A 224,046-nucleotide genomic window follows, 5' to 3' on the forward strand; every position below is an offset into this window, starting at 1 on the left:
AACTGTGACAGCCCCTGTGTCGCCTGGGAGGGTCAGAGTTAGATGGGTGCCAGGCTTTCTCCCTCCTAACCTGTGCTCACTGCAGGCATCAAGCGAGGACCTTTCAAGCAGGGGACAGACAGAGACTCTAGCAGCCGACTGAGAGATCCCCCCAGAGACCTCCAGCCACACAAAACCAGGATCTGTGACTTTAGTGCAAAGAAGTAAAAATAGAGGGCCAACGAATTGAGTGCGTGGGAAAAGGAGCTTGCCTCCAAGAGCGACAACCTGAGTTTGATCCACAGGACGCGCAGAGTAGGAGCTGTCCTCTGAGGGACACCATGGCACACACAAGCACACACATGCCCACCTCAGGCCAAGCCTGACAACCTGAGTTCAATCCCCAGGACCCATGTAGAGAAAGGATAGAACCAGCTCCTGGAAGTTGTCTTCTGACCTCCATCAGTGTGACACACACACACACACACACACACACACACACACACCATGCATGCATGCACGAACACACACACACACACCATGCATGCATGCACGAACACACACACACACACACACACACACACCATGCATGCATGCACGAACACACACACACACCATGCATGCACGAACACACACACATGCACTAAATAAACATGCAACAAGTAATTTAAAATTAAAAAAAATCTTAAAATGGAAAGGCATGCAGGGATAGAATAAAGCATGCCAAACTACATGGTTGTGGGAATCACAGTCTGTTTCACCCCACTTTAAGCATGAGGTCCTACTTGCTAATCTTGTTCAATTTAACGCAGGGGAGAGTGATCTGAGAGGAAGAAACCCCAACGGAGAAAATGTCTCCATAAGGTTGGCCTGTAGACAGGCCTGTAGGGCATTTTCTATCTTTTTTTTTTCAAGCCCTTAACAGTATAACATTCACCTTATATGGGTTTAGAAAGAATACAGTTACATTTATATGTAAGGAAAATCACAAGTACAAATGAAAATTATTTCCAAGTTAGAGTCGGTAGACTACTTCTATAACAATTTCACACATGTGTTTTCTTAGTTATGGAAGGGGGAGGGCACAGCCCATTGCGGGTGGTGCCATTCCTGAGATGGTGGTCCAGGGTTCTATCGGAAAGCCCGCCGAGCAAGCCAGTAAGCAGAACCCTTCGATGGCCTCTGCATCAGCTCCGGTTTCCAGGTCCCTGTCCTGCTTTACTTCTTGCCCTGACTTCCTTCAATGACGAACAATGACATGGAAGTGTAGGCCAAATGAACCCTTTCCTCCTAATTTGCTCTTGGTCATGGTGTTTCATCACAGCAATAGTGACCCTAACTAAGACAAGGGTTGAAAAAGAGGCAGAGACTCCAGTGAAAAGCAGGACATACCAAGTGCAAACTTTCTCAAGAGGTTCCTCGAGGGGTGGTGGCGATTCTCTTAGCAGGGGGCATACGTAGCACGTGGATGGTTCCCATTACATATCAAAGAGTTACTGAGACATTTTCTTCATTTTCTCTCTTTTATTTCTACTTTCTTGAGGTGCAGTTTCATATAGCCAGGCTGACCTCAGACTTGCTGTGCGGCTGGGCAGGATCACAGGGGTGCCGCCATCACCCAGACCGCTTCTTGTTTGCTTGTTGGTTTGTTTCTTTTGTTTGGAGACAGGTCTCTCTGTAGCCCCAGGCTTTCCTGGAACTATTAGACTAGGCTAGCCTCCAACTCATGGAAGTTTACCTGCCTCCGCCTCCCAAATAACAGGATCGAAACGGCCAGAGCCAGCAAGCCCTGCCACACTTCTCTTCTAAAAAAGTAAAATTCCAGGTTGGTTCTGGAGGTGCCTTGGAGGCGATTTTACCCTGATAAAGTAAAATAAGGTGCTACTAGAGCCGTACAGGGGTTTAGAATATATCCTTCTATTGTAAAGACGGATTCTGGAGAGTCCTATAAAATTGCACATTTTCAACCGAGAGAAAGCCCTTAAGCAAATGGTCTTAATTGTGCTGGAATTCTTGATTGTCAGCTGATGAAAGGTTTCAATCAGAATCTGAGATAAAGGGCTCTTTTGTCCTCAAGTCCGTAGTTTCCCTGTTTCGTGTTTTAATTTTTCATCTTGAACCTTTGATCTTTCCCTCTCCATGTCCAGAGGCACCCTATGCTGTGTTTATGCGGTGCTGAAGATGGAAGCCAGAGCTTCAAACAGGCAAGCACTCTACCGACTAAGCTGTATAATACATTTCTACCTTTTCTATGGGCCTCCGACACCAACGGACTCCCCGCCTCCCCACGACCACCAGCATCCTCAGGATCCGCATGGCCACCATCCGTCCTTGGTGAGTAACCTCCAGTGGGTTGGGCCAGAGAGGCTCCGGGAGGATCGTATAGGGAGGCGCCTTTTCCAGGGATGCCCTTTGGGCAGCTCCGTAGGATCTCATTAACTAGCCGTGGGGCGCTCAAGTGTTGCTGATGTTGAATGAAAGGCAGAAAAGGGAGGGGGGAGGGGCGTGGCTAGGGGCGGGTTTTGTTGTGGACCTGGCAGGGAAAATTCAGCAGCGCCAGCTGTGCTGCCCGGGGCGAAACTTAGAAGGGCGTGACTCCCGCCGAAGGGGAGGAGCCGCGCAGAGGCAGCTTCGGCCTACAGCTCCACGCAATGCCCACCCCTTCCGCTGCTCACAGGCCTCACTCACCCCCCGGAGGGCGTGGCTGTCATTGAGGGGGCGTGGCTTCCTGCGAGGAGGTGCGGTGCGGAGCCAGAACAATTCCGCCAATGCCACAGCTGGCAAGCCTGCAGAGGGCGTGGCTCCAGCCGAGAGGACGTGGTTACCACTCCGGGGCGGTGTTGTCGCCCGAGGGGCGTGGTTATTGCGGAAGGGGGCGGAGCCTCGCCGTGATAGTTCCAACTGGCGGTGTCCGCAGGCCGCTTGTCAGCCAGCAGAGGGAGGGTCCGTCCCTGAGGGGCGTGGCTACAGCTGTGGAGGCGGAGCCGCGCAGGGGCAGTTCCAGCCGGCCGCGTCGCACGCGCCCCGCCCCTGCCGCAGCTCGCAGGTCCGCCCCGGCCCGCCCCTTCGCGCTCGTGAGGCGCGGTAGCGCGGAGCCGGTGTCCCCAAGCCGGGTGTGGGAGTGCAGCGCGGCAGAATCGCCGACCCCGGAGCAGAGTGCTGGGCTCCGGCCCCGCGCTCCCCGCCTCCCGCCTTCTCTGGCCGGCGGCGGGCGAGCTCGCGGGCCCGGCCCCAGCTCTCCGGTGCCCCGCCGGTTGCCGGCGGTCCCCGCCCCCCGCCGAGTGCATGAGGTTGACGCTACTTTGTTGCACCTGGAGGGAAGAACGTATGGGAGAGGAAGGTGCGCCGGGCTGGGGGTCGGGGGAAGGGAGCGGGGAGTATCTGCGGGGCCCCAGCTGCGGTGAGGCCGCGCCCCTGCCTCCTAGGGATGCGCCTGCCCTCCAGAAGCCCGCAGGCCTGTTCTCTGTCACCCTCCCACCCTCTTTCTCCCTTCCTGGGCCCCAGGATGAGCTGCTCTCAAGGATGAAGGAAGCCCCTCTTCTCCTATCCCATCCTTCCTTACCCATCTCCCAGGTTACTGTTCATCCATCACCTCTGCCTTGACTAGTTCTCTGTCCCCTGGTCCTCGATGTCTGGCGGCGGCGGGGGAGCGGGGGGGGGGCACCCTTTGATCCAGCCCTGACCCGGGAGAACTAAACCGCAACAAGCCTGGATCTGGGACGCAGACCCACGTTTGCGGGGCTTTCTGACCTTGAACCAGTCAGTCACTGACACCCAGGGACTCAGTTTCTCCTTCTGTTGGAGACTAGTTGAATCGGGGGACTAGTGGCACGGGGAGAGGGGAGCACAGGAGAGCTGTGCACACTGGATCCGGTGACCGCATACTGCAGAGATACACCACCGCCACTACCGTCATACCATGATCCCCCTTTCCCTGCACCAACCCTAGTATTTAATCAGTCTTGGCTAGAGTCCTAACCTCCTCTGCCTCATGGTCCCAGGCCCGCACTACAGTTGAGGTTCAGAGGCCTCTCAGATTTCTTCAGCCTGGATCAGGGACTGGGATCTTTCCTAGGTTTCGTTTTCAAAGCCCCCACAGCAGGTTCATCTGGTCAAAGACAGGTTCTAATCCATCCAGCCTCCCTGTCTCCCACTCACACATGTCCATGAAACCCTGTTTGGGGCACAGGCCCACCTCGAAACTACAGCACACTACTTTGTGTGCTTGGGTACTTGTAGAGGGGAAGGCAGTTGCTGTAGAGCATGACTGTGTGTCAGGGAGAGAGGTCCCCTCTCAGGGGCTGAGGTTTCAGGGACTGTAGACGGGAGAGAAGCAGGCCAAGGCAATTTGGCAGGGCTCACCAGCTCTAGGGGCTCAAGGTCCTGGGGATGACTAAGCAAGTACAGTGGCTGCCTTCAGGAATTGTCAGAGGGCCTGGCTTGGCAGCCCTGGCCCCTCATCAAGGGTCGACAAGGGCTATCGCCTTTAGGTTTCTGACCCTGCTACTTTGAGCCTAGGATGGACCAGCCTAGCTCTGCCAGGCAGTTGCCCCTTCCATCCCTGCTCTGCGGGCAGAGAGTGTCACCCTAAATTGTTTTCTTCTTCCCCGTATACACTTGCCATCGCTGAAAGGAGCACCTCTCCTCTCCTCTACATGTCCCAGAGGGGCCCAGAGAGGTTTGGTGACTTGGTGTCCAAGCAGGACTCTGAGATTTGTATCTTTCATTCTCTCGCTTGGCAGAGTGAGCACCCATCCTGTGTAGAAAGGTTCCGGAATACTCAGAGCAGGTAGACCCCCAGCAAACTTCGCCGTTAAGAACGGCTCTGACTTGGTTTTCTACCCCATGCAGGAAGCGAGTTGCCTGTGTGTGCAAGCTGTGGCCAGAGGATCTATGACGGCCAGTACCTCCAGGCCCTCAGTGCTGACTGGCATGCAGACTGCTTCAGGTAAGACTGGCTGGCCGAAGGGTGGGGCCTCAGCAAGGCCTCCCTGTGGGCTGGATCTTTCTCCTGGTGCTGTCCTTGACTGTTACCTCCGGTGGGTCTGTGGCCTCGGTTTCCCTTTTTAAAACAAGGAGTTTGTTTGTTCTGTGATATATGTCATTGCCGTTATTGTTACATTGTGGGGTTGCGTGTTCTTTTTAGGAGCACATTAAGAAGTCAGAGGACAAATTTGGCGAGTCAGTTCTCTCTTTCCACCTTGTCAAGGCCAGTCTACCCGGTTGCTTTCTGTCATTGCGCTGCTAATTCAGGCTAGCAGGTCTGAGAGCTGATTATCCTGTCTCCTTCTCCATCTAGAAGCCAGAGTGCTGAGATTATAGACTCTTGCCACTACCTCTAGCTTTTTATAAGGGACCAAACTCAAGTTGTCAGGCTTTCCCAGCAAGCACCTCTGCCCATTCAACTGTCTCCCCAGACTCCCTTTTGTGTGGTTTCAAAAATAGGGTCTTATAGTCGAGGCTGGCCTAGAATTTCCAGGAATCAGCAGTTTGCCTGCCTCAGCCTCCCCAGTAGCTAAAACTACAGAGATGTGCCACTATGCCCCAGCTTGTCTAGTAGACTTTAAATCCTACATAGGGGTTGAGAATGTATCAGTTGGTAGATAGAGGGCTTACAGAGCATTCATGAAACCTTAGGTTTGATCCCCAGCACAACATAAACAAGACATGTGACTCATGCCTGTAAGCCCAGCACCCAGGAGAGAGAAGCAGGAAGATTAGAAGTCTTAAGATCATCCTTGGCTTCTTGGTAAGTTCAAGGCCAGCCTGGGTAGGCTACAAGAAACTCTGTCTCAAACAACCTTAGAAAACTTACATTTAAGGTAATATATGGACTATGTCAATAGTTACCCTATACTGTTTATGGAAAAATAAAGAAAAAAGTTTATACGTGTTCAGATGTAATTGTGTGTTCATGTGCATGTGTGTGGAGATTATAGACTCTTATACATGCATGTGGAGGTCAGAGGTAGATGGCAAGTGGTTTTCTCTGTTGCCCTCCACTGTAGTGTTTGAGTCAGAGTTTCTCATTGAATCTGGCATGAGACCCCGGGGTCCTCCTGTCTCCACATTGTCCCCTTCAACCTCAGCGCTAGAGTCACAGGTGCACACCAATGTGTCCAGATTTTTTTTATGAGTTTTAGGGGATCTGGACTCATCCCCATGCTTGTGTGACAAACACTTTACCAGCTGAACCATCTCTCCAAGCCCTCAGATGCAATTTTTCCATCGGAGGCTGGTGGAATTTACCACGAGGAACCCACAGCAGGGAGAGAACAAGCAGAAGAGGGCAGATGTTTGCCTTAGCTTCCTTGAGCTCTCCTGCCGTAGGGGAAGGAAAAGGCACATCAGCTCTCAGGAGAAGCCTAGCCGCTGTCCCTAGGCCACAGCTGCCTGTAAAGATGTGTCAGGCAATGAAAATAGCCCTGATGTCCAGAAACACACAGAATGAGGCTGTGGGCAAAGACTCAGTAAAGCAGTAGGCACCCAGAGTTGGCCCAGGGCCCATTAGGAACATCCCAGGAAGCAGAGAGGAAAGATACGCAAGACAACCTCGTGCTATGCCCCAAGTTCAAGGCCGCCCTGAGCTATATGAGACCCTGCCTCAAACAGAAAAGACTGAGGCAACGTTTCCTAACACTTAGCAGGAATCTGAACACTTTGTGTAGTTAGCTACTAGTTACGTCTCCCAGAGAAAAGTTGGGGCACAGAGAGGTTCAGTGGCAGGTAACACATCCTGGGATTCAAAGCATGTGCTCAGAAGAGGGTCTCTCCTACAGGCCCACAAGGGGATCCTGATGCACAGAAGAGCTTTTCATGCAGGGAGACGAGGCTGTGGGAACTACCAGTGATGAAACGGGCTGAGTCAAGGGATGCAGTTAGGAGACCAAGTTCAAGTTGAGTTGGTGTGGGCATTGAATGCCAGGATTAGGCCCCTCTGAAGACAATAGAGAGGCAGCGGACAGCTGGGGAGCGTGCTGTTTGTTGAAGATTGCCATCTCAGTGGGCAGATGGCACAACTTGGCAGGACGAGACTGTCCTAGTAGGTCAGGGGTCTGACTCATTAGTCTGATAGTGACTGAGGAGGGAGGAGCTCTGAGGTGGAAGGGGTTACATGGGGCCAGGGAGTCAGTGCAGCTGGAACCTACATCGCTGAGGAGGTGGGGTGTGAGAAAACTTCGCTGTAGGTCTACTTAGCACAGAGAGGGAACCCGCGACAGACCATATACAGATACCACCAAAGTCCCACTTGGTGAAACTCTTACTGGAGTTACTTCCAGGAATATGGGTGAGGGGTGATTTTCAGAAGGAGAATTGACTCAAAGACAGCTGCATCACCGAAGCCCAGCATGGGTGACAGCCCACAAAGCTGGGAACCTGGAGTCACTGCCCAGCCTGCAGGCAGCTCATCAGGCTAGAGAGTGTCCTTTCCAGCCGATATAACTGGTCTTAACCGCTTCAGGCAGCTTGGCTGGCTCCTGCTGCTTTGAGGCAGCTGGTCTGGTCTGAGCGTCTTCCTTGCAGCTTGCGGCTGCCCTTCTAAGAGGGACTCTGAGCTTTTGTTGCTTACTCTGGTGGGGAAGGGCCCTACTGGATTTTGTCAGTTGCAGGGACTTCCTGAAGCTATTCGGAGTCAGTTTCCATTCTGCTTCAGGCTCTGCAGGATGGAATGTTTTCATCTCACACAGCAGGTAGACACACCAGCAAATTTTTCGGGCTCACTGGCTAGCCAGCTTAGCTGTCAGCCAGACCCAGGTCCTGGTGACAGACCCTGTCTCTGAGGAGCAACACCTGGGCTTGACTTTTGACCTTCACATACATGCATACAGGCATGAGTATTACCTGCACACACACACACACCCAGGCTTGACTTTTGGCCTTCACAGACATGCATATAGGCATGAGTATTACCTGCACACACACGCACCCAAGGGGTGGCGGGTCTTTGGGAAGTGCAAGTTGCAAATCCCTAGTTTGAAATGCTTGCCAAATCAGGGCTGGGCTGAAGGTCAGTTCGTGGAGGAGTGGAGTACTTGCTTAGCATGCACACAGCTCTGGGTTCAGTCTCAACACAGGCATGATTGCGTGCTTATAGTGTCAGAATTCCTGAGGTAGAAACAGGAGACTTGAATCAGGAATTCAAGGGCATCTTGAGCCACACAGTGAGGTCAAGACTACAATCTGAACAACACAATCTGAACTACATAAGACACTGTTTCAAAAATTTTAAAACCTCCCCGAAATGTAGCTATCAGCATGATTCCACCAATGGAAAGTTCCAGGCTAGGCCTATTATGACAAGTCATAATCAGAACATAGGCACACACCCGGTGGTGGCGGAGGACACCTGTAATGCCAGAGGCAGGCGATCTCTTTGAGTTCATGGACAGCCTGGTTTACAAGTCCAGTCCAGGACAGCTAGAGCTACACAGAGAAATCCTATCTCGAAAACAAAACAACAACAGAAAATCACGGGCACACTTTAAAATACTTCAGATTACAAATACTATAGAATGGGCTGGAGATTGTTTGCTGCTCTTTCAGAGGCCCAGACTGTGATTCCCCTGCTTCTGGCTTGAGTAACTCACCACCACCTGTAATTCCAGCTCCAGGGAATGCAGTGCCCTCTTTTGGCCTCTGTGTGTCCTACACTCATATGCACCTGCCAACCTGAGTTTGAGTCCCAGTGCTTACAATGATGGGAAGAAAGAATCGATTCCCACAAGCTAACCTCTCACAACAGCTTATCCATTTGCACACCATAGCTGGGTGCAGAGAGAGAGAGAGAGAGAGAGCACTGGCAGCTGGCTAGGATGGTCCATGCCTGTAATCCTAGCACTGGGCATGAAGATCCAAATTTGAGGGCAGGTCTAGGTTGCACACCAGGAGTGTCTCAAAACTCCAAGGGCTGGGGATGGAGCCTGGTGGTATATTGTCTAGCTGTGGTAAGGCTCTGGGATCTGATCATAGTAAGCACTGGAGAAAAAGAGAGGAAGGGAGGGAGGATGGAAGAAAAGAGAAGGCATGCTGAGTGATGAGTGATGTGTCACTGCAGATACAGCTTCATATGTTTGGGATCGCAAGCATGTGGGACTTTGTGAGACGTTGGATTGTGGAATATTTGCATGTGTACCGTGTAGGACCTTGGGAATGCGGCTCAAGCCTGAATAAACAGCCAATTCATTTATGTTTCGACAAAACTTACCCACATATCGTGAAGGCAGTTTTTAACCAGTTTTTAAAGCTTTATGTGTGTACGTACTTGGCGTGCCCACATGTCTGCTCCGCATGTGCTTAGTGCCCACAGAGGTCAGAAGAGGCTACCCATGGAGGGCGGTGGGTCCCCTGGAACGGGAGTTACAGAGGGTTGGGAGCCTCCATATGGGTGTTGGGAAATGAACTCAGAACCTCTGGAAGAGCAGCCAGTGCTTTTAACCGCTGAGACATTTCTCCAGCTCCTGCAAAAGAAATTTTATGTAATGTTCTTTTTAAGTGTATGTATGTGTATGCTATAGTGTGCATGTGGACAAGTTGTTATCAGAGGTTAGCTTGTGGGAATCACTTCTTTTTCCCCATCACTGTAAGTATTGGGACTCAAACTCAGGTTGTCAGGCTTGGCGGTGGTTGCCTTTACCCCCGGGCCATCTTGCCATCCTCCACCTTACCCTTCAAGATAGGGTATCCCTTTGAAGCTAGAGCTTGCCATCCAGCTAGATTGGCCAGCCGCTGAACCCCTAAGGTCCTCCTGTGTCCACACTTCAGCACCGTTGTTTGCAGCTTGGCATGGGTGCTGGGGATGTGAACTCGGGTCTCAGGCTTGTGAGGTAAGCAGTTCACTGGTGAGCCATCTCTCTATGCTACTCCGGTCTGCACCGCAGCCATCCTCCAGGGTATGGTATCTGTCTATTTTCACGTGAGAAATGGGGATTCAGCCACAGCAAGCACTTCAGGGAAGGCTGTCACTGCTTGAGGTGGGATCTGACCATCTCTTGCATGTTATGGATCTCTTCAGAGTTGAATGGGCTCCTTCAAGGGTGCTGAGGAGCAGCAGATCTGCACTGGGGAGAGAGTATCCATTGTCAGTAGAGTTGAGGACAGGTTAGTTATGCCTGGCACTTGGGTAGTAGTTAGATTTTCAGTAGGGCCAAAAGGAATTAAGAAATTATCTCTGGGGGTCCCTGGGACAGGCAGGGAAGGAAGGCATGAGGGAGCCCCAAGTGTAGCCACCATGTGGTAGCACAAAAGGGAGGCAAGGTCCCTGGCTTTGGACAGCTCAGTCCATACTGCCAAGAGAGGGCTGAGACCCATGTGGCGCCTGTAGGGAGAGAGCATGGTGAGCTTTCTCTGAAGTAGGGGGACACAGGGCCCCACGGGGAGGAAGGGCACACAGAGGAAAGCAGTGAGACCCACAGCTCCCATATCATAGTCAGAGCCCGGATTTCTCCTTCCCTACCTCCTCGTCTACAGTCAGGACCTGGATCCCTACTTCCCATGTCCTGGCCCAGTGTGGTGTGGTTCAGCCAGCAACCACCATAGCTGGGTAAAACTGACACTGTGGAAAAGAGCTCGTAGACCCATCCCAGCTGCCCTGGGCGCATGGCTCACAGGCAGCCTGCCTCTCCACAGGACACCTAAGGCTCCATCTTCAATGCCATAAACCTCTTCTTGACATTGAGACCTTGTTCCCTTTGCCCTCATTAAAGCTGCTAAGGCAAGAGGGATGTGTGACAAGCCTGGACGGCCTGCTTCTTGGTCACGAGGTAGGAGCAGTGGCTTTAGGAGTTGTCACACGCCCCGCCTTTCATGCCTTTCTGCATGCTCTTCCAGGTGGAACACCCTGGGGTCCCTGAGTCAGATGCTCCTGAGCACCTGTCCTGTACAGGCCCCCTCAGGACAGCCTGCAAGCCAAGTGCTGTGTATTGAAGCAGTGTGACTTATGAGGAAACAAGCTCAGAGGTCACCTACGTGTTCAAGGACTCCATGTGGCCTGACTGCAAAGCCTGCACTCTGTAACTGTGTGTACTTGCAACTCTGTCCTGCCCCTTCCCAGATACAGGCTCCTGCAGGAAAGCTGGAGAAGACATCAGTGCAGTGTCAGAGGCTAGAGACAGCATTCCAAGGAGGTGACAGTTACGTCCAGAGTGGAAGGAAGTGAGGGAGGAGCGCGTGTCTAGAGGCACTGACGTGGGATGTGGGAGTCCGCAAAGCCCCCTTGGCAGGACTGACATGCGGTGGGGCTGGTGTAGAGTCATCCGGCCTTGTGGGGTCCCATCTCCCCTCCCCACCACCCCACCCAGTGTTGAGTACCAAACCCTGAGCCTTGGGCTTGCTGGCCAAGCCCTCAACCCTCCTTCCTGTTGATGTGAAGGAGGTTGGGGAGACTGGGGCTATCGCCTGGGAATAGCTCACTTGCCCTGCACGTTCATTCACTGTGTATATGTGGAGATGAGAGGACAACTTGTGGGGGTTTATTCTGTCCTTCTGTAAGACCTGGGGTCTCACAGCTCAGGAGTTCAATCGCACCCTTCCCAGAAACTCCCCCAGACCAAGACTCGTTGCAAAAGCAAGAGGTTTATTAACCATTGTACAATGGGGTCACCCCTGCTGGTCAGCAAAGAGTGGCACCGGGAGACAAAGGCCTTTAGGTTTTTAAAAGAAAAATTGCGGGAAATTTGAAGTTGCAGTTTTGGCAATTTAGGATTGAATGAGGAAGCTATAAAGTAAGATAATTGGTTAGTCTTAGGTGCTCAAGCTTGGCCAGTCCTGCCAAGTGTGGATGCAGCTGCAATTTAAGGTGGGGGTGGTTAGCTCATCCTTGAAGATTAGGGGCTACAGACTTTTGGCTGGAGGTCAAAAGCTACTCAGAAGAAGTCTAGGTTCGTTGCTAAGAAACGCTATCTCAAGGACAAGGGTCTGGTCCTCCTTTTGCTGAGTGAAGGTCATTGCTTGCTTGCCCCTTTTTTTATATCTGTCCTCACAGATAGGGTCACATTCCTTCACTCTCTGGAAAGGTACTAAGAGGCTTTAGCTTAACCTGGACCTAAAACTCAAAACTATAGGCTTTAGAAGACATATAGGTTACAAAGTTAGTCTAACCCTTTCGCTTCCACCATGTGGGTCTCAGGGACCGAATTCAAGCCGACAGGGTTGGCTTTCCTTGCCAAGCCGTCTCAACAGTCTTGTTAGTCTTGTTTGGAGGGAGGGAGAGCAGGAGGGATTCAACCTAGGACCTCATGAAGAACCGGCAGAAGCCCTGGGACTAGACCATGGCCCAGCCTTCAGGCGGCATCGATGTTTGTCTAGGGCAGCAGTTCTTAAGCCATGGGTTTTCAAATCTTTGGGGGTTGCATATATCAAGTATTTACATGACGACTCATAACAGTAGCAAAATTACAGTTACGAGGTAGCACGAAAATAATGTTATGGTGAATGGGGTGTCACCACAACATGAGGAACCGTATTAAAGGGTGTCGGTGTTAAGGGGGTTGAGAACCACTGGCCAAGAGGGAACTGGAGAAGCCTGCAGGAAGTTCCTCTGTGTACCTCTGAGTCCTCCGACCTGAGCTCTGAGTTCCCTGCAGTGGCTTTGCCCCTGGCCTGGAGGAAATCCCAGGCTGATGTGCCAGGGGAAGCTGTAGGTGCTGTGATGGGGGCTCTGCTGAGCCAGGACACATGCTGCCTGGAGCTGCTCCCTGCTGACAGTACAGAGCATAAGAGCATGCCCCAGAGGTTCACCATCTCCCTGGGACCCTGTCTGTGCCGCACTGCTGCACTTCTATTGCCTCTGCCTCCCCGAAAATTAGAACCAGGCCAGAGGTCCAGGCTTCCTGGGCCCAGCTGCTGCCTCTGTGTGCCATGCCTGCAGGGTCCTTTTCCCAGAAGCCTTCGGTGCACAATTCCTAGAGCCCTTGTACCCTGGGTGATCTCCCTAGAGGACGGGTGGGGGAGCCCTCAGCAAGGAATGGTGAATGGGCCGTGGGCTGGTAGTGAGCCTCAGCTGGGAGAAAGCTTTCATTCAAGGAGTCTCCCGTGTAAGGAGGCTCGGCTAACCACGGGGAGTTGGCCTTTTTTTCCCTTGGAGACAGCATCGGAAGAGACAGCTGCTCTGGGGGCTTGTTCTTCTCCCTAGAGAGGCCCAAGCACTCAGTGCCTTTGTCCAGGAAGAAGCCAAGACACACCCAGGACACAAGGGAATTTCTCCAGGTGCAGAGGACCAGGGGTAGAGTAGGGAGCTAGAACTCGGATCCTTCCCCACCTCCCTAATTGTAATCGCCTACATCCTTCTCCCTGTCCATAGTTAGGGCCCCTCCCACCTTCCTTGCAAGACAGTCAGAGCCCAGCTCCCTCCCTTCTCATAGAGTCAGAATCTAGATCCTTCTTTCTTACCTTCTTACCTGGGGTCATAGCCTATACCACTCCCTCCTCACTTCTCTGCCTGTAGTCCTAACCTACATCCCTTGTTTTCCAACTTCATACTTACAGTCAGAGCCCAAGTCCTTCCCTGCCCACCTGTCTGCCGGCAGTCAGGATGGGAGCCACTCCTTGCTGACTTCTGCCCGACCAGAGCCTAGATCTGTCCTGTTCTACCTCCACTGAAGCCCAAGCTGAAGGCACTTTGGCTGCTTCCTATCACAGGCTGAGAAAGAGGCCTTCCTCACCCTCAATGCTGCCTCCTCCCCTGTGGTGTGGCCACACAGGCCCTACCCCCTGCAGCCTCCAATCCTGAGCCCCTAAAGTAGGTGGGGAAATTCTGGCCACGCCACCCATGGGCTCCTGCAGGCCACCAGAGTTTCCTGGCATAGCTGCAGAGGATGCTGCCAGCCCTGGCCCTAAGAAGGATCTGCTACCTCCGTGGGGCTAAGTAAGTGGAAGGCCCTTCCCTGCTGACCCAGGTCCCTGGTTTAGAGGCTGGGGCTGGAGACGGAGGAGACTTAAAGGACAGGCCCGTCCTGGGAATGGCTGTAGGGCAGAACTGAAACTCTAGTCAGATCTGCCGGCCATGGAGGAAACAGGCTGCTACTGAGCTTTTGGACCACATGGTACCTTCTCCCAATCAGCCTGGTCCCCCAACTTTTTACTCTGTCCCCCTTGTGTCCTTGAATGAGGAGGGATGAATCTCATACCTGTCACTCCGAAGCTTAGCTCAGTCTCCCTTGCCACAGAGCCCCACCTGTCCCTCCTCCCCAGGGTCCTGTCCTCTGCTGCCCCAGCCTGGCTCTGCTAGCGAAGATGAGCGACAGTGTCCTCAGGAGTTTTAACCTGGTTCCCCTTGGCCAGCTCTAGGCCCCATCTAGTGGTGCCCACCTCTCGTGACTGGAAGGACTCTTTTTGAGATAGGATTTTATATCCAAGCTGACCTTAAACTGCTGTGTAGCCCAGAACAACCTAAGACTTGATCCTCCTGCCTTCACCTCCCAAGTCCTGGGATTACAGGCATACGCCACCACCTCCACTGTTAATGGTGGTGGGGCTAGCGCCCCGGGGCGTTCTGACTGAGAGGCCAGAGCCACGTGCCCTTCTCTGTGCTTTTGGAGAACCAGGCTGGTGGTTCCTCCTCCTCCCTTCTCTGGTTCCTATGTAGATGTGGGCTGAGGATTACGGGGGCTAGACAGGGTCAGACATTCCCTTGTGCCTTCCATCAGCAAAGGTCTTTTGAAGCCCAGGGCCGGCACCACACCTTTGCCTACATCCTGAGGCCAAATGAAGCGTTAGCCAATCTGAACAGACAGAAGCCAAGCATAGTGGGACACACCTGTTATCCCAGCACTGGGGAGGTGGAGGCAGGAGGATGGGGAACTCCAGGTTCCACTGGGGATGTAGCTGAGGAATGTAAAATGCTTGCCTGGCATGCATGAATCCTTGGGTTCCATCCCCGGCACTGGATAAACTGAGCTAGAAGGCACACACCTGTAATCCTAGCACCCTTGTGTTAGAAGTAGGATCAGGAGTTCAAGGTCATCCTCTGCTACACATTGAGTTCAAGAAGGCCAGCCTGTGCTTATGAAACCCTTTCTCGATAGAGAATGAAGGAGTGTGGGGAGCAGACACAGAGGTTGCCTAAGCCCTAAGCGGTGCTAAGGGTGCTGGGTGGGATCGGCGCCCTCCTGAGGGTCTTTTTGCAGAGGCTTCGGGCTGCTGCTGTGAGGGCTGGGAGAGGCTTCTAGGAAGTAGTGACCTGGTGGGGGATGTGCTGGGGAAGAGCCTGTGAGCAAGTCATGGTCAGGCTGCTCTGCGGCGGCTGCTCAGAAGGAGCACGCTGTGTCGGTGATGAATGAGTGGGTGGAAGAGGAGCCAGGGAGTTTCCTACCTGAGGAACTGAAGCGCTTTCTCTCCCGGGGTGGGCTGTAGCTGCTCCTGAGCCCACACCCATAGGGAGAGCAGGCATGCAGAGGCCCTGCTTACTCTAGCATGAAACCGGAAGTGATGGGCAGACCCCTGCAACCAGGCATGGGACAGGAAGCAAGGCACTGATGTGTAGGACTAGGGGGTCTTCCTGAAAGGATAGGCTCTGCGCTGCCTCTTGGCACTGTGAGGTCCCCTCGTGGCATCCGTTACTAGATTTAAAGACCCTCAGAGTGGCATACTAGGGCACTCACATTCAGAGGCACCTCCCACTGCCCCAGCCTCCCCTACTGTTGTCTGCCCTGGCCTGTTGCCAGGAGAGTTGGGAGAGTGGGCATGACGTCATGACTTACGCCCTGCACTCATTCTCTCCGCCTCTGCTCTCTCTGACTCCCCCAAGGGACACCTCATCAAGTTCCTCCCCTGGGTGCACCCCTCCACCCACTTAAAACTAAACCCTGACATTTTGTGCTCCCTAGCAGGAGCCCCTCCCTGAAGGCCAGACACCCAGACAATGGGAAACAAGCTGGGATCTTCTTAAAGGGACAGTGTCCCACCGGCTGTCATGCCACTCTCTACCATGTCCTATTCTCAGTTCCAGTTCTAGCAAGCCACTAGTGTTGGGGGAGGGAAAGGAACCGTCTCACCCACCTATTCTCTCCTGCATTGGTCCCAGGACAGCCCAGTTCCTCCTGGCCCCGTGTGACTCATAAGCAGAGCGTGCTGCATCTGCAGCCTGTAGTCTGCCCTGGTGTGCATCCTGGCCCGGGTATATCTCGGCACACAGAACCCTAGAGCCAGCTCTCCAGATCCCCACAGGCTTACAGGAGAGTCCCCAGTGCACCAGGGTGCTTGACTAGGAGAAGCCAGACACCTAGTTTACAGGCAAAGACGCCATGTCTCTCCATCTGCCCTTCAGCCCCGACCCCAGCCTCCCTGGTTCCCTAAGGTGGACTGCTGGCTTTGATGACCCTGGGCTGAGGGAGGGCAGGGGCATGAAGTTAATGGTAGGTGGTGGCGGATCTCTGGGTGTCCCTGTGAAGGCCTGAGGCCTGCTGAGCTTTGGGATGTTATAGCATCCTTCATCTCCGCTGGCAGGGTCCTGTCTCTGCGTCCTGAGCCCAGTGCCTGCTTTGTATCATAAGGAGACAGAAGAACTTTGCAGGGCCTGGGCAGTGTTTTACAGCTCTCCCCTTGAGGATCTCGATTTGTTTGGTTGGTTCGTTTCGTTGTTTTGAGCCGGTGTTTTCTTGCAGTGAGACCCTGACTGGCCTGCAGTCTAGTCTTGAATGCCCATAGATCTACCTGTCTCTTCTCGAGCACTAAAGCTGGAAGGTGCTGACATTCAGGTCTCTCAGCTCTAAAGGATTATAGATACCTGAGCTGCCAGAGGAGCCTGTAGGAGAAAGCCAGCTAGTCCATTAGCGTGAGGCCTGTGGTTTGCTTGTGCTCTCCCTGCTGCAGCCTCTGTTCCTCCATCTAGCTGGCTGGTGACCAAGAACAAGTCGCCTTCCTTCTAAGCCAGCTTTCTTGCGTGAGGAGGCAGGGGCCCAGATTAGAAACTCTTCTCACCTCTGAGGCTAGCAGGTGAACCACATCCTTTAGCCTGTCTAGGCAAAACTGAAATGTACGGGCTGCGCACTGAAAGGGCTTAGAGAGGTTGCTGGGCATGGTGGCCCCTTTAATCCCAGCAGTAAAGGGGAAGGAGCGGGCAGACCCCTGTGAGTTCAAGGCACGCATGGCCTACACTGAGAGTTTTAGGACAGCCAGGGCAATAGAGAGACCGTGTCTCAAAAACCAAAACAGTAAAGACTTGTAGGGGCTAGCTTTAGCTAGGTGGTCTCGCTGCTAAAGAGACTTGCCCCACAAGCCTGATGAACGGAGTTCAATCCCAGAACTTAGGTCAGAGTCCACGGAGAGAAGTGAGTCCTCAGAGTCGTCCTATGGCCTCCAGATACACACTGTGGCTCACAGCCTCACACACACTATAATAATGTTTTGGGCAGGTATGGCCTTCCCGTGTAACTCTAGCTAGCCCAAAACAGACTCTAGATCAGGAGAGCCTGTAACTCAGGAGGTCCACCCGCCTTTGCCTCCAACTGCTGAAGTCAAAGGTGTGCACCACTGTGCATAGCTATCTTTAATAATTGATAAAAACAGAAAAAGGGGTTTTATCTATCACTGCTCCCACAGTCTAAGCTCTGGATGTCAATACAGGCTGCAGTGTTCACAAGGTACGACTTTTTATATTTATTTTTCTTTTACTTTTTAATTTTTTAATTTAATTATTAAATAAATTGGAGGAAGGATCTTACTTTATTAAATAAATTGGAGTCCGGCCTGTCCTGGAACTTGTCATGTAGCCCAGGCTGGCCTCAGTCTAACATTCCTTTTCTTTCTTTTGTTTCTTTTTTTTTTTTTTTTTTTTTTTTTTTTTTTAGTGTTTATTTTATTTGATGTGTATGAGTTTTCCTTGCACATATGTGTGTGCCTGGTAGCCACAGAGGCCGGAGATGGTGTCAGACCCCCTGCAGCAGGCGTTACAGTGGTTGTGAGCTGCCACCTGGGGTGCTGGAAATGAATGTAGGTCCTCTGGAAGAACAGCTGAGCCAGCTCTCCAGCCCTCCTTTTACTTTCAAGAGAGCATTTCCTGCCCTGTTCTGGCCTGGAACTCACTATAGAGCATGTAACCAAACATGACCTTGAACTTCTAACCTTTCTGCCACTGTGTCCTGCATGCTGGGATGACAGGTTAGTACCACCAGCCCAGTGTAATTCTTCGTGTGTGTTTGTTTGAGACCGGGTCTCACTGTGTAGCCCATGCTGTCTGCAGTTTGAGCTCTTACCTCAGCTTCCCAACTGCTGAAATTACATGCCTACCTGTGCCTCCACGCCTGCTTACCTTTCTCTTACTCTTAATTTCATTTTTGCTTTTTTGGTTGGTTTGTTTGATTGATTGATTTTGTTTTTTGAGACAGAGCTTTATATGCCAGGCAAGCTCTCTACCAATGGAAATACATCTCCAGCCCTGATTTTATTTGGGTTTTTAAGAGTGAAATCCAAAGATAAACACCTATAGATGGTGGCTGGAGAGAGGCTCCAGGGCCAAGAATGCTGGGTGCTTTTGAGGAGCACTCAAGCATATATCCTAGTGTCCATGTCATTAACTGCCCACAACGCCAGCTCCAAGCTCCAAGGCTTCCTCAGGCACCGTACACACGTGATACACATCAAATAAAATAAACACTAAAAAAAAAAAATGAAAAGGAATGTTAGACTGAGGCCAGCCTGGGCTTCATGATGAGCAGGCATACACACATGGGTAAAAATGGTTTTTTTAATTAAAAAAAAAAGCTGTGTAGAGATGGTGGGTGTAGCCATCCTCAGCCCCGCCCCTCTCCATCCAGGTGTTGTGAGTGTAGCGCCTCCCTTTCACACCAGTACTATGAGAAGGATGGACAACTCTTCTGCAAGAAGGACTACTGGGCCCGCTATGGCGAGTCTTGCCACGGGTGCTCTGAGCACATCACTAAAGGCCTGGTCATGGTGAGCTACCTTCCCCTCCCACCTCTCTCCCTGCCATCGTCCCCTGTGCGTTCTGAGCCTGTCTCTTCCTCTGTTCAGATCTTCCAGCCCTCTGTCGTCCAGCAAGAGTCTGTCCGGGTTGCCCTGCTTTCCCCCAAGAGGAGAATGATGGTGGCTGTGGGGACTGCAGGCACCACTAAGCTGGGTTGTGTCCCCACCCCTACAGGTGGCCGGGGAGCTGAAGTACCACCCCGAGTGTTTCACCTGCCTCACCTGTGGAACCTTCATCGGTGATGGGGACACCTACACACTGGTGGAGCACTCTAAGCTATACTGGTGAGTACTGTGGGACTCTGTGAGCTTAGGGGCCTGCATCTGTCAGCAAGGCTGCCCATGCTTTTATTTCCACACTGTAAAGGAGGAGAGGACAAAGTGCCGTTGCTCCCTGACACCACGTAGAAATGGCAGAAATCTCGGTGGGTATCATCCCCTACTTTTCAGGAGGCTAAAACAAGAAGATTGCAAGTTCTAGGCCAGCCTGGGAAACTTAGTGAGATGAAGAAGTAGAAAGAGAGCTGTGGATGTAGCTCCATGATAGAGCACCTGCCTAGAATTCCCCAGTAAGGGGCTGGGATGTGGCTCAGTGGTAGAGGTCTTCTATGTCATATGTAAGGCTCTAGATTCAGTTCTCAGTTCTACAAAAAAAGAGAAAGAAAATGACAGAAACCAAAAGTGGCCCCAACACAAGCTCTCTTCCTTCTGCCTATGCAGTGTAATTCTGGCTCTAGCCACAAAACTGGTTCGAACACCAGCGGCTCCAGATCCCATCACCAGCAGGTCTATTCCTGCTGCACACATAGGCATCCTCAGGGTCCTCACACAATTAAAGCAACTGGTTTCCAATCCAGTGACCCTAAGTTTGATAGTTTGCTAAATGACTGACTCATAGAACTTCAAATGGTGTTATGTGTTGGCTCACAGTTGCATTACAAGGGACACAGCCCAGAAGCCACCAAATGAGGATGCCTTCCACCTCTCTCCAGCCCATCTTATGTTTACTACCCAGGATGCCACACTGAGGTCCAGGATCCAGGGCTGTCACTGAGCCCTTATAAGTCATCTGGCCAATCGGTTAAGCTCTGTCTCTAGTCTGCTCCTGAGAATCCAGGCTGTCTAGAAGCCCCAAGCCTTTAGTCATGGTCAGTCTGTGGGACCAGCCCTGATCTGACTCATCTCATTTGCATAGACTCAAGCATCCTCCAAAAGGCTCATAAATAACAATGATCCCCCTGTTCCAAGGACTTAGAGTCTTTCTCCCCAGAGCCAGGAACAAAAAAAAAAAAAAGCACCAGACAGATTCTCTTACAAAACAGCAACAAAGCTGGATTCGAGAACAACAGGACCTGATCCCAAATGGGTTTTTAATGACTTCCTCCCAAACAAGATGTATCCCCAAGGGCCTTGCCTTATCTTGGCCATCTGACAATATCATGGGATAGACAGAGCCAGAATGGGGCCAGCTAGATGGCTTAGTGATAAAGGTGCTTGCTGCTAAGCCTAATGAACCTGAGTTCCATCCCCAGGACCCATGTGGTAAAAGGAGAGAACTGACTCAAAAATTATCCTCTGACCTTCATTCTCGCTCTGTGACATGTGCCTCCCCCAGCCCATACATGGACAGACATAAATAATAAATATAATTTAAAAATGTAACTGCTGATGAGACGCCTCAGCAAGTATAAAGGCATTGGCTGCCAGACTTAACAGCCTAAGTTTAATCCACAGGACCAGTGTCATGGAAGGAGAGAATTGATTCCTGCAAATTGTGTGTGTATACATACACACACACACACACACACAGCCACGCAGTTTGGCACACATATACTTGAGCATATGCACACATAAATAAATGGAATTTTTAAAAACTATTAACCAGAATAACTAAGACCCAGAGTTGAGGGTCATGCTCTGTCCTGCCCCGAGTCCCACCAGTTTGCTGGGGGAGGGTAATGGGAGGACGGAGGTGCCTAGGGCTCTGGGCTGCAGAGAAGCACTTCCTCTCCCCTGACACTGTTTTCTTCCCCTCCTCTCGGGTCCACACTGCTGGCGACCTTCACAGCGGGCACTGCTACTACCAGACTGTGGTAACACCAGTCATTGAACACATCCTGCCTGACTCACCTGGCTCCCACCTGCCCCACACAGTTACCCTAGTGTCTATCCCAGCCTCTGCCCATGGCAAGCGAGGCCTGTCTGTCTCCATCGACCCTCCTCACGGTCCACCAGGCTCTGGCACAGAGCATTCGCACACCGTTCGTGTCCAAGGGTGAGTAAGCCGCCACACCAGATGGGGCTCTGGTACAGCAACCTGACTGTATTAGTTAGCTCTCTGTCACTGTGACAGAGTAACCGACATAAGCAACTTAAGTGGGAGAGGTTGATCGAAGCCCATGGTTTCAGAGGGCTCGGGCTACAGGCACTGAGTCAGTTTATTCTGACCCAGAATGCCCAAGCACGAGGAACTGAGGTCACTCCCCCAGAATCCACTTTACAAAAGCCAGGGTCTATCAAGATGGCTTGGCAGGTAAAGACTTTTGCCACCAGGCCTGGCAACTTGAATTTCATTCCCAGGTGGAAGGAAAGAACCAACTCCTACAAGCTGTCTTCTGATTTACACATACATACACACAATAAATAAATGAATATTTAAAAATTTTTTTTTTCTTTTAGTCAAACAGGCAGCTGTGCTTGTAATTCTGGAGTTAGGACGATGTCCTCTGTAAGCAACTCTAAGGAAACTCATTTGGTCACCCTCCAAAAGAAGAAGAGACGTGAAAGCAGAAGGGGACCAATTGCAAAGGGTGGGAGGGAGAGCAGTGAAAGGGAATGTGATCGAAATAGATTAGGTAGTATTTGAAGTTGTTTTAATGAAGCCTGTCATTAAGCATAGTTAATACATGCTAATAACAAGATAAAAATGGGGCTGGAGGGATGGCTCAGCGGTTAAGAGCATTGGCTACTCTGTAAGTTCGGGTCCCAGCATCCACATGGCAGCTCACAACATCTGTAAGTCCAGCTCCGGAGGATTTGACAACCCTTGTGGCCACCAGGCAGGCACCTGGTGTATGTACATACACTTGGGCAAAACACACATGTAAAACCTTGTAAATCTTAAGGAAACAGCTGAAAACTCAGTATACTGCAGTTTCCACCAAAGGTGGGGCCATTGTCCTTCCCATCCCACATCTGGTGGTCTTGCTTTTAAAAGTTCCCTCTTAGGGCTCAAGGGCACAGGTGGGAAGGAACCGGTCTAACTGCTGCTGTACCCCCAGAGTGGACCCAGGATGCATGAGCCCTGATGTGAAGAATTCCATCCACGTTGGAGATCGCATCTTGGAGATCAACGGCACACCCATCCGGAATGTCCCACTGGATGAGGTAGGGCCACGGGGATCTAAGGCTGGGGCAAGACGGAGCCACAGAAGTAGGCCCTTCACACCTGGGCTCTGCTGCCACCTCAGGAGGCTCACCTGTGCCCTCGCCTGTCCCCAGATCGACTTGCTGATCCAGGAGACCAGCCGGCTGCTCCAGCTGACCCTTGAGCACGACCCTCATGACTCGCTGGGCCACGGGCCAGTGTCGGATCCGAGCCCCCTGGGCTCCCCGGTGCATACTCCCAGTGGACAGGCAGGCAGCTCTACCCGGCAGAAAGCTGTCTTGTAAGTCACCCTGCTCCCCCACATGTGCAGGCACTGCTCTTTCAACTCCACCAGCATCCTAAAAGATGCCAGGACAAAAAAGAGGAAACGGTGAACAAGCGCCCCCAGCTGGAGGTTTCAGGGACCTTCCCAGGCAGACCCATGGCTCTTCTTTTTTCACTTTAATGTTTGCATTGATTTATTCATTTACTTTGTAGGGAGAGGGGCACGGAGATGGGAATGAAAATGCCACAGCGCCTGGGTAGCGGTCAGAGGACATCTTGCAGGAACCAGCTCTCTGCTCTTGCCATGTGTCCAGGGGATTGAAATGAGGTTGTTGGGCTTGTTCAACTGAGGTTGTTGGTGCCTTTACCCACCCAGCCATCACGAAGGCCTTCTCTCTAATTTTAAAGTTTATTCAGGAAGCAGGACGTTTTTGTGTGGGCAGATGAACAGAGCAGAGGTGTCAGTGAGGGGCAGGCATAGGTCAGTAAGCAGAGTGCTAACCTAGCGTGCACACTGCTCCGGATCACCCCCAGCACCACATAAACCAGGCGTGGTGGCATGCCTGTAAACCCAGAAGCAAGAGGATCAGAAGTTCATCCTCAGCTACCTAGTGAGTTAGAGACTAGCCTGAGCTACATAAAACCCCGTTTATTAAAAATAAATAAGAAAAAAATGTTATCACTTTAATGTACCAAGTTTTGAATTTTTTTAAATAGTGGCATTAATATAAACAGTATAAATTCCATTAATATCGTTGGCTTGGTAGCAGTATGTATCATGCCATCATTTTAAATACTCAGCCCATTGCTATTAATGTAAGCTGCTCGTGCATTCTTGCTATTTTCCCATCCTTCATTTTCTCTGCTCATGTTTTCTCATTGGGAATATAGTGAGGAGGTGCTGGGCAGGAGCACTTGGCATGTCAGCACGAGGACTTCAGTTCAGACCCCCAGCAGCTCCATGAAAAAAGCCACACACTGGGCTGGAGAGATGGCTCAGAGGTTAAGAGCACTGGCTGTTCTTCCAAAGGTCCTGAGTTTAATTCCCAGCAATCACATGGTGGCTCACAACCATCTATAATGAGGTCTGGCGCCTTTTTCTGGCATGCAGGCTGGATATTGTATAAATGATAAATAAATAAATCTTAAAAAAAAAAAAAAAAGCCACACACCTGTAACCCCAGTGCTGGGGGATCAGGCTTCAGTCAAGAGGCCCTGCCTCCGAAGAGATGGATCAGCAGTTAAGAGGCAAGAGTGTGCTAGGGATGGCGCACACCTTTAATCCCAGCACTCAGGAGGCAGAGGCAGATGGATCTCTTGAGTTCTGAGCTAGCCTGGTCTACATAGTAGGATCCTGTCTCAGGAAAAAAAAAAACAAAAACAAAGACTTAAGAATCTGTACATCCATAGCTGGGCATTGTTGCAAATGCCTTTAGTCCCAGCACTCAGGAGGCAGAGGCAGGTGGCTCTCTGAGTTCAACTAGCCTGGTCTACAAAGTGAGTTCTAGGACAGCCAAGGCAACACAGAGAAACCCTGTTCCCTTCCCCCTCCCCAAAAAGAAAAAGATTGTATACATTTCCCCCAAAGGACCAGAGTTTGGTTCCCTGCCCTCTCTGGGTGGCTCACCTCTGCCGTTCCCAAGGGATCTGATATCCTTTCTCTGGCCTCCTCAGGACATGTGCCCACATACACAAACCCACACATAGATACAAATAATAACTCTACAAATGAGTGAAGTGGAGAGTGACTGGGGCCTGTACATGCTCACAGAGATAGGCATGGGCGTCTTGACTTCATGGAGCAGCTACTGATTGGCTTGGGGTGATGGGAACGTTGGGGCTGACAGGCTAATTCCAGGGCATCAGATAGACCAGGGGCTTTGGACCTTCTTCCGTGCCTAGAGGTGTCTTTTGAAGGCTTGTCACCACACAAAGATTACTGTGGTCCAAGACAAGAAAGGAACTTGATGTGGGATGTCCCAGTTGATTTGGCTAGTGGTCTACTGCAGTGGTCCAGGCAGCGGGCACCATGAGTCCTCAGGTATCCTTGAACCGGAAGAGCCACGAGGAGGGACACAAGAATAGGACTCAGGGGCAGCCTGTTGTGTGTCCCACTTACCCTGGGACCTCTCCAGGACTCGTGGAGAAGCCCTTTGAGGAGTTTCCTTCTGGGATAATAGCCTTGTTCTTTTCTTTCTTTTCTTTTCTTTTCTTTTCTTTTCTTTTCTTTTCTTTCTTTCTCTCAGTTTTTGTTTTGTTTTGTTTTTCTTTTTTTTTTGGTTTTTCAAGACAAGGTTTCTTTGTGTAGCCTTGGCTGTTCTGGAACTATCTCTGCAGCCCAGGCTGGCCTCAAACTCACAAAGATCTGCCCCCGTCTCTGCCTCCTGAGTGTTGGGACCAAAGGCTTGGACCACCACCTGGTTTTCTTTTTGTTTTGTTTTGTTTTGTTTCTTGAGATTGGATTTCTATTTGTAGACCTGGAAATTGCTCTGCAGACAAGACTGGTCTGGAACTCAGAGATCCACCTGCCTCTGCCTTCTGAGTGCTGGGATTAAAGGTGTAAATTAGTACACCTGGCTCACTCTTAGCTCTTAACTGCTGATCCATCTCTCCAGTTTTTTTTTGGGTTTTTTGTTTGTTTGTTTGTTTGTTTGTTTTGTTTATACTGTATTCTGCCTGCATATATACCTGCATGCCAGAAGAGGGCACCAGAGCTCACTATAGATGACTGTGAGCCACCATGTGGTTGCTGGGAGTTGAACTCAGAACTCAGGACCTTTGGAAGAACAGTCAGTACCCTTAACCTCTGAGACATCTCTCCAGCCCTTTTGTTGTTGTTGTTTTGTTTTTTTTCCAGACAGGGTTCTCTGTGTAGCCTTGGCTGTCCTGAACTCACTTTGTAGATCAACCTGACCTTGAACTCACAGAGATCTGCCTGCCTCTGCCTCTTTAATGCTAAGATTACAGGTCACTGCGCCTGGCTCCTTCCACCGTACTTTTGAGGCAGGGCCTCTTCACTGAACCCTGCTCCCCCAGCACTGGGGTTACAGGTGTGTGACTTTTATACATGGAGCTGCTGGGGGTCTGAACTGAAGTCCTCGTGCTGACATGCCAAGTGCTCCTGCCCAGCACCTCCTCACTACATTCCCAGTGAGAAAGCATGAGCAGAGAAAATGAAGGATGGGAAAATAGCAAGAATGCACGATCAGCTATAAATAAAAAAGAACTGGCTTTGTGGACCTCACTGGTCCAACTCAGAGAGATCCGCCCGTCTCTGCCTCTTGAATGCTGGGACTAAAGGTGTGTGCCACCACTGCCCTGAGAGGTTTGTACTTTGCAAGGCATGTACTCCGTCGTCTCCATCTGTCCAGAGCTCAGGCCATAAGGGGCCATATCTGTGTGTATGCAGTTACTGGGCATCCCAGGCTGGGTGTCAGCTGAGCCTGTGCCACCAAGCAGAGGCCATGGGCACCTTCTAGTGAGCAGACAGCTGTGTGGCTGCCCCCACGACACTGGGCTGTACCACCTGCTCTCGGGGCTGGGGAGTGAGCATCTGGGTGTTTCAGACTCAGCCGGGTGCCAGCTCCCCACAGCATGGGGCCTGTGTGCCTTTCCCCAGGAGGAGCTGCAGTATTGACACATCCCCTGGTGCTGGCTCACTGTCCTCGCCAGCCTCCCAGCGAAAGGACCTGGGCCGCTCCGAATCCCTCCGAGTGGTCTGCCGACCGCACCGCATCTTCCGGCCCTCTGACCTCATCCATGGGGAGGTGTTGGGCAAGGGCTGTTTCGGCCAGGCCATCAAGGTATGCCGATGGGGAGGGCCAGGTTGGGTGCCACCTCTGACCACCTCTTCCCTCACTGTCCTGCTGGGAATCCAACACAGGGAGAGTCTAGATCCTAGACCCTCAGCCCAGTGTTACCCCACTTTTTCCTGGACTTCCCTGAGCTACTGAGAGGGAAGGGACTGTACATGGATAGACTTGGAATTTTGTGGGGTTTGTTGTTGTTGTTGTTGTTTTTAAGGAGAAAGTCTTCTGTAACTCAGCCTGGCCTTGAACTCGCTGTCTAGCTGAGGATGACCTTGAACTCCTGACCCTCTGTCTTCACCTCCCAAGTACTGGGATCACACTCATGCACTAGCATGCCTGGCTTTATTTTCATATCAGGACAAGGTCTCAAGGTCTCACTAAGTTGCCCAGGCTAGCCTCAAACTCAACTAAATAATCCAGGCTGGCCTTGGACATGACATCCTCCCAAGTGGATAGAGTTACAGGTGTGTGTTACCATGTCCTACTTGTCCCTGAGTTTTGTTCCTCCATGTCCCCAACATAGGTTACACACCGAGAAACAGGCGAGGTGATGGTGATGAAGGAACTTATCCGGTTTGACGAGGAGACCCAGAGGACGTTCCTCAAGGAGGTCAGTGGAGAGGGACAGTCACATGCCTCACATGTCTGCTCCCCTCCGGGGAACAGAGCTCCAGATGGATGTGTTACATGTACTGTCTGGTGAAAGAGGTGAGAGGGGTTAGGCCTCACTGGGGACAGGGCAGCCACAGGCCATGGGTTTGGCTCAGTTGGTAGAGGGCTTGCCTAGCATGCCTGAGGCCCTGGATTCAGTCCCCAGCATCTCAGACACCAGGCACATGTATCATGGTGTCCGGTGTAGAGAGGCACTCGGAAGATGGAGGCAAGAAGATTAGAGTTCAAGTCAGCCTGGGCTGCGTGAGACATTCACACAAAAAAGACAGGGAAGTCAGAACAGCCATGGGCTTAGGGGGCGCAGGTTGGGAGATACTTGCTTACCATGCACGAAGCTCTAGGTTCTAAGACCAAAGCTGGCCTTGGTGGTACATGCCTGTTATCCCAGTACCTAGGTGATGGTGGTGGGGGGATCAGAGTTTAAGGACTTCCATGGCTACATAATTAGTTCAAGACCAGCCAAAGCTATGAGAGACACACTTGTTTTGTTTTCTTTCGTTTTTCCAAAAAGGGTTTCTCTGTGTAGCCTTGGCTGTCCTGGAACTCTTTCTATAGACCAGGCTGCTCTCGAACTCACAGAGATCCGGCTGCCTCTGCCTCCCTGAGTACTGGGATTACAGATGTGCACCACCACTGTTGGGCTTGAGAGACATTCTCAAAGAACAGAAGACGCGGTAGTTTACTGGGTGAGAGGAGACTGGGTTCCTTGCTATTCGTATGGGACAGAGCAAGGGGAGAAGGCCCAGACCCAGCCTGTGTGTACCCTCCAGGTGAAGGTCATGCGGTGCTTGGAGCACCCCAACGTGCTCAAGTTCATCGGTGTGCTGTACAAGGACAAGCGGCTGAACTTCATCACGGAGTACATCAAGGGTGGCACCCTGCGGGGCATCATCAAGAGCATGGTAAGCAGGGCTGGAGGCGTGGCTCTGTGGGTGGAGTGCTGGCTAGGCTAGCATGGTGAGGCTTTGACTTCCGTTCCCAGCCCTGCATAAACCTGGCATGGTGGCTCAGACTTTTAATCCCAGCACTAGGGCAACAGGCAGGTGGGTCTTTAGGAGTTCAAGGCGAGCCTGGTCTACAGAGGAAATTCTATGACAGGCAGGGCTATGTACTGAAACCCTTTCTAAATACACACACACAAAGAAAGAAGGAAGGAGGGAGGGAGGGAGGGAGGGAGGGAGGGAGGGAGGGAGGGAGAAAGGAAGGAAGGAAGGAAGGAAGGAAGGAAGGAAGGAAGGAAGGAAGGAAGGAAGGAAGGGAAAAGCAAAAAGAAAAGGGAACTGAGGGGCAGATGCCAGGATCCCACTGTCCCCTTGCAGGGCAGTGGCCACCAATAACCTAAGACATTTCTGCTTAGCTCTACCTCTGGAAGCTACATCACTTCCCACTAGTGCCATGCTAGATAGAGACTGGGCGTTAATGCATGGGCCTCTGGGGATACCCCAGTCCACACTGTAGCAGAGGGAGGCCCCATTCTCTCCAGAGCTGACTGCCACGGAGAGTGCAGATGGCTTGTTGAACCTTCAGCTTTGACTGTGGAGGTTGGCTTGGCCTGGTTGGAAACTTGAAATGGGGGCTGGGGGGATGGCTCAGTGGGCAGAGTGTTTCACAAACATGAGGACCTGGGTTCAATGCTGAAGACTCACTTAAAAGCCCAGCATGATGGCGTATACCTGTAATCCCATCACTGTGGAGATGGAAACACAATCTTTGTGAGTTCAAAGCCAACCTGGTCTACAGAGTTAGTTCCTGGATAGCCAGGGCCATCCTGTCTCAAAAAATAACAATAAATAGAAAGAAAAGAAAGCAAAGTGAATATATTTTTTTAAAAAGCCAAAAATACAGGGTTTTGAGGAAGTTTAATAGGTTATACTATACTACTACCTATAATGGACTCATGGGTCATAGTTTCTGCCATCTGCCCGTCAGTACCCAACAGACATATACCCAGAGGAGCTGGATTGGGAACCATAGGAGAACATGCGTGAACCCTTACTGTGAAATCAGTTCTGTTGAGCAAAGATGCCTTTAGGGTCTATAATCCTAACCCCGAGGCTGAAGCAGGAAACTCAGAGTCCAAGGCCAGCCTGGGCTACATAGAACATCATGTCTCAAAAAAGCAAACAAGGGCCAGTGAAATGGCTCAGCAGGTAAAAGTGCTTGCCACCAAACCTAATGATAGAGTTTGATCCCTGGGACCCAAGTGGCAGAAGGAGAGAATTTGCTCCCCCAAGTTGTCCTCTGACAGACCAGGAAAATGATGCCTTGGAGCTGTGCGCATGCACACACAGCTCTTAGAAGATAACTGTTAGTAGGCAGCCATGGATACAGGACAGCCTGGGAGCCCTCAGACTGCCACACCTGTGCCTGTGACTCGGCTGTCCCCTCTCCTGTGCTGCCACACACGCACACACACACAGCCCGCCAGGCTCCATCCCTGCCATTCTTCCCTGCCCCCAGGACAGCCAGTACCCGTGGAGTCAGAGGGTCAGCTTTGCCAAGGACATTGCATCAGGGATGGTAAGTGACGCTGCTCACTCGAATGACCCTCTCTGCTACAAGGGCTGTGGGAGCAGAACCTATGGGGGAGCTTCGAGGTGGCAGCGCTGCAGGTGTCCACCTAGAATCCCCCAGTGAAGGCTCGGGGTACAGCTCAGCAACAGAGCAGGTTCCTGGAGCCCATCAGCTGAGACCGGGGGAGGGCCAGGGCCGAGGCAGGGAGACTGTTGACACTCCTGCTGATGGCCTTGTTCTCTTTCCTCAGGCCTACCTCCATTCCATGAATATCATCCACCGAGACCTCAACTCTCACAACTGTCTGGTCCGTGAGGTGAGCAGCCTGGGCAGCTGGGTGTGCTGGAGAAGAAAGGGACCTATGAGCTGCTCCTCTCAGGGCTTTCATGGAACTAGAGGTTTGGCAAACAATAACCAGAGTGAGAGGCAAGCAGACCTGGGCTGCAGTCCTGGCTCTGCCCTTTACAACTTGATACCAGAAACTCAGACCCACAAGCAGTGCAGGGTTTTAACAGATCAATGAAGGGAAAAGTCACTGAAAATGTAAAGCCCCAGCTTTCACTGCAGCATTCACAAAAACCACCTGAGGTAGCAAAGGCTACCCAGGCAGCACCAACAGCTGCAAATCAGGGGATGGGCAGGGTCATCTGGGCATGCTTCTGGAAGAGGAGGCTTGGCAGGGACTTTTCAGTGGAGGCCAAGGGGATAAGAGGCAGGTTTACAGGCTGGTGTTTAAGAGGTCCCCAGATGTTCCACAGAAAGCAGAGGAACTGGGCCAAACAGGAGCACCTTGAGGCCTACTCCCATAATAAACTACCACAGTCAGCATCTGAACTAAGAAGGCTGAGGTAGGAGGATCAGGTCCTGGGAGCTGCAGAGCCACATCAGGACTAGGGCAACTTAGCAAGACCCTGCTTCAAATCACAAAGTGGAAAAAAAAGGCCTGGAAGCCTAAGGACCTGGGTGAGTAAAGCATAAGGCTAGAATCTTCTAACAAGGAACCAGGGTATCGCTCGGTGGTAGAGCACCTGCTGAAAATCTCCCCAGTCAGGCTGGGGTGTGGCTCAGTGGTAGAGCACCTGTCTAGAATCCCCCAGTAATGGCAGCTGCCATGGCTTGGTAGTGGAGCCCTTGCCTAGCCTGTGGGAACACCTTGGTTCAACTCCCAATAACACACCACACACACACACACTCAACACATATATAAAAGACAGTGTTGCCTAAAGCCTTTCAGTACAGAGCCATAATCTACACAACCCCAGGACTGTAGAGTCCCTGACTGTGGTGTTTTAGGTTCCTAGGGTCCTCGAGGCCCTGTCAGCCTGCCCAGGAGCCTGCCCAGAGGACAGTACTAACTGCTGGGGTGTCCCAGCAAGATGGAAAGCCCCAGGTTGTAGGACACCGCGAGGGTGAGCCACAGAACTCCGGGCACTGGTGCCATAAGAGTGAGCTGGGCAAGCGCTCCACAGATCCTGCTTGGCCTGGTGTCTAGATTCTTGGTGGCCTGCATCCCAGCAGAGCCTTGGTGTCTGCTCTCTCTCTCTGAACACTCAAAAATGACCTGTAAAGGGAGAGAAGGCAGGACCTAAGAGGATCAGCTTACCCCAAAGAGAAGGACCCTCAGCCCCCCATCCAGTGACACTGAACACTCACCTGGAGAAGGCCTCACAGAGGCAGCAGGTGGGGCAGGAACTGACACACATCCCATACCCACCTGTCTGGCCTCATGACTAGTGCCTGTAGGCCTCCATCCCCTCTGGTAAAATGCCAGCTGGTAGGTCAGTTGGGGGGGGTGCTTTTCTTAGTTCTAGCAATGGGATCTAGGACATTGAGGCTATCTACCACTGGGGCATGCCCTCAAATGGTAATCAGCCCCTCGCCGGGGATTCTAGGCAGATGGGTATTGTAATGCCAAGCTGGGCCCTAGCTTTTCGCTGGGAAATTTTAAGCAAGGATTGTACTACCGAACCATACTCTAGCCCCTCAGCCTCTCTAAGCATGAAGCCATGCTTTCAGTCCCTCACTGGGGGGTCTTAGGCAGACTTTCTACCTCTAAACCAAGCCTCTAGCCCCTCACTGGAATCTCCAGAAGTTTCAGACAGCTGTGTTTGCTGGGAGCACAGGGAAGAGGGCGGTCCCTTCCCTACACAGGTTCCTGGGTCCTGGGGTGTATCCTCTTTGCCATCTGTGGGACTATAGGGAAAGATCTCAAATAGGAGCAGACAGAGAGGGGACCAGGTCCGCCTGCCTTCTGAAATTTCCAGAACAAGAACGTGGTGGTGGCTGACTTTGGACTGGCCCGACTCATGGTAGAGGAGAAGAGTCAGTCTGAAGACCTGCGCAGCCTTAAGAAGCCGGACCGCAAGAAGCGGTACACGGTGGTGGGTAACCCCTACTGGATGGCGCCAGAGATGATCAACGGTGAGTGCTGCTCCAGGGCGTCCCAGGCGGAGGAGCCCCAGCACCCCACCCCAGCTGCACTGCCCTCTGGCTTTCTCTGGGTCCTCTATCCACCTCTCTTGCTTCGCTCTGAACGGGGGTCAGCTTCTCCCTTGGGGTGTGCTGGGCTGTGGCCACCTCCCTGCAGCCTCCACCACACTTACACTGCCACCCTCTTTTGTTTAGTTTGGGTGGGTGTTTCGTTTGGTTTTCACAATGTGCGTGGGCGCTCAGACATGCCCATCAGAACACAGCTTGTAGGAGGCAGTTACCTTCCTCTGGTTGATCATAGGGTTGTGCTCTAATTGTCAGGTGACCCACCTTTTTTTTTTTTTTCCTTTGAGACAAGGTCTCACTGTGTAGCCCTGGCTGTCCTGGAACTCCTAGAGACATACCTGCGTCTGGGCATGCAACATTACACCTGGCCTTTTTTTTTTTTTTTTTTTTTTTTTTAAGACCAGGTCTCATTTAATGCAGGTTAGCCTCTACTCACTGTGTTGCCAAGAATGACGACCTTGCACTCATAATCCTCCTGCCTCTACCATCAGAGTTTTGGGATTATGGGACTGAGCTTAACATTTTTCAATTTATTTATTTGTATTTTATGTGCAGTGGTGTTTAGCCTGCACGTCTGCCTACGTGAGGGCGTCAGCTCCTGGAGCTGCAGACAGTTGTGAGCTGCCATGTGGGTGCTGGGAATCCCAGTGCTTTTAACCACTGAGCCATGTCTCCAGCCCACACCATGCTCAGGTTATGGGGTGTTGGGCTAGAATCTAGGCCTTATATATGCTAGATAAGCATTCTGTCCCAAGTACTGAAATTATAAGTGAGCGCTACCAGCTTGTCTGGCTTTGTCTCTTGTTTGTTTGTTTGTTTGTTGTGCTTGAGATAGGCCCTCTTTGTTATGTAGTTCCGGCTGTCCTGGAACTCCCTATGTAGATCAGGCTGGCTTTGAATTCACAGAGATCCACCTGCCTGTACCACCGGAGTGCTGGAATTAAAGGCATGCAACACCACTGACTGCCAGCCTTTGTTTTTTTATTGTTTTCATTTTTATTTTAGGGTTGTTTTATTGTTTTAAGACAGGGTTTTTTCTGTGTAGCCTGGCTGTTCTGGTACTCACTCTGTACACCAGGCTGGCCTCCAATTCAGAGATCTGCCTGCCTCTGCCTGCCTGTGTATGCACCTCCACCGCCAGGGTAGGCTTTTTTTAAAAAGGTGTTTATAGCGAGGCAGTGGTAGCACGTGCCTTTAGTCCCAGCACTTGGGGAGGCAGCAGATCTGCGTGAGCTCAAGGCCAGCCTGGTCTACGGAGGGAGTTCCTGGACAGTCAAGGCTACACAAAGAAATCCTATCTTGAAAAACCAAAAAAAAAAAAAAAAAAAGTGTTTATGGGGTAGGGATGTGGCTCAATTGATAGAGTTCTTGCCTAGCATGCAGAAGGTCCTGGGTTTCATCCCAGCAGCGCATAAGCTAGGATGGTGCCACATACCTACAGTCCTAGTATGTAGGTGATAGAAGCAAGAGGATTGCTATGAGTTCAAGGCCAGTTTCAGCTACACAGTGAGTTTCAGGCTAGCCTGGGCTAGAGTGAAGCCCCATCTCAAAAACACCAAGAAAATTGGCATATGTTGGACACTTTTATCCTAATACTCAGGAGGCAAAAGCAGATGGATCTCTGTGAGTTTGAGGCCAGCCTTCCTGGTCATGGGGAGTTCTGGGCCACCCAGCCCTACATAGTGAGACCCTGTGTAAAAACAAAACAAGCAGGCTGTAGTGCCTCAGCTGTCAAGAGCGCTTGCTGCTCAGCAGAGGCCCCAGGTTCAGTTCCCAGCACCTACACGGCAGCTCCTAACCATGTGTGACTCCAGTTCCAGGGGATGGCATGCCTTCTGGCCTCCACAGGCACCAGGCATGCGCTTGGTACACATGCGCACGTGTAGACAAAACATTCATACACAGAGTAAAATAATCTAAAATATTCAAACTAAAAAACGAAAGAAAAGCGTGTTTCAGATAGCATTTATGCCCTAGGCAGACCCAGGGATGTCACTTCCCAAGCTGCCAAATACCGCACACCCTCAGACACCTTTTTCCCTAATTTTTTTTCCTCAGTGCCTCCAGTGCTAAGCCCACACTCTACTCTACCACTGCACCCCACTCCATTCCAAGACCCTTTTCCCAGTGAAACAATGTCTCTACATTGCAGGGATTTAACTCGTCTGTATGAGGTGACCAGAGTCATGCAGCAGGGTCAGCCTCGCAGGGTGAAAACTGCTTCACCCCAGAGGTCTCAGGGGCACATCAGACCCAGTGGGGTGGGTTTGGTTGAGTTGTTGCTGCGTTGTTTTGAGAAAGGGTCTCATCTAGCTTAGGATGTCCTCAAACTGACTTGGTAGCCAAGGATAGCCTTCAACTTCTGACTCTCCTGCTTCCACCTCCCAACTGCCAGAATTATAGCCGCTCACCACCACACCCTGTTTATGCCTTGCTGGGGATGGAAGACAGGGCTTCATGCATGCCACTTGAGTGTTCTGTATCCCCCGCTGATTCTTGGTCTCCATTAGGTCGTAGCTATGACGAGAAGGTGGACGTGTTTTCCTTTGGAATTGTCCTGTGTGAGGTAGGTCACATGAGCAGCTGCTGTGTCCAGACCCAGTGGCTCCTCTCCACTCTCCAATGGGCCTCAGGCCCTGGGAATGTGGCTCCCTAAAGCTGGAGCAGGGCATGACAGGATACAGTGCTCAGTCCCTGGCCCTTCCTACCTGAGCAGTCCTTAGAGCATTTGGCAGGCTTAGAGGTCCCACGCTAACCGGGCTTTGTGCTGGACAGATTATCGGGCGTGTGAATGCAGACCCTGACTATCTGCCTCGCACTATGGACTTTGGCCTGAATGTGCGGGGTTTCCTGGACCGCTACTGTCCACCCAACTGTCCCCCAAGTTTCTTCCCCATCACTGTGCGCTGCTGTGACCTGGATCCCGAGAAGAGGTGAGTTGGGGGAGGGGGGAGGATACTCAACCCAAAGCAGCCTTGGGGAGATGCGGGTCTTCAGAAGAGCCAGCCTCACCATCTACCGACTGTCGCGTGTCTCCCCAGGCCCTCTTTTGTGAAACTGGAGCAGTGGCTGGAAACACTTCACATGCACTTGGCTGGCCACCTGCCGCTGGGCCCACAGCTGGAACAACTGGAGCGGGGCTTCTGGGAGACATACCGGCGGGGCGAGAGCTCACTGCCTGCTCACCCTGAGGTCCCTGACTGAGCCCAGCTGGCCCTGCCATCCCCATCCCCGCCTCTGGAGAAAATGCCCTCACTAGATTCCTCAGCAGGAGGTGGCCCAGGCATGGAACCCTCAGCCAGGGCACTGGTGCCCAGACCCATAGCCCCTGACCCAGGCCCTGACATGCCTTTCTCCCCTCATGCAGGTGCCCCCCAGCCTCTCTGCCTCTGGTCCCCAAGTCACCAGGCTGCACACACATGTGGTTGGTCACATTGCCCCGCCTTACCTCCCATTCTGGGGGGCTGCCCCCTCCCTTGTCTTTGCATGAGCTAGAGGGTCGGGGAAGCTGGACCCATTCCATGCCTTGCCTGTGGCCATCTGCACACTGTGCCTGCTGGCAGCTCTTCCCCAGCAAGACTGGGCTACAAGGCAGCTTTAGAAGTGAGCCCCTGTGATGGCTGGGCATGGAGAGTGTTGGCGGAGGGAGAGGTTATGTTCCCAGGAACTTCACATGGAGCCCCGGGCCCCCTTGGGGGAAATCTAGGTAGCAGCAAGTCTTGACAATGATCTAAACACCAAAGCAGAGAGAGAGGTCCAATCTCATGTGACCACTGGCCAGGCAGTGGCCCTCACTCTTGCTTGGGGTCCATCTCATTTCTTGATCAAAGCCACTTTAGCGAGACGTAGGTACCAGTCCTCAGGATGAGCAGGGATCCCAGGAGGAGGAAGGGCAGATGATGCCTGGGATCCAGCTGACAGGGAGGGTCCAGCCCACGCTACAGAGCCTGGGCAGAGGGAATGAGGCAGCCATCCACCAGCACCCCAGCACCCCCGGGTTCATCTCAGCACCCTTCCCGGGCCTCTCCTGAATGGCTGGCGCAGCCCCGCACCTCCTTGGGTGCCTCTGCCCTCTGAGTTATTTCTGTGTGATCTATTTTTTAAGAAGAGTTTGTATTATTTTTTCATAACGGCTGCAGCAGCAGCAGCTGGGGTTTAGGGGGGATTTGTTTTGCTTTGTTTTAGGTGGGTGGGGGGGGAGGGCCATTTCCTCACTCTGCTTCAGTTGAACATCTAGGACGTATTAAAACTGTGAAGCTTTCTCAGTGCACTTTGAACATGGAAGAGAATCTGAGCAGACCCCAGTGGGACCAAGACTGAAGGAGGCAAGACATACTTGCCTCTACCCAGTGACCATGATAGGAATGAACCCGAACTCGGAACAATAAAATCAATTCTGTGCTCCCTGTGCAGGGCTTGCATCCTTGTGTGTGTCAGGGACTTCAAGGGAGCAATCAAGAAGAAATAGGGATTAAAAATCCTAATGTGGAGCAGGGTGCGGTGCCACATACCTGTAATCCCAGCACTCAGGAGGAAGAGGCAGGTGGATCTCTGTGAGTTCAAGGACAGCCTGGTCTACATAGTGAGTTCCAGGATTGCCCAGAGAAACCTGGGGGTTGGAGGGAGGGTGGGTTTGAAAGACAGCTCAATGGCTCTTGAAAAGGACTGGAATTAAGTTCCTGGGACCCACATCAGGTGGCTTCCCAGGCTTAATGGGGTCAGCCACCCCCTGCTGGCCTCAAACTATAAACTGAGACCCGGTCTGGGGGGTGGGGGGAAGAAGAGAAAAAATAGTGTATTCATAGCATGCAGAAAGCCCTAGATTTGACTCCTAGAAGTTAATAAACTGTGATGCTATTTAAAAAGAAAGAAAAAAGTAGTTACTGGTCTTGCATAGGACCCAGGTTCAATTCCCAGCACCCATGTGGTGTCTGATAACTAACTTCAGTTCTGGGTGATTCAACACTCTTCTAGCCTTGTAGACACCATATATATAGGCAAAGTATAGATTTAATTTTTTGTTGTTTTAAAAGCCTGTTGGGGAGACAAGATGAAGTTCCAGGCAGGAAGCGCACTGAGACACTGGCCCATGAAATACAGCACAGAGGTGGTTGTCTAGTCTGCGTACATGCAAGCTTTTCAGGACTAGGTTGAGCCTGGGCATGCTGGTACAAGCCTGTAATGCCAGTACCTGAGCTGAGGTAGAAGAATTGCCATGAACTCGAGGCCAGCTTTAACTAGAGAGAAAGACCCCATCTGGAAAAACAGAAAAAGAGGCTGTAGTTCATTTGGTAGTGTATGCCTGGCATGTGGAAAGCCCTAGATTTGACCCCTAGAACCTAATAAACCATCATGCTAGCACGTGCATGTAATCCCAGCACTTGAGATAAGTTTACGAGTTGAAGGTAAGCCTCAGCTCCATGGTGTTTGAGGTCAGCCAGAGCTGCATGACTCTGTTGTTTAAGGAGACCTGGACTAGGGTTAGAGAGATGGTTCAGTGGTTAAGGGCACTGACTGCTCTGCCAGAGGACCCACGTTCAAATCCAGCAGCCACATGACAGCTCACAGCTGTTTGTACTCCAAGATTTGACACCCTCAAATAGATACACATGTAGGCAAAACACCAATGCAACATAAAGATTTTTTTAAAAAAAGAAAAACTGAAAAACCTAGGCTGAAGTTGCAGCTCAGCAGTTCTGGCTGCTCTTCCAGAGGACCTGGGCTCAATTCCCAGCATCCACATGACAACTGAGAACCATTCCCCAGACTTCTGATGCCCTCTCTGGCTTCCTTGGGGATCCAGGTACCCAAGTGGTAGACAGACACAAACTCCCACTAAACACCCATACACATTTAAAAAAACACATACTAAAACCAGACATGGAGGGGGAATGGCTTCGAAGATGGCTTGTCGGTTAAGAGCACTGGATGCTCTTCTGGAGAACCTAGGTTTGATTTTCTAGTACCCACATGGTAGTTCGCAACCATCTAGCTTCAATCCCAGGGATATGACTTGGCCTTCTGGCCTCCAGAGGTACTAAGCACACATACATGCAGGAAAGCAGCCATACACGTAAACCAGATAAGGTGGCACACACCTGTAATCCTAGTTCTTAGGAGCTAGAGGCAGGAGGGTTTCTACAAGGACGAGGTCATCCTGGGCAGTGTAACAAGCACCAGGCCGGCTAGAACTACATAGCCCAACTCGAAAAACAAGCCAGTGTGATGCTGTGTACCTTTAGTGCCAGCACTTGGAAAGCAAAGGCAGGTAGATCTCTTTGAGGCCAGCCTACTACTTACTCTACTACAGGACGTTCCAGGGCAGCCAGAACTGATAATGAGACTCTGTCAAAAAAAAAAAAAAAAGTTAACTATCTCAAACATAGGGCATTTGATACAGGGAATTATTTCTGCAGGGGAAAAAAACAGAAACAGTGAAAAGCCAGAGGGGAGGGAGAGCGTGTGTGCGTGTGTGTGCATGTGTGTCATCCTGGTACTCCTACAGCAAGATGGGAGGTAGAGACAGGGGAATTCCAGGAGTTCAGGGACCACAGTGCACTGACAAATGAGACTCTAGTCTCAAGCAAGTTGGAAGATGATGCAGGCTGTCCTCTCTCGACTGCCACTCAGGTCAAGGCACACACATGCCTTATTCACACCTACAAATAGCATACTAAATGCACACAGGTTTCTTTTAGAATTCCTAATTGTGTGTGTGTGTGTGTGGTGGGTGTATTTGTATATGTCCAGGTGCCCTCGGAGGACCACTTTTTCAGATTCCCCAAAGCTGGAGTTACAGATGATTGGGAGTGCCCAGCATGGGGGCTGGGAATGCAATCTGGGCTCTCTGCCAGAGCTAGAAGCTCTTTTGGGTTTTGTTTTGTTTTTTTTATTTTGTTTTGTTTTGTTTTTCGAAACAGGGTTTCTCTGTGTAGCATTGGCTTGGTCACTTTGTAGAGCAAGCGGGGCCTCAAACTCACAGAGATCCGTCTAGTGTGGGACTAAAGGCATGCACCACCATGCTCCACTAACAAGAAGCTCTTAATTACTGAGCCATCTCTCCAGGCCCTTCTTTATAATTTTTGTGAAATAAATCTTTAAGGGAATTAGAGGGATGGCTCAGCAATTAAGAGCATTTGCTGCTCTTGCAGAGGACAGAAGTTCATTTCCCAGCACCCGTATCAGGCAGCTCACAACTGTATGTAACTTCAGGACTCTCAGCTCCATGGGCACCCATACACACATGGCACACACTCAATACAGATATATACATACAAAGTTTTAAAACATCTTTTTTTTTTTCTTTCGAGACAAGACTTCTCTGTGTAGCCCTGGCTGTCCTGGACTTGTGCAGACCGGACTGGCCTCAAACTCACAGAGATGCACCTGTCTCTGCCTCCTGAGTGCTGGGATTAAAGGTGTGCGCCACCTCTACGTTTTTATTTTCTTACATGAGTGGAGTGGGATGTCTGCTTCCCTGTGCCGTGACATTCATGTGGAGGTCAGAAGACAACTTGCAGGAGTCAGTCCTCTCCCATCAGGGGGTCCCAGAGGCCCAACTCGAGTTGTTAGACGCGGTGGCCTGCACCGTTCCCTGCTTAGCTGTCCCACCAGTCCCCTTCATTCTTTTTATCGTCTGAGAAGTCACTGCCATCACTTCCATCCTTGGCTATAGGTCACACTTGAAATCGTCATTTTTGTTATTGCTGCAACCAAATGTTTGCTGTCTTAGTTTGGGTTACTAATGCTATGGTGAAACACATCAGCCACTAATTAAGAAAATGCTTGGGCTGGAGACATGGCTCAGTGGTTAAGAGCACTGGCTGCTCTTCCAGAGGATCCAGATTCGATTTCTAACACCCACACGGCACCTCACAACTGTCCGAAACTCCAGGTCCAAGAGATCCCACACCCTCACAGAGACAGAAAGGCAGGCAAAACACTAATGCACAGGAAATAAAAATAAATAGACAGGTACACAGGAGGGGAGAAATACTCTACAGGCTTGCCTACAACCCAATCTTATGGAGGCATTTTCTCAGTTTGGGTTCCCTCTTCTCAGATGACTCTAAGCTCTGTCGAGTGAACATAAAATTAGTGAGCACACTGGCAAAATCACCCTAAGTGAGGAATGATTACTTTTGACTGCTGGTTTTCTGGTGGGGAAGGCATGGTGGGACTTGCGTATTCCAGCTGTGAAGTGTGGTAGGTAGAGGCAGGAAGCTGAGTAGTTCAAAGTCGCCTTCTGCTACACATGGCACCCCATGCCACTGGGGAGAAAATACCGGATGCATCTAAGTGGTAGAGTGGGCACCAAGCACAGAGGAACTCTTGGATTCAATCCCCGGGACCCCCTGAAATGGTCTCGGTGACTAAAGCCTGTAGTGCTGATGCACAGGTGGAGGTGAAGGATCAGGAGTTCAAGGTCATCCTTAGCTACATAGTTTGAGGCCAGCCTGGGTTTCATGAGACTCTATTTTTAAAACTTACATGAAGCATGGGCAGAGGGGTGCTGAACAAGGGCCAGAAAATACTACATAAAGCTGGGTACTGGTAGCACACACCTTGGATCCCAGCAATCAGGATGCAGAGGCAGGCAGATCTCTAAGTTCAAGGCCAGCCTGGTCTGCAGAGCAAGTTCCAGGATAGTCAGGACTACACAGAGAAACCTGTCTCAAAAAAACAAAACAACAACCAAAAAGAATACATGAAGCAAAAATTGATAGAAATAAGAAAGAAAATAGAGTCAAGTGGCTAAAAAAAAAAACTAGAAGGGAAAAAAAGGAATAAATGTGGAGATGTGGAAGCAGAAGCAGGCAGATATCTGTGAGGCCAACCAAGGCTATAGAGTAAGACCCTGGGGGGCGGAGAATGGAATATCTGACTATCTTCCTGGTGGAGGAATCTGCGAATGCACAGAAATGGCACCTTGCATGGGGAAGGACAGAGTCATTAGTCTTGGACCTCAAGTGACTAAAGGAGAGAATGTATTTGGTGTCTGCCACATCCTTGGATCCTTCAGTGATTCATTTGTCCACATAACCAATCTTTGTGGCAAGGAAACCATCTGCTGAGAGTCTGGTGGAATGAGGAAAGAGGTTGACGGAGATGAGTCCTCTCCATACATAGCCATGCTGGCTGCCAGAGATGTGGCCCAAGGTGCAAGGAACTGGGCATCAGTCACTGCCCTGCAAATCAACCTCTGGGCCATGGAAGAAAGAGGACCAAAGATCCCTGGACCTGAAGCAGAGTCAGCCCTCAGATATCTTGCTCCCTCAGGGACAAAGAATGGGCAGATTGAGAATGTCACCCCATTTCCCCTGACAGCACCCGAAGGAGGTGGAGGGTGTTGTAATCACGCTCTGTCAACAGGACCTCTCAGATTATTTTCTATTAGTAACTTGCTTTGTGTAAGCTAAAAAGAGGAAGGGAGGGAGGGAGGGAGGGAGGAAGGGACGGAGGAAGGGACGGAAGGAGGGAAAGAAGGAAAGAGGAAGGAGGAAGGAATTAAGGAAGGAAGGAAGGAAGGAAGGAAGGAAGGAAGGAAGGAAGGGCCAGCCTATACTATCCTTACAGATTTCCAAACACTGAGTTCTATACGTGCATCAACTCAGGCAGTCATGGATGATAATCAACTGATCTCAGATAATGCTTTGTACTCAGGCATCAACATTCTGCTTAACACTGGCAGAGTCCCAATGGTTCAAGCTCGAAGACAATTTCACAACCTCTCCCTGAAAAGCCTTGTGGTAACTTCCTCCCACCCAACTAATAACACTAGGAGGCACTTAGGCGATGGAGAAAGGGGAGGACAAACTTGCTTCTCATTTCCCAGGAATTCTTTGAATTGCTCAACAAACAGCAAGTTTTTGGCCTCGTGCCCAACATTTACAACAAACAGCCCAGCATGGCTGTAGATCTCTTCAGAGATCTGGGCACACTGAGACACACTGGCCATCTGCGTTGGTTGGTTTGTTCATTTTAAGACAGGGACTCGATATGTAGCACATTGGCCTAGAAGTCAGGATCTTCCTGCCTCAACTTCCTGACTGCTGAAATTACAGGTGGACAGCACTGTGGATGTCTTGTCAAGTGGTCAAAAGAGACAAGAAGAAGTTGGAGATATCCAAGGAACTCAACACTCTAATCAGCAGAAAGTAGTCCAAAAAGATCTCAATGACCCCTCTTCCCACTAACCTTCTGTCTCTCCTACCTAGTGTTGGGGTGTTGGAAGGGATTGGGGTGGAGGATAGTAGATTTTATATATATATATATATTGTATATATATATATATATATAATACAATATATATATATAATAAAATAGATATATAAAAAATTACTCTGACATACCACAGTGCCCATAAGCATCTTTTCCTTGAGGTTCTGAGCATACAGAGAACACTTCCAAGTCCTAGGTATTCTTGTTCCATTATCCTCAGGAATTAATGATTGATAGAACTTGGCACAGGAGTGGATTGGAGTATTTGTTGATTATCTGCATGCAGTTATGGGTAGTTTGGATAAGTATTGCTATAATGTTCTTGTTCATTCACATGCTGATTTCTCTACCAACTATCTGGTTTCAATCCAGACATTGCATTGTGATGCTTACTCTAAGCATCACCTGTCTCAAGTTTGTTTAACATGCTATCTTTTGTTCTCTGTATTGCCAATAAAACAATCAGTCAATGCCGAGCAATAGAATAGGGTGGGACATCCTGGTCCAGAGGGGAAGAGAAAGAAGCAAGTGGGAGGAGGGTTTGGAGAAGAGAGATCAGAGAGGAAAGGACTTGGAAACACCAGGAAAGATGAACCGGACCTAAGAAATGACTAAAAAGCAAATATAATGTGGGAAATCTGAATGGGAGGAAACTATGCGGGCTTGGAGGTTTAGGATGTGCTCTAGGTTAATTAAATAAATCCTAGTCTCTGTGTGGTGATTTGGGTATACAGCTGATGTAGGATAACCGCTGTTTAACTAAAAGATAAATCAATGATAAATATTAATAATCAGCAACAGATGAATAAGATGGTGCAGCAGATAAAGGAGCTTGCTGCCAATCCTGAGGACTCAATCCTGAGTTCGATCCCTGAAACACACATGGTGGAACGAGAGAACCAACTTCTGTAAATTGTCCTCTACATTCGTATGCATGGCGTGACAAGTGTGTGCCTCTCCCAAAAACAGAGAGTAATGTTTTTGGAGTTTATAGAAAGGCATGCCTTTAATCCCGTCACTCACTCCAGAGGTAGGTGAATCTCTGATTCTGAAGCCAGAGTAGTTTACAGAGTGAATTCCAGGCCACCCAGGGCTACATAGTGAGACACTGTGTCCAGAAAATGTTTTTTCTTTTAAATATATATATTTTTTATTTTGTATGTATGTGTTTTGCCTGCATGAATGTAAGTGCCTGCAGTGCCAGCAGAGGCCAAAAGAGGGTATCAGATCCCCTAGAGCTGGAGTTACAGATGGATGTCAGCTGCTATGTGGGTGCTGGGAATGGAACCTGGGTCTCTAAAGAGCTAAGCCATTTCCAGGACCCTCAAAAAGAAAAAAAAAAAAACATTTTAAAAATTTTGTTTTTGAGGCAGAGTTTTTCTGTGTAGCCTTGGCTATCCTGGAAATCACGCTGTAGACCAGGCTGGCCTCAAACTCAGAGATCCACCTACTTCTGCCTCAGCCTGGGATTAAGAGCACATACCACAACCTCCTGGCCCTTTAGGTGCATTTTTATAGTTTGGCTTGTTTGTTAGTTTAGGCAGAGTGGCCTTGAACTCAAGATCCTCCAGCCTCAGCCTCAGCCTCTTTTTTTTTTTTTTTTTTTTGAGACAGGGTAGCACTGCCTCCCATCATAGCCAGTTGCCTCTGCATGCTGAAAGTTGTGATTGCAGACATGGACCCACCATGACTAGCAAAGTAGTAGGACCTTTTAGAACTAGGGCCAAGTGGAAGGTAATTAAGTTGTAGGACACATCACCCTTGAAAGAGATTAATGAAGGGCTCACGACACTAGACCAGTTCCTGAGAGTATGGCTTTTGTAGGAGAGCCTGGTACCCACTGGGCCCCTCTTCCACTCTGGCTGCTCTTTCAACCGCTCCTGCTTTTCTAAAGCCATGTATTTCAGATTGCCACCAGAGCCGTGCCATGACCCACCTGGCCCACAACCATCTCCAGTTCCAGGAGATCTGACACCCTTATCTGGCCTCTGTGGGTACTGCATACATGTGATACACAGATTTACCTGCAGGTAAGACAGCCATATACATAATTTTTTAAAAAAGAAGAAGCAACGGTTGCTCTTAACTACGGCCCAATAACAATTTTTAAAAGAATCAAACAAGCCAGGTGGTGGTGGTTCATACCTTTGATGCCAGCACTTGAGAGGCAGAGGCAGGTGGATCTCTGTGAACTCAAAGCCAGCCTGGTGTACAGAGGGAGTTCCAGGACAGCTACACAGAGAAACCCTGTCTCAAATGAAAAAGAAAAAAAGGGAAGAAAGAAAAGAAAAAAGAATCAAAACACATGATCAAAAACATTCTGTAGGGCTGGAGAGAGACTCAGTGGTTAAGAGAATTTGCTGCTCTTACAGAGGTCCCAGGTTCAGTTCCCGTGTCCACATGGTAGTTTAAAGCCATCTGCAATTCCAGTTCCAGAGGATTGGACACCTTTTTCTGACCTCCTCAGGCAGTGCGACCAGGTGATACATATACATGCGTGCAGCTAATACCCTCAAGTGCAAAATACAATGAAATGTTAAACAGAAAAAGAACATTATGAGCTGGGTGGTGATGATGCACACCTTTCATCTCAGCACTCAGGAGGCAGAGGTGGGTGGCTCTCTCAGTTTAAGGCCAGCCTGCTCTACAGAGCAAGTTTCAGGACAGCCAGGGCTACACAGAGAAGCCCTGCCTCAATAAAACCAAATAAAATAAAATAAAAACCATTCTGTAGTATAGCTCCAGTAGGGAGAATGATGTGTTTTAAATTCTCCTAAGCAGGCATTCTACCACTGAGTCATGCTCCCAAACCCTTGACAGGAAATTCCTAGGCAGGTGCTCTACCACTGAGCCATACCCCAGCCCCTCACTGGGGGATCCTAGGCAGGAGCCCTATCATTGAGCTACACCCCAACTCGTAGTTGGGATGGGCTCAAACTTTCAATCCTCTTGTATCAGCCTCCCCAGTAGCTGGGACTCTAGATATCTAACCCTATATCCACCTTATAACACTCTTCTAGACACTACGTGACTGGGCTGTGGCTTCCTGTGTTCTGAGAAACTGCATCTGCACACATCTACTCACCCTCTCCATCCCTGGACTCCTCGTGGTTACAGGAATCACTGCCCCTTCAAGAGCAGAGACACACTTCCACTGGGATCCAGAAGGGGCACTACATCCCAGTTTGGAACAGGTCACTCTTGTCCAGGAAGCTCTCCAGAGCAATGTCTCCTCAGAAACCTGAATGAGAAGAGCAATTTCAGTTAAGGAGTTTGAAACCTATCAATGAAACATAATGAGAGTTGTCTTGCAAAAGAGGGGGAAAGAAAGGAGGGAAGAAAGGAAAGGAGAAGTAAAAAAAATGCCTGGCAGAAATGGAGAGATGGCTCAGAGGTTAAGAGCACTGGCTGTTCTTCAAGAGGTCCTAAGTTCAGTTCCCAGCAACCACATGGTGGCTCACAACCATCTATAATGAGATCTAGCATCCTCTTCTAGCATGCAGGCAGAACACTGTATATATAATAAATAAATATTAAAAAAAGAAAACGTGCTTGGCATAGAGGCGCAGGCCAATAATCCTAGCCCTTAGGAGATAGAGGCAGGAAGATGAGTTCAAGGCCAGCTAGGCTACATGGTATCCTGCTCAAATTTAATATTTAAAAAAGGAAGAAAAAGAAGCATGTACAAGAGAGGCAGAGAGGAGGGAGAGAAAAAGAGAGGTAGGGAGGGAGGGAGGGGGATTAATGACAAGTAAATTATATCAGGGCCAAGGAGGTAGGACTCAGTAGATGAAGGCACTTGCAGTAAAAATCCTGGAAACTTGAGTTCAATAAATAAATAAGATAGATAGATAGATAGATAGATAGATAGATAGATAGATAGATAGATAGATAAACAGACAGAGACATTTTTTTAATGTCCTGGTCAGACCAGTATGATGAGGCCTGTAACCTCAGTACCTGGGAGGCTGAAGGAGAGGATCAAGAATAGGAGGCTCACCCTGACCAAAAAAAGAAAAAAGAAGAGGCTGGAGAGATGGCTCAGAGGTTAAGAGCTGGCTGCTCTTCCAAAGGTCCGGAGTTCAATTCCCAGCAACCACATGGTGGCTCACAACCATCTATAATGAGACCTGGTGCCCTCTGCTGGCGTGCATGTGTACATGCAGACAGAACATTGAATACATACTAAATAAATAAATCTTAAAGAAAAGAAAAAGGAAGGAAGGAAAGAAGAAAGGAAGGAAGAAAAAAGTCTGAAGTCCTGTCAGTCAAAGTGCTGTTGGTTCTCCTCAATGGACCCCGCCCTCTATTATCCTAGATGGTTAACTGGGTGGGCCTAACGCAGAGCCTTACACTCCCATAAGGTGTGCTCTGCAGGCTGACCCACTCAGAAAGCAGCTTTGGGTTCCAAGGAATCTAGGCCACCATAACCTGCCACCTTTCCCTCCATCAGGTACCTGTAAGGGTTGGGAAACAGCAGGGCAGGAATGCAGGCCATCCCACCCAGAGATGAGTCTGTGTGACCCGGGTTAGCTAGCACTCCTTCCCCTCCAAAGAAATATGGAAACCACGAGCCACAAATGGCCCCTGAAACTGTGTGTGGATATCAGTAGTTAGACTGAGATGTCCGTCCTCAGGGACTGTCTACCTTTGTGTTTAAGATTTATTTTCAGCTGAAGAGATGGCTCAGTGGTCAAGAGCACTGGCTGCTCTTCCAGACATCCTGGGTTCAATTCCCAGTATCCACATGGCAGCTCACAACTGTCTGTAATTCCAGTTCTAGAGGATCCAATACCCTCCCAGACATAAATGTAGGCAAAATGCCAATGCACATGAAACAAAGATTTAAAAAGAAATTAAAAAATTATTTCTTTTATTTTTTACTTATGTGTCTGTTTGCAGGTCTGCACATGTGAGTGCAGGTGCAGAGGCCAGAAGCGGGTATTGGACCCTGGAGCTAGAGTTAACAGATTGTCGTGAAACAGTAAGCGCTCATAACCACTCAGCCACCTCTCCAGTCCCCATTCACCCTATTTTTTTGAGAGCGGATCTTTCAGTGTCCTGGGGTCCAATCCCCAGGGATCTACCAGTCTCTGACACAGACCCATACACATAAAAAAAGAATAAAGTTAACAAGGCTGTTGGCTATAGTGAGGGGTTACTTAATGGAGCATGGGTGACTCAAAGGCAGCTGCATCACCAGAAAGCCACTCCCTCTCCAGGATGGGTGACTCACAAAAGCTGCATCCCTGGAGCTCCCTGAAAACACACAGGCAGCTTATCAGGTCCAGGTGTGCCCTCCCCAACAACTGTGGCTGCTGTTACAATTGAACATAACCATGGGAATGAGACTTGCAGAGCTCCTAAGTTTCAGGAGCTTCCTGGGAACCTCCATGGGCATCCTCCCCTCCCCTCTCCCCTCAGAAGAAATAACTACACAATGACCAGCACCTGGAGTTTGGCATTACTCCAAATGTGGTGAGTTACTATATCCCTACAGTAGTTCCTTACACTTTTTCCTTTGGCACAGGGTCTCAACACTGCCCAGGCTAGCCTCCAACTTCTACCCTCCTACTTCACCTCCCAGCCCAGCTGGGGTTCCCAGCATGCTGGATTAACACTCTACCGAGCACATTCCAAACCTTCACAGCATTTTGGTTTTTTTCTGAAACCCTGGATTCCCTTAGAGCATCTCCACACACATGAAACGTGAGTTGAGTCATCACAGGGACAGCATTCTTAGGGGATAGTTTTTCAGGCTTCTTCCTAAGCCTGTGGGAAGAGAATTAGCTACATGGTTCAAAGTGGACGGACATATCACTATGCAGTGAATAGAGTAACCAGCTTTACAGGCAACAACTGACTAGCAAACTACACTTGAGCAGCGCTAGAGATGACCCAGAGAGTAAAGGTGCCTTCCACCAAACCCGATAGATGACCTGAGTTCCATCCCTGAAATCTGTATACAAAGGCAGGGATGGTGCACGAATCTGCAATCTGTAATCACTGTGAGGGGGTGAGAGGCAGAGAAAGCCAGCTAGCCTGGGGACTACAGTGCAACAGCAAAAACAAGAGATCCGGCATCGGTATGACCTCCACATGTGCGCTGTGTTCGAAATCTCTCTCCCTCCCCCCTCTCTTTCTCACACACACACACACACACACACACACACACACACACACCAGTAAATAAAAACAAAACAAAACAAAGCCAAGCAGTGGTGACATGTTTTTAATCCCAGCACTTGGGAAGTAGAGGCAGGCGGCTGAGTTCAAGTCCAGCCTGGACTACATAGTGAGTTCCAGAACAATCAGGACTACATAGAGAAACCCTGTGTTAAAAAAAAAAAAAAAGGGAGAACCAGTAAAGGCACCTGCCACCAAGCCTTACCTGAGTTCAATCCAGGGTCTACACCATAAGAAGAAAACCAAATTCTGAAAAATTGTCCTCTAACCACTCTTGCCTTTTGGCATCTGCACTACTCCCCCTCACACATAAATGGAAGACAGACAGACAGATAGATGGATGGATAGATAGATAGATAGATAGATAGAGTATTTCTAGCACTCAGGAGATGGAGGGAGGAGGATCAGAATTTCAAGGTCAGCCCCTGAATTGGCCTGATGGGGCATTCCTTTAATCCCAGCATTCCCAAGGCAGAGGCAGGCGGATCTCTGAATTCAAGGCCAGCCTGTCTACTGAGTGAATTCCAGAACAGTCAGAGCTACAAAGAGAAACCCTATCTCAAAAACCAAGTAAACAAACAAACAAACAAACAAATAAGGTCATCTTCAGCTACATAAGGAGCTCTAGCCCAGCCCAGGTGAGAGCCCTTTCTCAAAACAAATAAACAGTAACAAACAAGCCAGCAGAAAAGACAATAGGAAGAGGCTGAAGATGTATGAGGTTGGGGGAGGGGTGTAGAATGGTTTAACACCCAGTATTGACTGGGGATGGGGGGGTGTGTGTGCCAGGAAATGATGAGGGCCGGCAAGGTGGTTCGGTGTATTAAAGGGACTTCGGGGGCCTGAAAGGAGGAGAAAAAATCTGTTTCTGCAAGGTGTTCTACTTATGGACCTTCACTACCCTCCAACACCCAGCTCAGTGCACTAACCAGATACATGCAGAAAGTTAAATCCATGAGGCTTTCATAATTATAATTTTATGATCTTGGTTTGTTAAGATGAGCTCTCCCTCTGCAGCCTAGGCTGACTAGAATTCTGTCTGGCCTCAGACCTGAAGCCTTTCGAGCCTCCTAACTGAAGACCTCCTGGCAGCCTTTCCCAGGCCTGTGATTGCTACAGGGTTCTTTTCCATTGTACCTACTATATACCTAAGAGTATCCAAGAATATGGTGAGCTCCATCACAAGCCGCAGAAAGCTGCAGGATCATCCATTCTTGTGGCGTAGCCATTCCTCACTTTTTCGAGAAGCTGCAGTGCAGCAAGCTGGGTTCCTGTGGTTAAGTGCATGAGTATCCTCCCTGCATGTGTGTCTGGGCACCACGTGTATGCTGATACTCTCGGGGGCTACAAGAGGTTGTCAGAGCCCCTGAAGCTGAGTTACAGTTTTGAGCTGCCGCTGGGTGCTGGGGTTTGAAACGAAGTTCCCCGGAACAGTAAGCAATGCTCTAAACCTTCTCAGCCCTGGGTTTATTTTAAATGTTATGTCTTTGTGTCTCAGGGGTACAAGAATATTCACGTGCTGTGAAGTTCAGAGGTTCTCCTTAGCTGTCACTTTTTTTTTTTTTTTTTTTTGGTTTTTCGAGACAGGTTTTCTCTGTGTAGCCCTGGCTATCCTGGAACTCTGAAGCCCAGGCTAGCCTGAGCTCACAAAGATCCACCTGCCTGTGCCCGCTCAGTTTAGGAGTCATTTCTTAGTAGCTGATTTTGTTTTGTTTTGAGACAGGGTCTATGTATGTAGTCCTTGCTAGCCTCTGTGTGTGTGTGTGTGTGTGAGAGAGAGAGAGAGAGAAACAGAGACAGAGACAGTGAGAAAAACATGAAAAGAAAGATCACGCCTTGCATGGCAGTCAGTGGAGGACTTGTAGGAGTCAGTTTTCTCCTTCCACCATGTTTGGTCAGAGGGACCAAACTCAAGTCAGGTTTGGTGGCAAACACACTTACCCACACGACTCAACTGCCCACCCTTACGAATTATTTTTTAGAGCAGAGACTTCTGCAAATGTAAAGCTAGTCTCTGATTAGTTCAACTACAAACAACCTCTACTCGCATCTTCAGCACCTCTCACCAACATCCAATATCCAGTTTGTTTTCTTTTGAAGCTTTATTTTGGGCTTATGAGACAGGGTCTTTCTACATAGTCCTGGTTGATTTGGAACTCACTTTGGCCCGGAACTCAGAGATCCACCTGTCTCTGCCTCCTTCAGTGCTGGGATTAAAATGCACGGCCATGCTGGGCTGTTTTGTTTTGAGATAGGTCTCATTATTTTGCCCAGGCTGACCTCTAAGTCATAATCCGATCTACCAGCCTCGGTCTCCCTAGAGTAGGGATTACAGATATTTACCACCACGCCCAGTTTGTAGCACCTGTGAACCCCAAAGCTATGTTCCTTCAGCTTGTTCACACACATAAACACCATTCCCACTTCCACGCCTTTGGCCCCTGGATATCTGGGGAACCGCTGCCTTCTAACCCAGGGACCATTTGTCCTAAAGAATTGTGTCTAAGTGGAGCAGACCTAGAAAAGCTTTTAAATCTAAGGTGATACCAGGAAGCCCCAGCATGGTGGCACACACCTGTCATCCCAGCCCTTGGGAGGTGGAGATAGCAAAACCCAAGGGTTCAAGGTCATCCTCAGCTACAGAGCTTCAGGACAGCACGGGTTCCACAAACCCCAAACTGAATCAAGTGATAATAGAGCGCAGCTTGCGGGGTGACAGGCACCGCCAGAGAGGGAAGTGACCGCAGGGCAGGGCGGGGCAGGGACAGTAAGAGGCAACCACGCGTGAAACCATCAAGCTAGCACACAATGGGCCTCGGAGGGCAGAGCATGCGCGCGGCGCTCCGGGGGCTGGCCGCCGCACCACGTGGGCCGCACAGCGCGCCGGGGCCAGCAGCGGGCCCCGTCGGCCCAAGGCCGGGCGCGGCGGCGCGCGCATGCGTGCGTGCGATTTGCGATCAGGCAGCGCGGCGGACAGCCCCGGTAGCGGGGCGGGAGGGGGGAGGAGGAGTTATATTGCGGGGTCCTTCCTCGCTGGCCCGCTGGTTCCTCAAGGAGCGGAGACGGCAAATGGCGGACTTCGATACCTACGACGATCGGGCCTACAGCAGCTTCGGCGGCGGTAGAGGGTGAGGCGGGCAGGGCGCGGCTTAGCGGGCTGGCGGGTCGGCCGGCCGCGGTGAGGGGAGGTTCGGAGGGGACGGCCTTGCTGCGCTCACTCGAGACGGGCGCCAGGAAGCGGCCTCGCCAGGCCCGAGGAGAGGCCTGGAAATGGCGCGCTCCGGGAGCGGCTGGCGACGGTTAGGCTGCCGGGCTGTTGCTCGCGGCGCACGTCCTTCCCTCGGCTCCGCGCCGGCTCCAGCGGGGCCCAGTGCGGGACCTGGGTCCCACAGTTGGACCGCAGCGACGCCGGAGGGTTTCCCGGGGAAACGGGCGCCCGCGTCCGGCTTCGTGCCCCCAGCGCGCTCTGGCGCGGCGGAGGGCTCGGCTGCAGCTCGGACGCGGGAGGCGACCTGGCCCCTCTCCGGGGTCCCGGCTGCCCTGCTGCTCGGCGGGGCCCCGGGGGCGCTTCTACGTGAGGCCCCGCGGACCGGATGAGGTCGTGGGCCGCGAGAGGGGCGAGTCCCTTCCGCTACGTGCCTGGGTGCCGGGACCCTCGGCTCCACCGAGGGAGGCAGGGAGCGCGGACAGCAACCAAAACAAATACACCGGAGCGGGGACTGCGCGCGTGTCTGTCTCTCTCTGTCTCCGTCGCGTTTAGAATGCCTTATTGACAGGTACTACGTGTCTGCTGGCGGAGATTGTTAGTTTCTTCCTAGTTTCAGCCTGACCTGGAGAATCGCTTTCGCCTCGCTCTGATTCTGGACAAATGCGGACAACAAAAAAAACTATTAACTGATGAATAGACTGCTCCTGGTGCATAATTGCAAAACATCAGTACCGGATATTTTTGTTCGCTTTTAAATACACATTACCAGCTGGAGTTGTAGCTCAGCAGTAGAGCGTTTGTTAGCATGCCTGAAGCCTTGAGTTCGGTCTCCTGTCAAACAATAGAAATAAACAAGCTTAAGCCATTTGCTTAAAAAAAAAAAATTAACCATTAGCACTTAGAGGAGTTTTATGGTGCCTTGTATTTAAGCATCTTGCTTATTTGTCAAGGACACGTTTGTTCTTTATCCTTTTAACAAAAACGATGATTTGCCCGGGAGAATATCACAGTAGTTCTACTGAGGTGTTGGGTTTCCCAAGTGGCTGCCCCAAAGTGTCTTTTGTTGGGTGAAGAATGATCACCTTTAAATACCCAGCTTTGGAAATGAGTCACAGGCTTGTTTGGGTGCAGGAGTGTACTGGATACCATTCATGCTACTCTAAGGAGGAAGTTGGGGATAAGATGGAGCCACATATATTTCAAATGAGTATTTTATTTGCTAATAAAAATACAAATAGGTGTTGGAGTGACACGTTAACGTGAATGCCCTTGAGGGTAGCTTTCTAGGTTTCAGATTTGTGCTGAAGTCCTGTTGGAATTTTTATTTATTTTAGGGTCTCTGTGTCTTTGTAATTCTGGCTAACCATAGAGACCAGTTTGGGCTGGAACTCAGATAGCCCATCTCTGCCCTCCCAGTAGTGGGTTTAAAGGCCTGAGCCACCATACTCAGCAATACTGTTTAAATTTAATAAGTAGAGGTTTGGGTTAGGTTTTTGTTTTGTTTTGTTCGTTTGCTTTTTCTCTACTAGATAAAATGCCCAAAAGACCTTTTTTTCCTACCCAAGTCCCAGCACTATAGAGTTTGAGGCAGGAAAAACTGAAATTTAAGGCCAGCCTAGACTACATCGTGGGATCCTATCTCAAAAAGAAAGAAAACTGTCTTTAAAGAAACTTACCAACTTTTTGGTGATGTTGAGGTCATTATAAGACTTAGTACATATCACAGTTTGGACCCTTCAATTTTTTTTTTTTAAATTAGAAAGTAAATAAATTCAAATTCTCTTAGGATGCAACTCATTTGAAATACTAGCAGGCAGATGAAAAACTTTAGCCATTTCCCCAGATGTTCTCTCAAAAGCTAATTTGAGATCTTAACCCTTAGCATCCTTTAAAACTGTTTCACATGTCCCTTTGTTTATAAACCCCTCTTTGACCTGAAATTTTCAGGCTAGCTTTGTTTTGTTTCTCCTTTTGAGACTTTGGGTGTCACTGTGTAGCCCCGGCTGCCCTTGGAACTGAGAGATCTGCCTGTCTCTACCCTCAAGCACTAGGATTAAAGGCCTGCACCACCACACCAGGCATTTCAGCTGGCTGCTTCTTCATGTAAAAGTACACTTCTCTGCTTCATTTATTTATTTGTTTAATTAGTGACTTATGGATAGTCTTTAGTGAGTGTCTTCCCTGCGTATGTCTGTCTGCCTGGTCTAAAGAGGTGCTCCCTGGAATGAGTTATAAGCCATCCTGTGGGTGCTGAAACCAAACCCTGGTGCTTTGGAAGAACAGCTCTTATGCTGAGCCATCTCCCAGGCCCTTGGGGCATTTTGAGGCAGAGTCTCTAGGTAATCCTGGCTGTCTTTGAATTTCCTGGGTAGACCAGCCTGGAAACTAGAGATCCTCCTGCCTCTGCTTCCTAGTACCACCTGTGTACACACATGCACCCTTCTTTTTTTTAGGTGGGGTCTCGTGTAGCCTAGGTTTCCGCAGACTCACTATGTAAGACTATGTCAGATGTCTTCAAACTGATGTTCTCCTGTCTGCCATTTCAGTGCTTTGATTTCATGTATCTTTCACTATACCCAGATGCTTGAGATTTTCTGTGTAGCTCTGGCTGGCCTTGAACTCTGCATGCTTCTGCCTTCTCTTAAAATCCATTTGAGGGCGGGGAGCTTTGTTGTACTAGCATCAGTTAGTCAGGAGCCTGAGGCAGGAGGATTCCAAGTGAAAAACAGTCTTACAGAAGAACAGATCAGCTACTGCTGCCATGTTTTGGGTGGGTTTTTTGTTTTGTAGTTTTGTTCCCTCCCCTCACCACACAGCTGAGCCCTTAACCAGGGCCTGTTCTCAGCTGAGTCTGAAATTTACAGTATGGTAGAAGAGTTGACTGGATATCTTTAGTGATTGATCTTTTAATTGCTATTTTAGTAATGTTTGTATCAGCAGTTATCTCTATGCTGTGCGATAATTAAATCTTATAGAGATGCTTCAGCATATATTGTGAAGCCCATCTTTATTGTTTGCTTTATTGTTACTTTTTTGTTTACTTGTTTGAGGTATTTTTCCCTGGTCCAGGCTAGCTATGGCCTAAGCCTGGTCTTTAGAGTTAAACATTCTGCAAAGGCTTTTTTAAAGCCTCAAGACTTTCTCATCATGTGCTCTAGTTGGCCTCAAACTTTTATCAGTGTTCCTTCCCTCTTGCCTCAGTCTCTGTTCTCCAAGTTCTGGGATTCTGGTCATGTACCTCTTTGGAAGGACCCAGACCTGTTTTATAGGTGTGTTGTACAGTCCTGCAGTGGTCGGGAAGTGAGGACTAAAAATAGGGCTTTCCCCACAAGCCTACCCATGTGCAGATCAAGCCTCAGCATGGAACAAGGGCCAGGAACTACATTGTTCTTGAGCAAATCAAAACAACTCCAAAATCAAGAGTTGATTGTGCTAAACTCCTGGATTTTGTTTTGCAGTTTATCTTTTCAGTTCAGGTAGGGCTTGGTTTAGTTTGGTTTTTTGAGACAGCATTTCTAGCCCTGGCTGTCCTGGAACTTGCTATCGGCCTCCTGAGTGCTAAGGTTAAAAGTGTGCGCCACTACCCCCAGCTTTTAGATTGGTTTTGTTCTTTTGAGGCAAGGTATCATATAGATCCCTGGCTAGCCAATCACAGTGTAGACAGAGCTAGCTAGAAACTTGCCTCTTCCTCTTCAGTGTTGCCATGCGCCCAGGGACAGCGGGTACATACTGCCATCAAGCCCGGCTCCTAAATTGTCTTCTTGGAGTTCCAGCTTTATTGTTATGTTTTTTGTTTAGTTTTTCAATTTTATGTGTATGGGTATTTTGCCAGAGTATAGTGTGTGCCTGCAGAGGCTAGAAAGAAGGTGTCCTTTAGAACTTTAGTAACAGCCAGGTGTGGTGGCACACACCTTTACCTACAGAGCATGTTCCCGGACAGCCAAGGCTACACAGAGAAACCTTGTCTTGAAAAACCAGGGTGGGAATAGGGGGGCTGGAGTTACTGACAGTTGTGGGTACTTGGGTTCAAACCCAGTTTTTCTGGAAGAGCGCTCTTAACTCAGCCCTCTGAGTCAGCTCTCCAGCCCAGAGGTTCTAGTTGTGTTGTTGGTCATTGACCATGTATGATACGAAGACTGACTTTACAGGTGTAATGGCAACAAAGGCTTCTTAAAAAGCCGTCAAAGCTGAGAATTAGGTGGGAACTCATAGGCTGAAGGAACTGGGATTATTGAAATGTGCCTGCTAGAGTGTTGGAGCTACAAATTGAAGTGTTCCTAAAGCTTGATGTGATGACTAGAGCTGTCCCAGCTACATTGGAGGCCAGTGAATTTGGGCAACATGGTTGTCTTTCTCCAAAACAAACAAAAACCTGGGCACTCCTCTTTGGCTGAGGCAGGAGGATTCCCAGGTCAGCCTAGGCAACAAAACAAGACCCTTTCCAAAACAACAACAAAGATGATTGTCAGATTCCAGTTAAAGGGCATATAATTCAGACCTTATAACCCTGTTGTAGGGCTTATGCTCTATTAACATCCCCCTGGCTTTTTACATCAGTCTTTCAGCCTCAGCTTTCCAGGGGCTTAAAAAACAGCCAGTGCTTTTTGTGGTAAAATGCACATAACTTTAGAGTTGGCATTTTAGCTGTGAAGTATCTTTTGTATGCTTAAGACTTAGAAGTCGAAGCAGAGCATGTGGTGTGCACCTTTAGTTGAGCACAGGGAGGCAGAGGTAAGTGGATCTCTGAGTTCCAGGACAGCCAGGAGAAACCGTGTCTTGAAAGAGAGAAGTAAAAAAAACAAAAAATTGAGCAGTGTGTGGAAACAATTGCTTTTTCCACTGATGCTATAATTGCATTGTTTTGTTGTTTTGTTTTGTTTTTTTTTTTTTTTACATCACTAGGTAGTATGTTATGCATACTAGAGTCCAGAAACTTGATCCGGCTCCAAGACTGTCCCACTGACCTGAAGCATAGAAGATAGTAAATATTTGTTGAGCACTGACCACAGCTGTCTTCTCTGTTCAGCTACTTCATTTATTTACCCCCCTAGTGTGTCTCACCTCTGAAGGTTAGGGTCTTCACAGTTTTGTCTTTCCTCTAAGTCTTTGAGTGGAAGCTAAGAGAAGGAGTCAGGGGAGGCGAAAGCTTAGGTTCTTAGCTGGCTTTCCTAAAAGCAGGGTGTTTGTTTGTTTGTTTTTAGACAGGGTTTCAAAAAAACTAGGATTAAAGTGTACTCCAGCATCATCCAGCTTCTAAAAGCAAGTTTTAAAAAATCTGTTTTAAAGGCATAATGCGTTTTTAAAAATATTTTTTAATTTATTTTTATTACTTTCTCATTCTGTAGCTCTGGCTAGCATGTAGACCAGACAGACTGGCCTCAATTCACAGAGACTGCCTGCCTCTGCCTTCCAAGTGCCCCTACTAGGTTGAATTTATTTATTTATTTTTTTATTTTTATTTTGTAATGTGTTAGGAATGTTCGTCTGCATGTGCCTGCTGTCAGAGGTCAAACGAAGGTGTTCAGTTCCCTGGAACTGCAGTTAGGATAGATGTGGATACTGAAAATGGAGCCAGGTTCTCTGCAAGAGCAACAGTTCCCTTAGCCAGCTGTTCCATCTCCAGCCTTGAATTTTCTTTATAATTGCTGTGATTATCAGTGCTGCATAACTGATGAGGGGTTGGGTGGGGGCTGGGCATGCAGTTCATCTAGGAGGGTGCACCTAGTATGTGTGAATCTCTGGGGCTCCAGCAGCAGGGAAGTCACCTGCCCTGTCCGTAGTCCTGTCTGAATCCCAGCCCTTGGAAAGGGGAGGCAGAAGTGTCAGCTCAAGGTCTTCTGCTGCATTGCTGATAGCTTGAAGCTAGCCCGGGGCACATGAAACAGCCACAGAAACAACTGAAGAAGCCCACAAGCACCAGTGCTGTCATCTCTGCTGTGCTGCTCTGCTTGACACCTAAGGAAGGACAGCCAGGCATCATGTTCCCCCGGCCTAACAGAGCTAGCTCTTTGTAGTACTCAGAACACTGCTATCCTGTAAGTCACATAGATTCTTCCCAGGGTGTGACTGAGGAACATGCATTTGGCTGTTTTGTTGGTCGGTTTGTTTGAGGCAGGGTCTTTCTATGTAGCCCTGGATGCCCCAAAACTCACTTTATAGGTCAGATAGGCACCAAACTCACAGGGATCCTGCCTCTGCCTCCCTAGAGCTTGGATTAAAGGTTTGGGCCACCATGGCCAGATTCATTAGGGATTTTGAAACTCAGCAGCATTCTATAGTTGGAGATGTTGACACATTTCCTTATACAATACCCCAATAATGCATATAATATCAGAAATCAGTCAATAGGAGCAGGGTTTTCAACCCTTCAGCAGTGGGAAGGGCTCTTCTCTTTCCCACCTCCCTCTTAAAATGATTTGTCTCAGACTGCAATGTAGCCTAGGCATGAACGTGACCTTGAACTCCCAATTTTCCTGCCCCAACATCCCAAGTACTCTTGATTGCAGGAGTGCCACAGGCCTGGCTCTTCCCACACACCCAGCTGCCTGGTGGAGAGTTTGGGCACTCTAGGTTTGTGCAAAGCCCAACTCCAAGGTGAGCGTAGGCCAGAAGGTAATGAATCTATACAGGGCTAATAAAAGTAATAGGCTTGTCTTTGAGGAAAGGCAGAGCATCTGTGAGAGTTGTTTATTTTGTGACAGGGTCTTGTGTAGCCCTGGCTAGGATTGACACAATGTGCCAACACATCCTGTTTTGGTATGTTTGTTTGCTTGTTTGTTTTCCATTTATTAAGACAGGGTTTGGCTGTCCTGGGAGTCTGTAGACCAGGCTGGCCTCGTAGAGATCCTCCTGCCTTTCTGTGTGCCACCACTGCAGCTAAACACACTCAGTCTTACGGGTTTGTGTGTGTGTGTGTATATGAAACACCAAGAAGAAAAAAAATGAAGACATGCTCAAAGGAGGCTACTGAGATAGGAACTCACTATATAGACCAGGCTCTTCTCAGCTCACAGAGATCTGATCTGGTAGGAATAACTGGTGTGCCAGCACACCTGGGTTATTTATTTTACTTCTGAGACTGGGTCTTCAGCCTGGCCTAAAATTTGGTTAAAACCAAGGATGACCTTGAATTCCTGATGCTCCTGTCTCTACCTCCTGTGTGCCTTAAATACTAGGATTACATGGAACCTGGGAATTCATCTGTACTAGACAAATACTCTACTGCTGAACTATATCCTTAGTGCCCCCCGCACTCCCCCCGCTTTTTAACTTCAGGGTTTGTTTTGTTGAGATCATTAGGTTGTTCCTAGTTCAATCTCTAGGTCATTAGACAGAGCTGTGGCTTGGTGGTGGTGTGTCATAAATAGAGCCTGGGAGCTTGTGCCTATCAAACCTGGCTTGGGTTTGGGGGTAGGGCTAGGCTCTGTGCTTTGGCTGCCAATCCCCAGTTTTCTTTCCTTTCTGCCGTCCTAAGTACCTGGCTCAGATCATAACCTCAGGTGTGACAACCTAACCTTCAGTGCCCTTTGGTTATTAAATTTTATATGGCACTTGGTATTTATGAAGTGGTTTATAGTCAATTAAAGTCATTTATGAAACTAATATTTTGAGTATTTATAAAGTAACAGGCAAAATGGAAGCATCTGTGTATTGTCATCCCGGCACTGGGAAGATCGGCCAGCCTCCACTTATAGGGGAAAACAAACAACTGAGGTACAGAGAAGTGACTGGCAGAGGTTCTACTCCAAGATGCCAATATGGAAAATGAAACTGGTTTCTAGACAGGTTTTTGCCTTGTAGCGCAGGCCATACTAAGGAAGTACTTATCATGGAGTGGTTAGCACACACTATCTCTGAGCAAGGTGCTGGTTTGTCTCTTCTGGGCTCTGGAATCCTGTCTCTAGCCAGCTGTTTGGTACTTCCACCTGAGGTTTTTCTTGGCACTTTCTGAAAGCTAAGCTTTCTGCCTTCCCCAAAGCAAGAGTTGCTGCTTACCTATGGCTTTGAAGTGAATCCCACTATCTTTTTGGTTTTTCGAGGCAGGATTTCTCTGTAGTCTCGGCTGTCCTAGACCTTGACCATTTTTTGGCTTTGAGCTTAGAGATCCAGCTGGGATTAAATAAAGGCGCTGTGGGCCACCATACCTGGCAAAGTACCACTGACCTAACTGCATCCCTTTGGGCTCCCTAGACATAGGCAGAGGTCACCAACCACCCTGGCCACCCTACCTGGCCTGGCCTTGCTGCTCCCACGCAGGTGTTCGTTGTTGCTGAATCTTATTCATAGGGAGCTCACTTTTTCAGAAACAGTGCTTAAAGTCACATGGTATTGGGAGTAGTATGATAAGAGCTTGCACTCTCCTCCCCAGATGGGGGTGAGTCACATCCTTGTGTCTAGCATATTCTTGCTGCATGTGCCACCCCCACAGCATCATGGCTAGGTGAACCTCCTTATAGGAGGTCAGTCAGAATAACAAGGGTGAGTAGAGTGCAGTAAAGTAGTCTGACATTGGCACTGGCACGACATTGGCTGCAGCAGTGCCAGGAGTGCATCACTTTGTTCTGTTGCTGCTATCATCTGCCATGCCTTTCTTAAAGGGTTAGTAAACACGAAGTTTTCAGATACTCAGAAGATGCCTTACTTGTTCGTGGTCCAGCCCTAAAGTGGCTTACAGAATATATTTGGAAGGTTCTTTGTGAGGTGGGAGCCTGAGAGTACTGTCAAACCAATGGGGCTATCCCATACTTTGTAAGCCTGAGAGTGAGGAGATGGGAACCTAGAGAGTAGTGTCGAAGGGTTGAATCAACAGGCCTATCACACACTGAAGCTTGAGAGAGTGGGAAGGTGGGGACAATGGCTGTAGCCCTCACTCATAAGCCTGTCCTACTGTTCAGTCAGGCTGCAGGGCTTCCTTTTGGGGAGTGACAGTTTGAATGTGTGTTTTTGAGATGGGATCACACTGAATGTGATCCTCCTCTATGTCTCAAGGGATTATAGACATGCACCACTCACACAGCTTTGCTAGATCTCTCTCTCTCTCATTTGTTTGGGTTTTTGTTTGTTTTGATTTTTGAGACAGGGTTTCTCTGTGTAGCCTCTCTAGGTAAGACTATCCTGGAACGCAGACCCACCTCTGCATCCTGAGTACTGGGACTGAAGGTGTGCACCGCCTTGCCCAGCATTTGTTAGGGCATTCTGTGGCCACTGGTCGGTAGTAGAGAGACTACCGTGACTATATTAACCTCAGCATCTGGAGATGGCTCACAGCTTTAGAACACTTACAGAGAAAGGATCTGGTTAAACCTAAAATAAAAACTACAACCAGGTAGGTGTGATGCCATATGGCTTTATCCTCCACACTGGGGAGGAAAAGGCAGGAGGATCTCTGTAAGTTTGAGGTCATCCTAGTCTACATAACAAGTTTCAGGACAGCCAGGGGTATGTCGGAAAACCTATCTAAATAAGAACAGACAACTGAAAAAACTTCAGTAGTCCCTTTTAGAAAATTTTTCCACATCTCTTCTGGCTAGTCTGTTCTGTTTTTTGTTCTGTGACTGGCTTACTTAGCCTCCGGCTCATTTTTATAGCTGAGGATATCTATGCCCCTCCCTCACCCTTCTAGTTACTGGCATGAACCACTATGCCTTGCTCTCTTTTGGGTTCGTTTGTGTGCATATTAGGTCCAGAGGTCACTGTCAGGTGTCTTTCTCAGTCACTTCCCGTATTAGCTTTGAGACAGGTTCTTACTGAACCTAAAAGTCACTGTTCAGCTAGACTAGATGGCCAGTAAGTCCCAGAGAGCCAAACTCTGGTCCTCATGCATGCATGTCAAGTTCTGCACCTAGATTGAGCCAGTTCAGCCCATCTTCTCCACCAAAGGCAAGGCTTATATAGCTTAATCTAGTGTTGAGCTCTCACGCTCCTGATTGTCTCCGTATTTCTTGTGTGGTTATGTGTGCAGTGTGTTTACTTGGGTTGTACCACGTAAAGGTTTCTTTCTAGCCCAGTAAGGGAGCCAGTTTTCATGGGTGATGTATCTTTGGGCCATTTTGTACGGTGTTGGTATTCTGTGTTTCTATGGCTAATTCTGTCACCAAAATCAGACACTTCTTTTGATAAGTAAGGAGGCTGGAGGGCAGACAGTGAGACAGTGGAAACAGATCGGTGGGTTACGATTGTGAGTCAGGAGCTTTAAACTCTGGTGCTTTTCTCCTTTTAGGTCCCGCGGCAGTGCTGGTGGCCATGGGTCCCGAAGCCAGAAGGAGCTGCCCACAGAGCCCCCCTACACAGCTTACGTAGGAAATCTCCCATTTAACACAGTTCAGGGTGACATAGATGCTATCTTTAAGGATCTCAGCATAAGGAGTGTGCGGCTAGTCAGAGACAAAGACACGGACAAATTTAAAGGTGAGTCTGAAGTGTTGGGTGGGGAAGTTAAGAGGGGTACACAAGTGGAAGTGCACTAGAGAGCTCTGCGCTGGCGTGTGTTCTCTAACAGAGAACCCGGACAGCCCGTAGCTCCGTTTTGCAGTTCCTTTATGTGCTTTGTAGTGAGATGTGTGTGCCTGGGTCTGTCTGCCTAGCTTTCATGCAGTTCTGTCTCTGTAGACACAGGAGCTATCTTGGAGGAAAAGGAGGTGATAAAACCAAAGACAACTTTAAAACAAAACAACAAAAACCCAATTACTTGTTATGTGTTTGTACTTCCCTGAAAATAATCTCACCCCCGAGACAGGGTTTCTCTGTGTAGCCTTGGGTGCCCTGGCCTCTCTCTCTGTAGACCAGGCTGGCCTCAGACTCACAGATCTGCCTGCCTCTGCCTCCTGAGTTCTGGGATTAAAGGCGTGCACCACCATGTCTGGTGAAAATAAACTTTTGTGTGTGGGGTTTGTTTGTTTGCTTACTTGTTTGGTTTTAAGATTTATTATGTATACAGTGTTCTGCCTTCATGTATGCCTGCATGCCATAAGAGGGCACCAGATCTCATTATAGATTGTTGTGAGCCACCATGTGTTTGCTGGGAACTGAACTCAGGACCTTTAAAAGAACAGACAGTGCTCTTAAACTCTGAGCCATCTCTCCAGCCCACAACATTTTTTTAATGGATTTATTTTTACATTGTATTTGTGTATGAATGTTATGCACCATGTGTGAGTCTATTAGATTGCCTAGATTTATGGGTATAGATAGTTATGAGCTACCATATGGGTTTAGGGAATTGAACTCTGGTCTTCTATAAGAGCTCCTAACCACTGAGCCATCTTTCCAGCCCTGAAAATAACTTGAGTTTCTCCCTCACCCTCAGCGTTTTTCTTGGTGGCCTCCTGGTAATTGTTATAAAATCTGAAAGTAAATGGTGCCGGTCCTGCTTGGGAAACTGGGCATATTTGGGAGGGCTGTTCATTCCAGTTAAGTTATAGCGTGTGCTCAGTGTTGTGTGAATGGGCCGAGGACAGGAAAGATGCATACGTATAGCCTGCCTCCCAGGCCTAAGTACATGGTCCTGGGTTCATTCAGCTTAGCCTGGGTGTCCAAAAGAAGTTCAGAGTGGAAGCCAGGCCAGACACAAAGCATGTGAGTGTGGCCTTACATAGGCTTTGCTTCAGACCCTGCAGCTGGGCGTGGTGTGTTACTAGGTAGTGACACAAGTATCCGAATCCCAGGCTGGGTGCTAGTAAGTGCTGGCAAAGCAAATTTACGTGAAGTTTTATGGGTCAACCTAACTTTGGATTACATCTATATTGGATGTCTTGGGGTATGTCTTTTGGAACATTTTGTTGAGTTATAGCTTAAGAGGATGAGGTATGTGGCTGTGCTGTGGTTGCCCCTCACCAAATCCACTTAGGGAAGACAACTCCCCTTAGCCAGACACAGGTTAGTGTTCTCTAGCAGATCGTGAACAGCGGTGGTTGGCTCAGATCTTCTTCAAAGCTTTACTTAGTGCTTCACCGTGGGGTCTGTGAGAAGGGACACGGGGTACAGCATGAGCACATGGCTCCTCAGTCCTTAACCCAGGCTTAGACATCACAGAAAAGGCCATGTTCCAATCATTTTCTGGCGTTGCTTATTACAACACACAGACTTGTAACCCATTGACATCAGAGAACCTGATCCTGTTGCTAAGAATATTTTTTTTTAGCTTGGAAACAAATTTTATGAGTAGGAATTTAGTAGGCACTATTGAGCCCCTTCCTTCAAGCATTGTAGGTATTAATTTGAATCTCTAGTCTGCCTCCCAGTTAGATTACATTAAATGAGAAGCCAGACAGCTCTGCGGTGGTCCAGAAAGTTTGACAGTTGTAGTTAAATCATATAAGCAGAAGGCTGAGGCATGGTTCTGTGGCAGAGCACTTCCCTAACCATACACAAGGCTCTGTGTTCTACCCTAGCACTGCAAAAAGAAAATAAGTAAATATAAGGTGGAAACATTGTAAAAACTTTCTGTTTCAGTGCTTATTGGGATAGCATTTTCTACCTGAATTTAATTAACAGTTTGGAATGTGACTTAGCTGATAGAGCGCTCACCTAGCTTGCTCTCACAGCTCTGGGTTATATCCCTAGCATTATGTAAACCAGGCACAGTGGTATATACCTATAATCCCAGCACTTGGGAGGTAGAGACAAAAGGATCAGAAGTTCTGGTTATCCTTAGTTATTTATGTAGCAAGTTTGAGGCCACCCTGGGCTACATGAGCCCTTATCTTGGGGGACGGGGGAAATGCTAGCATGTCCCGGGACCTACTGTCACCCAGAAGGTACAACACTACTGGTGTCTAGTGATATTAATGAGATTCCAACTGGCCTGGAGTCCTGGATGTATGTACAAGGCAGCTTCTGTTTTTCTTCAGGGTTCTGCTACGTAGAATTTGATGAGGTGGATTCCCTGAAGGAGGCTCTGACTTACGATGGTGCAGTGAGTACCTCAACTTCCTTTGCCCCGGCAGCAGTCTGAAGTGTGTGTTCTTGTTGATACGTAAACTGTTTTCTCTTCGTTCTCAGCTCTTGGGTGACCGATCACTTCGTGTGGACATTGCAGAAGGCAGAAAACAAGATAAAGGTGGCTTTGGATTCAGGAAAGGCGGACCCGATGACAGAGGTGACCAGCTGTTTTAAAACTGGATGCAACTTGCTATGTGCACACATTGCTTGTGACTCCTGCGCATCATTTACTGAGCATGACTGAGAGGTCTGATGTTCCTGGTAGCTTAGGTTTTGTCATATTTCTTCAGCGACTTAGCATTTCTGTTGTAATGAAACACCATGACCAAAAGCAACTTGGAGGGAAGGGTTTATTAACTTTCTCATCGCTGTTCATAAGTGAAGGAAGTCAGGGCAGGACCCTGGAAGCAGGAGCTGATACAGAGGCCCTGGGAGGGGTGCTGCTTACCACCTTGTTTCTCATAGTTAGCTCAGCCTGCTTTCTTACAGCACCCAGTATCACCAGCCCAAGGGGTGTCACCACCCACAATCACTAAGTTAAGAAAATTTCCTACAGGCTTGTGTACAGCCCAGTCTTATGGAGGCACTTTCTTAATTGAGGCTTCCCCCTTCTCAGGACTCTAGCTTATGTCAAGTTGACATGAAACTGTCCGGCACATGCAGCAACATGACCTTGTCCTGGATAAGTTTTTCTTACTGTATAAATTTGGAAGCCAAGGCAGAATCTGAAGCAGAGACCAGACAGTCAGTGCAGCACCCTGGCATACTCGCTTTGCTTTCTTAAATAATCCAGGCTTACCTACCCGACTTTGATTGGCCCCTCTCCCATCAGTCATTAATCAAGACAATTTCTGAATTGAGGTTTCCACTTCATAAATGATTAAGTTTCTTGATGATGAAAACTAATGAACGTAGACCTCAACTTTATCTTTTTTGTGTGTGTCCTCAGGAATGGGTGGCTCTCGAGAATCTAGAGGAGGATGGGATTCCCGGGATGACTTCAATTCTGGTATCAGTATTTAAACATTCCACTCCTTGTTTTCCTTTGTAGACCAGGCTGGCCTTGAACTTCCAGCAATCCACCTGCCTTTGCTTCCCTGAGTGCTGGGATTAAAGGGGTGTACCACCAGGCCCAGCTTTTGATTTTTGCTTGCTTGCTTGTTTGTTTGTCTTGTTTTTTTGTTTTGAGACAAAACAAAAGGGTTTCTCTCTGTAGCCTTGGTTGTCCTGGACTTGCTTTTTAGACCAGGCTGGCCTCAAACTCACAGAGTTCTCTGCCTCCTAGAATGCTGGGATTACAGGCATGTGACTGTAATTACAGGGATTACAGGACTGGGATTACAGGCCCAACTTTTGCTCTGTTTTGTTTGTTTTTGTTTTGCTGTTGTTGTTGTTGTTGCTGGCTTTGTTTTTTGGTAACAAAGAAATACAAAGAAGTAGAAGAAAATGTCCCGGTAGACCTGGGAGTAGGTAGCTCAGTAGGTAGGCATGTGGAGAGAGGGAGAGGTACTGAGTTTAAATCCTGCACGTGTGCTCACATACCTCTCCTACCAGAAATAACAGTCAGGGTGCTAACCTTGACTTTGTAAAGTAAGGGTTTTCATGGCATACTTCCTAGAAGTCCGGGTATGGGCTTGTTTGTCTCCTCCTGCATAGCCTTCCTGTTGGGCTTGGAACTAAAGATGTACGTGTATGATATATGGAAGATACACGTGTTTGTCCACTGTGTATATGTGCACCATTTGTGTGCTTAGCTCCCTCAGATGTCAGAAGAGGGCATCTTAACATAACCTATATATAATCCCACTCAGAGGGCTGAGGTGGGAGATCTCAAGTTTAAAGTCAGTTTGAGTCACTTAGTAGGATCCTGACTTAAAAAACTTGAAAAATATTACATTGCAAGGAGTAAGACTTCTGCTTTGCAAAAGGAATTCAAGTAAAGGAAGCAGACCCATTTGTCTGAGTGCGTTCTTATCCCCTAGATGTGCTATTTTTTGTTTGTTTAGACAAGGGCCCGCCCTATAGCCCAGGCTGGCCTCGAACACAGTTCTGTTTCCTCACAAGCACTGCCACTAAAGGCATATGCCGCCACCTCTGTGCACATAAGCCACTGTGTGTGTGTGTGTGTGTGTGTGTGTGTGTGTGTGTGTGTGTGTGTCAGAGGACAGTTTTCAGAAGAGGTTGTCTCCTTCCAGTGTAAGGGGACCAGGCATGTAGTCAGGTCAGCAGGCTTGGCAGCAAGCATCTTTTCTTGCTGAGCTGTCTGTTGGCTTATTTTTGAGACAGGGTCTCTCATTAGCCAGAATTTATTTGTTCAGCTAGGTTGACTGGCAGCGAGCCCCAGGTATTCTGTCTTTGTCTCTTCAGTGCTGGGATTACAAGCCCATAACATTACACGAAAGCCTGTGGAGATTGATCTTTAGCTCCAGATTGCCTGGAGGTGACTGGTAGCTGTGGGCCACCTGACGTGGGTGCTAGGAACTGAGTTCAAGTCCTGAGAACAGCAGACTGGATGGATGGATGGACGGATGGATGGATGGACGGACCGACCCTGGGCCTATTGGCCCACCACCTCTTTTTTTTTTTTTTTAATGGAGGTTTTTTGGCTACCCTGAAACCTGGCTGCAATCCTGCCTCTGAAAAAAAGGCCTTCTTGTTGCTGAGAATTCGACGTCTCTCTTTTGGGGGGAGGGGGTATTTTGAGACAGGGTTTCTGTGTGTAGTCCTGGCTGTCCTGGAACTCACTGTGTAGACCAGGCTGACATCAAACCCATAGATCTGCCTACCTCTGCCTCCCAAAGTGCTAGGATTAAAGGTGTGCACCACCACCCAGCCTGCACTTAATAAAAAATAAATAAAAAAATTCAGATACTAAGCAAACTAAACATTAAATTGAGAATCAGTTCCCAGAACGTTGTCTGTCTCTTTGATGTGATAGTGTAAACAATTGTTAATTCTTTGTCTTCTTTCTTAGGCTACAGGGATGACTTCTTAGGGGGTAGGGGGGGCAGTCGCCCTGGGGACCGGCGAGCAGGACCTCCAATGGGGAGTCGCTTCCGAGATGGCCCTCCCCTGCGCGGCTCCAACATGGACTTCAGAGAACCCACAGAAGGTATGGCAGACATCCTTGGGACTTGCTGTCAACCCCCTGTAAACCTTCCTTCAATAGGCTGGCCTCAGATGCCAGTCATCAAACTTGTAAGAGGCCATTTTGATAGTCCCTGGGCACACACAACCATGATCCTAGAAGTAGGGGAAGCAGAGGTAGGAGAAGCTCTGTGAGCTTGAGGCCAGCCTGGTCTACAAAGTGAGTCCAGGACAGCCAAGGCTACACAGAGAAACCCTATCTTGGGGAGACGGGTGGGGGGTGTCCATCATCCTGGCACTTGGGACAGAGGTCCAGAGGTGGGTAGGGGCAAGAGAATCCAGAAGTCAGTGTCATCCTCGGCTTCAAGTTTGGGCAAGCCTGGGCTACATGTGCCCTTGTCACAAAGGTCCTTTGAGGTTCCTGCAGTTTGACCATCAGTTTGGATGTGTGGCATGGCAGCCACACATAACGTACGTAACCTGTGTTGTTTTCTGTCTTCCAGAGGAACGAGCACAGAGACCACGGCTGCAGCTTAAACCTCGGACAGTGGCAACACCCCTCAACCAAGTAGCCAACCCCAACTCAGCCATCTTTGGGGGAGCCAGGCCCAGAGAGGAAGTGGTTCAGAAGGAGCAAGAATGAGCTTAGGTTGGGAGGGAATGGGGTGTGGGGGAGCTGGAGCAAGACCACAGCCTGGTGGCAGCCGGTCGCCCTGCAGGCCCCATTCCCACCTGGCACTGCCCTCCTTCCAGCGGAAACACAGAGCTTGTGAGTGCATGTCAGCTGTTAACAAGTGGTTTCTAGTACATTCTTGGCTTTGCTCTATCTATCTAGTGCCTGTTTTGTGCTTTCTTTCTGTTTTCTTTCTTTCCCCTCCCATTCCTGGCCTCTTCCTGCCCCTTCCCACATGGTGTGGATGTGGTCATGTGCGGAAGGTGGGCTGAGGTGCTTCATCCTTCTTTGCTTTCTCTCTTTCCTTTACGCGCCCTGGCCACGCTCCAGGTGTGCTGTCCTCTGCTTTTTCTCAGAGCTTCTCTCCATCCTGCATGTCGAGTTCTGTGTTGCTGTGGCTTCTGGGAAAGAGCTAGAGCCACTAACCAGGTGGCTGGTGGTGACTTGTTGGTATCCAGCTGGGATGAGCATGCCGAATTGGAGGCACCTTGCTTTTAAAACAAGGAAACATGCCTGCTGGTCCTGACAGGCTGCTGTGTTTGGTGCCTATCACCTGCCCCAGCAGCCTGTTGAGGCATGGCGGGCTCCTGTCAAACAGTGAGGCCAGGAGGGTGCAGGGGAATCTGGACATTCTGCACTGGTGGCAGCCTGAGTGCCAGCGGCCACGTGGCTTTGCTCCTGCTCACTCTTAAGACCCAAGTGCAAGCTCATTCCCTGCTCTTCCTGGGCCATGGAGGCCCCTTGGGGGTGCAGCCCGCTGCAGCTCAATCCGCTTCCTGCAGCTAAGGGCTGTGGGAAGCAGGGGTGGTGCTGGAGCTGCACTGGGCAGCTGTGCTTGCACTGAGTCTGCGCTCTTTCCCTGTGTCTGTCTGCTCTGGGGCACTTAGCTCAAGAGGCTGCTCCCCATCGCAGCTCAAGGCCTAGAGGGCTGGCACTTTCTCTGATCAGTTGCACAGCTGTTGACCCTCAGTACCTGGGTGTCTAGAAATCTCTAGGCTTGCTGCCTCCTCTGTGGGGCAGACCCTTCTCCCACAAACAGTGTTGAGCACTCACTTGGGAGCAAGGGAATCAGGCTCTGCTTTTAGTTTGAACAGCTGAGTGTGAACAAATGGAAAATGATTTGGCACCAAGTTCCCATCTGTTCCAGTTAGAGCAGTTAGGGGCCAGCCAGCCTTAGGAAAGGGGGCTGCGAGAGGTGCGCAGCTTGCTTATTAGCTAGCAGCTTCCTGCCAGCCTACCCCTTAGCTCATGATTGTCTTTGTCGAAAGGTCTCGGCAATTTACAGAACTCTCACTCCTTCCCTCGCCTGCCATCTTCTCTGCTTCTGAGATAAGAACCATTTGTGTAACACCAATACCTAACTTAAGACAGACATGCATTGCGTGGTTGTAATCAAAGCTGATGCTTTCAGATGATCTAATCCATCTCCAATGCGGAAAAGACAGAACAGGCACGTCCATCCACACTGCTGGGCGCCCAGCTGACTCTGTACGAATGGAATTCCAAACACTTAACACATTCAGTTCTATGACAGAAAGTGAGTCTATGGATATGGTATTTTGTGAATGATCGTTTAAATAAAAGAGAACCTTACGTAACATTTACTGCTTGTCTTTCTGGCCACTTGTGAAGTTGAGTTTTGAATTTTGGAGTGCTATTGAGAAACGTTTAGAAGTGATTGAAGTGGCAGGGGCCCAGCAGCTTTTTAGCCGATCAGAGGGTCAAACCGTGGTTCGTGATCCTGCTAGGCAAGCTCTGTGCCCCACTGAGTGTGCTGTCTCTTGGCTGCATTCTATGGTGTGTTGGATGGCCTACTTTGCAGAAGCCTGATCCTCGGAATCTCAGAAGAAGGTGGAGTTTGGCACCTAAAGGACAGTGTTTATTGTGTGAGCATCTCCTGCATCCATGTAAAACACATTGCACACCCATGATCTCAAGCGCTGGGGAGACAGACAGGAAGATACCCAGGTCTTGCTGGCCGCCCAGTCTAGCCCAAGCATGTGAGCTCTGGTTCAGTGACCCTGTATTTTAAGAGGGCCTGTGAGGGGCTAGAGATGGCTCACAAGTTAAGTGGACCAGCTGCTATGCTGGAGAACATAGATTTTATTCCCAGTGCCCAAATGGGATTTGACAAACATGTATACCTCCAGTCCCAGGAGCTCTGGAGTCTTCTGACTGCCATCATCAGGCCCAAACGCATGTGCAGGTAAAAATGCCCTAATACATTTATTTATATATATATACACATACGGTCGTAGTGAGTGCCTTAGTCCCAGCACAGGAGACAGAGCTCTTGAATTCAAGACTAGCGTGACCTACATAATGAAACAACGTCTCAAAAGTGAGGAAACTTAAAAAGATGCTCACCAGCTTACTGCCTGTGTGCCCCCAGGAGTCACCTGTGAGGGTAGCTGTGATGCTAGCAAAATGCCCGAATAAAAAGGATATTTTTCATGGTGTTTAAACCATGATTAAACACTGATGTTCCTGAGATGAGGTCAGACAGATGGTTACTAGTTTCTCTGCTTTTGTGGGAAATTTGTATTGCTTGTTCTTAGAAATTGAACACAAAACCTATATGCTATGTGAAAACACTACAGCTGAGCCACACCCCAGCCTCTGGTGTTCCTGGACTGGTTTTACAGAACAAGTCAGCATGCTCAAATGTACTTCCTTTGGGATTCATTTTGTTAGGCTAGATTGTCTCCCCAGAGTCTGGGTCTTGGCGATGCTGACAGCAGGTGGGTGTGGGTGCCCACGGTGGCTAGAATTTTGGGTCTCCTGGAGCTAACTTTATGTTTTTCTCTCCTGTGTTTGCACCACATGCACTCAGGGCTGGTAAGGGCCAAAGGAAGGAACTGGCTCTGTTGGACCCAGAGTTAGAGACTTGTAAGCTGTCCTGTGGGTGCTCGGGATCAAACCCAAGTCCTGTGCAGGAACAGCCGGTGCTCTAATCACTAAGCTGTCTTGTTTCTGGCTGAAGAGTTAGTTGTGTGTGAGCGTTTTGCCTGAGTGAGTGTGTTTGCACCACCATGTGCATGAGCATTTTCCCCACGGAGTAGTCGGAAGAGGGTGTTGCCTCTCCTGGAGCTGGAGTTAATAGCTAGTTGGGAGCTCTCATGTGGGTACTGGGAGTGGGACACCAGATCCTCTTAAGGAGCAGCAGCTTTTTCATGAAGGTGACCCACACAGTTGAAGACAGGACAGTGAGGTGACTTAGCAGGTAAGGACGTTTGATGCATGCCTTAAGACCTGAGTTCAATCCCTAGAACTCACGTGCTTGAAAGAAACGGCTTCTCCCAAGTTGCACTCTGACCTCCATATGTGTCCACATAAACTGTGAATTTAATTTGGGAAACAAAAAAAGGAAAATTGACTACAGCCTCCTCAGTCCTTGCTGTATCTAAATTTGCTGTGTCCTTAGCTATCTGAAACATTAGATACTTGAAAGCAAATGCTTTCTGTGATCAATAGCTCTGTGGTGTTCTATTGGACCCTAATTAGTCGGGGTTCCCTAGGAGATGCAAGAAATGATTGGCAGAGCAATGACTATCCCAGCTTGTCCCTCTGAAGGGAGTCAGGAGAGGGTCATGTGCCCAGAATAGCACCAAGGGTCCTTGGGATTGGTAGAAGTCTCATGTTAGTTACACTGTTGAAATAAAGAACACGCTCAACACTAAAGCTGTGCGTGGAGGCATGAACTTTTAATTCCAGCACTCGGGGAGGCAGAGGGAGGCAGATCAGGAGTCAAAGTCGCCCTAAACAAGAGGTTCAGAACTAAGGAGCTGGTTCATCAGCACCTGTTCTTCCTGCACCTACAAGGTGGCTCAGCAATCTTAATTTGATTCAGTTCCAGGGGATCTAGTTCTCCGGTTTCCGTGAACCAGGCACGCAGGGATTGCACAGACATACATGCTGGCATTATTCAATAATTCTAGCTATTCCAAAGGCCAAGGCAGAATGGTTGCAAGTTCAAGGCCCATCCTGGACTGCATAGTTAAAGAGAGTCTTAAAATGAGAAACTAGAAGTGTTCCTCTACATGGGCTGTGCCTTGTTGGGCGTGGAACCTAGACAAGCAAGCACCAACTGAGAAGCATTCCCAGCCCCTGTTCCGGTTTTGGTGGTGTTGGTTAATTGTGCATTTATATGCAGGTGCCCTAAGGAGGCCAGAAGGAGGGCATAGGACAAGTGGCTATGCCAGCAATCACGGATGGGTGCTCAATTGTTACCAAAGTGAGGGAAGGAGCCCTGCCACGAATACTAGCATTTCCTTTAGGGGCTCTCTACCTCCCCACCTGACCCCATAGAAAAGAAAAAGTCTTAGGAACCAAGTGAACTGTCTGCCTGATACAGATTTCTAATGGAGCTGGCTTCAGTAGTCCCAGGGGCCAGGTGGGGCCAGCTTCTGAACTGCCTGCGCTACTGTGCTTTCCCACAGGGTGGCAGCAGCAGGCTCAGGGCAGAAAGGCTGGGAAAAAACAGACCAGGAGCCCAGAGGTACTGCAGCAGATTGCAGGGTGGGACCATCTCCCCTCAGGCTTTGATGTCCCCGGCAGGTTGGATAGTTCCAAGTTCCAGGGTGCACTGAGCTAGACAGGTCATTGATCCTTCTCACTTGAGGCAGTGGTGCCTATCTGGAGCTTGCAGGACCAGCTAGCCTAGGCTACTGGCGAGTCTCAGGCCAGTGAAAGAGAAATTAAGGTGGGAATTGGGTATGGTCCCAGCATTTAAGAAACAGGCGGACCTCTGATTCCCAGGCTAGTCAGAACTACATAGACCCAAAATGAAAAAAATAAAGCCTTGAGGTGGGCTGGAAGATGTCTCAGTGGGTTCTACCAAGTGCATTCTACCAAGACACAGAGTTCTATCCCTAGAACCCACGTGGTAGAATAAGAACCAACTCCGAGTTCTCTTCTGACTTCCACATTGCTTGGTGATACATGTGCCCACACGCTTACAAAAAACTAAAGACAGGCAGTTTTGTTTTTTAAAGGTAGGTGACACCGAGCCAGCATGTCAGTGCATGGATCTCAGTTTGAGGCCAGCCTGGTCTACAGAGCAAGTTCCAGGACAGTCAAGGCTACATAGAGAAACCCTGACTCAAAGACATCAAGGAGGATTTCTGGCCTCTATGTTCATCCACCACACGTGCGCACACACAAAGAAGCAGCTTTGCTCTCTATCTGGCTGTCTTTGACACACTGGTCCTTTGTTATCTGCCGTTTGGTGTCTGTCCTATGGGATTCGACTACTCTTGTCTCCTTGCCTCAGATCCCCACTCTCAAATCTCTGGTTGCTGGCAAGACTCTAGCTTCCTCTTGCCTCTGGTTGTCCGTGTCTGTATAGCTGGATCTCTTTTTGATCCTCTCCTGACCTGTTTGTGTGTGTCCCTCCTACCCAACTTTCCATCTTTCCTCTCCACCTCTGTGTGTCCATGTGAACTCTTGGGTGACTCTCCTCCCTACCCCTCACTGGGTGCCTCCCTTCTCCATGCTCCGTATGACCTGTGTCTGTGCATTCAGTTTGGTGTGTGCTGTGTGTGAGCCCTGGCTTTTGTTCTTTCCGTGCCCATCTCTCACTTCCCATTTCTCCTGTCTGTTTCTGTTTTCTTTTTTATCACCACTCCACCCCCATGCATGTGTGTGTGTGCACCCGTGCAGTGCATATGCCTCTGTGTGTGTGTGTGTGTGTGTGTGTACACATCAGAGGGCAACTAGCAGGTACCAGTTCTCTCCGTATGTGGTTCCTGGTGATAGAACCCAAATTGTTAGGCTCAGTGAAAAGTGAGCCATCTTGCCTAACCTTTCTCTCTCTTTCTCTCCCTCTTTTCTCTTTCTCTCTCTCTCTCTCTCTCTCTCTCTCTCTCTCTCTTGCTCGCTCTTTCTTTATTTCTGATAGGTCTTTCTGTGTCCTGGGTGGAGCTCACTACATAAACCAAGCTGGCCTCAAACTCACAGAGATCTGCCTGCTTCTGCCTGCATTTAAAGACCTGCACCACCATGCACTTGTCTTTCTATCTTTTTCTGTCTCTGCTCCACCCCCTTTGTCACTAAGCAGCCTAGCAGTCCGGCCACGGCGGATGTAGAGGGATGATTCAGTGGTGACAGGAAACAACTGCCTCGCCTACTGCCCGCCAGAGTTTGTGCTGTTGGCATCGGCTTGGGCAGGTGTGCGGGCACAGGATGGGGTGGCCATGGTGAGGAGGTCCCACTCTCAGGTAAGTTTTTCCCAGGGGTGCTCAGCTTGACCAGGTGTCTTACACCCCACAAGACCCTTAGCTGTAAACTGAGTGGAGGCTGGGACACGTGATACCTCCTACCCTGGCCTGGCACTGTGACCCGCAAGGAAAGCCTGCCTTCAGGGGGTTTAGGCATCTACCTACCTATCATTGTCTTTCCAAACTCCCAGTCTGTGAGACCCCCAAGAAGCCCTAGGGTGGTTCTGTCACTACCAGTGACTGGGGAGAGCCAGCCAAAAGCCAGAGATGAACTCAGTTTCATCTGTGAAGGGTTGGCTAATGGCACAGGCCTGTGGATGAATCTGGGATGTTCTAGGGAACTGTGCCCAGGCCCTGCCCAGCCAGGAGGAAGTTACTGTCCCCAAAAATCTACTGAGGCCTGAGCCAGCTTGTACCATCTGAGGGATAACCCCTGTAGAGCTGGTAGCTCCTTGGTTCTGGCTCTGCGAACGGGTGGCCCAGGTTGGCCAGAGACAGGCCTACCAGACCTCTGTACATAGGCATACCTCCCCCGGCCCCTCGCACAACCTGCCTGGCCTGATCCCCACTCCTGTAATCATGGCTCTAGGAATGCTGAGGTGGAAGGGCGGTGCGTTCAAGGCCAGCCTGTACTCCACGGTGAGACCCTGCTGTAAGGGAACAAGCCACAGAAAAGTTACTCAGCTAAGACCTCAGTCCTGGAGTAGCACCCCAGGAGTAGAGTCATTCCAGGTCAGTGAGACTGGATGCACTCCTCATCCAAGCTGACTGTTAGGGCCTCTGGTTTCTCAAAGGTGGACAGTTGATTGCAGAGCGATCGCTCACGGCCATTGAGGCTGGAGGCTCAGAAGTAAGCCTTGTTCATTTGAAAACTGCCCACTTCCCTTTGAGCTATTTTGGCCCACAGAGCAACAGGGCTGTGGCAGTCCCCCCCCCACACCCACAGCTAGCCCTGCTCTGGCCCCTTGGGGCCTTCTGCAACTGCTGGGTTGCCCCGCCTGCAGACCCACACTCTTCCCTCCACACTCAGCCTGCCTGCCGTCATAGCGAGCATCAGGTGAGATGGAGGGAGTTCACTGGGCCTGCTCTGGATTTCCATCTTTTTCTGTGTTTCTTTGTGGCACAGGATGTGCCTCTCAGAACCTCCAGTTTGCTCCCTCGGAAGAAAGCAGTGGGGCTCAGGGGGATCTCCCAACTAAGAAGCAATCCCCAGACCCTATCCAGGAAGTACCCCATGCACTTATACCTGCTCTCAATTTGTTTTTCAATATTTTGATATATTCTTAATTGTATGTGTGGATAGATGTGCCTGTGCCACAGTGTAGGTCAGAGGAAAACTTGGAGGAGTTAGTTCTCACCACCACGTGGGTCCTGGGGATCAGACTCAGGCCATCAGACTTGGAGGCAAGCACCTTTAACTGAGAGCTATCTCACCAGCCCCCCATTCAGTCTGTGTACTAGCACAAATTATTCATAATAGACTAGACATTTCCATGGGTGTAGGAGATGCATCTTGATCCTATTCACCCCCAATCACTTCTCTTGTCCTCCCCATTTCCACTAATCCCTGCCCCCTTGCCGACGAATCCCCTTCTGATTTCATGTCCTTTTTTCAGTGTGGGTGGGATAGTGTGGTGGCCCAATGAATATCAAGTTTGCTTACAGAGTGTGAGTGAGGGGTTATCTAGGGGAGCATGCGCATCCTACCACCGAGGAAGACGCCACTCTCCAGCAACCTTTTTAAAATCTAAACATTTATGTAAATTGGAACATGATGGCACACCCCTATAATCCCAGCACTTGGGAGGCAGAGGCAGGCCAGCCTGGTCTACACAGTGAGTTTCAGACCTACCATGGCTACACAGTGACTCGCTGCCTCAAAAACAAAATGTATAATATGAGTGCTTTGTTTGCATGCCTGGTGCCCACAAAGACTGGGAGAGGATTGGATCTCTTGGAACTGGGATTACAGATGGTTGTGAGATGTGGGTACTGAGAATCAAACCCAGGTCCTCTGGGAGAGTAGTCCACGCTCTTGATCTCTGAGCCATCTCTCCAGCACTACCTCCCATTCTGCCCTCCCACCCCCCTGCTGGGAATGGAGCCCACGGCCTTCCCCTTGCTAGGTTAAACTTGGGCATATCCCTCTGGGTGATTCTAGGTAGCTGCTCTCCACTAAGCCACGAGCCTAGTCCATCACTGGGAGACTCTAAGCAAATGTCTTAACCATGCCCCTAGACCTTTTTATGTTTTGAGACAGGGTCTTGGTGACTTTGAACTTGCAATATAGCCCAGGTTGACCTTGAAATTTGCCATATGCCTGCCTCTGCCTCCTGAGCAGCTAGGATTACCACAGCACCACTAGGCCTGGCATATCCACTTCGTTAGCTCCCACAGCCCATCACCAAGCCCTTCCCTCAAACTCCTGGAGTCCAAGGGAATGTGCTTCTAGATGTCACCAAGCAGGAGAGTACATCCCCTCGGTCTTTGCTGCAGGCCACTGATAGTCTCTTCCCATGTCACATGACTAAGAACTGTGACTATGACAAGTGTCACATGGCTGACCCTACTCTTACATTCATTGTCTCCATGACAGGCCTCATGTGACAGACTCAAAGGACATTTGTTATTTCCTCCGTGTGACAGGTTAGAGTTTATAGGCGACCCTGACAAACACTGTCCCAGCCTGAGGGCTTCTGGAGTCCTGCTCATCCCTGTACAAAAGCTCCAGTACCAAGAGTGCTCTCTGGTAGCCAAGGCCTCTCAGATGGAGGATGATCCTTCTTCTTAAGGCCTGGGAAACGGAAGTCAGCAGGCCAGCTCCTGGGACCTTGAATGCCAAGCTTGCTTTTTTTTTTTTTTTGGTGTGTGTGGGGGGTGTCATAAGTGGGCTAACCTGGGCAAGTGCTGAGTTGTATGTACCCTGCCTGCTCACTATGCCCAAGACTTCCCCTGTTCTTTTTCCCCCCTTTGAGACAGCGTCTTGTAGCCCAAACTGGCTATTATGTTGAAGTGATCTGCCTCTGCCTCCTAAGTGCTAGAATTATAGGTGTACAGGAGACACCAGGATTTGATTCTCATCTCCCCACCCTCTATTACTCACCGTATTTCCTCCCCTTCCTCCTCTCTGTCCCTCTCTCTCTACATATATGTATGTGTGTGTCCCTCTCCTTTTTCAAATACATAGATAGCATTGTGCTTTGTACGTAGAGCTTGCCTTTATCTCCTAGTCTTCCTGGCTTCTGTTTCTTGAAAGGCTAGAGCAGCGGTTCTCAACCTTCCTAATACTGCAACCCTTTAATGCAGTTTCTCATGTTGTGGTGACCCCCCCATCATAAAATTCTTTTTGTTGCTATTTCATAGCTATTGCTTAGTTACTGTTATGAATCGTAATGGAAATATCTGATATACAGGATATCTGATGTGTGACCCCTGTTGACCCTCCAAGGAGGTTGCGACCCACAGGTTGAGAACCACTGTGCTGGAGTTGCAGGCATGTGCCCTATGCTCAGTTTATGGATCTCTTTGGTAGACAGAATCAATGTCCTCTTTGGTAGACAGAATCAATGTCCTAACCAAGGCCCACACCCCTTGACCCCTAGCTGGGGGAATTCTAGGCAAGTGCTCTCTTACTGAGCCATGCCCCAGCCCCTCACTGGGGGATTCTAGGCAGGACCTCTACAGCTGGGCCACACCCCAGCCCCTCACTGGGGGATTCTAGGCAGGACCTCTACAGCTGAGCCACACCCCAGCCCCTCACTGGGGGATTCTAGGCAGGAGCTCTACAGCTGAGCCACACCCCAGCCCCTCACTGGGGGATTCTAGGCAGGACCTCTACAGCTGAGCCACACCCCAGCCCCTCACTGGGGGATTCTAGGCAGGACCTCTACAGCTGAGCCACACCCCAGCCCCTCACTGGGGGATTCTAGGCAGGACCTCTACAGCTGAGCCACACCCCAGCCCCTCACTGGGGGATTCTAGGCAGGGGCTCTACAGCTGAGCCACTCCTTCTCTAGCTTGAGGTGGGACCAACTGCAGAGTGGCCACTTGGTCATCCACATTCCACGTGTGCCTCACACAGGACTGGTTCCCTCAACTGTTTCTCTTGCCCATGGTATGGAGCTGAGTCTCGTAACTGTGACAGCTTATTAGAGAGGGCTAAACCTCCACTCACCAGATTGTGTGTGGCTTCACCAAGGCTGGGACAACCACTGCCTTGGATGTGGCCCTGGGCTACCTGGGGACTCACAGCCTTCTCACTCCAGACATCCTTCTCCTTTGTCTCTCAGAGGATCAGCCTCACTCTGAAGGACCTCAAGCCCTGTCCTTCAGCTGGGGCCCAGTCCCTGAAGTACGCTGTGTCAGGGTTCCCTCCTCGCTGACTGGGACCCTGCAGCTCTCACCACAGCAGAATCTGGGAGCTTGTTGTTGCTGTTTGTTTCATTTTGTTTTGTTTTGAGACAGTGTTCCTCTGTATAGCTCTGGCTGTCTTGGAGCTCACTCTGTTGACCAGGCTGGCCTCCAACTCAGAGATCTGCCTGCCTCTGCCTCCCAAGCCCTGGGATTAAAGGTGTGCACCACCACCACCATGCTGCTAGGATCTGGGTTCTTGGGTGCTGGGGAAAAGGAAATGCCTATATCTTCCTGGAGGTTAGCAGCACTGAGGGCATGTGAAGGCTGGGGGATGACTGCAACTAAGAGCCAAGTTTACTGATAATACAGCAACAGGATAGGCTTGGGTGGGGGAGAGGGAGTGTGTGAACGCTTGCACAAACATGTGCCTACCCTCTCATGCTCGGGGAGAAAAGGGTGTTGGATTTACTGACACGAGTTACAGGTGTCATCAGCTGTGAGCAGCAAGCACTCTTAACTGCTGAGCCCTCTCTCCAGCTGCTCTGCCTTATTTCTGTTTTGTTTCTGACACAGGCTCTCAATATTTAGCCCAGACTAGCCCAAAACTCACTATGTTGGTTGTCTCCGGCTGTCCTGAAAACTAGTGGAAATCCTCCTGCTTCAGCCTCCAGGGTTGCTGGGATTACAGGTGTGAGCCCCATGCGAGGGCCAGGACTGAGTGCTGAATCCTCCTTTTCCACAAAGCGGCTGTGGGGGCTTTCTCAGTCTTAAATTCTCCACCTGTGACGTAAGGAGCCTGTCTCTCAGGACCAGGTAGATTGGGAACAGTGCTTAGAATTTTATTCAATTTCTTGGTGCTGACTAATACTCTCAACTTTATAGCACATGTAGTCTGGTAGTCAGTATGCTGGTTAGGGTCACATGGGAGACACAGCTGGTTCAATTCAGAAGTAGGGAAGTCCATTTAGTTGATGTTGCTAGAGCCAAGGACCGGAGAGAGATGAGAAAGCGAACAGGTGGGCTGGGGCAGCAGCTGGAGCCACTGGCTCACACATCTCCAATGTAGCTTCACAGCCCCTTCCCCAAGCCAACATGAGCACCGAGCTGGAGCTGCTGTGGCCACTGTCGCTACTATTGCTGCTGCTGTTGGGGTCCACAGCCTGGCTGTGTGTTCGATGCGCCCGCCAAGGTAAGTGTCACACAGGAAAGGAGTGATGGGAGTACCGTGGAGAGTATGTCCCAGGAGCCTCTGGGGCTGGACCTGGCTGTGATGGGAGGGGCAGGAGAATGAGCACCTAGAAACCAGCTGGTGGCCCCTATATGGCCCCTGAGGACAGTGAGTGTGAGCAGAGGCCAGTTCTGCTAGGTCGTGGGGGTCACTCAGTCCAGGAAGTTGCTCTAGATATGAGAAAGGGGAGGCTGGGCTACTGTGGCACCCTCTATTTCCAGCTATTGTCACCCCTCAAAAGGGATTAAGTACCTTTCCTTCCCTCCCTCCCTTCTTCCTTCTTACCTCCTACTCCAGCTCTCTCCTTCCCTTCCTCCTTTTTTCTTCTTTCCCTTCTTTCCTCTGTCTTTTCTCTCTTCTTCCTTCCTCCTTCCTTTCATTTTATTCCTTTTAAAAAAATCTATCATCTATCTATCTATCTATCTATCTATCTATCTATCTATCTATCTATCTATCTATCTATTATTTCTAGAGTGTTCTGCCTGCACACCAGAAGAGGGCACCAGATCTCATTACAGATGGTTATGAGCCACTATGTCGTTGCTAGGAATTAAACTCAGGACCTCTGGAAGAACAGCCAGTGCTCTTAACCTCTGAGACATCTCTCCAGACCCATCTTCTTCCTTTTAATCCTCTCTTTCAGACTGTCTCATACTGTAGCCCAGGCTATCCTCAGATGTTCCTGCCCTCTGGTCTCAGCTTCCTGAGTGCTGGGATCACAGGCATGTGTCAACACACCCAACTGACAAGAGCCATCTCAATGACAGGCAGCCACAAGGGACTTGACAAGGGCCTGGTGGAGTTACAAAGGGGGTTGGGGAGGTCGCAGAATCCCAGCGCTTCTCCATTCCACCCTCTTAGTTCAGGGGACACTTGCTATGCTGTTTCTCTTCTTGCAGGGGTGAAGAAAACTGGGAAAATCTACGAGCAGAGGAACCAGTGAGTTGCCCCAGCTTGCCATACTTGAGCACCCTGCGATGGGGATCCCCTTCAGGAACCCAGTCCTTGCCCTCACTCACTCACGCCTGCTGCATAGAAGGCTCTAATGGCTGCCTGGCATTCAAGTGGAGGGAGAGAAAGAGGCCGGGCTATCCATGGGAATATGCCGCCACAGGGCAGTGGTAGTGGGGGCAGACACCTGAGCTCCAGGCAGATGGGAGCGGAATCTAAGAGACACCTAAGAGGGGCTGGGCACCTCCCATCACCCCATATATTCCAGAGCCTGCCTGGGCCACAGAAGGCGTTCTAGGCCAATTGGCTTAAATTTAAACAGTAGGGGGCTGAAGAATGTAAGTAAAAGGGACTGAGACAAAACCTGAAAACCTGAATTCAATCCCCTTGGAACCCACAGGGGAAGAATATTACAGACTCCTTAACACTGTCCTACTGTCCTACACACACACACACACACACTAAATAGAGATAAAATAAACTTTTTAAAATAAGAAAGCAGGGCTTGAGAGATGGCAGGCCTTGAGGCACTGGCTGCTTTTCCAGAAAATCTGGATTTGATCTCCAAAACCCACATAATGGCTCACAACAGTCTTTTATCTTTCTTTCTGTTTGTTTTTTTTTTTTTTTTTTTTTTTTTTTTTTTTTGAGACAGGGTTTCTCTGTGTAGTCTTGGCTGCCCTGGACTCTCTTTGTAGACCAGGCTGGCTTGAACTCATAGAGATCCACCTGCCTCTGCCTCCCAAGTGCTGGGATTAAAGACGTACACCAACATACCTGGCTCATAACAGTCTTTAACTCAGGTTCCAGGAGATCCATGCCCTCTTCTCTCCTCCTCAAGCACCAGGAATATGTGTGGTGGGCAGGCATACACATGAGCAAAATACCAATACACATAAAAATAATTTTAGAAGTGGGAATTTGACTAAACTGTAAAGCATGTGCCTAGAATCCCCCAGTGAGGGGCTGGGTGTGGCTCAGTGGTATGTATTGTGCTTGCTGAGTATGCTCAGGGTCCTCAGCTCAATGCCCAATATAAAAAGAAAGGCAAGGGGCAGGCATGATGGTCTGCCCCTTTAGTCCCAGCACTCAGGAGGCAGAGACAGGTGGATTTCTGAATTCCAAGCTAGCCTGGTCTACACAGTAAGTTCCAGGCCAGTCAGGCCTACAAAGTGAGACCCTGTGGCAAAAAAAAAAAAAAAAAAAAAAAAAAAAAAAAAAAAAGAAAGAAAGAAAAGAAAGAAAGAGGGAGGGAGAAAGGGAACTAGCTGACCAGACTCTACCCCTCCCTGCTACATGCACATACACTGCCCACATACACAGCACAGCCCTCACGTGCACACCCCAGTAGGTCTTGTAACTCACACATACACACACCCTTTCTCATTTCCTTTTGCAACTGAAAAACCACAGTGAGATTTGAAAACAAAATCTTCCATCTCTGACCACCCTGAGCCATGGCTAAAGCTTGCTTGTTGACTTTATTTTTTGCTTTTGAGGCAGGATTACTCCAATGCACTGGCTAGCATAGAACTTACTTTGTAGGCCAAGCTGGCCTCAAACTCACATTGTTCCTCCTGCCCTGAGTGCTGGGAATCCAGGCAGGTGCAAACAGACACCTTCTTCCCAGGCTCAGCCTCGCCCTCTTTTCTGTGTGTCTTGTCCTTCTCTGTCTCTCTGTCTTTTCTCTGCGTCCTTGCCTGGGGAATGCCAAAGCCCGGCTCAGCTCACCCTTGTGTATTCACAGGCAAGAAAATGAACAGAGCTGCACTGTGTCTCAGACCTACTCCTGTGAGTCCTTGATGCATCCTGGGGTTGGTTCGGGGCTGAGACTCCCCATGTCAAGGTCCCTTCTGTGTCCCTTGCCCTGAGGCCACGCTGGTATATGGGGTGAAGGCTCAGCTACCGTGAGTGCCTTGCCAATACCCTGTCCCTTCTTCTCTCCAAAAGTGGCCAGGCAGGTGTGGCCAGGACCCCTAACGAACACAGCCTCAGAGAAGTCATCTGAAAGGTAGGAAGGCATTCTGGAGTGTGTGGTCCTCCCAGGGCCGGGACCTGGGATCCCACCCAGCAGAGCCAGGCCCAGGCCTCACTCTGTCTCTACGCTGCAGAGCTTAAGGCTGGCTGTGAGGTTCTGGGGGGCTGTCCCCTCCCCAGGGCACCAGCTCAGCACCACCTGCTGCCCCATCCTTGCAGGAAGAACAAGCTGATGTTCTCCCACCTGGAGGGTGAGTGACACCAGGCAGGGACAAGCCTGAGTGGGAAGGGACAGCGGGGCAAGCACTGGTGCGGGAAGGCCTTCTAGGGAGAGCTGGGGCTGGGGTTGATGGACTCACAGTTGAGGCAGACTGTGTACAAAGCTGTAGTGGTCCAAAGCCCCCAGTCCTTTGCTTGGGCTCAAGAGCCTGGGTTGGGTTGGGGCAGGACCTGGAGGGAAGTATGCCTAGCTTAGCCTTTCTTCCAGGTCCTGAGTCCCCTAGGTACCAGAATTTCTACAAAGGTGGGTAGCTCTAGGGGGAGGGAATGGGCCAGAGCTGGGAGCTGAGCTTGTTTTGACTCTCCTCTCTGGCCTCTTCCAGGAAGCAGACATGACCCTGATACTGCTTATGTGTGAGTAGCCATGTCCGAGCCTAGCCTCTGCCCATGCCCTTGTTTCTGGGTCTCTGATTCCAAACTTCTTTATCTGTGAAGACACTCCTCTGGGTAGACTCTTGAATCTGTTGACCATGGCCTTGTCCGGCCTGGCACGTGGCTCTGATTATCTGGTAGCGGGTGGGCACTCATCCTGCCATCTGGTGAAAGGCAAGTTACAAAGCAGACTTGGTGGCACAGGTCTATATAAACCCAGTGTAGTGGCACAGGCTGGCAAGCTGAGCATTTCGGAAGGAGGATCAGGAGTGGGAAGCCATCCTGATCTAAATGGTGAGTTTGAGGTCAGCATGAGATACAGAGATGCTGTTTCTATAATGTGGAGGGTGGCAGCAAGCCAGCTCATCGCATGAAGCCTGATGACCCGAGCTCCATTGCCTGGAGACCCACGTGGTCGAAGGAAGGAGAGAACTCTGACCTCCACGTGTGTGTCGTGGCTCTTTTGTGCATGTGTGAACGTGCACACACAAGAACACAGTAAATAATGTAAGGTTTAAAAGAGAAAGGGAAGGAAGGAGGGAGATAGAGATACATAGATACGTATACAGAGAGAGAGCAGTATGTAGAGGCACAGTTCTGCTCCACCCCCAGCCATCCCAGCACTCGGGAAGCTGAGGCAGAAGCTACAGCTCAGAAAGCAATTACCCCATCAGCGTCTCCTCATATCACAAACAGGGAAAACTTGAGCCTGTAATCCCAGCCCTCAGGAAGGCAGAGGCAGTTAGATCTCTGCAAGTTCAAGGCCAGCCTGGTCTACAAAGCAAGTCTAGGATAGCCAAGGCTACATAGATAAACCATGCCTCGAAAAAACTAACTAACTAACTAACTAACTAACTAACTAACTACCTAACTACATATGGGACAAACTGTGGCCCAGGTGGGGACTGTAGACAGGCTGACAGTGTTTAGCCCCAAAGTAATCAGGGGCTCTGGGAAGCATCTATAGTGGGTTGGAGGACGGACCCCCTCCTGGCTCCTTGTGAGGCACCCCTCCTGACAGGCCTGCCTAGCAACCTGCACTCTGTTTTCTTGCCCAGAGATCCCATCCCCACAGACTACTACAACTGGGGATGTTTCCAGAAGCCCCCAGAAGGTAAGGTGGAGGATGGGGAAGAGGAGACAAGCCCCTAGATAGTCTGTAGAGGAGCTGAGACACATGACAGGCCGAGGTGGGCGGGGAGGAAGGAAGCTGGTCAGCAGCACACGCAGAGGAGGGGGACAGAGTGGAGGGACAGGGACAGGACAGGAAGCAGAGGCGGGCTGTGGGCAGGAGCTCTGAGAGGACCAGCTCGCTTGTCATCTGGGATTGTGCAGACACAGATAGGCGGCCGATGACAGATAAGCCAGGGCCAGCTTGGAGGATGCTGGAGCCTCTGGTCATGACCACTTCTGCTTTACAGAGGAGGAGAGAACAGGGAGGGGACAGAGCCTGCCCAGAGGAACAGGGCCTCCAGCCTGGGCCCTCTCCTGCCTCTGGAATGTGCCAGGGTTGTGGATCAAGGGGTCATCTTCTCTCTTTATTTTAACATCTGTTAAAAATATTTATTTACTGTGTGGGTGTGGGGACCACATGTCCTAGAATGACTTGAGGGATTTGATGCTCTCCTTTACCATGAGTGTCCTAAATGGAACTCAACAAGTGCCTTTACCTGACCTTTGTTCTTGTTTTGTAAGAAAGGGTCTCCTGCTGGGTGGTGGTGGTGCATGACTGTGATCCTAGCACTTGGGAGGCAGAGACACACAGGTCTCTGAGTTCGAGGCCAGCCTGGTCTGTGGAACAAGTTCCAGGACAGCCAGGGCTGTTATACAGAGAAACCCTGTCTTGAAAAACAAAACAAACCCAACAACAAACAAACAAGATAGCCCCTGAGGAAGAACACCCAAAGTTGTCCTCTGACCTCTAGCTTCACACCAACACGTGTACCTGCACACAGCATACAAACAAAACAACAGTGATAACAACAACAAAAACTAGTTAAAGGGGCTGGAGAGATGGTTCATCAGTGAAGAGCACTTACTGCTCTTCCGGAGGTTGTGAGTTCAATTCCCAGAGTGCACATGGTGGCTCACACTGCCTGTAATGGAATCCTTTGCCATCTTCTGGTGTAAGCTGTACATGTAGACAAAACTTACAAATATAAAATGAATACATAACACATCTTAAAAAAAAAACAGCTGGATGCAGTGACGCATGCCTGCCTCAAGGGGGCAGAGGCAGGAGGATCTCTTTGCTGTGTTCAAGGCCAGCCTGATCTACAAAGTGAGTCCAGGACAGCCAGGGCTACACAGAGAAACCCTGTATTAAAATCGATGCCCCCCCCAAAAAAAAAGTCTAAGAGAATGCCAAAGCCCCGAAGCTCAGGGAGAGAGCTTGGTGGGCCTACAGGGGTAGCAGCAGGGTGAAGGGATGCCTGGGGCTTGCAGGCAGGTCCACCTGCAGGTCTTCTGCCAGATGTCTTCTGTTGACAGACGATTCTGTCTCCTACGAGAATGTGCTCATCTGCAAGCCCAGCACCCGAGCCTCAGGTAAAGCTGTCTCTCCCGAGAAGGGCAAGGCAGGGCCGGCACCCTGAGTCAGGCCCACCCTCATGCACACGAAGTGAGGTCCCCAAGACTCAGAACCTTCACCTCCATACTCCATGTCGCTGGTGTCCTTGGGTCAAGTTCACCCACGGCCCTGACAGGGAACCCCCCAAGGGGGAGGAACCATCTAGGGGACTATGCTCTTTCACTGGGTCACCCTTAGGGGAAGAGAGCTAGCCCCTAGCTCCTTGGACCTGCTCAGAGTGTCCCTATAACCTCCCTTAGGTGGTGAGGAATCCGAGGATTACCAGAACTCAGCATCCATCCATCAGTGGCGAGAGTCCAGGAAGACTGTGGGTATGTGCTCCATGGGTAGAGGCCGCCAGGACTGCAGGGGAGGGAGCTGCAACTGGCCAGGAGAGAAGGGCTGGCCTGGCTGGCTTTCCTTCAGCCAATGGCTGACTTCACAGAGGACCCTCCACTATACCCAAAGCTGCAGAGGCCTTGGACTCTACCAGAACTCCCCTGGGCAGCAGCTTGGTCTCCAGAGCTGGTCACTCAGCCCGGAGCATGAGGATTTCTGAAAAACAGTAATGACAGGCAGACATCACCAGTCCTGCACAGTATGACACTTCCCCAGTGTCATTTGTGGGGTCTGGGTGCCTGAGCACCCTGGCTGGGGAACCATCCAACAACCCAACAACCACCTATCCTGATCCCTAGGCGCACAAATGTCCCCATCTGAAGGCCCAGAGGAGGAGCCAGATTACGTGAACGGGGATGTGGCTGCAGCTGAGGAAATCTAGGAGCGAATCAATGGGAAGGAAGGTACAGTCTACCCTCTGGCTGCTCAGAGAGTGAGGGGCCCAAGCCAAGGAGAGCCCTGTGCTCAAGGGAGGAGGCTCAGTGGAGTGATGGACGGCCCCATGGGTGCTCAGCAGCCTATTAGGACTGAGTCCACATGGTCCACTTCCTGCGGGACTAGGGGACCCAGAAGAAGTAGGCTTGCCGAGGTGACAGGTGGAAGCATACACAAGGTCAGGGGTGCTGGAGGTGTCCAGCAGAGCTGTCTCGGGAGCAGATCATTTGCCCTGCAATCTACCAATGGGGGTTGGGGACATTCAGAGGCAGTGATTGCCTGTATACATGATGTCCTGGGGTTCCATTTAAAGCACTGAAAACACAATAAAAAAAATTGAAACAGGGAGCCGGAGAGCTGGCTCAGAGGTTGAGAGCAAAGATCCTGAGTTCAATTCCCAGCAACTGCATGGTGGCTCACAACCATCTATAATGAGATCTGGTGCCCTCTTCTGGTGTGCAAGCAGAATGCTGTGTAAATAATAACAAATCTTAAAAAAATTGAAATGTAAAGTAAAGAAGCCAGGCATGGTGACACGTGACTCCACCTCCTAAGCACCTGTAATATCAGCACTTAGGAAGTAGAGGCAGGAGGATCAGGAGTTCAGAGACAGCCTAGGCTACTCTACAGGATGAGCTAGTTCACCGCCATCCCAATCCTCATGGAAACAGTGTCTCTATATGACAGTGAGTTTGAAGCCAGAGATCAGCTCTTAAACAACAGAAAGGGAACTTAAGAGATGCCTCAGTGTAAGCCTGAGCGTGTGAGCGCAGGTCCCGCACACCTGGAACTTGGTGCTTGGGCAGTGGATCTCAGGACTCACCAGCCAGCCTGGCAGAAACCGTGAGCTCCAGGGGGCAACGATCGAGGAAATTACTCACAGTTGACTTCTGGCTTCCATGTGGACATGCACCTGCACAGACATGCACATCACACACACACACACAGACAGACATACACACACACATACACACACACACACACATACATACACACACACACACATACATACACACACACACACAGACATACACACACACACACACACACACAAATGGAAAGAAGGAAAGGGAGGTGGGAAGAAAAGAAAGCAGAGGAATTAGGTAAATAATAAATCAGATGGCTGGGTGGTGGTGGCACACGCCTTTAATTTACCCAGCACTTGGAAGGCAGAGTCAGGCAGATCTCTGAATTCAAGGCCAGCCTGATCTACAGAGCTACAGGACAGCCAGTGCTGTACAGAGCTATACAGAGAAACCTTGTTCCAAAAAACCAAAAAATAAACAAACAAAAATAAAACGTAAGAAAATTCAATATACCAGGCATGGTGGTGCACACCTTTAATCTCAGCACTTAGGAGGCAGAGGCAGGCGTGTCTCTTGAGTTCCAGGCTAGCCTGCTCTACATAGAGTACCAGGCCAGCCTGGTCTACACAGAGAGACCAGCTCAGAAAAATCTCCAAACCAAAAATGTAATCTGTTCTCTGATAATAAGTCTTTGTGATAAACAGCCTGGGGAAGAGGGTTGTATATTGGGATAGAGGTGACAGGGTTTGAAATTTAAATAAGACCAAGGTACTCTGCCTCCTCACTGGGAGGGACATCCCGGAAGAGCAGGTGGGAGGTGGGAGAAGCGACATGGCAGCCTCTAGCAGAGGGCTTGGGAGAGCTTGCTTGCCAGTCAGTCAGAGCTAGTACTGGAGCTCTTCAGTGACCTAGAAGGGACGGTGAATCAGGATCTCGTTCCTTTCCTTCCGTTCCTCCTGCCTTCCCCCATGGAATGCTGGGATTGCGGGTATGTGCCACCACGCCAGGCAAGCTTTCCCTTTTGTTTTGTTGACACTGGTTCTCACTATGTAGCCTGGGCTGGCCTGGGACTTGGTATGTAGACCAGGCTGGCCCTGAGTTCACAGCAATCATCCTGCCTCTGTGGAGTCCTGGATTTAAGGTGAATTCTGGGATTGAAGGCGTGCATCCCCACACCTGTCTTTTTACGTGGGTTCTGGGAACTGAACTCAGGACCTCAGGCTTGTGCAACAACTGTTTTACTGACAGACATTTCTCCAGTCCCCAACCTTTTCCTTGTAACTAACTCTCCTCTCTGTTGAAGGGCCTGAGGATCATGAGCCTGCTGAATGAAGCCTGTTTTCCAAGGATGCTCTAGCTTCACACTGCAGCCTGTGGCTGCTCCTGGGAGGGCGCCAAATCACCCTGACACACAGCCTGGGAGACACTGGGAATCACCAGAGCTGCCACCCTCAAGTGATGCCCTGGACTTCCTTGGGGGCAAAGCAAGTGCCCAGGGGATATTGGCTGTGCTGACTGGAAGCCCAGGACCTGAGGCACACAGGCCCCCAGTCCCACATCTAGACAGGGTCCAGGCTGGCCTCGAACTCCAGCCTCTGCCCTGTGCTGGGACTGCAGGGTGCATCACCACACCTGACCTTGTAGCTTTTTTTCTGTTTGGAAAACTTACGAATGTTGGTTTCTGAGAATGTCACATGACTTTTCTGCAGTTTACTTAAATTGCTAGAGCTGTATTTAACACTGTTCAATGTCGGGGCACTTCCTCTCTCAGAGAGCATTACATGTACTAACTTTGGCAGATCAGTTGGGTGTGGGGTAACCTGGGGTCGTCTTGGTCTCTTAGTGGGCTCCAGTTTGCTCTGATCTCCCATTCCTGCAGGGGTCTTGTGGGTCAGTGATAGGGAAATAACACTGGCCCCTCACCAAACATCAATAAACCCTGAGATTTTAAGAGCAGACACTGTCACATATGCCTTTGTTTAAACACCTTTTCTTGTGTGTTCATTGGGCTGGGCATTTCCCTGTGTTGTTCTCCATTCTTGTTTTTTTGTTTTGTTTTGTTTTCCTTTTAAAGACATTCACTTGGGGGCTGGAGAGATGGTTCAGAGGTTAAGAACACTGGCTGTTCTTCCAGAGGTCCTGAGTTCAATTCCCAGTAACCACATGTGGCTCACAACCGTCTATAGAGATCAGGTGCCCGATCTCTATATAGATGGTTATGAGCTGAGCCACCATGTAGTTGCTGGGAATTGAACTCAGGACCTCTGGAAGAGCAGCCAGTGCCCTTGACCTCTGAGCCATCTTTCCAGCCCAGAATAATGACTCTTAAGACTCAAAATATATTTACAAATACCTAGGCCATATAGCTAGGCTCTTCTTCAACAAGCTCATAACTTAAAACCCATTTAAACTAATCTACATCCTGCACATAGCTGGTTACCTCTGCTTACCATACATCTGTCCTCCTCACATATTCCCAGGTGAATCTCTTGCATCTGGCTCTACTCCAGAATCCTTTCTCCTACCAGATGTCCCACCTTCTAGTCTACCTTTCCCTACAGGAAATAGGTTTCTTGATTGACAGGTGACACATCCATACAATACACAAGATATTCTCTCTGTACTTGTCAGAGCTGCCCCGTGAGTGCTGGGACCCAACTAGGGTCTTCTGGAAGTGCAGGTCACCCTCCGCTGCTAGCTACCTCAGGTATCTGCCACTGACCTTGTAAACTTGCTGACTGGACAGACTTACTGGCTAGTGAGCCCTAGGGATCCCGTCTCTGACTTGCTAGCACTAGGATCACAGGCGTCTGCTACTGCCCCTGGCTTTTCACTTGGGTTTTGGGGAATCCAAATGCAGGTCCTCCAGCCTGCATAGCAAGCACTTTACCCACAGAGCCACCGCCACCCTTTTCATTAGTGTGTATTCGTGTGCATGTGTGTGTAGGTGTAGGCACGGTCAGAAGACAGCTCTGTGAAGAGGCTCCTCCTTCCACCTTCATGAAGGCTCCAGGGATGAAACTCAGGTGGCCTGGCTTGGATGATAGGTGCCTTTAGCTGCCCAGCCATCTTGTCAGTACCCTTTTGTCACTTTTGAGTCTCACTCTGTAACCCAGCTGGCACTGAACTAATTCATGGCAATACTTTGCCACAGCATCCCAAGTGCTGGGATTACAGGCCTGTGCCACCATGCCTGCCTCTGGTCAAGACATTTCCTCTGTGTAGCCCTGGCTTGTCCTGGAACTCACTATGTAGCTCAGGCTGGCCTCAAACACAGAGATCTGCCTGCTTGGGATTAAAGGTGTGTGTGCCCACTACTGCCTAGCTTAAGATCAAGGTTCTTAGTAGAAAGGACCCTGAGGTCCAGGGAGGAACAGGCTGTGCACTTCATCTAGTCCTTTCCCCAGACATCACAAACTCATTCTGAGAAGAAACGAATGCCATAAGCTATATTAGAAGAAACACTTAGAACCCAATTGTTAGACAGTGACAAGAGAGGGTCTTCTATCTCCCGTTTACCATGCTGGCCTGGACTTCTACAGCAGGGGCTAGCTTTGAACTTAGCCTCTTGGTTCATGGGGCTGAGGTAGCTGAGCAGTCTGGCTGTTCTTGCCGAGGATGAGACTCAGTTCTCTGCACCCACATGAGGTTCACCTGTAACTCCCATTCCAAAAAAACCCAATGCCCTCTTCTGGTTTTCTCACATGGTGTGTAGGTATACATGCAGGCAACACACCCCCCACACACAAAAATCACCTGCAGACATTAATAAAGGATTTAAAAACTATGGTGTGTGCTACTGTGCCTGGCTTCATTCCTTAAATTTTATTTCGTTTTTAATAATTTTACTTACTATTGTGTGTGTGTGTGCAGAACCTAGAAGACAACTTTGTTTTGAGAAAGGTCTGTGTAAGCCTTGGCTGTCCTGTCACTGTGGAGATCAGCTGGCCTTGAACACATGGAGATCCACCTGTCCCTGCCTCCCGAGTACTGGGGTTAAAAGGTGTGTGCCACAGCTTTTGTAGAGCCAGTTCTCTTCTCCCACCCTCTTGAGGGTCCTGGGGCTAGAACTCCAGTGGCTAGGCGTGTGGCCGGCACCCTCCCCTGCTGCAGTCTCACCAGCCGCAGGGTACCCTTTCTACTGTCAGGGTAAATAGACAGAAGCAGGATACTAGCTCTCCCCAAAGCCTCAAGCAATTAATCGCTACAAGATAAACATCCTCTTTATTAGCTACAACACCAAGATTGAGGACATTGGGGCCTTCCCACCACACCCCATGTCCAGGGCCCAAGGGTAAATTCGGATACTGAAGAGCAGAGGCGTATTGGCAGTAATGTGGACTCTTGCAGAGCTCTGTCAGGCGCAGGCGGGGCTATAGCTCGGCTGACATGCACCAGCCCTGGTTCCACCTGCAGTGCCGTTTCAAGCAAGCACGACGACACACCTGTAACCCAGTGCTCTTCAGGCAGCAGGAGGAGTTCAACGTCAGCCAGGGCTACAAGAGAGCCTATTCTCACAGAACAGAAACACAGTGAGCTTGTTCTAGCGAAGTCTGAGGCCCACCTCCCCACGACGGGAAAGCTGGACCAAGTGTCTCAGCGACGAGGACTCTCCTAGTCTCACCGATGGAGGATGTCTCAGTTCAGCTAGCCACAGGAGCCATGGTCTTCTGACACAGCCTGGCCAGGAGCCCAGCCATCTGCAGCAAGGAATTCACACCTTCTGCCACCTTCATGTGCGTGTAGCCGATCTCCTGCAGCATAAGCAGGAGAAGGAGGGTAAGTGCGACCATTTTTTCCTTTGCAGCTAAGTAGTGATAGGTGCAAAACAGATACAACAACCCCACAATGCAGCAGGGAGAGTGGCAGGATCTGGCATCCCTCAAGTTCAGTTCACGCAGGCAAAGGGTGTTCCAGGCTTAGGAAGCAAACCCAGAGTGTCCAGCACTGAGATGCAGCCCAGGCCGGTTTCAAACTCCCTATGTAGCCGAGGATAGCCTTGAGCCTCTGAGTCTCCCGCCGCCACCTCCAGGGTATTAAACCATGGGCAGGCGAAGGGACACCCAGCTCCTTTTTGCTCTTGCTGTTTTAAAACAAGGTCTCGCTGTGTAGCACTAAAGTGCACACCCATCCTGTGCAGGGCTCTCTGCACTTTCGAGGCAGCCCAGCTAAGCCAGTTAATTCTTACAAACACACACTTGCCTGCGATGGTGGTCTCGTGTCTGGAAACCCACCCGAATAGAGCAAGAACTTGGCTGACAGTGATGGTGGCCCATGTGTGCCAGTGTATGGTAGCGTTAGCCACAGAAATCCAAACGCCCTTCCCGGAGAACAAACGACACAGCCACACAGCAGAATACTGCTGAGCGGTAAGGGCCAGGCCACAGACACACGTCACAACGGAAACGGAGGGTGCGATGCACAGTAGCGTGGTGGTTTAGACTACACCATGAGACCCTGACAAAAACAAAGCAGAGGCTGCTGGACTCAAAAGAAGTGCACAAGCTAATTCTGAGCTCTGACTAACCTTGATGAACTCCAGTTTCAAGTACTCGGCCATCGGGAAGGTTTTACACACTCGGAAAATGTTGCCAATGACATCTTCTGGTGAGTAGCCCAGGTGCCACAGGTGAGCAAGAATCTGGACAAAAGACCCAACAGGCTGTGAACATTGTGAGCCGTGTGGACAGGGAGACGTGCTGGTGGGCCCCATGTCACCCAGCCCTCTGATCATGGCAGGTAGTTTAGCTCATTTCCAGAAGGCCCCAATGACTACAGGCAAGATGGTCTGCTATCTTGCCTAAATCGTGCCTCTGTCCAGGGCCTCCACATGGACTCCCTCCCCAGCTAGCTCCCCCAGGCTCAGTCAGAAACAGGCCCCTGCTCAATGAGGGCAGGAGTTCATTAGTCCCTTGCCTTCCTCCCTTCCTGTCCACTTTCCCAAGCCAGGGGCTGTGTCTAGACAGTTTGTTGGGCCTTGGCACCCTGGGATAGATTCTGCTACTTTAGGATTAGACAGGGCTAGCGGATTAGAGTCAAAGGTCAGGGTCAGCTGTGGTCTTCCCCCAGTAACCAGCCTCTGGCTCGACGTGACACTCTAGCTTCTCATTAACTCCAACCCTGCCCTGACTGGAGTCAGTTTCCCTGGTTGACTGGGTGTACTGGCTGATTTTGTGTGTCAACTTGACACAAGCTAGGAGCCTCAGTTGAGGAAATGCCTCCACGAGCTCAAGCTGTAAGGAATTTTCTCAATTTGTGATCAATAAGGGAGAGCCCAGGCCATTGTGGGTGGTGCCATCCCTGGGTTCTATAAGAAGGCAGGCTGAATAGCCAGGGGTTGGGGGCAAGCCAGGAAGCAGCACCCTCCATGGCCTCGTCATTAGGCCCTGTCTCCCAGGATCCTGTCCCATTTGAGTTCCTGTTCTGACTTCCTCCCATAATGAAGAGCAATATGGAAGTGTAAGCTAAAAAAACCCTTTCTTCCCCAAGTAGTGTTTTGGTAATGGTGTTTATGTGTTTGTTTTAAGATTTATTATTATTTATACAGTGTTCTGCCTGCATCTGCAGGGAAGAAGAGGGCACCAGATCTCACTATAGATGGTTGTGAGCCACCATGTGGTTGCTGGGAATCGAGCTCAGGAACTTTGGGAGAACAGTCAGTGCTCTTAACTGACTGAGCCACCTCTCCAGCCCAGACATGGTGTTTTATCACAGCAATAGAAACCCTAAGACACAGCGGGTGAGAAACCTGTGATCAGATAAAGGGTCTGCAGTCACACCCCTGGCACCTATAGATCTGAAGTCACCCATACCCACTAGCGTCTGCTCAGGGAACCAGGGGCCCCTACAGCCACACCAGACCCTTCCTGACCCCCTTCTCTTCCAGAAAATGAGGACTGCTGGGTTCCTGGTTGGCCCTCAGCATGATTTTCAGGAAGCCAGAGGCTGGCTGCAATTTCTGTATCTCAGGCCAAGAGTCCTCTTGTGGAGGGCGGAACTCCGATAGTGCATGATGGCGGCTTCCAGGCCTACCATTTGCAGCGTGGCTTGGGGCAAGGAATCAGTCGCTCTTCGTTTCATGGTTGAGTATGAAATACTACTTGGTGGCCTGCTGGTGGCGCTGTTCTAGGAGGCTGTGGTATTTAGGAGGTAGAGCCTCTGTAGCCAGGCAGCAGGTCCATGCTTCCTGACCCACCAAGATGTGAGGCACCTCATCGGGCTACAGAGATGGCTCAGTGTTAAGAGCACTGGCTGCTCATCTAGGGACCAGGGTTCAGTTCCCAGCCCCCACTTGGCAGCTCACAATCCAGTCTTGGGGAGCTGATACCCTTTGCGGGACTGCAAGGACATCACACGTGTGTGGTGCACAGATTACATGCAGGCAAACACCCAGGCACGTTTGAAAAAAGATATAAGGTGTCGCAGGCACACGCTCCCACCAGCGTGAGCTCTGGCACGCCTTCCAGCTGTGCTGAGTTTCTATAACACCAGCCTCTGTCCAGCAAAACCCTGTTAGGGTTCTGACAGAGTGATGAGCAAAGTAAGTAAGGTTCACCCGAAGCTGAGAGTGATTTTAAGGTTAAGGAGAGCGATGCGGAGGCCTGAGCCACCCTGGGCTCTGGCCACTTGGGTCAAGAGACACGGGCAGCATGGAAACCAGGGAGTAGACAGGACCCACCTTGTAGGCCTCATCGATGTTGGCATCCACGCAGTGCTGGATCATCTCCTTCACCAGCAGGGGGTGGGGCTCGTCACAGACCTGAGCACACGACCAGGAAACACAACATCACGAGGGCCCTCCACGTCTCTAGCAGCTGGAATGGGATTTTGGAACACCTTCTGACTACCACCCAGACATCCCCAAATATGACAGCGCCTGATGAGGTTAAATTCCTCACATCCAGCCGGGCGGTGGTGGCACATGTCTGTGACCCCAGCACTTGGAGAGGCAGAGACTGGTGGATCTCTGAGTTTGAGGCCAGCCTAGTCTACAAAGCAAGTCCAGGACAGCCAGAGCTACACAGGGAAACCCTGTTTTGAAAAAGAAAACAAAACTTCCTGAATGAATCACAAAGCAGCTAAAAGCCCCCAAACCATTCTGCTTGGGTGGCATTAAAGGCATGGTGCTGGGCTTGGTGGCACATGCCTGTAACCTCAAAACCCAGGAGGACCTCAAATTCAAGGCCAGTCTGGGCCACAGATTGAGATCCTGTCTCTAAAATAAATGAATAAGCTGGGGATGGTGGCACACACTTGTGATTCCAGCATGAGGAAGGTGGAGGCAGTATATCAGAAGTTCAAGGCCAGCCTGGGTACATAATCTAGGCTACAAACTCTGGCTCAAAAGAAAAGAAGATAAGAAAAAAGGTTGGAGAGGGGCTTGGGGAGGACAAGACTTTGGACAAGCCAGCAGAGCCCAGCCCAAAGCACAGGTGAGAGTAAGAGCATCTCTGCAGGGAGGTGAGGGGTCAAGGAAGACAATGGCTAGCCTGCATCTGAATGGTGAGCCCGGATCCTACCACTACCATGTGGAACCTGCCCACAACCCTCCTCCTGGTCTCCTGCATATGAGAGACAAAACTGTGATGGAACGAGGAAAGGAGCAAGCTCTGCCAGGAGCACAGCTCACACAGCTGAGTACCTGTCACCTTTGTCCTTATGTTCTAGCTGCCTGACTGTTGATGGTACCACAGGTGTGGGTGTGCCTGGCTCACGTGGTGCCAGCTACGGTACCCAGGCAAGCATGCTACCAAATTAGATAAACATCCCCAGGCCTTTCCCTCCTTCCTTCCTTCTTTCTTTCTGAGATAGGTCTTACTTTGTAGCTGAAGCTGGCCTGGAACTCTCCGCCCCTCTGCTGCAGCCCCCCAATGCTGTGGACCACCACGGCAGGCCCTACTTCTGACCAGTGCTCGTGCAGGTCCGCTATGGTGCAGACCAAGCCTCTCCCAGCCCTGATACCTTGAATACATTCTCGCTGTTGATATAGCCAAATCCTGAGAAGGTGGACTGCAAGTTGTTCAGCGCCTGGAGGGAAACAAGAGACCCATCAAAGGTGACTGCGACGTCTCTCCTGTCCTGCCTAGCAGATAGAGCCTATACCGACCCTCCAGCAGCTCACACCCCTGCAGAGCTGGGTCCTCAAGCTTCATTTTAGCCAGACTTGGCAAAATACCTATTCCCCAACCTCATCTTGTAAGGGCAACGTGCTGGCTCGTCTCCTGTCAACATGAGACACAAACTAGGGTTGCCTGCAAGGAGGGAACTTTGATATGGAGAATGCCTCCATAAGACGCAGCTGCAGGGCATTTTCTTAAGCAGTGATTGATGGGGGACAGCCCAGCCCAGTGTGAGTGAGTCCAACCCTGGGCTGGTGGTGCTGGGTTCAGTAAGAAAGCAGCTGAGTGATCGAGGGGAGAATCCAGTAAGCAGCACCCTCCATGGCCTCTGTACCAGCTCCTGCCCCCAGGTTCCTGCCCTGCTTTCCTTTGGTGATGAAGAGAGATGTGAAAGTGTAAGCTAAATAAACCCATTCCTCCCCAACTTGTTTTTTTGTTTTGTTTTTTTAGATTTTTTATTAATTATACAGCATTCTGCCTGCATATGTGCCTGCGCGCCAGATCTCATTATAGATGGTTGTGAGCCACCATGTGGTTGCTGGGAATTGAACTTAGGACCTTTGGAAGAACAGCCAGTACTCTTAACCTCTGAGCCATCTCTCCAGCCCCCCAACTTGCTTTTTTAGTCACCAGCAACAGAAATCCCAACTAAGATAGTCAGCAACAGTCACCCACCAACCTGGCGCATGTCCCCCTGGGCTGTGAAGATAATGGCTTCCAGGCCATCATCTGTGTATGGCACTTTTTCCTTTTCGATGACACTCATGAGCCTGGTGAGGACCTGAGCATCGGTGAGCTTGGTGTAGCGGAGCACTGCACAGCGAGACTGGATAGGCTCTGGACGGAGACAGCAGAGTGAGGGCTCCCTGAAAAGGCTGGCTGTTCACCAGGACACAGCTGAGCCAAGGGGCAAACTACCAGATAAGAAGCAAACAAGAAGGCTGGATTCTGAGCTTCGCCGTCCCGCTCGGCAGAGGGTCTTTTTCTCAGTGTCTGTGCTGTATCTGTGTGTTCCCTTTCCCCAATAAATGCCTGTCTTTAGCTGCTTACGAGGAAACAAAACCATCCAGCACTCAGGTCAGGCCTCGCCTCTGGAGTGAACGTAGGCCTCAGGATACGCCTCCCTGCACACACACACACACACACACACACGTGTCAGGGCTTGGGGCTGGAGAGATGGCTTAGTGATTAAGAGCACTGACTGCTCTCTTCCAGAGGACCTGGGTTCAATCCCCAGCACCCACATGGCAGTTCAGGACTGTAACTCCAAGAGCTGATACCTCCATATAGACACATAGACACACATGCAGGATAAACACCAATGCACATAAAAAAAAAAAAAGTTAGGGCTTCCGGAGTGAGAGTGAGGAATGGTTGGCCCTTCAGGGAAGACCACAGGCTGGGAGGAGATGGAGCTACACAAGCTCTTTAAACCTCCACAGGGAAACAAGGCAAGAAGGTTAAACCTTAATCCCAACACTTGGGATTACACAGGGCGGCAGGAACAGGAGGATGGAGGTCAGCCTCGGGTTCTAGGCCAGTGTTGCTGCTTGATTCTCAAAAACACAACACCACCAACACCAACAAGGAAAAAAGGATGGACAGATGGACAGACGAGGAAGAGGGCTGGGGGCCTAGCAAGATGGCTCAGTGGGTAGATGCTTGCCACCAAGAATGACAACCTGGAGCTCAATTCTGGGATCAATATAGATAACTGACTTCTATAAATTATTCTCTGACATCTGGATGCAGGCATACACCTCCCAGCGTGCACTCACGCACACTCGCATGGGCACGAACACATGAAAATGTAATTTTTAAATAAATGGGGGAGCTCCTGTTGACATAAGCATTTTGCCCATCTAGGCAGCCATGAGCTAGTAGGAAAAGGCACGTGGTAACTAACATGCCTGTGTGAGAACACACAACACGCATGTGCAGAGGGGAAGTGGGGCGAGGTGGCACAGGATGACTCGGGCTGTGCACACAGTGTGCGGCAGGAGGATCTGTACCAGCTGGCGGGGAAGGTGGTGCTGTGGGTAGCAGCTGGGCTACAGGCCAAAGGGCTCCAGGAGAAGACACTGTGGTGAGGTGGTGGCCTGTGCATAACAGGCAGCAACCAAGCCTAAGGCACAGATGATGCCAAGGGCTTCAGCAGACAAACCAACTAGAGCATGTTCAAGCCGGGAGGGGCACAGGCCTGTCACCCCAGCCCCTCAGGACGCTGAGGCGGGACTGTAGGTTCAAGGCATGCCTGGCTACACAGTGAGGTCAATGCCAGCTGAGCTATTTAGGGGAGATGAAGTCTCAATCTAAAGTACAGAAGGCACAGTTAGTAGTACGCACGCCTAAAATCCCTGGGTTGCATCTGCAGTACCATAACAGAGATAAAAACAGGGCCAGCAAGATGGCTCAGCAAGTGAAGGCATGTGCCAAGTCTGACAACCTGAGTTCAATTCCTGAGATCTACATGGTAGGAAACAACCCTGAAAGCTGTCCTCTGACCTCCATACCTACTTAGGCAAGCAGGCATATGCACAGGCAAGTACACACACACACACACACACACACACACACACACACACACATACACACACGCACACACACACACACACACACACACACACACGAAGGGCTAGAGAAACAGAGAACCCAAGTTTGGTTCCTGGCACCCACATCAAATGGCTCACAACTGCCTGTATCCCTAATTCCAGGGTACATATATTCAGACAGACAGACACAACCAAAAACAAATAATGAAGAAATTAAGTAAACAGAAGGGAGCCTTACTGGAAGCAGTAAGCTCACCTATGATTTTGTCGGAAGCATTACAAGCCAGAGCGAAGCGGGTTGTCTTGGAGTAGATCTCCATGGTTCTCCTGAGGGCCTGCTGGGCACCGTCCGTCATGCTGAGGCATAAAAGGGAGGCTGGTTCCAGGTCTGGGGGCAGACTGAAACCCTGAGGCCAGCCTGCCCGACTTGGGGAAACCCAGCTCCAGCCCACACCTGTCTGCTTCATCCAGAATGATGATCTTGTGCCGGCCCTTGGGGAGGGTGACCTTCTGCTGGGCGAACATTTTTATTTTATTCCTCACCACGTCGATGCCCCTGAAACAGGAAGAATGCGGGTGTCACAAACAGAGGGACTTTTTATAATCATGGGGAGGGGTTCTACTGTATATGAGTGTGTGTGCATGTGTGCATGTGTGTGTGTGCAGGTGAGAAGACAACTTTGAAGACTCAGTTCTATGGGCTGAAAAGGGCTCTGAGGCTTGTACAGCAAGGGCGCTTATCCACTGACCATCTCAGTGGCCCTCGTTTACTATTTTAATGTGTCTTTGTGGATGCATGACATGTGCTTGGGGGGCGGGTTTGGGGTTGTCTGTAGAGGCCAAGCAGGAGTGGGCTGAAAAGGAATTCTGGGTTCTGCAAGAGCAACATGTTCGTTTGTTCTTTCTGTGGTTTTTCGAGATGGGGTCTCACTGAGTGGCCCTGGCTGTCCTGGACTCGCTTTGTAGACCAGGCTGGCCTCAAACTCCCAGAGATCCACCTGCCTCTGCCTCCCCGAGTGCTGGGACTTCTCACACATCACTCCCAGTTCACAAGGGACTTGTAAGTCCTCTGTACAGCCCTGAGGGCTACAGAACCTTATTTTAACTGGGGAACATGAGCCGACAGTCACAAACACAGACAGAAGGTAGACTTGGGCTGCTGTGGCTGCAGAAGGGAAATGAGGCATGCTTGAGGGCAGTTTCAGTTTTACAACGTCAGAAAGCTGCTGCACAAAAACAGGAACATATTAACACGACTGAAGTAGATACCCAAAAGTGGACTCGGGGCCACCGAGGTGGCAGTGGGTGAAGGCACCTGCCGGCAGACCATGCAAGACTGACAAGCTGAATTCAATCCCCAGAACCCACATAAAGGTGGGAGAAATCCGATTCCACCTGTCTGCGCTCTGACCTCCACACAGGTGCCATGCCACATGCCACGATACACCTCCCAATATATACCCTCTCCAACACCACAGCTGGGGAGACGGCTCTCGCGGTGACCCTCTCAACCTGGTGGAAGGAGAGAACCACCTGGCCCCCAAGTTGCTCTCTGACCTCCACATGCACATGGAGGGCCCTCCCCCCAATAAATAAGCAGGATTAAAACAAAATTTTAAAAGACTAACTTTTGAACATTTCCTTCCTTCCTTCCTTCCTTCCTTCCTTCCTTCCTTCCTTCCTTCCTTCCTTCCTTCCATGTGCAGTGGTGTTTTGCCTGCCCGTATGTCTACGTGAGGGTGTCAGATCCTGAAGTTGCAGACAGTTGTGAGCTGCCATGTCAGTGCTGGGAAGTGAACCTGTGAGCTCTGGAAAAGCAGTTGGTGCTCTGAACTGCTGAGCCACCTCTCCAGCCCCCACTTTTGAACATTTTCAACAAGGAAACAAGGAACCCTGCAGGTGCTCCTCAGACAGGCAATGATTCCCCTGGTGAGTGAGACCAGTGAAGCAAGACCAGGCACGGGCTAGAAGCGAGCAGAGCTTCTAAGTCAGGCACAGCAGGAGGCCTCCACCTTCCCTCCCACAGTACCTGTCATTTGATGCATTGAGCTCCAGAACCGCATCCTTCAGGGCTGGGCCCAGCAGTGCTCTCGCTAAGCAGAGGATGCTGGTGGTTTTGCCGGTTCCTGGTGGACCCTGTGGGTAAGAGCTCCACTAACTGTTCCATGCAAGAAGGACCCGGAGGTTGGAGAGATGGCTCAGCAGTTAAGAGCACCGGCTGCTCATCCAGACGACCTGGTTCCATTCCCAATGCTCAAAACTGTGTCCAGTTCCAGGGGCTCCCTCACCCCCACCCCAACCCTGCAGGGCACCAGGCGTGCACATGATGCAAACACAGATGCAGGCCAAATGACCATACATGTAAAAGTGAATTCATTTTAGAAAGGATTGCCATGTGGTCTCGCTGTTCCCCCGCCCCGTTAGAACTTGCTCCCTTGACCCCCCAACAACCCAGCAAGGGTCCTGTGGGTTTCCCCAAGGGATGTGAGATGGCCACAGGGCCAGTCCCAAGTACTCACAGCGATGATGATATTGGGCACATTGCCTTCTTTCGCAAAGACCTGCGTAAAAGGTTCATTAAGTTAGGCATAGCAGTGTCTGCTTCTAGTCTTAGCACTGAGGAGGTTAAGGCAGGGAGATCAGAAACTCAAAAACCAGTTTAGGCTACCTATCAGAACCCTGTCTCAAAAACAAATACATAGCTGGAGAGTGGTAGCTCGAGCCTTTCATCCTAGCACTTGGGAGGCAGAGGCAGGTAGATTTTTGTGAGTTAGAAGGCAGCCTGGTCTACATAGCAAGTTTCAGGCTAGCCAGGACTACACAGTGAGATCCTGTCTCATAAAAGCAAACAAGCAAAAAACCCAAAAATATGGGCTAGAGATGGCTCAGAGGTTAAGAGCACTGGCTGCTCTTCCAAAGGTCCTGAGTTCAATTCCCAGCTACCACACGGTGGCTCATAACCCTCTATAATGAGATCTGGTGCCTTCTTCTGGCCTGCAGGCAGAACACTATACATAATAAATAAATAAATCTTAAAAAAAAAATAAAACAAAACGAACAACAAAAACAAGCCAGCAAGATGGCCCAGCAGATAAAGGCACTTGCAAAGGTTAAGAGGCTGAGTTCAATCATCCATCATTAGGCTCCACAGGGTGGTAGAAGGGAACAGAACCTCATCTCCACTGAGGTCAGAAGACACACCCTGAGTGTGGGTGGCACCCTCCCTGAGGGCTGGCGTCCTGGACTCAATGCAATGGAGAAATTGAGCTGAGTGCGCAGCAGCACCCATCTCTCTGCTTCCTGAAGGCAGAGGCCAGGTGAGCCGCTCCTGCCACCACGCCTTCCCCACGATGACAGACTGGGCACCCGCAGCTGTGAGCCAAAGCCAAACCAACCCGTCTTTGCCTCACTGCTGTTTATCAGGTATTGTCACTCCAGGGAGGAATAGTTGACGCAGCCTCTCCTTCGCCATCTCAGCCATCTTTCTCCAGTCGCCACAAGCTTATCCACAGTACGATTCAAATGGGCTCACAGAGTTCCTTACCTCCAACCTGCTCACTGTGTCTTCATTTCCCACTATTTCATTGAGCTTTACTGGTCTGTATTTTTCAACCCTGGTTGAGGAAACAGCAAATATTGACATGGTTATCCTGAGTACCCAGAAAACAGGGCAGGAAAGGGCAACCCTGTAATTCTGACACAGAGGGCCATGTTGCCTGGAAGGTCAGCACATAGAGGCTGAGCCAGGTCGACTCGAGTTCCAGGCCAGCCTTGGCCACACACACAAACTGCCTCAAAGACAAAGTAATAAGAAACCAGCAAGATGGCTCGGCAAGTAAAAGAACTCATGACAAAGCTAGTCAGCTTTAGTTCAATTGACAGGACCAAGATGGTGGAAGAAGAGAACTGACGCCCCCACATTACACTGCAGGACTTGGATGTTTGCCATAGACCTCCACAAAATAAATAAATAATCAGGCTGGAGAAGCAGCTCAAAGGTTGAGAGCACTGATTGCTCTTCCGGAGGACTGAGGTTCAATTTCTAGCACCCACATGGTAGCTCGCAACTCTTTGTGATTCCAGTTTCAAGGGATCCACCCTTAGACAGAAATATATGCAGGCAAAACACCATAGCACACTAAAAAAGTTTAAATAATTAGCCATGAGTAGTGGCAGATAGCTGCAACCCCAGGTATCTTGGGGGTGGAGGTAGGAGGTTCAGAAGTTCAAGGTTATCCTGGACCACATAACAAGTACAAGGCTAGTCCGGTCTAAACGAGACACTCAATAATAATCATAATCATAAATAATGGCTATAGAGATAACTCAGTGGTTAAGACAGCTTGCTGCTGCAGAAGTCTGGGTTCAACTTCTAGCATCCACACAACGGCTCACAACTTCCTGGAACTTTAACTCCCAGGGATCCAAGGCCCACCCCTGGCCTCTCTATGTCTGCATGCACACAGTGCCCATATATACACAAGAGAAAACACATAAAATGAATCTCAAAAGACCAAAACTAAAGCCAAAAAAAGGAGTCAGCAAGATGGCTCAGTGGGTAGAGGTGCCTGCCCACAGGCCTGAGCAGCTGAGTGCAATCCCTAGGACCCACACAAGAGAAGAGACTCCTAGAGGTTGTTCTCTGACTACCTCCAAATGGGCACCATGGCAGGTGCAAGAGGCCCCCCTTTCCCCCATAAAGAATTGCAAAAACAAAAAGCGTTAAATGAAAAAAAGGGAACAGAATATTTGCTATGAACTGGCTCCCCCTCTGGCCAGTCCACACAGTGGAGGGGGCCACAGGGTGCCCCGTGCTTTCTGTCTAGCTAGCCCTGATGCACATGTGACAACCATTTGCAGAGCCCGGCAGGTGCACCCACATCTGTCACACGGGATGAAGGGCCTCGTGTTCAGGTGTCTAATGGCCCACATGTGCTACTGTACCAGAATGCCAATGCTTGGCGCTCTAGAGCAGCAATTGGTGGTTGGAGGCTATGACCACGAATCCTGTGCGGGCAGCGTTGAAGCCATTTTGAAATGGTACTTGGACACTTCACTTAAAATACTGTCCTCTCAGGGCTGGAGAGATGGCCAGTGCCTAAGAGCACTGTCTGCTCTTCCAAAGGGCCCAGGTTCAATTCTTAGCACTTACATGGCAGCTCACAACCATCTATTAACTCCAGTTTCAGGAAATGTGATGCCCTCTCTGAGGACACTGAATATACCCATAGACATAAAGAAAAAAAAAAGGTGCCTATTTATGGACAGGGTCTCATGTAGCCCAGGCTAACCAGAAACCTACTACGTACGACCTTGGGCTCCCCACTCCTCAGGCTCTACCTCCCCAGGTCTAGGATTACAGGCATGAATCACATATCCAGTTTATGAGGTGCTGGGGATGGAAATGTGGGCTTTCTGAATGGCAGGCGAGCACCCTATCAACACATCTCCAGATAGCCTAGAACTCATGATCCTTCTATTTCAGCCTCCTGACCACTAAAGTTCTGCCTTCTAAATAAACAAGCAACGTTAAGAGAGGACAGAGCTTTCCCAGCTCTGCACACAGATGCGGTAGTAATTTACCATGATCTGACCATCAAAGCTTCCTTTACTCTTATACTCTCTTCCTTTCTTTCTTTTTGGAGACAGGGTTTCACCATGTAGTCCTTGCCAATCTGGAACTCCCAACACAGACCAGGTTGATCTTAAACTCAGAGATCCACCAACTCCTGCCTCCTGAGTGCTTTATGTTGTTTTAAGTATATATCCATGTTTCTTTATTATCTGCGTGTGCCACAGCACAGGTGTGGAGGGCAGAGAACTTTGGGATGTAGCCAGTGATGACCTAACAGGTGGCTGTCCACTTTCTTTTTACTTATTTCTGTGGCTACCAGACAATGCTGAATTACTGAATTACGCACATGTGCTCTCTCTACATCTATTTTTTGAGTGCTGGGGATGGAACTCTGGGGCCTCCACACGCCAGGCAAGTGTTCTGCCACTGGGCAGCATTTCCAGCTAGCCTAATGTTTTCCCTAGTATTATTCTAGATCAGCGGTTCTCAACCTGTGGGCACAAGCTCTTGGGGACTGATGAATGACCTCTTTAGCAGGGGTTGCCTAAGACCACCACTAAACACAGTTATTGACATTACAATTCAGAACAGCAGCTAAATTACAGTCCTGAAAGGGTCACAGCATTAGGAAGGCCGAGAACCACCGATCTAGACAGTCCAGATACTTCAGTGAACTATGGAAGCTCTGCTGTCAAGGTTTCTCTGTGTAGCCTTGGCTGTCGTAGAATTCACTCTGTAGACCAGGCTGGCCTCCAACTCAGAGGTCCACCTGCCTGTGCCTCCCAAGTGCTGGGATCAAAGCCTTGCGCCACCAGTGCCTGGCTGAAGCTGATACTTTTTTTAAGCAGCCATTAGTCAAGTTCAAGCATCACTCGGACTGGTGAACTCCGAGACACAGATCCCTCAGTTTCCATAACTAAAAATCTCTACCTGTGCCTGGTGGCTCACACCTGTCATTCCAGCCCTTGGGAAGCTGCGGATCCATCACTGCTGAAAGTTCAAGACCCGCTTGGGCTGCACAGTGAAACCCAGAGCTGTGAATGAGACTCAGTTCCTGGAGTGCTTGCTTAGCATGCACGAGGCCCTGTGTTCCATTCGCAGCACTGCTTTATGGAAGTAACGCACGCCCAAGGAGGTAGAAGGATCAACAGTTCAAAGTCATCCTCTGCTACATACTGAGTTCGAGACCAGCCTGAGTTATACAAGACACTGCTTCAAACAACCCAACTTCAAAAAGAAAAGTGAAAATCTGCACTCCTGGGGGACGTCTGCACCTTCGGTGTCCCCCGGACCCAGCCCGAAGCCGGGTCCCTGGAGCTCGGCCCGCCCTCGCTCGCCATCACCTCCACGCGCGCGCAACTATGGTCGCGCGCTCACCACGGCAGCTCGTAGTGGCCGGCGCCGCCCGCGGTCTTGCTGGGGACAGGCGAGGGCTCCTGCGCCCCACTCTCGGCCCCGCCGCAACCGCTCTCCTGTACCTCCATTCCGAGCCCTGCTTTTCGCGCCACCCGAAGCTCCGCCCCGTGACGCCCTCACGGAAGTCTCGGCCCTGGTTTCCGGGCAACGCTGGGAAGGAAGCGGAAGTGTGCTTTGGGGGGGAGGAGAGGCGGGGGAGGCGGGGCGGGAAGAGGCCCTGTTTTCCCGCGCCTGCGCAGAGTAGCAGCGTAGCCACGCACCGGCCGCTAGGGGCCGCTGTGGCTACGGGAGCCCGAGTTTGAGGGAAAAGGAGAGAAAACGGTGAGATCAGGGCAGGGGTTTGTAGGAGGGACTGTTTTTCCAGGCAGGGTTTCTCTGCGTGTCCTCCGCTGTGCAGGAACTCGCGCTGAGACCAGGCTCACAGAGATCCACGTGCCTCTGCCTCCCCAGTGCTGCGGTGAAGGATGTGCGCCACCACTGTCTGACTCATCTTACTTTGTATTTAATTGTACTATATTAATTTCTCTTTTCTTTTTACTTTCTTGTTGTTTGGTTGTTGTTTTTATGTGTTTGTTTGTTTCAAGACAGTGTTTTCCCGTGTAGTCCTGGGTGTCCTGGAACTCACTGTGTAGACCAGGTCTGGGGAGAGGCTCAGTGGTTGGCACCTGCTGATCTTGTCGAGGACCTGAGTTTGGTTTGCAGCACCCGCAGCAGGCTGCTTACAAACATTTGTAACTCTGGCTCCGGGGATCCGACACCCTGTTCTGGACTCCGAGGGCACCTGCACTCGCATGCACATACTAACACATGAATACACATAATTACACTGTTTGGTTTTTCCAAACAGGGTTTTTCTTTGTAGCCCCAGCTGTCCTGGAACTCACTCTGTAGACTCAGCTGGCCTCGAACTCACAGATCTGCCTGCCCCTGCCTCGTGAGTGCTGGGATTAAAAGCATTCACCATCACAACCTGGCTAAAATAAGTATTTTTAAAGGATACTTTTCAGGGACAGGCTTGGTGGCACAGGCCTTTAATTCCAGCACTCAGGAGCAGAAGCACATGGATCTTTGTAAGTTCAAGGCCAGCCAGAGCTACATGGTGAGACCATGTCAAAAAACAAACAAACAAAAACTCCACCACCAGCAACAAAAAAGAAAACAACTCAAGATAATTCCTGGCCAGGCATGGTGGCACACAGCTGCCCTTCTAACACTAACAAGACAAAAGCAGAAGGGTAGTGACTTCTTGGCCAGCCGGGACTACACAGGGGAGACTGTGTCTCAACAAAACAACAACACAGCAAAAGCTGACATGACACATACTGTAGCCTCAGCACTTGGGAGATGGAGGCCAGCCTGAGGCACACAAGATTTCTGTCTCAAGGAAATAACAGGCTAATGTCAGAAGCCTGGTTCTATCTGTTAGGAAATGTTCGGCACCAATGTAACGTTATTAAAAAAAAGCGTGAGGCTGGTCAACTGATATTCTCTGCAAGAGGTTTATTAGAAGGGTATGGAGGGAGGGGGGAGCAGGACATGAAGAGAGAGAAAAAAAGGGAAGGGGCGCCCGATAGAGAGAGAGAGAGAGAGAGAGAGAGAGAGAGAGAGAGAAAGAGAGTAAGAGAGTAAGAGTGTAAGAGAGAGACCATGTGTGTGTGTGGGGTCATCCCTTTAAGGGGCAAGGTAACCACGTCTTCCAGGTGTGGCCACCTGGCCGGGGGACACATAGGTTGCTGGGTAACCCAGGAGCAGGTTGTGTTCCAAAATACTAACATTATCACCCCCACCAAGAAAAAAAAAAGCGTTTTTCCCCAAGGCGGCATTTCAAGTGTTAAGCCTGGTGATCTCCAAACAGGCGTGCCCTCTCGTTAGCAACCTCAGCAAAGCGCCTGTTTAGTCTGCCTGCCCAGACACATTCCAACAAGCCAAGCACAAAGGTTTTCATTTGAACTCTAGGTAAACATTAACAGTTTTGAATGGCTTGCCTTTCTTTTTGGTATTGTTAAGACTGAGTCCCTCTGTGTAGCCCTGACTGACCTGGAACTCTCTATGGAGACCACGTTGGACTTGAACTTGAAGAGATCCCCTCCCCACCTTGTCCTTGGAATGCTGAGATTAAAGGCTGCCCCCCCCCACTTCGGCCATGCTTTGCCTTCTTGCTTCCTCTTTAATAAGAAAACAAGTTGAGAACTTGCCCACATGGGCACAGATTTCATGTTCCAGGATGTGGGGTGACCTTTGAGACCTCAGCTGTGGGTGGTCTGTCGAGCTCCAGTCCAACTCAGGGGGATCATGGAGCTGCTGGCTTTTTATCTGCTCAGAGTGAGCATGTTCCCACTGACCCGGCCGGGACCACTTCCTCTGCGGAGCAACACCAGGCTGGACAAGATTCATGTGTCTCATGAATCCCTCTGCAAATGATTGCTGAGAGAGAAAGGGGAATGCCTCCTCCTTTGTTTCTTGTTTGTTGTTTCAAGACTAGGTCTGACTATGTAGCCCTGGCTGTCCTGGAACTCACTTTGTAGAGCAGGCTGGCCTCAAACTCAAGAGACCTAGCTGCTTCTGCTTCCAGGGAATGCTGTGAGTCAAGGCATGCACCACTATGGCCTTGAACGTCTGAACCCCTTGCCTTTACCTCTGGAATGCTGGGATTACAGACATGCATCATTGCACCTAATTTACGCATCGCCGGGGATAGAACCCAGGGCTTCATGCGCCTGGGCAAGGACTTTTACCATTGAGACACCTCGGACTGGTTTAAGTTCTTGTTTTCTCATTTGAGACTGAGTGACAGCAGCTTCAAGCTTGTCCTGCCTACAGCATACATCACTTTCAGTGTGTTACTATGTGTGGATTGTTTGTATTTAATTTCTCTTTTCTAGGACTTAACTATCTACTGAATTTTTTTTTTTCTCAGCAAAGCTTAATGGGTTCTGGAGAACACCTTGTCAGTTTCCTTCTTTTGTTTTTTGTTTGTTTGTTTGTTGGAAGACAGGGCTTCTCTGTGCAGCCTTGGCTGTCCTGGAGCCGCTTTGTAGACCAGGCTGGCCTCTAGCTCACAGAGATCCGCCTGCCTCTGTCTCCCCAAGTGCTGGGATTGCAGGCGTGTGCCTCTGCATCCAGCTTCCTTTCTTTTTTCTTTCTTCTTCTTCTTCTTTTTTTTTTTTTTTAAAGAGGTTTTTGTTGTTTTCAAAGAGATGTATTTATTATGTATACAATGTTTTGCCTGTGTGTGCCAGAAGAGGGCGTCAGATCTCATTGTAGGTGGTTGTGAGCCACCATGTAGTTGCTGAGAACTCAGGACCTCTCGGAGAACAGACAGGGCTCTTGACCTTGAAGCCATCTCTCCAGCCCCTCTATTTTTTATTTTGTGTGTGTGGATGTTTTGCCTGCATGCATATAAGTACATTCCCAATTCTAGGTGTCTGTGGCGGCCAGAAAAGGGCATTAGAGCATGGAAGTTACAAACGACTGTGAGCTGCCCTGCGGGTGCTGGGAATCAAACCCTGGTCCTCTGGAAGAGCAGCCAGTGCTCTGAACTGCTGAGCCATTTCTTCAGCCCCGGCCTTGTCAGCCTATAATGACACCTTGGAAGTTTGCACTTCTTCACTCAGAATTTGGTTTTAAAGACCCCTCTCACAGAAATGTTTGCCCGAGAGTCGGTGAAGGTGGCTCCGTGCATAAAGGTGCTTGTTTACAAGCCTGGTGGACCCAGGTTCAGTCCTTAGCACTCACATGATTGGAAGGAGAGAAATGACTCGTGCAAGCTATCTTCTGACCATCGTAGTGTGCTGTGGTGCATGCATACATGGACATACATACATACAACACATGCACATTAAATAAAATAAATGCTTGCACAGACAGATGTAAATAGGTATATGTACTAGAATGTTGTACTAGAATATGAACTAGAATGTTCATTAAAATGGTTCAGAGGGGAAGAGAAAATGAAATAAGCATTAGAATGGGTAGACAAATGATATCCTCATTCTTTATAGTCACTAAATACTGAAAGCCATCTGTCTACCTGCACTGACAAGGAAAAAATCTCCATGTCTTTCCAAAAAAGTCACAGAGAAACTACGGGAGTAGTTCTGAGAATCCCCCAGTGAGGGGCTGGGGTGTGGCTCAGGGGAAGACCAGTTGCCTAGAATCCTAAATTGAGCTCAGAGTCGCTATGTAGCTTGGGATGGTCTTAAGCTTTCGACCCTCTTGCCTCTTGCTCACAAACGCCAGAATTACAAGCGTCTTGCACACATGCTCCTCTCCTTTTAGGATTTACTTTTAAGTATATGTTTTCATAAGGTCTGATTAGGGCTGTGCATCTGTGGATGGGGGTGTGCACTTGAATGCCGGAAGAGAAAATTCTATCCTCTGGATTTGGAGTTGCAGACAGTTGTGAGCTGAGAACTGAACTCAGGTTTTCTACAAAAGCTACAAGTATTCTTCCAGCTCTCTCTTTTTCTTAAAATTCATTTTGATTATTATTTTAAATTCTGTATGTGTGTGTGTGTGTCTGCCTGTGTGTCTGTGTGAGGTGTGTGCATATGAGTGCAGTGGCCTGTGGAGGCCAAAGGCTATGGCCCTCCTGGAGCTGGGATTCCATATGGCTGCGAGTTGACGTATGTGCTGGCCGTAGAACTCAAGATCTATTGCAAAAGCCGTTTGTGTTCTTACCACCGAGCCATCTCTCCAGCCGCTCCCTGCCCCCCAGCCCTTTTTAAAGTCATGCTAGAGATGAAAGTCAGGGTTTCATGCACCCTAAACTAACACTGTGATCCATGAGCCACATGGGTTACATGTGTATGTTTTCTCTAATCCCAACAGTCTCCGTGTGTGGGCTTTACTATAGGAAGGATTCACAGCCAGCCGCCGGCAGCAGAGTCCCGGCCTGCCCCAGCCTGTGCGCACACACCCACACAAGGCGCACCACACTCAGTGCTGCCGGAGGGCATGCATTCCAAGAAGCAAGTCACAGGAAGTAATGTCTCCTCATACCTAGCTTGCTAGGTGTGGGCTGTAAACATGTAAGCCTAGCTACTCTTTCGGATCCCAGACTTTTTCCTGTGCCTTTTTTATTTTTTGCAGATAGGTCTTTCTTATTATGGAGTCCAAGTTGCCTTTGAAATTGTGATCTTCCTGCCTCAGTCTTCTTAGTGCTGCTGGGTGCAGTTCCTTGGGGGTGCTGTGATGGAGCAAGCCGCCTGAGGGCTGAACTGGAAGGGGAGAAACAGTGAACTCATAGCCAGGGACATGGTGATCCATAGCAAAGCCCCAGCGACTCAAGGGGACAGAGGGATGGCAAGTTCAAAGCCAGCCTGGGCAGCGTAACCAGATCTGTCTCAAAAGCTAAGAGCACTGCCGTGATGGCTCAGTAGGTGAAGGCACTTGTCGCCAACCCTTAAGACTCGAGTTTGATGTCATAGACACACTTGGTGGAGGATAGAAGCGACCCCACTACCTTGCACACACATATTTATGTACAAATGTGAGGCAAATAAATAAATGGCAGAAAAGCTGGGGATTTAGCTCTGGGGCAGAGCACTTGCCTGGCAGCCCCCAGAGAGGGGCTGGGGACATGGCTCAGCTGTTCAGTGTCGGCCGCTTATGAAGCTCCAAGTTTTATCCCTAAAGAACAAAACAGAAACCTATCCACTCCTGGCTGGGCTCATGGCCAAACCTTTAACCAAGATTTGTTGCCTGTCCCATTGAAAATGGTATTGGAAATTTGAAGATTTCTGTTTAAGAATTGTTTTTCCCTTTTAGGTTGGGCCCATGCCTTGTGCTAGCCCAGTGATCTATTTATGTTTTCTTTATTATTTTTATTTCATGAGTGTATTTCGCCCTCATGAAATTATTTATTTATTTCATGAGTGTATGTCTGTGTACCACATGCATACAGTGCCCTAGGATACCAGAAGAGGATGTCAGATCCCCTGGAATTGAAGTTACAGATGGTTGTGAGCCACTGTATGGGGGCTGGCGTTTAAACGCAGCTCCTCTGGAAGAGCAATAGTACTTTCAGCTGCTGAGCCATCTCTCCTGCCTCCCAGCCCCACCCCTCACCTCCTTCCCTTTATTTTTATTTCAGGACAGGGACTCACTAAGTTACCTATGTTTTTTACCCTATTTTTGTATTATTATTATTATTATTATTATTATTATTATTATTGGTTTTCGAGACAGGGTTTCTCTGTATAGTTCTGGCTGTCCTGGAACTCACTCAATAGAGCAGGTTGGCTTCAAACTCATAGAGATCTGCCTGCTTCTGCCTCCCAAGTGCTGGGAGTAAAGGTGTGTGCCACCACTACCCAGTAGCTTATTTTATTTGTTTAAGACAGGGTTTCTCTGCTCTACAGAGTGAGTTCCAGGACAGCCAGGACTAAAATAGAGGAACCCTGTGTCAAGAAACAAACAAACAACAACACAAAAAAAAGAATAGGTTCTCATGTAGCTCCAGTTGGCCTAGAAGTATGTGCCTGAGGCTGACCTTGAACTCCTGACCCTCCTGCCTCCACATTCTGAGTGCTGGGATGGCAGATACACACAGTCACACCTGGGTTTTGCTGTGTGGGGATGGGGCGTAGGGACTCATGCATCCTCCATTACACATTGAGTTTGAGGTCTTGCTTGGCAACATGGCACTGTCTCAAAGAAAGAAGAGATAGGGCTGGGCATAGTGGTTCATTCAATCATAGCACACTCCCCAAGGAGAGGCAGGTGGAGCTCCGAGTTTGAGCATAGCCTGCTCCACAGAGCCAGTACTGGATGATCAGGCCTACAAAGTGAGACCCTGTTCTCAAACAAACAAACAAACAAACACCCAGAAACATGGGGAGGGACTCAATATGCTTCATATTTTGGTAATTAATAGCAGCCGGGGACAGGAGAATCAATTTTTGTTCTCTTTTTTATTTATTTTGGGGTGTGTGTGTGTGCAGATACTCCAGGAAGCCAGGAAAGGCCTCAGATCTCCTAATGCTGGAGTTACAGGCACCATTGGGACTGAACTCTGTCCTCTGGAAGAGAAGCAAACACCCTTAATGACTGAGCCAATCTCTCCAGCTCAGAGTCAGCTTCTTCCTGTGCATGGCCTCTGTTAGGCTGCCCATGCTCTAGTGGATGCACCATACCCAGGCACGTGTGGGACCACTAACTGAACTCAGTGAGGTATCAGAGAGCAAAAGGGTATGAAGAGGGGAGTGGGGCCTGAGGGACTCAGGGAAAGATGGTGCGTGGGTGGGTATGACCAAGGAACACTGAATACATGTATGATACTGACAAAGCTTAAGATGCTCCAAGGCGGAGGTTTGAAACCTTCCACATGCTGTGACCCTTTAATACAGTTCCTCATGCTGTGGTGACCTCCAGCCATAAAATTATTTTGTTGCTACTTCAAAACAGTAATTTTGCTACTGTTATGAATTGTAATGTAAATATCTGATATGCAGGATATCTGCTATGTGAAAAAAGAAAAAAACAAAACCAAAAACGCTATGGCACATGTTTTTAACTGCAGTTCTGAAGAGGCAAAGACAGGCTAGATGGCCCAGCAGCCTTCCCTACTTGGTGAGTTCTAGGCCAGTGATATTTAAAAAAAAAAAAAAAAAATCAGGGGCTGGAGAGAAGTTTAAGCAGTTAGGAGCATTTGCTGCGTTTGCAGAGGACCCAGGATCCATCAGCACCCACAAGGAGGCTCACGGCCACCCTTAACTCTTGTTCCAGAGGAACTGGCTCTCCTGGCTTCCCCAGGCACGGGGCATGCATGTGGTGTACATACATACATGCAGGCAAAGGACTCAGACCCATAAAATAAAATAAAATTTCAATGCCTTATAGATGCCCCCCAGAGAGGGTTTCTCTGTGTAGCCCTGGCTGTCCTGGAACTCTGGCCTCAAACTCAGAGATCCACCTGCCACTACCAGCTATATAGCTGGGTCTTATGGAGGCATTCTCTTTCTCTGTCTCTATTTATTTTTAATTTTATGGGCATTGGTGTTTTGCCTCTTTGAAAACCAAAACAATGATGGGGCTGAGCAGGAAAAGAGCTTGCCACTGGGAATGATGGCCTGAGTTCAATCCCCAAAACTCACACAAGGAAAGAGACAACTTACTCCTGCAAGTCGTTCTTCAACTTTCACACTCTTCTGTTAGTTCCTGTGTAACACACACGCACACACACATTCAAACAAATAAACCTTCGAAAACTTTTCTTAAAGATACATTGGTGGGCAGGGTGTTGCTGGTGTAGGATTTCAATCCCAGCACTCAGAAGGCAGAGGCAGGAGAATCTCTGTGAGTTCAAGGCCAGCCTCTTTTATAGAGTGAGTCCAGGACAGCCAGGGCTACACAAAGAGACCCTGTCTTTTTGTTTGTTTTGTTTGTTTGAGACAGAGTTTCTCTGTGTAGCCCTGGCTGTTCCAGACTCACTGGGATCACAGGTGTGTGCCACCACGCCCAGCGGAATCCCTGTCTTGAACCACCCTCCCTCTTCTGCAAAAGATACATTGGTGTGAGGAGTGCTAAGAATGTAGTTCAATGGGTAGAGTGTTTGCCTAAAGTACTTGGAGCTCACTCCCTGGTTTTCATGCCCAGCAGTGCATAAAACCCACCCACAGTATTCCATGCCTGTGGTCTCAATACTAGGGGAGAGGAGGACAGGAGGGTCAGGATTTTATGGTCATCCTCTGCTACAGAGTGATTTCAAAGCCTTTAGAACTACATGAGACCAGCCAGATGTGGTGGCCCTTTTGATCCCAGCACTCGGGGAGGGAAAGTCAGGTGGATCCCTGTGTGTTCCAGGCCAGCCTGGTCTACAGAGTGAGAAGAGGACAGCCAGGGCTTCATAGAGAAACCCTGTCTCGAAAAACAAACTAACAAACTAAACCTACATGACTCAAAATGAGATCCATCTTCAAAATGGAGGTGTCCCAAGACAGGTCTGACCATAACACTGCAGGGACTGGGGCAGAAGGACTGACACAAAGACCTTCTCAAAACCACAGCAAGGCCAAACAACAAACCCAAGGCAACAGAGGGATAAAGGGAACCATAGTGCCTGAAACGAGCTGGTGCTGAGCTACAGAGCAGTTGGCAGAGCCTAGCGCACACAACACCTTGGGTTCAGCCCTCGGCGCTGTATAAACTGGGCAAGGTTGGGGCTGGGTGTGATCTCAGGATTCAGGAGGGAACAGAGGGAGGATCCGAAGTTTCAAGCCATTCTAAGTTTATGGGGAATCAGGGGTCCAGCCTGGGCTATGTGAGACCCTGTCTGAAAACAGAATCAGCTTCCTGAGCAGTCTGGGCTTGGGACCTGCCCTTCCGGTTCCCTCCAGCTAGCATACAGTGGTGGGGGTGGGCCGTCTATGGCGGCCTGTACACCAAGAGGCTCAGACCAGGAACTTCCCTCTTTGCTCATTTCCCGTTTCTCACACAAAGCTCTCGAGGCAGAGTGACTCTGGGAGGACGTCCCTGTTGAGCAATTACTTTTTGGAAGCTAGTGCAGAAATCCCAAAGCCTCCTTGGGACCTGGTGAATGGTTGTGACAGGGGAACATCTCGGGAGGAGACCAAGGTGACTTGGAGATGGGTGAGACTCCTCTGCCTCCCAGGCCACCAGTTTCCTCAGGGTGCTCCCCCCCCCAAAAAAAAAAAGGCCAAGTTAACCCCGGAGAGGCACACCGAGTGACGCTAGCTGCAGGACATAGATCTGGGTCTAGCAATCTGGTGGGCATCACTTCCTGCCCCCAGAAAGAACCGGGGGACTCCGTGGCTGGAATTTCCACAGCTGCCATGGGGAACTGCAAGGATTCGGGATAAAGCCATCCCACCCGGTCCGGCTGTGAGGCAGCCACAAGCTGAGGCAGGGTGGTCAATGCCTGTGAGGCCAGCGCATGGGATGTGGCGGCAGGAGGATCAGGACTTCAGCCTCACCTTTGCCAGGACACTCTGGGCTACAGAAGACCTAGAAAAAGAAAAGAGAGAGAGAGAAAGAAAGAAGGCAAGGGGTCAGCATACGTGTTTGGAGGTAGAACTGCCTTGCCTAGATACCCCCCACTCCTCCTAGATACCCCCCGCCCCTCCACTGCCACCCCCATATTCTGCGCTCCTACAGCTAGGTACACGGGGGTGGGGGTGGGGGCTACTGAGGGTAGGAACAAGGCTGCTGTGAGAACCGTTATGAGAGTCTGGAGAGATGGCCTAGCAGCTAAGAGCACTAGCTGCTTTTCCTAGAGGACCCAGGTTCAATTCCCAGTACCCACATGGTAGTTAACAACTGTCTGTAACCTCAGTTCTCCAGGATCCGACACCCTCACACAGACACACGTGCACATGAAATATAAATAAATAAAATTGTTAAGAAAGAACCATTATGGGAATCCAAATCAGCTGGGAGAAGGGGAATGAAGGGTTACGAGGGCAGAATTCAAGAGAGGGCTAAAGAATATCTCACTTCAAGGACACTGGAATCCCACACCCGAGCTCCGAACACCCGTACATCAGCCCCAAGGTGGAGGTGGGCTTGTCCCCAAGTAAGCATTGCCCCAGGCATCGCAGCTTTGGACAGCCCCTGCTCAAATATCACCTCTTTCTCCAACGCCCATCTGCAAATATTTACATCCTGTTTATGCCACGGCCTCCCAGGGCCTCAATTTTCATGAATAAAATATGAGCTTGTAGGCCCAGCTTAGAAGTGAAGAAACCCAGGCCAGCCAGCTGGTAGGGACCGGAGTGGTGGTTTAGTATTATGGTTGCTGTCGTCTCCCGTGTGGGATTTCGAGGGGCTTTTCATCTGTGGTCAAGGAGACTAGAAGGCTGGAGATTTTTGTAGCACTTTCTGTATTTCTTAGCCATTTCCTGGAATTAGACCATCAAGCTTTGTTCACGGGTCTGTTACCAGAGGAAACACTTTTTGGAAACACTTTTTGTTTTCTTTTTCTTTGCTTAGTTTTTTTTTCTCCCTATTCCTTTAAAAGCATCTATTTTATTTATTTTTGTGTGTGTGTGTTTGTTGACAGAGTGTCATGTAGTCTAAGCTGGCCTGGAACGCAGATCTGAAAATGACTTTGAACTTCAGCGCCTCCTGCCTCCATCACTGTCGGTGATGATCACGGGTCCACACCACTGCTCCCAGCTCTGGGATGCCTGTGAGGAACCAGGGCTTCCTGCCTGGTAGACGAGCAATCTACCCAATGAACTCCAGTCACAGCCCTTGTTAAATTTTGTTTTGTTTTCTGAGACAGGGTTTCTCTGTGTAGCCCTGGCTGTCCTGGACTCACTCTGTAGACCAGGCTGGCCTGGAACTCAGAGATCCACCTGCCTCTGCCTCCCAAGGGCTGGGATTAAAGCTTTTTTTGTTTCTTGTATTCATTTATTTTGCGTGTGTGTTTTGCCTGCATGTCTGTCTAGGCACTGCATGCAGTGCCCCTGGAGGCCAGGAGAGGGCGTCAGATTCCCTGGAACTGGCATTACAGACAGTCGTGAACCACAGTGTGGGTGCTGGGAGCCAAACACGGGTCATCTGGAGGAGTAGCCACTGCTCCTAACTGCTGACTCACTTCTCCAGGCCCTTGTTTTTGTTTTTATTTTGCTTTGGTTTTCTTTTTGGTTTTTCAAGACAGGGTTTCTCTGTGTCGCTTTGGTTGTTTTTTGTTTTTGATACAGTTTCACTTCAGCCTCCTGAACTCACAGACACCCCACCCTCACCCCTGCCCCAAACCCTGGGACTAAAGGAGTGGACCTCTGGGGCTGGAGAGATGGCTCAGTGGTTAAGAGCACGGATTGCTCTTCCAGGGGACTTGGGTTCAATTCCTAGCATTTACATGACAGTTCACAACTGTCTGCATCTCCAAGAGCTGACACCCTCATGTAGGCTAAAAATAAAATAAATTGCCTGGCAGCCCTGGTTTATCTCAGAGGTAGGGTCTCAGCCTCGGTACTCAAGGGGAGGCCAGAGGACAACCTTTAGGAGTCAATTCTCTCTTTTCAGCTTGTGGGGTTCCAGGGCTAGAACTCAGGTGGTCAGGCTTGATGGTAGACTCTTACCCACTGAGCCACCTTATCACCCACTAGTACAACCTTTATTTTATTTATTTTTGAGACAGTCTTATCTGGTCCAGGATGACCTTGAACCTACTATGTAGCTGAGGATGACCTTGAACCTTCTGAACTTCCTGCCTGCATGTCTTAAATGCATAGCCCCTCCCCCCTTTTAATAGACAGGATCTCAATAAAGCTCAGGCTGACTTTGAACTCATGATTCTTCCGTTTCTGTCTGCTGAGTACTTGGATTATGTGTATGCTACCATGCCCTTCTTTAAAAAAAAAAAAAAAGACTTATTTGTGTGTGTGTGTGTGTGTGTGTGTGTGTATGTGTACATGTGTACCGTGTGAGTGCAGGTACTGAGGGCAGAAGAGGCGTAGGATTCCTTTGAGCTGGAATTACAGGAGGTTGCTGGCTGCCAGACTTGGTTGCTGGGAACCCAATTCAGGTCCTCTGCAAGAGCAGCAAGGACTCTGAACTGCTGAGCCATCTTTCCAGCCCTGCTTTTAATTTTAATTTTAGTCCAAATAAAAAGTATTCCACATTGCCCTCATTTTTAAAGTGACCACACAGAGTTGGTAAGCTGGAACATTTGATGTTGTTTTATGGTGACTCATGCCTGTAATCCCAGCACTGGAGATGCTGAGGCGGGAGGACCACGTCCAGTTCCAGGCTAACCTGGATTACAGAGACAGTTGCAGGCCAGCCTTGGCTGCAAACTGTGACTTTGACTCAAACTGGAAAAAAAAATGTGGGTGGAAAACAAAACAGGAAGTTCCCATCTTTAAAAGGACCATCTGGGAATGTGCTAAAGTCAGGCCTGCTGTGGCAGTCTCCCCACTCTCTCTCCTCTCTCTGGTGTGGATCTGTTTCTGTCTTTCTCTCTCGTGTGTGTCTTTCTCTTGTGTGTGTATGTGTTTGTGTGTGTCTCCCTTATGTGTCTCTGTCTGCCTCTCTTTCATGTGTGTGTGCTGTCTCACCCTTTCTTATGTGTGTTTCTGTTTCTCTCTCTCTTGTGTGTGCATGTGTCTCTGTCTCTCTCTTGTGTGTGTGTGTGTGTGTGTGTGTGTGTGTGTGTGTGTTCTGGACTCAGGGAAGGAGAGAGGGACTAAGGACTGTTGGAAGCCCGGCTCTCGACCTGCCCTTCCTGTGGCATTCTGGGTGCTGGGAGCTACACTGGTGTTGTCTCGGGCGGGCAGTGGGGGGGGGGGGGGCTAGTCTAGTGGCCTGGGGGTCAGCGTGGAACCTGCCATGGAGGACTGAGTGGATAGAGGTGTCAGCACTTGGCGTGATGAATCAGTTGTGCTCCCGTAGAGAGTGCCTGAGCCTGCCTGGTTCCGGCTGTGTGGGCTCCTGGAATGCATGGACACTCCCAGGGAGCTCTGCCTAGCTGGAGCCTCACTTTCACCTCCCATCCAAATGCATCCCTGACAGTCCTGCCTTTGGGACAGCAATGCTCACTGCATCCTGGAGACCTCCCGTCATCTTCTCCTACAGGGACACCGTCTTGACTGCTAGTTTGATGAATTTAGAGTCACCTCAGGGAGAACTCTGGGCATTCTGTGAGGGGTCTCAGGATTAGTGAGGCCAGAAGTCACACTGAGGGTGAGCTGGGGTCCTGGGCTGAATGAAGAGGAGACAGTGACCCGTGCACCGTGCTCGTCTCTCTCTGCTTCCTGACTGTGGCTACCATGTGACCAACTGCCTCAGGCTCCTGCAGCTGGGACTTTCCCACCGTGAGGAGCTGTATCCCTCAAACTGTGAGCCAAGCTAAGCCCTTCACCCTTCACTTGTTTTTGTCTGGTATTTTAGCTAACACTTCCTCCTTTGGCCTTTGATGCTTTTAAGACCACAGGAAGTAGTACCAAACCTCATCTATCCTTTCTTTTAAAAAATGCACATATATAGGATAGTTTATAAATTAAACACTGTAGAGATTAACAGTGATTAACAATAAAATAGAAAGACTATGATCCCAAGGCAGCAGGTCTGATAACAAACACCCGCTGAAAGCTTAACGGAAGGGTAGCATACACCCTGTGGATATCTTACAGTCTGAGGCTCATGTCTCTCTCTGCCACAAATTAAAGAATAAAGAAAAAGCAAAGATTCAAAGGAAAGTGAAAATAAATTTTATTGGCAAGTGATGAACATTCTAGGAGTGAAAAGGGGGCCTAGAGCTTTACAGAGACCTGGGTGTTCCAGAGTCCAAGTACCCCCTCTCCATGGTCCCCTACCCCCTCTTTCCTCTTCAGTCTCAAGCTGTCTATGCTCTCTCTCTGGAACAGGGATTGGCTTCCTCACTTCAAATGCACCCATTTGTCTACTGATAGGGACTGTCCCACCCCAACTCTGCGCGCAAGTGCTATGGAAAAGCTGTAGAGCACTTTTAGGGCACGGGAATGCAAATAATTGGTGGGTTTGTCACCAATCAGGGTGTAGCCCTACCTTTCTCTTCCCTGAGGCCACTAAGTAGCAATCCGCTGGATAACTCAGCTACCAAATGGCCAACAACAGGGTCCTGTATTCAGTATGGACACCCTGCAGGCCAATCAATCCGCTAAGGCTATTAGTTAGTTAGACTTAACAGGAGGGTGGGGTACACCATGGATACACTCAACAAAGAGATGATTCACATCCCAGACAAAGACAGGCAGAGGGAGAGAGAGAGAGAGAGAAACTGAGAATATCGCAGGTCACTCAGGTTATCCTCACACTTTTTTACTTTTCCTGTCTCTGCCTACTAAATTCTGAGACGACATGCCTGTAATTTCCAGAAGTTTCCATTTCAGTACTTTGGGACTACAGTGGATGGCTGTAGGTAACTGAAACTTCAGCAGGTGGAACTCGGGTTGTAGGGCTGTGGAAGGGGTGGGGGTATGGGGAGCAGTGGGGGCAGGGCGGGGCCTTAATGCTGCTTACTAGGTTGTAAGTGTCCGAAAAGCTCTAGAGAAACAAAAGTTCTCTCACAGGGTGCAGTGGCACACACCTTTGACCCCAGCACTCAGGGAGGCAGAGGCAGACGGATTGCTGTGAGTTGGAGGCCAGCCTGGTCTATGAATTGAGTCCTGAACAGCCAAAGTTACACAGAGAAAGCCTGTCTCAGGAAAAAATAAAATAAAATAAGTTCTCTCACTTTAGTGCCCAGATTTCTGTATGGGGAGGTGCTGCCATGTCCCCATTTTGCAAGAAAAACTAAAGCATTCAGGTTGGAAGAGTTAAGGTTCAAGGTCACACAGACAGCAGTTGGGGCACATGTCCCTGAAGAGTTAACACACTTCCTGCATGAGGCTGAGGGGGCAGAGGCAAGGATGAGGATGGTTGGCATATAGGAGAGGAGTTTGGGGAGGACCACCAAGGGAGAGGCTTCCTGGGCAAACAGGATTCTCCTCCTCTTCCTCCTCCCTCTCCTCCTCCTCCTCCTTCCTCTTCTTTTTTCCAGTCCCTAGAGTCTCCTCCTGGGGCCTCAAGGCCAGCACGCTGGCAGTGCCCTCTGTACCCTGCCCCCACCCTCAGGCACACCAGCCTGTCCACTCTATCACAGCTAGAAGACAAACCAGAATTTGAACCCCTGTCCACCATGTCATTGGGAGGGGAGGAAGCCTTGGCTGTGCTGCAGTAACACAAGCTGTTTTTAGGAGGCATTGGCACTGCTGGTGCTGCTGGCCCCCAGGCCACTGGCAGGGTCCGGAGGGACAGCTTCACTCAGCCTACCAGGGCTGAGCCACCATCATACTGCGCTCGATCCATTCTCGTCTAGAAAGTCAATCTAAGAACAGCCTCCCTAGCCCCCACTCTTTTTTTTTTTTTGGTTTTGGTTTTGAGACAAGGTTGTTCTGGTACTCACTATGTTGACCAGGAAGACCTTGAACTCACAGAGATCTACCTGCATCTGCCTCCCAAGTTCTGAGATTAAGGGTGTGCACCATCACTGTTGGGCAAATAGCACCCTTTCTTTTCTTTTCTTTCTTTCTTTCTTTCTTTCTTTCTTTCTTTCTTTCTTTCTTTCTTTCTTTCCTTTCTCTCTCTCTCTCTCTCTTTCTTTCTTTTTCGAGACAGGGTTTCTCTGTGTAGCCTTGGCTGTCCTGGACTTTCTTTGTAGAGCAGGCTGGCCTCAGACTTAGAGAGATCTGCCTGCCTCCGCCTCCTGCGTTCGTGCGTGGATTAAGGGCGTTCACCACCATGTCAGGTTGTAGCACCCTTTTTTAGTAAAGTTTTCATTGCTGCAACAAAACACTGTGACCAAAAGCAAGTTGGAGAAGAAACGGTTCATTTGACTCACATTTCCATATTGCTGTTCATCATTGAAGAAAGCTGGGACATGAACAAACAGGGCAGGTACCTGAAGACAGGAGCTGATGCAGAGGCCATGGAGGGGTGCTGCTTCCTGGCTTGCTCCTCATGGCTTGCTCAGCCTGCTTTCTTAAAGAATCCAGGACCTCAATCTTCAAAAGACCAGCCAGCCAGCCAGCACACACTCATATCAGAGGCCAGATTAGGCTTCCTTACATTTCAAGACCATCAGCTAGGAGCTATTAGTTTTCTATTTCCTAAAAAAAGAACCTTGGATATAGGTGTCCCCAAGTTTTAGCCTATACCCAACATGCTGTCTTTTGTTTCCCCTCCCCCCAGGTACTAGGGGTTGAACCTAGAGCTTTGGACATGCTAGACAAGTGTCCTATCCCTGAGCCACACCCCCAGCCATTCTCACTGGGGGAATTCTAGGCAAGTGCTCTACCACTGAGCCACACCCCCATCCCCTCACTGGGGGATTCTAGGCAGGTGCTCTATCACTGAACCACACTCCAGCCCCTCACTGGGGGATTCTAGGCAGGTGTTCTACCACTGTGTCACACCCCCTATCCCCCCACTAGGAGGATTCTAGGCAAGTGCTTAGGTTGGAGTCACACCTCCAGTCCTTATTTATTGTTTATTTTGAGACAGAGTCTCAGTAAATTCCTCTGGGTGGTCTTGGACCACCTCTGCAGCCTAGACAGGCCTTTGCCTCCCAGATGCTATAGTTACAGGTCTCAGCCACCACACTCTTCTCGAAAACACCTGCTTTCCTATCATCTGTGCAATATGAAATCAGTTTTTTGTTTATTATTTAAAGCCAGTATGTCACCCTGGCATTCACACTTGTAATCCCAGCCACTGGTGAAGCTGAGGCTAGAGGTTTGCTGAGAGTTCAAAACTAGCCTGGACTACATGGCAAGACTGTCCAAACAAATGAACAAACACACACACAAACAAATGAATGGCTGGGCACAGGGCACATGCCTGTAATCCCAGCACCCAGCTGGTACAGGCAGGAGAATCAGGATTTCAAGGTCAGCCTTGTCTCCATAGAGAGTTCCAGGCCAGCCTGGGTTACATGAGACCCTGTCACAAAAACTTAACGATAAAATGAAATTAAGGGGCTGAAGTCACGGCTCGGTGACTAAGAGCACTTGCTCTTAGAGCTTGGTTCACGGCTCCCACATGAGCCTATTCACAACAGCCTCTAACCCAGGCTCGGGGGCCCCGGTACCTTCTTCTGAACTTCCAGGGCACACACACAAGTGGAATGTATTCAGACACATGCATGCACACAAATAAGTAATTAAAGGCTGCAGGAAGGGGTTTGCTGCTGGGATAACAGCAGCTTTTTGTATACTGTTCTGTAAAGGTCCCTGTACTCACAGATAAGCACTAGGGAAAGCAGGGGTGTTAAACATGAAGGGGTCTTCTCAACGGAGGAAATAAAATGCCTGCTTCCCACCCAGAAAGCTGGGAGCGGATATTGTTAATGACCTGGTGACCTTTTGCTCTCTGTAGAGCCAGACCTTCCCCAAATCCCAGCGTGATTACGTCAGCCTCTACCCACCAGACCTTCTAGTCTAGCTCTCCATTAACACACCCCATCCTTAGAGGGAGTGCCTGGTGTACTTTACAGCCTGCTCACCTCTGTTCCAGCTTGGTCAGAGACCACAGCTGCTCCTCGGCCTCCGTGAAACCCATCTCATGGTCACACGTAGTTTGGAAAAAGAGTTTCTGTATAGTCAAGCTAAGCTGGATGCAGCCCAACTAAGTCAAACTGACCTGAGTTTTCATTCTCACCTCTCCGTGGATCATTTCGCTGCCAGCCACGATCCCTGCAGGGACCCCGCCATGCTAGCGCATACACACACACACACACCCCACTGCTGACACACTGGCCTCATCTTCGGGCTGACGCACGGATAAGCGGTGAAGCTACATGGGTAGGCTCCAGCATAACAGACTACTGGTTCTCAGTTCCGTTCTGCCTCGGGCGCTATAGAGTTCCTTCTGAAATGCCACAGCAGTTGGACCAATCTGGCCCCCAGACACAGGAGCGTGGTGTCATATGAGGCTCGGTGGGATTGAGAGGGGAGGTGACCCAAAAAAGGTCAAACCAGACAGTGCAATGATTGTCCAAGAAGCCAAGGTGACCCGGAGCATCAGAATAATGTAGAGCCACGGCTCTCAACCTGTGGGTCACACCCCCTCTGGAGACTGCATATCAAATATTTACATTATGATTCATAACAGTAGCATAATTACAGTCATGAAGTGGCAACAAAAATAACTGCGTGGCTGGGGGTCAGCACAGATGAGGAACTGTGTTAAAGGGTCACAGTTAGGAAGGCTGTAGAACACGGGGCCCTTCAAGCAGGGCAGCCTCATCTTCATTGGACCAGCTGTGCTCTTGTGGGCACAAAGACACACAACTCAGTCCAAAGAGGCTATGAAATGGTTTCTTCTGATGCCAAGTATGAGTGACCATGGCCTGAGAACAGATTTAGGTTATTCAAAATTCTGTCTTCCATCAAGGCATCAATTTCGTTAAGTTTTTTTTATAGAAACAGAGCAAAGAAAGTCATAAACCAAAACACTTTTTTTATTAAAGATTTCTTTTTAATTTTATGTGTTTGGGTGTTTACCTGCATGCATGTATGTATGTGTGCCATGCCTGGTGCCCACAGACACCAGAAGAGGGCATCAGATCCCCCTGGGACTAGAGTTATAGGCAGTTGTGAGAACCATGTGGGTGCTGGGAACTGAATCTAGCTCCTTTGGAAGAGCAGTCAGTGCTCCTAAATGCATAGCCATCTCCCCAGCTCCAACACATTTTTCAACGATGTTGGTGGAAACACCAAGAGTGGCGGATTACAGAAAAGCCTGGAAACCTCTCCTATAGGCTTCAGATGCTATCTGAAGACACCCTTAGCTTTTGGGTTGAACAAGCTATTTCCCTGATAAGTTAATATATTTCAAAATGCCTCACCTGATAGTCACAAGGATGTTAGATCAGGTACAGATCAGGGAAAGGAATGGCTGAAAAAAATGAGGGGGGGGTGTAAAGATAGCCCAAGATAAATTTTAATTAGGCTCTGGCCTGCAACATTTCCACTCACCACAAACTTCAAAGTTCTAAACAGTTGATCAGCTTTGCAGAAGGTTCAGCATGAGGTTCGATTTCTTCTGGGAACTCTTGGTCACATCTGCAAGAGAGTCCATCACAATTGGTCCTGTTGATGCTTTACATCACCTTTTAAGAAGGAGGGAGAGGGGAGGACACTGGGCCTTCTCCTGAGATTCCAGCCATTCCTTCCACAGAACTATTCTCTAATTATGTTTAGCCTGGAGGTATTGTCTAAGGATGTGCTAGAGTATATAAACTGGGGAAAATGAACTGAAGATGCTCAGTCCACGTCACCATCCAGAAGCTATCATCCATGCTGCACAAAGCCTTTTCCAACAGGATCACCACACTCTGAAGGTAAGCCCAACAACTCCTTGCTTCCCCAAGGTCACTTTTGGTGGAATTATACTTTGGTTGGTGAATGGGATTTTTTTTTTTACTTTATTTTTTATTATTTTGTGTGTATGACTGTTTTGTGCATATGTACATTTGTGTACCAAATGCATGTATGAGGAGTGTGCTGGGACTTGAACCTGGGTCCCTTGTAAGAACAAGTTTTTGCTCTTAACCACTGAGCCACCTTTTCTGTCCTGTCATTTGGAATCTTATGAGGAGTGAGTAGATGTTGTTTATGTCTCCCTAGGAAAAGGATTCTTTTTTTTGTTGTGGTTGTTTTGTTTTATTTGAGACAGGGTTCCTCTGTGTAGCCGTGGATGTCCTTGACTTGCTTTGTAGACCAGGTTGGCCTTGAACCCACAGAGATCCACCTGCCTCTGCCTCCCAGAGTGCTGGGATTATGAGCGTGCGCGACCACCCAGTTTGGCAAGAAGTCTTGCAATGAAAATGGATCAGAGTCAGCAGGGCATGGTGACGCACACCTGTCATCCCAGCAATGGGGAGGCAGAGGCAGGCAGATCTCTGTGAGTTGGAGGCCAGCCTGGTCTATAAAGTGAGTCTAAGACAGCCAAGGCTACCCATAGAAACCCTGTCTCAAAAAAAAAAAAAAAAAAAAAGAAAAGAAAAGAAAAAAGAAAGAAAGAAAAAGAAATTGGACCATGGTTACCACTGTTAACCATGGCTATGCCATCTTGAAATTTTTCTCTGTTTTGGTGGCTTGATGGGAGATCCCCTAAAGCACAATAATCGGCTTGTTTCCCTAGATCCTCCTTGCACCCTGCAACTCCTGAGAATAACTGGTTATAAAAGATGTTTATGATCACCTCACGTCTGTCTTGTTTTTGAAACAGGGCCTCACTGTGTATCCTTGAAACTGGAGCTCATTAGATAGACCAAGATGGCCTGGTACTCACAGAGATCTACCTGCTTCTGGCCCTAAGAGTCCAGGTTAAAGGTGTGTGCCACCACGCCCAGCTGACACCTCTTTTACTTACTACTCTTTAATCACTCCTGGCATGGAAGCATTTGACCCCACCCCCATCCCTTCCTGGCACCCCAACTCCCTTAACTACCACCACTGTATAAGCAGGGAACACTCTGATTTTCCCTTCTGGAGACCTCTGTTGTAGAAGTTGCTCATTTCCTTGTCCTTGTCCTTCCTCCCTCTGACCTTTGGTGGCTCATCCAGGGAGCTGGGGTGAGGGCACCTGATACTGGACAGAAGCTTTAAAGATCAGAGACTGAGTCTCATGCCTCAAGAGCAGCCTGGCCCGTTCTTCAGCGGCTCCAGCTCTCTACATGGGGTGAAAAGCATCAGCTTATACTCAGCTCTTGTTGCTCAGGGCTTCTCTCTCCACCAGGTCTAATCCAGCTGAGCCTGGACTCAGGTTGGCAAGCTTGTGGGAGCTGGTTACTGCTGACTGGGACCAGGGGTCATTACCCCTCAGTGGACTCTAGTTAACCTGTGAATAGCTGGTAAGATGACATCATGTTTATTAGATAGAATAATATCTAATTAGATAACCATTATAATATACTATATCATTACTTAATACCAACATTAATATATAATTATAATATGATTATATTACATACAATACAATATATTATATATTTTATATAATATGTGTGCTGGTTATTCCATTTTGTGAGGCTTGGCTAGACCACAGCATGAATTCCCTTCCCCTCTTGAGGGAGAACATACCTTGGGATCTAAGCAGCCCAGACCATACTGCCCAGCGTGTTTGGCGTTCCTTTCTCCACTCCTTCCTGTCATCCCTGGTTGCCCAATCCCTCCTCGGGGAGGTGGAGTTCTAGACACGTCCTAGGCCTCCTCCATTATCATTCTTTCACAAAGGCCCCATGGGGCAGCCTCCTCCCTGCTACTTTGTCACCCAGGCCTGCCCCCTCCTGAAATATTCCGATTGCTGAGACCCCCCCCCAACTGACATATTGATGAAGGCACTTTAAGGCTATACCATTGTCACTGGTGACACCAAGAGACCCAGCCTCTCCCCTACACACATTGCCTCAAGGCAGGCAAAGCCCGTCTCTCTCACCAGGGCCCACAAAACCAAAAGTTGGTTTCTATAGTGACTCCAAATATGTACACCACATCCTCCATTCTCAAGCCTTCCATTGGCAAGAGAGGGGGCCCTCTCACTTCACAAGAAACCTATAATTAATTGCAAGTTAATCTGCAAACTCCAATTTGGACACCAGGTTGCCTCTGGCAGTGGTAGCTATCCACCAAAGCAGGCCAAGGCCACACCTCTGAGGCATGAGAGAAGCCGAAGGGGAAATGCTGCTGGCCTCTGTCTGAGCTCAGAAGCGCCTCCCTGACCTTAAGACTCCTAACCTCCCATTTGTGTTTCTGCTCTCACAGATCCAACCTCCGTAAGTATAACCGGCACCACCGGGGACTGCTTGGCCTCTCAGTCACTCCTGGATAAGCAACAGGCGAACTTGAGAATTCTGAGGACCACTTCTCTGCCTCCCACCGCTGTGGGGCACTCCCGGAGAGCCATGATTCGCCCTTGGGTTGTCTGTCTCCTCCTGTTCCCTTACTTCTGTGCCTGTTCAGACAGCTGGATGCCCCTCGTAAACCTCGCTCAACGCCTCCTCAAAGACACTAACTCTTCCTTCTCCTCCAACTGCTGGGTCTGCTTGTCCATCCAAACCCAGCGCTCTCTGGCTGTCCCAGCCCCACTAACGACCTGGGCAGACTCACCCATGAAGCTTCATATTATGTACTCTGCCCGGACCCTCCCTGGCCCTTATCCTATTGCTGATCTTGAGAGACGCCTCCAGAATTTCCAGCCATTAACTGCTCATTACTCTTTCACCAATCCTGACCGACGGGCTATTGCTCTTCTTCAACTCACAAACTTAATGGGCATACTTCCAATACTTTCCCGACTCACCTCTGTGAAATACACTAAGGAACCCTTCTATGAATCTGCCCAGCGCCCCATCTGGGGACCACTCTCTACCCAGACTGTCCTCACCTCCCAGGCCCCTCTCTGCATATCCCGCTTCTTCAAGAATTCAAACCACGCCACCTTCGTGGGCAATCTCTCTGCCTCTCTTTGCAACCACACCTTTCATCTCTCCCCCTCTGCCGACCACCAAACCATAGATCTGTCCACCAGCTACGCATTTGCCAAACTAATGACCATGCCAGGCTCTAAATGGAGAAATCCCTTACGTTTTTCAGGACCCCCTTCCCTGAACTCAGGAAAGCCTTACCATCCCTGCCCAGTAGCTGACATCCATTGTCACACCTACCCAACCACTCCCTGGAGATACTGTCCTTCCTTCTCGTCTAGCACCTGCTATAATCTGACCCTATTTGAACCAGGCAACGGAAGTCATCCCGTTATTATGTCCGTGGACACCACATACTTCAAGATTAAACTCCAAGGACACAAAGACCCCTACCCACTGTTTCAGTACCAGCCTCTCATGGGGGCAGCCCTCTCTGGACAATATTCAATCTGGGAGTATGAACCCACTGTCCAGGAGAACGGGGGTCTCACTCCAAATATCTTTTCACATCTTCTCTCCTTAACCTATTCCTTTTGCCTCAACTCCTCGGGTGTCTTCTTCCTCTGTGGAAGCTCCACATATATATGTCTCCCAGCCAACTGGTCGGGTGTCTGTACCCTTGTCTTCCAATACCCAGACATTGAACTTCTTCCCAGTAATCAAACTATAGCTGTCCCCCTTTTTGCTACAATTCCCTCCTCCATCTCTACTTCTCGCCAGAAGAGAGCCTCTCACCTCCTCCCTCTTCTTGTGGGCCTGGGCATCACGTCTGCGCTCGGGCTAAGCATCGCTGGTATCAGCACCTCAACCATCTATTTCCAACAGCTCTCGAAGGCTCTCTCGGACAGCCTCGACGAAATAGCCACCTCCATTATCACCCTCCAAGACCAAATAGACTCGCTGGCAGGGGTTGTCCTCCAGAACCGCAGAGCCCTGGACCTCATCACGGCAGAGAAAGGGGGAACCTGTCTCTTCCTCCAGGAAGAATGCTGCTTTTACATAAACCAGTCTGGAGTCGTCCGGGATGCAGCAAAGAAACTTCAAGAAAGAGCATCTGTGTTCCGCCCAAGCTCCAGTTCTTGGATCCAGTGGCTGGGGCTGGGACACTGGCTGCCTTCCTGGTTAACTTCCTTCCTGGGACCCATTTTCTTTATCCTCGTACTGCTCATGTTCGGGCCTTGTCTTCTTAATTGCCTGGCTCATTCTGTATCGAAGCGAATGGGTTCTTTCATTCGGAACACTACCAAAGGGCATGTGGACAAGATCATCCAGCTTCAGGATTCCCAGTACAAGAGACTTCCCCAAGAGCCCCCCGAGGGGGATGCCGTCTAGCAGGAAGGGGCTACAGGAACTACGGCTAACCCACCCCATCTCTATCTGCCAGCCTGCACAAATAAACTTCACCAGTGTCAGCCACGGCCATGCCAAGATGAAGAGCTTTTCTGTTTTGCTTAAATGGTGGCAGTTTTCCCCAAACAACAGTAATCATTGTAGGCTTGTTTTTATAGGTGCCTGGCACCTCCTGTCCCTCTGATAATAACTGGCCATTGGAGAGATTTATGACCACCTGACACTCCTCAGTCACAACTCATGACTCTGATCACTCCTACAACAGCAGCTTCTGTGTGTGCTCCCCCACCCCCAACTCCATCTCTACCCCTGGTCTGTAAGCCCACAGCAAGAACTCTCTGGCTTCCCCAATCTGGAGACCTTCCTTCTTGAGCTTTTTCTAGGATTAAAACTGTCTTGTTGTAGAGGATGCTCATCCTCTTCTTTGTCTTTCCTTCCTTGGACCTTTCAGCCACCAGCCCAGGGCTTTTGAACCAGAGGAGCTTGTCCGGGTGCTGGCTCCCCAGTTCCAGGAACAGGGGTCAGCCTTGACTCTATTTCCCTTCCTTCTGCTGCTGCCAGATGAACAAAACGAGAAAGCTAAATTAACTTAATTTACAAGGAACTCTATCATTCCAAAAGTGGGCTGTGGTCCTACTTCATGCCGAATGTCCTCTGTGTTAGGGAGAGAGTGTCCTCCATAGGCTCAGATGTTTGCATATTAAGTGCCCAGTTGGCAAAGCTGTTTGGGAGGTTGTATGGCCTTGTTGGAGGAGGCGTGTCCCTGTAGGCGAGCTTTGAGAATTTAAAGACACCTGTTGCTTTTGGTTTACGACCTCCACCATGTGCTTGTGGCTCAAGGTGTGAACCTTCGGCTCCTGCTTCGTCTACCGTTTGCTGAGTGCGTCCCTGCCAAGACAGACTCACCTCTCCAGAGTGAGTGGTTAAACAAACCCTCCTTCCATAAGCTGCCTTGGTCACGATGTTCTATCACAGCAATAGAAAAGTAACAGAGGGGGATGGCACGAGGGTTTTATCCAGCATGCTTTTTTTTTTTTTAATAATATAAAATGTAGTCATGGCTGGACTTAAAGTCACAGTGATGCTCCTGCCTCAGCTTCCTGAGTACTGGGACCACAGGAATGCATCGGCACACTCAGCGGTAACGTTTTTTGTTTGGTTTTGTTTTGTCAAAGTCACAAACTGTTGACATTCCATCTGTCTCTGCTGCTGTGTTTCTGGAGGAAATAGAAGGATCTTAATGGCGTGAATACCCAGAAGGATTCAACATGCTCAAAAGAGATGCCCCTTTACAGAGCTGGGGAAGTAGGTCCATGGCTAAGAGTGCTTGCTTCAGCCGGCCGTGGCGCATGCCTGGAATCCCAGCACTCAGAAAGGCATAGGCAGACGGATCTCTGCAGGTCAGAGGCCAGACTTGTCTACAAAGCAGGTCCAAGACAGCCAAGGCTACATAGAAAAACCCTGTCTCGAAAAAAAAAAAAAAAAAGAGTGCTTGCTTCTCTGCGTCGGCTTCCCAGCTCCCACAACTGCCTGTAACTTGGGCTCCAGGGTGTCCCGATCTCTTTTCTGACTCGGAGGAAACTGCACTCCGGTGCACGCACAATTACAATCTTTAAACAGATGTCCCCTTAGGCTTGATACCGTTCCTATGACTGAGCCGGAGGAAGAAGACAGCTTAGAGACCCTGTCCCGGAGCAAAGAACTCACAGAGAGCTTGGGTATGGACGCTGCGTGCCTGTCATTCCATCACTCAGGAGGCCCAGGCTGCAGGCTAGAGTTTGAGGTCAGCCTGGGCTACATAAATGAGGCCTTATCTCAGAAAGCTGAAATTATGCAGTTTTATTTACAGAGACGTCTCTCAGGAAATCCGGAAGGCTGCAAGAAAAAGCTCCCAGGACCTCAGAAGTCTAGGTCCGGTCAGCTGGGAGAAGAACGCTTCTCGTGAGATCAGCTTCCCTTCCTCTATCAGCTGTAGAGGCGTATCTACCAGAGGCGTAGATGCTAGGCTTCCTCCCGGCCAGGAAGAACCCCGGAACCAGCCAAGTCCACGTGTCTGGAAACAGCCTGGTGGTGGCCTGCTCAGCAGATGTCTCCATGGAGACGCCACGCCCACCCTGTGCGGAGGGCTCAGTTGTGAAGCCAGGCTACCTCAGATCCAATGGGCAGAGGATATCCTCTTCATCCCAAACAGCATCCCCACAGAGTTGTGCTCCGGCGAGGAGGAGCCGGAAGTGGGGGTTAGGGGAGAGTAGTAATGAAAGAGAAAACTCCCACGGGTCCTCTCCTTCCCAGAGCTCGCTATAGCTGGACCACATAGGGTTGATGTGTTATAGCCACAGTGTTTCCTGTCAGGGTTTTAAGTGGGGTTCAATGACATGCTTTTTCTCATGCCATTCCAAATTCCTTGGAAACAGCTTCTAATTTTGTATGTATATATGTATGTATGTATTTCCTTACAGGGTTTCACTATGTAGCTCCGGCTGTCCTAAAACTCACTATGTAGATCAGGCTGACCTTGAACTCTCAGAGATCCTCCTGCCTCAGCCTCCCAAGTGCTGAGATTAAAGTCCTGTGCCACTACACTCAGCTTGAAATAATAATTCAGAGACTGGAAAAACATTCCATTAAAGAACTGGAGGCCAGGGCTGGAGAGATGGCTCAGTGGTTAACAGCACTCGCTGCTCTTGCAGAATACAAAAAATGTGGTTCCCAGCATCCACATCAGGAGGATGGGTCCTTCGAATCACCTGTAACTCCAGCTCCAGAAGTCCGGAATTGAGAACTGCAAACCCTCCTTTGCCTTGGCAGGTGCCCTCACATGAGTGCACACACCAACACAGTAACAAATGCATAGATGTAACTAAAACAATGTCCAGTCATGCCAGACTTGATGGTGCATGCCTTCAACCCCAGCATTTGGGAGGCAGAGGCATCTAATGCTGCGAGTTCAAGGCCAGCCTGCTCCACGTAGTGGGTTCCAGGCCAGTCATAGCTACATAGTGAGACTCTATCTCAAAAAATTAAAATAAATGAGCAGGGCAGTGCTGGCGCACACCTTTAATCCCAGCGCTTGTGGCAGAGGCAGCCAGATCTCCAAGTTTGGGGCCAGCTTGGTCTACAGAGCGAGTTTTAAGACAGCCAGGGCTGCACAGAGAAATCCTGTTTTCAAACAAACAAACAAAAATCAAAACCTTCAGAAAGGGTCGGGGTGGGTGAGAAAGGGACACAGACGCTGTGCCAAGCTCTTGCTTAGTCAGCATGCCAGAAGTCCTGGATTCCATTCCTGTCTCCACATACACACAAAATATTAAAAATATGGGCTGGGACCAGACATGATGGCACGTGACTGGAATTCCAGCACTGGGAAGTTAGAGGCAAATGGATTTTGAGTACTAGATCAGTGTGGGCTACAGAGGGGATTCAGAGTCAGCCTGGGTAATTTAGCAAGCCTCCAGTAAAACCAGGGCGGTGGCTAAGATCTACAGCACCCGAGAGAAACCCTCCTGTAAGGGAATGAGCCTGCCAGTAACTTGGGCCAAAGGTGTGTCTCTCAAGTCAGTCACCCTTCAAGGCTCGGCCCAGGAGTGAGCAGGTGGGGCTCCAGAGCTGATTCCAATACCCTGAGGCAGGAGTTCAGCTCGAATGTTCATGCTGGGGGTCCGTGTAGGGATGTGTCAGGTCAGGGTTCCTTCTGTTTACGTGCTGAAGGGGTGCCCAGGCATCTCCCACAGGGACTTGAGACCTGAACAAAGCCCTGCCCCTTTCCTCCTCCAACTTGTTATGTGATCAAAGCTGGCTTTGAACTCATGATCTTTCTTCCCCCATCTCCTACTGGGATTATCGGCTTATGTCAACACATGTCTTATGCTGTGGTGGGCTCTTTGTGTAAACTGAACATTCTGCCAACTGAGTGGCACCCCCAGCTCCCATTTCCTTTAAATTTCTTTTTTTATTATTTTATTTTTATATGCTTAATTATTTGTATATGTGTAGACATGCACATGCGTGTGTAGATGTCCCCAAAGTAAAAAAGAGGATGTCAGATCCCCAGGAGCTGGAGTTATGGGCAGTTGTGAGCTACCCAGTGTGGGTGCTGGGGGAACTCAGGTCCTCTGCAAGGGCAGAGTACATGCCCTTATTTTTGAGACAGGGTCCCACTTAGTTGGCCTCAAGCTCCAGAGGGGCTGCCTGTTTCGGTCCCCAGTTTGCTGAGATTAAAGACATGCACCACCACACCTAGCTAAAATGTATGCTGGAGCCATCTCTCCAGCCCTCACCCTTTCTTCCTAAGACACAGACTGAGGAGTTTACAGAGAACTGTGTTTGAAGCTCGGACTTTAACCATTTTATCTGTGGTATCAGTTTTCTTTCTTTTTGAGATAGATCTCACTATGTAGCCTTGGATGGCCTAGAACCCTCTGTGTAGACCAGGCTGCCTTTAAACTAATACAGATGTGTTCGTCTTGTGTCTCAAGTGCTGGGATTAAAGGCAGGTGTTACCATGCCTAATTTTCCTGTGGGTGGAGATGAAGGGCCTCATTAATGCTAAGCAAATACTCTACCACTGAGCCACATCTCCAGCCCCTCACTGGGTTATTATAGGCAGGTGCTCTACCCAAGAGGTGGATTCTTTCCACTCCGCCATGATTTAGGTCCTATTTCAACACTGAAGCTGTCCATCTAGCTACACAGAACTTACTCGTTCCTAACCCCGCCCCCCACCGCGTGTACCCTCCAGTCCTGAGGGGTTGGCCTCTTCCTTTCACACGGGCTCTCTTGGCTGCAGCTCTCCTCAGGGCTGCCCTAGTGCTGGCATCATTGCACGACGACTCTTGTTCTGTTGAGCAAAACTTGGAACATCCTGTCTCCTTTAAAGATGGGGAAACGGGGGTCAAGAGTTTAATATGCTGAGATCTTAAGTTTTTTGTTTTGAGACAGGGTCTCGATATGAGGCTCAGCTTGTCCTCCTGATGAGGTGGTACCGGATCGCCTTCAGGTGGCACACCCCAAGTTCTCTCTTCAATTGCACTATCTCCTTCCTCCCCTCTTTCAGCACAGTTCCTAAGTCAACTCTTCCGTGAAGCCTTCCAGACGCCAGCCCCACCCCTCGCATTCCCAAGCTTCTCTGTCTCCTAATATGGAACATTCAAATGAGCAATGCACAGTTGAAACAGAAACTGGAACACACAGATGTGCCTAGTGCTGGAACGCGTGTGGGTGCAATCTATTTCCAAGGTCCCAGTCAGCTGTAAGTGGTCCGGTTAGGGGAGACGAGGGTCTAAAGTCTTCTTCGCCCGCCCGCTCCCCCGTTTCTGCGCGTCACCATTGCTAGAGAACCGTGAGACCATGATTGCGGGCACCGCCCCCAATTCCCCCTCCCTTCCCCTCTACGTCCCCTCCCCCGTCGTCCTCGCTCTGGGCCCCGCCTTCCTGCGTCCGCCGCTGCGCCGGCCCCTTTTGTTCGCTCTCCGGCCGCTGAGCTCTCCTGGCGCTCGGCTTCTCTCGGCTGGGCTCGGCTCGCCTTGGCAGGACTCCACCGGGCTCGGCTCGGCTCCTCTCGCCTCCTCCCCATTCAGCTCGGCTCTTCCCGGCTCGGCTCCGCTCGGCTCTGCTCGGCTCGGCTCCGCCTCGGGGCGCGCAGGCAGCGGCTGGGCTTACTGGATCGGCCCCTCCCTCTGTCTCCTTCTGGCCGTAGATCGTGTGTAGGGGCCCGGAGTCGGAGAGCGGAGAGCCGGTGAGGATAGCGGCGTGCGGGGACGGGCGCAGCATCTTCGTTCCCGGGACGCGCAGACCTAGAGGAGGCGAAGGGGTGTCGGGTCCTGGTAGCTGCTGGAGCTCCAAGGTAGGCGCAGCTCTGGGGACGCGCGCGAGCGATGGGGGCGCGCGGGCAACAAAGGACGCAGAGTCGCGGGGGGCGGCGGCACCCTGCCCTGGAAAGAAAAGGGGGGTGCTATCACCCAGGCATTGTCGCTGCGTGGATAGGGACAGCAGGCAGGGTCGCCGCCGCTGGTGGGCGTGGGCGCGGTGAACCCCAACTTCCTCAACCCGGAGGGCGCGCTTCTGTGGTTGGGGGCGCCTCTAGATGCATGTCCAGATGGTGCGCACATCCAGACTGGGGTTCGGGCGTGTTTGTCAGGGTCCTTTTTCCAAGAGCGGATCAAGGCAGCTGGATGAGCCCTTGGGGGAGGCTCTCAGGCTCGGGGGGATGGGGGTCACAGCCTGGTGGGCGCGGCCATCAGCCCTCATCTCCAGACCTGGCATCTGGGATGAGACACTGAGCCCCCCCGCCCCTCGCTCCGTCACCTGGGGTCGCCTGGTTGATGCCCTTAGCAGAACTTAATTGCAGAGCCTGACTGGGAAGAGGAGGCTAGGGTAAAGGGAGGCCCAGGAACCGTGGCTTTCCGTAGGGGTGCCCCCCCAAGCTGGCGCTGGTGGCTGGTGAGGCAGCAGATTTTTTTCCCTCCCCCCAGGGAGGGGCAGTGGCGACGCAGGATGCAGGGCTGAGCCTCCAGGGCCAGCCCGCGTGGACTCTTCAGGCGGGGCCTGTGTGTTTGTCCCGGGCTCACTGGGCTTTGCCACGCGTGCCTCCTCTCCAGCCTGGCCCAAGCCTGGAAAGGTCGTTGCAGAGGGACACCTTAGGGATAGAGAAGTCAGAACCCAGGGATGTATGTACCCAGCCTTTGAGATGACGTTCCTGTCTTCTAGGCTACGAGTGGACCGGGGGTGGGGTGGGGGCTAGGGGTTGTAGAGCTAGGCAGAGAATTGGCCTTGATCTTGAAGGGTGCCTAGACAGAGGACGATGGCTGTCGGGCTGTCCCAGGGCTGTGCTCTGGGGAGGAGGTAGAGCTCACCACGTGGGCTACCTTACCTCTGCTGTGAGGCTTCCTCCCCGTTAGTTGTAAATGTAAACAATGAGTCCTTCATTCATAAGGCGGCTCTCACCTGGATTGGCACCACAAGGCGCTGGCAGGTACACAGAACCGGAGCCGCTTTGCACGGCCCAGGGCAGCCCAGGTCAACGCCCGGCCTGTGGAGAAGCTAGGAGCATCAGCTGAACGGTGGGGCAGACCCTACAGGGGGTGGTTGAGCCCAGTGCCCTGCCCAAAGGTACTTTGTGCATAAGCGATGGTTCCCACAAGAGCTTCCAGACGGGAGGCATTCTGGCTTAGATGGGCAGAGAAAGATTTAGGTTACTGGGCCATGAAGTTCAAGGTAGAGCCTTGTTTGCCTGCATACAGTAGGTGCCCACTTAGCCCGGGATGCATGGGTTTCAGCAGTGGCAAACAAGGGGAGTATGTTGCAGTGGAGGCTTGAGGGTTAGAGCTAGAGGAGCCCCTACAGCAAGAAAACTTTGGAAGAACAGCTCGTATACACACGCATCTAACCCAGGCACTCAGGCGGGAATTGCCTGCTGAAGAGCCCCAAATTCCCAGCCAGAAGATATATCCTGTGGGTGGGTCAGATGGTTGAGAGTTCAGATGTGGGATTTTGACATGGTGGGTGGGTTCAAATCCTTGCTTAGCTGCAGGGCTTTTGACAAGATCGTTTATCTCTCCGTCTCCATTTTCCCATCAGCAAAATGGGGGAACTTAGGACATGTGCCTTTTAGGGCTTTTGACAGAATCATGTACCCTAAGGACAGAGTTTTTGTGATTTTACCTATTTGTATATTTGGTGGCATGGGATATTGGTGGCATGCCTTCTCTGGCTGAGCTGTTGTTCCCCTCTCCTCTTATTGGGGGATTCTAAGCAAGTATTTTTAAATAGTGAGGCATGCTTCTCAGCCCCTTACTGGGGGATTCTATGCGGGTACTCTACCCTAAGCCATGCCCCTGGGGCATTCTAGACAAGAGCTCTATCACTGAGCTACATTCTCAGTTGAAGAGTTTTTTATTTTTTGCTGCAGGAAGTGGCCCTCAGCCTGGGGCAGAAGGACACTTATTCCCTGCTCTGGCTGCGGTCTCTCCACCTTCATACAGCGTAGCCTCTTAGCCCCGCCCCAGGGCCTGCTTTTTTTCTTTTCTTTTTCTTTTTTCTCTCTTCATCCTTCTTCCTGCTTTCCTTCATTGATGGCAAAGTCATTATCCTCTTATCCCTGAGTCTCCACCTGGAAGACAGGCTCAGCCATCATGGTTTCCAGCCTCTCTGCACAGCTGCTCTGTTCACCCTACCTGCTCTCTTGCTCTCTGCCGCTTTGAATTTGTGTCTTTATACAGGCTTTTAGAAACACATATTAAGTGCTTACTCTAGGCCAGGAATGTTTGGTTCTGTCCCCTGTCCCTCCCCCCCCCCTTTTTTTGTGACAGGGTTTCTCAGTTTCTTGTATAGTCTTGGTTGTCCTGGATTCACTTTGTAGACCAAGCTGACCTTGAACTCACAGAGATCCACCTGCCCCTGCCTCCTGAAGTGCTGGGATCACAGGTGTGCGCTACCATGCCCAGCGCCTCCTACCACCTTTGGAGACAGGGTTTCACTGTGTAGCCTAGTGTGGCCTTGAACTCACAGATATCTGCCTGCCTCTGCTTGCTGAGTGCTGTGACCAAAGGTGTGTGCCACCATGCACAGTGGTCCTGCCCGTTGTAAATCCATCCATTCATTTGTTGGTTTTGCATTATTTTTTTTAGATTTATTATTGTCTTTATGTGTACCTGTGGGACAGCATGCTATGTGTGTGTGGGTATAGCATGGAGGCCATGAGAAGATCTGGGGTTCCCCCGGAGTTGGAGTTACAGGCTTGTTTTGAGCTGCCTGATATGGGTGCCGGGAATGAACCTGGTCCTTCGGAAGCTAAGCAAGAACACCTGGCCGCTAAGCCGGCTCTCCAGCTCCTGCTTTGCTCATTAGAGACAGAGCCTCTATCCCAGGCTTGCCTTAGACTTACACAGCCCCGGCCTTCAACTTCTGCTCAGAAGCCTGCATTTCCCAACAGCTGGGGTGACAGGCGTGCACCCCCACTCCAGGTGTATATGGTATTGGGGATAGACTTGGGGTTTATCCATGTCAGGCCCACAATCGGCTCAGGCTGGCTCAGAGTCATGCTGTAGCCCAGGTTGGCCTTCCTGCCTCCGTGTCTGGAGTTCTGAGGTGACAAGTATGCGCCGTTGTGTGCTTTGTCTGTGCATTGGTTAAGCACTTGCTGTGTGCTGAAGGGGTAAACCATCTTTTGCAAAGTCAAAAGATGGTTTTGACCCTGCTCCCACGTCTGTTTCTCTAAAGCGTAATTACGACTATGCTCTCTGCTGACACCTCGGTGCAAAGTCTGAACGCTGTCTGGCTTTTGGAGCCCACACAATTGCCTGGGCCGTGCCTTCCATGGGGCCAGCTCCTCTACACCTCTCCCTTCCCCTCCTTCCCCTCCCTCCCCGTCTGTATGTGCCTCTACCAAGGTCACCCCACTTCTCTTTGCAGGAGTAAGTAGTAGGCCTGTTTTGCTGAACCCAGCTATCACAGAAGGGACACGGCATTGGAAGAGCGCCCCCCCCATGCCCTGTTGGGTGTTTTTTTGTTGTTTTGAGACAGGCTCTCATGTAGCACAGGCCGGCCTCCAAATTGCTGCACACTGGGGGCTAGCCTGTGGGGGGGGGGCATTGCGGTGGACAGTCACATGTAGAGGCTAGAGGTAGCTCTGTCTTCCTCAGTCACTGTCCATTTTATGTTTCAGTTTTTTTGTGTTCCGTGCGGTGTGGATGGATGTGTGCGCGCTTGAGGGGACAGCTTGCTGGGGATCAAGTTTCTCTTTCTGCCGTGTGCATTCCAGGGCTTACAGTCAGCCTGTCAGACTTGGTGGCAAGCCCCTTACCCACCGAGCCGTCTGGCCGGCCCTTCCCCTTAGTTTTTGAGATGGGCTCTCTTACTTACCCTGTATCTCACTGACTCAATGAGGCTGGTTAACTATCAAGTTCCAAGGACCCTCCTGTCTCTATCTCTTTAGAGCAGCAGGTACAGTTACACCGTGCTCTTTGACACGGGTTCTGGGGATCTGAACTCGGGCCCTCCTGTTTATTTGGCAAGCGATTTCCTGAGGGAAGCATCTCCACAGCCCCACTGTGCCTGGTCTCCTTTGAGAAAGTTTTACCTGGGAATCAGAGCCGCATTGATTTAAACAAGGGGAGACTTCAATCACATGTCTTTATTTTCTTAAATATATTCATGGTGTGTGTGCGTGTCTGTGTGTGTATGTTTGTGCACACTCCCGTGGCTGTGGTGTACTGTGGATACTGTGGCCCAACTTTTGGGAGTTGTTTGTCTTCCTACTATGTGGGTACTGGGACTGAACAGAGTTGATTTTACTTGGTGGCCAATGCTTTTCCCTTGGAACCATCTTACAGTCTTGCTGGCCCTGAAAGGAAGTTTCAGAGTGGGAGAAGTAAGACTTAATCGCTGAGGAACTGTAGGGCCCTGGGCCACCTGGATCCGGAAGCTCCTCCTGTTTCTCTCTGGACGTTGGTTTCATTTTCTGTACCTTAGTCTTGCCTCTGTCCTGTCTCTCCTTGACTCCTTTTGTGACTGTCACAAATGCTGATTTCAGCTCCTGTTTATAGGCCCCTCCTGGTGGTAACTTCTTTAGTTCTGGGTTGCCAGAGAGACCAAATGAGGGGTCTACCCCCATCTGCTTAGTTGCTGGTAGGCTGGGGCTTGGAACAGCTGCTTTAATCTGTCACTCAAGTGTTTGGTACGTGAAGTTGTGTGTGTATAGAACTGGGGCATGGCTGTGTGTAGGAGCTGGTGGTCTGATGGCAGAGGCAGGGTGGTGGACACTAGATACTGCGTGGTGCTTTAGTCCTCAGCTCTGCGGCTTAGGAGAAATTAAAGGTGTGACTTTCTGCGTAAATTCTCTCAGCCCTGCGCAGGCTGAGGAGAGACTCTTCTCCTAAGATCTGGGTGGGGGGAGGTGTCTAGTTTCAGCACCGTGTGTTTTCTGAGGCCCCAGAGCCTCCCTCCCTTGATCCCACCTGCCTGGTCTTCACAGTGAAATGTGAACTTTAAGTGACGCCTTCAGAAGGGTTGAGAAAGGTTAATGAACCGCTGTCTTCTGAGCAGGAGGCAGAAGAGGCCTGGAGGAATCATTAACCAGACATAAATACAGGGCTCTGTGTGATCGCTCCTGGCTTGCCCTGGCCTCCTCCCTAAAGTCTTGGAGTTAGGCAGATGCTCTGTCTCTGGCCCACACTTCTTGCCCAGCACTAGAGGATTCTTGGTAAGTGCCTACCACTGTCCTATGCCCCCAGCCTCTCTCTGGGGGATTTTAGGTAGGTGAAACACACCTCCAGCCCAGGTGAGAAGCGTGTAAAATTTTGTCTTTTATCTTATGTATGTGGATGTTTTGCCTGCATGCACATCTGTGTACTAGATTTGTGGAGCACCCTTGGAGGCCAGGAGAGGCTGTCAGATTCCCTGAAAGTGGAGTTTAACAGTTGAGTGCCGCCGTGTGGGTGCTGAGAATTGAGCTGCTCTCCTGGAAGAGCAGCTAGTGCTCTTAACCATTGAGCCATCTCTCCAGCCCCACCTTTTCTAAAACAAGGTCTCCCTTCACCCAGGCCAGTCTCAACCTCTCCATGTAGTGGAAGGATGTCCTTGAACTCTTGATCCCCCTACCAGTTGCAGGCATTCCCCTATAAGCCGGGCTGAGCCTATGTGGTCCTGGGATGGAACCCAGGGCTTTGTGTTGGTTAAGCAAGGACTCTGCCAGCTGAGCCCTATCCCACCCTTCAGGGCTCTTCAATGGAGCCATTAAACTTGACGTTTCAAGCAGCTTGCCTGGAGCTGTCCTAGGTCCTGAGACACAAGGCAGTGAAGAAGATTTGCAAAAACTCGGCCCCGCCCCACTGCTCTCCATAAGAAGTGGGAGAGGGCATTCTGGGCAGTGGGTACCACTTTGCAGAAAACCTGGGCATGAGTAAGATGCTACATATGTATGGTGGCTGCCTGGCACGCAGCCTCCATTGGTAGCAATGGTGAGGCTGGCGTGTCGGGAGCAACAGTGGATAGTACTGATTTGGATGTCCTGCTGGAGGCCACCGAGCTCCTTGCAGTCATTGCATTGTGTCTCTCCTCCATTCTTTTCTCCCCACCCTCTTAGCATCACTGGGCTTTAGTGTCAGATGTGCGGGTGGTACCCTTGACCTGCTCTGCTGGCACGTTCTTCTTTCTCCTGGCTGCCCCTTCTCAGTTCTCCCTGCCTGCCCTCCCTTTGCATGGCCAAGGTCTCTCATGCTATTCCAGGGCCAGACCCCAGCACCACTTGTCTCTTCCTTCCTGTTCTTTGCCTGCTCAGGACGTTGCCAGAACGGGAGAGGTTCTGGGATGCTGACACAAAGGCAAGCAAGTTACAGTAGAAGGTACTCAGTCTTTGCAGGACCATCATGCCACACTCTGACCCTGCCTGCTTTATCCTGCCCTCAGGGCGAGTCAGAGCCTTGGGAGAAACATATTACACAGATCCACAGGGCAGCGGTCACTTGTTCAGAGCTGGGTGGCCCGATGGTACCAAAGTATCCAAACCCAGAACCTGGGGAATTACCTGTGATTCAGTCATCTAGTTCTTAAAGTTAGATATATATATATAAGCATATATTTTAGGAAGAGTAGTGGTGTGTGTGTGTGTGTGGATGTGTGAGTGTGTGTGCCATAGGTATCTCCTTCAATCTCTCGCCACTTCTTTTGTTTTTAATATTCTATCATTTATTGGGGCTAAGTGTTGGATCACTGGTTAGAGGACGTGAAGCTCCTGCTGAGAGGACCCAAGTTTGGTTCCCAGCACCAACACGGTGGTCCACAACCATCTATTCAGTTCCAGACTCATGGGACCTCTGTGGGCACCAGACATGCATGCATGCAGTGCACACACATACATACAGGTAAAACTTTCACGTGAAGTAAAATGAATAAGTATAATACTTTTTTATAAATTATTGTTATTTTGTTTCTTTTCTTTTTTCCACAGAGTCTGACTATGTAGCCTGAGTTGGCCTGGAATTTTCTATCTCTCTCTCTCTCTTTAGAACAGTACATGCTTCCCCCTTCCCCCGTGTACATTACTGTTTTTGCCTGCATGTGTGTTGGTGTGAGGGTGTCAGATCCCTGGAACTGGAGTTACAGACAACTGTGAGCCTCCATGTAGGTGCTGGGAATTGAACCTGGATCTTCTGGAAGAACAGCCAGTGCTCTTAACTGCTGAGGCATCTCTCCAGCCCCTGGGGAGTTTGCCTTTGTGTGTTGGTACTCTTGGAGGCCAAAAGACCATCAGCTCTTGTAAAACTGGAGTTATAGGTTATTGTGTGGTGTCAAGTGTGGGTTCAGCAAGTGTTTTTGTTGTAGAGAGCGTTTCTGTGTAACCCTCTCTGTCTAGAACTTGCTCTGTAGACCAGGCTGCCCTCGAACTCATAGTGATCCACCTGCCTCTGCCTCCCAAGTGCTGGATTAAAGGCGTGCGCCACTACCACCTTGGTCCAGTTCCACTTTAACAGTTAAAAGCACCCCCCAAAAAAGCACCCCAAAATTATTGTTACTATGTGTGTGTGTGTGTGTGATCATGCATGGTGTGTGTATGTGTGTGGTGTGCACACGTGTATGTGCTACATGTGTGCGCTCTTGATTGTGTGCCAGGTTTACACAGCCAGTGACTTTACCCTCTGAACCATCTCACTGGTATGTTCCTTACATTCCCGCACTGGAGAGCTGAGGCAGGAGAGAATCCACCGTTCAAAGCCAAGCTGAGCTACCTAGTCGGATCCTGTTTCCAAAAAAAGGAAAGAGAGAAAGGAAAAGAAAAAGAAAGAAAGAAAAAGTTAACTTTTCACTGACCTGTAACGTCATGTACAAAAGCCTACATGGTGCCTCATGCCTGTGATCCCAGCGCTCAGGAGGTGGAGGCAGGAGGATCAGGAGTTCAAGCAGAGTGAGTCTGAAGCCAGCCTGGGCTGCATGAGGCACCCTCAAAAGAACAAAGCTGGGCCAGATGCCTTTTCTCCCAGGAGCGGGGAAGCAGAAGCAGGCAGACTTGGGAGTTCCAGGTCAGCCAGGGCTACATAAAGAGACCCTGTCTCACAGAACAAAAACCAACCAAAGTAAGCTACAGAGTGGGCAGTTGGGGCCGTTTGCAGTGGGTCTGTCTTCCCTGCATGGCCCCATGACCAGCTTGGTCTTCCCAGCTCCATCCACTCTCCACCCTGAAGTCTCCATAGTGCCTGGCTGCTGCCCCAGCTCTGCTAGGAGGCTCTCTCCTCACACTGCTCTCTGCTGCTGTCCCTCACCACATGGTGGTCGGTCTTCTCGGCAATCAAGGGGCCCAAGATGTCAACCATGGCCGATTCCCATTCTTTTCACATCTCTGCCACGGTCCTGGCAGTCGTTGCCACAGCTGTGCTCACAGGCCTGGCTGCTCCTAGCATCCTGCTGCCCCATGAGCCTGGCGACCAGGGGAGGAGGAGGGTGAGGACAGGGATCCAGGCACATGGACTCCCTCTTTCTGCTTCTCCCAGGCCTGAGGCGCAGCTGGCTTGAAGTTTGGGTCTTGCCTGGAAGTTGGCAAGACTCACGGGGAGGGGCCGTCCTTGCTCTTGCCCTTGGCTTGTCTTCAGCTGGGAGGTCGTGGACTCAGGTGACCTGTCGGTGACCCATTGCGAGCTGTCCGTGTTCCCTGAGCCCTCAGCCAAATGTAGTCAGTGTGGTGTCCGCACTCTCAGCACTGGGAGAAAGAGGCAGGAGGACCGGCAGCTTGAGAACAGCTGGCTTATTCACTCGAATATGGAGCAAAAGGGGTCTCAAGCTGGCTCAGCGGGGATAGGGGCTTGGCCAAGCCCAAGAACTTGAGTTCAATTCCTGGAGCCTTGCTGTGGAAGGAGAGAAGTGGCACCCCTCCCCCAGCTGTCACCCTCCACACATGGGACATGCATTCACCCCCTACCCCCAATGTTTTTAAAATGAAAGAGAAGAGGCCGGACATGGCTGGCCTTATTAGCAGTTAGTACCCTTATTGAGGGACTATCTCCTGCCACGCAGCGAATGAGCCAGGGCCAGGGGCATGGCTGGAATTCCGGACCAGGGTGCCCACATCCTGGTGCCCTACTCCCTGTCCCAGGACTGTACTACCTCGTATGAGTTGGGCTTTTCATTGCTCCACTTGGCACTGGTTCCCTCTCTAGGGCACCACCATTCACTGGGTCAGCATCCTGCGCCCTGCCCCCCGCCCCCCCTCCCAGCTATGGCCGGGTCACCCCCGGGCGGCTGAAATGGAAACCCCGCACCAAGAGCTCCGGTTTCTTTCCAGTAAATGGCAGTTGAGGGCAGCACACAGGGGCCTGCTGAGCTCCGCCGAGTTCCGAGACAATGCTTGTGGGCACAGAGCCGCTGGGGAGTTGTGACACAGGCCTTCTGAGCTCTGCCAAGTGTCTGGGATAGCCCTGGTGTGACACCTTCATGACTCAGGCACCCGTGCTCCCCACCGCCCCCAAGGTGGTGTCAGCCTCCATGTGTAGACCCCAGTTCTCTTTTCTCTTCACCTTCCTTCCTCTCTTTTTCCTAGACAGGGTTTCTCTGTATATTAAACCCTGACTGTCCGGGTACTTGCTTTGCAGACCAGGCTGGCCTCGAACTCACAGCCATCAGCCTACCTCTGACTTCCCAAGTGCAGGATTATAGGCATGGGCCACCGTGCCTGGCTGGTTTATTGTTTCTTTTATTTTAATTTCATTACATCTTAGTGCATGTATGTGTCAGTTCTGCCCTTCTACCCTCTGGGCCCTTGGGGTGCCACTGTGTGTACCTGCAGGCCACCTGGCCCCCCTGAACTCAAGTGCTTTCCTCCGCTGCCTCTTTGGTGCTGGAGCCTGTGTGTGTTGAGCATGCCTGCTACCTGTGTCCCACGGGTGGTAACTCAGGACTGTCAGCTGGCTTCATGTTCTGAGGCCTTTTGGACTGAGGCAGTGTTTGGGCCTCAGGCTGCATAGGGTCTCACTTCATGGCCTCCACTGTCAGCTGCACTGTGCCCAGAGGCCAGTGTATCACCCTGTCACAGCTTTCCAAGATCTCCCCCCTCTCCCAACCAGTTCTCTGTCCCAGAGCCCAGCTGAGTCACTGAAGGCCAGCTCAGCCCTTCGCCTCCTCCCGTCTTCCTGCTACCGGTCTCCCCTCCCCCTCCCCCTTCCGGCTCCCTCCAGTCCCCTGGCTGGGGTAGCTGGGACTGGCTGAATTCCTGGCTTGGTTCCTTTCTGCCTGGTCCATGCTTTCCTTTGTTAGCTGAAGTAAGCAGGCTCTGTCTTCCCCGAGGTCAGGGTCTTGGAAATGTTGTTTTAGGGCGGGACCACTGGACTGGGAGGTAGGGAAAGGCTTAGAGCCTTAGGGCCTTAAGGCTGCTTCAAGCATGGTCACTCTACTGCGACTTTGATGGGATCTATGAAATTTATTTTATTTTTCTGCTTCCTGGCTATAAATACGTGCTCTTTCTGTAAAAGTGTATTACAGTTTATTTGTGGGGGGGGGGACGTGTGTGTGCTGCATGCCTGTATGGAGGGCTATTTGCAGGGGTTGGTCCATGTGGAGCCTGGGGATTGAACTCATGTCCTCAGGCTTGGCAGTAAGCAGCTTTAGCCCTTCGAACCATCTCACCAGCCTTCTGTCCTTAACTTTTCTTCTCTCCTTTCCCTCCCTCTCTTCTCTCTCCTTCCTTCCTTCTCCTTCCCTCGTGGGTGGGTGTGTTCATGTGTATGTGTGTAGTTCCCCAATGCACAAGTATGCACCTGTGTGTGGAGGTCAGGGGTCAACTCTGGATGTTGTTCCTCTGATGCTGTCCGTCTGTCTTGTTTCCTTTTTGAGACAGGGTTTTTCACTGCCCTGAGAGTCACCAAGTAGGCTAAGGTGGCTGGCCAGGGAACTGCAGGGAATCCACCTGTCTCTGCCTTCCTAGCAGTGGATTAAATCCATGTATCACTGTTTTAGTCACTATTTTATTGCTGTGAAGAGACACCATGACCAGGACAATGCTTATAAAAGAAAACATTTGACTGAGGGCCTGGCTTACACTTTCAGAGGTTTGATTCATCATCATCGTGGCTGCAGGCAGGCAAGGTGCTGGCAAAGTAGCTGAGAGTTCTACACCCTGATCCACAAACAGAGAGAGACAGGGCCTGGTATTGGCTTTTGAAACCTCAAAGCCTACCCACCACCACCAATCCCCACTTCCCCCATGACACACTTTCTCTAACAAGGCCACACCCCCAATCCTTCTAATCCTTCTCAAATAGTGAGAAGTCGCTTCTGTGACTAAGCATTTAAATATATGAGCCTATGGGGGCATCCTTACTCAGATACCCATGATCACCATGCCTGACTTTTTACCACAGTTCTGAGGTTTGACCTCATGCTTGTATGGCAAGCACTGTCCCAACTGAGCCATGTCTCCAGCCCTCTTTGCTTTTGCTAACACGGGCTATCATCGTGTAACGGAGGCTGGCCTAAAGCCCCATCTCCGTGTCTCAGACTCCTTAGTGCTGTGATGACAGGTGTGGCCCGTCACGCTCAGCTGTTGGTGAACTTTTCTCAGCTGCAGCTGTTGCACTTGTAAGATGCCTGCTGCTTCTGCAGGGGCCTTGGGAATCTCCAGGCCACATCTGTGCAAGGTGGGGCCGGCACACGGCAGGCTCGGTACTATGCACCGGAGGTACAGCATGGTGCACAGATTCCTCACAGCACACAGTAGGTTTCTTGGGATCTTCAAGAATGGTAGGTGAGCCGGGCAGCACTCAAGGGAGGGAGAGGCAGGTGGATCTCTGTGAGTTTGAGGCCGGCCTGGTCCACAATTCAAGTCCAGGACACTCAAGACTACACAGAGAAAACCCCCTTGTCTCGAAAAACCAAAATTAAAACCACAACAAACCCAAACACACACACACAAAGAGAAAACAGTGGTAAGTGTTAGGGTGTTTGCGGTGATTGGAGGACCGAGGAATGCCACAGTCACACCATGCAACAGACCCCACCTGAGAGGTGTATTAGGTGGGGTACACTGACGCTGCCTCTCTCTGAGTGAGGACAGAGGAGGAAGAAAGGGGCCGTGGAGGCACATGGCTTTATGTGGCACAGGGGCCACCTTTGGCGGCTGGTGATGACCTGGCTGCTGACACTGAGTTACAGAAGGGGGTCTGGGGGGTTCACCTGGTTCTAGGACATGTGTGGTCCTTGGTTGACTAACATGGAAACTGAGGCAGCCTTCTCCTCTCTGCATGGCTGTGACCTCACATGGGGTTTCCAGTCATGGGAGCTGATTCAAACACTCTTGACAGGTGGGTTCTCAGGCAGGAGAGACTGAGGCCTGATTTGAGGCTTGCCCAAGGCTCTCAGGAGATGGAGTGCAGACTGAGAAGCACAGCAGACTCTCCTAGGTTCACCATAGATTTCCAGGGCCAGTGGTCCCAAAAGGTTACCTGGGAAAATGGTGCTTGCTGGGTCAAGCATTCTCTGGCAAAATTTCAAGTAGCTCATTCTGATGATGTAGACCAATGATCTTAGGGTTTGAGGCAGGAGGATGATAAGCTCAAGGACAGCCTGAGCAACTCAGACTCTAACTCAAATAAAAAGTGAAAAGAGGATGGGGAGGGTTGTGGTGGAGCTCAGCAGTGAAACCAAAGAACCAAACCAGTGGGCCGAAGAAGCCAGTGGGAGTAATGGCTGGAAGAGCCCTGCTGTGCTGTGGCCTGCTTTACCAGCAAGCTGTCCCCTGTGTCCATGGGATGGCTCCTGCAGCTTTTAGCAGCCACGCCCATCACCTCCAAAGCGAAGATCAGATCTCTGTCTGTAAATGGCCAAGTGTAGTGCAGCTTGGTGTGCACACTGATAAACAACACTCAGGAGGCTGGGGAAGGACTAGAAGAGCCAGCCTAGGGTATCCAGGGAGACTGTGTGTCAGAGAAACCACATCAAGCCGGGCAGTGGTGGCCCACCCCTGTAATCCCAGCACTCGGGAGGCAGAGGCAGGTGAATCTCTGAGTTCAAGTCCAGCCTGGTCTGCGGAGTGAGTTCCAGGACAACCAGGGCTACACAGAGAAACCCTGTCTTGAAAAACCAAAACCAAAAACTAAAACAAACAAAAAAAACCACCCAAAAAACAGACTTACCCGTACAAGAACAGACAGCCCTGAGTCCCATCCCTAGTCCTAAGTAAATCAGGTGTGGCTTACATCTGTCACCCTCCCAGGATATGGAGGCAGGAGTCCAGTATCCTTCTCTACTGTGTACTGAGTTTGAGGCCAGCCTGAGCTACGTGATAGCCTGCCTTAGACAAAACAGAAAAGAAATACCAATGTCCTCTGCTGGGCCTCTGTTGGTTTCAGGACCACTGGGACCAGCCAAGGTCCCACATCCCAACAAGAACATGATGACGCCATCTCTCTTGTGTTCTGTCCTCAGGTGACCAAGGATGGCAGAGAGGATGTGACTGTCACCCACCTTTGTCCGCCCTCCTCGTGGCACCACCATGCAAAAGCCCAGTGGTCTGAAGCCCCCTGGCCGAGGGGGGAAGCACTCCAGTCCGGTCGGCAGGCCGTCCATTGGGTCCGCCTCATCATCTGTGGTAGCATCAGCCAGTGGCTCCAAGGAAGGTACGTGAGGCCGAGTGTGGGAAGGCTTCTGCAGCATGGGAACTTGGGGGGGATGGGAGCAAACACATCCCACTCAAATAGAATACCAGCAACAGACCAAAATAAGGATTCCTGAGTCTAGCATGATGAGCCAGTGACTTTATTGGGGTTACTTACAGGAGGGTGGATAACCCAGAGGTAGGCGTATCACTTACAGGGTTCAGAAACTCGCTGTGCAGCCCAGGCTGGCCTCAGACATTCCGGGATTCTGAATTGCCTCTTGGGCGCTAAGGGCACCCATGTGCACCATCAGTTAACAGAATCACAGTAATGCCCACAGGCGTGCCCAGAGGCTCGTCTCCCAGAAGATTCTAGAGTCTGTCAAATTGTAACACTGACCAGCATAGAGAGTACACAAGAATTAGGAATAGTTTGGTTAGTTTTCGAGACTAGGTCTCAGTCTTATAGCTTAGGCTGGCCTCGAACTCATGTTCTTCAGGCCTCACCCTTCAGTGCTGGGATTATAGGCGAGCGCCACCCCCAGCTGGAGAGTCACCTTTCTGTAGTCTTTGCTGTGGAAATCTTGTTTCTTCCGTTTGCTCTGTTGGTGACCCAGTCTCCACGCAGCCCCTGCTTAGGTTAAGCTCCACCAAGCATGCAGGACTCCGCTCCTCTCGTTGGCTTGTCCCAGAGTTTTGGAAACACCAGCTAGAGATTAGCTTGCGCAAGCTGGGTTGGGGTCGGGGGATAGGAGTCGCAGAAAGTGTGAGCCAGCGGAGGTAAAAGGCTGAGGAGGCTGCAGTGTGAGGGAACTGGAAGGTGGAGCTATTCCCAGCAGCTATTCCCAGCAGGCTTTGCTGGTCCAGTTTCCTCTCTCAGAAGGCAGATCCCTTCACACTCACAGGAGTCATTCCAGAGGAAGCCAGGGAGAGGTGGGGAGGGGGAGGGGGAGAGGGAAGGGAAGGAGGAGGGGGAGAGGGAGAGGGAAACTAATGGAAGTGATCTTGCAGAGGGTAGGCATGTGATACAAAAGCCCTAGGGGCAGGACTTTATTTGGTTTGTGCAGAAACACTTCCACCTCACAGCTAGGGAGATGGCTTGGTTGGTAAAGTGATTTACCATGCGAGCTTGAGGGCATAAATTTGGGTCCCCAGAACCTAGGCAAAACCCAGGGTGCGGCAGAGTAACAATTGGAGGCCTGGTGCTTGCAGGCCGGCCAGCCCAGCTGAACTGGCCAGTTCCAGGTCCAGACACACAGAGACCCTGTCTCACAGAGCGAGGTGGAAAGTAGGAAGACAGTCGATGTGGTGGTTAGTTGTAATTATCACCTTGATACGGGCTAGAACTACACGGTAAGAGTCTCATGGGGGATTGTCTGTGCTGGGTTAGCCTGTGAACTTGTCTGTTTGGAATATCTTGGTTGTTGATCACCTGGGAAGACCCAGTCTGGAAGTGGGCATCACTTGTCTCTGGTCTGGGGTCTGAACTGTTGAGCAAGGAAAGGCAGCTGACCACGAGCATGTGCGCAGTCGTGCATTCGTTTCTTTCCACTCTTGCCTCTGCATGTCAAGTGACCAGCTGTTTCAGCTCCTGCTTTATGGACTGTGACCTGGAGCCGTGAGCTAAAATAAGCACTTCCTCCCTTAGCTGCTGTTTGTCAGCGTGTTTTATCACAGAAATAGACGACCTCCGGCCTCCTCTGCGCGCATGCACATATGTACATGCGCATACAGCATGTATGTGCACCCAGAGACATCTGTGTAGAAAGGAGTGGGAGCTGCCACTGGGGAGGTATCAGAGGGAGGGGCAAAGGGCAGGAATTCAGGTGTCTTTCCAGCACAGGTGTGGGCTGTGGCCTAGGGACCCCACATATAAAGCCTCCACTGTGAGCACGGACTGTGGGGCTGAGGGAAGGGCCAGGCCAGAGAGGAAATGAGCAATCGTCCAGGCGAAGTGTGCATGCTCAGCGCCTGTCATGGGGAGGCCACAGGGCCGTTGTCCTGAGTCAGTCCTCCAGGGTCATCTCCTGGGAGGAGCTTGAGGGTGCTGAGTAACAGAGGGTTGAAAAACTGCATTGTTAGGCTGGTGAGGTCAGCCCCTGGACCCACATGGTTCAAAGAGAGAAATGACTCCTGCAGGTTGTCTTCCAAGAACTATGGCACTTAGGGTCGCCTACCCTAATCCCCTAGGCATGCACACAACCAGCATCAAATTCATGTCTGCATACACACGCGCACGCCTGCACGCACACGGTGACAGAGATGGAATCTCGGGAGCTGGAGAGACGCTCGGTGGCTGAGAGCACTTCCTGCTGCTCTTGCAGAAGATCCAGGCTCAGCTCCCAGCACTGAGGGGGTGGCTCAGAACCACGTGTGACTCCAGTCGCAGAGGATCTGATGCCCTGTTCTGGCCCGATCCTGCGCATGCATGGTGTACACGTAAGCAATAAAACACCCAAACGCGTAAGCTAGAAATGAAGAAGTATTTAAAAAGGAATTCTGAGTACACGGCTTAACTGCTGGCTCCTGTGGGCTGAGCTCACCCCAGCAGGGTGACTCGCAGAACCCGGTGTCTGGGGAAGTGCACCAGCCAGCCTGGCCCGGGGCCAGGATGTGACCTTCAGGGAGAAAGGCCCATTGTCTCTTCTGGGTTCTTTCTTCCTTGGACCTCCTTGTCAAGGGAGGCCCCAACTTCTTTTTTTCCAAGTCTCTGGGATTTAGTCCAGGACTTTACGCATGCTGGGCTGGTGCTCTACCACTGAGGCACACTGCAGCCCCTCACAGGGTGGAGGGATCCTAGGCAGGGGCTCTACCACACCCTGAATCTCTCCCTGGGGGACTCCAGGCAGAGGCTCTACCCTGCTCTGGGTGCCAATGTCAAGAGCCTTGGGAATAAGGTTGGGTAGATGTCCTAGGGAAAACAGGTGCCATTCCTGATGGCCCTTCAGGTTCCCTCCCCGCTTTGGGATTGACCACCTCCTCTCTAAAGTGATGGAAGTGCCAGGCATGGCGGTACATATCTGTAATCGCAGCACTCAGGCTGAAGCAGGAGGATTGTGAGATCAGGGCTAGCCTGGGCTAAATATGGGAGAGCCTGACCCCAAAATAGACAAACACTGTGTGGTAGCAGCACAAGGCTTCCGGCTCCATCCCCAACACTACAGAAACCAGGTGTGATGAATGGGCGTCTGTCAACCTTTGGGAAATAGGGGAAGGATTAAGGGTTAATGGTTATCCTTGAGGCTGGTGCTTGGGACATATGAGACCCTGTCTCAAAACGAATATGTCAATCAGCCAATAAAACAAAGCATTGAGGAGACTGGGACTCTGTGGGAGACACCCAGGACAATTTGAGAGATCCATGTGCGAATTGGCGCCTGCCTTGGGAAGCTGAGCTGTGGCTCCCTCCCAAGGCATGATGTCAGCTTTGGGCAGAGAGGGTCTGGCACGGCAAGCAGCCTGGATGGATGCCATGTGTAGCAGGGAAGGCCAGCATTGGTACCCAGAAGCATGATACAGGATGCAGCAAGGGTCCCAGGGGAGACTTCAGAGGTTTCTCCCTAGAGTGCAGGTTTGAAAGGTGGGCAGGTGTGGAGCTAAGAGGAGAATGAGTAGGACGGAGACTCCTGGAGAACGCTCTGGATGACTTGTCAGTGGTCCCAGGGCAGTGTTAGCTGTGAACAGGGGAAAAGGGTTCCTAACTCCAGGCTCTTGCCTCCATTCTGTTCGGCACTGGGAAAAAAGGTTATATACAGCAGCCTTTCTCTGGAGTCTCTTTAGTCCTGTGTGTGTGTGTGTGTGTGTGTGTGTGTGTGTGTACCTCTCTGTGTGGGAATTCAGGTCTGCACACACATCGGGCAATGCAGAGGTCAGAGGACTGTGTGTATGTGTGAGTTCATGGACCTGTGTGCGTGGAAATGCAGGTGTGTACACTGCAATGCAGAGGTCACGGGACTTTGTGTGTTGATGCAGCTTTTGTATTGTTTAGAGTCACTCTCCTTTGCAGACAGGATCTTACCATGTTGCCCTAGCTGGCCTAGCACTCCCAGGATACAGGTTCTCTTTTCATCTACCTGTTTACCTCAGGTTAGCCACCTGTGAGCTTCTGGGAGTCTCCCGTCTCCACCACCCGGGCTACCGCCCAAACTCTTAGAGTACAGGCTGTGTGAGCGGGCCTAGCTTTATGTGCCTGGGGCCTTAAACTCAGTCCTCCTGCGTGTGCACGGCATATGCGTTGCCACCAAACCGTCTCTCCGGCCTCTGGAGTCTCCTTCTAACACCATACCTGAGAGGTGCCCTCTCACCCTTGGAAGACGCGCTGGTCAACTGGGACCTGGGGTTGTCAAGCAGAGTATGAGCTCCCGTCAACCACTTTGCTTCTGTCATTCCTGCAAGCTTTCCCTGTTGCATTTGCCACCCACCTCATGGCATCTGAATAACCCAGTGAGATAGTTCATTGCACCCCAGCCCCGGCCTGGGAATTGTAGGCTAGCACTCTACCAGCGAGCTACCTCTGAGCCCCTCAGATATGGTTATTCTCTTTAAATATATTTTACATTATCGTGTTTTGTATGAGTACGATGTGTAGCGTGTGTGCAGGCCCACGCGTCACAGGAGGTACACAGAGGTCAGAGGGCAGCGTGTAGGTGTCGTCTCTCTCCTTCCACCATGTGGGTCCCAGGGAATGAACTCAGGTTGTCAGGCTTGGTGACAATGCCTCTGAGTAAGCCCTGAGCCATCTCGCTGACTCTCCTCTCTTGTTTTTGAGATAGTTTCCCTATGTGATCCAGGCTGGCCTGGATCGTGTGGCAGTCTTTGAGCTTCCCTCTCCTGGGGACTGAGGTATAGGCTTGCTTCTCCACCTCCTGCCCATCACTTCAGTGCCTAGGCTGAGATGCTGTTTGAATCACTGGAGGACCAGGCCTCTCTGTTTCCCTTCGTCCTTTCAGTCAGTCAAGGTCAAGAGCACCCCTTCAAGGCCGGCTCCTCTACTCTCTCCCCTGACCACATCCTAAACTTTTTAATGGCATCAGGATAGGGAAGCCAAGAGGAGCTTTTCCAGGGCTGTGTGGCAGGGGGCAGGGCTGCCTTCTAACGCCACTGACGTTCTGTGCGCAATCGATCTGGGAGGAAGGGACCAAGGCCAGCGCCTGCCTGCGCGCCTGCCTGCCTGCCTGCCGGGCCCTATGGCCGGTGCCTGAAGCTTGTCGATGGGGAGCTGGCTGTGCCCATTTCAGGGTGAGCATCTATCACACCCTACCCCCATCCAGGTTCCCCAGCTCTCTGCAGGCTCCGAGTAAGGGGGAACAAGGGGTGCTTATGAATAGCTTTTGACTGAGCCCTCCTGATCTGGAGGGAGTGGAAGGAGGATTTCTTCAGGGAACAGAGGCAGCCTTGCTGGCTAGGTGCCACAGGGTGGAGGTGCTCAAAACGCAGAGGGCTCTTCCTAGGCAGGAGGGACAGACTCGGCCTTCCTTGGCATCGAATGGGTGGGGACCGTCCGAAGGCTGATTGAGGGGGATGTTATTTCGGGAAGGTTCTTCACTCCTTTCTTTATGACCTGTGCCTTTGAGAGCCCCTGGTGAGAGGTAAGGACTTGGAACAGAAAACCATTCGGGGCTTCAGAGCACGGATGTATGTTTCTTGGGACAGGGGAACCCCTAAGGAAGGAAAGTCTGACTGGTGCTGAGTTGCTGTGTCTCCAGTTCCTGGGGCTGAAGTCTGGTAACTAGCAGGTTGACTGTGCAAACTAAGAAACCACAGCACCATAGATTGGAGGAGGGGACGTCACGGGAGGGTTTGCGATGGCTGTTGGGGTTGGCACAGGTGGACATGCAGGCCTCCTCAGCAGGGCGACCCTCCTCACCTGCACTAGTGTTTCTCACTGGCAGAGGGTGCAGATGCAAAAAGGCGTCGTCCACTCGCCTTATCCATGACCCCTATTGTGTGCTCGTGGTGCTCATTAACATATTGCGGGCTCTGGGAAGGCCTTCAGGGAAAGTACCCTTACCTCTGTGCAAGGAGCTTCTTATTTGAGCTTTGACGGTAATCTCATTGTATCACTTAGCCGCATCCTGTGTTGCTAGAACTGTCCCGTGGAGCATTAGAGAGGAGACCGTCTCCTAGAAGGCCCAGGACCTAGCTAGCATAGGATGTTCTTCTTTCCTCCAAAGCCATCAGGGCAAATTCAAGTTCATCCCAGAGTTTATAGTGTGTTGTCTCTGCAGGTCCTGGTCAGGCCCGAGTGCGTGTGCATTTTGGGGTGCGTGTGCATTTTGGGGTGCGTGTGCATTTTGGGGTGCGTGTGCATTTTGGGGTGCCTCTGCATGTGTGGGGGTGCCTGTGTAGGCCTGGGGCTGCTGTGGGAAATCCTTCTGCACCTCTCTTTCACATTAGTCTTTGAGGCAGGGTCTCTCGATCAGACTCCAAGCTCATCGGTATGGCTACTGTCACACAGGTCCTCGTCCAGGGTGCCTATTGCCATCTCTGGAGGCTGATATGGGCCCACCTCCCATTTATGCTGGTTCTGGGATCCGGCCTCAGGTCTTCAGGCTTATAAGGCCATCTCCTAAGCTCTCTTCCTTTTCTTTTACCTTAAAAACAGAAACAAAAACCAGCCAGGCTTGGTGGCACACACCTTTAATCCCAGCACTCAGGGAGGCAGAGCCAGGCAGATCTCTGTGAGTTCGAAATCAGCCTGATCTACAAAGCTAGTCCAGGACAGCCAGGGCTACACAGAGGAACCCTGTCTCAGGAAAAAAAAAAAAATCAAGTGAGCAGGTGAGGCGATGCACATACTCTGTAATCCCCGTGCTAGTGAGACAGAGATGCCTGGCAAGCCCAGCGAGTGCTGTGTGAGAACACAATAGAGATGTTGCTCAGTGCTACGAGCACTTGCCGCTTTCCCACAGTTCATTTCCTGGCACCCACAGCTGGCAGCTTACAACCACCTGAGTTCAGCTCCAATCTGGCCTTCGATGGCACCTGTGCGCGCGCGTGCGCGCACACACACACACACACACACACACACACACGGAAAAGAAACGGCTCGTCCCCTGCCAAGACAAGGCAGGTCTTGAGATCTCTTGAGGCAGGGAACTGAGCTATCTGGGTCCTTACATGGAGAGAACCAGACTCACAGTTGTCTCGGTCTTTTTTTTTTTTTTTTTAGACAGGGTCTTACTGTGTCATGTGACCCTGCTGGCCACGGTCGAGATCCACCTGCCTCCTGTGTGCTGGGCTGAGAGCTCAAAGGCCTGCCCTGCCGCACCCCGGTTTACTTTCCCCTTGAGACCTGCAATAACAATCAATGAATCAGTCAATTGAGGCAGGTTCTCATGTAGCCCAGGCTGGCTCTAAGACTATGCATAGCTGAGGATGACTCTCAACTTTTGCTCCTTCCTCCTACCCCTCTAACATGCCAGGCCACCACACCCCACCCAGCCACTGAAAATAAATTCTATTGTGCCTTTCTCATGAAGGGAATCGCTGTCCAGGAGAAGGTTATGCTGCCCACAGAAGGTTTAGTTTGTGTCACTGAGGCCTGGCTGAAGATCCCAGCACTCACGAGGTGGGGACAGAAGATCAAGACGATCGTGTGCTATACAGGGACTTCCAGGCCAGCCTGGGCTACATGAGACCATCTCAAAATTAAAATAAGACAGGTGTAGTGGCACACACCTTAATCCCGGCATTCAGGAGGTAGAGACAGGTGGATCTCTGAGTTGACGCCCAGCCCAGTCAACAAAAGGAGTTCCAGGAGAGCCAGAGCTAGATAAAAAAGTTAAAATAAAAACCAGAGCCTAGCATACCTAGCTTCTTAACTTGTTGTCTCTTGGGAAACTGAGGCACTGGTTTAGAAAGGGGGCCCAGCCAAGCCTGGCCAGTGTGTTACAGATGACTGTGGTTGGGGGGTAGGGTGTATTGGGGGTATCCTGAGCTCTCCCATCCCCGGCAGCCAAGATCTTGCTGCCTGTCTCTATGGGGGAATTTGAAAGGGTTTGGTCCCTGTGAGTCAGGGGCAGGTGGGAGGACCTGGTAGGGGACGGCTAAAAGAGGAAAAGCAAATCAAAGCCAGAGCTGTTGACATCACAGACTTGAGACTGAGTGGTGGCAGCTGTCGAAGCAATTGGTTGGAGGGCCTGTGACCTCTGAGAGAGGCAGGGGTCGGGAGAGATTATCTGGGGGTCCTGTGGGCTGGGACAGCTGAGGGTGGGCACAGCTGAGCTGTGCCTATCTTTCTAAAAATAGGCACGGGGTCAGGGCCCTAGAACCCCTTCTTGTGCTTTGAGTAAAGAGGACAGGTAAAGCCCCTCGAGGGGGCTGGAGGGGGCTGGAGTGGGCCGCTCACCAGGAAGGGCCTTACAGAGTTCCAGCCCGGAGCTCTTAGGCACAGGCACACACCCCATACAGAGTCGCTTTGCATTTGTTTGTCTATTCTGGGAGGGAGGGGTGGCTTTCGCCCGTGGCACACGTGTAGCCAGCACTGGAAGTCAGGACAACCTGTGGAAGTTGGTTCTTTACGACATTCGGACCCCAGGGGTTGCATTCAAGTCACCAGGTTTGGTGGCAAACCCCTTTACTGAGCATCTCATCAGGCCAGCACTTGTTTTAAGGAGGAACCCAGGCCTCCTCATGCAAGTGCTCCACCCTGCCAGCCACACTCCAACCCCTCCAGCATGGACTTTGTACGTGGCGTGCGTGGTATCCTGGGGAAACAAGTATTGGCATGCCTGGGTCGGGGCCAGAGGGAATAAGCCATACACAGATCATATTGCTGACCATGCGTGCCTCAGTTTCCCCATAAGATAACTACCATGGACACCCTCCCGCCCTGCAGTCTGTCCTCCAGTTCCCAGGCTAGCCCTAACTACTCCTCTTAACTTCTCCACAGGGTCTCCCCTGCACAAGCAGGCGTCCGGCCCCTCCTCGGCTGGAGCCACCAATTTGGTCTCTGAGAAGCCAGGTCCAAAGGCAGCTGAAGTGGGTGATGACTTCCTGGGAGACTTCGTAGTGGGCGAGAGGGTGTGGGTGAATGGCGTGAAGCCAGGCGTGGTACAGTACCTGGGAGAGACACAGTTTGCGCCAGGCCAGTGGGCCGGCGTGGTCTTGGATGACCCGGTGGGCAAGAACGATGGAGCTGTGGGGGGCGTGCGCTACTTCGAGTGCCCGGCTCTGCAGGGCATCTTCACACGGCCCTCCAAACTGACTCGCCAGCCCACGGCCGAGGGCTCGGGCAGTGACGCCCACTCAGTGGAATCCCTCACCGCCCAGAACCTGTCCCTGCATTCCGGCACGGCCACACCCCCACTCACCAGCCGAGCCATCCCCCTGCGGGAGAGCGTGCTTAACAGCTCCATGAAGACAGGCAATGAGTCCGGTTCAAACCTCTCCGACAGTGGTTCTGTGAAACGCGGTGACAAGGACCTTCACCTCGGAGACCGTGTGCTGGTAAGTCTGAGTGGCCCCGGCTGGGTCCCCCGCCTTTCTCTACCGCCCTCCCTTCGTGGGTAAGCTAGATCCCAGGGCAGAGAAGGGACGCAAAGGGAACTTGAACAGGGGCCACGCTGGAGGCAACATTCCTCCTTGGTACCACAGAGAATAAAAGGGGAGAAGCTGCAGGCTCTGACTCCCGATGCTGTGTGTCCCTGGGCGTGTGTATTAACCTTTCTGGGTCTCAGTTCCCATCTATGTCCATCAGCTCTTTTGTGGCTGTGAAGAAATGCCTAAGAAGGAGGAAAAACGGATTTAAGCATGATGTAAGGGCTCAAGGGGCTGGAGAGATGGCTCAGTGGCTAAGAGCACTGGCTGTTCTTCCAAAGGTCCTGAGTTCAATTCCCAGAACCCACATGGTGGCCCACAACCATTTGCAATGGGATCTGATTTCCTGTTCTGGAATGAATGAAAACAGAGCACTCATATACATTAAATAAATTCATAAATTGCAGGAGAAAACAGCATGGCCAAAGGGCATGATGGGAGAAAACTGGTAACTCGTGGTTGCCAAAAAGAGAGGGGAAGATGGGAGCGCAGCACAAGCTGAGTGCGCAGCTTAGGTTTAAGATGTCGGACGCCCAGAGCCACTACTTCCTGCGACCAGGCCCCACGTCCCGGAACCCACCCAACTACGAACTTATCGGTGGGCTAACGTGAATGGATGGATGCCCTCATGGTCTACTCAGTGCTCATAGCATCCCCAGCTGGGGACCAGGCCTTTAACCGAGCTTTTTTTTCGGGGAGGGGGTATTTAAATCCAGGGCATCCTTTCTTTTTTTTTTTTTTTTTTCCTTTTTAAACAGGGTCTCACTGTGTAACCCTAGCTGGCCTGGAATTTGCTGTACAGACCAGGATGATTTCCCTCAGACACCACGCCCAGCCATGACACTTTTTACAAAATGGCTCTTTCGGACTGGGTCTGTAGATCAGTCGGCAGTGTGTGTGCCTACCTCAGACAAATCCCAGGGTTTGAGCCCCAGCACCCCACAAACCAATATGGCACCACACACCTGTTATCTCAGCACTGGGGAGGGGGAAGCCGGAGGATCGGAGTTCGAGGTGAACCTCAGGCTGAGACTGCAGGACACGCTGAGCACTTCTCTCCAGCCTCTTCTGCTACTCTCCTGAGGCTGGCGGCCAGCATTGCAGTCTCCATGGTAGAGGCATCAGAACTTTCTGTGGGGAAGATGGTCAGCCATCTGCAAAGGAGGAGAAGGCACTCCAGACCACCGCTGAATATAGGAGCATGAGTATTCACGGCACACAGATAGTCATTTGCATAGTCATATGTGCACATGACTGTTCATGTGTACATGAATATTCATCCGGGCAAAAAGCTCTGGGGGAGTGAAAAATACGATTACTGAAATAAGAAAATGCCCAGATGTGCTAGAAGATTAAGAGAAGTTAGGAATGGCGAGGAAGGTCCATAATCCCAACACTCTGGGGAGAGGCAGGAGAATGGGCAGGGAGCTGGGGCCAGCCTATGCTACAGAGTATCAGCCGGACCTGGGTCACAGAACAGGGCCCTGTCTGGGCAGCAGACAAGGCTGGAGCAATAGTTCAGTTGCTAAGTGCTGCGCAAGTACAAGATATCAGGTTTAACCCCCAGAACAAGGTGAGCCGGGACCAGGGCTGTGGGGTGACTCATTGTAACCCCAGCCTGGGGAGGCCAAGACAGGAAGATTCCACAGGACCTGCTGACCAACAGCCTAGCTAAACCTGTGGGCTCCAGGTCCAGTGAGAGACCCTGACATTGACCTCCGGCCCATGTGCTTAGTCACATGAACATGTGCCCGCAAAGAGAAGATTTTATGTTGATATCCAGATGCACCTACAGAGGGACGCATAGGGAGAGAAGGAAGTAGATTATATGCACACAGAAAATGGAGCTCTGCATTCTCAGTCAGATCAGTGGAATTGGTCAAGTGAAAACAAGACAAATAAGAGGAGAAATTCTGGTTTTCGAGGCAGAGTAGATAGCAGAGGATAGCTTTGAACTCCGGATCCTCCTGCCCTCACCTGATGTGCACATCTGGCGCACATCTGGTACAGCAGTGCTGGGGTTGGAGTCCAGGGCCTCTTGCATGCTAGCTGAACCCTCTGCCAACTGAGCTGCACCTCAGTATGCTGTTACACAGTTTATCATGAACCCTGGAGGGGTCTTTAAAGGTTCCCCATACAAAAAACAAAGCAAAAGGTGAGTAGGTTAGGGAACAGAAACGCTAGTTCTCCTGATTTGAAGAGTGCTCCTTGTAGACGTGAGGACACTGTACGCATGATCACGCCGTACCCCATTTGTAAGCACAGCCACTGTCAGCTTTAAGAAAACGAGGATCACTGAAGTGCGAACTATTCTCATGCGTCAGTTAAAAATACGCCAAAAGTTTAAAACAGAAGTTGCAGCAGAAAGCCTGCTATTTAGAGAGATGGGCATGATTATGGAATCATTCCACTGAGAGTGAAAATAGTGTTTATTTTGAGGTGAAAGGAGAAAGACCTCTGGGCTTTGGAAGGTGTACTGCAGCAGTTCTGAACCTGTGGGTCACATAAGATCATTGGAAAACACAGGTATTTACATCACAGTTCATAATAATAGCAAATTCACAGACGTAACAATGAAATCATGTTATGGTTGGGGTCCCCACAGCATGAGGAACTGTATTAAAGGGTCGTAGCAGTAGGAAAGTTGAGAACCACTGGTGTACTGGTTAGTTTTTGTTTTGTTTTTTTGTACTGTTTGGTTTTAACTGTCACAACCTAGGATCAGTTGGGAAGGGGGGGGTCTCAAGTGAGGAATCTTCCAGGTCACATTGGCATGTGGACACGTCTGGGAAGTAGATTGTCGCATTGGTTAATTGAGGTGGGAAGACCCAGCCCACTGTGGGCAGCATCATTCCCTAGGCAGGGAGTCCAGAACAGTGTAAGGACAGGGAAAGCTGGGCGTGAGAAGCAAGCAAAGGGTGCGTGCATTTGTCCTCTCTGCTCTTGACGTGGGTGTGGTGTGATGAGTGCCTGCCTTGGCTTTCCCACAACAGTGGGCCAGAACCTGGAAGTGTGAACCAAAGAAAGCCCCCAACCCCCGTTGTTTTGTCAGGATGTTTTGTCACAGCAATAGAAAGGAAATTGGACCAGACCTGGTTTTGCAAGTACTTGGGCCTCTAAGTTATGTGTATGTACAGCTTGGAGTTTGTTGTTGTTTTTGTTTTGTTTTGTTTTGATTAACTTTTTATTTTATTTTTTTAAAGATGTATTTATTTATACATATGAGTGTTCTACTTGCATGTGTGCCTGTATGACAGAAGACGGCATCAGATCCCATTATAGATGGTTGGGAGCCATGTGGGTGCTGGGAATTGAACTCAGGACCTCTGGAAGAGCAGCCAGTGCTCTTAACCTCTGAGCCAATGTATCTTGATCATATCTACCCCAGTGCTCACTCCTCCCAACTCCCTCCTACTCCCCTGACCTCCTTCCTAAGAGGTCTTTCTCCTGTCTTCATATATTTTTTATGTTTGTTTGTTGGTTGGTTGGTTTTTCAAGACAGGGTTTCTCTGTGTAGCCCTGGCTATCCTGGACTCACTTTGTAGACCAGGCTGGCCTCAAACTCACAGAAATCTGCCTGCCTCTGCCTCACAGAGTGCTGGGATTGCAGGAGTGTACCACTGTGCTGGCTTCATGTCATCTTTTTATTTATGATCCGCTGAATCCCCTTGAAGCAGCTTGCATGTTCATGGAAGTGGAACCATGAGCAACCTACCAGCAGCCACATCCTAGAGGGAAACTGAGTCTCCCTCCCTTCCCCAGCAGCTGAAAGTAGCCCCTCAGCTAGGAGGGAACTCGGGAACCCCACCCCTATTTCATTTATTATTGTTGTTGGGGGGGGCACTAGTGTCACAGCATGAGTCTGGAAGTCAGAGAATTACTTTGGAAGTCAGTTTTCTATGTCTTTTGAGGGTTTCAGAGATTGATCTCAGGTTGTCAGGGTTGCAAGGCTTTAACCTTCTATTGAGCCTCATCAGCCCTACTTTTAATTTTTCTGTGGCATTAAAATAGAACCTAGGATCTCATGCCTGCTAGATAAGCTCTTTACCACTAGATCTTAGCTGCAGCCCCTCACTGGGGGATTCTAGGCAGGGGCTCTACCACTGAGCCACACCCCAGCCCCTCATTGGGGAATTCTAGGCAGGGGCTCTACCACTGAGCCACACCCCAGCCCCTCACTGGAGGATTCTAGGCAGGGGCTCTACCACTGAGCCACACCCCAGCCCCTCACTGGGGAATTCTAGGCAGGTGCTCTACCACTGAGCCACACCCCAGCCCCTCACTGGGGGATTCTAGGCAGGGGCTCTACCATTGAGCCACACCCCAGCCCCTCACTGGGGAATTCTAGGCAGGGGCTCTACCACTGAGCCACACCCCAGCCCCTCACTGGGGGATTCTAGGCAGAGGCTTTACTGCTGGACCACCACCCAACCCCAGCTCTGAAAACTACTTCTATAGTTTTCCTGAGAGCATTTGTCAAGGCTCTAGCATCATGCAGAGGCCACACACATACAGCATTTAATATCACAAAAATCCTCCTGGTAAATGACAAGGCTGAGGAAGAGGCTCTGTGACTTGCTCAAGCTTGTTCAGCTTACAGCGCAGTTCAAGCTTAGGTCTGTGTGTGTCTCTTCAAGCCTGCGCCCTTCCGTGTAGCAGCCATGTGACCCACCGGACCCCGTGTCCCTCCCAGCTCTCTGTGGGCATCTCCTCTTTGTCGTCTGCCCTCTGCCAGGCTCCACCCGTGTCCCCTGCGTCCTCTGGACCTGCCTCTCTCCATGTGCCAACAGGTTGGTGGGACGAAGACCGGTGTGGTACGCTATGTTGGGGAGACGGACTTTGCCAAAGGCGAGTGGTGTGGCGTGGAGCTGGACGAGCCGCTGGGGAAGAATGATGGGGCTGTGGCAGGCACCAGGTATGGGGGGGGCTCTTTCGGGGGTCCCCAGAAGGGTCGCGGATAGGGTGGGTATGCTGTGCCAGACACCATGACCCACAAGTTCTTCCTCCTAACATCCTGTCGGGCTAGGCAGAGGGAATCAGCATCCCATTTGATTGACAGGAGAACTAAGGCCAGAGGTTATTGTCACAGGCAAGTACTGAGAGTCCCTCTGTTCTTTGTTCCCTTTGCCACACAGCACAGGGCTGAGTTAGGCCGGAATAATGGGAAGGCAGAAGCATCTGTTTCTGTTACCTCATTTTTCCTGAGTGATGCAAAAGAGCTGCAGGTATCCTGCACTCTCATATTCTCCTCCTCCTCCTCCTCCTCCTGCTCCTCCTTCTCCTGCTCCTCCTTCTCCTCCTTTGAGGTAGTCTTGTGTAGCTCAAGCTGGCTTCTAATTTACTGAGTAGCAGAGGCTGGCTTCGAACTCCTCAACCTCTTGCCACCATGGCCCTCTCCTCTAGGGTGTTTCTTCTCTATTTAGAGAACCCCCATAGATAGAGAGCTGGTTGGGGGGCCAGTTAAACCAATATCCACTGAGGTTAAAGCTGGGGTACTCTAGTTTGTAGGGTTTTTTTAGCAGTGCAGCCCAGGAAGTCCCATCTTAATTTTTCTACTATATTTCCTGTGTGATGGACAGCAAGTTTCTTCTTTATATTATTATTTTTCAAGACAGGGTTTTTCTGTGTAGCCTTGGCTGTCCTGGACTCACTTTGTAGACCAGGCTGGCCTCGAACTCAAAGAGATCTACCTGCCTCTGCCTCCTGAGTGCTGGTGTTAAAGGTGTGAGCCACCACTGCCCAGTGACAGCAAGTTTCTTAATTTTTCCAGAGCTGTTCACAGCTGTAAACTCTTGTCAGTCCTGTCCTCCTGATCACCTGCCTCCACCTCTCAAGTGCAGGTCTTACAGGCGTGCACCTCCATTCCTGGCTCCTCTGTCAGGAGGACTTTCACCTTGGGATGTGGCTGGCAGGGTCTGAGGAGACACCTGTACCTTTTGGGCTCTGACATAGAGTAGGAAGCAGGGAGACCCCAAATAGTGATAGCATCACTGTGGCTCTATCCTGTTCCGCAGGTACTTCCAGTGCCCACCCAAGTTTGGTCTCTTTGCACCTATCCACAAGGTCATCCGAATTGGTTTCCCGTCTACCAGTCCAGCCAAGGCCAAGAAGACCAAGCGCATGGCTATGGGCGTCTCTGCCTTGACCCACAGCCCCAGCAGTTCTTCCATCAGCTCTGTCAGCTCTGTGGCCTCCTCTGTTGGTGGCCGGCCCAGCCGTAGTGGCCTGGTAAGGGTGGAATTTAAGAATTGGAGAACTCTTATTTAATGGTGGAGGTAGAAGCAAGTGTCCTATTCTGTCCCTAGCTTCCTCTGATTCCAGGCATCCCTCAGTTGGGGTTGTGGTTAGGGGAGTGTGAGCTCTTCATAAGAAAAAATGATCTATTTATGTTTTTTGTTATTAATGTGGCTGATTTCTTGGCCACCTTTCCTGGGTAAACAGTGTAGGGTAGATACAGACAGAGAATTCCAGAAGACTGTCACAAGGGCCCTAGGTAAAAAGAGAAGAGGAGTCCTCTTGGATTTGGGCAGAGGGACTTCAGTACAGCTTGGCCTATGGTGGATCTGACCAAGGTGCCTCAGCTCTGTTAAAGGCTGATTCTCAGCCATCAAGTTGCCTTTGAGGGTGAATCTGCAAGTTAGGGTATCCTGGGTATATGTCGGGGCAGTTGGGAGCAAGCTGAGCTGCAACACCACAGGTATCCTGAATTCCACCCATGTCTACTCTGCAGCTCACGGAGACCTCTTCGCGCTATGCCCGGAAGATCTCAGGTACCACAGCTCTGCAGGAGGCCCTGAAGGAGAAACAGCAGCACATCGAGCAGCTGCTGGCTGAGCGGGACCTGGAGAGGGCTGAGGTGGCCAAGGCCACCAGCCATATCTGTGAGGTGGAGAAGGAAATCGCCCTGCTGAAGGCACAGCATGAGCAGGTGGGCCGCTGGCGGGCTCCGGGGTGTGTGGAACCCCTCTTCCCACAGGGCTGGAGAGGCAACACGTGCTCATGAAAGCTGGAAACCGCATGCACATAGTATAACCTACGCCAGCTCAACAGCCTGCAAAGGGTCTCTGTTAGTGAGCTCAGGTGACTGGCTTCTAACAGGCACTTGTCTTGTTGGAGAGCTCTTCCCTGCTTATATAAGCTTAGGAGGCAGGGCACCAGTGAACCTTGTCAGTTTCAGGGACTTTCTGAACCTATTGAGTTGTTCATTTTTCTGAGTTTTCACAAGCTTCTCTTCACGTTGGACTGTTTCACTTCCCTTTAGAACATCCTGCAATTTAACAGACTTCCCTTCCAAGACAGGATTCCTTTAAGGGACCCCATCTTGGAAGGAAACCCGTAACAACTACTCAGCCCTTTGGTCAAGATTAAGTGCAGAACTGGCCTTTAAACCTGTGCTTCCTGCTTTTAATATTCCAGCACCAGCATTTACTAGGTTGGGAAAACATACTTTTCTGGTTTTGTTGTTGTGTTCTGTTCCTTCCTTTCTTTCTTTCTTTCTTTCTTTCTTTCTTTCTTTCTTTCTTTCTTTCTTTCTTTCCTTCCTTCCTTCCTTCCTTCCTTCCTTCCTTCCTTCCTTCCTTTCTTTCTTTTCTTTCTTTCTTTTCTTTCTTTCTTTTCTTTCTTTCTTTCCTCATTGTATAGCCCAAGCTGGCTTGGCCTGGCCTGGAGCTTACTGTATTGTCCAGTCTAGCTTTAAACTCTGCATTCCTGCCTCCTGCTCCCAAGTGCTGGGATTACAGATATGAGTCACCATACCTAGCTAACTGTCCCTCCCTCACCTCTCTCTCCCTTTATTTATTTATTTATTTGTTTGTTTTTGTTGTTGTTTTTCAAGATGGGGTTTCTTTGTGTAGCCCTAACTGTCCTGGAACTTGACCGGTAGACCAGGCTGTCCTAAAACTCAGAGATCTGCTTGCTTCTGCCTCCCAAATGCTTGGATTAAAGGTATACCACCACCACCACCCATGAGTTTTTTTCTGCTTTCTAAGAACTTTTGGTACATTTTAATTTACTTATGCTGTGGGAGAGGATTTTGAGTGCCACCGTGTGCACTCGAAGGTCAGAGGACAGCTTGGGGCATTTGTCCTCTCCACCCGTCATGTAGACACTGGGGACTGAACTCCAGGCATCAGGCTGGGGCCTGCACCCACTCGGCCGTTTTCCTCTGTTTGGTGATAGTTGAAGTAGTAGGGTTGAGGGGTTAAGCATGGGTAGCTCAGTGGTAGATCACTTGTCTCATGTGTACAGGGCCTTAGGTTCAAACCCCAGCATCACACACACACACTCTCGCAGTGTTGTGGTTTGTTGAAATTCACCACATTGTGTCCAGATCCCTAACTGAAATGGTCATCTCTAGGTTAGGACTGTTCATGTTTCAGTGCTTTGGGGCACACAGATCATGTTCAGTGCTTTGGGGCACACAGATCCATGAGATCTATCAGAGAGAGACAGCCCCTTCCCCCAAGCCTAGGGTTTATTGAATGGGGCACTTCGCTATCCTGTTCTTTCTTCTGATGTTTGTATGAGCGTACTTTTGTGGAAATAGAGACCCAGCCTCAGGGTTTGGGCACGCTAAGCTTATGTTCCTCCATGGAGCCAAATTTCCCAGCTTCCTACTCCTTGTCTTTCTTTCTTGAAACAGAGTTTTACTGTGTAGCACAGGCTAGCCAAACTCAAGATCTTCCTGCCTCAGCTCACCCCCTCCTACTCCTGCTTCTCCGGAGTGCTGAGATTACAGGACTGTAAAAGCCAACCTTATGTATATGTTCAGAGGGCCCTAGGATTCCCCCCCCCAGCCATGGGGGCTCTGCTTCCTTCCCTGCTGGCTCCCCTCTCAAGCTGGAACTCCTCCACTGTACCTCCCCTGCCCCTGCCCTGCCCCCTGCAGAAGGCTGGAACTGACCGGACCCTCTCCTGGCCCTGCTCTGGGTCAGTATGTTGCAGAAGCCGAGGAGAAGCTGCAGCGCGCAAGGTTGCTGGTGGAGAACGTGAGGAAAGAGAAGGTGGATCTGTCCAATCAGCTGGAGGAGGAGAGGAGGTGAGGGGCGGGCCCCTGCCGGCCAGACCGCATCCCTCGAAGGAGTGCGGGAAACCGGTGTGGCAGCAGAGGCAGCCCTGAATGTAATCTTAGCACTTGGGAGCTGAGGCAGGGGCATCAGTCGTTCCGGCCTAGCCTGGGCTGCGTATGGAGTTCAGAGTCAGCCTGGGCAACCTAGAACAATGGCCTTCAAATAGAAAACAAACAAAATTGTGGGTTTGGGGATGTGCTCAGTTGGTAGCTTGTCTAGCATACACAAGTCCCTGGGTTTGAGGCCTCGCACCACGTAAGGGTTCTGGTGCCATAGGCCTGTAACCTCGACATTCAGAAAGCAGAGGCGGGAAGATCAGGAGTTCAGGTCGTGATAGCTACCTAGTGAATTTGAGACCAGCCTGGGCTGCATGCGACCCTTCCTCAGAGAATGAGAAGGATTGCTTTTCTTTAAAGTAACGGTTTGGGCCAGGCGTGGCTCACCTTTATAAGCCCAGTACTGAGGAGACTGAGATAGGAGGATCGCATGTAGTTTGAGGATAGTCTTTTACATAGCATGTTTCATTTCTGCCAGAGCTACACAGCAAGTTGTTATCCAAACCCTACCCTCTGAGGAAAGGGCCGAGCTAGAGCTCCGTGATAGGGGCCCTGCTGAACTGGTCTGAGGCTGACTTTAATATTGGGTTTGTTTGTGTGTGTGTGTGTGTGTGTGTGTGTAGGTATCCGGGTCTGGAGGCCAGAGGACTGTTAGATTCCCCTGGAGCTGGAGTTACAGGTGATTTGTGAGGGGCCTGATGAAGGTTCTAGGGACGGAGCTCAGGTCTCTGGAGGGGCAGCAAGTGCTCTTTCGCTGTGGCGCCATCTGTCCAGGCTGTGGGTTGTAACTGTCCCGAGGCCCAGTTACCCTCAGCAGCCGTGACACTGGGTCAGAGTCTGGTCTGTGGCCCCATCTGTAAGTGGGACGGTGGGCTACCTCCTCAGTTGGGTCCTCGGTGTTCACAGCAACTGGAGCTAAGCACCCACCTTTGAACACTGGAAAGAGTCAACTGTCCTTGCCGCTCGGTGGCTTGTCACGGAGCAAGCACCCAAGGACTGGGGGTGACCCTGAGGAACTGCATATCAGGGAGTTTGCGTCCTCGCCACACCTCATAGGAAGCCCATTCACAGCCATAGAATGTCCCCTCGGCAGGGTCCCACATGTGGAAGCCACAGCTTTACGTGTGAGGAAACTTGAGGACCACCAGAACAGGCAGCAGGCAGTGTCCCCCAAACGCCCCGGGATGGGAGGCAGCCTAGTACTGGGCCTGTCGTCTCTCAGTGTGACGGGGAGGAGCAGCAGGTGCCGTACCCTATGCCATAGGGGAAGCTGTGATCACAGGGAAGAGAGGCAGTGGGGACACTGCTCCCTTCTGCCTCCTACAATGACATGTGTCCATCTGATTTGTTCTCTTCTTGTGGTGTGTGTGTGTGTGTGTGTGTGTGTGTATGTACCGTGGTATGTGGGTGGGTGGGTAGGTGTGAATGCTTGTATGGAAGATCAGAGCTTAATCTCATGTGTTGTTTCTTACATGTCATGTCTCTAAGACAACGTTTTTTGAGGATGAAGCTCACTGAATAGTCTAGGCCAACTGGCCAGTGAGCCCCAAGGACCCTCTGGTCTCCACCTTCCCAAAGCTGGAACTCTAGATGCATATGCCACAATGCCCACGTGTTTTGTTTGTTTGTTTTGAGGCAGGGTTTCTCTGTGTAGCCCTAGGAACTCACAGTGTAGACCAGGCTGACCTCGAACTCACAGAGATCCACCTGCCTCTGCATCCTGAGTCCTGTGTCACTGTGGCCAGCTTGTTGTGAGGATCAAAGTTGAGGCTTATTCTAAAGGAACAGAACTGATAGAATGATTGCGTGTGCGCTTGTGTGTTTGTGTTTGATTTATTACAGTTCAGGTATGCCAGCAATGTCTGTCTCATTACAAAAAAGCCAAAAATCTGGTAGTTGTTCAGGCCATGAGCCTGGATGTCTTAGCAGCAGCCCCAGTCTGGCATGGAGTCCTAGAGGATGCCCGGAGAGCTGCTGGCCCTCAGTCTGTGCTGGAATCCTGAGGAAGTAGGTTCTGATTTCGGGAAAGGAAGGCCCCTGCTGAAGGGCAGATGAGCATGCCAGCTAGAGTGAAGACAAGCAGGCAAAAAGGGAGAGCTTCCTTCTTCCGTGTGCTCTGCTGTGGGCTGCCAGCAGATGTGGCCCAGAGGTAGGCCTGGTCTTCCCACAGCATTGATCTGAGGAGGAGAGCCCCTCGAAGGCCTGCCTCGGTGACAGTTTAGCCCTCACACCTGGCAAGTACCTCATGGAACGAGCTTTCTCCCCAGCTTCCACTCCCATTTTTTGAGTCAGGGTCTCCCTGTGCACTTCACACTGGCCTCCAGTTCAGGATCCTTCCGCTTCTGCCTCCCGAGTGCTGGGATAACAGGTGTGCACCACTGCGCCTGGCATGTCTATCACTTACAAGCAAAAAAAAATTAGCATCTAATTGTGTGTTGGAGGGGGTGCACATGTGTGAATGTCAGAAAACAACCTCGGGCATTGGTCCCTTTCGCTGTGAGTCCTGGGGGTCAAACTCAGGTCTGCAGGCTTTGCAGCAAGCACTTTTCCTGCCTGAGCCATCTTGCTGACCCAAACGTCAGTTTTCAAGACTGCCCCGAGGATGGATCAGACGTTCCCCCAATTCCTCCTGGTTTCCTAGAAAAGCCTCTCATTAAGGTCAGGGACAGGGGCACACTGATGCAGATCCAGAGGGTCTTGGAAGCGTACAGGCGTGTTCATCCGTCAGAGATACAGGGCCTGTCTCGTTCCTGGGTCTCCTGCTGGGACACAGAGCTGGCCCTGTCACCTTCTTCCCAAAAGATGACAGTTTCTGGATGGCCCTTCCTTCCTCCATGCTGGCAGCATCCCCCAATCTTGACACCCCCATTTGTATCTGCTCTGGGCAGTCAGCCATGCTGCAGTTACTGTCTCGCTAAGGGAAATGAGGTTTATTTATATCTGCGTGAGATGGTAGTCGGGCCCACACATCCGGTTCCCATGGTGATGCGTCTTGTGCCCGAAAACACAAACAAGTCTCGGAAGGCATTGTGTGGTGGGAGCTGGGAGACGGTTCGGTTGGCAAAGTGCATGCTGTACAAGGGTCTGGGTTCAGATCCCAAGCATTAGGACAGGCATGCTTACACACATCTGTGAGCCCAGCACAGGCTGTGCAAAGACCCGCAGATCCCCAGAACTCCCTGGCCAAACAGTCTCTCCAGATTGTACCTCCAGATTCCATGAGAGAGCCTGCCTCAGAAGGTGAGCCTCAGGCCTGGTGGCGCACACCAGCACTGGGGAGGCAGAGGCAGGCAGATCTCTGTGAGTTCAAGGTCAGCCTGGTCTACAGAGAGTTCCAGGCTAGGCAGGGCTACACAGTGAGGCCTTGTCTCAAAGCAACATTACCAGAGCCTACCACAAGAAGAAGAAGGTGGAGAGTGATGAAAGACGTCACTCTAATATGGTTCTGGGGTGATGGCTCAGTGAGTAAGAATGCTTTTGCCACCAACATGCAGGCCTGAGTTCAAATCCCTGATGCTCATGTAAAGGTGGGTGTGGCCACCTATGCCTGTAACCCTGTGTTGGAGAGATGGGGCAGAACAGGAGGGTCTTCCCCAGCGGCTCGTCCAGCTCCACGCCACACCACTCGAACACACAGACCTGAGCTCGAACTGCGCTGTACAGCTGAACAAGCTTGAGCAAGTCACAGAGCCTCTTCCTCAGCCTTGTCATTTACCAGGAGGATTTTTGTGATATTAAATGCTGTATGTATGTGGCCTCTGCATGATGCTAGAGCCTTGACAAATGCTCTCAGGAAAACTATAGAAGTAGTTTTCAGAGCTGGGGTTAGGTGGTGGTCCAGCAGTAAAGCCCCTGCCTAGAATCCCCCAGTGAGGGGCTGGGGTGTGGCTCAGTGGTAGAGCCCCTGCCTAGAATTCCCCAGTGAGGGGCTGGGGTATGGTTCAATGGTAGAGCCCCTGCCTAGAATCCCCCAATGAGGGGCTGGGGTGTGGCTCAGTGGTAGAGCACCTGCCTAGAATTCCCCAGTGAGGGGCTGGGGTGTGGCTCAGTGGTAGAGCCCCTGCCTAGAATCCTCCAGTGAGGGGCTGGGGTGTGGCTCAGTGGTAGAGCCCCTGCCTAGAATTCCCCAATGAGGGGCTGGGGTGTGGCTCAGTGGTAGAACCCCTGCCTAGAATCCCCCAGTGAGGGGCTGGGGTGTGACTCAGTGGTAGAGCACCTGCCTAGAATTCTCAAGTGAGGGGCTGGGGTGTGGCTTAGTGGTCTTCAGTTTAGCCTCAGGTTCAGTAAGAGACCCTTTGTCAAGGTAATAACGCAGAGAGTGTTAGGGTAAGATACCTGGTAACCTCTTGGCCTCTGGGCATATGTACACACATGCATGTCATGCTCACACACACGACATCAAACTGGCCTGCCTCCTCAGGTATATTCACATGTGCACTCACACACATACGAGCACACACACAATCAAGCCATGGCATCCTACACTTACATACTCATATGCATAAGCTCAATTTATTTTTCAATTCAGAAAAGGTATCGAGGGAGCTGTGTTCACAGGGGCCTAGGCGCATATCCCAGCACCGTGCAGCATTGCTTTCCGACTTTGGTACAGGCATATCATAAGCTGTCACTCAGCCCCATTTAGATGGCAAGATGAGGTAGGGCCTTGTCCCTGTCCTGTGCTCATTTGGCGTGTGCTCCTGAAGGGAGTCCGTGATGCCTGCAGTGCCATCCTGAGGGACTTCTTCATCTGTGGGCAGCACAGGAAATGCATGCTGGGATCTCAGCTCTCAACGTGGAGGATGAGAGTGAAGTTAGTAAAAAGGAAGTCCCCTGGCATCCCTCATCCTCTTTGCTGAGATAGGGTCATGTGGCACAGTATGCCCCCTCAAGAGTCGTTATCCTGATTTGGTGTTTTGAGGAACGGTCTTACTATGAAGCTCAGGCTGGCCTCCAAGGCCCAGCCCTCCTGTCTTGATCTCCCACAGCTGTGCACCACCGTACCCAGCTCAGACTGTTGTCTTCTATTTTCCATGGACATTCTGAGAGGAAGGAGGCTTGTATTCAGTGCAGAGGCTTCCTGAAAGCTCGGCTCCTCTTCAAGTTTGGGGTTCTAGGTGGCTCCTGGCTCTGTGGGGACAGCCCCTTCTGGGGTTGAATCTTGGTCCCAGAGATCTTCTGATGCCTCCATTGTCCGTGCCATAACTGGCCAGGTACACATCCACTTGCCTTTGTGCGTGTGTGTATGTGTGTGTGTGTGTGGTATGTGTGTGAGAGAGAGAGAGACCGGTGGGGCTGTGGGTGGAACCAAGGGACCTCTTATGTTAGGCAGGTGCCCTACACTGAGCCACATCCCCAGCCCCTCACTGGGGGATTTTGTTTTGTTTTGTTTTACTTTTCAAGACAGAGTTTGTCTGTGTAACATCCCTGGATGTCCTGGAACTTAATCTGTAGACCAGGCTGGCCTCAAACTCACAAAGATCTGCCTGTCTCTGCCTCCCGAGTGTTGGGATTACAGGCTTGTGCCCTCACTGCCGGTTTCCCTGGGGCATTTGAGGTAGGTGCTCTCCCCCCGAGCCGTCAAAGCCCACCTCTGTCTCTTTCCTCCCTGCAGGAAGGTGGAGGACCTGCAGTTCCGCGTGGAAGAAGAGTCCATCACCAAAGGAGACTTGGAGGTAACGGGTGCAGTCCTCTGCGATTCACTTAGCACTGTGGGCTTAGTCCTTGCCCTGGGAAGTGGCCTTGGTGTTCAGGAAGCAAGCCTGCACCTCCGAGGGGGACCTGTAAGAGTCAACGGCCCCACCTTGAAGGAGTGGAGGAGGGGCAGGCCTTAGGACATGTGGAGTTAGAAATGGGCACGGTTGTATTCCGGGAATTCGGGGAACCCTGTGTTGCCTGGTGAAGATAGGGTCAGAGCAGACTGAGGTCACTGACGTTTTAGGTCTTTACCTAACGACGTAGGCGCCTGACTCCTGGGATCATAGACCCAGGCCTGGCTAGAAGGAGCAGTTGGGGTCACAGAATTTACAGGTGGCAGGGCAAGGGCTCACTGGCTGGGCTGGGTCTCAGCTGGCAGAGTGCTTGCCTAGCACTCCTGAAGCCCTGGGCTCCATCCCCAGGACCACATAAACCAGGCGTGGTGGCACAAGCCTGTTACCAAAGCACCCAGGGAGGTGGAAGAAAAAGGATCCAAATTCAAGTCATCCTCAGCTGTAGAGTGAGTTTAAGGCTAGCCTGGAGCCAGGTATGGTGACAGATTGCCTCTGGAGGTAGAGGCAGGTGGATCCCTGTGAGTTTGAGTCCAGCCTGGTCTACCCAGCAAGTTCAAGACAGCCAGGAATACACAGAGAAACCCCGTGTCAGGGAAATAAAGGCTAGCCTGAGCTACATGAATTTAAGGGAGGCAGATGGCAGAGACTACCCCCAGTTCTATCACCAACTAGCGAGTGTACGCACCAGCGATGGCGATTGTTGGGTCCTGCCCCGGCCCGTAGCCTTGCCCCTCTGCCACCTGTATACATGGTGTGGACACAGCTGGAATTGTTCCTAGCCAGTAAACACATTGTGGTGAGTTAGGGACTCAGGGCCTCAGGTCCATTCAGGGGGCATCTGTCCCTGCCCTGAGGCCTGCAGAGACCTCGGGCATCAGGCGGTCACCCTGGGCCGCCTTTCCTGTTGTGTCTCTTTATGCTTCCTAGGAAAGGAAGAAGGGTATTCCTGGAGTGGCCAGGTGAGACAGGGAATCAAGCTCTTCCTGTTGTGTGTCTGGACCTGTCTGGCCTCTAGAAGCCACTTTCTTTTGGCAGGCCTCAGTTTCCTCTGATGCAAAATGAAGCAATGGAAACCATCCTGGGCTCTCAGGCCTGAGTGTCTATCTGGGGTAAGGGGGTTAAATCTGAGACCCAGTGGTCTACATTGTGACTAATTTCCAAATTCCTGTGGGACCTTAGAAGTCACAGCCATAGGTCATTTATGGGTTCAGCTCAGATTGGTCCAGGCTTGGAGGCACCCTACCTTTCTAAGGGGAATGAAGCAGGACAATTGCAAGCTCAAGGGTAGCCCGGGCTGCATCCCAAGACTAAGTCAACCTGCACTCTTTAGCAAGACCCTATCTGGGAAAAGGTGAAAAGGCTGGACATAGGGCTCAGCTGGTAGAGTGCATGCTTAGCGTGTGGGAAGCCCTGGGTTCGTGGGTGGGTGAGACTCAAAAAAGGAAAGAAGGAAAGAAGGAAGGAAGTGAGGAAGGAAGGAAGGAAGGAAGGAAGGAAGGAAGGAAGGAAGGAAGGAAGGAAAGAGGAAAGGAAAAAAAAAAGGACAAGTGTCCTTCCCCAGCCTGAAGCTGTTGTGATTTGTGAGGTGTGTGTGTGTGTGTGTGTGTGTGTTTTCAGCCAAAGGGACAGGACAGGTGGTTAGTCTGGCTGGCTTATCTGAAGGACAGCAGTCCCCCTGCAGGGGACAGATGGGTGGGCTTGGGGGGAGAGGGGGCTGCCAGAACTGAGCCTCCTCCACCTGCTCCCATCAACAGAGGCTTAGGCAAGAGTGAGTGCGGGGAAATGCAGATCTCCCAAGGCCAGCAGCTCAAGGAGCTGGGGCCAGGGTGGACCCTTGGTGAGTCCAGATCAGCCTGTCTGTCTGCTGCCTGTCTGTTGGTGCCTCTTACATCTGCTCCCTGCTGCCAGAGGCTACCACTCAAGTTATCCCCCGGAGAGGAGTTGATTGGTCCCAGGCCTGCCAGTAGCTGGCAGGCATTGAGGCAGGGGGACAGGACCAGCAGTGCCAGTTTAGCCAGAAAGACTGTCACATCCTATTTTGATTTTTTTTATCCTAAAGACTACATTGTAACCATATTCGGAGCAACCAGAATGTGAATGTAGCTAAAGCCTGAGTTATCTACACACACATTTGATTTGGATTGGGTTTTTTGAGACTGCCCAGGCTGGCCTTCGAACTCGGAATTCTTCTGCCTCAGGTGCTAGGATTACAGGCTTGTGGCTGCCTTGCCTCTTCCCTACTCATCTGCAAAGACAAACCAAGAGGTTATCGAAATGGCTCCGCGGCTAAGAGCACACACTACACTTCCAGAGAACCTGGGGTTCAGTTTTCAGATGGCTCACAACCTCCTGAATCTCCAGCGGCACGGGTTATGGCGCCCCCTTCTGACCTCCATTTCACCTGCACACACACACACACACACACACACACACACACACATATAAAAGCAAATCTTTTTTAAAAAGTCAAAACTGGCACCAGAGAGAGCGCTCGGTTGTTAAGAGCACTTGCTGTTCTTGTAGACGACCTGAGCTCTGCTCCCAGCATCCACAGGATGACTCACACCCATCTGCAACTCCAGTTCCGGGGGAGCTGATGCCTCTGGCCTCCAAGGGCACTGCGCAGACCTGGTATTAGACATCCATGCAGAAAACACACGCACACACATAAAGTATATAAATCCAAAGAAGATTTTATCAGCCAAAAACAAGGGTTGGGGGTGTGACTCAGCAGGAGATAGCTTACCTAGAGACCCAAATTGTGTGTGTGTGGGGTGGCTGGAGACATGACTCAGCTGAACCCCTGTGTACACACCCCAGTGAGGGCCCAGGATGAGGCTTATCAATAGACAGCCTGAGTTTGGATCCCTAGCACTTCCATTACAAATGGGCATGACAACCAAGCATGGTAGCACATGCCTTTAATCCCAGCACTTGGGAGGAAGAGGCAGGTGGATCTCTGAGTTCGAGGCCAGCCTGGACTATAGAGTGAGTTCCAGGATAGCCAGGGCTACACAGAGAAACCCTGTCTCAAAAAACAAACAAACAAAAAATGGGCCTGGCATATGCCTAACCTCATAGCTGAGATGGCTGGTTGGCCTGGAAGGTTCAGTGAGACCCTGTCTCAGAAAACAGGGTGGAGAGTGATTAAGACCTGACATTTACCAGGGTGATGCATGCCTTTAATCCTACACTCAGGAAGCAGAGGCAGGAGCGTCTCTTTCTCTCTCTCTCTCTCTCTCTCTCTCTCTCTCTCTCTCTCTCTGAATTCAAGGCCAGTATATAGTGAGTTCCAGGATAGCCAGAGCCACTTAGGGAAACCCTGTCTTGAAATAGTCCCCCTCCTGGAAAAAAAAAATTGACATCCACCTCTGTTCTCCTTGTACATATGAACACACAGGCACCCACACACAAAGTCAAAATTGAAAGCTGAACCTGTCCCAATCAGTACACTCAGTCCCCTTGGGCTGGGTCACCCCATCCTCGACTGTCTTCGTCACTAACTGACCATTGCTCGTAAGGCCTCCCTCTGGCTCTTTCTCTGATGGCCGTTGTCGGGTGCCTGGGTTCCGCTTTCATGGCTGGCCAAGTCTTGCTGTCATCTGAGTATTCCCCGCCCATCCCTGCCAGACTTGCTGCAGGGTTCGGGGTGGAGGTGAGGTTGCTCTAACCTGTGTTCCTCTCAGGGTGAGGGGCACCTTCCCCTCTCTCCCCAGACAAGCCTGGCTTTCAGTCTGGTCTTCAGGAGTACCCCAGGACACAGGTCCTTCCCGCCTCCTTGTCTACTTGCAGAAATGCATCATGGGCCCTCCAAATGTCAGCCCTGTGCCACTCGGAGAATGTCGTGCTTTGTTTGCGAAAGAAACGGGTGTTGTAAAGAGGGGACAAAAGTGCCCTTGTGCTTGCAGAGACCAGGCAACCCTTACAGAATCTGGGGAAGGGTGCGGAGGAGGGCTGGCGACCGAGCCAGGCTCCAGGCAGGGCTGTCCCACCCACCCAGGAGGCCTGCCGGAGGAGCCTGAGCTGGTGTGAGCTGAGCTAGCCAGGCATTGTGGCACATACCTGTCATCCCGCACTAGGGAGGCTGAGGCAGAAGGATCGCAGCCTCAAGGGCATCCTGGATTACATACTGGGTTCCAGGCCAAGCTGGGCACCCTGCGGTCTTCATACTTGGGAAGTGGGGGTCAGCCTTGGCAATATAGTGAACCCCTGTCTCATGAAAACTAAACAGTCAGGATGGCTTCACAGCCCGGTCCTGTTGGTTGTTCCCCTTGAATGCAGGCCTGGGGGTCCTGGGGTCATTCATTTCGTTCATTCATCCTGTGTTCAGGATGCTGTACCTAAGACAACTTAAAGCTGGAAGTGAAGGCGCATCCCAACCTGCAAACCCAGCAGTCGGTAGGCTGAGTCTGGGTTGCAGGTTCAAAGGTCAGACTGGAGTACACAGTGAGTGTCAGGACAGCCTTGGCTCTAGAGTAAAACCCTGTTTCAAAACAGCAAAGAGAAAACAAGTATAGGAGACAGACCTTTAGTCCCAGCACGCAGGAGGCAGAGACGTGTGGATAATTGGTGAGCTCAGGGCCTGTGTAGAACATTCAAAAGGCCAGCCAGAACTATGCGGTGACCAAAAAAGAAAAAAAAGGGGGGGGGCAAGGGGAGAAGGGCTGGCAAGATGGCTCAGCAGGTAAAGGTGCTTGCTGCCAAGCCTGACGGTCTGAGTTTGATCCCGACATCCAGGGAAGGAGACAACTGGACCCCTGCAAGTTGTCCTTTAACTGCCCTCATGTGCACTGTGGCACTGTGCATACACACACACACTCACTCAATGAATAAATAGGATTTATTTTACTATAAATAAAGCCTATGGGGGAGGGGCGGGAAACCGGGAGTACCCATCGCTGCATTGCCAGAGGCTGGCAAGGGATGGTTCCCACAGCCCCCTCTGCCTTGAACATAGCCCCAGCTAGGCCACAGTGAGGGGAGGGCACCCAGCATCCCCACCGTTCACCCCACTTCTGAGACCTCCTCTCTCTTCACCAAGCAATTCTGGCTCAGTTGATCTATTTTCACAGTCTTGTTCAACAAAGGTGACGCCTCCTCTTTCTCTCTCTCTCTCTTTCTCTTTTTCCTTCTCATGCCCTTTCTTTCTCCGGCTTCCTGATCCCTGTGCCCTCTTCCCCACACCCTTGCCTTCCTTGTCTGCCCTGTCCCCTTGTCCCCCCGTCCCCCCTCCCTGGGTGGAGCAGACCCAGACCCAGCTGGAGCATGCGCGCATTGGTGAGCTGGAGCAGAGCCTGCTACTGGAGAAGGCGCAGGCCGAGCGGCTGCTCAAAGAATTAGCGGATAACAGGGTAAACGCGCCCACTGCCACCCGCCCGGCCAGCACCTTGGCCCTTCCGTGTGCCGCCCCCTTTGCTTTTTTATCAGTTTCTCAGCCATCATGATGGCTGTTCTCACTATTTGCTCTTTAGATTCCCTTCTGTCCCCGCTCTGGGAGGGGAGGTTGAGGTTTCGCTGCCCAAGTGCTCTTAGGGAAGGGAGTCTTGGTCCTCTGGGATTGCTCCCAAGTTCACGGCTCCTTGGGCTGAGGCATCTCTGTGAGACCCTCTCCTGTGTCTCCCTCCTGTCCAGTGTCACAGAGACGCCTCCCAGGAGTGGTCTGCCCTCACCTGGGTAGACATGGCTTCCTGGTCCATGCTGCTGAGGAGGGTCAGCAGACTGGAATGTAGACCGAGGGCCCCAGCCCAGAGGCTCTAAAACTGGAGGCAGAGGGCCAGCCTGGAGGACCTGGGGCTCACGATGCCTTGGGATACCCTCAAAGGACGAGACTGTGTCAGCCTCAGAGTCTAGCCTTAGGCCTACAGTGTGCTAGGGAGTTCCTGAGAAGCTCCATTTGGGAGAACCCCCTGTCAGGTCTAGGGTGTGGTTCTGTGTCCCGAACTCCAGGTCTAGTTGGCCCCTCCACACCTTTGTACGTGTACTTCTCCTGGGAGGAGTCTGACCGGGCCGCAAGCATCGATCAAGAAAACCACCCTGCAGACATGAAGGCTTGAGGCCAGGGCCTGGTTTCTGTTTGGTGGCCGTAGCACTGTGCAGGCCATGTGGGTATCTGGGGACAGATGGGTTTGTGTGCGCACTGCCCATTGCCTGGTGGTTATAGGCACTTGTGTGCCGGAATGTGCAGGGAACTCACCAGATAGTTTAGTGCCCTCTGGACAGGTCCCTAGAGCTCCACCAGACTGCAAGTCAGGAAAAGGTTGTCCAGCCGGGTGTAAGGGTGCATACCTGTGACCCCAGCACTTGGGAGGCTGAGGCAGGGAGGTTGCTGAGATGTGCAATACCCATGAAGCGTTAGCTTCCAGAAAGCCCTGAGCAATAACTCGGTCATGTGCTGACCTGTTCTAACCCACCAAAGCAATGAGGACATTTGCTTCACCCCATTATTTGGGGTACAGTAGGTCCCCGAGAACAGCCAGTACCCAGGTAGGGATAGGTTGCCCCCATCATGGCTGGCATGTCCCCTGTGGTAATCCCTGGCCACCGACTGGTCTCCTCTCTCTCCCACCAGCTGACCACAGTGGCCGAGAAATCTCGGGTGCTGCAGCTGGAGGAGGAGCTGAGCCTGCGGAGAGGTGAGATTGAAGAGCTGCAGCACTGTCTCCTCCAGTCGAGCCCGCCGCCCCCGGACCACCCGGAGGCCGCCGAGACCCTCAGGCTGCGAGAGCGGCTGCTGTCGGCCAGCAGGGAGCACCAGCGGGACAGCACCTTGCTCCAGGACAAGTACGAGAAGATGCTAAAGACCTACCAGACCGAGGTGGACAAGCTCCGGGCGGCCAACGAGAAGTACGCCCAGGAGGTGGCCGACCTCAAGGCCAAGGTCCAGCAGGCCACCAGCGAGAACATGGGACTCATGGATAACTGGAAATCCAAGCTGGACTCACTGGCCTCCGATCACCAGAAGTCCCTGGAGGACCTGAAGGCCACGCTGAACTCCGGCCCCGGCGCTCAGCAGAAGGAGATCGGAGAGCTGAAGGCACTGGTGGAGGGCATCAAGATGGAGCACCAGCTGGAGTTAGGCAACCTGCAGGCCAAGCACGACCTGGAGACGGCCATGCACGGGAAGGAGAAGGAGGGCCTGCGGCAGAAGCTGCAAGAGGCCCAGGCAGAGTTGGCTGAGGTGCAGCAGCACTGGAGAGCGCAGCTGGAGGAGCAGGCCAGCCAGCACCGGCTGCAGCTCCAGGAAGCCCAGGACCAATGTCGGGACACCCAGCTGCGCGTCCAGGAGCTGGAGGGACTGGACGTGGAGTACCGGGGCCAGGCTCAGGCCATAGAGTACCTCAAAGAGCAGATCTCGCTGGCTGAAAAGAAGTTGCTGGATTACGAGATGCTGCAGAGGGCAGAGGTCCAGAGCAGGCAGGAGGCGGAGCGGCTTCGGGAGCAGCTTCTGGTGGCTGAGAACAGACTGCAGGCGGTCGAGTCCCTGTGCTCATCCCAGCACGGCCATGTAGGCTGCGCAGGGCTCCTGTGGGGCCCGGCTGGGGAGGGGCGGGAGGGTGTGGCCTCTGTGGGCCAGTGAGGGGCCATTTTTTCTTGTGTCTGGAGCTAGCCAAAGGGGGCTCAAGAGGAGGAGCCTTGGTCTTCCTCCATCAGAGCCATGATGATCCTAGGGACCAACGTGGTCTGGGCGGACCTGCTTGGTCCTCCATAGACAGGCTTTGAGAGCTGATGCAGCCAGCCCCCTGAGCCCCAATCATCTTAGACTGGCAGTCTGAGGCTTGGAGGAGGACAGCAAGTTCAAAGCCAGCCTCCGCAACTTAATGAGATTCTGTCCCTTTTTTTTTTTTTTTTTTTAAATGGTGGAGGGTGTAGCTGAGTGGCAGAGCACTTGCCTGACTGACTTAGGGATAGAATGCTGGCCCCGTATAGGTCCTCACCTATGTCCTGGGTTTCATCCCCGGCAGACAGAACAAACACACATGGTCTGTTGAACAGGATGCCAGTGCCTCCCACCCACAAGAAGGGCAAGGAAAGGTCCTTGTCTCATCAGACACTTCCCTAGAGACCCAAAGATGTCTCTTTCCTAGAAAGGCCACAGCCATCATGACCCGTTTTGTCTAGAAGTAGCCAGCTATACTGTCCTTGCTCCAGCTAAGCACGCCCCGTCAGCCCTTAAAGGGGGATCAAGGAGTATTAGCACATCTCCTGAGCCTGCATTTCAAGATGCATTATGTTTAACCATGTATGGTATGGACATGCTGAGCACCAATGGCGGAAGAGGCCAGAGGTTCAGGTCCCCTAGAGCTGGAGGTCCGAGTGGCTGTGAGCCTCTGACTTGGCTGCTGGGAATCGCACTCAAATCCTCTGCAAGTACAGTACACACTCTTAACTGCTGAGAGGTGTCTCCAAACCCCAACGCCTCATTTAAAACAACCTTGCAGGGGTCCAGCTAGGGCTTGACCATTTAATCCATGCAGTGTCTCTCTGCCGTGTGGCCTTTAGGGCTTCAGGTGTCTGTAGCGCCAAGTCTGTGTGACAGCACACCTTCCTGCCTTTTCTAAAGTTGCCTTTCTCCCAGGAAGAAACTTGTTTTTCTCTGCTTATTCGTCATGTCAGAGGTAGGGTCCTGTGTAGCTCAGGCTGGCCTCAAACTCACCCTGTAGCCAGGGACAACCCCTAAATTCTTGATCATCTTGTCTTTATTTGTCAAGTGCTAAGATTACAGATTTAAGCTACCATATTCCACCTTGCTGATACATGCGCATGCGTGCTCACATGTCTGCACGTGCACATGTGTGTATGAGGTGCATATGTGCAGAGGTCAAAGGTCAACCCTGGATACCACCTACTTTGTTTTTACACGGTTTAACAGACCTGGAACACCTGTAGGCTAGGGTGGCTGTTTGGCCATCAGGACTAAGGAGCAGCCTGTCTGTCCCAGTGCTTGGATTACAAGTGTGCGCCATTGTGCCCAGCTTTTTCATGTGGGTTCTGGGGCCCAGACTCAAGGCAAGCACTTTACAAGCGGGTCATCTCCCTAGCTTCTCGTTTTTTTCTTTTTCAATCAGTTTTCTTCTTTGGTATTTGAGTTTACTATCAAATAAGTTTTGGGAAGAAAGCAGTTAAGGTCCCTGGAAGAGCCAGGCCTGGCTGGGCCCTCTAGGCCCCGCTGTGTACATTCAGTGCTTGTTTTATGATTGGAACATCAAGACTGGTGCCCTGGGAATGATTGGAAAAGATTCCAGGGCAGCCAGGCAGGGCACACGCCTGTAATCCCAGCACTTGGGAAGCAGAGACTGGTGGATCTCTGTGAGTTCTAGGCCAGCCTGGTTTACAAAGCAAGTCCAGGACAGCCAAGGCTATACAGAGAAACCTTGTCTCAAAAAACCAAAACAAAAAGATACTGATTTAATATAATAAACATTTTTAACCAAGAACATAGCCAAACCAAACCTGGTGGGTTAGTAATTCTATCTACCGAGGAGGCTGAAGTAGGAGAATCACAATCTTGAAATCTTCCTGAGTTAGAGAATGAGTTGAAAGCCAGTTTATGTATTCTAATGGGTCAATAGGGAAATTTTTTAAAGGGTTAGGGGCATGGTGCAGTGGTAGAGCACTTGCCTATAGTCCCAGTGAGGGGCTGGGGTATGGCTCATGGGAGAGCACCTGCCTAGAATCCCCCAGTGAAGGGCTGGAGGCATGGCTTAGTTATAGAACACTGCCTATATGGAAAAGGTCCGAAGTTCCATCCTCTGCTCCTTACTCCCCAAAAGAGGGGTGGCAGGGGAATCCTGCAAGGCAGCTGGAAGCCAACTCGGGCTTCCCTTTTCTCAAAGCTCGAGGGCAGGTGTGTCTGCTCCCCCTGCTGGCATACTGGGTGCCTGCATCCCCAGGGTCTCTGCTCTCAGGTTCAGGTGCACGCTGGCCTGGGTAGGGAGGCAGGTGTTTCCTCTTACAGGACTGTCCTTACAGGTGATCCAGTCCAGTGACCTATCTGAGGAGAAGATTCTGATGAAGGAGACTGTGGAGGGTGAGTAGCCTTGGTAGGAGTCCAGTCTTTGTGGATAGCTGGGTGTCACTTTGGAGCCAAGTCACAGCGTCTGTCAAGAGCTCCTTGTTGAGAATCACCTGCTGTGAGCAGTCACCTCTCCAGGAGAGGATGTTATGGAGCCAGAGAAGGAACAGGTGTCTCAGGATCTCAAGAACTACCTTCCCGGGCTGGAGAGATGGCTCAGAGGTTAAGAGCACTGGCTGCTCTTCCCAGAGGTCCTGAGTTCAGTTCCCAGCACCCACATGGTGGCTCCCAACCATCTATAATGAGATCTGGTGCCCTCTTCTGGCGTGCAGAGGTACATGCAGACAGACATATTAATAATAAATAAATATTAAAAAAAAAAAACAAAACTACCTTCCCAAGCCGATCAGTGGTGGCACACACCTTTAATCTCAGCACTCCGGAGGCAGAAGGAGGCAGATCTCTGTGAGTTCAAGATCAGCCTGGTCTGGGACAGTCAAGACTACACAGAGAAACCCTGTCTCTGGGGGAAAAAAGAAAACTTCTCACCTGGCAGTGGTGGTGTACGCCTTTAATCCCAGTTCCTGGGAAGTAGAGGCAGGGTTCCAGGACAGCCATGGCTACACAGAGAAACACTGTCTCAAAACAAACAAACAGCAACAAACTTTCCCATGCCCAGCAAGGTGGCTCTTTGGGTGAAGACACTCGCTGCTGAGCCTGCAGAGTTGAATTTGACCCCCAGGTGGCACGTGGCGGCAGGGGACAGTGGAAATCTACAGGTTGCCCTCTGACCCCCACCTACACGTTATAGCACATACACACACATCTGCAACCACTGAAAGTAAAGGACCACCTTCCCTTATACAGAAAGGGGAAACTGGAGGATGCAGGCTAAAATCGCCAATCTCGGTAGCGTCGATCCCCAAGTGGTAACAGGTCACCCTCAGAAGCAGAAGCCTCTCTGCATTAGATATAAACCAGCCACACACACCCTTATAATCCCAACACTAGCACAGCTAGGAAAAGCTTGCCATGAGTTCAGGGATAGCCTGGGCTACATACCAAGACCCTTTCTCAAAAAAAAAAAAAAAAAAACAAACTATGTGAGATAAGATGCTTATGAGATCAAGTCTAGCCTGGGCTATATGTCAAGATGCTATTTCAGGAACGGTAGGTATAGTTAGAGTGCTGGCCTAGCATGCATGAAGGCCTGGCTTCCACCCCCAGCACCACACACAACATGGCAGTGCATGTCCTAGCATGTGGGAAGTGGAGGCAAGAAGGTCAGGAGTTCAGGGTTATCCCCAGCTATGTAATGTTTGAGGCCAGCCTGGGCTGTGTGAAAGAGATGGTTGATAAACTGATGAACTGAGACCCTTCAGTATGCTCCGAAGCGAAGCGTCTTCCTGACAGGTCTGGGAAACGAGCCAACGCAAAGTCCTCTTGCTGTGTCTGCGGCCGCCATCTTTATTTCATAGTTCCTCCATCTTTTGCTTGAGGAAAGCAGAGATGGATGGAGGTTGGTGTTCCCTAAGCCGCACACTGCTGGATCAACGTCTGGGCAGGTGACTCAGAAGGAGAGAAAAGATCTTTGGCGCTCGAGGCTGAGTGGGATCCCTTTTAGAATCCCCCAGGAGGGGTCACCCCTTGCCCATGCTACTGGCCCTCGGATGTTCATGGGTCCCCGTCTTCCCTTTCTCTCCTAGGCCTACAGGACAAGCTGAACAAGAGGGACAAAGAGGTGGCAGCCTTGACATCTCAGATGGACATGCTCAGGGCCCAAGTAAGTGGTAAGTCTCTCCGTAGGGGCAGATGTGGGGTTGGTAGGGGCTGCCACTGTGGTTCTACAGGTCCCGCTAAGCTTGGCTGTCGGCTTGACACCTCTGCCCGAGCTGTACTGAGCTACCAGATGTGTGTAAACACTGTCTTGTCCCCAGAGACAACTGAGATCATGCCTCTAGATCCCACCAAGTTTACTTCACGGCCTTCTTGAAGACTTAAGTTTCTCACAGGCCTTGTCTGTGCAGCCCCAAATCCCCAGCAGGTATTGTGAACCCCAGGAAGTCTGGCATGAGGCTGCACCCAACACTCAGGAGGTAGAGGCAGGAGGATCAGGAAGTGCAAAGCTTCCTTGAAATTCTGGGGCCGGCCTGAGCTACGTAGGAGTACGTCTCAAAAGAAGTAGAATATAGAACTTGGGCCATAGCTAAAAGCAAAATATACCGACAGGGCCTGGGAAAGGTCAGAAGTCTGGAATTGGTAACTGTGGCTCACTGATTCAGAGTGCTGGTGGCATTGTTCCAGGAGCCGCTGCCACCACTACTGCCCATTCGAGGGGATGGTCTTCCCCCTTCTTTCTTCCAGTTCTGGTTACATTTGCCTGGCCTCACAGGCCTTGACAAAGGTCAGTGGGCTCTAGCCTCTCCCAAGGCCAAAGTGAAGACCTAGCTTTAGCTCTTTCCTTGTCTGGATAACAGCGTCAACATCCACAGAATCTTCCGTAAACCCCCACCCTACAGAGCTAGGGATGCTGGCTTGATAGAGCTGGTCTGCTTTTGAAGCTATTGGTTAGAGTTGTTTGGCTTACCCTTCCAGGTCATAGTCCATCACTGAAGGAAGTCAGGGCAGAGACTCAAGCAGGAGCTTGTGGCAGAAACCACAGGGAAGGTTGCTTGCTGGCTTGGTAGATGTCTGGTGTGTAGTGAGCTTTGTTATACAGCCCAGGGCCGCCTGCCTAAGGAATGGTGCCACCCACAGTGTGCCGGGACTGCTAACATCAATGAACAATCAGAACAGTCCCACAGAACAACACAGACTAACCTGACAAGGACAATAACTCAACTGCAATTCTCTTTTCAGTCAGTTCTAGGCCGTGCCCAGCTGCCAGTGACAGCAATGCTAACTAGGATACTACCTTTTTCTTTCTTTTTCTTCCTTTTTCTTTTTTGAGGCAGAGTCTCATGTAGCCACAGCAGGTCCTGAATTCCCAGCAAAGCTGAGGATGACCTTGAACTTCTAATCGTCCTCCTGCCTCCCAAGTGCTGAGGGGACAAGTGTGCACTTCCAGGCCTGGTTTATGTGTGCTGGGGACTGAACCCAGGGCATCATGCATGCTAGGCAAGCCCTCCACTAACTGACCTACATCCCACCCAGACTTGATGCTGTTTTGTTGTTGTTTGTTTGTTTGTTTGGAGACAGTGTCTCTGTAGCCTAGGCTGGCTTGAAACTCACTATATAGCCACTATAGCTTTGAACTCATGATCCTTCTGCCTCAGCCTCTATCCCCTGTGCACAATGCTTGGCGCTGCCTGTCTATTAGGGTAGCATTGCTATCATCTCCCACCCTAGCCAGACCAGCGTGTCTGGTGTTTAAGGCAGGGTCTCCTGAGACCCAGCTGGACCCAGACCTGGCCTTGAGTTCCTGATCCTCCTGCTTCCACCTCTGAGGTGCTTAGATCACAGGCCTGTTTGATCTTGCTCCAGTTTCAGCACTGCTGGGAATCGAACCCAGGGCCTCTGATTTGCTGGGGCCAGCACTCTGCACACTGAACCACACCACCAGTTCCCATCTGTGTTTGAACTGTCTTCTTTCTCTGTGGCTTCCCTCAGCCCTGGAGAACAAGTGCAAGTCGGGAGAGAAGAAGATGGATTCTCTCCTGAAGGAAAAGAGACGCCTAGAGGCAGAGCTGGAGACTGTGTCTCGGAAGACCCATGATGCCTCAGGCCAGCTGGTTCACATCAGCCAAGAGTTGCTACGGAAGGAGAGGTGAGATTTTCTCCTCTTCCTCCTCTTCTCGTCGCTATCATCATCAACATTATTTAATCTTTTGGATGTATTCCTTATGTATGTGAGTGTTTCCCCTGAGTGTATACCTGGTGCTCACAGAGGTCAGAACAGGATATCATATCCCTGGGAACTGGAGATACAGATGGTTGTGAGCTACCACATGGACTCTGGGAACAGAACCCGGCTCTGCTGCAAGAACAATAAGTGTTCTAGGTATTGAGCCATCTCTCCTCAGAGTCCGTATGTGAGAAGGAGGAGTGTTCCCCTAACATTGTGGTCTTGGGATATCTTTCCACTTGGGGAAATAATTAGGTTTACTTAGGAAACATTTGTGTTTCTTTCTTTCTTTTTTTAAAGATTTATTTATTTATTATGTATACAGTGTTCTGCCTGCATGTACACCTGCACACCAGAAGAGGGCACCAGATCTCACTATAAATGGTTGGGAGCCACCATGTGGTTGCTGGGACTTGAACTCAGGACCTTTGGTAGAACAGCCAGTGTTCTTAACCTCTGAGCCATCTATTTCTCCAGCCCCCTTGTGTTTCTTTTTAAAGATTTCTCTATTTCTGATTTTGTGTGTGTGCGCCTGAAGGTGCCCCCCTGTCTAAGCAGGTGCCTGTGGAAGCCAGAAGGGAGAATCAGATCCCTGGACTGGGGTTACAGATGGTTGTGACCATCTTTATAGGAGCTGAGAATCAAACGTAGGACCTCTGAAAGAACAGCTGGTGCTCTTAACACTGAGCCATTTCTCCAGCTCCAACTTTTGTTTTCTAGAGACAAGGTCTGTCTGTGTACCGCAGGCTTGCCTTGAACTCCCTAGTCCTTCCTGCCTCAGTTTCCCATGTGTTAGGACTATAGGGGTGAGCTACCATGTCCAACTCATCTAACACAAGTAACAAAATGTTTTTCAGGTTTGGTTTGGTTTGTTTTCGTTTGTAAAATAATAATAATAATCAAATTATTTATTTATTCATTTTTTATTCATGTGTTTATCTACGTTCTCTGCCCCTGGGAGGTTGTGCATGCCTCAGAGCGTGTGTGGGAGGCCAAAGACAACTCGCAGGAGTCAGTGTGCTCCTTCTATGCGGCCCCAAGAATTGAACTCAGGTCCTCATACTCGGTAGCAAGTACCTTTACCCGTGGAGCCACCTCACCTGGCCTCTCTGACTCCGAAAAACTTTTCTCATTTAATGCTACATCCAGACTGGTAGCCCACCCCAATTGTGCGTGTGGTCTCAGCATTCAAGAGATTTCCACGAGGCTGACGGATGCGGCCGTGGAGAGCCCGCCTGGCATGCACACCATCTGACATAATGGGGAACTTGGGAGGAGGAGGGGGAGGATCAGGAATGCAAGGGAGCACGTAGAGAGTTGGAGGCCAGCCCAGGTTGAACCCTGTCTCAGAACGGAAAGGGGGGAAAAAAGTTGAAGGGCACAGTGACGCATGCTGTAATCCCAGCACTCAGGAAGGCAAAGGCAAAGATCTCTGTGAGCTCGAGGCCAGCCTGGTCTACAAAGCGAGTCCAGGACAGCCGAGGCTACACCGAGAAACCCTGTCTTGAAACAAAACAAAAAGTCTGAGTCTGGGGAGATGTCTGCTGTTCCAGATGATCCGTTTTATTCCCAGCAGCTACATGGTGGCTGACAAATATCTATACCTCCAGTCCCAAGGGCTCCGACCCAAACTTCTAGCCTCTGGGACACCAGGCAGGCGTGTGGTGCACAGACATACGTGAAGACCAAGCACCCTTACACGTAAAACAAAACAAATAAATCTTTCAAACAAACAAAGAAAGCTCTAAGAGCAGCCAAGTCCTCTAGAGCAGCCAAATGCTGTTCTGCTTGGGTGTGGCAGCCCCGTGCCACATTGCCTTGTGGCTGCTGCCCCCTGGTGGTACGTGGCTCGTACTACATTATGGGGTGAGGTGTGGCGCTGATGTCCTGGTTCTGTGACTGTCTGCCCACGCCAGGAGCCTGAATGAGCTGAGGGTGTTGCTGTTGGAAGCGAATCGTCACTCCCCAGGGCCCGAAAGAGACCTGAGCCGTGAGGTTCACAAGGCTGAGTGGCGGATAAAGGAACAGAAACTGAAGGATGACATCCGGGGCCTTCGGGAGAAGCTGACTGGGCTGGTATGTGGGGGCAAATTGGGGGAGGAGAGGGGTGCTAGGGCTGTCCTGCTGACTTCCCAGAGTCACGGGGCGGGGCTGAAAGTACAGCATCTCAAGCAGGTAGTAGGTGGCGGGCCGGAGAAGCCCCTGGACCCTGGACCAACAGACTGAGTCCCGTCTTCCCAGAGCCAGAAGGGCAAAAATCAGCCATGTATGAAGGTTAAAAAATTCCATGCAAGAGCCAGGTGCCTTTAATCCCATCACTCAGGAGGCAGAGGCAGGCAGATCTCTGTGAGTTCAAGGCCAGCCTGGTCTACAAAGAGAGTTTCAGGACAGCCAAGGCTACTTAGAAAAACCCTGTCTGGAAAAAAAAAAAATCCATGCAGGGAGATATCCAACCAGAAACAAGGGGGCTGGGCTCCTTGTTCAGTGACGTACGGGGTTGTGTCAGCAGAGAGGCTAGAGGTTCAAGGTCGGGAAAGCACCTGACTTACCGTTGGATTGCCGTGGTGGGAAACGGAGGCAGATGGCGGGACTGACAGAATGGGACAGAGCTGGTCCCCCCCCCCTTCCCTTTCTGGTTGACATTTACAGCCCGAGGCTCTGGCCATGTCTGCCATATAGATTGGGTGGACCAAGGAGCCTTTTGGCGCCCACACTTTGGCGTACAGGGGTTTGCTGTGCTGGAGGAATCCACAGCCTGGAAGGGAAGGGAGAACAATAAGGACAGGAAGCTGAGGATATTGACCCGCTGTTCCCAGCACTACATAAAAACCAAATGTAGTGGCCTGTGCCCGTAATCCCAGCACCGGGGAGGCAGAAGTACGGGGATCAGACCTTCAGGGTTAGCCTCAGCTACACAGCAAGTTCTGTGCCGGCGTGGGCTACGTGAGACCCTGTATCGGAAAACCAAGAGCTCTTTAGCCATACAGGCTCCATCTGGTTTCATACCTGGTTCTAGGTATGGAAGTTGTCGGGCCTAGCTGCCCCGACGGCATGCTAGTCCTGTGTCTGGCCTGGCAAAATGCCGCACACGCATGTCCTCCTGTGTGGCACTGTGGCACAGGAGGAGTCAGGCTCCTGGGCTGGTGGCATTCCCAGAGCCGTGTGGATTCAAGCTTGTACATGTGGGGCTCCGGGCCGGTGTGCTTGGGAAGAGCAGCATGAAAAGGCGGGAGCCACATGAAGAGAGTGATGCTGGAGCTGCAGGGAGGTTTGCACAGAACCTCAGAGCCAGGCCAGAAGTCCCGGGCTGGGTTGAGGGGAAGGAGAAGGCTGGGCTTGGCAGGAAGGCAGAGTGGACACTGACTATCATGGCAGGGAGGGGAAGACGCTTGTTCCTTCTGCTGGTGGTGGTTTTGGGTTTGGGTTTGGATTTTTTTGTTTGGTTGGTTTGGTTGGTTGGTTTTTGTTTTTGAGACAGGGTTTCTCTGTGTAGCCTTGTCTGTCCTGGATTCAGTTTGTAGACCAGGCTGGCCTCGAACTCACAGAGATCCGCCTGCCTCTGCCTCCCTGAGTGCTGGGCTCACAGGCAAAGATACTTGTAAGGGTTCAGGCACCGGTCAGGGGAATGTCATGTGGACTTGGGAGCAAAGGAGGAATACTGGGTGTTAGTTGACTCTGAGTTAGAACAGAGGGACTCCCACACCTCCCCCCTTCCAGGACAAGGAGAAGTCCCTGTCTGAGCAGAGACGCTACTCCCTCATCGACCCCGCGTCAGCCCCCGAGCTGTTGAGGCTGCAGCACCAGCTGGTGAGCACAGAGGACGCCCTGCGCGACGCTCTGGACCAGGCCCAGCAGGTGGAGAGGCTGGTGGAGGCCCTGAGGGGATGCTCAGATAGAATTCAGGTGAGCGCACGCCCAGGGCTGACCGGCTTGGTTCTGAGCCTGGCTGGCCCCATGGGAAGATCACCACCTTGTGGTTATAGGTGGAACTGCATCCTGGCCACCTGTTCAGTGTCCCCTCCCCTCCCCATCCCTCATTCCCTCACAGACCATCAGCAATTCCGGTTCTGCCAACGGTATCCACCAGCCAGACAAGGCCCACAAGCAGGAGGTAAGCACGCCAGCAGGCTACCCGAGCCAGCCCTCTGGGAGTCTCTGGATATACAGAGGAACGAGGGTGAATGTTCTGTGTGTCTGTCCTATAACGATAGCGTTGCTTGCTTGAGAAGATTGTAGTACTAGTGAACCCATCCAGGAACCTTCCTACTTTACTGTGTTGGGTTCTGTTTTTTCCTGTGGTTCTGGGAATGGAACCCAGGCATTGATTCCACTCCTAGCCCCTCACTAGGGGATTCTAGGTAAGTCCTCTGCTCTGAGCCATGCCCACAGCTCTTGGCTTTGGGAGACACAGTGTCCCAGTTTCCCAGCTCTTCCGCCAGCTTCCTCCCACATGATTGCAAATACCCATGACTGACTTAGCTCCTGGTCTTAGGAGACCCCCAGCCCCGGCTAGCTGTGTGACCCAGGCAGGCTGGGGTTAAAAACAAACTCAGCTTGCCCCTTGGCCTTCCAGCTGCTCCATGAGGGCCAGGAGTGGGAGCAAGGATCCAGAAGGCTGTGCCTAGCCATGGAGCTGAGGACCAGGCGGCTAGCGGGACTGAAGAGGGCAGGGTTGGGGTGGCACAGTGGCTGGCCACTCTGGGAACTAGACCACATGAAGGTTTGCTTCCCCAGTGACCTTGTAAGAAACGTGGTCATCCCAGATGTGGAAACCGAGGCTTGCAGATCGCTTCTTATTTCTTCAGCTCCATCCTCCACAGACGCTTCAGTTTCCTCATGGAATTCAGGCTTTCCCGCCACAGGGCTCTGTGACGTGCTGTGTCCTACCTGCTCTCTTCCCCCTTGTCCCTCCCTCCTCTGCCCATTCCTCCTTCAAGACTCCTGATGACGGAGTCCTTGTTCTCTCTAGGACAAACACTGACCTAAGGGACATCACGGACCGGGCCCCCTTCACACCAGAGCCCTGCCAGGCTTCCCGCAGCACCACCTTCAGGCAGGAGCCAGCGCTGTCCCTTTGGAGATGAGACTGTTTGTACTGATCTGGCCTCACCGCCGTGGACAAGTCCAACCCGAACCCCCTGCCGGCCCAGGAGGCTCCCGTAGACACGGCCTTCCGCAGGGCGCAGTATGGCTGGGCCTGGCCCTGGAGAATCTCCCTTGTCCCAGGGAGCTTCTCGAATTTGCAGAGGCTGAAGCAATCCAGTTGGGCCTCTCTTGGCTATAGCAGGCTGTCCCAAGGCTTGTCTGGGCACCTGGTTACTTCTTGGCCTCCCTTTCTTCTGGTGTCCCCAGGTCCCCTGGCAGGCGCCTGAGGGATGAAGCGGGGGGGCCCCTGCTTGGACAGACACACACACTGAGAAGGGCTTCAATCTTCAGAAACCAGAGAGGGGGTTCCTTGCTTCACATGCCGAGCCTCTTTTACACATTGGTACAAGGTCTCTTGGGCCTCTCTAGCCAGGGAAGATTTGGGGGTGACGGGCTCTTTATTCCTCGACGCCAAGCTAGTCTGTGTACCTGCCTCCCACCTGCCTTCCAGAAAGCACTGAGCAGACAGCTACAGTATTAGGTGCGCGCGCAAACCCACCCTTGCCCCCATCTTGACCTTGAGCTAGGCCTGCCCTTCCTGCCTTGGGGCTTGGGTCCGAGAGCAGGTACAGAACTCTTTAAACAGAGCATCATATGGTGTTATACTGGGTGAGGGAAATCAACCCGGCTCCCTTTATTTCTGGGAGCCTCTGTTACTCCAAAGACCCCAGCGTCCCACAGAGGAGCTGCCGCTGTCTTCCCAGGCAGGACAGTGTGGTTAAGTCCCTCAGGATGGCCCAGATGGCCTCTGTGAGCACTGCCAGGCGCTGGCAGGTGGCGCTCACTCTCGCCCTTAGGGACGAAGAGTCGAATTAGCCCTTTCAGCCCAACCCCTGCTTCCCGTTGGCTTTTGGGCCGCACTTGCCTTTAACAACAGCAGCCTAGAGCCTAGGACTGATGCTTTAGCGGCCCAACCGCAGAGTCAAGTTCTGCTCTTCCCAGCACAACTGGGCAGCTCCTGGATTAGGAATTAACAGCCAAAGGCTCCCACAGTAGGGACCAGACGGGGCTGAGCCGTCTGGAGTGGGCTTGCACCTGGCAGGTGTGCAAGAAGCCATTCCCCATAAGCACTGGCCTTTGCAGTGCTCCCCAGCCTACCTGGTGTGGCCACCCAGCTGTGGCTCAGCCATCCCCCCCCGTGGAATTGTGGAAGTGTGGCAAGTCCATGTTTGGACAATAAAGCTTGTGACTGAGGTGCAGGGCTTCTGCTGTTGCCTGCTTCTGTCTCGGACGTCCTGGGGACAGGAGTGGGTCCTGACTTTGCTTTCAGTGCCAGCTGATTTCCACTGAGAGGTGAAAGGTGAGTGGAGACGGAGGGGCTGCTTTAGAGGGGCTGGATCTGAAGGAGATTCACCGCGGCCCCGGGATGACACCGAGTGTGTTCTCAGACTTCCACGTGTATGTACGTGCACCTCAGTGCGCATGCTTGCACAGGCACACGCACACACAAACCTTTTTTTTAATCTGTAGGGGTCATAGGTTTCTACTTCGGTAATAAAACACTGTTGCCAAACGCAGGCTGGTGGGGGCCTTGTTAAGCTGACGGTTCCACATCACTGTCCTCACTGAGAGGGCAGGGCAGGCACTGGACCAGAGGCCGAGGAGGAGTGCTGCTCACTGGTTTGTTCAGCCTGCCTTCTTAATACGCGCCACGGCTACCTGCCCGGGGGTGGCACTGTCCTCCCGTATCAGTAATCTAAAAAAAAATGGCCCACAGACTTACCTACAGACATCTGCGGGGGCATCTTCTCCATGGAGGTCCTGTCCTAGTCACTTCTCCACTGTTGGGAGGAAGCACCCCGGCCAGAAAAACTCCTAGAATAAAGCAGTTAGTGAGGCTTATGGTTTCTGAGGACGAGTCTGTGACCAGGGTGAGGAGCGTGTCAGCAGGCAGGCAGGTGGTGGCGGGCCGGTGGACATGGTGTGGAAGAGTAGCTGAGAGAGTATAGCTGGCCCACAGACACAGCAGAGAGCTCACTGGGAACAGACGGGCTTGGAAACCTCAAAGCCCACCCCCAGTGACACCGCCTCCAACAAGGCCACACCTCCTAATCCTTCCCAAACAACTTCTGGGGGCCATTTACATTTAAACCACCACTGTTTCAGTCCCTAGCCCGCGTACGCTTGTGAATTTGGTCCAACTTCAAAATAGACTTTGAGGCAGTCTCTTAATTGCGACCCTCTGTGAAACCAAATTACATACTTCCTATACATAGGTGATGGCGCAGAAAAACTACCAAACCAGACCTCTCCATGGGTAGAAAGAAAGCTTTATTGGGCAACAAACTGCCAAGGCTATCTCTAGGGGTGGTGGGGTGGGGCAGAAAGAAGAGCAAGATGGCGGAAAAGCAAGCAGATGCTGTATGACAGGCAGCAGGGTGGGGATCTGAGTTGATAGAGGTTTTTGGGATTGGCCAGGGACTAGGTGCCTCCCCCACCCCCACCATGAGGTAGCTGACATCTGGGGGAAGGTTATGGGAGGTCTCCAGCAGATTAAGGGGAGTTCCTGGCACACAGAAACCTGCCTTCCGGCTTGTTCTCCGGATCACCGAGTGACCAGCGAAAACCACAGACAGGGGTCCTAGGCTTCCTGAAACCTGACAACAGAGTTATTCCCAAACTCTTCAATGTAGCCTCAAGCAGATTCACAGGGCGAAAAGCAGCCAACAGTCTTTGCCAAAATGTCCCAAAAACGGTTCTCTAGCGCAGCGGCTAACGTGGTTTCCCTCTGAAACCTCGAGAGCTGGACCTCCACAGCCCCAGCTCTCGGCGCTACGGTCTTCCATGCCCCTCCTAAGCCTGGTTTACAGCATTCCGTGTTTCCCTAGTCCAAGCCGGGGACCAGGCTGAGCTGAGGGGCCAGTCTGCAGTGTTCAGCATACTGGTCCTTCACACTCCCTGGGTATCAGATGACAGGAAGCTGTGGAGCCACTCCCATCGCAGGGCTTGGTGTCTCACTTTCGGGGCTCCAGGTAAGGGGGTCACACCCTTTCTTTGGTGTACCTGATAAATACTTTCCTGAAAATAATTCCAAGTATCCCTATGCCCCTAGAGTCTTGATTGATCCTGAAGTGTGGCACCCTTATTTATAAGTATAAATATAAAATATCTTTAAATTTTCTTTATTCATCCATCCATCTATACATCCATCCATTCATTCATCATTATTGCTTTTTGAGACAGGGTCTCACTGTGTATCCCTTGTGTGTCCTGGACCTTACCTGTGTAGACCAGGCTGTCCTGGAATTCACAGAGAGATACTTCTGCCTCTGCCTCCGAGGGCTGGAACTAACGGTGTATGGCACTGCCCAGTGGCACATGCCTGTAATCCCAGCACTTGGGGCAGCAGAGGCAGGCGGATCTCTGTGAGTTCAAGACTAATCCAGTCTACAAAGGGAGTCCAGGACAGCCAAGGCTACACAGAGAAGCCCCGTGTCGAAACACCACACACACACACACACGCCACCACTACTGCCCAGCTTTCTGCTCCCAGGACTAAGTCACATGCTGGTCTGTACTGCATGGGTGATGCTAGAAGGATGATACCGTCTGCAGATCATTTCAGATCATTCCCCAGAGGTGACAATGGAGACTCCTGGTAAGACACAGCCTGGAAAAGCACTGCTTTACCCAGTGTGGAGTAACCTACAGCAGGCCACAGCCTGGTCTTAGCTTTAGCTTAGGCGGCATGAAGGAGGGAGAGGAAGAGAAGGAGGGGGAAGAGAATGGGGAAAAAGAGGAAGAGAGGGAGAATGTGGAGGAGGATGGGTAGAAGAGGTTAGGAGAAAGAAGAAGGTGGAGAAAGGGAGGGGAAGAGGCAGAGGAGAAGGAGAGAGAGGAAGAGGAGGAGAAAGTGAAGAGGGCAAAAGGGGAGGAGGAGGATGCATACACAAAATTTAGAAGCCTTGCCTGTCATTCACAGAAGTGACCACAAGGGGTCTCCCTCGGCTCTTGCACTCCTAATCATCCCTATGGCACTCAGAAGGCATTGGAGCCGACTGGCAAGCCAGCACTGGAAATGGACACTGGAAATCTCCCTCCTGGTCCTAGAGTTGCCTGTCCTCGGGAGGGAGCCACCAGGCTTCATTCCCACCTCTGTGGGCATCCTCTGCCCACCCATCCATCCTAGCAGCAGAAGCCAGCTAGAGAGGACCCCTTCAGGTAGCATTTGGTGCCCCTGGGCTCAGATTCCCCCTTCCTACACTTTCCTGCCACTGAGAGGGACTCAGACTGTCCTTGTTGGGGTCCTTGCTGAAGGGAGGAAGCAAACCCTGGGCAGGGTTTTCTGTCCTTTCTGGCAGAGGGAAGGGCTTGCTGTCCTGGCAGCCGCCCTTCCTTCTGCCCCACTGGGCCCACTCTGCACTGGATTTCCCAGACTGTTCAGCATGCCACGCACATCTCCCTTTGTTCCTCACTGGGTCCACATGCCTGCCCACCGCGGGTTCAGCCCACTGTGGGCAGTAGCATTCCCAGGCAGGTGGATCTATAGAAGAAAAATAACTGAGCAAGCCAGGGGAAGCAGGCCCATAAGCAGCAGCGCCCCTCAAGGCCCCTGCTTCAGTTCTGGCCTTGAGCTCCTGCCCCAGCAGCCCGGAAGCCAAATAAACTCTTTCCTCCCCAGTTTGATTTTGGTCAGTGTTGATTACAACAGAAAGTACATCAGGTCAGCCCTTCGCCCTCTGTACCATGACCTCTCCTCTGGCCTGGTCCAATTTCCACCTCAAACCTTAGCCCTCAGAGAAGCCTCTTCATGTAAGCATATGCCTCACACACTCATGGGACACACACACAGCCCTGCATAGACATATGGACAGCCACTGCTACATTATAGGTGAACTCATACACTCGTCACTGTCCACACACATACACCAGATACTCACACATGTGTACATATTGATGCCTACACATACGGTCATGCACATGGTACCACACCTGTGCACACATGTATATTCACACACATACTAGATAATGTCTATTGTGATGCTGTACTTGGTTGTCAACTTGACTACATTTGGAATTAACTAAAACCCAAAAATGTAGAGTACACCTGTAAGGGATTTTTGCTTAATTTAAAATAGGGAAAGACACACCTTTAATCCGGGTCTTGAAGCAGGAAGACCTGCCTTTAATCCAGATCCTTTGAGTTGCGGAGAGACTCGCCTTTAATCTGCACCGCGCCTTCTGCTCCGAGCCTAAGAACCGGGAAGAAGGAAGCTTTTGTTTGTTCTTGCCTTGCTACCTAGTCCATTTCTTCCCTGGCACGAGAGCCTTTTTCTGTGCATTCCAGCACGCACTGACGCCACGGACTTCAGCCTCATGGGCCGAGCAGCTACTGGGTCCGTGGCCTCTCTATCTACATGAAGCATTGTTGGATTAGGTGGAGCACAGCCTGTAAATCATTCCAGTCAATGCCCCTTGTATGTGTATATAAATATATATACATGTAATATATATAGAATCATTCAAGAGGACCCTGACTAATGCATGCATGTACATATATTAACACATACATATATTAACATAGATATGCATCTATATCCCACCTGCACACCCATTGCATATACATATAAGCACACACATGCACAATAATACACACATAACATACACCTATACAATACATGCACATGCACGGATACTCACACACACAGACACACCTGCACTATATATACATACAGATATCACATGCCACACATACACAAACATGCACATACACACAAACATGTATGCACATCAACACAGGTATATAGGTTTGCACAGTACATGTGTGCACTCACATCTACAGGTGTGCTCACAACCATAGCTATACAGCACCACATGTACATGCGTACATATGCACACACATGCCTACATACATGCCTGTGCACTCACATACATCCAAACATACATCTGTGCACATGCCCGAGTACACATGTACACGCTCGGGAGTTTTCTGCGGTGTCCTTCCTGCCGCCTTGGCAGAGCTGCTGTGTCTCCTCACCACAGCGAGTTCATACCCACAGGCAGTGCCTCTGCTCTCCGCCTGCAGGCCTGCCTCCTCGGCCCGGTGCCTCGGAGGGATAGATCTCTCTCTGCCTCTCTCTGTGTCTGTTTCTTTTTGTGTCTCCATGTCTGTCTCTCTTTGTGTCTGTCTCTCACTCTGCCCTTCTATCTCTCTCTGTGTCTCTGTCACTCTGCATGTGTATGTGTGTGTTTCTGTGTCTGTATCTTTTTGTGTCTGTCTTTCACTCTGCCTGTCTGTCTGTCTGTCTCATTGTTTTGTTTTGGTTTTGAGACAGGGTCTCACTCATCACAGGCTGGCCTCAACTCCAAGAATAACCTGAAATTCTTGATCCTCCTGCCTCCACCTCCCAGGTGTGGAGGTGACAGGTGTCAGCCTGTTACCTGGCTTCTCTGGTCATTCTTTTCTGGAATCTTCCAGCTCTAAGCTGGACACTTTCTTCTTTTGAGACAGGTTTTTCTCGGTCCTCCTACCTTTCAAGCTTCTATCATGTTTAGAAAACAAACATGGCAGCCTCCCCTCCCCGGGGTGGCTCCCCTAAAGACTTCATCTCTTGGGTGGCCTCTGCATCCAATTAGAACTTGCCTGAATCTCTAACGTAGATAGTTTTTTTTTTTATTTTTAAAATCTTTTAATCCAAGCTCCAGGCTTTGATCTCCTATCTTCTGGAATCATCTCTATCTGTCACTTAATTTTATCGTTATTTTAAATCTCCTCACTTTTATCTGGCAAGAGTAACTTTCAAGTCCCTCTTCCTGGCTTCTAATTTTAATTCCCCGTGTGCTGATTGAGACTCTGTTAGACATCAGCCCTCTCCTTGGGGGTCTGCACTTTTTCATCTTGCTGGCATTGTTCTTGTTTCTTTCATCTGAATGACTTTCTCTGTGTAAAGAAAACTCCTGGGACCGCAGCTGTGGCTCAGTGTGTAGGCCGCTTGCCTGGCATGCACAAAGCCCTGGGTTCCACCCGCAGCACTGCATGAACCAGGCCTGGTGGCAGTCTGTGGAGGGAGGAGGTCATCTTCAGCCACCTAGTGAACTGGAGGTCAGTCTGGGCTACACTTGCCTAAAACAATTCAAAGCAAAGCACCTACTTTTTTTTTTTTTTTTTTTTTTGAGATAATTCACTTACCTCACACATTCATCCATTTGGAGTATACAATTCAAAGGGTTTATTATAAACCACAGGCTGTACACCTATCACCATGAGTCTAGAGCCTTTTCATCACTCCCAAAAGAAACTCCCCACACCCTAACCACCACCTAGCCGTACCCATCCATTCCACCCCGGGGAAGTGCTATGCTCCTGGGCAAAGGGTTGCCTTTCATCTTCAGGAATAAGATCCACTAAGCTTTCCCACTGATGACTGGTTAGAAAAGAGGTCGGAGACTGGGTACAATCTCAGCACCCTGCAGCATTAGACAGGAGGATCATGAGTTTGAGACCAGCTGGGGATGGCAAGCCCTGTCTCAAAAATAAACAAAACTGGGGGCTGGGGAAATGTTTAGTCAGTAGAGGGCCTGTTCTGAAAGCATGGTGACCTGAGGTTGATTCCAGTACCCACATTAAAAAAAGAAAAGAATTCGGTGGAGCTGGAGAGATGGCTCAGTGTTTAAGAGCGCTGGCTACTCTTCCAAAGGACCTGGGTTCAATTCCCAGCTCCACATGGCGGCTCACAACTGTCTGTAATGCCAGTTCCAAGGATCTCACACCTTCACATTAATGCACATAAAATTAAATAAAGCATTAAAAAGCCAGCATGGTGGCTTGCCGCTGTAATCTCATTGCTGAGGAAGCGAAGACAGGAAGATTTTGGGCGATCGCTGGTCAGCCAGCGTGGCCCATTCTGTGAGCTCCTCTCTCCAAAACTAGGGTGGAGAGTGATCAAGAAAGACGCCTGACTTCAGCCTCTGACCTCGACGTGCATGTACACACACATGCAGGCACAGTTACAAGTGCAGTGTGTTCGCTCCCACTGTCTGTACACTGCACATACAGTGAATGATAAATACAACAAGCAAAACCCTTGGACCAATTTGTCGGCTTAGTGCCAACACGGCTGCACCTCCCACACCTGGTAGGCGGAGGCAGGGAGATCAGAACTTCAAGGCAGGTGTGGGCATCACGGTGCGTTCAGGTTGGCGTAGTAATTAACAGATTTGCAATATAAGCAAAAACCAACAGGAGCTCAGTTCCCAGAACCTACCTAAATGCTGGGTAGGCATGGAGGCTCTGCTGTAATTCCAGCCTCAGACAGCTGAGACAGAGGATTCACGGAGCAACCTGGCTATTGAGAGTAGCCGTATCGGTGAGCTCGAGAGACCCTGCCTCAAAAAATAAGTGGAATCGCGGTCAAGGAAGACTGACTCCAAACATCTACCTTGAGCATATATATGCAGGCACGCCTGTGTTCATGCTCTCTCACACGCGCACACACGTGCGCCCCATACACATTCAAACATGCACACACACGTACATTCCACACAAGCATAAAAAGAAGAAAAAAAAAAAAAGAAGCAGGGGTGCATGCCTTTAATCCCAGCACTGGGGAGGTAGAGGCAGGCAGCTCTCTGTAGGTTTGAGGCCAGCCTGGTCTGCAGAGTGAGTTCTAGGACAGCCAGGGCTACACAGAGAAACCCTGTCTGGAAAAACCAAAGTAGTAATAGTCATAATAGTAATAAAGAATTGCGTGTGTACAATGACTGTTCTTAGTCATCAGCTTGACTTCATCTGCAATTAACTAAAACATAAAACTGGAGGTCAAACCTGTGAGAGATTTTTGCTTACTTTGCAGAAGGAATACACGGCTTTCATTCAGATTAAATGCAGAGTAAATTAATCATTTGAGCTGGGGAAACTCACCTCTAACCTGGGCCACACCTTTTTCTAGAAGCATATATATCCCCCAATAAAAGGCCGAGGCGACACTCAGCGGTGGAGCACCTGCTTAGAATCCCCAAGTGAGGGGCTGGGGTGTGGCCTTTTGTGTCTAAGGTCTTAGGTTCAAGCCCCAACACTGTGTTAAAATAAGGAGAACTTGCATATATGTATACCTACATATATGGAGAGAGACAGAGAGATACACATACACAGAGACAGAGGTTAGTTCTGTAAGTTGTGTTAGTCAGAGAGCCCTGACTGTTACAGTGTGTCTGCATGTGACTGCAGAGACCCACAGAATTCAGCATACCCTGAACCTCTTCCAGCGGTGTGGGCCACCCAACCCCGGTGCTGGGAGTTGAATCCAGTTCCTTTGGGGCCCACTCTCAATTGCTGAGGCATCTCTCCAACCCTGGCTTCTTAACCTCATTTAACTTTTTAAAGATGTATTTTATTTTTCACTCAAGCGCATGTCTGTATGTACAGATTGTGCTGGCTGCCGTCAGAGTCCAGAAGAGGGCGCTGCAGAAGAGGGTGCCGGGTGCCCGGAGCTGCAGTTCTGGGCAGCTGTGGGCGCCTAACGTGGGTGCTGAGGTCCAAGCCTGAGTTCTCTCCGTGAGCAGCAAGAACTTTTAGCTGCCTAGCCATCTCTACAGGCCCTTCCAATAACTTTTTTTTGAGACAGGGTCTCTGCCTGGCCTATAACTTGCTGTGTAGACCAGGCCAGCCTCGAACTCACAGAGATCTGCCTGTCTCAGCCTCTCGAATGCTGGGATTAAAGATGTGCACCACCATGCCTGGCTCCTGGTTAGCTTTCTAAGACAGGGTCTCACTCCATAACCCAGGCTGGTCTCAAACTTGTGGCTACCTGAATGTTATTGAAATTATGAGTCTGGGCACTATGGCCGTATAAGTGGTTTTTAAAAGAAATTATAATAATGTAAACCCCTAAGTTAATTTTACAGTGCTGGCTATCAAGGTCTTGAGCCGTCAAGATCTTAAGTAAATTTACTGTAAAACACCTTATATTTTGTTTTGGACTCTTTGAATCGTGGTGCAAGGACAATTAGCTGTCCATATGGGAAAAGAATGAAAATAGATTCCCACCTCCCACGTAAGCAAAAGCCAGCCCTAGATCAAGTAACTATGTGTGAAGAAGTAAAGTCATAAAACTTTCAAAACAAAATGTAGAGCAGGGGATCGTATGTGACCAGAAAAAAACAAATGCTGTGCTTCAAACTGTGTCTCTTAAAAAACTTATAATTGTGTATGTGGTTGGCTTGGTGGTTGGTTGGTTTTTTTTGTTTGTTTGTTTGTTTGTTGTTTGTTTGTTTGTTTGTTTTGAGGTAGGATTTCTCTGCAACTGAGCTCTGGCTGTCCTGAAATTCGCTGTGTAGTCCAAACTGCCTAAAAATCAGAGACCTGCCTGCCTCAGCCTCCCGAGTGCTGGGATTAAAGGCCTGAACCACCACACCCAGCAGAAAGTCTCTATATTTTTATTTATATGTGTGTGTGTGCACCTGCTTGTCTCTAGGCGCAGGACATTACACACGTGTCCATGAAGGCCAACAGGGGGCGTCAGAACCCTGAACTGAGATTTACTGGTGTTACAGGTGGTTGTGAACTGCCTGATGTGGGTGCTGGAAGGGGGCCCGGGTCTGCTGCCATGGCGGCACTTAAGGGTCCACCCTTCCAGGCGCTCCAGGATCTGAGGAGGTGTCGCAGGCTTTCAGGAGTAAGGTCCGCATTCAGCCCCAGAAGCTGATAAAAAAATGTGGGGCTCACTGTCGCGGGAGCCGTGGGGCCCTGAGTTCTAGGTCCGTGAGAAACCCTGTATCATAAAACAGGATGGGGGATAGGAAGGTGACTCAGTGGCTTGGATCTCAGGACCCGCGTGGTTGAAGAAAAACGCCAGTAAATTGTTCTCTAACCATGGCGTGCATGCACAGACACACACACACACAGAGGAGGGGGTATTCTAGGTTGCCAACCTGACTACATCTGGAATTTACTAAAGCCCAGAAATGGAGGGCACAGCCAGAAGGGGTGTCTGCTTAGTTGGGAGTGGGAAGTGAACTTCTAATCCAGATGTAGATAGGAATCTAACCTGGGCCAGCCTTCTGCCCAAAGCTACCTAACAATAGGGAAGAAAGAAGCTGTTGCTCTTTGTCTGTTTGCTCTTGCCTTGCTATCAAGTTTACTCCTTCACTGGTGTTAGCGCCTACCTCTTCAGGATCCCACTGTACGCTAAAGAATAGCTATATAATATATATGTGTTATATATTACACATAGAATATTATATAAGTTCTGTTACTCTAAAGAACCCTGACAAAGAGAGAGAGAGAGAAGAGTTAGGCCTCTTTCTGTCCTACCGTATTTGTATGTTTCTTTCTTTCTTTCTATTTTTTTTTTCTTTTGAAACAGGGTTTCTCTGTGTAGCTTTGGCTGTCCTGGACTCTTTGTACACAAGGCTGGCCTTGAACTCACAAAGATCTGCCTGCCCCTGCCTCCCTGAATGCTGGGATTAAAGATGACACTGCATCCAGCTTTTGTTTCTTTCAAGCTGCGTTCACCTCAAAGTCCATAATGACAGATGGTGCTCCAGCCATCACATCTATGTTCTAGGTGGCAGATGAAGAACAGGAGAAAAGAAATGTTCCAGAATTCCCACAGGTGTTCTCAGTCACATTTTACTGGCCAGATGTCAGTCTTTTGCACACACCTATTTGGAAACCAGACTATAATCCTAGTATTGGGAGGCTGACACAGGAGGATCAAGAGTTGTTTTTTTTTTTTTAAAACCTGAGCTATGTAAGAAGCTCTTTGTATAAACAAACAACCTAAGTTATAGGAGAGGCCTGTCCTCTCAGCTACTTTCTAGGCTGAAGCAGAGAGTAGAAAGTTCAAGACTACCATGGACTAGTCTTAAAAAACAAAAAAACAAAAAAAGGAGGGGAGCTAAGGGTATAACTCATCAATAGAGCCCCTGTCTAGAATCCCCCAGTGAGGGGTTGGGGTGTGGTTCAGTGGTAGAGCTCCTGCCTAGAATTCCCCAGTGAGGGGCCAGAGGTTTGGCCTATGGTGTTTAAGACCCTAGGTTCAATCCCTGTTTTTTAGGATAACTGAGAAGCAGAAATCCTATGGGGCCTGGGGGATGCTGGGTGACTGAGATCAGATAGGAAGTCTGCACTCAGACCATGTATTTCAAAAACAGACATTTGGAGATAGCTGGTTCTGTGTGCCCAGATCCTCTCAGGCCACAGGAGGGACTAGAGAACAGGAAGGTTCACAAAGGAGGATGTTGCAGGACATTTGATCACACTGTGAACCCCTGCCCCCACGGAAATTGTGTTACTTACTGGAAAAGCCTGTTTTTAGTTGTGGTGTGGTTCAGCCTTAGCACACAACTTTAATCCAAGAGTTTTTTGCTTGAACAGGATTAAATAAAGTCAGTTAGGTCAAGAGGTGGAGCAAGCAACCATGTGACAGGAAATAAACATAAGGTTATTAAGAAAAAAGATACAAAGTCAGAGGAAGCTGAGGACGGCTAGAGAGACACATAGCAAGAGAAGGAAGGGACACTCAGTTTGGAGTGTCTGGGACATTGGCAGAGGAGGAAGGCCAGCTGGGTGCTTTCTGAGCCAGAATGCTTTCAACCCAGCGTCTGGCTCCTGGGCATTTATTGGTAAAATCGAAGAGTCGAGATTTGTTAAAAACAAGAGGGGTTGTATGTGCTTTTGACTAAGCCACAGGCCAGCTGGGGAAACCGGAGCACCCTGGGAGGAGATGGCCTGATGGGTGAAGCAGCTTGGAGAAACTGGAACTCTGGGTAAGATTCCTGTAGGCTGCCAGGTGAGGCTGAAACCTCGAGTACAGAAAATGTTTTCTCATAGCCCAGGCTTGCTGTGAGCAGCCCTATGTGGGTGCCGGGAGCTGAACTCGGATCCTCTGCCGGAACAGTATGTGCTCTTAACCACCGAGCCATCTCTTCAGCCCCTCCGGGTTCCCTTTCATTGTGTTCCCCCACTCTGTGAAATGAGACGCAGTTTAATTCCACCATGGAAGTCCCAAAGAAGCTCTGGAAAATTCCTCCCACCCCAGACCTCACTTTTGTCATCTGGGAAATGGGTCCCTCATAGCCTTCCCCTTAGAAAGGAAAGAGAAGAGACCCTGTGGGGTTTCTAAATCCTGGAATTGCGCAAAACCCCTCGTCATGATGCTGTATGTGTCCCTTGTGGCCCGTGAATGCACAGGGGCAAACTGAACCCTGAAGAGGTAAAGGCCCAAACACGAGTGTTCAGTCTCAGCTGGTCTCCCCCACCTGTGTCAGAGCTTTGGAAAAAAAGGTCCATGCTGCTTGTTTGCCAAGCCTGTTCTTCAGGAGTGAGGGACCCTGCTGAAGGAGGGGCTATCTGCTGCCTTCTTTGGTATCTCAAAAATGTTAATTGGGGGAAATTATGCAAAGACTAGGGATGCTCATTTGCATGTTAACGAGGTAGCTACATTAAAAATAGCAGGGGGAAGAAGTAAGTTTGGGATTGGAGTGAGCTGGCTTTGGGGACCTGATTCTGTCTCTGGGATGGGAAGCTGGTTCTAATAGCGTGGGACCTCAGTATAGTCCTGCCCCTAAAGGGGCAGTCTAGCCAGCACTCTAGCTCCTGGAGGGGCCAGTCTTTTCACATGCTGGACAAAGATTTCAAAAGTCCCTTATGATGTGTCTCTTCTCTGTGTGCAACCTGCTGAGTCTCCCTGTTGCCCTCAGGGAGGGCATTAGCCTTTTCCTGGCATTCCCAGCAATACCTACCTTCGTTCCTTTCACCCAGCCTCCCTCTGACCATGAGTCTGCCTGCAGAGGCATTCTGGCTGCCTGGCACAGCCTGGAGCAACAGGGATGGCCGCTCTCTTCCACTGCGCCAGCCACAAGGGCTATCAAGTGCCAGGGCACAGGCACTTTCTTAGGCCCCTGGAACTAGCTGATTTGTTATTGTTATCATTATTATTTTGATTTTTTGAGACAACCCTGGCTCTCCTGGAACTTGCTCTATAGACCAGGCTGGCCTCTGCCTACCAAGAGCTGGGATTAAACCTTCTTTATTTAACATACATGTGTGGTTGTGTGTATGTGTATGTACCAGGCGCATATGAGCATACAGGAGCTTGTGGAGGTCAGAAGAGAGGGTCCAGATCCCTTGGAGCTTGAGTTACAGGTGATGGGTGGTTGGCAACCAAACTCAGGTCCTCTGCAAAAGCAGCGCAAGCTCTGAACCGCTGAACCATCTCTCCACCCTGTCAAGCTAGTCCTTTTATTGTTGTTGAGACGTGGTCCCTATAGCACAGGCTGGCCTTCAACTCACTGTGTAGTTAAGGATAGATCTTAAACTTCTGATCTCTCCGCCTCTACCTCCTGAGTTCTTGAGTTAGAGGTGCGCACAGCCATGCTAAGTTTATGCAGTGCGAGCTGGAACCTAAGGACTCATGCAGACAGCCAAGCACTCTATCTATTGAGCCACGCCCCCAGCCTCTGGTTATCCTGACTCGGCTTTGTGTTGTTGATTATTAATATTTATTATTGATTTATCTTTTAGTTAAACAATGGTTATTCCTAATCCAGCTGTATATCCAAATCACCACACAGAGACTAGGATTTATTTAATTAACCTAGAGCACACTGCTGGGCAATAGTTACTCCATCCTAAACCTCCAAGCCTGCGTAGTTTCCTACTGTTCAGATTTCACCCATTATACTTGCCTTTTAGTCATATCTTTGGTGTTAGGACCAACGCACCAATGTTCATCTCCCCTGGTGGTTCCAAGTCCTCTCCTCTCCTGATCTCTCTTCCCAACTCTTCCCACTCATCTTTCTCTTCCCCTTCGAACCAGGTTGTCCCACACTATTCTCTGCACTGCCCAGCATTGGCTGGTTGTTTTAACGACAATACAGAGAACAAATGGTGGCATGTTTACACAAACTTGAGACAGGTGATGCTTAGAGTAAGCATCACAATGCAATGTCCTGATTGAAACCAGATAGTGGTGGAGAAAATCTGCATGTGAATGAACAAGGGAACATTCCACAAGACCGTTATACCCACAGCTTTGTTTCCAGGAGTCCCTCACAGTGAATGAAGTCCCGGGTTGCCAACTCTTTGGTATGACAGAGAAAACTTTAGGGCCTGAAACAGCCTGTGACGTGGAAGTTTCCGGCTTCTTTGGAAGCTCGGTTGTGTCATATTTTTTTGTTTTGGTCCCAAGTGTGGGAAGTGGGAATGTTTTTCCCTTTTGGGAAAACATCCCCGAATGAAACAGCCTCCTTGAGAGGCTGTGTGATGTTGGTCAGCTTTGTGCAAGAGGTGTGGGTTTTATGAGCTGCAAAACATCCTTGTGTGGACTCTGAGGATAGAAGCCCACAGACAGTGAGATGCTTTCTGCACCCCTATGGATTTGCATTGCTGTGGTTTGCATCCTTCCCTGGTCTTCGCAGAGAGAAAGGATCCAGACAATTTCTTGGGCTGCCGTGGCAGAGTTTGGCCTCTTCATTTGTGAGGAGTCTAGCTGCTTCTACTTAATTGTTCTGCTGCTGCTGCTTCACTGTTTGACTAGAGTACTGGTACCCTGACGCCTGACTTTGGTAATCCCCAAAGGACCCATCAACCCTTATCAGGAGGAAGTAGATAAAAGAGGTCTACAGCCCCTTCTTCTACTAAGCTCCCACCTAAGGTCCTTGGGTTGGAAGGGAGGTAAAGGCGTTTAAGAGCCTTGAATAAAGTAGGTGTTTGAAAAATCTAAGCCTACAAGCATGCAACTCAGACTCAGGCTGGGTCTCTGTGTTCCTGTCAGGTGTTCTAGCACACAGAGATCATCGAACCAAGCGTGAGAGACAAGCCTCTGGGTCCTCACTCCCATCTAGCCCTACCTTAAGGACAGCTGGTGGGAGGAGAGGGGGCATAGAGGGAGGCTGATTATAAATTATAAAGCAGTCTGCAGAAGTTTGCAGTGGTTTGCAACAGCAGCAAATGCCTTTAATCCTGGCACTTGGGAAGCGGAGGCAGGTGGATCTCTGTGAGTTTGAGGCCAGCCTGGTCGACAGAGAAAGTTCCAGGACAGCCAGGACTACACAGAGAAACCCTGACTTGAAATGCACCCCCAATAAACAAACAAACAAACAAACAAGTCAAATAAACAACAAGATCTCTCTGATTCCAGTAACATTCATTGAAGGTGACTGAAAAAGCACATTCCCCTCCCCCCCAAGAAGACTGTCATGTACCCTCCCCAGCTCCCAGGCAGGGCCCATGGTCTACTTTTCCATGGCTTACATCATCAAGCTTCTAATAGCCTGTGAGAAAGGTCCTATTTTAATCTCTCTTACAACCAAGAACACTGGGGCACAGAGATTTTGTAACTCTACTGGGTCACACAGCCACTGGGCAGCAGTCAGTTCTGGGTTGTATGTACTTTCAGTTGATATGAGATCAGAGTACAGAGTCTGGCCATTCTCTTGCATCAGCCATTCCAAATCTGGAATCACAGGCTTTCACCACCATGCCTGGCTTTAGCCTGTATTCTTTTTGATGTTGTTGTTTTACTGAGACAGAGTCTTATGTGTCCCAGGGTTGATGTCAAACTTGCTGTGTGGCTGAAGATGACCTGAATTCCCGATCTGCCTGCCTTTACCTCTCCATTGCTGGGATTACAGGTCTAGGCTACACTGCTTGGCTTACAGCCTGTTGTTTTGTTTTGTTTTGTTTTGTTTTGTGTTGTTGTTGTTGTTGTAGTAAATTGAGACAGGTCTCATGTAGCTCAGGCTGCTCTCAAACTTGGCTTTGTAACCAAGGCTGACCCTGACCCTTCCAACGGATTACGGTCATGCCCCACTATTTCCGGTTTGTGCCATACTGGGATATAGGATGCAGGGCTTTGTGCATTCTAGGAAAGCACTGTGCCAACTGATTCAATTCCTAGCCCCCTAGTTTGTAATAGCTTCCTCCATGCCAGACTAAAGAGGGAGAGAGTAAAGGAGCTCCAGCAGGGCCTGGATTGTGTGGGCCCCCTGCCCCTCTCCACCTCCCTGTCTCCTTCCTTGTTTGGCTCACCCATCTTCCCAAACCCGGACTGCCGTTCAGCTGGCCTGACACTCCTCCTTGTCAGCCCTGAAGGCAGTCGACCTGGGTCCTCAGTAGAATTAAAATAGACCTGACCTAAATTCAAACACAATGCCGGCACTGAAACCGGGCTGCATCAGCCCGGGTAGGAGAAGAAGAGACACTTTAAGATTAACTTTCAGAGGATCTTAGATCTCCAGGTAGGACACCAAGCTGACCCAGGCCTGGGACACTGACATTCCTAAGACGTCAGCAAGCAGGGCAGGAAGTGTAGCTTAGTCAGCAAAGCATCTGCCTGGCATGCGAGGCCCTGAGCCCTGTTCCTAGCGCAATCCCCAGCCCCTCAATAAGATTAGAATGAAGCTGGGCAGATGGCAGCCCAGGCCTTTACTGCAACGCTCTCCAGTCAGAGGCAGGTGGATCTCTGGGAGTTCAAGGACAGCAGGGCTGCACGGAGAATCCTCGTCTCAACAAGACGAAACAAAAGATTAATGTAAAATCCAGGCATGACGGGGCACATCTGTAATCCTAGAATTTGAAAGGCAGAAGGAGGAAGATAAAGAGTCTAAGGCCGTCTTTGTTTCTATAGTAATTTTGAAGCCAGCCCGGGCTATCTGGTAAGATCCTAACTCAAAACAACAACCAAATGAAACAAACACTCGGGGCTGTCTGCAGCAGAGCACTAGCCTCGGATACGCAAGGCTGTGAGTTTCATTTTCCAGAACTGCAAAATAATAACAATAAAAAAGCGGGGAGCTTGTGGGGCGCTGAGCTCCAGGCCGTCCACAGACGGAACCTCAGATGTGCCGCAGGTGGGCATGCGCCGTGATGTTTGCTGCTCTCTCAGGTAAACGGGTCTGAGCTTCAAGTCCCCAGATGGCAATGTTGCTGGGATCTGCTGTCTCAGCCTGGGGAAGCTGGCGCTGGAGGCTGGCCTGGGGTTCAAGGCCAGCCTGGGCTGCAGCATGAGCTGGACAAGCAAACACAGGGCCAGAGACATGCTGCAATGGTTAGGAGCACCTGCTGCTCTTGCAGGGAGCCTGAGTTTGGTTCCACGCACCTACATTGGTCGGCTCAGTAACTCCAGCCTGGGGGGACTTGTCATCCCTGTTCTGGCCTCCAAGGGCGCTTGCCCTCATATGCACAAATCCACACAGAGACACTGAATAAAATGAAACAAACAAGCCCTGCAGCTTCTCTGGCCCTTGTGGAGGGTCCTGGGATGAGGACATGGCCCTCCCTCCCTGGCACTCCCATCCCCCTGCTGTCCCTCAAGCTCCGGGAAGCAGAGGCCTCATGCTTGGCTCTATCACAATATTTACCAACAGCATTGCAATTGAGCCAGACGGCTTGGCAATTATAATCACGTTATCATTATTGCTGATAATTTTGATCATAAGCATAAATTATAAACAGGAGGGGGGGCCCAGCGGGTGGGGCACTGCACCTCTGGGAGGGAGTGGGGGCAGCTTCTCCCACCCTATTCCTCTCCTGGCCAAAGCTATGACTATGGCCTTCCTGAGGTCTGACCTCGAAGTACTGATGACCTCAGGGGGCTTTTCCAGCCAGGGTCCCTGGGCTGCCCTGATTGTCTCCTTCGAAGCCCCACTCCGCCGCACACAAACTATTAAGGTGCAATTACGAAGGAACCCGGAGCTCCAAATTGATCTCTCAGTAACGCCACAGCTGCAACCATGGAGACGGCCGAGTCAATTACATGCCTGGGTCTGTTCTTCAAAGATTCCAGCGGAGGAGAGGCAACGAAGGCGGGGGCAGGGAGCAGAGAGAGAGGCAGACAGGAAGCCAAGGCTGAGGAGACCCCAGAGTCGGAGGAAGACAGAAAGGGGAATTACATATAGTCCAGAGACATCTCCAGAGAGGCAGGGAGCTTGACACAGATCTAGAGATGGGGACACTGGGGTGAGAAAGCAGGACAGTGTTCTCTGTAATCCCAGCATTGGGAAGGTGGGAGCAGGAGGATCTCTAGTTTGGGGCCAGCCTCAGCTACCTAGAAATAGAGCAAGATGCCTGGCTGTGGTGGTGCACGCCTTTAATCCCAGAACTCTGGAGGCAGAGGCAGGCAGATCTCTGAGTTTGAGGACCCCCTGGTCTACAGAGTGAGTTCCAGGACAGCCAAGGCTACACAGAGAAACCCTGTCTCAAAAGAAAGAGAGAGAGAGAGAGAGAGAGAGGAAGGGAGGAAGGGAGGAAGGAAGGAAGGAAGGAAGGAAGGAAGGAAGGAAGGAAGGAAGGAAGGAAGGAAGGAAGGGAGAACTAGCACAAGACCGTGCTTCAACAACAACAAAGATAGAGGTGTTGTGGAAAAAGTCAGGGCCTGTGGCTGGAGATAGGGCTCATCGATTGAAAATACTGCTGTTTTTGCAGAGGACCAGAGTTTGGTTCCCAGAATCCATGTTGGGCAGGTACCTACACACAAACACACACATATCCCCTCCCTCTCCCCCCCAAAGAGACAGAGCTACTCATGGTGCACAGGCCTAAGACATCAGCACTCTTGAGGTAGAGGCGGGAGGATCAGCAGTCCTAGGCTGGGGAGAGTCCTTCCTGGCCCTAATCCCGGTCCTGGAAAGCAAAGGTAGGCAGATCTCTGCAGGTCTGAGGCCAGCCTTTAACACAGAAAAAAAGCCCCAATATTCCCATGTCCCAAATCTTACTTTTTGCTTGGCCTCCATTATAGAATGGGAGTTATATTGTTTCTTCCTTCTTTCCTTTTTTTTTTTTTTTCTTTTATTTTTGCTTTTTCAAGACAGGGTTTGTCTGTGTGGCCCAGGCTGTCCTGAGACTCACTCTGCAGACCAGGCTGGCCTCAGAGATCCACCTGTTTCTGCCTCCGGTGTGCTGGGGCTAAAGGTGTGCGCAACCACCCGTACACATAAAATGGCCAAGTTACATTCTTTAAAAGGGAAAGGGCTGTTGAGTCCAGAAAAGATCCAAGTTTCTATTTTTAAATTAAATTTTTTTTTGTTTTCATTTTATGTGTACAGGTGTTTTACCTGCATGTATGTTTGTGCACCACAAAGGCCAGAAGAGAGTGTTGGATCCTCAGGAACAGGTGTGACAGGCATTGCTCCATCACATATGTGAGTGCTTGGGACCCAGGTCCTCTGGGAGAGCAAGTCCTGCCTTTAACCACTGAGCCATCTCTCCACCTCTTCCAGTTCGCTTTATTTATGGTATAAAGGATGGAATCCCAGTCCATGGTTCACGGCAGAGTATACGCTCTGTCTAACCAGGAGCTTTACCACTGAGCCACACCCCCAGCTCCTCACTGGGGGATTCTAGGCAGATGCTCTACTGTTAAGTTACATTCTTGGTCTTTCATCTCATTCTTATATTCATATTTAAAGTATGTTTGTGAGACAGAGCCTCATGTATCTCAGGTTGGCTTGGACTCACTGTAATGCTAACGATAAGCCTGAATTCCTAATCTTCTTGCCTCCACTTCCCAAATGCTAAGATTTCAGAAGTGTGCTACCATGCATAGCTTGTGCAGATCTGAGAATGGACCCGGGATGCTGTTCATCATGGGAAAGTCCTCCACTTACTAAGCCACATCCCAACTCCTTATTTCTGTTTCATTAAGATAGTCGTTTTATTTAGCTCTGTTCCCCATCTTTTAATTTGATTACTTGATTTGTTGCTCTTTAACTTCTTGAGTTCTTTATATATTCTGGATATTAGCCCTCTGTCAGATAAAGGGTTGGTGAAGATACTTTCCCAGTCTGTAGGCTGTTATTATGTTCTGATGACAGTGTCCTTTGCTTTACAAAAGTTTTTCAGTTTCATGAGATCCCATTTATTGATTGTTTCTCTTAGAGCCTGTGCTGTTGGTGTTCTGTTCAGGAAGTTGTCTCCTATGCCAATGACATCAAAGCTCTTCCCCACTTTTTCTTCTAACAGGTTTAGTGTGTCTGGTTTTATATTGAGGTCTTTGATCCACTTAGACTTTAGTTTTGTGCAGGGTGATAAGTATGGATCTATTTGCATTTTTCTACATGTAGACATCCTGTTAGACCAGCATCATTTGTTGAAGATGTTACCTTTTTTCATTGTATGGTTTTGGCTTCTTTGTCAAAAATCTTCTGTAAAGCAAAGGACACTGTCATTAGAACAAAACGACTGCCTACAGACTGGGAAAGGATCTTTTCTAACCCTATATCTGACAGAGGGCTGATATCCAAAATATATAAAGAATGCAAGAAGTTAAATAGCAACAAATCAAGTAATCCAATTTAAAATTGGGGTACAGAGCTAAACAGAAAATTCTCAGTAGAGGAACATTGAATGGCAGAGAAACACTCAACATCCTTAGCTATCAGGGAAATGCAAATCAAAACTACCCTGAGATTTCACCTTACACCCATGAGAATGGCCAAGATCAAAAACTCAAGTGACAACACATGCTGGAGAGGTTGTGGAGAAAGGGGAACTCTCCTCCACTGCTGGTGGGAATGTAAACTGGTACAACCACTCTGGAAATCCATCTGGCGCTTTCTCAGACAACTAGGAATAGTGCTTCCTCAAGATCCAGCCATACCACTCCTAGGCATATATCTAAAAGAGGCTCAAGTACACAAGGACATTTGCTCAACCATGTTCATAGCAGCTTTATTTGTAATAGCCAGAAGCTGGAAACAGCCCAGATGCCCCTCAGTTGAGGAATGGATATAGAAATTGCGGTACACTTACACAATGGAATACTACTCAGCAATTAAAAACAAGGAAATCATGAAATTTGCATGCAGATGGTGGGAACTAGCAGAAAGACACACATGGCATATACTCACTTGTAAGTGCATACTAGACATATAATATAGGATAATCATTCTAAAATCTGCACACCTAAAGAAGCTAATCAAGAAGAGGACCCTGGGTAAGATGATCAATCCTCATTCAGAAAGGCAAACAGGATGAACATCCGAAGAGGGAGAAAACAGGGAACAGGACAGGAGCCTACCACAGAGGGCCTCTGAAAGACTCTATCCAGCAGGGTATCAAAGCAGAGGCTGAGACTCATAGCCACTTTGGGCAGAGTACAGGGAATCTTATGAAAAAAGAGGGAGATAGAAAGACCTGGACAGGACAGGAGCTCCACAAGGAGAGCAACAGCACCAAAAAATCTGGGCCCAGTGGTCTTTTTTGAGACTGATACTCTAACCAAGGACCGTGCATGGAGATAACCTAGAACCCCTGCACAAATGTAGCCCATGGCAGCTCAGTGTCCAAGTCGTTTCCCTAGTAATGGGAACAGTGGCTGTCTCTGACATGAACTCAGTGGCATGCTCTTTGATCACCTCCTCCTGAGAGGGGTGTAACTTTATCAGGCCACAGAGGAAGACAATGCAGCCAGTCCTGATGAGACCTGATAGGATAGGGTCAGATGGAAGAGGAGGAGGACCTCCCCTATCAGTGGACTGGGGGAGGGGCATGGGTGGAGAAGAGGGAAGGAGTGAGGGTGGGATTGGGAGGGGATGAGGGAGGGGCTACAGTTGGGATATAAAGTAAAAAAAAAAAACTGTAATTAAAATTTTAAAAAGTTTTAAAAATTAAAAAAAAGACTGTCATAAAATTAAAAAAATCCCATACTAAAAAAATATTAAAAGAAAAAAAAAAAGAGAGTCTTACTATGGAGCTCAGGCCAGCTTTGAACTCGCAGCCACACTCCTGTGTCATTCTCCACTTCCAGTATTGCAAACATTTGCCAACAGGCTTGACTAAGTTTCTCATTTATTGAAAAAAATTTTCGCGTGTATTGTATATTTAGGGGCTGGGGACGTGTCACTTGAGTGCCTGTGGTGGTCAGAGGGGAACACATAGGAACTGGTCCTCTCCTTCAGCCATGGACACGTACATCTTGGAGGCCAATCTCAGCTTGTCAGTCTTATTACTTTATCTTGATTACTTTATCTGCTCAGCCACCTCTCCCTTAAGTTTCGTTTGTAAAAGGAGAAACAGTAATTACCAGATGAACTCCAGATCCTGAAGACAGTAGAAAAGCCGTGGCGGTGGCAAAAACCAATGGCAGAGAGCTGAGGGGTGACCCTGGCTGCGGCAGAGCGGCCCTGCTTCCCTGCCCTGGGGCTTCCAAACCTGAAAGCCCTGTAAGGTGTCCTGTTCTTAACTCTTGCCCTCTGGTGGTCTCATCCATAGTGGAGCCTCCGGCCTCCTGTGAGGCTCACAGGCAGTCCCACCCTCATCTGTCTGTCCGTCCCCGTTCCACCCTGCTCTCCTAACTCTAGAAGTAAGGAACAGTGAGAGTTCAGAATGGCATAGTGGAGATCGTACCGGCTCGATGGAGGGCAGAGACCCCAGGTCTCAGGGTTAGAGACTGAATCCGGTGGACAGTTGTCCCTGGTGACCAGCAGGGAGAGGACAGATCTTGTCACAGGCACTTGTGGGGTTCCAGGGAAGCAGAGTGCCCCAACGTTCACTTTTGCAAGCAGCCAGTCAAGCTTGGTTGGTAGAGTGCCGGCCCAGCATGCACAGCATGCACAAAGCCCTGGGCTCCATCCACGAACCAGGCACTTGGAGGTGCACGGAGGAGACTCATCCCCGGGCCAGCGTGGGGACATGAAATCCAGTCACTCATACAAAGGTCTAGTCTAGCTCCATCTTATAAGTGATATTCAGGAAGATAAGGCCCAGAGAGACTGGTTAACTTGGACCAGAGTACACAGTGTCAGTAGAAGCCATTGGTAAGTCCATATTGCACTGGGCATTGGTGGTGGCACACTCCTTTAATCCCAGCACTCAGGAGGCAGAGGGGGGTGAATCTCTGAGTTCGAGGCCAGCCTGCTCTATAGAATGAGTTCCAGGACATCCAGGTCTACACAGCGAAACCCTGTCCCGAAAAACAAAACAAAACAAAACAACAAATCCATATCATGTGTCAGAGTGGAATCTGGGACACAGCAGGGTAAGGTTTCTGTTGTACCAACTGTTTCTTGCTCTCTGCTGGGAAATGGATGGTGTGTGGCCGGCCGTTTGACCTTTCTGGGAGGCAACAGAACCCTGGAGTCTGGAAGAGGGACTCCATACTCATCTCTTCCTTCTGTTTCTGCTGCTGTGCATTCTGTGGCAGACAGCAGACGGCAGAGGTGAGCTCAGAGGGTCCCCCACCCTCAGTCTCAACTCTGCAGGGCCCTGTGGTCTAGAATTTAGGGTGAGGGAAATACTCCTTCTAGAAACCAAGGGGCCATCAGTGGCAGCAGGGACCGAAGACACCACTCCATCCACGATGCCTCCCTCAGGAGCCTGCAGAGTTCCTTTGATGTTTTATGGACCTCAACTCAGGTAAAACCAGATCCTTGGCTTAAGGAAGAAAAGAATTGAGGATGAGCCAGTGTGGAGAACGGTTGGAGTTCATTACAAATAGAAAGAGGTCGGGTGGGCTGGAGATATGGTTCTTCCAGAGGTCCTGAGTTCAATACCCAGCAACCATATGGTGGCTCACAGCCATCTATAATGGGATCTGATGCCCTCTTCTGTCATGTAGACACACATGCAAATAGAGTGCTCATAGGTATAAATAAATAAATCTTTAAAAAAAAAAGGAAAGAAAAGAAAGAAAGAAGGAAAGAAAGAAGGACAGAAGGGAAAAAGGCCAGTTGGAGTAATGCACTCCTTTACTCTTGGCACTTGGGAGGCCGAGGCAGGAGGATCTCTGTGAGTTTGAGGTCAGCTTGGTTTACATTGTGAGTTCTGGGACAACCAGGGCTGCACAGACCCTGGCTAGTGGGGAAAGAAGGGGTGGTTAGAGAAAGGTGTTCACTTAGGGAAAAAAAAGATACACATAACTAGGGCCCCAGAGGGGGCCTTGGAGACTAAAGCACCAACTAAGGACCATACATGATCTGGACCTAAGCCCTCTGCACATATGTAGCCGAAGAGCAGCTTAGTCTTCATGCGGGTTTCCTAAAAAGGACAGCAGGGGCCTGTCTCTCACACGGAGACTTTGATCACTTCCCCCAGGCTGGGCTGCCTCAGCCCTTAGTCGACATGATGTACAGGAGTAGGTGGGGGAGGACCCCCCTTTTCTGAGGAGTAGGGGAGGAGGGATAGGGGAAAATGAAGGGAGGGTGGGACCCAGAGGAGAGAAGGGAGAGGCTATGATCAGGATGTAGAGTGAACTAATTAATTAATTAATTAAAAACGTTACATGTAAGTGTCTGGTGTGGACTTCTCATAGAAGAGCCACACTTCAGTGACTTAAGACAAATGCTCCATTTTGATGTCTCTCAGCATCTCAAAGGGCTGTAAGCACTTTCTCTCCCTCTTCATTTTTTTTTTTACATTGATTTGAACACCTTTACAGGTGCGCTGGTACCCTAACTTGGAGGTCAGAGGGCAAACAACGTGCGGAAGTTGGTTTTCTCTTTCTACTCTGTGGAACTAGAAAACCAAACTCCGGTCCTGAGGCTTGGTGGCAAGGGCCTTTACCTCTAAACTCCCTCACCACAGCCCCCTAGGTAACTGGGATTGAAGGACAGAGGCCTTGGTCAGGGTGAGCATCTGATAAGCTCGCACAGAGCTTTTTCCTGAAAATTACAAGTTTGGGGCTGGAAAGGCAAAAAGGCCTCAAGCATATGTTGACTGTGTTGGAGTCAATGTATATTCTCAGTTGGAGAAAGCGGCTTCAGTTAGATTCCACACCCCTTTAACTTTGTCTTTCTGTTTTGTTTTTGTTTGTTTGTTTTGAGACAGGGTTTCTCTGTGTAGCCCTGGTTGTCCTGGACATGCTTTGTAGACCAGGTTGTCCTGAAACTCCCATCGATCCACCTGCCTCTGCTTCCCAGAGTGCTGGGATTAAAGGCATGTGCCACCACCAAGACCCACTTTTTTTTTTCTTTTATCTTTTATAAAAACTTTATTTATGGGCTTGGTGGTGGCAGCACATGCCTTTAATCCCAGCACTATGGAGCCAGAGGCAGACAGCTCTCTGTGAGTTCGAGGCCGGTAGACCTCAAGAAAACTTGGCTCAAAACAAAACAAAACAAAAAAAAACCCAAAACAAACATTATTCACTTTTATTTTATGTTTGTTAGTGTTTTGCCTGCATGTATGTCTGTGTGAGGGTGTCAGATCTTGGAGTTACAGACAGTCGTGAGCTGCCCTGTGGGTGCTGGGATTTGAACCTGGGTCCTCCGAAAGAACTGTCAAGTGCCCTTAACTGCTGAGCCATCTCTCTAGCCCCCATACTCTCTTAATTTTGTGTGTGTTTGTGTGTGTGTAATATGCATGTATTCATGACTATGTTTATGTGTGTGCATCCAGGCATGTATGTGTGCAGAGGCCAGAGGTCCATGTTAGGTGTCTTGCTCTGTTTTTTTCCACCTAGTTAATGTAAGTGCGCACATGTGTGTCACACACCTGTGCATGCGTGAGAATGTGAGCACACTGTTCATGTGGCGGTCAGGAGACACCTTACTGTTTCCTCTGAGAGCAGCCTTTGTTGTTCTTCTCACGTAGAGTCACAGCTATTCGTTAGTTGACCGGAATTCTTTGGAGTTTTCTCTTTTTTTTGCTCCAGGCTGTAGTGGAAGTTTTGGTTTCTTTTAAAAACTCAGTTATGTTATGTAAATATGTTTTTGTCTTAAGCCCGTGTGGGGTTTTAGATTGTCCACAGGCGATGGTTGCCTCCTGTGGGGCGTGGTCTTTGACAGCTGGTGATGGCCTGCCTGGAGCAGCACCGAGGGGCGTGGTCTAGGGCTCTGAGGGATGTAGATGTGAGGGCCCAGTGTGGCTCGGGGCAGTCTGGGGAGACCACCCAAAAAGGCTTGGCAGAGGGAGAGAGACCTTTCAAGGTAGCGGCTTGGAGGAGACTGCTGGTGCTCCTGCTTAGGGTTGGGAGGCTGGAAGGGAGAGGCTTTAAGGAACCTCATTCCCCCCTCCCAAAAAACAAACAAAAAAAACAAGCGCTACAGGGGGCCAACTCACAGAGATCCCTGCCTGTCTCTGCCTCCCCGGTCCTGGGATCAAAGGCATTGCCTGATGCTTTCAAGGATTCTAACGTCTGTCTCCCCTCTCTCCAAAGGAGGACTGTGATATGGACACTCGTAATTTCTTCGGCTGGTTGATTTTGTTTTCACTATGCAGACATCGGGAACTGCCTATGTTGACCAGGCTGGCCCTGAATTCACAGAGATCCATCTGCCTCTGTCTCTCGAGTGCTGGGATTAAAGATGTGTGCCACAAATGCCTGTCTGGTATCTGGTTTTGACATGGGTTCTGGGAATTAGAACTCAGGTCCTCAGGCTTATGGGGAAAGCCCTCTGCCGATATGGTCATTCTTTCATTCTCTCTTTCTCTTTCTTTCTCTCTTTTTGGAGACAAGGTCTCAAACTCTTGAATCTGATATGTTTAGACTGGCAGGCCAGCAAGGACCCCCATGTATCTTCCTGGTTCTACCTGCTAGTACTGGTTTAAAGGCACAGGCAGCTGCAACAGCTTAAAACAACAAGAACAACAAAACAAAAACACAGAATGTGTGTGTGTTTGTGGGTGGGTGTGTACATGTGAATGCAGCTGCCCATAGAGGCCAGATGTTGGATTTCCTGAAGCTGAAGTTGTAAGATGCCCAGAGCGGGCGCTGAGATCTGAACTTGGGTCCTCTGTAAGGGAGGTATGTAGCCAGGCATGGTGGCATACACCTTTGACCCCAGCACTTGGGAGGCAGAGGTAGGGGGATCTTTGTGAGTTTGAGGCCAGCCTGGTCTACAAAGTGAGTCCAGGACAACCAGAGTTGTTACACAGAGAAACCGTGTTTCAGAAAACAAAACAAAAAGAGCAGCATGTGTTTTTAAGTGCTGAGCCATCTCTCCAGACTCCAAATCTGGCTTTTATAGCTGGATTGTAGGGATCAAACTCAAATCTTTGTGCTTTTAAGGCAAGAACCTAAGCTACTGACCTATCATCTCAGACCCTTAACTTTTTTTTTTTTTTCTTTTTGACAGGCCCTGGCTGTCCTGGAATTCACTTTGTAAACCAGGCTGGCTTTGAATTCACAAAGATCTATTTGCCTTTGTCTCCCAAATCATGGGATTTTTTTTTTTAATTTTAATTTTAATTTTTAAGGCAAGTTCTCCTTTGGTAGGCTGGGATAGCCTTAAAGTTTTAAATTTACGTTTATTTAGTTAGTTAGTTATATGTGTGCATTTGTATACGCACATTTGCGTGTTATGGCACCTCTGTGGAGGTCCAAGGGCAACCTGAAGGAGCTGATTTCGTCCCTTCCACCATGTGGGTGCTGGGGATCCAAACTCCGTCATCGGGCTTGGTGGCAAGAGCCTTCACCCACTAAGCCACCCTGCCAGACCACGACTTTTCAATCCTTCTGCCTCAGTCCGTGAGAAGCTGGAATAGCAGGCATGTCCCCCATACCCGACAAGGCAGAGCCATCTTACACGTAACATGACTTGCATCTAGCAGCGATGGCTGTTCTCAGCTGTACATACTGTGGGAGTCAGGCCGTGGTTGGCTGAGAGGCTGTGGGAAGGGGGAAGTGGAAACTCAGACAGGGGAACTGCCAAGGCAAGCCCCAGGTCACTTGGGTAGAAAGTGGAAGAGCCAGGATTTGAACTAACACATTCAGCTGCTGAACCATTGTGCACTGGCCTTGGTGTCACACCGGGGCAGGCAGCATGCAAGTGGGTCAGAGGGACCATTTAGATGGCTTCCAGGCATCTTTATGTCTCCAGGGGCCATCACCTATGGCCTTGTTACTGGTCCTTGGTGCTCTGCCCAAAGCCCTTTGGGCACAGGGCCTCTCTGGCTCCTCCTTGACCTGCTGAGAGGAGGAGCTCCCTGAGAGAGAAGCTTGCGAGCCCGTCCCCAGAGATGCCATTCAAGGTCACTAAGGTCTGGGCTTAATATGTGTGTATGAGGAGGTCTGGAAGGAGACCAGGTAGGCTGCGTTAGACCCTGGCTGTCCTGGAATGCACTTGTAGACCGGGCTAGCCTCAAACTCAGAGATGCTCCTGTGTGTGACCCCACCCCATGGCAGGATCTTGTAGATGCAGTCTGTCATGTAGCCCAGGCTGGCTCAGACTCACTGTGTTGCTTAGGATGACCCTGAACTCCAGTCCTCCTTGTTGGTTACTGTGCTAGATCACCTGGTTTTGTGCGGTGCTGAAGGCCAGACCTAGGGCTTCAAGCATGCTAGGCAGTCATTCTGCTTACAAACTCAACTGTTTATATCCCTAATCACTGTGCGCCAGAGTGTTTTGACTTTTTTTTTTTTTTTGGTTGTTTTGAGACAGGGTTTCTCTGTGTAGCCTTAGCTGTCCTGGACTTGCTTTGTAGACCTGGCTGGCCTCGAACTCGCAGAGACCCACCTGCCTTTGCTTCCTGAGTGCTGGGATCACAGGCGTGTGCCACCACACCGGGACTATGTTTTGACTTTTTGAGACAGGCTCTCATAAGCCCAGGTAGGGTTCAAACTCTAAAACTCCCAGCAATCCTCCTGATTTAGACTCCCAGGCCCTGGGACTATAGATGGGAGCAATGAAGCCTGCCCCTTTAAAAAAAAAAATGTTTTATTTTAAAAACAGGGATTCTCTAAGCCCAGACTGGCCTGGAATTTTCACTGGTGCTCAGTCTGACATTAACACACACGTCCTGCCTCTGTTTACCTCTGATTTACTAACCCTGGGGCAGGACCTTCCCCGGGGGACTCGGGACCACCTGGTTGGCAACTGCTGGGTTGATTTGGGACAAATAGCTTTGAGGAGGTTGGGGGGGGGTGGTCCCCTCCATTTAGGGGCATACAGGAAGTCGGATGAAGGGTGAAATAAAAGCTGGGTCCCAAAACTTTGTGTGGTGGCTCTCACAGTAATCCCAGTATTTGGGAAGTAGAAGCAGGAGGGTCAGGAGTTCAAGGTCACTCTCAGCTACCTAGAGTTTGAGGCCAGTGTGGAGTAAGTGACACTGTCCTAAAACTACAACAAAAAGGGCTTTAGGACGCAGCTGTGCTGGTAGAGTGGTTGCCTTGCATGCGGGAAGCTCTGGGTTCGAGTCTTCCCGGGTGTAGGTACAAGGCTGTAATCCCAACACTTATGAGGAGGAGCCAGGAGGATCGGGTGTTCAGGGCTATCCTCAGTTTCAGTTCCCGAGCCTTCGGGACCCTGACCAGTCTGACCACAGCGTGTACTTTATGAAATCCCCGGATAAAAA

General features: G+C 50.4%; 5 protein-coding genes and 2 long non-coding RNA genes across 18 annotated transcripts; 4 read left to right on the forward strand and 3 right to left on the reverse strand.

Moving 5' to 3' along the window:
* Window positions 1–3,023: 3,023 nt before the first annotated feature.
* On the forward strand, window positions 3,024–36,450 carry Limk1 (LIM domain kinase 1). 2 transcript variants are annotated; one of them, XM_021646678.2, is made up of 16 exons: window positions 3,024–3,319; window positions 4,831–4,927; window positions 18,729–18,867; window positions 19,073–19,182; window positions 20,966–21,172; window positions 22,179–22,284; window positions 22,399–22,565; window positions 26,169–26,352; window positions 26,882–26,968; window positions 27,801–27,932; window positions 29,491–29,550; window positions 29,795–29,860; window positions 31,809–31,965; window positions 34,551–34,606; window positions 34,816–34,973; window positions 35,082–36,450. In XM_021646678.2, the coding sequence occupies exons 1-16, from the start codon at window positions 3,265–3,267 to the stop codon at window positions 35,242–35,244; spliced, it is 1,944 nt and encodes a 647-aa protein (XP_021502353.1). In that variant the 5' UTR covers window positions 3,024–3,264; the 3' UTR covers window positions 35,245–36,450. The 2 variants fall into 2 exon arrangements, with proteins under 2 accessions (XP_021502353.1, XP_060238212.1); XM_060382229.1 differs by lacking the exons at window positions 3,024–3,319; window positions 4,831–4,927 and adding an exon at window positions 13,754–13,840.
* A 615-nt stretch (window positions 36,451–37,065) lies between these two features.
* Window positions 37,066–51,164, reverse strand: LOC132653667 (uncharacterized). Its single transcript, XR_009591448.1, has 4 exons — window positions 51,023–51,164; window positions 45,347–45,502; window positions 38,341–38,385; window positions 37,066–37,296 (listed from the first exon to the last, which is right to left on the reverse strand). It is a non-coding gene; the product is annotated as an uncharacterized LOC132653667 (long non-coding RNA).
* A 241-nt stretch (window positions 51,165–51,405) lies between these two features.
* On the forward strand, window positions 51,406–69,954 carry Eif4h (eukaryotic translation initiation factor 4H). The gene is made up of 7 exons (XM_021646672.2): window positions 51,406–51,575; window positions 61,875–62,062; window positions 64,504–64,568; window positions 64,655–64,751; window positions 65,544–65,603; window positions 67,569–67,706; window positions 68,185–69,954. The coding sequence occupies exons 1-7, from the start codon at window positions 51,517–51,519 to the stop codon at window positions 68,322–68,324; spliced, it is 747 nt and encodes a 248-aa protein (XP_021502347.1). The 5' UTR covers window positions 51,406–51,516; the 3' UTR covers window positions 68,325–69,954.
* A 2,819-nt stretch (window positions 69,955–72,773) lies between these two features.
* Window positions 72,774–89,897, forward strand: Lat2 (linker for activation of T cells family member 2). 9 transcript variants are annotated; one of them, XM_021646685.2, is made up of 14 exons: window positions 72,774–74,572; window positions 75,162–75,304; window positions 79,992–80,114; window positions 81,053–81,092; window positions 82,852–82,895; window positions 83,055–83,115; window positions 83,262–83,332; window positions 83,569–83,604; window positions 83,684–83,714; window positions 84,791–84,846; window positions 86,178–86,279; window positions 86,562–86,633; window positions 87,000–87,104; window positions 89,245–89,897. In XM_021646685.2, the coding sequence occupies exons 3-13, from the start codon at window positions 80,018–80,020 to the stop codon at window positions 87,080–87,082; spliced, it is 693 nt and encodes a 230-aa protein (XP_021502360.1). In that variant the 5' UTR covers window positions 72,774–74,572; window positions 75,162–75,304; window positions 79,992–80,017; the 3' UTR covers window positions 87,083–87,104; window positions 89,245–89,897. The 9 variants fall into 9 exon arrangements, with proteins under 9 accessions (XP_021502360.1, XP_021502359.1, XP_021502361.1 ...); XM_021646684.2 differs by lacking the exon at window positions 75,162–75,304 and adding an exon at window positions 79,499–79,738 and having other exon boundaries at window positions 72,776–74,572; XM_021646682.2 differs by lacking the exon at window positions 75,162–75,304 and having other exon boundaries at window positions 72,785–74,572.
* Window positions 89,898–92,146: 2,249 nt separating this feature from the next.
* Rfc2 (replication factor C subunit 2) lies at window positions 92,147–106,770 on the reverse strand. 2 transcript variants are annotated; one of them, XM_021646650.2, is made up of 12 exons: window positions 106,565–106,722; window positions 103,157–103,226; window positions 102,132–102,173; window positions 101,642–101,748; window positions 100,067–100,168; window positions 99,869–99,969; window positions 97,740–97,897; window positions 96,903–96,968; window positions 95,620–95,700; window positions 93,469–93,582; window positions 92,566–92,695; window positions 92,147–92,449 (listed from the first exon to the last, which is right to left on the reverse strand). In XM_021646650.2, the coding sequence occupies exons 1-11, from the start codon at window positions 106,669–106,671 to the stop codon at window positions 92,585–92,587; spliced, it is 1,059 nt and encodes a 352-aa protein (XP_021502325.1). In that variant the 5' UTR covers window positions 106,672–106,722; the 3' UTR covers window positions 92,147–92,449; window positions 92,566–92,584. The 2 variants fall into 2 exon arrangements, with proteins under 2 accessions (XP_021502325.1, XP_021502324.1); XM_021646649.2 differs by having other exon boundaries at window positions 92,147–92,695; window positions 106,565–106,770.
* Window positions 106,771–112,905: 6,135 nt separating this feature from the next.
* Window positions 112,906–131,011, reverse strand: LOC132653668 (uncharacterized). Its single transcript, XR_009591449.1, has 3 exons — window positions 130,254–131,011; window positions 126,067–126,153; window positions 112,906–116,569 (listed from the first exon to the last, which is right to left on the reverse strand). It is a non-coding gene; the product is annotated as an uncharacterized LOC132653668 (long non-coding RNA).
* Window positions 131,012–136,571: 5,560 nt separating this feature from the next.
* Window positions 136,572–195,071, forward strand: Clip2 (CAP-Gly domain containing linker protein 2). Of its 2 annotated transcripts, XM_021646673.2 has the most exons (17): window positions 136,572–136,710; window positions 150,270–150,460; window positions 159,332–159,888; window positions 164,769–164,893; window positions 165,993–166,206; window positions 166,709–166,906; window positions 168,912–169,015; window positions 174,717–174,777; window positions 180,120–180,224; window positions 181,442–182,377; window positions 184,843–184,900; window positions 186,592–186,675; window positions 188,495–188,651; window positions 190,646–190,805; window positions 192,447–192,632; window positions 192,778–192,840; window positions 193,699–195,071. In XM_021646673.2, exons 2-17 carry the CDS (start codon window positions 150,337–150,339, stop codon window positions 193,708–193,710), a joined length of 3,144 nt encoding a protein of 1,047 aa, XP_021502348.2. In that variant the 5' UTR covers window positions 136,572–136,710; window positions 150,270–150,336; the 3' UTR covers window positions 193,711–195,071. The 2 variants fall into 2 exon arrangements, with proteins under 2 accessions (XP_021502348.2, XP_021502349.2); XM_021646674.2 differs by lacking the exon at window positions 180,120–180,224.
* The last annotated feature ends 28,975 nt before the right edge of the window (window positions 195,072–224,046 follow it).

Source organism: Meriones unguiculatus, chromosome 4 (genome assembly GCF_030254825.1).
Source record: "Meriones unguiculatus strain TT.TT164.6M chromosome 4, Bangor_MerUng_6.1, whole genome shotgun sequence".
Lineage (NCBI taxonomy): Eukaryota > Metazoa > Chordata > Mammalia > Rodentia > Muridae > Meriones > Meriones unguiculatus.

Excerpts from the sequence above, each read along its gene's own strand:
- Lat2 (XM_021646685.2), top strand. The coding sequence starts at position 80,018 with ATGAGCACCGAGCTGGAGCTGCTGTGGCCACTGTCGCTACTATTGCTG. Across the intron at positions 80,115-81,052 it reads TGTTCGATGCGCCCGCCAAG|GGGTGAAGAAAACTGGGAAA; the intron begins GTAAGTGTCACA and ends CTCTTCTTGCAG. Across the intron at positions 84,847-86,177 it reads TTTCCAGAAGCCCCCAGAAG|GCAGGTCCACCTGCAGGTCT; the intron begins GTAAGGTGGAGG and ends TGGGGCTTGCAG.
- Rfc2 (XM_021646649.2), bottom strand. The coding sequence starts at position 106,671 with ATGGAGGTACAGGAGAGCGGTTGCGGCGGGGCCGAGAGTGGGGCGCAG. Across the intron at positions 101,749-102,131 it reads TGCCCAATATCATCATCGCT|GGTCCACCAGGAACCGGCAA; the intron begins GTGAGTACTTGG and ends TCTTACCCACAG. Across the intron at positions 100,169-101,641 it reads CTCAATGCATCAAATGACAG|GGGCATCGACGTGGTGAGGA; the intron begins GTACTGTGGGAG and ends TTCCTGTTTCAG.
- Clip2 (XM_021646673.2), top strand. The coding sequence starts at position 150,337 with ATGCAAAAGCCCAGTGGTCTGAAGCCCCCTGGCCGAGGGGGGAAGCAC. Across the intron at positions 184,901-186,591 it reads GATGAAGGAGACTGTGGAGG|GCCTACAGGACAAGCTGAAC; the intron begins GTGAGTAGCCTT and ends TTTCTCTCCTAG. Across the intron at positions 192,633-192,777 it reads GATGCTCAGATAGAATTCAG|ACCATCAGCAATTCCGGTTC; the intron begins GTGAGCGCACGC and ends ATTCCCTCACAG.
- Eif4h (XM_021646672.2), top strand. The coding sequence starts at position 51,517 with ATGGCGGACTTCGATACCTACGACGATCGGGCCTACAGCAGCTTCGGC. Across the intron at positions 65,604-67,568 it reads CCGGGATGACTTCAATTCTG|GCTACAGGGATGACTTCTTA; the intron begins GTATCAGTATTT and ends CTTCTTTCTTAG. Across the intron at positions 67,707-68,184 it reads CTTCAGAGAACCCACAGAAG|AGGAACGAGCACAGAGACCA; the intron begins GTATGGCAGACA and ends TCTGTCTTCCAG.
- Limk1 (XM_021646678.2), top strand. The coding sequence starts at position 3,265 with ATGAGGTTGACGCTACTTTGTTGCACCTGGAGGGAAGAACGTATGGGA. Across the intron at positions 18,868-19,072 it reads TCACTAAAGGCCTGGTCATG|GTGGCCGGGGAGCTGAAGTA; the intron begins GTGAGCTACCTT and ends CCACCCCTACAG. Across the intron at positions 26,969-27,800 it reads AGAGGACGTTCCTCAAGGAG|GTGAAGGTCATGCGGTGCTT; the intron begins GTCAGTGGAGAG and ends TGTACCCTCCAG.